This window comes from Rhopalosiphum maidis, chromosome 1 (assembly GCF_003676215.2).
Source record: "Rhopalosiphum maidis isolate BTI-1 chromosome 1, ASM367621v3, whole genome shotgun sequence".
Taxonomy (NCBI): domain Eukaryota; kingdom Metazoa; phylum Arthropoda; class Insecta; order Hemiptera; family Aphididae; genus Rhopalosiphum; species Rhopalosiphum maidis.
The window spans coordinates 39986143-40232277 of record NC_040877.1 but is presented as its reverse complement, the minus strand read 5'-3'; the positions used below and the strand labels follow the sequence as shown (position 1 = coordinate 40232277).

Below are 246135 nucleotides of genomic sequence, written 5' to 3'. Positions count from 1 at the left end.
AGTAAACAATCGTAGGCCGTTGACTGTTCAGTGTTCCGGTGTTCACGTGTATACTATTATCCGTTGTATATAGTATTATCATGCCAAAGTTGGATTTTTCGTATGAAATAGTGACTTATAATATTATATAATTTATATACGTCCCATACGCGAAGATCGAAGCACGCGCTCCGAAATACACATCGATTTGCACTCCAGTGCAGCAGCACATTTTCACCAACCAACTGATCAGCTCACGTGAGTGAAAATTTAAATATTACATTATGATCATCTATTATATATTAGAATCAACGATGTACCGCAACATAGAACCACTGACTTTCATTTAAGTCGTACAACACTATGAACGGCCGTGGTCAATTTTAAGTTCAACCCGGCGGGAGCGGTGACTACATTTCTTTAAACATATTTAATACAATAATATTACTCTTGAAACGGAGCACACCCTCTCCCTTCCTCTCTCTTTCTCAGCCTAGACGTCCAGCTATCAACTTTTTAACTTTTTTCTTGTAATATTATTAATTTTATATTTTATACTATTTAACGATAATTTGAAAATTTCATTATAATTAATAATAATAAAAAAAAATTCAATTACCAATGTAGAGTAGGTAAGTTATGTTCATATTGATAACCTTAAATATGCTACTGGTGTAAGCACAATAAATAAATGGCTCATGTTAATAACATGGTGTTACTATGTTTATGGTGTGCAAACTCGTATATATTGATACAAAAACATAATGTCTTCCTGTCTTATGATTATTATATAACATATTTCGCTAGAATAGTATTGCCTAATTTTCTGTAACAACGTTTGATACTTGATACATATTGGTAGCAATGACCAATGAGAACAAGTAACAACTATATACTAACTGCTAAATATTTAACATTATTCTGGGTTTTTATGGAGATATACGAGTATACGGCTATTATAAGATGTTTAAGAATCTAAATTATTATGTAACCAATATTTAATGAAATGATATATCATAATATAAACTATTTTGTTTTTAAATTACAGAATATAAACGGTAAACAATACATTATATAATATTATATAAGTTGTTATTATCTAGTGTGTCTTAAATAATATTAACCAAAAATATACATTATTATTAACAAATGTATGAAAAAATAGAAAAACATTTAAGTAATAATAATGATAAAAAAAAACACGCTATAATGATAACTCAATGGCACTTGAGAGATTTGGAACTTAGGTCAATATATATATATATTACAATAAAATTTGTATAAAATCAGTAATAACACGTGGCAACGAAAACAGAAATGGTGAATATAGTATTAATGTAAAGAGAATTAAAACTAAATAAGTTAACTCATTTTATCGACTAAAATATGTTATTCATCGTTTGTACGTACCTAACCTAACTTCACGAATCTGCAAAACTTACAGTAATTTAAACGACTTAAATAGTTAAATCTCTACAATGTTTTGTACCTTTTATTATTTATAAATTATAATAACTAGGAGTATTTTAAAATATAATGACAATTCATTACGTTTTAGTTTAATTTATACGATGGTTCGAGGTTAGGTTAGGTTACATTCGTGCCTACGTATAAACTAATAATTTAAGTTTTTAAAATCATTATGTAATATTATTTCAAGCATGATTTGAAAACAAACAGAATTAAGAAAAAAACAACTATTGACAATTTATTAAGTAAAATCTACAACTTTATCGTGTGTATAGAAAAATCATAATATTTTAATGGCAGGTATCTACTTTTAAAATAAAATATTATTTAGTTTTTAAATCTATAATGAATAATGTAACTTAGTTGGCACCTGATAATGTTGTAGTAATAATGCTAATATTCAAAATTATCATTGAATTAAAATTTAACTCATCAATTATTGATCATTACAATGACCTACTCGCAATCACCAGGTACGTTGGAATCCTAATATACTAATGCAGTAGAGTGACTTACCGGTTTTATTGATACTGGAAACTCGCGTAACGTTATGGTTAGTATTGTCACTGTTTTACTATAACAATATATCAACATACTTTTTTCTTTTTCTCGGTTATATTGCAAAGTACTGAGAACTTTTTATTTTGATCCCACAAAATTTGATCCAATTTACTATCGGGATTAGTATTATTTATCTTTAGAAAATATATAAAATATAAAATAATAATAATATGTTCTAAAATTATAACATTAAATATAAATTATAAATTGAATTGTCTCAGTATTAAAAAAAAAAAAAATAAATAACAATAAGCCGAGGTTAAAAGTTAATACGAAAATTGTTATTTTGTCATTATGTTACATATACATATTATACTTAAATTAAACTTTTGAATTTGTTAAAAGCCCACCTTGAAATCTTTGAATTTGTTGAAATTTGTCAAATATGTATATAATAATATAATAAAGACTAAATTTTTATACTTAGGGGGTTAGATGATCAACAACCTTCTTAAGAGGTTTTTTACTGAATTTGTTATTGCCTTGAAACATATAATATGTATTAAAACACAACTAACAATTATTATTATAATATATAGTAATTTAGTTATAATAGAATAAATAATTATAGTAGGTACTAATTTAAAAATCATAAAATATAATGACTTACAAGTTACAATAGATATTTGATTATTTTTAATCAATTTAATGTATCGAAACTGGTTACAATAATATCGGTCCTAAAAATGTTAGTTTAGGTTGAAAATTTGTATTAAAACACTCGTTCTGTTTCGCGTTATATTTTGACAAAAGTATTAGCTTGTTAACTTTATAATTGATTTGGTTTGTCATACAGTTCATCATGAGGTATTCAAGGTCATCATCATAACTTTCTTTAATTTGTATACTTATTTCTGACTAATAAATTGTATATTAATATATATTAAAGTTGAAATCCGGAAGAATTCTTACAATTTTAGTGCTCACAGACAGTCAGCTATTAAAAGTTGGAGGAATGTTTCATACGATATTAGTTCATAACTATTATTTTATGAATAATTAATCATGAAACTTCCTTATAGTTTAAGATATTATAGTTAAAAGCAAGAACTAATATATAATGCAAAATTATAAATATTTAATCAATAATAGGTACACAATTATTCATACGGATTACAGAACATAAATATTTGCTTTAATTCTCTATTTCGCAAAATAATATTATTAATAATATCATATTATTATGTACGACTAAATAAATTAAATAAATTTAGAGCCTAAAATTATAACAATACCTACTTACCTACCTATTAATATTATTATATATTTGACTCTGTCTAGTTATCGGATTTATACAGAATATCTTATTATCATACCTTTTTTTTTTTATGATTTTTAGAATGTAATTTATATTTTTTAAATAACCTACATCGTAACATATCTGTACCAATTTTGTACTAACATATTACATAATTTATAAAAAATATTTGGTAATTAACATTTAAAGTTTGTGAATTTAGTGCATTAAGTAACCTTAAAAAATAAAAAATTGAAAATTTAATTCATTAGCTCCTAATCTTAACTTTATGTTAAGGAAGCTATATTTTATAGTAAGTTAAAAATAATGCATTTTATAATTTTTCTTAAAATTTAAAGCCCTAGTAATAATAATAATATTATATTTATTATTCATAATATCTATGTAAATGTTAAAAAAGTAAAATAAAATGATTATTATTTATTTTATTAGAAAATTAAATATATATTTACCCAAACAAATTTCTATACATTTTTATGGTTATACTCGTATGTTTTGATTTTTTTACCAATTCAAAATAATATTTATCTTTTCATTTGAATTTTTGATGTATTATTATATTAATATCATGATAATTAAGCGTAATATTTTCATTGAAAAAACAACCTTTAACACTAGTAAGTACCAGTTAGATAAATATTATACTCAACTTAAACTCATTTGTGATTATTTTTATAAAACATGTAGCCCATCCCCTTGTCGGAAACATATAATATACCCACGCACATACTTTCAAGGTGTTGTTTGAGCAAGTTTTTTCAAGATACATGCCTCCGAATGCCAATATTTAAAAACCAGAAATAAAAACTTCAGATAAATAGTTAATAATTATTATTACACATAGACTTTATTTACTCGGTAGAAAAAAATGTAATATTAAATAAGTACTTTTATTTAATTTTAGTATAGATTACTTGGAATTTAATATTTATCATCTGTGTTATACTATAGATTACTAATTCTTTTTCTTTGGCAATATATTGACAAATTACGATAAAAAAATATTTATATTTAATAATAACACCATATTAGTTTAAACTATAATTATATTAGAAATTAGACTACAATTTTTAAAATGCTGCTCTAATAGTTAAATTTATTATTTTAACCGTTCATTGATATCACTTCCTTTTAAACACTTAATCTGTGATGTTATGATTATAATTTTTTATCTAAATTTAAATCTAAATAATAAAATACTGAAATAATATGAAAAGATACGAATAAAATGATTTAATTTAATATTTACAGTATATAAGTATATCATATTTTCTTTGAATATATGTATTTTATAATTAAAAATACAAGCCCTACACAAACAGCTTATGTTTATTGTACACATAAACGTGAAGTTTTATTTAATAAATGAATAATAATTAATGTGTAAGTAATGAAAAATTAAGTAAGTGTATGTTTTTAATATCAAACATTCGTCTAACAGCCACTTGATATTACAATGACATTATAAATAATCATACATTTTAAAATGCATTTTGAAACCATAAGGAAATATGTATGGTATTAAAAAACAAAAGAGAAAATTCAATTTAAATTACAGCACTTGACATAAAAAACATAATATAATTTCTGAATTACCTTATAACAATGTAAACATTTTACTTATAGTTGTCTTTAATAAAAAAGTATTTTAGTTAGGTACCTAACAAATTAATATATTTATAAAACTTAATAAGATTTCGTTTTTTATATAGCTTATTCTTAAACTGTACGAAATATTTTTAGACTATTTTAAACTGTATGTAAAAGATATTATTTTTTTAAAGGCATAATTTTAAAATTTTAAACTAAGTTTAAAATATTTTTTTATTCATCTATATTTTGAGCAGAGCGATAATTCTGAATAAAAATAAGTAATCTATTTTATGTTTAAAATAATTATTTTATAAGAATTTTAAAGCTTATGCCAATGTAATATTAATTTAAAATTGAATATGCATTTAATTTTAACAAATCTTTTAACTTTCAAGTTTATATTAATTTGTTTTAATTTTTATTAAAATCAAATCGTATATTCATAATACAGAACATGTGTTAATATACCTAAATTTGAAATGTACCAAGTATATGGTGTTTTCATACTGGAAAAATATAATGAACCATTTCAATAGTCAATTATAATATACTTTTATATTATGTTATGTCTGTTATGATAATAAAGTGGTTACGCTACAGACACCTACATAATATAATAATATATGAAATCAAGGTATGACCACGTCCTTCTCAATAAAAATTTAATATTTCTCGACTATGTGCCAACTGTTGTGAATTTATAGACTATACATAATACACATATTTTATAACTTATAATTTTTAATGTATATTATGCTATAAAAGCTCCAATTATAAAATTGTATTCTACATCGATAATAATATATGTCTTTTATTGAATCAAAAGAATTATTACAATTTTTATATTTTCTCACACGTTTGATTTTGCACATGAAAAACTGAAAAATATTTAGTATTGATTTACTTAGGTGCCAAAATTGAAAATATCTAATTGTAGTATAATCATACTTTTTAATGCTATAATGATTAACACAATAGTGGGAAAGCTAAAAAATATTTAAAACTAGGTTGGTGTGTAATTAATTATAGTTAACAACTTATAGAGATTACCTATATGATATATTAGCATTATTAATAAATATTAAATATATGTATATCACTTAAACAAATAAGAATATCAAACAAGAACAATGTATTTTTTTTTTACAGTCAAATTTAACTGAATACAAAATCTATAAAACAATATTATCGGGTTAGATGTACGATAAGAATTCAAGTTTTATTGACTTTGTCTCTTAATATAAAACTATATATATCTATATGGACATCAAACAAATATTATAATATAATTATACATTCGAATAATTCATACCAAAAATATAGGTGGTGAATAATATTAAGTATATACAAAAACTTTAAATATATAAATAAGAAACACTCAATAAAAAAAAATAAAAACAGTATAAATTGTCTGAATTAACCATTTAATATATTTTATAGTACATTTTAAAATCTGATACGATTATAAAAAAAAAAACTTTCGATAAATATTTTTGAAAATAAAAAAACATTAATAAAATAGTTTGTAAAGAAAAAAATACTGGAAAAACAAGAGAACAATCAAAATGAAAAATTTATTTATAAATAGGTAAGTACATAGATTATATTATATTTATCATGGAATATAAAACAATCAAATTTCAAAGTCTCAGTAATTATTAATTATTGAAACACTACAGAAAAATTATAAATAAAAATTATTTTGTTAAAATGGTGGTTACAAATTTATATCATTGACTTTTTAATCAAGTCTTCGTTCTATATTTCTAACGCTATAGATTTCCAATATTCAAAATACAACATAAAATACAAGAACTAATGTTGTATTCCACATTGAATGAGCTAATATTATACTTAATAACCATTAAACATTTAAACATAACGTCTTAAATTATGGTAGATGTACCTATATTAAACTATACACAGGTAGTAGTAGGTTACGTATAGGTACAGAAGATACGAACCATATTTAGTCCAGTTATTTCACATAATATCCTTTATAGACTTGTATTGTTTAGTTCTCTTATGATAGTTTTCTTTTAAAAATATTTAAGTAGTAAACGAAAAATGACCCAAACACAATTAAACCTTACGTGCAACATTTTAGACATTCTTCTGCACAATATAAGACGTGCCAAAATTGTAAACCAAGTAAAAAAAATCCGTAGAGAATAACGAATGACATTTGATACAAGAGACATTTAAAAACAATGCTGCTTATTCTTATTATTTTCTAAAACAGACGATTGTTTAAAACTAAAACGGAATACTTAACTGGTCGATCACAATTTTTATGGTCGTAAGTCGCAAGTCGTAGACCCTACTACAGTAGTTGTTTATGTATAATATGTAAATCTTCATTCAATTTTCTGGCAACCGTAACGATTAAAAAATGCGACAAACTAGGTTTATTATACACAAGTAAGCGTAACTATACAAGTATAGATATATTAGGATATAATATAATAAAGTCAATGTGTATATAGGCGTGTAATAATACCTATCGTGATCGTCCTTTAATTCACGCACGACTTGCACAAGTCATTATGAAACGCGTGATATGTGCACTGACATTTAAATTGTTTATAGTTACCTACATCGTACATAGTCCGTACTACATAGTTTTACTACGTTTGGCCAGGATGAAATAAAATTCATACGTTAAATCCCTTTTCGCTAGATAAATATTGTCGTGTTGGGAGTTAGCAAATAAAAAAATAAAAAATCTCCCCTAAAAAAAAAAATGATCTTTGATAAAAAAAATAATTTTATTTTTCATACAAATATAAAATGTTATAATTAATTTAATTATTATGGATGAAAACGGCTAAATCGATGCGATATACCTACCGACTATTTTCCGAAAAATATGATAACATATAGTAGGTATAATATATTATAGTATAATTGTATTTGTCTTATAATTGGATATTTTAAAGCAAATTGACTATGTTTATTTTCTTTTATATTAAAAGTTATTCACTAAATATATACTTTTATACTTGTATACTTAAGTATATTTTTCCTTTAATTTTTAATTTATTAAAATTCACATTTTAAAATAAGTATACTTATCTAAGGATACCTATATTATGATATTACAATATAAGGATCATACCTTTCTATTATTTAAATTTTCATACCATTTAAAGAGTTTTAAATATATCAACTTTTTTTTTTTTAATGAGAATTTCTCTGTTTCATAGAAATTGTTAATCAGGTAATTGTTTTGAAAATGATTATATTACAATATCTAAAAGCTAAATTAAAATTAAAACGAAAAGTTGTTTTGTTATTGAACTTTGTGTACAAAGAATTATTATTCTTAGGTCTATGATAAAAGACTAGGAAGATATAGAAGCTATATGTTTATTTCAAATTTTTAACAATAAGTAATAACAAATAACTAATAAATATCAATCTATATTAGCATATTGAAGAATTTGAAAAAAATACCTGAATCCAATAAATGCTGGATTAAAAATTATATAATATTTCAATTTTTATAAAACCATTTTAAAGAACTATTACCATTATTCTCAATTAACTAGTAAAGATGTACATTTTAATAATACAAACACAATTCGTTCGAATTTTAGTTTGAATACATTAAACCGTTCAAAAAATCGGTCGCTTTACAATTCACAGTAAAAAAGATTCACATTAAAAAAAAATGCTTCTATTGGGACACTCTTTAAATTTTTAAAAAAAATCTAAATAGGCATTTAAAAATATAGTCCTAAATCCATGAATTATAAATTGAATTATATTTATGGAAAGTATGACATTTGCATGCTGGATAAATCGCCTTCTTTATATTTATTGAACACCAATTATATAATATACCTAAATTAAATATTTATTCTATTGATCTAAATTTGGATCGTATGAATAAAAAAATAATTACAAAGCTTTGATCAAATTGAAGAATGTTTAAAAATCAAAACAAGCTGAGCTCAATAATATTATTTATTGAAAAAATAAGATAAAATGTGAAGGATTATGTACGATATTTTATGTTAAGCAATCGTTATAATTAAACCATTAATATTAATAATAATTGGTGTTTTAGTATAGTACTGTGCATGGGTACCGATGTAGCATTTTATGTTTATCAGTTGATTTTTTATTCTATAAACGACATTGTTCGAGGATTATTTACAATAAAATTATAAGGTGTTTATTACAAATATATTTTTAAAAACATTTTAGATTTGAACTGAATATATCGCCCACGTCCTAGTACATTTGTCCTAGATGGAACCTTATTTTGGCTACAATAATTTGATTATTCTTACAAGTGAGTTTTAAATAAACGTAATATAATATTACCGATAACGCTATATACATACAGTCAGTATGGATTTTATTATTTTGAACACAATACAAATATCACTTTATTTGAACAAGTAAAAAAATTAAACATTCGTGTAATAATTTAAATTTAAAGTGCGATTTTTATTATTATTAGACTCTAGAATACCTAATTTATTATGTTTTTTATTTTTATTTCTAGTATATTTTTATTAGCTTTTCTTATAAAACGAGTACAGACTAACATTTTTATGTAATCCAATATATTGAATGTAAATTATAAATTAAAATAATATTTTACACAGGTTATTTTTTTAATTAGGTACTTATCGACTCTGAAACTGCGGTGAATTTTATTGCGCATCAGTTTTGAATTTAAATTATGTTTAGCTGATTTTATTTTTATTCTATAATTTTGCAATATCAACTGAATGTTTATTTTAACATTGTACAGAAATATTATTTTTGAACTCTGTTTATTTAGAGTATTGAAAATGTGTTGTTTTCTCTTGTTGTAATTTAATACAATTTTCAAATTTAATAATTATTAAAATAACTGAACTTATAATACAACATTAATGGTATATATTTATATCATAATCTAACTACATTCTCTTTCCATAATACAAGGTTAAACCTTAGTAGCGGGAGAGGCAATTTTATAATCTCTTATTGTTTTAATGTATTGTTTCAATTTATATTCTCATTACATTAATTTTAACATTCATATAAATATTAATATGAAAAATATGTAATATCTAAATAAATAATCTTGAAAAACTAACAAGGAATTTTGAGTAAAATAATCTACTTTAAGTACTGCTGCTAACAGAATTCTGAAGTCAAAATACCAATATGTTAAAAAACTATCTCTCACCGAAATGACATAAGCGTTAACCATGACTAGTATCTGACGTACACTTAATAATTACAGCTGTTGTATCATACATAGGCCATCTCAATATAAAATTGATTATTCACATTTTGTTTAAATAAGAAATATATTGAATATTGGTAGAAATAAAAATAGAAGTGGGTAAAATATAGTTAAAAAAAAAATTAATTTAAATTTATAAACTTAGTGAATATAATAAAGAATAACTTTCATTAACTCATCTAATAAATAAATATACCTATAACTTTTTCTTTACTTCATTTTTAATTCTATATATTATACAAATTAAAATGAGTTCTAATAATAGTTATATAAAAAAAAAAATAATAATTAAAATATATTGGATAGATACTTGGTTGAATTCATTAGTATGATATATATCAAATTTTATATGTTATTATTATATCAGTAGGTATTAGGTACTTATATGTATATTACTATAATAATAGTTTTATTTATTTTTTTAAATATTTAAAATATGTTGAATATGTGTTTTCAATTTAAATTAAATAATTGGATTCACTAATATATTCTTTGACTCCCAATATTAAAAGAAATCAAAAAAAATATAACAATATCATTATTCAGTTTACACGAATTTAATAGCTTATATATTCAGTCAATATCAATAAACTTGTCTATTGAGTAAATTAAAAACTATCTATAAACTATCTATGTCGACTGGAAAGCTAATGTGTTTTAAAATAATATGTTAAATAATTAATTTATATAGCTCTCAGAAGTTATAGTATCCTTGGTTAATATTAGCACATACTATGCAATTCCCGACCGGTAATCTCATTTTTATTGCCAAAATATGTTGATGCCAAGTTATGTCGAAAGTTCTATTAAAAATGCAGATAGGCAACAAAGACCTAGTGATGGGCACTCGTTTTACTTTGTTTACCTCGGCTGCAGGATAGCTGTGGTAAGTATTAAAATGATTTTAACGCAATCATTTTATTTTTATTAAAAAAAAAAATAAATATGTTATCTATACAAATGTTTGTATAATAAGTTATTTCGATGATGAATAATTTAAGTTAGTAGCATTTAAGATGGGTAAAAGGTATACATCAGTATGCATTCCATAATGCCACTCCATAGAATAAATGCAATAATCGTTATATAGTATTAATTGGTAATTGATTACTTATACCTAAACATGTACTTATTTTAACGAGAAATTGATCAGTTTCATATATATTATATATGTACCTATTTAATATTATTTATCTATATTTTACCCCTACAAAACAAATTAAATTGTTTATAAAACTAAAAACTTATAAACTATAAATTTTCTACAATCAACATCAAAATATACTAATATTAATGTATCTACCTAATTAATTTATCTAAAATACGTAAAATAAATGGTTTAAACAATAATATATTTTTACGGTAAGTTATTAAATCAAATATATTTTTTAGATATTTTAATTTAATCTGTTAAACTTCCGTATTAGACTCCTTCAGGTTACGTCTACCTACGTGTTTATATGTACCTATGGCAGTGACTTTAAACCAGACAACTGCAAAGTTGTTAAGTAAAATATGTATCGATAAAAATATTATATCCAATTATTTTATTCACTCAACAGTAATAATTCCCTTCTAATTTCATTGATATAATATTTGATTATACTAGTGGTTCTCAAATTATAATTCACGTATCAATAATGAATGATGAATGGAAGATCAGTAGTATAGAAAATTAATTAAAAATTATCACAATATTTTAACCAATTGATTTTTTTTAAATATTTTGTTTAAAACCATAGTATACGATTAATCCACCTTATTATACATATTATGGGTAACATAAAAAAAAACTAAGAAAATCAGAATAATACACAGATCATTCTCAAAAAAAAAAAAAATTAAAATTGAGTAAAACTGAGTAAAACTGAGTAAAACTGTAGACTAATTAGACTACAAAATATAATAAATTTGAATCTTGATAAAATTAAAAACCATATAATATTATATATTGTTTTTGTTAATAGGTAATTATCTTAATAACAAAAATTACGAATGATTAGGAATAGTACTTAAATCAGTTATTTTACAAAAATTATATTATTATATAATATATGAATAATGATACATATGGCCTTTATTTTATAACTATAATATAAAGTCAATCGAATTCTGTAAATAAATATAATTGCAAACCCATGATAAAATATAAAAATAAAAATCAATTAAAAACAATTAGTTTTAAGAATAAATTCAATTATTTTAATGTAAGGACTTATATAAAAATAAACGTATATTTTTAACTAAGGAAGTAATAAAGTATTAAGTATTTATAAAACAATATATTAAAATAGTGACAATTATCATTTTTCATTTTTAACGCAATATTTAATTAATTTTATTAACCGATTATATATTAATGGATGTAATAATTAATTAATAAACTAGCTGCGTATACTGAAATAACATAATTAACTCATAATTAATCAAATTCAAAATTGTGTCAACTTATAAAATAAAGTTTTGATCAAAATCCTTTCAGCTATTTCATTAAAATACATTTATATATTTTTCTAGTGAACAAGTTTTGTTTTCGCCATCGACACAAATCGTAGATATTAAATCAAAAGTCATATTAAAAGACTATACGTACAATTAATACGTATCATAGGTAGTTATTATTAATACAGAAACTGGCAATATAAAAGAAAGGAAATAAAATAATCTGTTTTCGAGTGTACTTACTACTTCGTCATTGAGTATATCACTGTAATGGATGTGTTAAATTTTAATTCAATGATAAATCACTGGGTAGGTACACGAAAAACGATTCTGATATGATGTGTCAGCCTCTAATTCTATGGATATTTTATAATTTATTTATATTACTATTATGGTTGTGACAAACTATTTTTGCCGAAATCGTCGCATATATTGTATAATTATTGTTATTATATTAATATATAAACGTATATTATTATTAACTCAGAAGTCAATATCAACGTACTACTGCTATAGTGTATAAACTGTAAATAAATCGATACTAAAGTAGTTTAAAATATTAGTCTAAATATTTTGAAAAATATTTTTTTGTGAATAATAAATATTTATTATTCATGTTAAAGATTAAACTAAAATAAAAACTTTTTTCTATTATTTTCTTATAACTTACAAAATAAATTTTTACTAAGGAAATAATTTATTTTATATACAATGACAAAAAGTTGCAAGTTCCTACGATTAATATATTTTTTTAACACATTAACTAAAATTGTTATTTTTTATTTGAATAACATTAATAATTACATTACAGACTGGTAAGGTTTTAGGGTGAGGCATCATCTTATGTTAGATTAACATTTAAATAAATTGTTTTTCAAATATTGATTGATAATAAAATTAATATATAAATATATATATGAATATAAATTATAATTTAAATTGCAAAATAATATTTTTTTAAATTGTTCTCATTTAATTTTTCAATTTTGTATTTTAGTGTGGCTTAATAATAAATAAAACAAAATAATAATAATATTATGATAATATTTTAATTTTATAGATAGATACTGCACCAAAAATGTATTTTATTTAGATCAAAAATAATTAATTGTGTATTTGTATCTATCATCTTTGAATTATAACCAATCATCAATATTTTTATCATCATTAAATTAATGTATAATATTATCATTATTAACAAAACATCAAAGGAAGAGGAACAATAAAAATCGGGGGCAATGTTCAAGGTAATTTTTTACCAGGAAGAAATGCTCAAAGTTTCAAATACATATATAATTGGAAACAATGGTATTGTTAAAATGCAACTTCACCTTTCAAAATATAATATTATATGTTACTGTATTCTAATTTAATGTCTATATTTCACTAACAAACCATTGTAGTTTTATTCATACTATATAATTTCAATAACAAAATTATTTTTAAAAATAAAAATGTAAAAACATTTTAGTGGGCAATGTTGTATAATTGTTTCAATGAATCACAATATTTGAAAATGCCATAATATATGTATACATTTATTTATCCATTAAGTAAGTATATTATAAACTATATATATATTATCCATTGACTAAACATGGACTTTAATACCTATAATAGTATGATAGCTATTGTAGATAAAATACTTTAAAGATTTAATCCAACCCACTATTGTAATAACTAATAGGTATTTGTGTAATAGTTACATAATTTTATAGGTACCTAAATAAGATCTAAAAATTTATAAATATATTTTTGAGTAAAAGTTTAAGGTAGGATTATAATAAACTTCTCTTACTTAATTTGTACATATAATTTTATCAATGTGATGTAAATCAATTTTCAATTATTATAGAAACTATAATTTACTGCACTCTCAAAAATTAATAAAATATCCACAAAATATAATGTACTTATACATATTCATAGAATATTATACAATTTAATATTGTATATAATATTATTATTATATTTCTTTTTTGTTCCTAAATTCTAATGGTATTAATCATAAAGAATTTGAATATTTATAACTTATTTTTCAATGTAATGTAGATAGTATTGTAGTACTAGGTATAGACGCCTACTACATACGTGGATGATTCGTTGCTAACGAACTAATAACTACGAAATATTATACCAACACATATCACTGGGAAACACACCAATTATAATATAATTTAATATTTTCAACTTATATGTAATGTGCTCAATGTTTCATTCGAAAATCGTGTGATAAAATTTCAAACATAAATTTTTTGTATATAACGAAATGAACGAGTTAAAAATAATTACCTTAAAATTATGTATCACGCTGTTTTTTACATTTAAAGCACAGTTAAGCATATTTAAAGTCAACAAAAACAAAATTCATGTCACGCATGATTTTAGATTAGAAATTTGATGAATTATGACAGTATTATTAATTGTTCGTCATTATCATTTAAATTGATTAGAAAAATCATGATTAATAAGCTTTGAGTGTTTTGACATTTTAAATTAGTTTAAAGTACATTGTATAATATCTAATTTTTTTATTTCAGATTGTTTTCCTTAAAGTGTTTTCAATAATTTATTCCATATGCATATGTATACTATAAAATCACATGTATATTATAAATTATTATATTTACCAGCTCTTCATCCTTCATCCCATCAGTAATAAAACTCTGGTTACGCTCCTAAAATGAATTATTGAATAAATATTTTCAATTTTTAATTTATTGGTAACAGATATGTAATTGTAAAATACTGAATTGTATAAAAATAATTACTCAGTTGATGAATTATATTAATATATTTACCACAAATAAGTTGAAAGCTCGTTTATTATTATATTAAGTAATCATCATTATTAGTACATGTACCGATTTTTTTTTTTTACTATTATTATTCATATAGAACTAAGAATAAAGTGATATGATGAATAACTTTAATAAAATTACATTGATAATTTATAAATAAACATATGCATAATTGTTTACATATTATTATTAATTATAATTATACCTAATATTTATTAATGTGCATGGTATGAACCTAATAAATGCAATTATTTTTAAACGTTACATTAAGTTATAATTTATATCATATTTTTATATATTGATAGCTAATAAATTTTATCATCAAATTTAATTCCTGGATAAAATAATATTATTGAATCATTTGAATCAATTCATAAATCATATATTATTTTACTAGACATTGTTTATGTAAATGTATATAAGTAGGAGTGGATAATTCCTAAAAATCACGTGGGTAATACATTATAACTAGTAATTACATAAACCTACATAACTAAGTTCGTAAATTAAATTATAGCTTTCATACAATTTTATTATTTACGTTATTTTATAACTTAAAAGTTATAATAATGTCCATAAGATTGAAAACATAAATAAAAATATCATTCAATTATTTTACTATAAAGTAACCAGTAAATAAAAGAATAATCAAAAATAGTTTTAAATTCGTAACTTATTAATTTTGGTGTTGAAAATAACGACTAGAATAAATAAAACCTTAATATTATTCTTCTTTTTATAAAAAGTCTAACTCAATATTTTAGTAAAAATTAATTTTATCTTCATAATCAATAATACAATGACTGGTTGAAATTGTAAATTGTATAATTAAAAGAAACATAATATCAATTATCTTTTATCACCTCAACAAGCAAAAACTGAAAAATATATACAACTTACAAAGTATATCTTTGCATTTTTTTATTTTCGCATAATCGCATTAAAATATTAAATTAAATAACTTATATTTTATGATAGCTTCTAAAAATGTATTCCTAAAAATAATTTAAAACTGATCATGATTAGCCACTAATCCAAACAAATAATAATTATTGATAAATATTAGTATGTACTTTTTTGAAAAAAAAAAAAAATTATTTAGTTGTAGTCGTTTTGAATAATAGGTACTTTATGGTGAGTATTTATACCTATAAATATTAGTATGTACTTTTTTGAAAAAAAAAAAAATTATTTAGTTGTAGTCGTTTTGAATAATAGGTACTTTATGGTGAGTATTTATACCTATAAAATTACATTATAAAACATCTACTCTAGTAATCTATCCCTTATTTATGCTCATACATTTTTTTTTTCGAAATTACACAAATTATACTATAATAAACAATGATTATAAGTATAGGTACACTAATGATGTCATAAATCAATATTTAATAATCATAAAAACAATAAGGATATTAAAATAATGTATAATTAAACATAATATAATAGCGACATTAGTATATTATCATGGTTATTACATAATTAGACACGGATTATTTTGGTAGTTGTAATATTGATACAATGGCTTAACTAAACCGCGTACATGGAATACATGTTATACACACACGCGGCGGCATACGTCATCCATCTTAAAGTTCGGTATCTAAGTCTCTGTCTAATTTATTAACTCTTTTTCTGGCTTGTGTAAAATCAAACTAAATATTTCACTCTGTTTATCCCTCTTTTACATCGCTGTGGCAATTCTAAATATTGTACACTGATCACCGGTCGACCTTGTCCTTGAACCATTCACCATTCTCTACAATATTATAAAAACTTCATAATACCCGGTAAAAAATTCTCATTTCTTATGTGCTTGTGCCAATGCGTCTATTATTTTTCGAATGTGCTTATACCCCCATGAGGAGGATTGCAACTGTAAGGTCGATGCGGAAATGACACTGTAACTTACTGTTGTGTGCGAGGAAAGTACTATAATATGTACTTACTTGGCTAGGTACCCGCTGTGAATCTAACCGCAACGTCCACGACCATAATCTACAATCTTATTAATTGAAATGGGCGTGGTCGGTATTTTTAATAATAATAAAAAAAAAGCATAATTTTATTTCCTGTTTATATTACTATCGGAACTAATGGAAATGTATTGGACTAAAATAGAATATTATTATGATATAATTTATTGAATATTAAAATACTCCTAGTCACTACTGATAATAGAGCTGTTCTATGAAACATAATATATATAAGGCAGTTGTTTTTTAAGTGAAGCTAAAATAAAAAATCAATACACTGTGCACAAAACAATTGAATAATAGCTTGTCTTAACTATATTAAATTCTATATGACGTGAGGAATACTTTACTATGATTATTTTTTTTTTTAGATATAATTTTCGAGCATTAAAAAATAAATGTACCTCTTCAGATTATGTATAGATATTTCATCTTCTAGTTCGTGTCTACCTCTTCTTAGTTTATATCATAGAAATTCACTAGATAAAAACCTATTTAAGGCTTGTTTATCACTAGCTTATTACGACGACTTGACATTAAGCACTAAAATGATGATTTTGGATTCATGGGACCACAATTTTTATCCGAAATTGTCTATTAGGTAAAGTGCATTTATGTTTCATTGTACCAAATCTAAATACTTTCTTATACTAATATTTCTTTCCTGAGTCGAACTTTTTACAATAATTAAACTGTACAGTCGAACACAAGTCAAACATGGTAATTTAATAAAACTTTTGAAATGTAAAATTGTTTTAATCCGTGTTATCCTATACAACATACATACGTAATCTATGACTGAAGTCAACACGAGTTCATAAAATCATCACGTCTAAATATATATAATATGTAGATATTAAGTATAATAATCTGTACTTAGTATATGTCTTCATTATGCTCCGCGTGACACTAACGTTAGTATACTTTGCAGTCGTATTAGGTATGGATTTAACTTTTATCCATTTTCGATTATATTATTTACTATTATTTGAGATAGTTATATTATCAAATTTCAAATGCAGTAATTTACTGATATTGATACCTACTGATTATTGACGATTGAAAAATTATATTCCGCATAATATGTGTCACATAATATTATGGTTATGGCTATGTTCTAATTTTAGGGGTTAAAACATAATACACTTTATGTATATCAATTCTATTAGGTACATATAAATTTTTTTTTTACAGTACGCACGCAAAAGTGATATGTTGAATATTTTGTTGTTTAGTTGTGTGTGAGAAATCAACCTATTGATGAAACTTTGTGGTTAAATTGCATTTAATAGAGTATTACCAAATACTGTATACAATATACATATATTTTAGAAGAGAATTTAGAACTTTTTTTGTATACATGTGATTAACCCTTTTTATATGATATTTTAATATTCATTTATTCGCCCTGTCAATTAATCCCAAATCTTAATGTATAACCCTTCATTATATAACTATATAATTAATATATTATTATTTAACCTGTACCTCGGGTCGGTATAAATTCTATCATTCTTTATCGGTCTATGAACTGTCAGCGTTCGCCGACACCTCTTCCCTGCTATTGTCACATGTTACGTTTTCGTCGCATAAATACAGTATAGTATAATGATAATCATTGACCTCAGTTACTCGATATTAAGAATAGGATGGAGACCTTGGAAGCTGCCCAGCTAGAAATGTTGTATCATTAGCGTGTTGATGGTACCTACGTTTATCAAGTATACTAGGTAGTACCTATCTTTACATTTTGTAAGTACTTCGTAGTTTATTCTATTCAATTCTTGCAATAGATACACGAAACGTCAAACGTACACTATCCAAAACATCCGTAGAATACTCATAGATGGTTGAATAATTTGTGTTCCGGTTTATAACGATTATCATGAATAATAAATCACTAATCATATAGTCGTGATCGCTCAGTACTTATATCGTTATCCCGAAAAGTCAGGCTGGATATAGAGAATGGATATTGACTATTAATCTCGCTTCGAGTACTTCATCTGTACATCCGGTACAATTATGCCATATTTAAACTTCGAAATAAATTTTAAAATTTTCAATCCCTCTTTCCGCCTACAGATAAAAAAATAAACATAATTAAACTACAAAAACTACAGAAAATATACATTCATCGGTCGGCCTGGAATTTAAACTCCACAATACTATATAGGTATAATACTATAACAATGTATTATAGATTCATTAAAAGTTTGAGAAGGGAAATCGTAAAAATATATGTTTCCTTTTTATTATTAAATTTAATGAACACGTTTTTCTAACTTAAATTGTTTACTTGTACGCTATACAATTACATCGTCATATTTACATAGTAAAAAATATAACATGTACATCATACGTAAACACGTAGTATACCTACATTAAACGCATTTTCACTTGATATACGTAAAATACTGTTTTTTTATTTTTTTAATAACCATTTTTAATAATGATTAATTACAAGTATATTTTAAGTACACACATAATTTAAAAAAAAATAATTATAATAGAAATAATTATCTTGAAGTCCATGACATTGGTCAAGAAAAAGTGAGTGTTATAGAAACTATGTATTATTTATTGTAGGTTATGTAGGTGGTGATAAATGATAAAAATACCTAAAATTAATTTAAGGTCAGTAAATTTAAATTACTGGTTTACAACTTTTCATAATATTACTAATTTTTGATGAAGTCTAAGAGCTTAATTTATATTTATGACTATAATCGTATTATTTAATCAACATTTCAATTGATTATTATAAATATTTATTTCACCCTTATATATACTAAAATATACAAAATAGATATTAATATATATTTTTTCAATATAGCTACCAAATTTTTATTTTTAAAAATTACTTAATATTATTAATATTATATCATGTTTATATAAATTAACCTGTAAGGTATGTTTTTTAACTAAGCAATTTCTTAATATTCAATTGTTCAATATGAAACAATTAAGATTTAAGTATATATTTAATATTTATAACTTATATCGTGATAATTTATTTTAAATGTTTCATGACGTGAGGATAAGATTCAATTAATTGTAGGTATCTAAAATAGATTACATTTCTATTTAAACAAATTACAATTTTTTTACTCAAGTTTTTATTAAATGTTCATTTCAATATTAGACTCCTCAAGCATTATTTAAGTATAATGTGTTCGACGGTATTAATATTTGAAGTTACTCTCAAACGTACAGAACTTAACATCTTAATTCATATTCATGTATATCTATTATATTGAACTAGTTATACGAGATAAATAGGATACAGAAATAAAGATACATTAACACCAAAATTCTCGTTCCACTTACTTATTCAGCAGGTATTGAACCAAGCGAAAATAATATTTTAAATTTTGATAATAATAATAATAAGCCATAATATAAATTAATAAAACATATTATTGTTTAAAGCCAGTTTTCTGTAAATAGAAAAAAAAATTCGCATGTCTTAAAATTAAATATATATTTTTAAAACTAAGTTACTGTAAAGTTCAAAAAATTATCAGTCCTAATAATAATTGAATTTCAAATGAAATTAACTTAATTTTTAATCGACTGATATAATTAGACAGGTACGAAAACAACATATAAGCAGTGGCTCAACTAGGGGGGTGCTAAAGATCTTCAGCACCCCTTATTTTTTATACCTAACTATTTTAGTGAAATACCATAAATTGGTAAACTATTAACAGTTTTAGTAACCCACGTTTTAGAGGTCTAGTTGCGCCTATGCATATAAGTTGGCAATTCAATTTACTTATTATTTTAAATGGTTTTTTCTCCTTAAAAATGGATTTTTTCTGCACTATAAAACCACCATAATTCACTTATAAATGACTTTCATAGTTTATCATTTTAGTCCACAGAAATACTTACTACAGACTTAAATTAATGTAATATGATATCTTGATTTCATTTTTCTAAAGTTTCAATCAGACTCTACATCTAGCATAGTAAACCATAATTATAATTACAACCACTAAGTATGTATTTTAAAAAAAGTAAGTAAGTAATATATTCACACCTTATAAAGTCTTATAATATTATAATATACACAAGGCCAATTCACTATCATGGGTTCAAATAAGCATGAGTACTAACGTATACTTGCAACATCAACCATGATTGTATACATTTAAATATTTTCTTAAAAACTGAAAACTAGTAGTTCAATATTAAGATCTTATTTTAGAATCATCATTATTTTATCTTTAATATTTAACAATTTATTAAATTTCTAATGAACGTTTTAGAAACCCGACATTGCTCTGTTATTATAAATTAGAAAAACATTATTTTTACTCTATAGCTTAGCTATCTTGTTATACTTTGATGGTTCAACACAGATATCACGTTTTTCTATATATATATATACCTAACTATATTGATATTTTTAAAAGTTAAATTTAACATATTTTAAAATTTAAGAGCCATCAATTAATATATATTTATAATACAAATAAATACACAAATATATGTATACTTAATGTATATAAGTATATTATTTAAACAGTTTGTTAGATAAAATAATTTTTAAAATAAATATAATGAGTTTTGATTTTTAAATTTATTTGAAAAAATACTTTATAACTACTATAATGTATACTATATAAGCTATAGGTTTGTTAGTAGTAGGTAAGTAATCGCTACAATAACTTTTTAAATTGCATACTTACTTACTTTCCTGTTTTAACTTACTATAATTATATGTTATTATAGGAGTTACTAATACAAAACTTGAAAGTGTCTGACTACTTATAATTATAGTTACGCGTGTTTCCCAATGATTATTAAACATTCAATTATTATTATAAATAATGGAATTTCTTTAATTTATTAAATAACCAATTTCATTTGTTCATTTATATTCAAAAATCGCCAGGAAAGAATTATTTAACGCAGTTTATACGTTTAGATAATATACATCATGTTCTAATACCTTATCTTTACATGTGTATACTCAAATATCGTGAATATAAATAATCAATCTCATTCATATAAACTCATAACTAAATAATATAATAAATATGCATAGATAGGTTTGGTCTAATTTGTTTAAAGTTTGACATTTAACTTTTGTGATGTACTTGCATACACATTTTCGAATAAAGTTTTTACATGCCAATTTTTAAATTCCGAATTAATAAAATCAGAGTATTATTATATTTGGTCATAAAGATTATGAAATGTGTAAATTAGTATTTCCGATTTTTTGTCTTGTTCAATTAAAGTGAAATATTATGATTACATTAAGAGAGGACGCTACACCCGCATGTGTAGTCTCCGTCTTAAAAATGTAAAACATAGCAAAATCTGTATAGCGCGGGAGAGAACCGAGAAGGCTACAGTAATAACTAAGAAACGAAATTTTCACCACATAAAAAGGATAACTTTAGCTATCAAATTTGGTTTTTATGTTATAGATATCGTAACTAAAAAAAATTTAAATTAAAAAATAATGGATTTTGAAACAATAAGAAATTGTTTCGTATAAGTGAAAATTATTATTATTAAAAAAATAAAAACGATATTTCACAGATAATTTTCTTAACTATATTATATATCAATTTGGAGTCTTAACTATCACTACAACTAAAGTGGTTCTATCTTGCGCAAAACAGCGTTTGCTATGTTTTATATGTGTAAGACGAAGATAACACATGAGGCTGTAGCATTCTCCTAAAAATTAATTAATTTCAATATACCTACGTTCAATTTACAAATGAAACGTATAAATAAATGTAAATATATTATGATTCGTAATCAATAAAATATGTGTATACGTAGATATAAAATATATTTTATAATAATAATATAATAATATATAATATATAATATATAATACAAAATTAAAAAATGATAAAAATAAACATGTTAAAACATAATATATCTTACTCTTTTAAGTCCTATCAAATGCTACAATAATTTATGTCAGCATAACTACAACCTCTAAACCAGTTTTGATATAAAAATAATAAATAATCCCATTAGTCTTGATTATATTTTTATTTGATCTTTAATGATACGTGTTATGCTGGACATAATTAACAATGTATACAAAATAATAAATATTTAACTAAAAAAAAAAAATTTAAAAAAAATTTAAATAGGTACTAGCTAAGTTGGTAATAAAAAATAATAGAAATGAATTCAATTATTCGTACATGGTTTGAAAAAACATACAAACATAAACTGGTTATTTGAATCAAAAATTAAAAATACAATGCATGTACTGTGTGTGCAGGTTATGTTTACATCATGTTGTGACACCCTATAGTCCTTATAAATTATAAAGTAAAGCATATTTACGTTTATAAACTTCAAATCTTTAGATTAGTCTTAGTCGATTCTATATTATATTATCTTATTGAAAAAAAACCATTACTATTACAATTATATTTAATAATTCAATTTGCGGCTATATATAAAAATATTTAACATTTTTAAGCGACTTTATAGACAATAAAAATATATTATAGGATTGTTGTGGATGTTGTGATTTTTTTTTTTATTTCCAGGAAGTGACATAGATAAACAGTATCATATGTACCTATGGTACAGCTATGCGTAATTTTATAGTTTTTTTGTTCTCACTGAATGTAACAATTTGACATTGGATTACAAGATGTGTTGGCGTGACTAGGAAATCTATTATTACAAATTCCAAACAAAAATGTGAATATTTTTTCAACGCCTCCTTGAGATAAATATAAATGTCTATATTGCGGATGTATTTCGTTTCAATTTTTAACCAAAAATTGCAATAAACAACCACGTTTGTTCCAACCGATCTGCAATTGCGTGGACGGAAAATTAGGAAGGTAACTCACAATAAAATAATACATGTTAGTAATAACTTTAATATTTGACATTTTTGAAGGACACGTTTGCAAAAAAAAAAAATATCAAATTTAAAAAAAAAAATGTATTACTTAATATGAACCACATTAAATGTCAAATTAAATGATCAAATATATTTAATAACATATACCTACCTAGTGAAATTATAACATATAAATCTACTAGATAATAATATAATCTATATAAATTATCTGCGCACAATGACTAACTTTAATTAAGGCTACAATAATAAGTTATACATTTAATCAATTTCGAATAAAAAAAATATTATTTTACACAAAATACATCATTAGGCGTTTTATTTATTAACCAAATTTTAAACCTTTAAATTTATAAGTGAATAATTATAGCTAATATACATTTTAGTACAATTTGTGAAGCCCAACCAGCAACCATTTTTGTTCACAGGCCTTAAAAATATAATTTCACCAGTTTCCTACCAAATAATTTGGCCAACTAGTACTACACATTTTATCTTTCCATTGGTAAATTTGCTATATCTATATATTTGTTTTAGGTTAGGTTAGTTTCAAAAAGGAAATTTTAATATGTTTAGATGAAATTTTTTTAAATTTAATTTTGCGTCTCGTTGCATTATGTACAATAATATAACTACAGTTTAAGAAATTAAATAAGCCTAAATTTACAAATAGATACAATATGGTGATTTTCTCAATTATTGGTTATTTTTCTATAAATATATGTTATACACTAAGTTGTATAACTTGAGACATCTACAACCATAAACATTTTCTATGCTCCAACTCTAAGACTTAATGATTATATTAGTGCGAGCAATACTTAGGTTCAAGGATATATCGTAAGACTATTTCTTAGTTAAGAATTTCTCGCACCAAAGAGCTCTTAGCTCTAAACGATTTTTAAGAGCACATATAGACGTATTATAGTAAATTAAAAACTCTTACGTGATTAAAGCCTTATATCCTACATGAGGACCTTACTGTACATTTATCTAGTATGCTTTCCAAGTATCCAAGGATGAAATAGACCTGCTATCTCTATCGGAAACAATGTATTATGTATACCTGCATTTTTTTAGAATCGGACTGTTATAAGAGGTATGTCGTATACTTCAAGAAATTAATTGTCTGAAAAATAAAGACTAATTAATTTTTAAGTAAAGCCCATAACAATTACAATCGTAATACAAAATTAATAAATAATCAAAAATACTGATGCATAAATATATAATTTCAGTGACAAGTTTAGTTTTTGGCAGAAACCAGAGAGAACCTACCTCTTTTGTTGAAGAGAAATTATGCTAATGGAGATAATTAAGTTATTGTCATATATATTATTATTTTTATGATTATTGTCTTATTATTTGACTTAAGACTTTAAATTAAACTTTTTATTGAAATATAAAGTAAACAAATCTAATGATGAGACTGTTATTATTATTTATTAAGTATAGGTGTAAAGTGTAATTATTATATTAAATACCTCTATACACACAGTTTTAAATAACATAATAGTATATATAATAATATATTATTATATTTGGGATGATAACATTTTTTTAGCATCTAAATATAAATTTAAATACTTAACAAACCATACTCGTATAGAATAATGAATACATGTTAACGTTAAAAATATCAATCAGTAGGTAACTTAATGATTTAAAAACCATTGTAGTATTGAACAAATTAAATTACGGAAATCGTGTTTGGTTTGATTAAGATTTGATTAGTGTAATAACAGTGTGCTGTGATGTACAATCTGTACGCATATTATAATACATATATTATTATATCTATTTTACAACAATACCTACATATAATTACGTGTAACAAATTTCATACTCTTCCTGATCACGAAACTGTCCACGGAAACACATCTTAATAATTTGTGCAATCTAGCGTCAAGTGTGAACAGACTTTAATAACCACACGGGGTGCACTGGCTGTGAATACTCAGACAGATCAGTTGATTTCATGGTCAGATATGAATTCTTATTTCAAAAAAAAAATTATCAAAAAAAAAATGATAATTACATAACATTTTAGTCAACGAACGAAAAATTGTCACACTTATATTATTTATAAAATAGTAGGTGGTTAAAGTTTCAGCATAATATTTTCTATATATTAATGTTTGTTGTATAATTCTTTGTTGTTTTTACTCGCGGTGTGATAATTATTATTTATTACAATTATTATTATTGTTATTAATCACACAAAAATATGAACGCGAGTTAAACTCATCAGCCGGATCATACCATTAAAACGGATATGCCCTTGAAAGGAGAATATTATAATATTTATTTTTATTGCTTATGTATCGCTATGCACAATAAACAACATTTTTTTACAAGCAAATGCCTAATAATGACAAGCTTACACCGACAATGCTCTATTTGAGTCGAATAACAGGATGATGCGGCACATTAGAGGTGTACTGCAGTGTACCTACTCCCCATATTATTACATATTATTAAATTATGTTCGTTATGTTTTTTTTTTTTTTTTTAAGAAGAAACAATCATATTATATAATTAAATCCTAATTGCCGTATACATTTCTAACATTATAGCACTTATTGTGCTCGGTCACGGTTGGACAAACTCGCATATCCTAAGGAATTTTATATATTCCGATTGTGCTGATTATTTATATACATAAACACGCACTCACACACACACACACACACACATATATAGGTATATACATAATATTAAATAAATATATATATATATATTATATAGGTGTACCTTGACGTTTCATAATATATATGCGCGCGCGCACACACACACACAGATACACACAAGTACGCGTAGATGTTTTTACTTTGTTTGTTTTTTTTTTTATTATTATTTTTTATTTAGGGTCATCGAGTCTATGCATTCTACCTATATGTTCGGTGAGACCTGCAATGGACACAATACAAGACGTTTGAGCGCGCGCACACTATATAGCACACTTAATATACATTAACTCCGTTTTATTTTCATCATTAACAACGTTTATTATTAATCTACCGATAATAATGGACCTTGACTTGATTTTGTGTCTACATTATGCTAACTCAAACGATGTACACATCTACATTATTGTTGTTATTATTATTATTATTGTTATTAATATATACGATATGGATATTATTATATTAAATATTAACTTGCCACTTATAGTTGTAGGCACACTATTATGTTTTATTAACGTAATTAGTCAGATTCATCTAACTAAGAGACAAGTGTTTTTTGACGGATTGTATATTTCCTAAGGTGGTAATAATTAATTAAGTGAGTTATTGTTCTTAAAAGTATATAATTTCGCATAACTATATGTACACTGTACACCATGTATATTTAGCTTACGATTTAAGTTAACGCAATACACCTACACGTCTATACAGTTATATGGACTACTGGTATTACAGATAAGTAATAAGTAACATTAATTTCTTCTTCTAAATTAACTCTTATATGATTTGTATTTTGTGCTGACTGCTGATGATTGCTTTTATTAATTAAATATTTAATGATTATTCAAAAATAACTGCAATACCTAGTGTAAAGTAAAACAAACAATATTTCCATAACAAATTGTAAAATGATTGATATTATTTTACCTAATATTAATAACAAAATTTGTAGTAAAATTGAAAAAATGATTATTATTATAATATGTCGTTACTTCATAGAGTTTTTGTTATATAATGAAAAAAGTTCAATTCAATTAATTTGTTTAATCGTGTATAGTGTGTCTAATTTAATTTTAATCTATTATTCAGTACAAGAAAGCTAACAAAAGTAATTAAATTTCACAACATTTTATTGCATATTAAATATCCAATAAAAAAATAATAATTTATTTTTATTTTTATTTTTAATGAGTTGTATAACGCAGTTACCTATATATACCTTAATATACAAAACTTTTTTGTTAAAATCTCTTTAATATTTACATTATTTATCTATTTAAAAAATCCTCCTGTGTTTATAAAATTTATTTTTAAGATGTTTAGCGAAAATATAGTACGCAAAAAACTAATCTTTAACAATTTTATATTATCATAAAATACAATATAAAAGCAAGTAATTTGGGCAACAAAAAACCTTGTAAATTTAAAAATATCTTTGTATTTGTTATACCTATTACATTAATTTCTATAACAATACAAAATAATAGATGCTCTTCATAACCTAACTAACCGATATGACATTATTCTTGAGTGGTAAAAACTTAATAGAATGTATTAATTTCACACTATTTGAGATATAAATTACTTAAACAGTAATATTTTCTTAAAATAAAAAAAAAAACGAATATTTGTAGTCTTATCATAACTATTTTTTCTATACACTAAATAGACGGGTTTGTCAAAAGAGAATTTTACTATGAAAATAACATTCATATTAATTTTATTTAATAATAATCTGAAATTAAATAATACATCACTGATTACTGAGCATATCTGTTTTAAATTGTATTGACTTTTTATTTTTAATTCTGAACGAAACAATTAATGTATTGATAATTGATAACTATTACAATGATTAATGGTATGTATGGTTTTATTTTTTATGTATTTTCATTTTCAACTTTGGGGGTGGTTTCTAGTAGCAACTTAGATTGAGTTTGTAATTTAGGAAAGAAAGGTCAAAAGTAAAAACGTCTAGTTCTTTTCTAAGGATAAAATAAAAATAACATGAATAATTATGCAACATCAGTTTTTGATAGAATTAGTTTTATTATTTTTTTGTAAAATAACTACAATTAATTTAAAAAAAAAATTGATTCATTTTTTTTTATGTTAAAAAGCATGAAAATTCCTGAAATTTTTTCTTACTAAAAATAAAAAATATTGGAAATCCATAGCATGCACAATTACAATCGAAATTTTAAGTTAAAATTTTGATAGAAATAGATATTTAAATACAAATTAATGGTTTTTAATAATCAATATTTTAGTTATTGTGCTGTAATTAAAAATATGGTTATATTGTAGGGATCTTGAAACTTTTCGGTATTGCATTTATTATATTATCTATACACAATGGTTGATGACATTTTTATTGTGATTTTAAAACTAATTTTTAACTATATATAGTTATGTATATTATTGTATCGCCTTATCTTGTTTATGTCCATTAATTGTCGAGCCGTAATAGTTTTATACTAATGACTAAAAAAAAAAAAAACTATACATAGTAAAAAATATATTATAATATAGCGTATACATTATACCACAAATCAGTTCACATCTTTATACAGTACGTTTCCATAGTACTGACTTATATGCTATAACTAATAAATTAAAAAACAATAATAGTTTTATATTACGCATATTACATAATATGATAAAAATATTGTAACTTTAAATATTTTTATATTATATAATATGTGATGTTTTGCTAAAAATTAGTTCAACATACACGAATACAGTGCCATTTACGTATAGAAAAATAATTTACTAATTGTAATATAAATAAATTATAATATATCCATACAATTAATGGCTGACACGTCGTATATGCTCAAAATCGTTTTTAATGCGAACTAAATGATTTATCATTTAAATCAAATTTTATACATAACTACTCAATTACGAGGTACATTCAAAACCTACTATACAGGATACAATAGATAGATTTTCAAAGTTTTTTTTTAACAAAGTTATGCATAGGTACTTGTTATTTATTTTTTTAGAGAAATCATTATACACATTAAATGTTTATTTAATCAACGAAGAAACGTATAATTAAATGATTAAGTTAGGTTCTTTTAATTCATGATAATATTTTTTACTTATACAAAAATAGTTTTAGATAATATGAATATTTGATACACTGATGTAAACGATTAAAAACTATTTAAATCGTGTCGTACCTATAAATGCATATTTTACTGGTACACTCTCTATAATTGTATTCAGTCAAGCATATAATATAATGTAAAGAGAATATAGTTTAGCGTATATGTATTTGTGTGTATTTTATACACATTATGCGAATGAAATACACAAGAAATTTTCGTTTTCTAATTCAATTTTTATGACAATCATCCAAGGGAATATACCTATTGACAGTCTTAAAATATTGATTTTATTTTCTACTTATTTTTTTTATTAATATCAGTATATTATTACTTATATTTTGTTTTTAAAAATATTATTGGAATGTTGTTACTGAATAAATAAATATATTATTGAGAAATAATATAATATCGTATACTATAAATTATAATATCGTACACAATTTTTTAGTAGGTATAAAAATAACATTGTTCAATTTTTAATAATGAAAAAACTAAAAATTCTATTATCAGATAAAAAAAAATTAATAAATTATGAACTGTTTATTATTATTATAGCAATATAATAAAGTAAAAACACAAAATCACGTTTCATTTTACTGATGCCCAATCGCCCAGGGTTAATATTTTCGTGCGATGGTGTAACCTATTATAAATTATAATACGATACGATTTATAAACAACAACATCAACATTTTTAAATAAACTGATTAAATCTGATTTAGACGTTTTATCATGGACAAAGTTGTTCAATATATAGGGCTGAAGGGGTGAAAGTACACAATTCGTTTTTCATTGCAATACAATTTAATAGGTATTAACATTATGTATACTTCAAATAAAATTTGAAACATTTTCAGTTCATTAATAATATAATACATAACTTAATGTCTTACGATAATCTTAAACCGATATGTTTGTAAGCGTATAATGTTCTATTTATATAAATATCAAATTTTCAACGTTCAACGTCCAAGGTTGACTTTTAATTTAACATGATTTAAATATTCCTTTCATGAAAAATATGTTAACAGTGATATTTGTTATTTGTATCATACTCTTTTAAATAACAGTTTATAAAAAAAAAAATGAATAAATTATTTAAAAAACCATTTATAAATATAATCACATTAGTGCTTCAGATTTTTAATATCTTAGAGCTTTGTTAAGTCGATTCGCATTTGTTGATAGTTAAAATTATAAAATTATTATAAAATACTAATGATGTATACACACTGAAAACATAATTTTTCAAATTCCACTGTTATTTAATGAAAATTATCAAATTTAATTTTAACAAAAATCTTAACCCAACCTTTTAGATATTAATGTTTCAAGTGTGCCTGGAGTAATACACGTGATAAATTTTAATTCAACAATGTAATGTAGTTTACGAATTTATAGCATTAAAAATGTATACATATATATATATACAAATATGCTTTTATTTGGTCAACTTATCAAGTTTTTATAGCATTTGTTACATCAAAACAAATTTTGTAATTTTTTCGTTTTCTAGCTGTTTTTTTTAAAAAACTATCTAAAAAAACTACTGACAATTTTTACTTTTCACCTTCCAAACTACCTTGGTCATATTTGATAGCAGTAACCACCCTCGATTTTCTGAAAATTATTGCGATCACTATTTATTTATTTATTTATTTTTTTTTTTTTTGTAAATTTATTTAACAATGCAATTTTAAAAACAAATTTTAAAAATGTATCCATTATTTAAGAGTTAAAACCATACAGTCTTAATAGTCTTACATAATATTATTACGATTTTCATGATGTTATGTAATCTATGTATATTATACGGTAATTTATAGTTGATTAGGTTTTGCTAACTATTTTATTTAGCATATTTATGTTCACTTTAAAATAACATGTTTGTTTGTTCATTGATAATCACATGTACGATAAATTCAATGCAGACAAATATTTATATAAATCTTGATTAATTTAGGCGCAATAATCATTATTTTGTACCTACTATTATAATAAAATAAGCAGGATGCAGAAATCCTTCAAATATTGTCTAGACTACTGTTCCTGATATAAACTTCTATTTAAAAAATTAACCTAGTCATGTAAGCAGCTTACATATATATGTATCATAATATAGTTTACTGTGTACGTTTAAATTAATAGGTACAAAATAAAATTAAAATTAAAATCAAATAAATAGAAATATGTTAATAGTACCTAATTTATTTTATAGTTTTATCTGTAATAAGTTAATACTTGGTAATTAATATTAAAGAAGCTTTATTTATTACGTATTAATTTTGGTATATTTGATGTAGCAGTTAGCAGATACATGTTATTATATCAATTCATAAACACTTGTTTAATACTAAATAGTTTGAAATGTTTAAATATTTTAACTTATTTATTTAGAATTATTATTTATAATCCATAACTCTCAGTGTACACATAATGAAATGATCTAATTTATGAAAAACAGTTAAATATATTTTTTATAAAATAAATATACCTAATTGATTTACTTAGCTATGTGAAAACACTGAAAACTCACTAAAATAAATATATGATATTTATACATATCACATATTTTTATTAATTCTAAGAACATTATTTTAAAGTTATAATTCGTCGTTTTATAATTATTTTCTCAAGCCTCAACTATAGCAAGTACATTTAACATTTATCTATTTGTCGGCCTCCGTTTTTGGCCTCCATTCCTAACTAACTGCGCATCATAATAATTATTAAATCATAACATACTAAAATGTTCAAAGATATAAAAGAAATATTTTTAAAATTTAAAATTACTGTCAAAATTATATGGTTGTTCTTTTAGACTTTAGTATTTTATCATAATTTATAATATTATTATCATCATTGTTATTATTGTAGATTCAAAATGTAAAATATGACGATTTAAAATCCATTATACCTTTAATTAATATAATATCATTAAAATACATAAAATTCAATAACAATAGTTTATGTGATATTTTGAAGCGCTCAAAGTGAATATTATTATTTAATTAATAATAATGTCTAATCTGGTTTTCTATTATTATGTTATGAAATATAAATTATTCATCACACTATTATGAGTTACAATATTTTAACATAATATTTGCCGATGTAATATAAATATAGTTACATTTTATTCTTAGTAATTGTGTGTCGATTAAATTATTTCTAAGTGTTAAACATGTTTCACGTAGTACCTATATTATTCCAAATGTGTAATGACTACGAAGTACCTACTAATAATATACATTGTACAGTCTATATATTATTACTATCTATACCTTTGAGTTGTATTTAACCGTATGTTGATTTATAATTGTAAACAAAAATTACTTGTATATTGTACTTATACATTAAAATTTATTTGTTTAAATATTTTTTTTATTACTTGTTTAACAAAAAATTATTGGTACAGTTTTATTTCAAAATTATTTATATTATTATTTTTATAAACGTACCTATGTGAAAAAAAACCTTATTCGATTACTTATAAATAATATAATATTTATAATCAAACACATATAAATTCTATATTGTTTAAAATAATTATTGATTTAATCAATCTAATGACTAACTAATTAAATTGTCCAATGACACCGAACTAGGTCGTGCGAATAAAATGTCCACAAATATTTTATATGATAATCAGTTCGATAAATACAGGCAACTATTAAACGTATCAACGAGATAACTTGCCGAAGTTATTTTGAAAAAGACGTCACCCACTAGCGAAAAATTTTTAAAACGCGTACAAAACAAACTGTTATGGCTTAAAACCAAGATGTAATTATATTATATAGTATTACACATACTGAAAATATATATTATTATTTTTCCGTAAACAAGAACCGATACGAATGTACGATGAACGTACCGTTTTGCACACTCATCCGTCGTCCGTCGTCGAAAATCGTCATAAACATTTATAAATATTAATATATTATTTATATGGGATGCTAATACGACGTTATTACAACTACTAGTAGTATCAGGTATGTCCACGTTCGTCTAACTCGACGCCCGAAGCTGCAATGTGTGGTCCGCGGGAAAAAACCACACACGTGAAACGTAATATACACTGACGATGTTTTGCGTTCATCAGAATTCCCAATCCGCATTAAAAAAACCACATTGATTCCCGGAGGCGTACTGTCCCCACCCCTGTACGAATGTAAATACATACAATGATTGCGCAGACCCTCCGGCGGCCGCTGTACGAGTGTTTCCTGATGGAGAGCTGCAAGTTAATAATAATACTATATACAGGTATTAGATATAGCGTACAAAATGGAGAAGAAGACGAAAAAAGTGGAAAAACGCAATCGGGCTCACCGAAAGGCATGTGTTGACCTTGAAATCGGTCGACAGTGGCGGCAGTGGCGGCGGTGGAGAAGGTGACCGTCAATCGCCGCACGCGGCGGCGGTTTGCTTACGCTGGTGAGGGTACAAGGTCTGTGCCTGTACCTACCTCTAGACCGATGTTTTAAATTGGACCCGAACATCCCAACGGACACCAGTATCCGACGGACCGTTGCCGCCGTTTGGCGATTTTCTGCGAAATCAAGTTTTGTTTTTACGCTGTGTGTTTATTTCGTTTTTTACAACCCTATATCCGGGCCGATAGTATTCGATAATAATAATTTTTTTGTATTTCGATTTCTTCGAATTTCTAAACCAACGTTTTTTTTATAAACCGCCACTGTAGTTCGAAGAACGAATATTTTGTCGAATATTATTTATCGTACACCATACATATAGGAGTTCGCGGGTTATTCAGCATCACGCCGATTGACCGTAAACAACGAACATTACGTTGCTATAAACACAGTTGCAGAACGTCCAATCGCGGGCAACAGCACCACAAGTCGACGAGACTACGAAGTATCATTAAAGTTTAAAAGGGTACGTGTACAACATGTGAAAGCTTACATGGCTAAATCGCACGTGTGTTTGCGATTATTACATTAAATATTATATATTATTTCGTTTGAACGTGCAGTGTACGTGTGTACGTGTGTGTGTGTGTGTGTATGTGTAAATGCTGAAATTAAAACGCGTCCATAGAGTGATGAGTATAGTATACCTGACATACAGAGATGTTGTATATCGAGTTTAGATTGAAAAACCTTAGTTGGATTTGAATCGAGAGTAATATTAAAAAAAAACTCCTGAGTGAATCGACAATATTTTCATCTCTGCTGTTCGTCTTTATAAACGCACACGAAAAATTCACAAAAAAAAAAAATTAATATGAATAAGACAATAATAATGGGCCTTGACTCGTAATGCTATTAAAGAAAATAATAATAAATTATATGTACATGTGTGTGTATATTTGTGTGTGCATGTGTGTATGTGTAATGTGTGTGTGTGTGTGTGTGTGTGTGTGCGTGAGCTCGGTTACATACATTATACACGTATATATATTATATTTGTCCCCAATTGGATACAAGGAGGACGACACTTTTCGTCGCCAAACGATCAATATGGCAGAAAAAAAATACACACAATCAGTGAAACTTAACTTGCATGATATGTACAAGTCAATCGGAGCGTGTTTGTTTGTGCGTATTTTAAGTCTCGTTTCCTGTAAGCCTGATTTAAAATTATTAGGTTTTTCACGCGATTCATTCACTATCGAATATAGGTATTACATATTCACACGTCTACACGTGGTATTTACTACACTGTGTTGGTTACAATTTATTCATGTTATAAAAAAAAGGATACAAATAAAATAAGTAAGTGCCATATCTCTTGAAATTTTATCTTTTTAAGTATTTCACAAATCTTGATAGGTACAGGAGAAAATAAATTATCCATTAGATTAAATCAATCTTATCTATGTATTAAATAAACTAATTATTTTATTGCGCATGCTGCGCACTAAAAATAATATTTTATTAATGTGAATAAATTTCAATACGTTTTAACAGAATAATCGACAGGAGCTTAAATTAGTATTATTATTTATTAAGAGTATTCCGTTTATTAGTAAACTACACTAATATTTTTTTATATTAATTATATTTCAATAGTAAAGAATTATTTATTTCTTCTTATCTACGTAATATTTGTTCTAATTTCGACTTATAACCAAACCATTAGTTTTTATATTTGAATGGACCGAAATGAATAATATGTCCTTCGATTTTGAGTAAAAAAATGAAATAATACATTAATGATCAAAAAATAATTCCAATACCTAGTTGAAAACCGGCTATAATGTACAAACTACCAACTAATAATTATTTAACTACAGATACTTTCAAAAAGATAAATATTAATTTGCTCATAATATCATATATACATAAATATTTTACACTAAATACTAAATAACGAAAAATGTTCAAATATTTTTTAAGTTGGTCTACATTATATCATACATTTATTATTTGTGCAACTGATCAATTTCGAAACGTAACCACGTCACAAACTTACAACGCAACCTGCATCAAATTTTTCTGTTTCCGTAATACGTGATATCAATAAATTAATGTTTGTAACGCAATATCGAAATTTCGATACAATTTTTATTGGCTCAGTATCAATGTTTTACAATAACCGTTCTTCGAACGCGGAACTCACGAATGCGTCCTAGCCCAAGGTCAGCGGAGAAGACCGAACTGAATGATCTAAGCTTAGATCTTAACAAACTATGAGTATTTTAATTAAAATTATACGAATACATTACTTCCTTTAATTTTGGTTATCCCCACTCCACCCCCTGGAGATTTTTTACACAGTATTCGGGAAAACAATAGATGCCTGACGTTGATTTGCTCGCAAAAAAAAAGTAAAAGTGAAAACTGAATAACCTCAAAACGACATGTACACACGAGCAGAAGACACACACGACTGATTTCGGTGAACTTGGGCTTTGAGTTTATAATAGCAGTCGCCAGCAAACAAACGGTTCTTTATTGCAATCTAACTGTGTCATCTTGGAATTGTTTTTCCATCTTATTTATTCTTTGTATCTCGGATTGAAAAATAATAATCATCATAAATATAAAAACCATGAAAATGATCGAATGTGTATCGGGCGACCGCATATATCGTTCAACCGCCACCGCAACGTCCAAGGAGGTCATCCGATGCAAACATTTCTTATACACCCTACAAAGATGAAACGCATTGGACCGGCACCAAGAGTCAAAGACAGATAATAATTATATAAAGACGTAATTTAGGATGGTGTCTTAAAAGAAAAAATCTATGAAAAAAATTTTAAAAAAATTGGAAAACACATAAACCGCCGAGTCATTAGTTTATTCATTTAACAATAAAGTGTCAACAATATCTATGTGCATGGATGATGGATTAAATAATATTAAAATTAGGCCACGCGATGGAACGACAATCATTGGAGAACTTAAGTTGATTTTTTTTTCAAGCCGATGGGCGTCTTTTGTTATTACTTATAACATATTGTCCAAACCACAATGACCATCGGCCGAGAGAAGAAAATCGCCAACATGCGTTTCCCATCAGTTCCGTTGTATAAATTCGTCCATAAAGTGTAAATTGGCTTTCAAAAAAACGTGCAGAGATAAAACACACTATATCATATAATATATCAGTAATAATATAATATATATAGTGACCATGAATTTTGCGTATTCGCGCAATACACCCTTGACTTATTAGAACTTGTTTGTTGCGCCGCGTTGTTATAAATCTCAAACCTTGTTTGTAACAACGACAGCTCGACATAAAAATATGTGTGCATTCCACCCCGTGGTCCTCCAAACTGCAAACGCAAGCACGCAAACACTATAGATCGGCGTTGACTCATTCACGGATTACACATTTTTTCTTAAATTTTTTCATATTATATTTTTTTTTTCTCGCTGTCAATATTATATTATTATTTTTTTTTTTTTTTACCATGCCATTCCAGGAATATCATATCAATCTATCGACATGCATTCCTACATCAAAAAATTGGGTTTCCTGTACAAGACGTACGTGCTCACGATCCTCACATTGGGTTACTTGACATCTGAAATGGGACATTTCTTGATCGGAGTAACCAGCAAGGCGACGGCTCGAGACGTGCATTACGGCGACATCAAGTGTCAGCTTCTGGAACACCTGGCCGAATCGTCCGTGTTCAACTACACGTTACACGAACGCTGCGATACGTCACCCGACCAGAGATCGTAAGTATAAAATACTACTATGACGACGATATCAGTAGAGGGCGACGGCATACGCGACGGCAAACGTAAAATATAATAACGATTAACGAGGCGCGTGCTGGTACAATACGTAATATTATTTTATATTCGGCGACATTATTCGGAATTCAATTATTACGCACGCGATCCGCGAGATTTATGATCGCCGTCAAACGCGCATTAATACGGTATATATAGTGATATATTATCATACACATTTTAATTATTTTATTTTATACGACCGACCTCTGAAAACTGGCTTTTGTGTTATTGGTCGTGGCCACTCAGCGACGCGATGGGAAATAAAATAAGACGGCGCGGACGTCTCAATAACGAACGCATTCGACCATTTATTTTCGCCGTCTCCGCCGACGGTGTTTTATTGTCTGATCGTTTTTTTTTTATATATATATATATTCAATTACCTACACTATCATCGCAATATTATTGTAATAATATCGTATTCGATTGCGCGTAAAACGCACGAGCTCCTACGCCATTCCGCGCACACCTCGATCCGAGTTTGACGACAAACGATAATAGTAATAATATTACGCTTTCGGTAAACGATAGAATAACATTATATCCACAAATCGATTACGCTGTATAATATCATATCGACCGACGTAATTAGTCCGGGTCAAGTTTATTCGATTATAATGACACAAACAATAATTTCGAGCCATTATCTCGGCGAATTCGTATTGTAGCAACCTTGTGTGTAATGTGTAAACTACGATATTCAAACGGTTATGACGGCCGTTTTTTTCTCGTCTGATGGTTTCAAAACGGTTTGTTGCGCATCTATAAATTTCCAGATAGTGCGACACACACCGGTCGTTTTCGCGTACGCAGCAGACCGTCCAAAACGTGGATACATCGCATAATTATAATATACATGAAGTACGTCCGTCGCGCCGCTGGACCGCAGTCGTTTTGTGTTTTAATCGTTGACATTTTATACTGATAAAAAATGCTCCTGACAGGTGCGAGTTGTTAGTCCTAGAAGACGGCTCACCGTTCTGCGAATGGAACTACAACGGACTCGGTTTCCAATATCAACTGTTGGCGGGACCTGCGTTTATCGCTGTCTACTCCATCGTAGGCGTATTTTTCGGCATGGCTGCAGACAAATTCAACAGGTAGATAAAATCGTGATCAACATTGAGATAAAAAAAAAAACAATTTGAAAACGGACAAAGATTATGATCGAATTCGAGTAAACAGCCGTATAGTAGTTAATACGACGTGTTTTGACTCATGAATCTTGATCATGTGTACGCAACGAATAAGGCAGTAACTCAGAAAAAAACCAAACAAAGTAAAATGGACAACGTAAACTCACGTTTAAGTTCTATATAAATAAGGAGTTGTCCTAATTTAATAGAATAAAGAAAATTTAAGAATAAAAACAATTTAAACATTATTATTTTCAGTTTCTAATGAAAAGTTGTAAACATTTATTTGCCTCTACTGCATTATTCCCTGCGTATATCGAATGTCTATTACATATCGTTCACGTTAAACCCGTATAAATTTGTGATTATTTCAACTACTATCTTATTATGTATTTGAATTGTTTAGAGTACGACTACTATCTCTGTGCACACTGATCAGTGCAGCGGCTATCGGTCTCATTGGTATGGCTACCAGCTACTGGCATCTGATACTTCTCAGAATCATGCTTGCTATTGGGTGGGTAACAACAATATTCTTAAAACAATAAAATGACGGCAACAACAAAAAAACGCGACCTCGGTGATTAATTATTATACTTTCGTTATTTGTTACAGCGAGGCCGGTACCAATCCCTTGTCCACGGGAATACTGTCCGATTTGTTTTCAGAGGTAAGCACGCACAGAATCACGACTTTGTTCGTGTATAACACAATGATATATAAATCTCCAATCGATTGTTACTATTTCGATTTGCTATTAGTGTAATTTTGTATAAAAAATCTATACTACAGATAGTAAACGAATTGTACATATCATTATTTTCGTGATAGTTCGAGAAAATTATTTTTAACTTAACAAGATAGTTGAAATATTAAAAAACAAATTATAATAAGTATTTCGCTTATTATTTATAGCTATATAATGTTTTGAGTGAATATGTAATAACTCATAAATAATAACTATTCATTAATTATTTAGGAAAAACGAGGTTTAGTCATGGCGATCTTTAATTGGGGAATTTACGCTGGTATTGGTTTGGCTTTTCCGGTCGGCCGATACGTTACTGAAATGAACGTTGGTGGTTTGGTGAGTAAAATATTAATTATTTAATTTTATTATAATATTTAAATTTAATACATTTGAATGAATTTTCATAAATTATATTACAATACGTCCCTTATTTTAAACATTTTAAGTATCTAATCCAAGTTTGAATTTCACTTAAATTTTTATTTAATTTTCGGTTGTTTTATTTATTTATTTGCTCGTTTACACAGAGAATGTTAGCTAAAATATTTATCATTCCTTCTCTAATTTTCAGTTTTGATTATATCATTCACTTCATACCTTAAACTGTTTTAAATTTTAACCTCGTCTAGATTTTCTATACTAATAACTTTACCATACAATTAATTAGGGATGGAGAGTGCCATACTATGTCAGTGGAATGATTGGATTGATCGTAGCAGCTTTAGCTATCACCACAATGACTGAACCTAAGAGAACAGCAATTAGCGAAGAAGCCGATAATGATAACAATGAAATGTCGAAACCTCGTTCCGCGGTACAGAACACTACTACACCAACCGAAAGTTCCGAAAAGAACTCCATCTGGAAAGTCCTTTTCCAACCAAAAATTTTAATTTTGTGCATCGCAGCTTCTATCAGACACACTGGTACGGACTGGTAGAATTAAATATCTAAAACATAAACTAATGTCAATTATGAGAATATTTTTTAATATTTTGCGTTTGTATTGTTATTTATAGGTGGATTTTGTTTCGCCTACAACGCCGATCTGTTTTACCGCGACATCTTCCCGGGTTACGATTTGGGATGGTCTTTGTTCGTCGTTACATTCTTGGTTGGTAGCGTTGGAGTGGTAATCGGCGGAGTTACTTCTGACAGTATCGTGAAGAAATATGGAATAAGATCTAGAGTAGCTGTGCTTGCTATAAGTCAGGTATACAAATATAGAAATATCCGAAAGTATAATACTATTATGTAGTCATTATTATTGATATATGATATGTCATAATACAATACAATATGCTGACATTATTTACGTCATAAAAATATGATATACGAAACAATTTGGTAAAATTGGTTAACTATATTCCTACAATAATATAGTTGGTGATTTGCATTAGTCATAAAAATGTTTCAAATTCTGAAAATTTAGAAGTTTTATGATGGTAATGTTATACCATGTAATGTAAACTCAATTATAAATTTCAAATAAGCGTTATGTTATTTAAGAATAATCATTTTAGTCCATATAATGTCTATAATACGTTAAAATATTTATATTTTATAAAAATCTTTACTAAAATGGAACGTATTATATTTATCGTTTTAGCCATCAATTATAAATACCGACTGAATACAATATTATTATCTCACAATCATTTTAAATATATTAATCTGACTAGAGTATTAACATTTTTAATTAGATCAAATCAATTTAATACTTGGCAGTCACAATAATGGCTAAAACCGTCTTGAAATTCTAGAATGAAATAAATCAAAACGTTTTTAAAACATAAATAAGTATTTATTTGATAGATATCTTCACAATATTGTTAAAAACAGTTGACTTTCATGTTATGTAATACAAAGAACACCATTTTTAATTATAATATTTAAATTAAAAAAATTTTTTTTAAATATTTGTACCCAAATTATTATAAATTATTTATTAAATTAATTTATTTTAAAATTCTTTTTATTAATATCATGTAGATTTTAGAATGAATAATAATAAATTGCATTACATGAATAATTATAATATTCTATTGAAAATTTAACATTTAACATTTAACCCATAAGGTACTTTTTCAATAAATGTAAATAAATATCAGAGCCTCTTCGTTGAATTCGATTCATTAAAAGGATAGTAATAATTTATTTTATAATATCTGTATATTTGAAAAAACTAATTTTAAAATACTTTTGCATTTTTTTATGTATATTTATTTAAAAATATCTTAAGCCTGATATATTAAAAATATTTAATTTTAAACGAACATAAAAAAATCATAAATGTAAAAGGTATGTCATTTAGTATAATAATAGTAGGTTAAACATTTATATAAAGCCTACTGCCTAGTATTAATTTCATATAAGAACCTTTATAAAAACCTGAAAGAAAGGTAGAAAACAAGACATTTAACAGTATATAATACGTTATGCAGTAAAGAGTTGTGTTTACTTGCTCTCCATTTACAGTCATCTAATTGGAAAGTTTAATCTAATAATATTTTATTCAGAGCAAATAGCAATACATTTATCATAATACTAATATGGAAAAATATTAAACTAAAAATGTTGTTCAATAAGTGGAATTGAAAATAAATATCAAATTAAAATCAAAATGGCATATTATTTTGTAAGAAAAAATTACAAACTATTAAATAGTAAAGGAATAAAGAAGTTATAATTAATATAATGTACTACAACTTGATAGGGTACTTCACAAAACATTAAATTAGTTAGTGAATAAGAATTGATGGTTTTAAATATTAATTAATAAACAATAAATTAAATTCGTTTTCTAAAATATTATACACAATTAATATTTTTATTCAATAAAATAATTTAATGATTTCAAACATAATAATATATAAATTATTATTCCAATGGAGATGTAGCATTATAAAATCACAACATATTCGTCACAGTTAGTTGATTAAACATTACTTATATTGTATATAAATCATTATTTAAATTGTTGGAAAGTAATTTAAAAATTTTGTTATAAAATGTTAAAAAAAATGTTTGTTTTTAAGCTTATGTATCGTGATTTTTGTGTTATAGTTGATCGCAACACCTTTTGCGTACGGAAGCATTTACTTAGGACCAACTGGTGCCATGGTAACACTTGCCATATCTTACTTATTCGGTAAGTCGTCAAAGTCTAACACCTTAATACTTGGTTAATATTTTAATTTATCACCTGATGTTTATAATGTAATTCAATAATATTTATAATTATTTATTTATTATTTACTATAGCCGAAATGTGGTTCGGTATCTTGTTTGCCATACTCGTTGAGTCTGTACCGATGTCTGTCAGGTCAACAACTGTTGGTGCATTCCTGTTTTGGATGAACAACTTCGGTGGTAATGTTCCAATGTTTGTGGAACCCGTCAGAAAAGCATACGACTACAAAACAGCATTGGCTATTTTCTACGCCGGTTTCTACTTATTGAGTAAGTTCCGGGTTAACTGCAAACATACATGCACACGTGTTTGGGAGACTGCCCCTTAAAAAATAAAACATTTTTCGAACAATTGAAATTAAACAATAGTTTATACCTATTATACTTAATTGGTGAATTAATTTAATTTTGTCTTCAATAATTTTGTCTATTACCAATGGTAATATGCTTGAGAAATTTTTGTTTCGATATTTAATATTATTTATAAATTTAATTGCATTAATTGGTTGATAATTCCAATTATTGGTACTTAGTGATAGTACAGAAACTGTAACAAAGTAAAAAACAGAAAATACTAGATTTATTGTGATTAAGGTTGTGCACTTTTGAAATAATTGCAGTAGATGCACATTTACATATATTATATTACAATTACACACATATTTTAATAGTTTAACTATTAGCCGTACATATAATTGTCATACATATTTATACCTTATTAGATACAAATTATGTATTGCTAAATTGACGGTTAAAGATAATATTAATCTATGGATTTTAAGTTTATGTGTTATTTATTTAAATGCTTTCTTTCAAAGTAGTATGTAAATTTAATCGCTCTAATATTTTAGGTTCATTGATGTTTGGTACAACTGTGTTGTTCATGGGAAAGAAAAAATCAAAGAACACTAATGTTCACACATTAGCTGGTATTGAAAATGGAGGCTTCAAGAACACAGAATTGGAAAATGGACTTAAAGGTTTTCCAAGCCTAGAAAACCATCTATAAAAAGGTATATTAGTTTGTTTTCATAATAATTATTAAGTTTCGATTAATTAAAAATATTTTTTAAAAAAAAAGCAAAAGTCAACAATGGCAACAATTTATTGTTTTACCTTGATGCGCTTAATTAGGATAGCATTTTAAAATATTCACCGCTAAAATCAAAACACTTAATAAAAAAAAATCTAGATTCTAACTACAATATATATATTCAATATTGGTTAAGACTTTATTTTTAAAAATATTCGGGTTGCCATCACAAATCTTGACGTTACACAAAAAAGTACTAGAAAAAATAATATATATGTAGGTATACAAAATATACATGTAATAAAATATGTTAAATATATATGTAAGTATATTTAAAATTTAAACATTTTTAAGTAATAATTTTTAAATAAGATGCTTTGTTATTCAACTTAGTTTGAAATACAAATAACATTATGTTAAAAATAAAATACAACTTCAATCCAATTATTTTTATAAAATTACTCATATGGAATAAATACGATAAATGTGATATACATATCATAGTTTTCCGTAATGATTTAAGAAGACAACCAATCATTTTTTATTTTTATTTATAAAATAGCATAATTATGTAGTACAATGCACTATGTTATTAAAAAAAAAGCTTTTATTGATTCGGGAAAATAGTAAATAATCGATTTCTAGCGGTATTTTAATTAGTATTTTTTAAAAAAAAATTCTAAGTAGTTACTGTATAAATATTAATATATTATTAATAAAACTTGTATAATATAATCCTAAATTATCATTGTCTGCACAAAAATCGAAAAAAATTACAATTATAAATATTTTCTGTCATTGATATTTCACGTCATAATATATTATTCTAGTTTGTTCAAATAGTACGAAACACCAGTGATTAATATTCTGTAAAATGTATAACCATCACTGCAATTAAGTCTTTAATTACTATTTAGTAAAATTTAAGTACCAGAATACAAATATTTATTAAATTCGAGTTTAGTTTTTATAATATTTTAATAAATAAACAATATTGCATAACTAAAGCATATACCTACCTAACAAAAACATGACAAGATTTTAAATTGTAATTAAATAATGTTTTTTTATTAAACAACTTAACTTACCCATAACTAAACTACATTTAGTTAACTTCGTTAATCAACTAAATAAAATAATCGCAATAAAACTCGTATGTTTAATTAAGCATAATTTGTACTTCGTGAATAAAAATTCGTTTTAATTAGTATTGGTACTTGACCTGTTTTCACTATATATCTGGACAAGTTTAATATTATAAATTCAACAAAACGTCATTGACCAATTACCAACCACTACAACATAATATATATAATATATGTGTAAAAAATGTAACATAAAGACATGATAAATAAAAATGAATGATTATTATAAGTTATACATAAAAAAAAATTATGAAAATTATATGATTATTAAATAATTTAAGATTTACTAATTTCGATAGCACTTGTAAATATATATAAAAAGTTAATTAAAAGTTAATCAGAACAAGTTATTCTTTTTGTCAGGTCTTTCTGTTACAAACAAAAATTACACACTTTTATTCATATAAGCTTAATACAAACAAAAGTATATAATACACAAATATAGACCAATCTATGAATAGCCCACGTGTATTTCGTTTTGACATATTTCCCGTGCGTGTAACACCGACTTGACGTCATAAAAAAAAAAAAAAAAAATTAAATAACGAATAAAAGCATAACAGTGCGGTAACGACTCGAAGGACATGGGCATTAAGAACGACAACTTGTGGCACTCGGTTTCCGGAGAAGGTGGGAGAGAATGAAAAAACAGACTACTGATGAGTGACTTGCGGAGCAAGCTACAGTTTAACACATCTCGTCATGGTTCAGCAGGGATCCGGACGCGTATTTTTAGCACTGAGAAAACAATAGTCCGTCGTGGACAGGACATACATCATCGTCATCGACGCACAAGGTAGCCGTAGAGTGCACCGAAAATAAACGACCCTGTGATCGAGAGTCACCTAATCGATTTCCTCCGGATATCCACCCAAGGCCGACGTACCTATACGTCCGCGACATTGGCCATCGACCCTATTTTCGTTTATTTTGTGTGTATTTATTTGACGACGCGAGACCGGAAACTTACCGTTTCCACCCCTACCACATGCACCCCACGCTTAAGCCAATGACCGCATATACAAGAACTTGTTCTGATGGATGACATATAGGGATACTAATATAGCTATATTATAGTCTAGAGACCGTCAAGTTATAAATTATTATTTATTATACAACATATACTGCAAAGCATATGTTGAATGTATAATTCAACCTATAGTCGCGATAATAACTCGAAGTCTTTTCTTGTCCCCTGGAGTGTTAATAAGTTATATTTGACGTATTTAACTCGTGCAACAAATAAGTCGAATTTATTTTTATCCCCTTTCATAATGGGGGATATCGATTTTATAATAATAATAATTTGTAGCGTCCGAACGACAGACTGGTCTGAATGTCTGATGAAAAAAATATTTCGATAGCGCATTAACCGATATCAATTATATTTAAATGCATATTATATAATACATGGTATGATATTAATAATATATGTGCACAGGTACTCTTCTCGTCTGCTCTACAGCCGAAAACGTGCACACATTATTGCAGACACGTGTCGTTCGGGAAATAATATTATAACGTATTTAAACGTCATGCAAATTAATAAAACGGACGGGGCGTCGCTCCTGTGTGTCGGGCCGAACGGACAGACGATCGGTCGGCCTGTTTCTGACGGTCGCCGTTGTACGGGTCTATGCCCTCTCGGAAAACCGATAAAATATCTGAGCGGCGCGTGCTTAAAAGTTGCCGACCGGTGAGCCGCGACGAAATTCCAGAATGGAATGCCGACAGTACCCCCGCAACCGCCGCACATATGAACCGTCCAAAATAATATTATCATTACTATTTTAAACGTTTGGCGTTACGAAATCGTACATTTTTAAATTGTGCTTATACGTTGTTTACTATGCTGTCCATTAAAATTTATTATTAATGTGTTGCAGAAGAACGCAATCGGTAGAGTTGCAGCTGCGGAGGCCACCTTGAAAATACCCGACGACGGACACCCACTCGGGGTCATCGTCTCAAAAGTGGCGACACACACGCGATGCTGCAGCAGCGGACGAGAAAGACGGAAACGAATATTGTCCGTCGATGATAGATATGTTATAATTTATAATATATATATATATATAACTATATACGAGAATTCTGAGTATATAGGAGATGTGATAATTAACGTTTAAGATGATTTTATTATTATTATTATTCTGTTGTAAATATTTTGTTGTACATTTTTCTTTTTGATTGACCGCTGTCGACGTCGTCGTCTACTCGAACGTGGCTTCGAAGATAATTCGTGTGTGCACAATACGCGCTTTATGATCGTTGCCACCCCTCGTTCGTTTTGTACATTAAACCCACTATTTGTTGTTCGGTGGTAAACATAGAGAGTCGGTATCGTCATCAATATAATATATATAAAATATAATATAATATATGGCGCAACCGTTCTGCATGGTTACCTCTATATTATTTATTTAAATTATACCATTTTTATTTATATGCATACGTATACACCGTGTAAACGATCAAAATACGTGTATTAAAATTATATCGTATTATTTTATTATAATTATTATTATTATATATATATATACTTTTTTTTTGTAACGCGTAATGTATTGATTTTTTTCATTATAATATGCACACACACGATTATATATATACACGCATATTGTAAGTAGGTAATAAGACTTTGTGCAGGCCACGGAGTAGCATTATTTTATTTTATTTTATTTTATTTATATTATTGTTATATTTATAAATGTAAATGCTGTTCACTCCGCCGGCATATTCAATCAAACTCGGGCCAATTTTTTTACTGCATTTTTGTCAACAAAAAATAAAAATCCTTTTATTTTTTTATACAACAATGTTCCTATATGTTATGTTTTTGGACGAGTTTATGTGTATCTGCGCGCATTTACGCGTACGTGTATATGTGTGTGTGTGTGTATGTCTGTGTGTATGTCATGTTTGTATTTTCATAAATGTATATTCTATATTATATGAATACAAAATATATAATATGACTGCAAAAAAAAAGTTTTTATTTTTTATCTTACTAATAGATATTATTACTCTAGTTAGTACTTATGTAATATATATACCTATGCTTATTTCACATAAAGATCACAAGTACAGAATTCAGAATTCCTTTTGTTAGAATAATAGTCTAAAGAAAAAAGTTGTCCGATTAAAAACTTTATGTTTGATGTGGCTTTTTTCATGTTAATAGTATATAATAGCTACATATGGGTGTACAATATATTATAATATATATTGTCATATTATCTTCGAATGCTGTTGGGTTTTTACGGTAAGTACTCATAGACCATAGTAGTTAAAACAATATAATATATGATGTAATGTTTTTTTTATTTGTCTTGTCTTGTCATTAGCATATATTATATACATACATGTATATATATATATATTACTACATAACATTGCTTTGATTGCATTGCGAAATCGCAAATCGGCCATGGAAATTTAATCGAATGCATATAAAGAAACAAAGGTAAAACTACAGTTTTATATTAAAAAGTGTCATAATTAAAAGGATAGATTAATTAATTATTCAACAAACATAATATCTATACTGCAGTATATAGATATATACCTACTAATAATTACAACTTATACATAATTAAAATTTAAAACCTATGAAATAGATATCGTATTCGAACAATAAGAACAAAATGATTTATTGTATTGAACATAATATTATAATAGTATGATAGTATAATATATGTATGTAATACAAACAAGTACATTGTTTTAACAACAGCTTATTTATTTATAGCAAAGTAGTAGAATCGAAAAATCGATCTTTATGTGGGAATTTACTGCAGGAAAATATTTTACAATTAATTAATAAAACGGTCTAGACTATAATTTGTGTAATCTATTTTAACTGGAATTTATTACATAAAGAAGCTAACGAGTATCGAGTGCTGAAGTAACTTTAATCTACACCGTTTTAGTACAGTCGTGATTTCAAAAAATAAATTTATTATATTAAAAAGGAATTTTATAATCATTGTTAGTTATATAATATGAAGTAAGTATATCCTGTTGAATAATATCTACACATTAATTAATATTGAAATAAAATAATGTATATTTCAACATTAATTGTATTAATCAAATACTTAAATATACTTATATTTACTCATTGTACCTATTATAATTATCCAGAATGTAAAGATAAACAACATTTAAAATAATATCAATATATAAAATATATAAAATATATATATATATACTTTTTTTTAAATAATTATTTTCAGAATAAAAATATAATACTATTGAAAATACATTAAAATTACAAAATGTGTTGTCTACGTGACTACGTCTTACGACGCAACTTAGAAAATTTGCGTTCACAAAAACTAGTATTGTGTTTTAGCTTTAATATATTATAATCAATATAAATTATAGTATTAATTGATCTATTTTTAAGTGTAATCAAGACTATTTAAAATATCAACATTTTAAAATTTCAAAATGACATAGCTTGTTTAAAAAATTAAATATCTACCAATATAAATTCCTATTAAATGCTCCAGAATCTAAATGATATTCTAACATATAAATTTAATAATTATTATTTTTTATTTATTCTAGTATTAAAGTTAAAAATATATAAATTGTTCTACTGAACGTAAATTTGCTAAGTTATAGGTGCATACGTTTCTTAGACAGACAGCATATGGGTTTGGTCTCCTCTTAATATCTTATTAATATATGTTTATCTCTTGTACCAAAAAATAACGATTAAAACTTAGTTTTCGAATTTATAAACGTCAATTTCCATTAACACTATATAAAAACAAAACAAAATTAGAACTAGTACCTATCATCTAACAATATGTATGCAATAATTATATTAAAAAACTTAAGACACTTAATTGTTCAACAATATTCTATTCAGTTATTCACATTTCACTATACACAATACACATTTTAACAATAAACATTTACTGAAATACATAAATCTGATGGTATGCTTTTTAACTCCTTAAATTAAAATTATTCTAAGTAATTCAAATAATAAACATTCTTATCAAACATAATTTTGATGTAAATCACAATTCGAAATTAAAATATTCATGAGAATTGTAACTAAAATTCCATAGGTTCCTTAATGGTATTCGTTTTAGAGTAGCCGGTGTTTCATTGTAGTTTCTATATTCTCATAAATACAGTAATATTTAATAAATCGCATGCAATTTAAATTTAAAATGTCTAGAATTCGTGTAGAGAATTATTTCAGACTTTCATTATTTTTTAAATAGTCAAAACTTTCATTAATAATATATCTGTAATTTTATTAAAAAAAAAATTTGCAAGAACTAATATAATTAATTATTATATTTAAATAAACATTTTATAGACAACATATTTTACTATTTTTACTTATATATATAGAATTATTCTCTTCAGTACTGAACGAAAAAGATCAACAAACATTTTAATTACTTAAATATAAATTTTGACTAGTCTAAGTTTTTAGTTTCTAAAAATATTACGATTGATGAAAAAGGAAAACAATTCTTCGACTTAATTTATTTTCAAACCATAACTAGCATTGCCGTTTTGTGTTTTGTTGACCGATAGATTAAAATGAATCATACACATAGAACAAACTAGGTATTAGCATCATTGGTAAGACATAGGAAATAACGTAAAACGACTATGTGAAAAATTATTGGTGACACAACCGTGTAAATATTAATCTTTACAAAACGAATATATTTTTATTTTATAAATAATGATAAATTAATAAATACGAAACTACTAATTGATGATTTAGATTTTAAAGTATTGTTTTTAAAATAACCAAGTTATTTCATAGTTTACTTTAAGAGTTTGGTTGAAAATCTATACAAACAGATGATTATATTATTTCTTGGTAAAATCAAATATATTATTGCATTGATTAACCATTTTAATTATTCTGAGTTATAATATTTACTACAATTTATTCTTCATGAATAATACATAATATGTATTTTATTAAAATGTTTTGAAAAAATTGTTATTAAAAAACGTTATTTTTTATTACATAATCTATAATTTATATATATAAAGAACAATAAGAAAGAGTGCTGTTGATGTGTAATGTGTTTCCTAGATTGAAGAATCTACCCACTGAGAAAACTTCGACACAAGTTAAACAATAATTGTTTCCTAATTAGAAACTACTGAGATAAGAAAATAAGATCAATTTTATTATAAGAATATCTATTTATAGTATCATACTATCATATAGTATAATATTATAACAATGGTTATTATTATTAAGGCACGAATGTTGCTGCATTTGCAACTTTTTTTCTACTTATAAAATTTATTACTAAGTTTTAAATTTGTTTCACGAAAGTACGAACTAGAATTTAAAGGTAATTGCAAGTTTTGGATTTTTTGCAATTTTATTAAATTTACTCATTTATAAAACAATTTCAACAATTTATAAATTTTGTTCACATAATTTTTATTTTCTAATACATTCTAAACGAATTTATAAAAATCCGATGTAATTAAATGATCAAATTTTAAATAAATCTGAAGTCTATAATGTATGTTAGTTAAATGTAATTAATATTATTGTATGTACCGCCGTATCGATAAGAATATAAGATACAATAATATCGCCAGGTTATGTCTACTCACGTTAACCAACGTGGAATGAAGTTTTTCGAGATAAAAAACTTATTGGATTTAAATCAAAAGACGTTTGATTTTGAAAATTTTAAATAAAAATTTATAAACCAACAATGTTTAAGTTAGTAGCTTTGATTTTTTTAAATGTATATTTTGTTTTTGTTTGTAGGATTTAAATTTAAATATTATTTAAGAAAAAAAATGAAAATATGTGTGAAATCCAGATAAAAGACCTTACCACGTTGGGCAGTGATAAACTCTTCCGAAGGTTAATTCTGCCAAGTAAATATTATATAACTGTAGGAAATATGTTAACTCTCCAGAGTTGAAAAATATAGCAAATGTTATTGCTATATTATGAATTAGTGAACCAGATTTTCAAACTGAAGAATACAAAAAAATTCAAAGTTGCAGTAAATAAAATACAATTAGTAAAAACAGTTTTATCAAAAGTAAAGAAAAAACCATATCAAAAAATAATAGACTATAAAGACAAAAAAAAAAACAGATAACTTAAGTTTTTTGTAATCTGTATGTTTATATTATCATTAAAATTAAATTAAAATGTTTTTATTTTAAAATATATTTTGTAAATATATTATAAATATATGATGTTAAATGTTTATTTTATTTTTATTTTGACTATAACTTTAACCCACGACGACATTTTAAAAATTAAATTAGTATTACTAAAGTAGACCCGGGAGAGTTTACATGTTTCCGTCAGGTAGTATTAGAGTAGACGCGAAAGAGTTTACATGTTTCCGTTAGTTAGTACAGGAGTAGACCCGGGAGAGTTTACCATCAGGAGAGTTACAATCGCCCGCCACGTTACATTGGTATCCTCAGCTTTTTCCTATTAGTGTGGTAGCCGGAGTAGGGGAAAGGAAAAACTATTTTTTTTCTTTTTGATAGCAATAAACAAAGTTAACATAATCTAACATCATTAAGATACATATTAATATGTTGTAAGAATTAATATTTATGCAGGGCTTATTGAAAATACCGATATTTAATATTTTAATCCAGAACTTTTTGAAAAACCGGAATCTTTCTGAAACCCTTTTTCAAATTTTTTTTTTTTTTAGGATCTTAAAACAAAACTGGTACAAATAATTGTTGGAAGAAAATTTTTTGGTCCTAATTTTATTCATCCATTTCATATGTTATTTAGGTAATAATAATTGATTCATTAAATTTGGTCGATATAATAAATGTATACAAGTATTTAAAATTTTCTATTTCTATAATCTATAACAGTTCCGACGTAAAAATGACAAATAAAATTATTTAACAATAATTAAGTTATTATGATATGCATTCGTATACATTTTTATCAAATTGTAATATGAACTATAACAATTAATACACTTTCTATATACACTTATAAGGCTATTTATAAACAATATAAACCTATTTATATATAAAAATATATATTCGTAAATATTAAATACTCACACACATATGATATATATATATATATAATATTATACTATTTGAAAAATTCAAATTTTTGTATTTAAAATAAGATTAAATTTATGTTTAAAATCGAAATAACTTTTAATAGGAATGTAATTTTCTTATTTTAATTTATATTAAAAAAAAATCATTTGGCAAGTATTAAATTAAGTACCAATGTTAAATCAAAATAAGATTTTTATTGAAACAATTTTAATACATTGTAAAATATTTGGCATAACTTACTAAGACGTTAGGTATATTATGGCATTTAACATAGTCATAGTAACAAGTGTCTACCAAATATATGTAGGTGTAAATACACTATTGAAATTCAAAAAGTTAATAAAACCTTAGTTCTTATATCATTATCCAATACGACTCTTTTAGTTAAAATATTTAAATTATAATATATAAATAATAATAAATATATTGTATTATTAATTAACATTTCATCTTTGTTATTTTAAAAATGCATTACAATTTTTATTTATCAGTTAATAACCATGAAAAATTTAAGATTGGGTAATGTTAGTATGGAGCAAAGCCTATTCGTTAATGATTTATTTTTTTTAACTCTATTTATAAATAAACTTGTCATTTTATATTATCTAGTTATATATAACACAATAACTATTTTTAGTGCAAAAATGCATACAAACCTATTTTATATTAATTTTTACTACACAAACGTTTTATATCATAACTCTAGTTATATGTAACTTGAACAGTTTTACCTGTATATTATATAATATAGTTTAATTCTGTATGACTATATTATTGTCTATATCTTAAGTTATAGGTTTTGTTTAAATCAATTTTCTTAAGATAACTTTTTAATGTGTTCTAAATTTTACATTTATATGAGTTGATAAGGTAAATTGTATACACTATACCTACGTCATTAATCATTACATCAACAAAAATACATTGACCATGAAAAATAATAAATCAACAAATATGAAATTATAATGATAACTTTAGGTATATTTAATATTTATATATTCCTATATTCATATCTAAATACTCGTATTATCAATTAATATTCGTCTAAAACAATGATACAATTTTTACTCAAATACCCTACATTTTGAAATTGTATCAAAATATTTTATTTTACTCAATATTTGCATAATTGTATATGATTTTATAATACCATTAAAAGATACCCTAGTTAATTTTCTTCCACCAAGAATTTCGAAAGATTTATATGTACCTAATCAAAATAATAACTATTAGTACTAATTATTGTAGTATAGCTTAGTAATAGTTTGATCAATTACTATAAATTTATTAAATCCCAATGCTAAAATTATATTAATTATTCTATTTTGTTATATCTTATCATCATCGTGATGTGATTTAATAACTACTAATTAATAATTTCAATCGTTTTTCATTATTATCTTCAATATTTAAAAAACATTAAAACTCATATGAACTTTATATACTTTTATCAACATTAAAATTTAAATTTTTAGAATATAATTTTTATTTGAATTATCCATTAATATTTATTGCATAATTTACTTATGTATAGTTACGTATATAATTTGTCCGCGGCATCGTTTCATTGCACTATGTTTTGCCAAGTTTATAATAAGTACTAAATTCCATTAAAAAATTATTAATTTAGTTTCATAACAAAATAATAATATTCATGCTGTCAGTCCTGAGCCTACCATATCTACTTTTTGTTAAGAAACTTAAGATCTACTATGTGTTACAAATGTTTTCATATTGTTTTATTTTATTACTCATAATCATGTTTCCAGGAAACTACTGATTAAAATTAAATATTTTCTATAAGATTAATTCTAGATATTTTGTATATATTTATAAATAATTATAATCTGTTATGCGCAAGAGTATATTTACATTTGAATAATATGCTCAAAATGATATTTATTTAATAGTTGATGTCATCACACGCTGTGTAATTTCGTAGAATCGTTCAGCCGCACCGAACCCTCGTTTCCGGAGGAGTTAACCACCAGTTTTTCTTTGCAGCCTCTACGTGGTGTAACTATATAGTATATTTAAATTAGTCAGTTCTAATTATAATCAACAGATATACAAATTATATTAGTAAAGAAATAAAAAAAAATAGTTGTTTCGTTTCGTTTTATATACTGCTGCTGTAATCTGGTGCTTTGTGGAATAAAAGCTATTTAGCCGTCTGTCAGTTGTCTGGATGGACACACACACACGCACACACATACACACATGGTTTACATAATATTTAATGTAGTTGAGACACTGATATGTAGGAAGGCATTTAGATTTTTGCTTTGTGTTCATCGACAATTTATTTTTTCACCATACGGTCAGTTCCATTTGCGAAAAGCACTTCTATAGCGCATACACCTACGCGTTACCTACACGTGTATTATAGGATATACCTATTACACGTACATTTATTTATTGGCCACTAAAGCAACTATGTCTAGTTAAAATAGTAACGCTGATTACATAATAACGCGTAGTTTAGGTACACCTATAGGCTATAATGAATATTTTTCACGGTCCATCATTAAGGTGTATATAAATAATATGGCGTCAAGAACGATTATACGATATGTTTCTTTATGTCATATATTATTTAAACGGTAAACATATTGTTTTGCATGCCAAATTTGATGCAAATGCTATGTCATGTTCGATAAAATTCAAAATAAGAGGAAACAATTATTAATGCAATCGTTTTTCTCGAATAATAACAATAATATAGTATACTATAAAATAGACATAAATATATAAAGAAGTGATCAGCTATCACGCGTATGTACACGTGAGTGCAGAATCTTAATAGGTAAAAAACGCTAATAACTAGTTATTATTACCTATTACGATTCCAAAAGGCAATAACTATATAATACATGAATCATGAGATAGCGGTAGCCTACCTGCAATTCTACCCTCAATCGTCAATTATTATCCGTGGCCTTTAAATATTGTTATTTTTAGAACATAATTATAATAATATATTATATATTATATACCTACTAAAGTATACCTAGTATAATAGTATTTTATTTCATTTATAATTTAACTAGTTTTTTTATTATGTATATTTACAAAATATACGTAGGAATAATATAATAATATGTATAAAAAAAATACTGGTTTTTTGATAACATTATATTTAATTGTATATATACCTACGATAATAATATAATATAATAATTCTTTAAAGAAAAAAAACCTGCAGATATTAATTTAAAAAAAAAAAATGTTCAACAATAAATTTAATACGTCTATTAGGTATGCAATGTATAATTGGTATATATTGTATAATATATATACTTTTGAAATGAGTTATAACTTAAATTAAAATTACGAATTTAGTTAATTTAATAAACAGAGTATTTCTTAAATAATTTATTGAAACAATATTACTAATATTCCACCGTTCAATATAGGTAATTTTTAACAGGTAACTAATTTTGTAAAGTACTTGCGTTATTTGCCTGTTCTTACCTAAATTATCGTGCTATCGTTAAGTGTTATTTATTTCATGTAATCATTATTTGTTGTTGAATGCTCGCCATATAAAAACTATACTAAAATTTTTAGTAACTATAATTTTCTTTTAAAATTATAATATTTATGATTTATGAAACATTCGTTTATTCAAATGATATACTTAGTATATACTATTAAAATACATCAATACTAATAAGTATTATTATTTAAAATTAATAATTAATAATTATTACCAATAAGTAGATATTTAGAACATTTTGATTTTAATGATCTTAGTATGTGGGTATAGCTTATGTACGTTCAAACAAAAAGCAAACACGCGATATACAATCATATGTATAACATCCAGTCAACATCTACGAAGAATCAAAAATTAAATTATTACAAAACTATCTTCAGCCGAAATAATAAATTAATTAAAAATTATTTAATAACATAATATAGTCAAGGAAATTACTAAATTAATAACATTACATTATGCAACATTTGTTTAGTACATTGTTAATATTTAGGCATAATACATCGAATGTTCCTTGTTAAAAATGATTCTTGATAGGCTAGGGACTTATTGCTGGGACAAACTTTAACTTTTGTAATCATTTCCTGCTTCAACCTAACCTTTAATTTATGATATTATCACTATTAAATACGAACAAATAGTATTTGATAACAATTACCAAATTAACATTTTTTAATAACCATTGTCCACTTTTCCTATTAAGTCTAATCTATGAAATACTGACTACATTTTTCAACAGCTATTTTTATTCCTACAATTAATGTAAACATTTAACGGAAATTCAATCATAATATCACGAATATCTTTTATGAGAAAATATTCATATTAACTGTGTAGTACGTGGAAAATAAATTGTCAGGTACTTAACTATTACGTATAAAAAAATACAAATTTACATTAGATAATTTACTTCTTAAAATTTCTTTTGAATTAAACTTGAACAATAATAATAATTCGATGCTATTCTATTAAAAAAAAAACTTATGATAACACGGTATGACCTCTAAATGTTTCAATTACATTTTATACACTTATTATAACTATGCGTATTTATCATGCAAATGTATATAATAATATGTAAATGCATAACCATAAATTATTATTTACAGTAGCTGATTTCTAACCACGACAAGGGGTAGAAGAATTTAAAATATCTGAATCCATGTAGTAGCAGTACAGTCATTTATCGTTATATTGAATTTTTATGTTATATATATTGTAATATAATGATAATTTTAAACAGTGCAATAAAATTCTCCGTGTATAGTTAAACAACTCTCTAGATGATTCTAGGTTTTTTAACCGTTGTTTGACATTTTTATGGATATTTAATTTAATTAAAATGATTGAAACGTGTTGAAATTAAAGTTTACAATTATTGTAGGCATTATAGTTATTGTTTAAATCTTAGTAATTGATTTAAAGTTATAATTGTATTATGTAATATGTTACACGTTCAGCTAATATAATAGTCATTGTGATTAATTGTCATGGCTTGTATTATTTAAAGTGAACCAATTTTCTGAGAATATTACATCTATAAAGACAATGTTATACTATTATTATTGACTACCTAATGACTTGTATCAGTATTAAAGAATATAATTATTATCCTTGCAATATAAATCATAATACTTATCTTTTGTTGGCGTAATTCCCAGTTGTTAGTTGACATTAAGTATTTTAAAAATTTCAAGATTCTGGAATTATCTCTCTACCTTTATGTAAAGCTTCTCGATTTGTATTGTTATTTTCAAAATATCTAAGTAATAATTTGGTATCATATTCAAAGATCATCTAAGTTGTTCACAATGAAATAATCATTAATAACTTAATATTATTCCGTATATATGTTTACATATTATTATTTTGAGTATAAACATTATAAACACCATTAAAATACATAAAAAAAGATACGCAATAGCAATTTATATATACTTAAAAAATATATAAATTAATAATTTATAAAACTAAAAAGACAATAGGTACATACCGTTTTTGTTACAATTATTTTTAGACTTATAAAACAATAGAAAAGTAGGGAAAAATTGGTGGATAAGCGGATACAGCTCTGATGTAAGTACACGAGGTGTCAAATTTCAATTTAACAACGTATCTTGTATATGAAAAATAAAACCACCAAAGTAGTTGAAAATCAAAGCAACAACATAGCATTACAACTACTTATCGTTGATTCATACACAAATAAACAAATCATTGTAAAATCAATATATTCATCGTTACGCTCAGAATCTAAAAAATACAATATTAATCATGTGTGTAGTTAATGATTCAGCCTATTCAAAGATAGACGTATATCATGTATTATTAATGTTTTAATTCATTATTAGAAAATTATTATTAGACTCGCGTTAAATATATAAATAATACACGACTATTAATTGTAAGCTACTAATATTATATTACTTAATAAATATTTTTAATATAAAAATCATTTACATAACTAACTTATATTAAATAATAAAAACATATTTTAAAGCATAATAAATAATACATAACGCTTAATTATTTATTTATTTTTATCCTAATAATTAAGATATACACTTATTATTGGTTTTTAATATTCGTTAATATTTAATAAGTGAATAATTAATTATTTCATTTTAAAACTGCAGAACATAATAATAAATTATCTCAAAAACAAGTAGGTATCAATTTTATTTGTATCACATCAATCCATCATTCTTGTTATTTATTTGTTGGATTTTTTTTTCATAGAATTTATACAGATTATAATATTTTCTTTCTCTCTTGGACCGTGCCTCGTGCAAGATATTTCCAAGAATTGAAATTAAATACAAAAAAAATTTACAGTTATAACGCTATAAAAATATCGTAGTATTATTTCCGATGAACGAATTTTGTCACAACCAAAAATAAAATATTTTTAGAACAATATTAATGAATACAGATATAATTAAATACATATTGTATATAATAAACGTGTTCATTCAAAGTCCACGTGGAGCGACTATATGTTTTTTTTACTTTTATATATGATTATTTTACTCGGCACGTGACGATTCTATAAACGATAATTCTAGGGTAAAGTTAATAAATAGGCATGATTGACCTTCAAGTTATTGCTCTCTGATGAAAAAATGTAAATTCATACTGAAATTTATTTATTTAAAGTTGTTTTTACTCGTTTTTATTTAAAACACATACCTTATGTTCTCAAATCAGTTTGGTTAAAATATCATATTTGTCTTTGTCTTAAACAATTATTGTGTCATTTCAAAATAATTATGTTGTGAAATAATTATTTATTTTTTATGTGTGGAGTAACCCCCGGTATAATGGCGCACTTTTTATTTTATAGCTGTTATGTCGTTATGTGGTAGTATACACGTTTCTGGCATATTGTTATGTTGTTATCCTATTATAAAATAAATTATGTAAATAGCAATATTCGAGTTAAAAGTTGATATTTCCTAAACCTATATCAAAAGTTCTAAGGAATTAAAAATTTTAATAAATGCGTCTCTTTACCCCATGTCTGGAGTAAAAAGGCGCATGATTTTATATATCTAAAAATTATTAAAATAATTTAAAAATTGGTTATAATTTTATTCATTATTAATTTAAATACTTATAACTAAATGTTTAAATATTCATTTTGAAGCTATAACAATAAAATGTTCATAAAAATAGGTACCTGACCTGGTAAGAAATACTGCGCACTTTTACCTCATATTCACTAAATCATTTTACCCCAATATGATTTGCTGCATAAATAGTAGTAATAATAGTTTTGTAGTATATTTAGTTGCTATCATGTAAATATTTAACTAATATTATACGAAAATAAATTAAAGCAACACCTACTAAATATTACATCAAATGAATGAAATTAATATTTTATCTCATGTAGACGTCAAAATTGAAAATTTCATTAACTGCCGAAGAAAATATTTTATCACGTTTGGCTATGATAGCAAAATCATAATAGCTAAATAACTTGACCAGATTGCAAATATTAAATTATTTGTACTGTACGTAATAGTTCATTTTGCCCCATGCGCCAATTTACCCCATTGGTTACTTTTATTTTTTATAAAAAATATAAAATATTCTTAAATTTTACCAGAATTTAAATCATAAGTAAACTGTGTTTGGAGGTTATGTATGCCGAACCTCTTGGTTGAATGATTATAGATCGCATACGGAATCATACCTGTAAATTTTAGCACATTGTTGGATACCCGAGAAATTAAATTATTTATTAAAATAATCATGTTATTCTAAGTTTTTTCTTCCTTAATTTTATTTAGAAGTCTCAGTGTTGACATGAAATAGTAACGAAAATAAATAAAGAATAATAAATGGTAGGTAATACGATCCGTCATATTTCCATTTTGGCAAAATATAATGCTGATATAATTAAATACAATTTTTATAGACATTAGATAGCTGAGTCATTGAACTTATGACTAATATTTAAAATAACCTTCATCAATCATTACACATTTTGGATTCCATTTTCGTAAAGCTTCTTTATATTAAAGCGTGTGTGGGTACCCAATTTGAACACCACGTTGTCTGCAGTCAGTATTGAGATATATCACCCACTGCATGTTAGAAAATCCAACACGTAACGGATCGGTGTATAGAATAAAAGAAAGATCAAAGCAACTCTATAATGGTCTAAATGACTAAATGGTGAAATACACGAATGTTCTACAATATATTATATATAATAATTATTTTATATTTATGATTACAGTCTTGTCGTATAAGGACTTATGAGCAAGATTGTGGGTTTCTACAACGATGTAAAAAAAAAAAAATAACAACACTGAAACAAAACAGTGTAAACTGGCATCGAACACGGGCTCGAATGTAGAATAGACTGAATCGTTTATTTATTTTTCCAATCTTTCTTCCTACGGACCAAGACTACATCGGGAACAAAGGTATTTCACAATGTTTTCAGCTGTTTATTTGTTTTCTGTCGTAACAAAGATGTGAATTCTGTGGAACACTATAATAATAATTATGTAAAATATAATTTTATCAACTTTTAATGTTATAATATACATTATGTATATATATATATATACGTGACTGGGCAATAATATATAATATTGGCTAAATTAATTTCAATCACCGAGAAAATAATAGATTATGAAATGTTTAAAAAACAATTAATAATAAAAGAAGTACTTAATATTAACATTATAAAACGTGATACAATTATTATTCCTTACGTTATGTAACTAAACCTACTACATTAAAGAAATAACTTTATTACAATCTAATACTACAATATAACATGTTATATTAATGTGGTTGGTACATTAATATTAACTAGGTAATTCCTTTGAATCTTACTAGAAATAATAAACACATTAAAATATAGTCAAACTTTCAATTTTATTTTTCCAACAATGATTGAATCAAATAGCTATAATTTATAAACATCTGCAATGCACCTGTTAGCTGTCTTTAATTGAAAAATTATTATAATCCAACATTGTATTGGAATCTTAACTTTTAAATGGACTGTATAATTATTTAAATTATGAAATGAAAACAAAGTATATATTTTAATATTTTAAGTATACATTTTTATATAGATCTATTAGTTTTGAAATAAATATTTGGTAACATTATATAGATCATTACTATTTGTGTAAAAATATTTTTCATAGTCCATAATATATTTCTGAACCCTAAACAGTCTAATACTTGTCAATAAATATATATTCATAATTTATTACAATTACCATTATAATACTATTAATAATTAATTAATAAATAATTATTTTTTTGTAAGTGAATAGTGATGGTGCTATTTTAAATTATGAGCAGACCATAACTAGAAAATGAATAACTGTAGAAACTAGAAACTTTCACTGACATTTTCATATTAGTATTAATTAGATGTGAAAACATTTTGAAATATTTTGGATCTTTTTATGCTGTTTATAATATGTATTTTTTAAATTTTCAACTATTAAACTTGTAAAAATGTATGTATGTTAACATTTTTGTTTTAGGTTAAAATCTTGAAGATGTAATGCAACGTTTCTCATAAGTTATTTTTATATAAATTAAAAATTATAAAAATTATCGTAAACACATAGTCACATTTGAAAATTTGAATCCTAAAAAATTTATTATGGTCACTAAAATTTGTATAATGCTTGTTACATAAAAATCATAAAATATCTAATATTCATGCTTCAAATTTAAAAATGTAATAAAATGTTGAAGGTTCCTTATAAGTTTTTATTATAAATATTTAAAAATATTTTTGATAAAATATGTCAAAAACACTAAAATCTGGAAATAATTTTATAATTAAAAATTGATAAAATATTTATATTTTTAATCAATTCAAATTTAGAATGTAGTTAAAAAAAGTATTTATATCATATTTACATAAGTACTTATAATTACATTGCACTAAATAGGTACACAAAAATAATATTCAAATTATTAAATACACCATGTGTTCATTAATCTGCATACTTCGTTTACAAATACAAACTATTTATTTTATTTAAATAAAAAACGAGGAACAAAATAATATACTTGACAGTATAAAGTAGAAAAATGATTTAATAATTTTAGTATGTAATACATATATACATTTGCAAGTATGTTTTATATAATATAAACAACTATAATAGATTTCGTTACATAAAATAATTTTTTAAAAAAATATATAAACATTTATAAATATTTTAATATGTATATGCAATATGCCTATATAGCATAGTTGCATAAACTATTAACTGCCTATACATAATACTAGTACATTCATAATTGAACATACCTAAAGTTAAATTTAATTATTATTTTTTTCGTTTACAAATTACATATATTTATTGCAATATACTACTATTGTATATTAAATGTTAAGTCCTAACATCGATGTCATGCTATAGGTAACAATGGTGAAAAGAATACATATCTACAGTTTTTTTTCTTTTTATAAAAAAAATTATCATCATGACACATTGATAAAATACTATAGACATAAAAATATCAATCATGAATATAATCAAATATACAGCTGAGTTAAGGACAGTCACATACATTGTATAAATATCATTTTGTTTTTAAATATATTAAAATAGTAGGGACCTATATAAATAAGAACACCTACTGAGTTCAAATTGGATAATTTTTTATTATTTCATTTTAAATCAAGATACACGGAGTTTTATTCAAAATATAATTTAATAACAGATTAGTCTATTAAATTGTCAATAGTTTGAAAAATATATTTAAAAAAATAATAATTATTGTAAAATACTAGCACAGTTAAAGTTTTCTTTTTAAAATACACCATGCAACGAATGAAGCAGACAAAAAATAAAAAATTTTAATATGTCGACTTATCATATTTAATAATTAATGAATTATACATTTTTTTATTTTTTTCTGCTGTACCTATGTGTGTAAACTGTAAAATATCACTAATTTGATATAATAATATGATACTTATTAGGTATACTGGGCAGTGGGCATTATAACTATCCTCTATCATATATTATATGATTAAAAACATTTCAAACTTTGATCAGTTTGTTATTTAATACCCAATGTAAAAATGTTTAATACTAAAAAAAAAAAAGAAGAGTACCTTATTATAATTTATATTTAAATAATAAAACACGTATTCTTTGGTTATTATTTATAACTAAATTAGTAGAAGTAAGTCAGACATTCGCCTGCCCATGATGATGAGTAACTTATTGTTGATATGAACACTATTAACCAATACGTTAAAATTAAAGTATATTAATTAATCTCGAAATACTCGAACTGTGATTGAACAAAACAAAATACATTATAATATTTGTACTAATACGTGTTAAGTGTGACGTCAAATGAGTAGTTTTGATTAAATATAAAATAACTGGTCTAAAATTTATCTAATTATAACAAATATTTATTTTCTGTAACCAATACAATTCTATACAAACATTATAATAATTGTTTTTCATGAGCCCCTCTTTAAAACTGAAGCGAAAGTACTATCAAAATTCCAAGTCTTAACCTATTATATAGTTTATACTCTATGTTGAGTTTCTATTAGTCAGAATAAAGTTTTGTATTTACAAATTTTACAATATTGTAAGATTATATTATAAATATTATGCCATTTTATAATATTATAATCTATTTACATAAAAATGAATGTACGTTTCAACGTTTGCTTATAGACTTAGAAACTAATGAACCCAGAATCAATAGGTACCAATTTTTTCCCACGTATTACTCAAAACTCAGTAAGTGTTTTTTGCTTCGATTTTTTACCCTTAAATATTGCCCATAGAGTAGTTCACACATGAATTTCGTTTAAACTTACAAAAATCGAATGATTTTTGTTGTTGTTATATATATGGATGCCATATGTCACAGAAATATAATACAGAAAAAAATATATATACCAATCTATCCATCATACATCGCAACAGGATTTTTTTTTAATAAAAGAAAAAATTATTTTATTAATAATATTGTTTGTTATTCAACAGTACAATAAATTGAAATGTCAGTGTATTTAAAATTTATATACTCAAAAACTACTCGACCAATTTTAACGAATGTTTCAAAATTTTTTTTAGAAATATCAGAAAAGCTTGATGAATATTTTGAATTATATAAAATTCCATATCCAATCTGCTTCATAGGTGGGTTATCGATTATCGAAAGTCAAATTATTCAGCTATACAGCTAGTGTAGATAGTATAGTATCTATGTATTATATAGGATGATTATTTTATCAAAGAACTCTTATTACAAAATATTATAACTTTTTTTTAAAATACCTTGTTTACATAAGTTACAAAACCGCATGAAAAAATTTCTTTTGTTATCATTATCATTTTTAATTGAATATTCCTAAGCTAAATATATATTCCTGTTTTATTTTGACTCATAAAAAAATAGGTATGCAAGTGGGTACTGGTATATATTTTTACAGGTATAAAAAAACACAAATCATTGGAAAATCAAAATATTCATCGCTCCGCTCTAAATCTAAAATCGAGAATACTTTTACTTTGTGACATATATAATCATCCCACTTAAAACTACTTATTTAAACTTCAAATACTAATAGCTAACAAGTATTAAATAATTAACAACGCATTAGAAATTAAATTATTATAAAAGAATTCAAATATTTAGAACCATATTTTGCTTCGGGCTAAATGAATAATACAATTTTATGTTATCATTTAAAAAAGAAAAAATGTTTAGGGTTTAAGAATTACCAGTATGCATTATATATTTTTATTACAACATATGTCTTACCGATAAACATACTCGCACGCTAATATAACCTACCTTTACAACTTTACTGCCCCTATACATATTAGTCATCACGTTTATAATATGTGTGGTTATCACTAGACAAAATAAAATATAAATATTGCACAACAATAAAATATAATTTGTACATGGTATAATGAATCATCTACAACCCGTACATTTTACGATCCATTTTTACAATCATTATCTTACACCTTATCAAAATGTATTCATTTAAAATTTAAATAACAGTAAAGTTCAATGCACAGTTACATAAAAAAAATTACATTGTTATACACGATTACGTACGAAACCTCAAGATAAGAGCATATTGCAAAATATTTGATTTAACTTATACAACCTTTTAAATAATAAATGCTTATTCATAGCAAATAAATCCAATATTATATATTATATAACATATAGCCATTTATGTTTCTAGTTTTATCGTTATTGTCAAAAAATAATAATAAGTTGAACTTTCATACTGAAAAATACTCTTACTTATCAACCTACATAACATTATAGAATATTAATGTTAAACATGTTGTACTATGTAGTAAATGTTGTTTTTATAATATTATATAAATTTATTTTTTTACAGCTGAGTTATTATATATTATTTGTCAAAACTTTAAATTTAAACTGAATACAACTATTTTATATAAATAAAAAATAATATATTTTAATGCTATAAGCATCTAATTACTCGCAATCTTTTTTTTTTATTCATATACTGAGACGATACTTAGAAATTAGAATATTGAACTTTTCATAACTTACTATAAATTCTACACGGTACCTATGCTGTCATCGTGTGAACTCACGTTATTGCTCTCATTATTATCAGTCACTTATCGGTTTATATTTTGAACCCGTCCATCTGTAAAATTTATCACCGCTAGTTTTAAATTTATAATAAATTCCTTTATAATCTTGTTATGGACAAAAATGTTTTAAAGATATGAATAATTTACCTGTATACAAAGATTAATTTTGAAATTCACAGAAAGATTCTCACACATTAACCTAACCTTACTATCCTTGATAAATATAATAATCATTGATATCCAAGATATCAAACTACAAAAAAAAATAAAAACGTGTACATGAATAATACAAATCTATAAGTACATAATATATATGATATAATATGATAATAAACTTATCAAGATGACATAATATATAGAATATACGCAACAATATTTTGCACATTTTTCGGTGAATCTTAGTAATCTTTCCATACCAAGTACATTTTGAATCACGTTTTACCTGAAATCAATTATCTGTAGAATATTATAATACAACTTAACGATAGCAAATTGATAAACCAGTATAATTACATAATTAATTTTAATTGGTTACTTTAGCTAAATAAATACTTATTCTACGCCTTTGAAGTTGTCTTTGAACAAATTAGAGAGAGAAATAACTTTTATTTAAGATGAGCTGCCAACCATGCGAATTGCCAAAAGACACAGCAAAATAATCAATATTTAAGTACATAAAATAATTATAAATTTATAATACAAATAAACTTTTCTAAATTTAAGTGAACTTAAGTGGATAAACGCTATAGATTCTTAAAATATATAAATTCGATGGATTCATTAGATCATATTATGATAATCTTAAAATTCAATAATAAACTATTTAAATAAAAGTTAGTTTCTTGAATGTGCTATATTTTGACTTCAAAACGGGTCTTTACCAATTTTTTTCTAATAGGTTTTAAAAGTTGTATTCAATTTGGTTGCTTAATCTAAAAATTACAATAAATTAAAAAGAACTTTTTGTTTTTGTATTTTTTCTTGTGCCAAAAAATAAAACCGTACATTTTGCTATCAAAGATTAATTGAAATCTTTTTTTAAATTGTTATTGAATTATTACAATAATATCAATAATCTAACAATGCTATTAATCAAAATCAACGTAAAACATTTAAATGTTTATTTGATGTATAGTATATACTATTAATTACTTTAGACAACCTCGCAAAAGTTGATAATTATTACTTTATTTACACAGTAATTTTCAATAATATGCGGTTTTTGTATGCTTTATACGCATACTCAATGAAGTGATAAGTATAATCCAATAATATTCATTTTCCAATATGATATTTCAACTCTATTATTATAGAGCAGTAATTAAATAATGCCCCTGAATTAAATTATATTGTTTATAGTATTTATTATACAAATTAAATAATAAAAATATATTTTATATTAGATAATTATTATGCAATTTTAAAATTACACAATACAATACATTAATGTATATATCATTTTTATACTCAATAATATATATTAGATACATACAATTAAATTTAAATTTAATACATATAAATATTTTTTAAACATGAGTTGAGTGTTCGTCAATAAAGTAGGTACTTTGAAAACTACAGTCTAGCACTAAAACACTCAACAAAAACTAGAAATTATATTAGAATTAGATGTAAAAATTCTGAGATTCGGTAAAAATTCTTGTAAATATTAATATAATACACTTAAAATATATTTGAATCATATATTTACACATATCTACAAGTGAGCAAGTTTTAACCAGTCGATCATATGAATGTACATGGATAGGTGAATATTTTTAACTATAGAATATTCAAAGTGAGTTATCACTATAGAGGTACACTTGTACACATAATGTTACGATATGCATATTAATTTTTCTTACGTTATCAGTTTATATAACAAATACGTGTTACTATCTCAAATACTGCGTTTACAAAAATTTGTTTTAGATACCTACTTATAATAATAAGTTATTTATTGTATTACCTATAAATATAGTGTAAATAGTAAATATATATTATATGAATACCGCCCTTTATTGTAGTATATAACATATTATCACACAAACCTTTTTAAGAAATAAAATTATTTAATTTTGTTCTAGGTTCTGGCAGTTTTTGATTAAAAAATATATGTATGTATTTAATATTATGATATAATAAACGATTATAGAAATAATTTCAGAGATTGTCTAACTTGTTCCAATGAAAATATATTCTTAATATAATGACTAATATAGTTATAATAATAGTTAATAATTCATTCAAACGAATAAGTGGTGAATGAAAAATTAATTTAAGTTGTATCATATATTATATTCTTTTAAAATTTGAATGTATTTTATTTATTAATATAAAAATCAAAAATCTACATTTTATCTTATTTGAAGAAATGTTGTTTATTATCAACGTACGAGAACATATTCCAAACAAAATTTAAAGATTCATGCTACTGTGCACTTTTCGATCCACTTAAAATCATAACAATATTATGCTATAAAACCTATTAATGAAAAAAAAATAGTTCTGATTTTATGATAGTTATATTATACATAATATTTACCTATATGAGTAATATTTATAATAATATAATTATATGAAAAAAATAAATTTATAAATTCTATTTGAGTATTTGATTAAACTAAATTGAATTAAAATATTTGATAAGTTATATCTATTAATATGAGACAGTATAAAAATATAAACACGTAATCTTTAAAATATTTGTAAGTATTTCCGGTTAAGTAGACACCTATAGGCTATATAATTCTTCTCAAGGTTTTCATTGGCATGATAATGTAATTTAGGAATTATTACTGGTATATTTTTAATATTGATAAAAATATATAGACTGTAGAGCCACTAAAAAATAAAAGTGTAATATATATTATACTTATAATATATATATATATATATATATAGTCGTGTATGTATATAGGTATTATATTTATTTAATAAAATTAATAATTATATTATACGCTAATTATGTTTTATTATAATATCGATTATTTGTTTCTCGACACATGATACATCGAAAAAATTCGTTTTAAACTGTCATAATAGTTGGTTTTTTTTCGTTGTCTCAAATCTCTCGATAGGTAGTTTGAATTTTTTCATTTTCCTTGAACCGAAAGTCGATATAGCTACAATAATACTATACATCATGGTATTATGTATAGATATTAGATATTTCAATATTTGTTTCTGTTTGATCTGATATGTACGTTGTACTATAGAATGTACCTACACTATGAGTTATTTATAATAACTAAAATAGTTATATCGCGTGTATGTGCGATTTGGACATTTTTTTTTTAGTTCAAACATTAGGTACCTACATGAATTAAAAATTATGTTCTTTTTACGTTTCATATAAAGCGATCATAATTACCAACAATAAAAGGTAATAACTGCGTAAAAAACGTTAAAGAAAATCTATAAAGACTTTTTAAGAATAAAATAGATTCACGACACCAGCAGTAACAATGCCCTATTGTAAACTATTATTAGATGCAAACTGCATGTACCGGTGTGGGTAGAACTAATATACCGTTTCAGCATATTATTATTATTTGGCTACTATTATGCTTTACTAATAATATGTTTGATGTTATATTTTCTAACTAGTATTTTCATTTTCTTGACTACTATAAGTTACAAAATACTAATGTTTTGTTTTATAACTTTGGCGGGGTTGAAATGGAAGGTGCATAGATACTATGTTTATGTTTAATATTCTATATTGAAAGCGGAGAATAGCATAAGCACTACCACTCTCACTTATATATATGTGACTATATTTAGGTTAGTTTTTACTTATAAAGGTGACATTTAAAAAATATATACGTTACACTATAACCACTTACACTAAAAGGATCATTTTGATGGAATTTGAATGCAATAAGTAAACTCTTCCCTTACTTCAGTAGGGTTGATGTTTTATATAAAAAGATTTATAATTGACCTTTATATATAAAAATATTATATCTTATATTAACAACTTTTGTATTCAACAATTTTAAATTTTTACTTGACATACTATATATTTTATTTTATTGATAATTTTTAACTGTTTAGTACTGGAGCCTGATAGACATATTAGGCTTGTATGATTATTTAAAAGAAAGAAAATAAAGATATTTTGTTCGTACATTATTTTTCTTAAAGAGCGTCAATATTATTTATTATAATTGCGTATAGTTTTTAAATAATTATACTGAAGTAAAAGATACATAATAGTGTCACATATTTATTTACGCAAATCTTGGTCGTTTTGGGAGCTTAAGTTCCTGATTTCTATTGTAATTATATGACATTGATTAAATATATATATTTAATATTATATATTTCATCAATGTGTGTAGTAATGTATAGTAGTACCTATTATGTAGTATTTGCACTGCCTTAACCATTTTAAGACAAACTGAACACTGCTCGATTGACAGTAGAACTCCTCTCGTCCGCCCTTGAATGGTCCGCCACTCCGGTTGATCCGACAATAGTATTATCGATATGAATAATTTAAAAATACATTTGGATTTTCCAATTCATAGTAGATATATAAAATTAATTACTAGTTTAATTTTGCCCTTATCAGGGTTCTGTATATTCTGATTATCCGACTTTTTTCGCGTTCCGGCCACACCCCCAATCCCAAAGGTGACCGATTGCAGAGGTTCAACTGTATATGTGAAAGATAAAAATGATCATATCAGAGTATAAATACATCCGGGTATTGTAAATTTTTTTAACGACATATAGCCGGGCGATAATGATGGCTAAAGGCAAAATATTTTAAATTTATATGATATAGTTAATTAATTGTTTATATATTATTTTATACGAATATAGGAATGGACGTACTGTCACGTTTATTTGCCATGAAATTATGTCATGGAAAATTCATTATAATTCTGACCTAATTTATATTGGTCATGAATACCTATTATGCATATATTATAATATAAATATATATCACTCATTATCATCTCGGTCGATTTTTAGATTTTGAAAAAAACTTAAATACTCAAATAGTGGTACAAAGTACAATACGATGCACTATACATTATAGTATAATACTATTATACCAACTGTTAATTAACTATTTATAAGAATTTAAAGTTTTGAGGAGCGATAATAGCAGGTGAATCCTGTTAAATTATGGTGCACTACACTAACTAGTTACTAAATATAATAATATAGAGATACTACTCAGAATACTCCGCCCATGCATAAACTTTGAATTCAATTATTACAAAGAATAAATAACAGCTGTATCATGTTAAGAATTATTTAATGGTTTTCATATGAATATTTAAAAATTTTAAATAAGAAAAACGACCATTCAAAAAAAAAAATTTAAGTATACTATAATGTTATAATATTTAAAAAAAAGAATGTATAGTTTTCTAAAATTTAGTTATGAAGAATGTAGTATCATAATTGTATAATAATATTTGATCATAATCGATTTCATACAAAAAGCGACTATAGTTATAAGTGCGTAGTTTTATTAGAAAAACATAATATTATTTTCAGATTATAAGAATGCAGATGGAAATCAAAATAAATAAGAGAGAAAGAGAAAGATTTGCGGAGAGAAATTAACGAGTATACTCGTATAATTTAAAATTTTTTAAATAATATAAAGAGTTTCAATCCAGAGGATTTTTCGAAATATTCCAAGGTGTTTCAAAGAGCATTATTATCTAGCTAACGCATGCGTTTTATTACTTCGTGCATTATTTTGTCGGTACTTTTTTGTAACGCGATGCCGTACACCTCTGCCTTCTATTTATCGTATACAAAGTCGTTGTTTAGTGACAAAGGGTAAGTAAAAAACCCACCAAACAGACGTACAAATTAAAAAAGCTTATACTTTATTCATCAGTGTTAATATAAAGTACACTAGTATTATAATAACACGAGTAATAAATTATTTTGTTTTTACCAATTTATTATACGTAGATATTATATTATGTTTTTCTATTGTACGTTAATATTTTATTTTATTCAAAACATATAGCTATTACTAACTATTATTATAGATTATAGTAAATTAATATTAGCAATGTATCGTATTGCCTTAATAATATATTTATTCTAATATGTTACAATACTAATAAAATATTAATATGCATATATAATTTTATAAAACGAACCTGTCCTTTTTACATTATACCTACGATAGATAAAAAAATGTAATTAAATTAATTTTGCCATTCATATATTTTGCAATTGATTCCAAATACTTATACATTGAACAATAATTCTTAAAATATTGTATAGTCTAAGCAAAAGTATCTACAAATAAACGTGTTAAATTATATTTTAATTAATTAAATAAAGTATTATGTATAACTTATAAACAATGATAGGTAATTATAGTTATACGCATGACACTACGTTACTAGAGTTTTATACGAATTTGATAATAAACCTATTATGTATACGTAGAAGATACAATACTTTTATAAGTTCTCTCAGTGTGTCCCAATATTCATATGTATGTATGCAATTAAATTAAATATAAATTAAAAGAAGTTATTACAAAACCTAAAGTTAAACAGATTAAACATAAGAACTAATTATTCAAATAAATCATTGATTACCATAATTTAAATTTTATAAAATAATCGGGTTTGATGTATGTAAATTTATATTATATATTTATATATAGATAATGTTAAAATGAGTAAACTTCAATTTTAAAAACATCGAACCACGTATAATTAAAATTATTACATTTTTAAATTCATAATAAAATATCATTTTTATTGTTTGAAACTAAATAGCGTTAACCATGGATATAAATCACTGTGAAAATTGTCAACTGTATTCAAGTCCAGATCAAAATAGATGCTCGTAAATATTAAAATAAATATATGAATTAGATAAGTATGTACTATGTAATAATTTTGTTTAGTTCAGTGTACAGATTATACAATACACATAATAATAATAATATACGAATTTAAAGTTTTCTTATGGCATAAGCCACGCATACATAGTATTATTAAAAACAGCACGAAGCCATGTAATTTTATGTTATTAAAAGTTGAGTTGTATTTATTTTTGTAGGATTGCATTACACATTCCAGTACGATAATTGTTATTATTTTGTCAATTAAAAAAAAAATGTAATGCGTCAAAATAGAAATTCTCGATTATATTAAAATAAAATATCACCGCGCTTGTTTAACTAAAATCACATAGGTCGTTTAAAATTTAGCAACTTGTTTGGCGAATAATCCTTGCAGACTGCTGTCCAAAACAACAATAGCTTAAGCGGCAGTTGGCTAAACATCAATTTTAATTTTAAGTTCTACACTTATTTTGTTCTCCTATTTACTTATTGTATTTTTTTTTTATACAGATTGTAAATGTTATTTATATTTTTAATAATAAAAAAAAAGTTCTACACTTTTATCTAAGAAGATAACTTGAAAAATTTAGAAGCGAATCACATTTTAATTACATTGGTACAATAGATATCTACTTATCTCCACACGTGACGGCTCAATTTGAAAAGCTGTACATACAAATATTATTCAAAAACAAATCTTTGTTTCTTCCTCTTGAAAAAATAATATAGGCAATAGATTAGATACACAGAAAAATCTAGACTTTTCAAATTTATATAACCAACATTTTCAAACTCTCGGATAAGATAAGCAACTTAGTAACATCAAATGATGTAAATAAATTCCTGTTATATTGAAAATGGTCTTCACTAAAAAGGATCATTTGAATTACCGTAGTATAACAACGTTATCAAAGTCCTGAAATAATATAATAAAATACCGGACACAATGTACATTATCATAATCCTGTTCTGTAGAGTGGCACTGAAAAGTATGGAGTACGAACTAAATAATACAATTTACTATAATTTATTTTATTATAACGAAATGATATTTATATTTATATTAAATAAATCTATTATGATTTTCCTATAATGAGGTAAGTTATTTTAAAGTAAATAATCGACAAACAATATAGTTGTCTGCTATTAATCTCTATTTTACGATCCTGACTAAGTATTTGACTGCTGTCTGCTGTAGGTATTTATACTGAACGTTCCTATATAATTAGTTAACTCAAGTGATAGCTCCCAACTTTATTTTATTTTTGTTTTTTATATCAGGATATTTCACCTCTTCCAACAATATACAATTGTTGAATATTCTAATGATATAGCTATTTTCTCTATCTGAAAATTTACCGACGGCTTTCTACTACTTTCAATAAAACTTCCAGAATCGTGGTGCCAAAATTAGAAAACGAAATATGCCAAGAAACTTTCTCACTCAAACACGACTTCTGCCTACGAAGAACACTAGATAGAATATATAATATCCGTAATAGATGTCTGTAATAGACATAAAATAAATATCTTGAGATTTTACTTAAATGTATTGCCATTTTGCCGGTACACCAAATTTGTATGAATTGGGAAACATTTTTCTTTTTAAATATTTTAGTCTAAAATTATTTAGACTAATATTAATTTCATACTGGTAGGTGTCTTATTCCAACAAAATGATCCTATGTATTTTATTTCAACTTATTTTCTTATTGTCTATCTAGTATCTATTATCTATTCATATTAAAAATAGCATAAAGTGATAAAAAAAATTATCCATTGAACTACATAAATTATGCAAACGCACTAACGATGAATTTTCACGGAAGTATATTAACAGGTTGAAGATGCAATAGTTTAGTTACTTATTATAGTTATGAGCTCTGTTGTACATACGACATGTAAATATTCAGTAAAATTGTTCGTTGTATTTCTCGTATTGCGATCACAGTACGTGATGATTTAAATATGATACCTTAATACGTTTTAGAGGAGTTTTAAAAACTAAGAAAAAGAAAATAATAATTTAAAATTTATATAAATACAACTTATATACATCCTACATAACGTCTAAGGTTAAACGTACGTACTTACCATATAATGTTATTATATATTTCTACTATCTATACTATATGTGCATATAGGATTATGGTTATTACGGCGTACATAAAAAGCTCAACCTACCAGATTCAGTTTATAATACTTTATCATTTCCATACATATATATATATATATATATATATAGGTAGTATTAGATCAGTGGTTCCGTCACAACAAATAATAACTACTATTACGTTTTTATATTATGTATATAATTTACGCCATCGTTATTTTATATAGGTATATAATGTAGTAAGATATAGTATATTATATTGGAGCGAATTACGTATATGCGTGTATATCAATACACGTACAAAACCGAGAGCTTTAAAATATATGTACAGTACGAAAATTATATTAGGTACATTAAACGTTGCGTCGCGCAAGTTTTAATATTTAAAGCAATCATTTAGTATAATACCTAATAATTAGTAACAAAATTAATAACTAATAAATATAGCATACAAATTTTAACATGTGCGGACATGATAAACGTTGCTAAAATGTGGTCTACATAATACACGACTCAGACAAGGTGGTCTCCCTTTTGGCACAAGGTCGTCCGTCAACAATATTGCACTATCACGCTTATTACTTATTAAGTCACTGCTGTATGGACATACGACACTATTATCATTTTATTATTTACTATTATTATCATTCAACAACGAAGCCTCCGCGATACGCACAAAACCGCAGCCAGACCCAGGCCAATATCAGTTACTTAACCAATAACTAGGTATCGTCTTATTACCGCCGTCTATAGCATTATACAACAGTCAACTGCTTCTACTTAAAATGTCCATAACGTTTTAACATTACAACTACTGTTGCGTACAGTTCGATCGGGTGGTTGGTGGATAGGTATTTACAATATACATATATATATACGTTGAGAATACCCTGAAGACCGTTCGCCGACTACTGCCGTACATCAATTTTCATCATAATATTCACTTTGCACAGTCACGTCACACAGATCAATTCAGTATTACAACAATATGATAATCAACGCTTTCATTAAGTCGACTGAAATTGTAATGTAACTAGGTATACGACGATCGTGTGCAGTTATTCAACGACTACCACACTAAAACTTTAAACCGTGTTAAGCATTATATTATATAAATAATTTTTTTTTTTTTATTGTTGTTTTGTAATACGAGTTTGGTAACGCACTGCAGATACAAAGAAATAATGCGGTGCAGTTGAAATCTTATGAGATACAAATCTGATAGGCGGACTCTAACGACGCGCACGCAGAAATCATTCGGACGAGACGTGTATTCTCTGTGTACTCGAGGGAGAAATAAAAATATAAAATATAATATAATAATAGTTATGTTTGGTTCTACCTGCAGTGTATCACGGCCGACACTCATATAAGTGCGCGGGATTGTTATACATGTAATGTATGTATATACATTATAAAATGTGTGCGCGAGCGATACTATGTAGGATATTGCAACACATCGCGATAGCTACCTGAGGACGCCTGGTCGGTCGCTCCCACAATAATGTATAATAATATATCATCGTACCTCCGGCAGCCATGGACCAAGTCATTACCATATAATATTATTATTTTACTGTTCGTTTTTTGCAATTTGAAATCCAACTGTCATCTCCGAACACATAGCCATTAATATCGAAAAACATGTATGATGTATTGTATAGGAATGTAGGATACGTGTGTACGATCATATGACAGGCATCCGTTTGCCATTGAAATTTATAGAGAAAAGTCGAAAGTTTTCTTATTTTTCGAGTGTATAATATAATCGTATACGCGATAACGTTACCATCTCCCCACTGTACATTTACCATCGCAATATCGTTTTACTGATCCCTTCGCGTATCTTTGATATCCCACGCGCGTGTTTAGAAAATCGGCCGATTATTTTTAATTAACGCGTTCTCGCATGGACATCGGTCATCGATATTCCTGTAGTATATTTACAAGTATTTATTAGCGCGACGCATATTATTGTGTACATTACGTTATAACTGAAACTATAAAACATCGCACAGCGGCGGCAAAGTATGTTTTTATTAATATTATGCACACAACATCATTATAATATGTTCGCACATTCGTGTTCATTTTTAGCTCGCAGTGTTTAATAGTGTATACAGATAGATACCGTTAAAATACACGGCCGTATATGGCCGCCACCGCAAGGTCGTCAACTCGTGTTTTGAAAGTGAAATACGGATAACAAAATTAAAAATATAATAATGATCGGTGTATGAATCGTATTATTATACTATTATTATTAAAACGCAGTTGTGTACGTACGTACATAGGTAACGATGGTGAACGAAAGACGAAAATGTGTTGCGCCAGTGAATTATTTATAAAATAATCGACAATAATATTATAATGTTTTCGTAAAAAATATTTAAATTCTATTAGGTATAATTATTAATAAGTAGATGAATAATATTATTAAAAGTATATCTACTGCTTTGTAGTTATGTACTTACATAATATTATGTACATATTGTACATGGGGAACGGAGCATGCGGACGTGTAAACGATATTATTGTTACTACTTATTATTGTCATCGGTCGACGGGTCGACGACATCGTATCCGCGACTGTTTTATAATAAATATATAGTTTGTGTATTTCTTTGTGGAAAATGTTGTATTTCGCGTGTTTGATAAATATATAGGATTTATGTGGAGTTAATGTAGTTATCAATTTGTTTATGTGGAGATGCGATTCGTACAACGCGTGTCGTTTGACGACGAAAAGTCACGTAATGACCGCATCGTATTTACATAATAATATTATATCATTCGTAAGAAGAAGAAACCAAAACAAACCACATCATTTTTATGCGCGGAATTTATTATTTAACGGAATGCGCGAAAATCGTGTGCACAGCGCATTACACATTTTATATTTTAGTGTCGATGTCCAAATACCTTATTAAGAGGACACCCGTATTTATTGTTGTGTTTATCTAACATATGTATACCATAATATTATAACAAATTTAAGTTCATTTAAGAGCATAGTCCATAGTGCAAAAACTCTCGTCTGGGTAGTAAAAATAATATGCAAATACCCCGGATATGGCCTCACGAGCTATTTTAGGGCCTCTTATTTATTAATCTAAAAATGAATGATTTATAATAATATTTAATAAATAAGATAATCCAAAATGTAACGAATTTTACGGTTGTAATATTACCTATATTTTAAACTTTACCGGTTTGGTATTATATAGGTAGATGATTGATATTTGTAAAGTATGTAGTATGTACAATAGCAGAGGAGAAGTATTTTTAAAATTATAAATTATGTGATAAACTCTAGTGGTTATGAATTAACTTTTAAACATAATTTTGCTTGCGACATGAACATTTTGACAACATTTAGAAAAATAAGAAAATCATCTATTAAAAATCCATCTAAACTAAAAGAAAGGAAAATTAAATTGGTTAAAAAGGTACCATATTTATACCATGATTATAGGGTTAAACGTATTAAAAGTTTTTTAAATTGTAACTGTTATTATTATTCTAACATCATCAAATATTTATTTTGATACCTATGTAATTCACCTCACTATAGTTAAGTTAATAATGATATTTATTATTTTGAAAAGTATTGTAGACATTTTTTTTTAGCCAATATATAAAATGAGTTACAAATAAATGGGAAGTCTTTTGGTAATAATTGATAATTAAATTATTTTATTTTAACAAAATTGGGCATAAAGATGCTAGATGTATGACCCAAGGCAAAAAAAATATATTTCCAATACTGTACGTCTATTCGAGGATGATCAGTATCGAAAATATTTTACAAGATACAATTGTATCTTGTACCTTTTATCACGTTATTCTTCTGAAAAATATTGTGTATCGATTATCACGATCATTTTTAATCTATGAAACGATCGAGTATTTAATATGATACTCGATACAGTAAAAAGATAAGTTGTAAGTCTGGAGTAGACTTCAATTTTAATATATACTTTTATTTTTCATTAAATGTCTATAAATATATCGGGATGTACATAACAATTATAAATCATACAATACTATGTGTTGAATTATTTAACCAAATCAGATGAAACTTACTTTTTAAAGGCATTAACTTTTAAAATACTAATAATATATTGGCAAGTATCCATACCTTTACACTTATCCTATTTTTACATACTTAAGTATAATTAGATGTACCATGGCAATTATATTCATTAAAACATAAGAATTCCAATAATTTGTTGTACCTGTGTGTAACGTGTAACAATAATTTAAAGAAAAATGAATGGCCTATATATTTGTATTATATTATTGTCGATACTTTTTTGTATTAATTTTGATTAAAAAACTGTTAATATCTTTTATTAAATCATTATTGTTTAGAAGATAATAATATTGTTTCTACGTATATATTTAAGAGTAGTTGCTGACTTCTACTGTAAATCATCAACATCAAGTATCGATACTGAAAATATGTAGGAACTTAATTGTAATAATTATATAATGATATAACTATGAACTGATTTTCATTGTATTTTGAATGTTTTGATAGAACGCCTTAAAAGGCCACTTGTATACTAAAAAAATACATTTTAATAATAATCAACGATTATTATATACACTAAAACTTTGAGCTTTTTGTCACAAACGTTATGAAATGTATTGTGTACTCACTCTGCATACGATAAAGTTTACCAGAAAGAATATGCGAATGCATGAAAGTCCTTGCTCTAATAATCATCATGGAAATTACAAAATATTTTAATATGTCTAGTATTTAGTTAATGCGATTTTAAGTAAAGGCCAACGGGTATCTAATATTGCAATACTCAATAAATAAGTTAGTATCTATAGTATCTTATATTACGATACGCCACATTATAATAAATTTTATTCGCAATAAACATAAACAATATTATTCTACAGGTATAATATTGTTATATAATACAGAGATGAATCTGCGGACTGCATGTCACGGCTTCAAATGACGTCGCGATTAATTGTCACTTTGTTAGGGGAGCAGCGACACAAAAGAAGACAAAATTTAATATTTATACGTAATAACGATGATGGCGATTAATATATTATTTTGTTCAAAATGGAAAACATTTGATTTCGGTTTTCTACGCATAATTTATTAATATTAGGCACGTACATCTGTTGTCTGGTATAATTGATATATTTATAATAACTTATATTATTATAAAATGTAAATAATTAAACATTAAAATATTATGTATTTATATGTTTTTAATCATTTGGGAGTCACAAATATTTTAAAAGAAGCTGCAGTATAAAAATATTAGAACACCTACTTCTGTTATAGCCTACAAATTACAGCTGTAGCAACAGTACATATACCTACATATACCGCATTAGAGTAAGGTTAAAGGTTAGGTTACGATGGTTACATACGCTGGACAAAACACTGCTACGTATCGGTTGCCCAAAGTATCCTTACTAAATAATGTATTATAATGTAATAGATATTTACGAATTACCTCTACAATACTTAAGCGTCCTAATCCCACTATTGAAAGTTTTTTATTTTCCAAATCCACCGTTGACTGTTTGTTTTGTCGTGACAACACTGCTGCGTCCATGCCCGTGAATTGTGGTGTACCAATACCATTGGTTATATTTTATAAATTAAATTATTGATAAAGGATATGTTCTGTATGGAAATATGAATTAATGCTTATTTTTTATCTTTCTTTTTTCTTTATAAACTTAAAAACTACTATACCGCTTTTAATAAATGTTACTTATCAAAATACATTTTTTTAAGACTCTGGAAGTGTTTATAGGTTCGTTTTTCATTCCATATACCAATACCTTAAGTAGCTATACGGTGGTTTATAATTGAAGTCCCTGTACGCTGACGAAAATCTAATATTTTTTTGTTTATATATTATAGGGTTGTCATTGATTACAGATAAAAAGTTGTTATTATGATTAGACATTTTTTTTTGTATCCACTGTATTATATTTTACCGTTTAGTCTTAGAAAGCTATTTCATATAAATATATAACTGATGAGTAATAGCTATTATATTATATATAAAGGGTAAAATGTAAGGTAGATGTTTTTATGTTTAAAAATAATGAAATACTCAACCGATTTTGACAGTTCAATGAATGTTTAAATAATAGATTGAACTATATTTTGTTTTGTTTTTCTTTATGGGGAGGAGTGATTGATTACGTGCTATTAATAATATTAAAATAATAATCACGTATTCATTTTTCTGCTTGAAATTAGTTACACGTTTTAGAAAAAATTTCGATTGTAATAATCCCCAGTTAAAACAACTAGTAAATAATACAGGTAATATATATTATTATACTTGCCATCGTTACTATAGCGAAGACGTTATTACTGACGACCTACATAATTCATTGTATATAGGACGTATTACTATAGGAGCTGCGAGTGTACGATTACTGTATACCTAAAATATAGAAGCAACCATATATTTTGTAAGGCGAATAGTAGTAATATGCTATACTACAAGTAGGAGCACACCGTATGTCCGTATTATTATGATATTATTATTACGTATGTTGTACGATAATAATTATATATGCGCGTGTATGTTAGAAATCAATTCACTAGTAAGATTTCCTGCAAGGAGAAAAAAACCAAAACACTTTATGTAATCAAAAAAATAGGAAATTAAATATATTAGCGATGCATTATGGACTAAACATAAGTTTCAAAAGCAAATCATTATTGCAGACTTTATAATATAATATACAGTATAAATTTTTTTTAAACAATTATTATGAGTCGTATAGATTTTCGGTAGAAAGAAACATTTAACATTAGAAAAATTGAATACAAAATACAAGTTAAAATATTATTCGAGAACGTCGTATTTTAAGTTAACAATAAAAATACATGCATCCCGCGTGAAAAGCAGTCGAATGTGGAATTATCTGGTGGGAAAATTGATATATCAGTAAAATAATAAATATAAAAGCAATCCACAAATGATTAGCCGAATACTACATACGTTCCGTAATATATATATAATATAATTACAAATTAATAACATAAAAAAATAATAATATATAATATTATAATATATACGCGTGCGGATATTTTTCATTTTTTTTTTTTTTATAAACGAAATACACATAAGTATATATCTATATCTATATATATATATATATATAATATAATAAAATACGTAAATAAAAACCGATTTCGTTTTAAGTACACAATAATAGGAAAACAAGTTTTGAGAACCGTTTATAATAAAATCACGTGCGTATATTATTGTAATATACGACGCGCGTGACAACTATAGCTGCACGTACAAACAAATATACGCTCGTCCGGCAACCGCGGTTGTTGATGGACCGCTGGTTGGGTTGATATGGTGGATGTCAGGACGAAAACATGTTCATACTCATGGGACGACGGCGGCGGCGGAGGTGGGTGGCGGGCTCGTGTACAAATATATACAAAATGCGCCATAGACGAGCACCGCGGAGGGGGTGGGTTTTTTTTTTGGGGGGGGGAGGGGGGTCGATGGGGGTGACTAGAAAAGAAGTTCCGGAGCAGGCGAGTCAGCGCCGCCTCGAAGTGTAGGCGGCGAACCGTCGCGGTCAGTCCACCGTGATCACGGACGACGTCTGCGTGGTGGCGCTACCGTTGCTGGAGAACGAGCTGCGCGTCATCTCGGTGTCGGTGGGCAGGTGCGCGACGGTGGGCACGACTACGGACGACGGCGCGACGGACGGTTGAGCGGCCGACTTGCCGAACCCGATGCCGCCGGTTCCGCTGCCAAACCACCGGCCGAATACGTGTTGCGGGCCCGCGGCTTTTGCGCCGCCGACGGTGGCCGCCGACTTGACGGGCCCCGAGGCCACGGACGACGCGACGGTCGCGTTCCGCACGTTGTCGTAGAAGCTGCTGCACCGCTTCCGCCGGCAGAATATGCGGCAGAGTTCGCGGTGCACGCGCCGGTTGCGGTGCGCGAACAGTATGGGCGTGATGACGGCGTGCGCGGACAGCGACAGGAGCGCGGCCAGCGGGCCCGGCGACGGGACTCCGCCACCGCACAGCGGCGGCCACTCGGACAGCTTGAGCACCGCGTACGGCGTCCAGCACGCGGCCGCCGTGACAATGACTAGCGCGGAGATCTTGGCCGCCCGCGTCTCCTCCCGGTAACGGAACATGCTCGCGTTCGATATCCTGTATCTGTACATGATAAACAAACAAAAAGTTCCAGATTAATAAGGGCGTACGATTAATATATTATCTGTTTAGGTACTAATTTCAGACTTATAAAAAATTGTATAGGCAATTACTTCAAATCTTGGTTTGATAAATATTTTTGGGTGTACAGCGCCTATATGTGCTTAAACGTATAATAATAATTTTTGCAAAAACTGGGTCTCGCTATTGCATCTTTTGTTTAAATAATGAACGTACGATAAATGCACGAGTCTTTTAAAATAAATATGATTTATGATGATATTCATACGATATTCACTTTACTCGTCCAACGCATCAGCCTTGACAAATGTATTTAGGACATGAGTCTTTTATTTTTCAGTGTAAGCGTAGAGTTTAAAATAGATGGACGCGAAATATAAATGAAACGATACACATCAGTATAGTCACATCTTACAAACGCGACGTACAATATTCGTAACGCGTCACGCGGGTTTAAAGTCACTTTGTCCGTTCCTTGGAGTATATTGACGGCCCATAATAATATTATTATAAAATGTAATAGTTCACAATTATGAAATACGCAATAGTTTTAAAGTATTGACTGTTGATACGATGCAGTTGTTTAAAATATGTTTTGGTCTTCTGCTCACTCACGGTTTTACTTATAAATTATAATATGACACGGTTAAAATTTCAACAAGACAACAAAGTATTCAGGTTTTTTTTCTTATGACTAATGTGCTCACTTAAAATGCAGTTTGTCGATTTTAAAACACGCTAACGATCTGAACATTGACTCTGTTGCGTACCTAGTAGTGTGTGACTTCCTATAAATATATTTTATTATCAATTATATTGCTGCGACGATCTACGTAGTCGTGATCGACGCGGTATCGATTTACGTAGCCATCGTCAGTCGTTTGAACAACACGGAAAGCACACTACGAAGTGCGCAACGCGTCCTCCGTGTCGTTTATAAATATTATTCTTTTTACGTAATTAAGACCGTGGAACAGAGATTATAGTCTAAAATGCGATTTGCTCAAATCTCCGGCGAGAAAGTTCAACTGACAATTTCGATGAGCACTATAATATATCATTATAATATATTTATATACGATGATAAGATGATTGATCGACGTAAACTGCAACAGTTGTGTGTGTACAAGTTCACTGTTGACCAATCATATACAGTTATAATTATAAACCTAATAATATATATTACGTTAATATGTAGGTATATTGTACCTATCCCTAATCGATAAGTCATCGAATTCGAAATGAAAGAGAAGTGTCAACTAAACGTATATTTTACATTTTACAATATAATATATTGAATAAATACGGTTTATTGGATTTGCAATCGAAATAAAAACGATAACGGCAAATAAACTTTCACGAATTATTATTAATGAATAAAAAAAATGGTTTAAAAATTGTTATTATGGTAGATTGCACGAAAGAAATAAACTCTATGATTAAAATTGTACATGAGGTATTATAATTAATTTTTACGACGCGTAGTTAGTAGTGAAAACGTATACCATGGTGAGATTTTGCGATTTGAAACTACAAATACCAATGTCCTTCATTCTCCATGTACAGTATCACACCCGTGATAAGAAGTGTTGCCAAAACAATATGTGCACATAAAAGCATTAAAATAGTCAATTTTCTTTTTCTTTTAACACCCACGGCCACCAGTTGACAATTTAAAAAAAAACTAATTTCACGAATTTTTAAGAGTGGAGAGTACTTGCGAAACAGTTACAAATAAACTAGAACGTTGAACGGAGCGTCACCCTACCTAATAAAACAATTATAATTGCGATCTCAGAATTTACTACTTAATTCTTCTAAAAACTGTGTTTTTAAACTATTTTTTATTCATTATCTAAGTAAAGGAGTAAATTTTTAACTTCGAAACTGCAAACTTCCCAATAATTATACATATTTTTGTGTTAAATATAAAATGCACAGTATCATAAAATTGCGATTGCTATTCTACGAACAATTAATAACTAAAAACTAATTACACGCGAATTTTGCTTATTATTATGCATTGTCGTAAAAAGCTATTATAAATTACGACGGTGGCTCGCGCGGTTCGCAGCTCAGCTATCGAGCTACCAATGCGATAACGATGATTACCTAATTCTGAGATATAGTTATTTATTAATAATTATGTAAAATACTAATTTTTCCTCTTCGTGGGTTGCAAGGATAATCGATTTTTTTAAGATATTCAAATTCAGATTAAGTATTTTTATCTTGTTCTGCTGGTATAACATAGGTATGTGCAGTAAAAAAACTAGAGAATAAATGAGATTGCGGAGCGTTACTATCAAAGTGCTTCGAATTCGAGGTGACTACTTCATCAAGCTCACATGTTAGTATTATAATTTTATAAATAATTTAATGATTCACTTTTCAGATTATTGTACCATATTTATTATAATTGTTATAATATTTAATCTTTGCAGTATGATAAATATTTATTATCATTAAAACTTTCAAATGAAAAATGTTTTTAAAAAAAATTCAAGCATCACATAGGTTTTATTTTTCTTCGAATATACTAAATTAAAACACATTCACAGATGAAATAAATAAAGGGTATAGTTTAAATTGTAAAACAATTTTCGTATAATCCTTTATACTGTAAACTTTTATCATCAATGTAAAAGGACAGTAGCGTATCTTCGTTCAAGCCATTCTCAGTCATTTTTACTTTGATCAAATTTACTAATGTGATATCTCATCATCGTATAGATTATAAATACCTACTGAATAATAAACGCTATTTTATAAATATATAAAATTATATAATAAATGTCCGAAGAGTCGACGGCACTCACGTTTTATAATAGGTGATCGTTATCGTTTAAACTATAATATTATTATGATACGAAAACTACTGTAGAGTCTAATTTATGTCTTATATTAAGCGTATAATAATGTGTTCGAATATCGTCGACAGATACTTTCATCGAGATTTCCGATCGTAATAATCGTCTGACGGGTTTTTACCAGTAGTAAATAATATTAATTATTGTATTTTGTTTTATTTATTAATTATTTTTCGAATACCTGCAGTTAATATAATACACATGCTATCACATACGCATGAACTGTGCGACTACAGATGCGTAGATTGTTTGAAATAAAGACAGCCACTAATGTTGTAATGCTTAATGACGACTTTCCCTGCAACATGACGATCACTGTTGTACATATTATAGCGAATAATACATTTTCTAGCCGTCGTTGTTCTGTTGTTGCTTATTATATACAAGTAGATACAATGTCATATCGTACGATGTGAGTAAATAAATAATTTTGTCCGTGTAATAATATTGTATCTACCGCGTCCGACGATCTCTCTGTACGGGATAATAAATTGTCCGCACCCGTTTATTATGGGATGATAGTACTATAAATATCCATTCTCTTTGCGGGAACTCAAGGAAATAGGTGAAAAAAAATTTGATTTTTATTAGAATTTCGTATCTACGGGGAAAACTGGTATACTTTTAATGGTTTTTAAATATTTTTTCAAACTATTAGTTACCTACTGTATATCACTTATCAATGTATCATATGTATTGTGGAATATCGTTCGATGATCCACGGTGCAATGGTACCGTAGTACCTATATAATACGATATGATGTTGATAATATTTTAATTCGTCGTCGTCGTGATTGCTACAATAAATTTACGACGTCGCATGTATAATTATCATTCGTATTGCACTCGAACTTGTACAATATTATAATATAGGTGTCATGCATCGAGCATTTTACAGAGCATTCGTTTTAATAATATTATGTATTAGTCACGGTAGTACTCGTAAAACGCGTAAAATAATAATATTTCACTCGACAAAATGTCCCCGATCATCGTGTGTCTAATATTATAATATTATTAATTATTGTTACACGTATTCAACAGTAGCCCGAGAAATTCACTCAAAAAATAATTAATTGTACACCCGGAAGAATTATTATACACGCGAACACGCGTTCATTTCTGCGGCTGGATTTAATGTATTATATCACACCTACACGTTGGCACACGTTCATTTGTGTATGTGTATATACGGGGTGGTCTATGTAACGTAAGACATTAGATTGTTTCAGAAGACATTTGTGTTTTTAAAAATATTTCTTTTGGCGTAATTTTAAGTCATTACAAAACTATATTTTTAAATTTTTTTACTCTTTAGAACAATGTGATACATATATAATTTCATTATAATTTTTTATCAGGAGTATTTTTATGTACAAAAATCAAATTTTGAACAAATAGCTTATTAGTAGGTACATAAGTATTTGAGGTATTGATGAGCGGAGTAGCTAGTGGACCAACATTTACCCCTATACCACTCAACTCCATTCATCAAAACCTTAAATACTTATAATTTAGAATTCAAAAATATTTAAAATTTTTGAAATAATTATTGTCTTACATTAAATGAATCACTCCGTATATATACATAATTATACATGCTATATTCTTCACACAGTAGACACGGATCGCCGCCGGCAACACTGATGAAAATGTAATTTAATAAAGTAGATCGCGGTCGATTGTATAATTATAATTATTATTATAAAATTGAATTGTGTGTATATTATCCCTCATAATAGTGATATAATTATTATTGCAATAACATCACAAGACGTATGACAACAACATAGTTAAATGTATTGTGCGATTTGTGTAGATATAACTGCACATCATATTATTATTTGGATTGTATTATATGGTCTGCGTCTGCGTTTAATATTATATAGCCATAAAGGTACCATAGAATACAATAATAATTTATGTTTGAGAATACGGTACGATGGGACGTGAGTGCGTGAGGTGTTCGGTTCGGTTCGACATGTCGCCTTATTATTTTCTTTATTTGACGCGATTGAATTCTCTACATCCCCAATTCCTTTATTATTGAACATCATTTAAATATATAGCAATTTATTTGCATGATGTACTATAATACGATATAGTGAGCATGAAGAAATTTATTACGACTGCATGAAATTAGTATATTATGATAATGTTATACGAATATATAAATAATATACCTATAGCTTGTATAGGTACTCACATGCGAATTTAATTCGTTGAGTTATTATACTATCCAAATACTCGTAGTTGTCGATTTGATTTCATTGGATAGAACATTCGAAAAACATTATAAACTTGAAAAAATATTTTATCGAAAATTGTGCAACGGAATAATATTTACTTATGGAAAAATATTTTGTTAGAAAACATTTTTTGTGAAAATATAGTATCATTAGAATAATATTTTATTTGGACCATAATTATTTGAAATCGTTGTGTAAAATGTACAATGCGTTTTCGGAAAAAATACGTTTTCAACGATGTATGGCTCCTAGAAATACAAAAGTTTGAGGAAAATACACTTCCGACTAAATATGTACCCGATAGAATATTTTTCCAGATTTTCAAAGCTTATAATTTCCAACTTTATATACGTTCCTCCGTTTTTATAGATTATTATATATATTATTTTCAAATTTACATAAGTACACGTGGCGGAAAACAATTTAATCTTTTATGAAACTAAGTCAATTTAAAATGCGATCACGATCGTTTCAAAACTCATACTCAAGACTTTTAACAAGATTTTTACCGGCGCACGTGATAAATACATTCCGTCATAATCTATAGTATCTATACACAGCGCAGTTCATTGCTCTCGGCAGTAACGTGAGGAGGATAAATCGCGATAAAAGCTATAAAGTCACCCTATTAAAATTTCAAAAAAAAAAAATTGCTACGCGGGATGAGGTGGACTGTGAATAAAATATGATTTTACTTTAAAACAGTGGACTACGCGCCTGGTCCCAAGCGCAAAACGTATATACAATTCTTATGGTAATTAGTCATTAGAATGGGTGCTTAATGTATTACTAACGACGTAAACGTTTATATTAAATCGTAAGTGCTCACCTCAAATGGTTTACAATGGAACTGGACGTGCTCTTCAGACTAGCTCGAGTGGACTGAGACGGTTTGGACGATGCCTCCGGTTCGTAGGACACGACCGCCTGCAACGAAGCGGACTCCAACGTCTCGTCGTCCTCTTCTTGAATGGTAGGAACTATGTTATACTCGTTGTTATTGATGTTATTGTTGTTGTTGTTGTTGTTATTGTTGTTATTATTGTACTGCAGCTGTTGTTGTTGTTGAAACGGTTGTTGTTGCTGTTGCTGCTGTTGCTGCTGCTGAAGCGGTTGTTGCTGCTGCTGCAAGTGGTCCGGGACGGACCCGTTGCGTCGAGCCCGTTCGCTGTTCCGGTGCGCGGCGGTGCATATTTTCACGTACACTACGCACACGGTAACGAACGGCACGACGTAGAGGAGTACGGCGTATGCCACGGGGAACGCGTACCGGTACACTTCGGGCGCGACGGACAGCTCGCGTAGGGCCGACAGGGCACCGGCCACGGCCGACAGGCACCACGTAACCGCCACGGCCACCGCGCAGCTGGCCGCGTTCACCGTCACGTGATACCTGAGCGGATCGGTGACCGCATAGTACTGATCCACGGCCACCGTCATCACAGACAATACGGACTGAGCGTACACGGCTCCGGTAAGCCCGTGCCACACGGCCGGCGGTAATGGCGACGTCCAACTACTGAACGGGCCGCTTTCCCATAACGTCAACGGCACCAGTATCCAACTGCTCGCCAAATTCGTCACCAACAAATTCATCACGAATCTGCAAAAAATACACACCCACGTTAATACAATGATTAATGTGCACATACCACATATACGTACATAACATATTATATTAATACTGTAGACTATATTATCGAATGTGTGAAAAAAAAATAAATTACTAAAATTCGCGTTATATTTCTACGCACCATCGGAGAAAAAATTGAACCATTGCCTTGACCTCCAGGCTATATATACCCAACACTCTTTGCAATAATTTCACCGGTGCGCGACTTAGAATTTAACTTTTGAATGGGTTTTAATACGATTTTGAACTATAACGATAAGGAACCGATATGAACTATATAATCATTAATTACTCTATAGAATGAAGTTCTAATTTAGTCTCGGGGAATGATAAATATATATACTGGAAATTCTCTATGAAAGCTCTATAGTATTTAACCACAACTAAGCCGTTCAACTGTATAATCTTCAGTTTGAGAGACCACAAAATATACCCACATATGTATGTATTTATATCTGTATTGAAGACGGCTAATGCCACCTCCTCAATAATTCTATCTATATACACCGCGCTCGCATTAGACATCCGGTGGATATAAATAGCCCTGTATAATTGGGCTGTAAAGTGTTAAAATAGTAACATTACATTTGCCCCATTTAGACAAGAGTAGGCTACCAGTTATTAAACTTATTATTACACCTATCCATGAATTGCATCCACTACATATTGCTAAAATAACGAGTATTATTGCAATTGGCATTTTCAGTCGTATCAATATTCAATATAATATACATAGGTAATGTACTCAAAAATAAATAGCGACACAACAATATTAATATCAAATAATGTGATATACGAAAGGTTAGAAATATCATATACACATATTATAATACATTAATACATCGCTACTTATGGAAAGGTATGTATTACTTTTTATTATGCGTATACGTATTTCATCGTAAAAATAAATAATTTTATTGGAATACCTGAATATTATATTGTATAATGTAGGTACTGAATGTACACACACCGTTCAAAACTGCGCAATGCGAAATATTTCAACCAGGTTAAACAAACGACTTTCCGCTGAGCGTGTAACTTCAAACAATTGGATGTCTTACGAGTAACAAATATCAATTAATTAAACACCGCGGTAGAATTACAGAAAAGAAAAGAAAACGTGAAATCGGAGCACACGTTTTTTGAGCTGCATAATAAATTATTACGGAAGACGTAAAATAACGTATTGTAGTACAAATTATATCACACCGTTTGCAGATATCCAAAAACGAAAGTATAAATACATAGTTATACCATAACAAACGCTGTCCAACGCCATTTTCGAGAGAAAATCTAACGAATTATAGAATCGTTAATAAATAATTTTATTAATACGAGTCTTTAAATCGTAACAAACAAAACATTGCGGAAAACGAACAGCTATATATTTTGTAAATAAACATAATACGTTCAAATTAACGTCGGCTATGAATGTCACTTGAGACTTAATTAAGTTCTCGTGTCTTAACTATTCGACTAAATCAAATTTGTTTTTAGATAACCGATCAGAGTCATTACCCACTGCAGTACAGACCTATAATTTATCACACTATACCAATACGCCTAAGCGATCACATAAATTATTTTATTTACCACTATTGTGTAAACTATAGTGCAAAATAAGAATCAGAGCGGATTCAGCCGAACACGATAAAACACTGATGAGTATTTTATCTAAAAATATCGTGAACTGTAATAAAAAAAAAAAATCGCATTGGAATCATTATATAGATGCCAAATGGATTAGATCCAACTTATGTAATAATGTAAAATCATCTGAAATGATTCCATAAAATAAGTATTACACGTGACGTTTTCACGATTTTGACAATACTTCTTAATACTTAAAGAAATTTGATATCTGATGAAAAAATACAGATCCCTAAAGAAAAATAAAGCAACAAACGAATTGTGTATTTTGAGTAAATAAAGCGTATAATATGATTCTACCTACAGAATACTGATCATTTTTTTTTTAATACATTTAAACCCTTGATATTTTACCAGAATAAATGTAAACTTTGGTTGCCGTAGTAGAAACTGTTTATTGGCTATCAAATTGCACGACACTAATATAAGGTGCAATCTTATCGATTGGTAACAATGTTAACTATACACCATGCAAAAACCATGTATGACTAGTGACTACAAAACTATTATAAGATAAGTAGATATGTACAAAGTTATGTCATACAATATATTATATATATTATAGAAATTAATTTTCATTGAAAGTAAAACATATGATAAATGAAACGATTAATGGTTTTCCAGACTTATAAAATACGTTATAATATAAGTGGGTATATGCGAATTATTTTTCATACTCTTTAATATATGCAGAACTGAAATTAAAATTGCTCAACGTATTTATTTATCATGTATATCATAATAGTATAGGTATTAAATAGGCACCTAATACGGTATTTCCCATAGTAAAACGTGTTCATAACAAAAATAAAAAAAAAACTAGTCGATAGATAAAAACGCTTTATATATACAACATGTCGATTATTATATAGTATCACAAAGCCTAATATAATAAATTTTAATTATCGAACATAAGGAATAAGGTAAGTAGGTACTCATCAAACGTTCGTTGCCACTTGTTACTACGTCCTCGCGGTTGTTCGGTTTTGACCCTGTCCGCGACATATTTGTTCTGCGCAATATTTTTTTATATTTTTTATAGTGCAAAATGAATATATACCTAATACGATATATATATCAAGTTATTTATCGCCCTTGTGGAGCTGTAAACCTCTCTAGAAATTCGATAACCAAATAACTTATGTTACCTTGGAACGTTAACATTGAAATTCTAATATTTGTATCATAACAAAAAGCTTAGGGATTCGAGTAGGTAAACATGCACCGGAATAAACATATTTTGTATCATGTGATTTCGCTCTAAACCCTATACTTACCCTATTTTACAAACAAGTAATAACGAAGCAAATTTAAGTGCGTATATGCTCAACACGAAAACATAGCATGCAGTGAGAAGTACATTTTTCAATAACCTAAATATTTATTTATCGATTAATATACTGTGTCTAGAGCAGTAGGTATCTGGTACGTATATCGCACTTATTATATTATATACTCGGACAAAAATTATTTTGGCATAATACTCGATTTTTTTCAACATTTTAATAGACCAACTAGGTATTAACTGGGTCTTTGGCACGATTACAGTTTTAATGATTTTATTTATTATACAGTATTTATATACAATTATATGCATGCGTTTATATTACATAATTTATAAATTATAAAGACTAATTTATTGAAACCGCACAAAAAAGTAAAGTTTTATAATATAATATATAATAAAATATATCAATTACAAATTTAATGAATACTCATTAATTAAATTTTAAAATTAATTAAAAATTAATGTAGTTCTAAAATCGATGAGTACCTATACGATCAATTCATACAGGAAAACAAAAATAAACAATATACATATTCATCGTGAAATAATTCCAATCCTCATATCATATTTAAATATCAAATATATATATATATGCTTATAAGAAGGTACTCTAACCTCATTAAAATCGAAGAGGTATAAAGTATTCATTAGATGCAGACATAAGCTTTTTTTTTTATCAGAGAATATTTGAATTAATTTCCAAGAAAATATGTTTAAGACAATGAGAATTTTTCTGATAATATAACAATAATAAATTTTAATTTTAATATCATTATATCTATTGGGGAACACAGTACATTTTTGTCTTGAATAAAATATTGTTCTTAAACGTAAGGTAGATACAAAATATATATTACGTAGGTAATCTAATCGAAAATAAAAATATTATATTTTGATTTATTCGCCGGATACTATTCCGAAAATATTATAAAGTAAACAGAATAAACGGTTTACAATTTATCGAAAAAGACGTACCTACTATAGTATTCTATACTTAAACTAGTTTTTAGAATGATTTATTATTATAATAAATATTAAAAATCTCACCTGTTTGATAGAGTGCGCAGACCAGGTCGGCGGTAGAACACTAGCAGTAGCAACGAATTGCTCGATGTGGACACGATCAAAACGAGTGCCGAGAAGACTTTCAACAAGCCGACTAGCATTAGGGCCATTCGGCTGCTGAGATCCTTCTGTAAAATAATAACAAGAATGGTCTAATGAACGTTTTGGCACATGTTGCGGGGATACATTTGTGTGGGAAGGGGGTCCTAAAATGGCGTCTCAACGGTTACCAATTACAATTATTACAATAATATAATATAATTATATAATATAATATTATTATCGTAATACACAATATTAGTTTACATCACACAATACCAATAAACAACAATAATTATCATACATATTTGATATTATAATAGCACAAGACAAGTATAATAGTATATTAATATAATAAGATGCATATTATAAATAGTCTACAGAATCGGTGACGATTGGTCGAAACCAATCAATATACACCGAAACTGTATACATATGACACATATGTGCATATAATATTATGAAAATGTTTAAAAAAAACATACAAATCATTAAGTATAATATGATATAAAACTGTGTATATAATATGCTCTTTTTATCAGACATTGAGCTTATGAAAGTATGCATTATGTTAGCTAATGGATTTGCAATTTCTGATTAGAAATTAAACGAATTTACGTCCAATTGCATTTTGTTGCATAAAATATTTCACACTAAAAATACAAAAATTTTATGACTAAGTTCAACAACTGCCAATCATTTCCCCGATGTGAAGTTCGAACCATTGAATGCTATACATGTTTAATATAATCAATAATCATCTATTATATATTTAAGATAACCCATTAAATATACATTCGTAAATATTGAGTTATAATTTATTAATACGTTTAATAATACCTTCCGTTTTGAACAACACCTCTGTATTATTTTTACCTATTGATTCTTTACGAAAAAATTATAATTAGTTTATATCTTGTACAGGTATGTGATAAAGTAAGTTTGATTTTGTATGCGTAGTCTCTACTGTAAAAGATCTATGTTTATTTTTCTATTAGATTTTATTTCGTTTATTTTCCAAAACTGATATAGACAACGAACCTATTCACAATTAAATTTAAAGTAATTTCGAAAAATAACAAGAACAATTGCTTATCTGATACATGATTGTATTATAATTTTTTAATACTTGAACCTTGACCCATCGACCGTATTAATAATGCATTATTAATATTGAATTATAGTTTCTATATATCTACACTCGCGCTTCATAATATTAGTTAAATAATACATGTCCTATGTACATAATATTATAGAAGTTGAAATTATTGAGTACAACAGTTATAGCCACTACAATTTAATATTAAACTGCATAAACGAAAAATAATATTATGTTATTTATTGAAAACTAATAGGTGCAATATATTAAACCAATAAAACCGAATTGGTTTAAATTGATTTATTTGCTTTTAATTTATATAGGTATAGATTATGTAAATATATAATGCACCAACTTCTAATTTTTTTTTGTGAAATATACATTCTTTAAATTATTCAATAAACGCATTATACTATAGTCAATGAAATCTAATCTATTAAGGACTTCCTATAATAAATAACAATATTCTACCACGCCAAATAAGAGTGGAATATAATAATTGTTAACCGGAAAAGTGTAATGTTCGGTATGTTTACTTATTATGTCAAACATATTAAAATCGATGACTGTGTTAACATAAATTTACATTCATATGTATCCAACACTTCTATTCTACATGAATATTTTATGGTTATTTTAATTTTAACTGTCGCTCATCATCACGTCAGTTTTCGAAAAAAATTCGTCTTCACGAACAACGTTTAATATCGTACTTTTATACATATTAATATTTTATGAATGTAAAAAACAATTTTCGTTAAATAAAATGTAACTATCATACATTAAAAAAGTTCAAATATATAAAAATAAAATGAATTCTTATAACAACTGCCATGATATCGTAACAATCAATTTTATTAAATTGATCTAAATTTGTCCACTTTTGATCACATTTAATTAATAAAGCAGTGTGTTTTCAATTCACACTATCGTACTCAATTTATTTGTACAAACAATATCGTAATTTATTCAATTTAATTAAAAAATGAACGTCATAGTAACCTAAGATAATGTTGAAAACTTTTATTTACAAACATTTCTTAGTTACGCCTAATAATACTATTAATAATATACGCAAGAGCAGAGTATCTAAAAAAAAAAATAGAAAAATATAGTAGTAAAACATATTTTTAACGGTGAGTTTGGTTTGACGTTGTGCAGAAATTTAGTTTATTTATAGAAGCATTCGTTAGAAATTAAAAATCAATGGTTGCAGCAACCGTAGGTCAGTATGTAAAAATATATATTTTTTTAAAACAATAGATGCATAAGAACTACGAAGCCATACAACAAGATTTTCAGGAAGTGGTACAAATGTCGAAAATTAATAATAAATGTCAACTCCTGCCATTCAAAAAAACTTGATTAAATACATGAAGCAAGTCGAAGACGCGTACTTGGTTTATTTTGATGTTAAATAAACTGTAACTTTTTACGTATATTAGAACAAAAAGTGTTCTGTATGACTATAATATTACTCTATACTGTGTATAACTACGAGTTATAACTTTTATTACTTAATGCGACTCCCGATCTCTAAAATATTATCTAAAACATTGAAATACTTATACTTAAAAACAAATTAAATAAATAAACAGAGTAATAAATTATCTAGTATTTGGTTAATTCACTATTTAAACAGTAATAATAATATTATTAGTAAAGTTATTATTTTGCTACCCAGCCGTATAAACATCACGTGCATATCGTATGATTATAAATTATAATATATAGTTTATTGCAAGGCGTCGCGTGTATGCAAACCGAACGCCTTATACGGTCGGCGGGTTAGGTTTGGATACTATATCTCAAATTAACAGAAAGTTGGTAACTTAACGTCATAATAATATAATACTCATATTATAGTCGTATACTATTATACGTCTTAAGAACGTTATTTAACATGTCATCCATCACTACAGGGATACTGTGTATCAATGAAAGCCGGGCAGGTTATTATCTTGTAATACGAGTACCCTCATAAACACATAAATACAATATAATTATATTGTTCGTCGTGTAGATGTGCGTTAATCGTCAAACAATAATTATTTATTAGTAATGCAAAACAAAACAAAAAAAAAGTATAAGGAATGTATTGTACCTTAATTTTAACCGGCTTTTCTGTTTATCACAATTTTTTACTTTACGAACCGAGAGAATGCGCGCGTTGTGAACCGGTTTAGTGTTACAGAGGAAAGACGTTGCATAATATAAACGTGACTTTAATGGTTTGGCACACATTTGGTATAATAACGCAAATTAATGAATTATACCTGTGTAAAAACCTACATGCGTGTATTATTCAGACGTATGGGCCATATCATCGATTTACGAGTAATATTTACTATAATGTTCTGTTCTGTATTTCTATATGCGTGAGCGTGTATGTAAACTAACTATAATCACTCTAATTGAGATCGGGAAATGGTCGTGGCACGATGGGTGAACGACATTGGCATGTGTTTAAGGCAATAGGACACGTGCGACGACTCTGAATGTCGAAATATCAATATTCTTTATAGATTAAGTAAATAATAATAATAAAAAAAAAAAAACCGTCCAAGAAACGGAATAATGGACTTATAACGAACGCTATTTGTTTTGTATGGTCACGCGCAGTTTCCTGAAGAAATGATTAATAAATTTGCATGCGAATTAAATACTATACCTATTCAATTACATTTCACACGTGTTATACGCATATGGTTCATTTTATTATGCGATTCCATAGTATTCTACTTTCTATTGAACCTATTTAGAAATAAATATATATATGTATAATATGCATCTCATCGTAAGACGTGATAGCCTTATTGTGTAGAAAATAAATGGTTACAAGTTATAACATTTAATTAGAACTGGGGTCTTGACTCAAATTGATAGCATTCGTCGCGTAAATAAAAACAAATGTTAAACTCTTGATTTGAAATTCATTTGAAAGTTATCTATACATTATTTGTACCTTTACCCAAAATAAATGTATAAACATCCGTTTAGAATAACATAGAACTGTGATACCGATTTTGTTAATCTATCATAATATAAAAACGTGATAAAATTTAATGAAAACTGCCGAGATAAAAATACGATTCAAACTTCGATTCGGCATAAAACAAAACCATCCTTATAATATTCAGCATATATTTATTATTCGTGTTTGATTAGTAGACGAAAATAAATTACTTAATCAAAAAAAAAAAAAAAACGTTTATTAAAATATTATTACCTAATTATGTTTTAACATTTTGAATATAGGTATTAAATCAAATGTTATGAGCAATAGATAAAAGTATTTTGAAATTAAATCACAATTCTAAATAATTTGTAAGACCAATAGTATTTTATTTCAAAGGCTAATTGGTAATTTTCTTATACCTATACCGGCTAACCTGTTAATAATTTGATACATTGAATTATGTTTCAAACATTTATTCACTATGTACATATAGTGAATATTATTATACTTAGTACTTATCATACTTATATTACTTAGTATACATTTATAATATTTTTTATGAACAGTCATCTTCAAAAGTAAATAAAAATACATCCAATCAAAAACAAACTATTAATATGATGTTATATGACATAATAACATGACAAATAATGTTGGAATCTTGTAGCGTTAACAGCAATCGCGTTACATAAAATATATAACTATTACGGTTACACACAAGACAGCTTTATAAACAAAATAAGTGTGACAAAAGCCATCATAAATAAATGTATAAAATAATAAATTGAAGTTTTAAACTTACTGGAAAGTTGTGTAACGAAAGTACAACAATATTGTGACTAGGTTAATCCAATGGTATACAGACAAGTATACCTACAATATAGGCTAATTATGTATATTATATTATATTATGTCCGTTGTTTGAGGAGGTCAAACGAAAAATCGTAATAACAAAAAAAAGCGCGCGCACACACCACTAGTATATTGTGATATTGAATTAAAAAGCGGACTTTTACACAAAAATTATTTTTCACGAAACCTTACGCACTTTATGATGTCTCTTTGTCCAAAACAATCGAACGGTCGGGTAACGTAAAAAACCTGTACGAATGCTCGCCATGACGGCAGAATTCTACCTAAATCGTTTTCGATCGTATTCGCGACGGCGTTATTCTCCGATACGATTCACGCCAATCAAAAATAAAATAATACTTCTCGAGTACGCGTGCGACAGCAACTCATTGCACCCACCACCGACACTAAAATATTATCATTATTTTATTACTATATCAACAATCACAAGCAACAGGCGTGAACAAGGTTCGGCGGCGGCGATGACGATCCCTAAAACACATACGACGACACGATATAATATTGTGACTTATGAGAAATGACAAACGACGTATTTTCTTTCTAAATTTTTTCCCTCCACCCGGCCAATCATCTTTCTCCCTCCAAAACCTTATCGGACAACAAACACAACGTGTGTATGGTGTAAAGATAACAATTTATATCATAAACTTGGCTTGTGCAAACACGGGTACTTAATACACGCATAATACATAGAGGTACCTAATAATGTTATTAAATTATATCATATTCGAGTTCAATTGTTTTACGTGCGTGCGCGCGTCGCATACGCCCGTGTGAGTGAAAACGAGTGGTTTTATTTCTTTCTCCGACTCTTTTTGTTTTATATAATATTATGTCATATAATTTTTTTTGACTTCGGCAGAGGTAAGACCACACGAACGTTTTTAACTAATTTTAAAACTTTTAATAACGAGTATTAAACAAACATGCGCAGCACATGCGTATCGATAATTATTATATTTGTATGTCATACCCATACGTAGGTATCAGTGGTATCATAGGCGTGCGCACAGGGGATTCCGGGTGTGCCCTGTACACCCCCTGACAATATTGGGTCCCTAAAATTTAAGTCCTATAGCATATATATGGGTCCGTATTTTAACTAATGTTACTAGAATAAAAATGTTATTTTTTCTAAAATATGTTGTAAAAAATTATTTTTTGGGATAAAAAAAAATAATACAACTTGAAGTATTTTTAATTTGCGTGGTAAAACTTATTATGATTATAACAGCTAGATGTTATTGACTACAAAAGTAAAAATAATGAATAAAATATATTGCAATTATCTTGAAAATAGATTTTAGATCCAACTATCTAATGAAATATTATATAACTTGGTACTAATAATACTACTGATTAATATGTGATATAATTTAAGTAATGTTTATTCAAGCATTTTAATTTATTAAAATGCGTACATGTCTTGTTAAGAGAGGGCCCGAAAAAATTGTAGACACCCCCCGAAATTCAGGTCTGCGCACGCCTATGGTAGGTATTATTATTATAGTGTATCGTTGTTTGCCAGCGGTCATCGTCGTATAAAGTCTGAGAAAAAAGGTGCAATTATATTAACCTTTGAGCTAATAATATCGACAAATGCTATACGCATAAGAGTATTACAGACTACAGTACACGATGAAAAAAGAAAAAAGTTTAATTGCAGTATGTTCGACATCATTATGTGTACACTTTATATAATAATTTATCATGAGTTAAATAAAAAAAAAAATGTTTGTAAAGTTTTCAAAAATTATATTACTCGCATAATATACTTTTTATACGCTTTATCTATAACCCGTTTATACTGATATGTATAATTTCCTTGTTCAACTTTGACGTATGTAAAGGATTACCGCACCACCACATCAATAATAATTTACAATCATAATTATTATATATTATTGTATTTATATTATGTATAATAATGTATATCGATATATCATTATGATATACGGACAGATATAATAATAATTATAGTTACAATTAATAACAATAATATTAACAACTCGATGTCGGTTAATATAAACATTTTATCCGAAGACACGATATGTACAATGAACTATAAGATTCTGCAATATTTGTTTGCAAATTAAGACGTTTAATACACCACACGTAATGATGAATGACAGTCCGTTGTTAATAATATTATATGTGTTGGTACAATCATTCGTAGGTATTATCATTGTTAACCTGCAGATAACTGGTTTGAGGGCTCGGATATCAAAATTATGTATACATTGCGATAAAATATCGTATATACAATCTACATATTACATAATATTAACGTTTAATTGTAATTTTCTCATTAATTTGAAGATCTGTAAAACGGTAGTCACGTTGTATAAAAAAAAAAAACCCTCTATGTGATTGCATTTTACAATATGTAAGCTTTCAGGCTTATAGGTAAGTATGTTCGCTATTGGAAAAAGACGCAAAACTTTAGTCCATAATGTTTTTTTTAACTAAGGAATCCGGGGAAATTTTAGCTACTATAAATATACAGAACATACACAACAAATATAAATATCGTATATATACATGCGTGGCTCATACTGGTTTTTATCGGACATCAATTATTTAAAAACAGATAAAAAAAAAAAAATTCTACTTCGATTTTAATAGTAATAAAGAATAGTTTGATTGTAATTTTTTTTCGCGGGGGCATTGCACTCTGAAGGTTTTTGGAGCAATTGACGACCGTTGAAAATCATTTATACCCACTAGCCACTACTATATATAGCACCGATGGACGATAATTATACGTTTGATGAATGTTAAAAAAATATGATTTCAATCCACCCTGCATCCCAAACTATAGCAAATTATTAATTAACTGTTAAAAAGCAATGTAATTATTATCAAACGTAAAATTTTCAGGCAAACGCATCAGCATATTTTATCGGGTCACGAAATGATGGAAATCTCCAATAGATACCGTGACATTTTCAAACGAGATTTGTATTCAAATCAAAGTACGGTTATATATTGTATTTCATTATTATTATCATTATTTTCATTAAAAGCCCTTGATAAACGTAACATAAATTAAAATCAAGGATGGTTAAAAAATGTAATTTTTTTCACCATGAATCTTGTAAAATTCTTTCTGTACCTATAGTCATGGTCATATAAACTGACATATTAAAATAATGATCATTTGGCATATGATATGAAAAGCTGGTTAGAGTTAAAGATTAATAATAATAATAAAAATAAATGTGAAAAGTGTCAAGATTTTTCATCCAAATTTAAATTATTACTTCACGACTGTTGTACACGAAATATTAAATTAATTAAATTTTTTATAATATTATCCATTTAAGACAAATATTGCTAACTTAATCACAATAGTAATACCTATATATAAGTAATATTTTGCTTAATTATAAAAATACATTTTATTCGAAATATTATATGATAAAATGTTATGAAATTTTAAAAGAAATACGTTTGTAATAATTATCGTAATAAATATCAAATTTATAATGCATATCTGACAATACCTACTATTATATCCAGAACATATAGCGAATTGCGAGTATTTCGACACAATTGTGGATTTAGCATTTTGTTCTCGTATACCTACACTATTATTCATTTTTAGAATTTCTTAATCCTTATGTGAATATAGTTAGACAATTTTTGAGTTTTCGATGATCGGGTCAAGTACTCTATATTCTATTTAGTTTTATTTTCTTTATCAAACTGTCAGAATACCCTGTACGTATTTTTATTCTATTTCTAACGACTGTTTACTTTCTATTGCTTCTATAGACTCTAGTACATATAGCTTTGACCAATTTCGTCGTATGTCATTCTTATATGGAATTTTGTTAGTAAGTACTTGTAAAATCTGGAACAACATTGTTCAAAAATATATATCAATATATGCTATATTCTTAAATAAAATCGTAAACACTTTAACAACCATTATTTCAATATATCGTCACGAACTAAAAAATATCTTGACTACTATTACAAAGCTGTTTACTCCAAAAATAATTAAAAAAAACAATAGCTAGTACATTTTTATTATATGAGCTCATACGTAAAAAATGTTTTCTCTTGTATCATAATATGTCATTAGATAAACATTAGATTGCAACTTAAAAATCGCGTGATTATGACTACAATCTTAACTCTTAGGTGAGAGTAAAGATTAAACATTTTTTTCTTATAATAAAATATGCAAATTCATCTAAGTTTAGGTACAATACACCAAAGTTAATAATAATATCTCTGTTACGTTTAATGTATATAATATAATAATATACAATATAAATATATTACATTACAATTAAAACCTATTACAAATTATTGATTTTTTAAAAGTTTTGTTTTTTTGTAAAGAATTTCTATATTTACACAGTTATTATATTAGTAAGTATTTATAACAGTTAAATCGAAATCGTTCGTTAACTTAAGTCAATAAGTAGCGGAACGCATGTGAATACCCTACATCATCGTTTCCGGTACTAGGAACAAATAAAATTGTCGGCAGCTACAGGTAACAGATTAGCCTTTCTAACTCGTCCAAAGATCATTATTAAAACGGGGCACGAACATTTGGCGTGATTTACACACGTTTGTAATTAACGGCATTGATAGTATGCGTGTATACTTAATTAATGTATGTTTATTAATAATTAAATATAAAATAATACAATTTTAAAAAATGTTTACAATTTCAATCAAAACAAAATACACAAACTGATGATACTAACAGTGATTGCTAATCGTCATTGCCGTGCATAGATCACCTTGATTGCGTGCTGTGTGCACGCGTATAATACGCGAGTGTCGATAGTAGGTATGTATATAAATAATTAATTGATATATATGTATTATAACATGTATATTAAAATATATTATAATAGTAGTAATGCTGTCTGTGCGTGTGTGTTAATACAAGTGAAGTTCAAGGATGACTTGCAGCAAAGGTGCCCATTTGCATCCCACTATTGAATCCCACACATGGATTTAGCGATACGAATGATATTTAAAAAAAAAAAAACTTTAATGTTCATATTTTCGCTGCGGTAAACGATGTCTTCCCTTGCATAATAAGTATTTGTACCAGTTTTAGCCTACAACATGTATTAGGTATAACCAGATGTATATAGCCTATATGGTTATACCTAATACCTGTATACTAAACGACTAGCAGTTAGCATACAAATTGTTCACTACATTAGCTTTATATTACAGTCACTTATTTTTATGTGCCTATAATAGTATTCAACAGACCATTTTGAGGATTAACATAAATTTTCTATGGAATTGAACAACCCCAATTACGTTCGCGTAAAGCGATATAATACGTTTCGATAATGGTATGCACCGAGAAACGCAATCGGAAGATTTCCTCTTATATTCTTTCTCCCGATCTTAATCCCTTTTGTGCATCTGTACTCTCAAACGCTCGTTACATAGGGTTTGATGGATCGAATAGATTTCACGCGGACAGGCGGACATATTACTTATCCTTGAGATGAATATTAGACATCCAGTCGAGCGTTAAGAGTAGATCAAGGACAGTTTGTAATCCAGGAACTTTTGAGATAAATGACGGAGAAATAAAAAACTATCTTTATTGTTTTTGTAGATCGTTTACGATTTTTTTTTTTTTGTGTTATTTCGGTACTATTTAAATATTTCATTGTTTACTCGAAATTATTTATTTTTTATTTTTTTTACGTTAACCACAACCTTGACTTATTTAAAAATTTCACGTTGACTATATTTTCATAATTCCGTATTCAGCTAAAATATAAATTACATAAACATACGTTATTAAAAAACAGAAAAACAGAAGACTTCTATAGTTGATCAATCATACTAATCATACTGATCATAGAGCTCGGAACTTTCACGATACATGTCGACCGATAATAGTAGACATCTCGCTCTTTCTCCTGGCTAACGATGCGATAACCGATAGCAAGTCTTATGATGAAACCGGTTGGGTGCCCGTGTTCATTGGAAACTCAAATCAGGCGAAAAAATTTGTATATATAATAAAATAACCCATGGTCGTAAATCCAAGACTTATAAATGAATATATCGTATACGATTCCAACCATCATCTTTACCACCAAATATATCGATGCAATTAACCTATAATAATATGTAATATATACCAGGGATTATTAATTGATTAAAGACATAGTACCTACTACCTACATATATAACATCAGATTTTAGGAATATTGCCAATTTTTCGCATATACGCCATCCGTGTAGGTATATTATAATGCACCAGATTTTTTTTTTCAGTAATTGGGTACGAGGTTAATACGGAACGTTTATATAACACGGTGATTTTTTTAACAATATCGTATGTTTCTTTAGAAAAAAAACCGTGCAAAAACCACGAATTATAATTACTTTGGGACAATAATAATCGATAACAAAACCGCATAGTGCATACATTTATTTATATACCGGCTAAATTATATTCATACAACAGAGTATCTAACATGGTATATAGGTACGCACATAGCTTACACAATATTTCAGTCCCACACTCTCATAACATAGAAATTGACCGTTTCGCAAAATCGATTATTGAAATGATGTATTTATGTGTAAATGTATTTAATTTGTCATTCCTGGCGTACCTAACTGACCGGATTTCACTTTATATGGCACTCACTGTTGTGCGAACCAGACTACCAGAGGATACAGCCATCAAAGAACTATAAAAATCTAATTAAAATATTTGGCATTTTCACTCGTGCATCAAATACGTATAGTACACACATAGCGCATTGATGGGTTAGTGCACGATAAAGTGTTTAAAAAAATGTTTGTTACCTCCGAGTTTTCAGGGATTTAGTCAGTCGAAACTTCTATCTCGGAAAGTAAAAATTGAAATCTATGATGGTTAAATAACAATAATAATTTCCCGTCGGCGAGGTGATTTTTCGTCGTCGATCGTTGCTGCAAAAACGATTATAATCCGATGCTAACGTACGGTGGCTGTACTCACTGTATTCTATTATTGTGTCGGCGGCGGTACTTGGCTGTTGGTCATTGTTCCCGTTTTGCGCGGAAAAAGAGGAATAAAAAACGTGCTCGGTTAACATAAACAATACAAAACTACGACTGGCAGCGATAGACAGGTTTAAAAAAATAATAATAATAATATACACAATGTTCACCTTCCAGTAAAATACAATAATAATATTAATAGAAATACGCATATACATTCGAATGTGAACTGCCGCCGCCGCTGCTGTCATACATTAACACGCGATTACGCGATTATTATTATTAAACACATACACGCCCGTATATTATACTACATACCTATGGAGGAGTTTGCACACTGGCGGTTAAATTGTCAAGAACGTTGATTCGGTTTCGGTGCCAAGGAGACTGGTGGCCACTATATAATATTAAACTATCGTCGGCGGTTACGAGATACCAAATCGTGGCGGATGCCCATGATGAATGAAAAAAATTAATAAAAATCCTACAACGTTCGCACATATAGTTACATTTTTAAAACTGTCGGTAGGTAGCTGCGAGTACGCTAATTGTTACCATTACGCGAATGACTGCAAATTTTTTCTTTCACACCATCGAGTTGTGTGAAGCAATAAAATCGCATGACGTCAAAATGAAAAAAATGAACAAATCAACACCAATTATATTACACCAATAAATGAAAACGCCATCGCGATCATTGCCGCCGTTTTAATCGTACTCGACGGTTTTCGCACTCCTCTACGTCATCGACGAGCCGTGAGTTTGTCGATAAAATTTTATTACGATCGGTATCAATATAATATTATTAATTGTTATAATGTAAAAGTACTCGTCTCATCAGATAAAATTGTTTATTAAATCATTAATAATATTATGGTACTCTGGGACGCAGTACAAATGATTCAGCTTTATCCAAAATAATGAAAATCCTAAAAGACTCATTCATGGATACCTGCATCATATATTATTATATTACGTTTAGGTACATAATCACATAATATAAATCATAAAATTACACAATTGTATAAGTACCACGAAAGTACCAGAGATAATACTTTAAGTTTTAATTTTAGTGTATTGACATGGTTACTGCCGATATCGTCTGAATTAGTCGTCATTTTAATATTATGTAAAACATGCCGTAAATGAGATGCATTATAAATCACTTAGGAAAAAAATTTACATTTCAGTTAAGCGGGTTTTTCCGGTATACACGATTCCACAATTTCTTACAGGTACCTATATATAATATTTTTGTCGACGTCCGTTCATTGTTCTTCGTATATATAATATTAAACAGGTACGAAGTATAGAACGTGCATCACAACACCGTTCAAAATTATTGTTCGAATAAACGATCATCGCGAGAACTCATTCAACAGTGACCGGTTAAATTGTTGTAAACGATCGAGTCGCCGTCGGAAAACCCGAGTCCATCACCGTCCGGTTAGCGGTTTCATTTGTAATCCGTAAAGAAAATTCAAAAACCGTTGGTCGATATAATAAATTACGAATTGGGTGGACGCGGGTAGGCGTAATGGACAGTTGTTAAGCGTTCGCGGAGATAATTGCGTAGGTCAGCATAATAATAAACCTATGTCTATGTATTCTATAATCACTGTAATAATAGTCACGCCGCCACTGCGTCTGGCGGGAAATTGGCTTGCCTAAGTGTTTTCGCGTTTAAAATTCGAACACTTTTTTCCGGGCAACGACTTCGGGTGTCGAACCCGCGGTTACGTCACCGTACAATAATTGGTCGCAGCATTGGATAATGCCTATTTTCTATTATACCTGATACACGCAAACCGTATATTGAATTTGTTTTTTTTTTCCTGCTTTATTTTAAATGATAAAATGATAAATAATATTATCGATTATGATAACGCGTTACATAGTAAAACGACGTCGGTTTATGGACAATATTAGCACGTGTATATGTTATGTCACAATACAATCATATATACCTATTACCTACACAGCTGCTGGACATGCACGTGGTCTTTTCGAAACTGCAGGATTTAATGAGATGGCTTATCCTACACAGTAGAATTTAAAAAATATTATTTTTCAAACATTATGAAATCGCAAACACATACATACACACACATACACATCGGCGGGAGAATACGTCGTGACCCAATAATACTTTCACTGGATGCGATATTTGATATTATGGCGGTTGAAGAATAAAAATATTTAGGTACATCATTAAACGAGTGCAATATCATAACGAACGGAAATGCATAATAATATAATATCACCGGGTCGAACTGGCGTGATGCGACATGACAGTGTCTGATGCACAATGCACGTGCGGTATTGTCGTTATTGACGATAATAGGTAATATAATATTAACATGTTTTGTCTGCTCACCAGTCACCAGCGTGAAGTTCCGTTGCCGCCTTGGCTCCGATCCGGTCGTCGTGTGTCGCTTTGGCTCGACGATAGCTCATCGCGGACGTACAGCCGCGGTCGGCTGCGTCAACGACGGCGACGGTCGCCGTAACGGCCACCGCCGGACGAGAGCATTTTCTTCGGGAACGGAAATAATATAAAAAAATATACTTTATAGAATATCAAAAAAAAAAAAAAACGTTCCGGGACACGCACAGCTGTGTCTATGATTCGCACGTGGACTGTTCCTTCGGGAAGGAGCAAACGAAACGCGTCGAAAAAATACAGCGTGATGAAGTGCTTCGGGGAGGAGGGAAATGAGTTATAAAACCACCGCCGCGATGACGCCTCGCGCGTTGTATTTTTATCAGTCGTCCCTCCGGTGCAGGAGGAAAAACGAAAATCAAATTATTGTTATAATACGAAAACGAAAAACCCGGTCCGCGGTATAACGCCGTGTGCTACTTGCGCTAAAATGCGAGCGGCGCCGGCTCGGTCCAACGCACTGGCATTACTGACGGAGTCTCCGTAATTCGTAAAATATCGTTGTATGGCGACTGTGAACGCCGCCGCTGTAACGGCCGGGTCAGCTGCTGCTCTACCGCCGCCCGTGGCGGTCAAACGTGTAATATTGTGTACACGATTGTGCCGGTGCACTGCGCGCGCGCCCCACCACGAGTCGGCGGCGGTGCAGCGCGGCGGAGACGGCAGCATCCGGCGGACCGCGAGCGGGGCGGGGCGGGGCGGACCGCGGTGATCGTTCGGTTGCAGTGCTCACGTCTTCCCGTACGGTCCGCCGTGTGCGGGTTTTTTTTGCTAACATTTTTCCGAGGGGGATTCCAAGCCCGCCAAACGGGCCGGATGACTCATCGGCCCCGTCCAACGCGCTTCCTCTCAGTTCTTCGGCACTCGGTACACCCAACGCCCGTCCGCTCATCACATCATTTGGCGACGCATTGCACACAACAATTACAATACTTTGTTTACTTTAGCCATTGTGCCGTATATTATAACATTCTACTCTATAACATTATTAATTAGTCCAACTACCGGGAAAACCCCGGACTGTTCTCACGGTCGTAAACTGTATACGACGAAGACGATGATAATGTTATTTACCTACTGCTATGTTTGTATACATCAGTGGCCACCCATTCGTGTCCACACGTTGGCGCGTGAACGCGTTCTGACGAGCGACGGCGCCAGACCGCGACTGAGAACACCGTCCGTTCGCTACATCGGCGCACAGTCATTACTGTACGAATAATAATATTATTATTGTTGTTGTTGTTGTTGTTGTGTATGACAATGGGAATTCCTCCGCTGTCTCCGTCCGAGTGACGAAACCCGCGACACGGAGTTGTTGCCGCAATCGAAATATAATAACGCCGCGTGTTTCCCCGGGCCTATCATAACAGCGCGAGTGTCCGGCGTGCGCTTTGGAGAATGTCACCGCGCCGTTGGTTTTTTCCCGGCCCACGCACAGCACGGATTCAGCACACGGCCGATTTTTGTGCAGTTGGCTTAAACACTCGAACGAGATGACCAACATTATATACTTTTAAACTCGAAGGGGACAATATTATCTGGCAGGGGTATGCCTTATGGATTTGTATTGATATTTTAATTTTAAAACGAGTTATGAGCGTTTAAAAATCGAACGTTTTACTTATAGGCATAGTCATATAACTCACCGGTTCTGCTACACTCAAATTTGCTGCGTCGCGCGTGGCGGGTCAAAGAAAGAAAGCGTGTTTTAGCGCGCTGACATGCCGACGTGACGTCTTCATTTGAATACGCACCCGATTGGTCGTGACGTTCCCGTACTCGGATATATTATTCACATTTTGACAACGAATTTTCGAGAACATGACCATGTCTAGTGGCTGTCCGACCCCTCCCCCTCTGTCAACCGTGGTATAATGTTGCAAGACATATAGCTATATAGGTGTAGGTGTTCTTTACGTATACCTATTATGTACTCATTTATAGTCTGAGCACATGATTGCGAAAAATTTGCCATCGAAATCTTATCGCCAAAGAAATTTGGATGTTTGGGATAAGAAAAATCGCTCCTCTTCGGGCTCTTCGTATATTTTTCATTTTACGGGGAAGAAGTGTCGTATGAATTTCAAAACTAAACTTGCACGTTCATGGAAATGGCGTGCATTATATTCGTGAAAACAGAATTTTGAAAAACTTTTACTGTCAATGGAGGCTAGCAACGAGATATGTTACTTGTCCTCTTCGTGTATTTTTATTTTCCGGGCGAGTAGTGTCATGTTAGAGAAACATCGGTATTGGTTGAATTGAATACTTACCTTTATTGGTGACGTCACTGCGCGCTCAAGTCTCGTACTTAAACAGCTAAATGTATTATTATAAAAACTTAACATTTGAAAGCAAAGACCTGTTTAGTTCGTGTACAACAAATATCGATGCTTTATTTTAAGATTAGCCCTATTTATTCGGACTCAAAGAAGTTATAGAACAACATAATAAAAACAAAAAATGATTGGCACCTATCATGTACATATTATATATTATATACCTACCATGCATGTAATACAGTATGCTATGTCAGTCTAGACTAAAATCTGAATATACAGTGCTAGACTATATTATAGAGGATGGTCTACACTGAGTTTTCCTATTTTCATATCATAAGGAAATAAGAAATCAAAGTAACACGATGGGATTATATATACATAATATATATTATATTATACATAAAAATATACCAGCGTTGGCGTGAGAACCTGGTACATGATCCTCTAAATATTTCAGACAACCCGTCCGAATAATGGGGTTTTGGGAGTTATATTCGTTTTTATAATAAGATATTTATTATTGTCTCTCCCTCTGTGGCTCTATCTCTGTATTTTTTATAGTGAACACGGTCTACACTACAGCTCCTCGTGTGAGGTCTGAAAATATCGTGAGGCGTCTTTAAGAACCCCATATACATATTTATGTACATCACATTTGTGAATGGATAAATGTGATGGTTACCAAAAACCCAATAATAAGACCCCCTCGTGAGTTTGGTTCTTATTTTTTTTCGACCATTGTTACGACCTACGACATAACTATATACTGTTTATACTATATAATATTATATAATGTACGCTTCATACCCAAATAAGGTTCTCAAACAGTATCAACCGAGTAAAATATAAACTATACATCGATTTGTTGCCGGTAACCCTAACAAAAACCACACTAATTATCTAAAATCTTAATAAACACAATATATTTATTCATCGTGACAAATAAAACGAGTTCTTCTTTCCTTGAGAAATTCAAAATATACATACCTATTGTCTTTTTTTCACAGGTATCGGGTAAGGTATTTAATGTAAGTGGTCAAATAATCAATTTTCGAAGAAAGAGGTTTTTTCGTAGCTCACATCTATTTAAGAAACAATACTTTATTATTCCATACGGGAAATTAGTAAATTTTTACGCAGTAAATGATAAGTTTACTTTTATAGAAGTTAACCATTTGGTCAATCTTTGGAAATATTTATCAATACGGAAATCGTAAAAATGACAGTGTACCTATAATATAATATATATTTTCCATTGCCAATCGATTACTGTTTTTTATTTACGCTCGTGGCGGTAAGGTTTCTGTATTTATAGTTATCCGTGAGTATACCAATAACCATACGTTTTTAATTATATTGCCAGATAAGTATGTTTACATATTGTTTCTGGATGATTAAATGTACACATATATTATACAGTTAATGATTTTATTACGAATGATACCATATCTCATCCAATCATTTCTTTTTATCATGTCGTAGCAGTCGGTTATTATATACACCATGGTGAATAAACATAAAATACCACACTTACGTGCTATTGTGTTAAAATAAACTATTGATGTTATGTTCTTTAGTTTATTACCATTCGATAATGGTGCACATGTTATTAGGCCTTCTAGTATGATGATTGACTTCAATATTTACACATAAAAATAATAGCAAGTCCTTGAATATTTTGCGAATAAAAGAACATCAAAATATTACCCAAAACTTTAATATACATTTTATAAATATGAATTTTCATTATTGTTCTCATAATTATAATATGAAATTATGAACTATGAAGTCGTAAATATGAAATTTCCAATGACGCACTGCCGGATCTATATTACTCATACCTATTCTTATAGAAATTACTACAGACAATACAACAAGTAAATAAGTAAACAAAAAATTGAATACATAATTATTATAAACAAAAATATTACTAGTCTAAAATATGAACATTCTCACACTTATGAGTTATCAAAAATCATTAAATTCCATAAAAACATGTTAATGTTAAGACAAAATATCAGAAAAAAATAAAATTATTAATATAATAGCCTATTGCCATATTATATAATTAATTGTTAAAATAGGTAATGTATTATTTGTTTACCATAGATAATTTATATTTAAGTACCTATTGAAAAATTATATAACTGATAATTTTATTCTTCTAGACCATTTTTTTTGTTGGCATAACGCTTTTCATTTGTATTTTACATAAATGATTTAATGTAAAAAGTTATATTTTTTTATAATAAGTATTATAACAATAGTATTAAGGCATTGATTTGAATGCTCAATAAAAACCTTAAAAAATGCATTTAAAATATCAAAAAAATAATGATTACACAAAGCTTACTATTTATTTATAAATGTTCTTATACTACTTTTTTTTATTTATAGCTAGATTATACGTATATAACCGGAATTAATAATATATTGTTGTAGACTACTATATTCGCTAGATTCATTAATTCAATAATAGTTGTGTTTTAAAAGCACAGTGTCCATATTATAATCATTAAAACAAATACACAAGTATAAATATCTACAATTGATTCCTTTAAGTATTGCGCCATAACTGGATGTATTTGAGTAAAAAGACTACAATGACTATGGAAGTGTGGTTATTACCATCCGGACCCATAAAGAGTTCATTCTAATTCACAATGGACACAACCATTTTCAGCCCTAAATTGTATATTTCTTCTACTTTTTTTTTGTACATAAATGAAGTACATAAAATTAATAAAATAAGTATTTAATGAAATTAAAATACATTTGAATAAATGTTTTATACAAAACATATAATAATTATATTTGGTATTTTTCCAGAATCAAGAAATTATAGATAGGTATAATATAAATAGCATAGTCGGCAGCGCGTAGTATAACGTTTGCAAAATACCAGTGGTTACTAGCGAAGAGAGTGCATTTATATTTTTTGGTGTGGAAGCATATTTGCGTTAATGTGTTATTTTCATTGACAGAGAAAATAGGTCCATGAGGTAGATGTGATAAAGCATACACGTTCAACATGTAAAAAATTGTATATACATTATATATTTATTGTAGTAGTTCTTAAAAAATTTAATTTTTAGAGAAAATCATTTTGACTAGTGTGTCAAAATGATCACTAACTAATCGTCCATCCAAATTCTTTGTATTTCGCTTTTATAAATTTTATACTTTTCACTACCTTTTGTTTTTGAAAACAGCAATGTTTCATAGAGAGGGTCACAGAAAAATATTTAACAGTATATTATGTATGTGTATTTTACATAATATTATTATGCATTGATCGTGACTTAATAATACTATTAACATGAATAGTCGGCCAGTCGTTGTTACCATACTCCACTTATAAACATGTGTAATATGTGCATCATATGTCATATTTCCGATCTTATTATTGAGATTTTAATACAGATAAATAAATTCACTCGGTTATTTCGATATCTTTTATAACAATATTGATAATGATTAAATCAATACACTTTACATCATGAATTATAATAAATAATCCAAAACAAGACGCAATTACCATTCATGAGGTGTATTTAATTTTTTTTTTAACTACCTATAACCTTGTAAGTATATTATTTATACTTTAATTGTATAGTTTTTTTAAAGAAATTTAATATATTGAACTTATATAATATTTTAAAATAAAAACTAAAGTATTTTGGATCAAACGGTTTAATTTAAGACTTGTCTATACTTTAGAATAAAAAATAATCCAAGCAATGTTTATATATTCGTCTTTATTTGCATTGTACATAGACTATACATTTATATTTTTTCAATTTATCAGTTGAATTTATTACTTATATAAATTGTAATATAGGTTTTTTGAACAAAAAGCTTCGATGATTTTAGTGAATATAATGTGTATATATATGTGTATGTGTGTGTGTGTGTGTGTGTGTGTATGTGACATATTTAATATTATACAAAAATTTTTTAATAACTTTATAATATATTTAAATATATGATATTGTCTAAATGCTCATACTGGTTGGTATTATTACCTAAAATAATTATACTTATATCTAGCTACTATAAAATCGTAACATACATTTTACGCTTTCAAAGCTATTACACTATTTATAACAATAAAGTCTTTTCAGTCTATTCATCTAACCATCATTATATAAAATTAAGTTATAGTAATATAATTTTCACAAAATATTATCAGAGAACTATTATTTTTTATAAAAAAAAAAACCGATGAAGTTGCGGTTCCGAAGACTGAAATAATGTATGCGTACAAGAACTCACAAATACATGATACACATTTTAATTTATTATCAACCTTATTAAATTTCTATTTAAACCTTTTTTTTTCACTACAAAATTTAATTTACTATGTGTAAACTATAAAGTTTCTCCGGAGTAGACTACCCAGTGACCAATACCTATACGTACACCGCTAGCACAATTACTCGAAAAATAGGTATCTGGATCAAACTGAAGTTTACAACATTTTATCCAACAGTAGCACAATAAATTTTTTGTAAAATTAAATCTAAACACAAACATAATATTATAATCTATCTATTTCTCGATAACGTTTACAAAAATCCTTAGTGATATAATTACATCACATTTTAGTGACAACATAATACGTTTTATAAGAAACATAATATAATATACAAAACATATTGTAATTTTCAAATTTTCTATACTTGCATAGAAAGTATAGAAACAAACAACATTTTGGTTAGAGAATGATTGATGACTCTTTGATAATATTTAGCAATTCTAGTACAATACTATATAAGTCTATAGCCAGATAGCCTAGTGCCAGATATATGCTCCTACTAGTTTTTTGCACGCCTACATAGGCAAGTGTAAATTTAATCATACATACAAAGTATAACTCTTTCAGTAATTAATTAAAATAGGAATAGCTAGTAATGAATTCGCTGAAAAACTAGCAAAATCCACAATATCTCTAAAGGCCTTATTAGTATTAAAATCCCATGGTTTTACTTCAGGATTTGTGTATCGACATTATGCCTAAATTACTGAAAAATGCTCCCACCTTATTTCACCACTGTGTATTATTTATATTTTTCAAATTGTTGTTATAACCTTACTATATTATACTAAAATTCAGTATTGTAAATGTCGAGATTAATACAGAGTTGAAATAATAAAAAAACCTTTCGTGTCAACAAATAATAAATATGATATAGGTAGGTACTATCTATGCAGATAATATAATAATTTTATAATATTAAACTTATGGTCATACACGAATTCTATATTTTTTTAATAAAAATACATAATAATATAATAGGATAATGTTTTCACATAAAATCCAAGAACCCTTTCAAGGCGAGAAGACGTAGACTGTAGAGGAGAAATGAGAATTCAGGTATTTTGCTCCCCAAGTTTAAAAAAAAGTATTCAACAGGTCTTTATTTTACATTATCTTACACTTAAAAAAGTCAGTACTAAATTTATTACCTCTAAAATTTTAAATCCCTATAATATATATATATATATATATATATATATCTTAGATTAACCAGCTATTTTTACGACTAGTAATGATTATTATTATTTAAGTAACTTAGATTAAATGATTGATCGTATTCGCTTAGATTCGTTTTTTCGGATACTCATTGAGCAATAACAGCAAAAAGTGACTTCCTCAGTTTTTTTAAATATTCAATTAAATAAATATATTTTTTACAAATTAAATATTACGTGTATAATTAAAAGTGCTAGATTTTATGGAAATAACTAATATGGCAGTTTTAATATTACATAAATATGATATTATGTAGCAAAACTAAATCTATATAATTGGTATATGATATCATTATAAATTATAAATTTATAATCAATCATTTTAGATATAATCTTATATAATTGTGTAGGTATGTATACATTTATAATAATGTAATAGTATTTCAATAATGTAAGTTTATTACAAAATATATAATATGATATATGAAGTATAAAGGTATATTGAATGTATACACTACATAAATTATACTTTTAAAATAAATTATCCTTCCGAATTTTAATAGCATTAAACACTAATTTCATTTAATTTAAAATTTACTTATCCAATCAGTTTTTTTTTTTTGTATCTATTTAATATATTTATAATTAATATCCATTTCATAATGAAAATATGTATAAACAAATTTTATAAGTTAGTAGGTATTCTCGTACAAGATAGCGTTTTATTGACTAAACTCAATTCAATAGGTTAATTAGGTTATTATTTAATATTCAAAGCTATTTTTTTTTTGTACTGAACAACAACACTTATTAAATTATTATGAAGGTCAGTGACACAAAGTTGAGCAAAATATATTTTATTTATACGTTTTATACATTTTTTCCAAAACACTGGACAAAATGTCATTTAACTTTTTTGTTTTAAATAATAAATTAATATTTTAAAACCTTTAAACAAGAGTATAGATGCTATACCATGATTCATTATAGAAAATTTACCAATAATACTACTTTTATTTTTGGTTACAAATTAAGAATTTTAAATTTTTTTTTTTTAATTCTTTATAACTATTTTATTTAATAAATGTATTACTAACTAAATTAGTTTATTATATTGTTTTCAATCGTTGATGATAAACTATATATACTTAGCAACTTAGATTGTATTTCATGTTAAGAATTTTTAATTTTTGCATTTTGATCACTCTGTAGAACAAAAATCAACATATAATTCAAACACTTACATTTTTCTGAGCCCTACAAAATCAACGATAAAGTTATTATTATTTTTCATTAAATCCATTACTGTTCACTATTTGTGAATTACAAAAGGTATTATTTTTGTTTAATCATGCGATTAATCCGAGTTGAGCTTTATGCTATGCCAATATAATATATAGACCACGTGTGATAGACCCGGTATAGGTGTGGTGATATATCATTTGCGAATAGAGTTATATTGTATTCGAATGTCTAAACTAATTCTTAATTTCATTTGAATTTATATTAACATCACGGAAAAACATGGAATACTATAAATAGATAATTAAGTAAGTAACCTACTTCATGTTGTATTAAACTTTCAAAATATATTATTCTAACTTGCAATTTTATACTCCAAAATTTACTCAACAGAGCTACATATTCACAGTGTATAATATTCTTTCAATGTATTTTTTTTTCATTGGCAACGAAATAAATCAATATAGGTACATATTTATACTACAAAAGAGGACTATTGTTTTCTTTGTCGTGAAATTAATATGATAAAAAACTTAAATTCAATTATTGCTTTTACTAAAATTATAGATTTAATTATATATACAAACGCTAATTAACATAATAAGTTTTAAATAACTAATAAACTGATATGAGAGAATAATTTCTATCACTATTAAACGTATGTAAAAACAATAAACGATTATTATTATTAATTTATTTTTCGTATATACAATATACTCGTATAATAGACATAACGTTACCTATGTTCTATATATTTAATTTATGAACAGTGCGGTATAATATTGTAATTGTGTTTATTAGCTTTTAATCTTTATCCATTCTTCAATAATATTTAGATGAGAACTTTGTTAAATATCAGAAAAAGCTATCAATATTTTATTTAGTTGGCTTTTACATTAAGTTGTCAATTCACTATAATCACTCACAAAAATATTACTTAACGCCAGCTCTATTCACAGTAAGTTCTAAATATAAATGTATCTATGGTGCAGAGATAGTGTAAAAATTATAGCTTGAATATCTTTTAGTGAGATTCTACAGTTCAATTATTATTATTATATTATTATATACTTATGCGTTTGCTTTTAGAAATAAATTCAAATAAACACATTGCTTTTTGGTAAAAACCAGAAAGAAAATGTTTTCCTAAAAAAAAAGTAATATCATATTTTATTCGTATCATATTATTTAAATCTAAATGCTCCTCTATGAATAATAATTGATTAGACTCCTACCGAATTAAAAAGACAAGAAAAATAGTGTTTGGAGACCATGGTACAATATTATTGTCTTTAATGTATATATTTTACTATAAAGTCAAACTTAGATTTATTAAGAACAACCAATGTTGTGGATGGATGCATTTACGTCTACAAGAATATTATAGTCTGTTCATTAATACATTACACATGTATCGTATTATATAAATGATGAATATTGTACAACTTAATACCAATCCATAAAAAATAAACATTTTATTAAAATATAATAATATGTCAATAAACTTACTTTTTTTTTATTATTTTCCATTTCACCAAGCCCTCTCTTCTTTTTATTTAGACTTGTATTTATAACATATATTATACAATATACAACATATATTATAGCAAACGATACTCATATTATCGGAGGTCGTATTATGTCCATGTATTCAAATTTAACGCAATTAGATCATTGGAAGAGTTAGTAAAGGTGATTTAGAGGCCACACAGTACAAGTCACATTATGTATAATACAAGGGCCGTAGAATTCAACCTGTTTATTATTTTTGTTATTACTTTCAGTAATCGTTCAGTTCATGACTTTTAAAAATAACTTGACAACCATTATATATAATAATATATTAATTCATCATGCGTTGGCGTTATTATTATAATTGTATAATTAATTTACGATTTATCAACCTTTACTATTCTTTATGGTCATATCATGTTTTACTTTAACTTGTTATACTTCCAAACCTAGAACGAGACAAACTATAATATTGTTAACTATTACATTTCAGTCCTATTATAAATGTGATATCCAATACATTATAGTTTTAATTTAAGCAAACATTATCATTTAACCTAATTTACAGTTTACTTTAAGTATATTTTTATACTTCACAAAACTATAAATAAAATAAAGATTATGTTTTATTTATTCTGGTTGGAAATCTCGTCTCATTAAACTGTTTGAACTTAGGTAGCTAATAACAATGACTTCTGCTAAAATATATCATTTTCTATCGGGTTATCAGGTTATTTGTCATACAACAGTATTTAAGAAAAAAATATTAATGAGAGCTATTACAGTAGTAACTAGACCTACCTTAGTACCTTATGAAACATAGATGTAGGTCAAGCCGCGCAGCTGATGCGAGCAAAATCTGACGAATGAAAATTAAGACTTTTTTGAGATATCGTTAACAAATCTACTATGTAATGTGCTCGCTTTTTCAGCGTACTTAAGATGTAATGTGATCCAACATCATAAAATATTCATAAATCAACTTTGTGAAAGAACATCGTTTGATATTTATTTGATATTTGAAGGTAAACAAATCCCTTTAATATAATAATATCATAAAAAACAATGTACGATAACAATAGCAATGTCGACATTATATTAATAAATAATGAATAAATTATAAAAAGTAACCAAATACGTGATTTATCACAATGAAAAAACTGTACTTTGTTTAATAGAAGGATAAAAAGACGGCAAGCATAGCTTAGTACATTATGTAAATAATAATTCGAAAAAAATATGATTCGTTTTTAAATCGTTTAACATTAATTTTGAATACATTTTTAAATATTAGATCAATTTAATGAATAGTTATAGTTTTATATATTGACATACTGTTCATACCGTAATGTTTTTTATTACTACCAACGTAACATTCTAAACTTTCCTACCTTTATGTATTTAAAAATCGTAACTACATAATAATATCCAGATGAACCAGACTTCCTTGACGGAACAACACAATTATAATTCATTAAATTAAAAAAAAATAATCATATACTGTATGGTATAATATATTATTTAATAAATAAAAATATAGTTACAAGGTGATTTACCCTTTCTATTTTTATGCTATTTAATTGTTTATTAAAAATATATAAACACCCAAACAATATGGAATGCATTTATGAAGTTACAATTAAAAAAAAAAATTAATAAAATTGAAATTTAAGTTTAGTTCTAAAATGAAATACTTATTGTCGGTCAAGGATTAAATTTTAAATAATTATCTAATAAGAAAATCAGAGATACTATAGAATAATCATTTTATTAATCGAATTTTGCACTTATAGATTTATAACGCTAATTATAACTTTGTTTCAACAGTTTGTTGAATTATTTTAAAAATAATTACTAACAGCTTTATAAAACATAAGTTAATTTGATAATTGTTATTATTGACCAACACTTAAAAATATCATTTATCAGTACCTATATAGAAACTAAATAATTTAAAAAATGTTTGATATATATGATTATAATATTATAACAAAATATATCGAAACATCAATAAATACGTTAGTTGTTAACAACGTTTAAGTATATTCTCGATTTTTAAAGTTATATAACAAATACTTATGATAACTTCAGAATAATAATACATTTAATTATTATACAATCTACTACCATTTTTATGAGTATTTGATTATATACTTAAGTCTATATAAATTACATTTCTTCAAAATTTGGATGTTATGAGTTATGGCATTCATTTATATAATATAATTTACTACTTAAAATTATAATAGGTAGACACTAATAAAATAAAATAGTAAATTTATTTCTATAATAAATTGGTAACATTATAAAGACAAGTTTTATACTTGTAATAATAATACAAGTACAAATATAACTAACAACTATACAGAGTGATGGGTGATTCACCAAGCCTACTCATTCCCATATTTTCTTAAAATAATATATTTATACAAATAATGACAATTGGATATTTTAAATATACTTGAAGACTATATTTTTAAATACTTATATTTAATACAATTAGAAGAGTACCCTGTAGCGATGCAAACTTTTGTTTTCAAATAAAGAACATAATTTTATGCTATGCATTTTTAAGGATATTTTTTTCAAATCAGTTTCTGGATTATTATTAAACTTTAATGATAATATAAGGATGATCGTCTATGATAAAAGGTTTAAAATAGGATATGAGCTATGATTATTTAAGTTATAGTAATTTATTAATATTAATCTATAAAGTTGTTAGTCTGTAAAAATGTCTTATAAAATATATAATAAATACTAAGCTAAGTATTATAAATATTTTACGAAAAGCCATTATTAAGCACGATTATCTTCAATACATTAAGTTTAATAGTTCTAAAACTATATGTCCAAAAATTAATTTAAGTACTCCAACTTTCTCAAAAAATCTTTAATTAAAGATTAACAATATAAAAGTTGGTTCTCGTTTGAAAATATTTCATCACCACAGGATAGGTATAAACATCAAAATATTTGAAAATAAAGTCATAAATGTATACTAAATATTCCAAAAATCAAAATTTGAAAAAAATACATTATTATAAATTATAAATAGTAGGTGAGCAGTGCCACTGAGCGTGCTCGATGAATCTTCCTGTATAACAGTATTTTTTTTTATTGAACAGTTTTATTTAAGCTGCACCAAAACCATAAAGTATGTTACTACAGCACCTAAAACCTGGAAAGCAAATAATTTTAATAAATTAAAGTTAATAAATTATTATATTATTTTAATTCACAAAGTAAAAAAAATATGTCAATATATAAAAACCATAAACTCGTGAAGTAAAAAATAAAGTTGTCTTACTGATGCAAATAAATCCAATGAAACATTGAAAAATTTCGCCCCAGACACAATCAAAGGCTTTTGACACTGTTGGCACACTATTTGTACGAATGTTTTAGCTTCTTCAGATCCATCGTACCACTGGCAACCGTAAGCCGCTTCCATTACAGATGAACTCTAAAAATAATTAGAATGTATACAAAATCTAAATGTTATTAATATGTGTAGATAATATATATACAAAGTATAATAGCCGATATACGTACTAATAGATACATGATTATTACACGATTTTGAAATTCTAAATTCTCCCACTTTTTTCTATGTATTAAAAATGTGTCTGATAACTAAGAAAAATAGCAATCTTATCTTAAGCTCATACTTACTTCTTCAATAAGTTCATTTCCATGTATACAAAACATAAATATTTGTGCGAACGAATACAACAAATATCCGATGGTAGAAAACGCAAACACATTAACTCCGTTGATCTGTTAAAAATTTAACAAATGTGATATTTTTATAAAAACAAATTGGAAAATTATTTTTTATAATCAATTACTAATGTATCACATATAAATACATCTTATATTATCGACATTGAGATTTTGTTGATTTGTATTTAAATTTTCAAGTAATTTCAAAAAAGTATTAAAGGTATTATAATGAAAAGTGATAGCATCATTACAATAGATAAACAAAAATATTTGTAATTGTAATAAATACTTACAGACTACAGAAATTCAAGATAATTCGGTTTAGAAAAATGAATACACTAATATTTGATCAAATAGTTCAAACTATATTATATGAATATCTATCAAGGTAGTTTTATGAGAAATTTGGACAAACCTTAGTTGCTTGATATGCGAGAATAGTGAGGATGACGGTGCTCACTAACATATGAAACAGAAGGGCCGAACCATAGCACTCAGTAATTAAACTCACGTATCTATAAATACAAATTAATTAATATATTTAATTGTTTAACGCCTTCAACAAACATCCCTAAATAAATTTTCATACTTGACAACATGTTTGTGTCGCTCTACCCAGTATTTAATTGCTGATCGAACAAGTACTTCTTGATTGCTAGTTAAGTTATTTGGTCCTTTTCTATTTGGTTCAGTTTCTCCTTTTGTTCCATACTCAGTTATCTCATTCACGTAAGACCCATTGTAATCTATTTTTAATTTTTTAATTTTTCTTTAATTTACTTAGTTCAGTGATTCTCAAACTATTTTATTCGCGGAGCCCTTATGTGTCTAAAAAAAATTACGTAGCCCCAAAAATCAGAAATGTCTATTTGAAACAACAATAACTGAGAAATATAATAATAATTTTAATTTAATAAATACAGATATGCCTAGATAACCATGGCGCCCCTAGACTAATCTCGCGGAGCCCTAGGGCTCCTTGGAGCACAGTTTGAGAACCACTGACTTAGTTTTTAAAAAACTATAGAGAGTGATTCTTTTATCATTAAACACTCGATACTTGGCCTTATTCGCCAAGTATTGACTTTTTTCATTTTTTTTTTTTCAAAATATTATGTGTCATGCTTTTCTCAAACCGTATGAAATTTTATTTTTTTCACCCTTTTATTTAATAGTGAAACCACTATCAACTTTTGATTTTCAAATGGCAACCTAATTTATTAAATTAATAGGGCTATTTTTCTTATGAATTTTAATGTTAAAATTATTATTATTCGTTAATTTTATAGCGAAATATAGCTTTTCAAAGTGAGTGGTTTTCGATTTTTATAATACTTCTCGTTTTATATTATCATATGTAATAAACTCGTTATGCAGTGATAAACTTAGTACCTGTAGTTACCAACGTCTCACAGTGGTAATAACCTGTTGAATGAACACCTAAAAACCTTAAACCACCCAACTTTGAGCAGCTATAACTCACTCGGGATAATCGAATTGCACTTATCACCTACAAAGAAATGGTTGAATTGCACTTGGGTTAGAAAAAAGGTAAAAATCAGGTAGTTGTTGAACTGCACTCGTTCAAAAAAAGAGTTAAAATGGAAAAAACATGGAAACTTGTTACGAGTCGAACGTGTATAGTAAAAACCCGTTGAAAATATTACGAATCTTATGTATACAAACGCTACGGGCTACCTATTTAATAGCATTATAATATATTAGTATATTGATGTCATTTAGATAACGCAGATAATTATATTGTCGCCAAAAATCGACAAAATAATCTAACCTAACTGGATAATAAATAGTTATCAATAAAAATATAAATTTAATACTTATATTTTATACCATGTACTTATTTAGACTTATGTAAACTACAATAATTACACATTTTTACGTCGCTAAGTAAATATGAAAATTTCAAAATTATTAAAAGCAAATGAGGCCCGTGACTTAATTGTGTACCAAAGTTATACATTTTACAAAGAAAAACATGTAAATAATGGTGTAAATGGCGTTGTAGGTACCCATCCGATCATCGTGGTTGTTTTTCAAAACTATATCTAGATGAATGTTCTACAGTTATTTTTCGGTGTGAGTTAATACATAACCATGAAGAACCACTTAGTTTACCTCGGAAAATGATTTACCCCTTCAAATGCATGAGAATTTTATTGAAATACTTTTTTGAGCCCAAATGCAATTCGACCATATCCAATTTACTAACGGGTAAATGAAAAATAATAATTTTAACGTTAACATTTATATAAAAAATAAATGCACTACTATTTTATGATATTTTAAAAATAAGTTGCCATTTAAAAATCAAGAGTAATTTTATTATTAAATATAGAGGTGAAAAAAATAAAAAATATTGTATAGTTTTAGAAAATCATGAAACTAAAAATTTTGAAAAAGTCAATACTTTTTGAAATAATGAGTGTTTAATGATAAAAGAATCACTCAGTATAATTATTAATTTTTTTTCATGTTGATTTAACTTAAAATAAAATAAAATTTAAACACATTGAAATATCTTAAAAAGTAAAGTTTCTCTAAAAATAACTATAATGGAAATGACCATTTTCCCAAAAAATCGTTCCACAAAAAACATACAATCATCAAAGTAATTTAAAAATATCAGATTTTAAATTTAAAAAAAAACATTTCTTTTTTAATGTTTCAAATACAATTTATAAAAAATTGAACAATTTTATAGCACTTGCATATTTCTGCATAATCAACGTAAAAGATTTAACTTTTAAATAAGATACATATTTATTTCACAATATAAATTATAAAGAATATAGTTATAAAAACAAATAGGGACATTATAATTATTTTGTTTTCAAAAAAACTATGCTAAAAGAAAAACTGAAACTTTAAATTCAATAATATTTAAAATTTAAAAACCATTAAATAACTATAATATTATTTTTTATTTTAAGAGCATATCATAAACATTTTTCAAATCTAATATAAAGCGTATTTGTGTATTTTTAAAAATATAAAACACAAGCATTGTAGTCATGCAGGCACAATTTAGGAGTTGGCTGGTAGGAGCGATCGCCCCCCCCCCCTAAAAAAGCCCCTATTTAAGTGCCTGTAGTCATGAACATTTTCTATGGATTTAAATATTGTACTAACAATTATAAGTACTCATAATACTTATTACCTAACAAAAGTATTATTGATTCCATTATTTTAATCTCTATGTTATGATATAAATATTATAAATGATAGATGAAATAAATTTATAACTTGTAGTTTCGGCAGTTTCTACTTTGTGAATTACAACAAAAACCATAAATAATTTTTTCAAAAACTAGGTTTGCGTAAACACTGTTGTTTTTCAGCTGTTTTTTTTAGGTTTTCCTGTTTATTTTGTAAATCATTCAGCAAAGAATCTAAATGTAATTACTAATTATATTTTAGTTCATTATATTTACCGTAGATCAAGTAAACGATACTTTTATTTACACATTTCGCCTTTCCAATATATATAAAATATATATTTTTTTTTGTTTGAATAATAAAACTTTTGACTGTTTTAAGAAAAATTGCATAGTATTTATAGATTTTAAACGCTTAAATACTGCGAATATATTACCTACAATATTGATTATAAACACCATTTGTGTATTTATAACCAATACCTATAATTATTACTAATAAGTATATTAACATTTATCATTTTAATGTATAATGATGTAAGAAGTTAAATTAATTACAATTTATTTATTATATGCATGAGCATATTTCATTTTTATTTATTTTATTCGTACACATATATACATAAGTAAGTATGATTGATCATTATTCACATTATTTAAATGTAAACATTAATCTTTAAAAATAATTTAATTATAATTTTATAAGTATTTTATAAAACTCAAGAACCATTAAAAGGTATGAATAATAATAATTAAGTTATAGTTCTTTATGCTATATGTCAACTACGAATATAAGTACCTACTTTTATAAAAAGTCAATACCATATTAATCTACTAACCGAGACAAATAAATATTTTATTTAGTCATTAAAATTTTCTTTGTACCTAAAATGATATAGTTTTACGAAATGCATAACTATACATAGGTACTCTTGGTTACAATTATTTTTTATTTAGTAAATATTTCTCATTTATTTAAATATTGATTGGATAAATATAATCTTTAGTACTTTGTTATTTTAATAATTATAAAATGTTCTTAAAAAAAATTATATTATATATAAAACTTAAGTCAATTGTTCCATTTTCATCACATATAACTTATATTTTTATGACTGGTTTTGAACAAGTTTGGTGAATATGAAAATTAAATTTATTTTTAACAATTTTGGAGGTAATTAATATTCTTATTTTCAATTACACAACAAATAATTATATTATCTTTATTACAATGTTGATGGCATATTGTATATTTATGCACGTAAAATAGCTATATCTCCTCAAAATGTAGTTATTAAAAAAATATTAACCGCAGAAACTTTTAAAATATTCAGACTATCTACTAATTAGTAATTTCACGCTACTTATAGTCATTTTAAATTTTTAAAAAATTGATAAAAAATCTTTAAATATCTATAGCCAAAATGCTTTAAAATTTAATATAAGTTCTCACAAAAGTTTTTCTTATATTAATATAAAAATATTAACATTACAGCACAATTTTATTAATATATTTAAACACAATTTTCAATTTTTTTAGATAGAGCTTAAAAATTTAATACAAGGTCACTCATAAGTTATTTTTACAAAAAATGCAAATACACTATTTTTTTTTTATAGAAATGTCAAGTTCATATACTAACAAAAAAAATTATTTAAACTTTAACCTACCATATTGTATTACTAATAAAAAAAAAATTAATTACTTATATAAAATATAAATATATAATATATAATAAAATATCGTTTAGACTGGCATCGTTTTTGCTTAAAATCACTTTTCTTATGCAATGATTTATTATTTAATTCAAATTTAACTCATGATATTACAATGACCGATACAACAACGTAGTACACTTGACACCTAATGGGAAATATACAGCGGTTTCGTCGATTTTTTAAGTGAATTCATTATTTTTATAAGGTATTCCAAAATAATCATCAGTATAAACTAATATTATTATTAATATACAACCTATTCGATTTAATAAATAATAACTTACCGACACCATTAATTGGTTGATTTTTAGCCGAATTCGCACGAAAGATTTCGGCAGGATTATGAACTGCTGAATCAAGAGTAGCACTTAATTCGATCAATGGATTCAAAATCTCTTTTAAATGTTGAAGTTGTTCACATGCATGCACCAGAAATGATGAGAATAGAAGTTCCAATAAGTTTGAGTGACTGAGCGTTATGAATATCCAATAAAACTAAATGGAAATTTCACAATTTTTAATTACTTTAAGATATTTAATTTTAAAAATTATTGAAAAATTTAAGATATTTAAAAATAAATTTTCTAATAAAAAACAACAAGGGTTATCAAATTTAACCTCATTGTAAGGTTACTTTATTTAACTAAACTAAAACTTTTAATATTTTATGGTTTAAACGTATTGCATTTCTCTTTTAGCTCATTGACACCTTATTAGTTATTATTTATTACACATCAGTCATAAGTCAGTGAAATACTGGGTATTAAATTAAATTATCTAAATAAAAAATAATAATCAATTCTTTTAATTAACATTCATATCCTCTTTTTTCAACCAATCTCCGTGAATATTTCATGGATGCTTTATAAATAGTATTTTTCTTGCATACCTGCAATACAAAAGCCACAATATAACCTAATCCACGACTCGCATCCCAAGGATACCATGAATGTAACATCAAACGGGGTACTGGAATATACATTGTTTGATTAAATGTTTCAGGATTAGGAACCTTCCATACACTTTCACCAAAGAAAGTAATAGTTGTCCAGCTGATTGTTGTGAAAATTGTAACTATTGACACAATAATCAACAATTGTCGCATTCGAGATAACGACTTTGCATGGAATCTGAAATATAAAATGCCACAAATATCATATAGTAAATAGCACAATCTACATACTGTATTATTTTTATAATGTTTTTATTCATAATATTTACTCTAATAAAAGCATACTGTAATATTGCATAAATCATAAAATTATATATTTTACCATGCGTTTATAAATTATAATACTTTTTATATATAGAATATTAAAAAATATTACTTAAGTAATCATTATTGTATTAAAATATTAATTAGTATTTTTTATTCATTTTGGACTCAAATTTGGTTATCAAGTCCATATTATACTACATTAATTAGAATTTTTTAAATAACCTTTGTTTTTACAGTAAATTTGTTGTTGATTAGATGATTTGTTTGAACATTTTAGCACATTTAAATCAAAATTTAAACGAATTGTTTCTGAGTTATTTAACTATATGTATTAAGTATAATCAATTATTTTAATATTTATTTTCTAATTTTTCATATCTAAAATGACTTGTCTTGCATAATAATTATAATAAATAAATAATAACCCTTAATAATTTAATTTTAATCAGTGTATAATACTCGAATATTTTTTTATCTATTTATAATAAACATCAACATTTTTTTAAATTATCTATTTTAAAATTTACAGTAAAAAAATGTGGCGCTTATTTGAAAAATAAATAACTATCAAAATTTGATAATTCAATACAAATTATAATAAATGTCTCTTGGATGTAATCAGATATCTCACTTCTCAAATCTCAAATTAATCGAGTAATTTTCATATTTTATATATCACATTTTATGAGTTACTAATTTACTCTCAATTAAAAAACTTATAATTTAATTTACCTTGAATGAGATTCTGTAAATAAAGGATGAGGAGAAGTATTGTTCCAACAACTTAGAGTTCTGTAGAACGACTTGGTACCCGTACTGAAATACATGAATTTGATCATCGAATGGGTGAAAAACAATGTAGTTACCACGCCAGCAGCCAGTTGATCTGAATCATTGGATTTAGTGACCATGAAAATTACGATAAATATGAACTGTGAATAAATTATTATTGTGGTGATCCAACTGTAAATCTTTCGGAACAACACAGCCAATCCAGAATAATCATCATAGTACTCGGATATGAATAGACCCGACATTTGTATTAATCGAATATTTGGCCATAGATCTTTTATAAGACCGTCTTTCTTGTAACCCATAGCTGAAAACCCAAAGCAATTGTTACCAATTAAATTCAATTTTAAACAATACGAGGTATATTATTATGTTAATAAATTATTGATTATTATTTTTAATACATAAAGTGACAATATGAAAAAATAAGTTTAGATTTTAATAGAGAGAATTAATATGTCTGGGGAGGGCCTGAACCTCTAGCCCCCCCTGGATCCGTCCCTGATATAATATTATACATATAGATTTATTATATTTAAGATATATAATCGATGAACTATATGTCGAGTAAAGCAAGTACATATATGGTTTGTCATTTCATTTCATAGGTTCAATAAAGTAATCACAAAAATTAACATTAAATAATTTTTTTAAATAGGTTGTTACCTAGAGCTAGTAATAATACTCAAGCACTATATATAATCTTTTAATATTAATATATATTCAAGTAGGTTTTAACAAGCGCTCAAATTACCTATAGACTATAATCGTTTAAAATTATAGAAAGATTAATTATAAAACTAAGCTTAAAGATAAAATAATTTTTCTATTGCCCATCTATGTTTTATGTTTTATTCCCTTGTATTTCGCTACCTAATAAGTCAGTGTGCACATTTTTAATTGCAACTAAATAAATGTATTGCTTTTAACTATACTCTATAGTCTGTAGTCTATACCATATTATATAGGTAGGTATTTTTAAAATACAATTTTATGAATCTGACAATTTGTATTAATTAAATAGCTTATACTACCATAATTAATTTTCATAATTATATAAGCGTAAAAAATATTATTTAATGATTTATAACATACTAATATAGTTTTGCATACAAATTGATAATAATAAGAATAAAAAACTAGATTAATACAATTATACTTTATATCAATTGAATCAATTAATCCACAGTGTTAATAACTATATAATATCTATAAATTCCTTAATATTTAGAATATAATAGGTATTATATCAAAACTAAATATTATGTACAAACTATATGTAATTAATTAATTAGATGGTATTTATTTTCAGATATTATATTGAATTATATAGCTTTAATATGTGCATAATAAATATATTTATTTTTCAAATACTAAAATTATGTATTCATATATACGTATGTAAAACAATTCATTACAAGAATAAGCATGAATCGGTAATGTGTTTTGTAAATCACCCTGTAAGTGTTACATACATTTTATAAATCATCAATGCAATAACCCAACCACTCAATGTACGCTTAAGCTGTGTAGGCGAAAGAAAAATAAAATTATCATTCTGCAAATATATTTTATATGTTTATTTATATAATGTAATATATATCTTATAGCTTATACCTGGCTTATACCTATAATGTATATATTATAAAGGTATAATATGTAATGTTTATATATAATATAGTTTTAAAATTTACAATATTCATATGATATGTATGAATGTATGTATTCGTATGTTATTTAGTATTTTAATAACAAATAAGTAATATAAAATGTATATGTTTAAATTAAAACACATACAAACTCAATTTTGCACTAGTGTATAATTTCATGAACTTAATTTTTGTATTAAATGTTTTTTAATTATAATTATTATAATATGTTTCAAAAGTCAAATGATACAATATTTAAGATTTAAACTTTCTTCGGATGCACAACACTCATGAATCATTTTTAAAACTATATAGTGTACAACACACTTATAAAGTTAAAAATAAAAAACTATTAATGTTATTGGGAATAGAAACCAGTGTATAGAAATTATGCACTCGTACCTTTCCTTTTATTCCAATATAATCAACAACGTATATCCGTGTATTGAAGTTCTTGAGTTTTGACTTAAGACTTTCTCCATGTACCAACGTAATTAGTTAAGTCTTGATTCCAGATTCTAGAAGAGCCACAATAATACTAAAGTAAAAATGGCATAATATGAGTAGCCTGTATGAGGTCATGGAATGGGTGGACTTATTGCCATGACCTACCTAGTAAGGGGATGATACCATTTTAAATATTTAGTAGATTTCTTAGTGACTTTTCCCTTATATGTAACGTTCGTGTATATATTTTAGACTGCTGGCAAACCCATGACTATGGTAATTATAGTTCATAAAACACAGTATTTGGTCACGAAAATCAATAACTTCATAACTTATTTAACATACTACGTTATAATCGTATACAATAATAATATATATAATGTACATAATAAAAATTATAACTTAACATTTTATTAGTCTTGTAGTAATTATTAAGAATACTTTAAATTCTGAGCTATTGATTTTACGATGACGTATCTACTGGTTTATAATTTTATTTTTAAAAACCATATTTGGAGCAATACAAAAAGTACTTCAATACCTTTGCCCATTTCCTCCAACCTTTTTTTCTTCGGAGGGTCACTAAATATATATATTAAAACAGTTGGCAAAAGCGGTTGTTTCTACTGAATAGTATAGAATTCCGAGTATTCCTCGTCATTGAATAGGTCACTGTGATGGATGTGTTAAATTTTAAATCAATAATAAATCATTGCATACAAAATACGATTCTAAGCGAAATACCGACTGTCAGCCTATATTACTAATAACTGATAAGTTTATTTCGGTAAACAAAATAATATTATATATTATTATTTTTTATACTGCTATTACAGTAATTTATTTTACTGTAGTTATGGGTGGTATAAATAGAAAATACCTAGCTTAAAATTAATCTCAATAATTAGAAAATATCATTAGTGTAATAAAATACTATAACATACGTAAACATTTCAACTAGATATTTCAAGTCTTCTTAATATTTATGAATTACTATAACATAGCTAAGATCTTTATTATCTTTATCTAATTATATAATTTCGTACAAATTTGACCTAAGATGTCAATAAAAAAAAATATATATATGTTTGTGATTTTGATAAATTTTACAAATGTTTATATCATAATAAGATCAGTAAGTTTACAGAATCCACAAAATTATACAGCTATATGGCTACAGTAGAATGAGTAATATATGTAATGATCTTTAATTTAATGATATTCGAAAAAATTATTGTGATCAAAGGACTGTCATATCAACATTTATTTCCAATGATAATTTATGTTATATAGTTAAGAACCTTAACTTAAGACTTTTTAATATTCAATAGATTGAAATGATTGAATTAATCTTTGCACCGAATATAATACTTATTCGATATCAACGTAACCTATCGTAAAATTGTTTGAATAGGTTCGTAGTATACATAAATAAAAATTAGTATAAACATTTTTAAAATTCATTGTGTTTACTGTATGCAAATCATAATAATATGTTTATGCATTATTAAATTACATTCTAATGAGTATTAACGTTATGTTAATAATAATGATAAAGAAATAATAATAAACTATATGGTCGTATGGAACATATTTATTATTGTTTGTGTAGTACTGCAGTAAGGAGGGAAATGAAGGGACTCATTAACAGTAAGATTTTAAGAGGACACAACACTCGCATGTATTGTCTCCATCTCACAAGTGCGTAACATTGTAAATTTACGCTCAGCATGTCACGTTTAGCTACGTTAGTTTAAACTTTAAAAATTAGAGTTAATTGGCCTAATATAAAATTATTGAAATTTGATAGTACGAACATTATCTGTGTTGGTTTAATACGGTTATTTTACGATTCTTCAGCTTTTAAGTGAGTTATGAGCATTTTTAATTTACGCTATGTTATATACGCATAACTTGCTAAAAAATTAAATTATTGTAAAAACAAACATACAAACACAGATAATTTTCTTACCATCAAGTTGTATAATAGGTCGATTCACTCTAATTTTTAAACTAACGGAGCTACAGAGCTAAACATGATCTGCTGAGCGTAAATTTGCTATGTTGCACACTTGTAAGACAGAAACAACACAAGCGGGTGTGACGCCCTCTTAAAGAAATTTAGTTGGTTATGTACTATTAAGTAATATGATATTATTATTGAAGTCAGGAGTAATAAAAGAATAAGATGATTTTATTTTATCAGCCGGAGAGTTAAGAATGGACAACAACGTGTGTTTTTTTCGAAATATGGTGGTTTGACTGATTAATTTTATGGCTCTTAAGTTTTTAGAATAGCTTTGTATATTGAATATACTTTATAATTAGAAATTTAATCACTTCTACAAGAGGCTTAAGTAAAATTTCTATAAAAAAGTATAAAAATATTTTAAAATTATACCATACAAAGAGAATATTTATGTAATTATTTTATGAAAACATTAAATGTCTAATGTCTACATTTATTACGTTTTGAATAAAAACAAAATCGATTTTTTTTTTTTAAATGTTTTAGCATCGCGTTTTAACGCTTTATTAATTTTTCATAGTTATTAAAAAAAATACTAAGAATCACCTTCATTTTTACCTCCTAAAATATCAACTACAGAATACAGATCAAACTTATAGATCAAATTTCCTACCATAAGCCACAGTTAAAGTTTATGTTAGAAGCAAATTGTCTGCTGTAATTTGTGTTGAACGATATAAAAAATATTTAAAAACAATTCATCCATCGTTCTAGTAAGAATCTTAAATACATATAATAGACATTTATATTTTAAATATATAATCAAGGTTGTGTTTTTATAATGACTTGTATTAGCAGAAATAGTTTTCATAATTTCTGACTATAGTGTTTTCTAATATTTAAAACCTACTTTATGTATATTGTTTTAATTATGTATCAAAAATAGGAGAGCCACAGTTATATAAATTCAAAGACTGCCAAAGATGCAATTTAAAACAGACTATTTTAGCAAATTCTTTTTAGTTTTTTACATTGAAAAATGATAAACAAAATAAATTTATTAAAGACGTTGGTAAAAATATATGGGCTAAAAACTGAAGTGTCAACTAATCCTCCAATGATAAGACGATACTAAACAGCACACCACATTGTTTATTATTGTAATTATGCTTATGGGTAATAAGTAAGAATTATAGACTTAAGTTGTATCTCACTTAGATAAGATATCAGGAAACAAATTATTCAGAACATTTGTCATTTAATCAGTTGAAATAAAGACATTTTATTAAAAAAAAATTTAACAGCTTTATTAGATTTTAATTTTTCTAATATCAAATAAAATCATGAATTACAGATTTAATTATTTCATTAAGATATAATATAAAAACGAATTAGCAATTTCTGTTTCTTAACTAAAGTATTTTCACAAGCCTAGAGTAGGTTAGGTTAGGCATATATTCTAAATTCTTATCTATAATAATTATGTAATGTACTTATTATTTTTATTATTAATATTATCAAATAATAAGGAGCTAAATACAAAATTATTCTGTGTGATAGTGAGTGCTTAAAAGTGAAATAATTGTTATTGTAATTAAATTTATAACATAAGCCTAATGACAACAATAGCTTTCTATAAACAATTTTATCCCACAAGCTGACTAAGCCTTTAACAAACAAGGTCATTGATTAAATTAAAATAACATTTAATTTTAACCATTTGGTATGACTCCATAAAAATGTTTGTCTTAACTGTACATTTATCTAGTAATTTACAGTATAAAAAAATCATAGTTAATTGGATAAGTATATATAATAATACAATTTGTATAGGATTTTATTTACTATTGAATAAAATAAACAAATTAATTGATTTACAAATAAAAGTTTCTAACAATATTAACGCATATCAAATTGTAAAATTATTTTATTTATAAAAATATGTACAACGTACAAATACATGCATAAGCGGAAATTTTGTGAAATTACTGGGAGGGGGGGGCTAAAAAATATATCCTCATTACACCTATATAATACTAAGACCTGTACTTTAAACTTCTGGGGGGGGAGTTAGTCCCCTCAAGCCCTTCCCCTCGATTACCACCTATGAAGTATGAATACGTACTAAATTGAATTTACATTGATTTTGAAGGTTGCTTTTGAGATTTCTTAATACAAAATCTTCGATTATGTCTTTTCAGAGTCAAATTTTTGAAGGATATCAATAACATAATTTAATACATTTAATATTTAAACCTGCTAATAAAAGGTAATTGAGATAAAGTGCCAATACATTACAATGTAAAGATATAAATTATATTCGATCTGGGGACCTGTTTAGGTTAACGTAGGACCATGTGTCCTTAAAATAAATACAGAGCTGTCTAAGAATAAAAGGTTTTGAAATTATGATTTACAAATTTTCATCCATTATTTGATTTTATGTTTGTCTAATTAAAAATATTTTAAACGTTATTAAATTTTGTTTGGATTTAATTTATAAAATATTTTGATTTTTATCACGTATCATATACATATGAAACTTTTTTAAATTTTTATTTAAGAAATTCATCAATCTGTACATTCGTTCAATAAGCCGAAAAAATAGATAATTTTAATTGACAAGCATGTGACTTGAGTGAAGAGACCATCCAGCGACGGCACTCCGGCAGAGAATACGCACGCATACGAGTAAAGTTGTATAGTATGTAAGAACAATTTATTATTTACTTAATTCGTGATCCATTAACGTTATTCTAATTATTTATTTAAGTACTTTAATATTGCAGTTAAAGCACTCATCGTTGTTCAACAGGTAATACGGTTTTGATTCGTTTTTTTCTATGGCAAATAAAGTATAAATAGATACATCAAACATGGATTAAATATGATATATTTTTAGTTATCACTTGAAACTAGGTAGGCATTTAACTTTTCAGTCTGTATGTATTATAATTTATCTCATTAAACTATTTTTTTAATATTATTATTTTTAATTATTTTTATAAACTGACGATAACCCACCTATATAACATTGTACTCTGTCACTATATATATTTTACTTAAAATATAATTACATTAATCACATAATTTATGTCGATAATGTTTTCTAACCTATTATATTGTAAAATAAATAATTTATGTTCATTATACATTAAAGTTTAATTGAACTAAATATTCATATTGTATTTGTATTTTATTTTTTTTTTAATATACCACAAAATACAAGTATATCTAACCAAATAATAGTTGAATTAATAAATTATTACGTTCTATTAAAATTATAAATTTATAAATTTATACCTATATTTATTACAATAAATTAGAAATCAGTGACATTACGACCGATAAACGAAAATCCACAATATTTTAAAATATCAACAATTAATTATTACACATTTTGTAGGTTTTAAAATTACGTATTCATATATGATTATTATGCATACAGGAATTTTCGACTAATTTCATGTCAGTAAATATAGTTGAATAGCTGGTGTCTCGTGTCTTTCAATTAGGTTATTAAGTAAATAACCTACTAACCGTTTTAATAAGTTACCTAACAATAAAGTATAACTACCTTTATGAAATAGATAAATACGCTTAGACACGTATAATAAAATATTAATCACAAACATGCTATGAACAAATCAACAGAATAAAAATACTAAAAACATATTTACTGGACTGTTTAATGTTAATCCGTACATTTGCACATTCTCAGCACCATTCGACGTCGGAAACACCCATCACAATTATTATGAACCATAATTTAATTATCTATTCGAAAACTGCAATGAAACATTTTGACTGAACTGTCCATTTTTTGAAACACCGACAAAGGCGACAATGAACTATAATATTAAAACTATATATTTGAAAACTCTACCGACATATTATGACTGAACCCCAATATTATTATATACCTACCGCCGTTTAAAAAGCGTATCAAATTCACGATTATAAAATATCGACATTGAACGTCGAAAATGTTAACATTTTATGGTGGCATGGCGGTGTAATAGCCCTTTGGTATTTATTCGAGCGATTAGTCTTTCCCAGTTAAGTTCCGATATCTCGCCGACATAGTCTGCCACTGGTGTAGTGACAAAAAAAAAAAACCTAGTGGTTCATGATGGTTAGTGCTTGTACAGTTGTACTGTCTCAAGTATTCCAACGAAATTTGGTTTTACTGATGCTATTTTTTTATAAACTGAATATAATATTATACTATACGTGACACGTCTGTTATACAAATACCTATATTTTTTTATAATAATGTTTTTTAAAAAGCATTTTTTAACAAAATAAACTGTATAAAACTTATCAGGCTATAACATACTGGGATGGTAGGTACCCAACGGCCGACGTTTCAATCCCCCCAACCCTAATTTAATTATTTATATTTTTGTCCTGTATTTTTTATTTTGAAATCTAGCATCCCTATATTAGTAGTTACTAATTACAGTAATATTTTCTTGGCAAGTCTTTAAATTAATATGGATAGTTATACACCTTAACTGTTGGGTACTTACAAGTTACAAAGACACAAAGTAGGTATATAAGTTATATCAGGTATATATTATATTTAGTTAATACCTACTACCAAATACCAAAGTATTCGAATAAAAGTGACTTTTTTTATAATTTTAATACTATTCCAAATAAATTAAAAAAATTATATTCGAATACCTAATATGAATATATTTTTTTAGTATTATTATTATTTTATATTTAAATACTTAATTAGGGAAAAATGTATTTTTATTAATAATTTATAATCCAGGCTAGTGTTCACTACAAACATAAAATATAGTAAAAGTACGAAAAACCCAATAAATGCTGATAGTGATTTGTTATTGCCAGTGTACATAATATTCTACTTATCAATAGTTGGGGAAAATTTTTAGCAAATAAAAATTATTAAAAATAGTACCCATATTAAATATGAAATATTCCAAAATGTATTCTAAATATATCTTTTGAAAATTATTCGAATATTGTACCTATTCTGAAAACCTTATTAACCGTTTATTCGAATATGTAGATGTTTTGATTACAAAATATAATTATTCTTTACAACATTGGTCTTTAACCGGTGGGTCACGATTCATTTTTGGGTCACAATGAGTCTTCTTTTTAAAATTATATCAGGTAAAAAGTAATTTTTTAATTATTAAACTTAGAAAATTAATAAATAAAAATATCTACTAAAATGTAATTTTTATTTATTCAGTTTTATTAGTACTACTGCAAAGCATTAAGCAATTTCAGCTTATTTACATAGCTTACGTGGGTCGCGAAAAATGTAGACCTAAAAAATTAGGTCATGAGTCCAAAAAGGTTGAAGACAATTGCTTTACAGGACTGTCTATGACCTATAACTTATACCTATTGACTATTATTGTTTTCTGAATAATAACTTAAAAACAATTTTTTTTTATCACAGTTAAAAAATATTTTTAAGTTTTATTTTAATTTTAAATGGATCTAATATAAATAAAATATTATTTAAAATGACCATGCATATTAATTAACTATATGACACAATTTAAAGCCTTTATTTTCAATGTAAATACTAAATAGTAATAAACTCTAATACTTAATATGATAACAAGTATTACCTAGCTACATTTTTTATATGGTCCATCCTGTTTAGTCTCTACAATTTACTTAACAGCAAACAGATTTACAGATCACCTATTGATTAACATGTTTTTTTATTGACAAAAAACTAGCCTATAGAATAAATGACAACTTTTTTGTCTTATTTAATATATAACATTTTAGTACTAAAATAATTTTTTGTTGTATTATTCCTAATCTATCTATTAAAACAAAATTATTTTTCTGATAAATTTAATATTAGAATAAACTATCAAAAAATAAAAATATCTAGGGTTGTAAGTAGGTTATTTTAGGAACGCAAATTTTTGTATTTCCTTAGGTAAACCAAACACATAATTATTTTATTTGTTATCATAATTTTAACTATAAATAAGCCATAATAAATACAACACTAATATATTCAAGACACTGTTAAATTTATAAATATGTAACTAATAATCTTCAAATAATACAATTTTTAGCCAAATTAAAAAGCAACACTTTTAAAACTTATTTTCAAAATAATGACAATATTTTAATTAGTTTAATTATATTTATCAAATATTAGGCTTTTATGAGTTATTATACTGATAGAATTCAACATTTTTATGTTTATTATACTTTAAAATGAATTATTTTAACTTATTAACATGATATAATACATTATTAATTGCATTATTTCACTTAAAAATACCCTTTTTCACATCATTTTTTTTTACGCTATTCTCATATTACCTCAAAATCCAAGCCTTACTTTAAAGATTAAAGATTTGTATTAATCAATTTTAATTGATCTATAATTACGAGTATACAATGTACAACATAGATATTATTTGTGTAGTACAATAAGTGCTGTATAATGATTAAGAAAACAAATTAAATAGTAATGTTTTGTCAAGTCATTTATTTTACATTATTAGCGTAAATTCATACATTATTTTATTATAATGTAAAATGTACAAAATATGTATAAAACATTTTGGAAGGTAACAATAATTATATGGGTTCACACAAGTTTCACAATAATATAATATCAAACAAATAATTGTATATGGCTTATCTTCTACATGTACAAACTATACCATGTATAAAATGAAAAATCTATTCAAGTTGTAAAAATTAATGAATAAATAAAATATTAATATAATATAAAATAAAATAACTATGGATTGATAACATAATATCAATCCCAGAAAATAACAGTACACAATAATATCAAATTATTAACATAATAAGTCATGAACATAATAAATCAACTTATGGAAACTACATTAGTAAAATACGTTTAAAAAAATCATTACACATAGGTAACATGTAAATATAAAAAAAAGTTATACATTTTCATCATGTAAAATAATCATTTTATTTTCACAAGAAGAGGAACTATCGTCATCTTGTTCTAAAATTATGTTATTCATATTATGATGTTTAGGCGCTATATTATCCATTTCATCATCTACTTCGGAATCTTGTTTTAAACCAACTACAACGCTATTACCTTCCTGTAGAAAATAATTAATTAACTACTTAACAATATTATAATAGTATTATATACACAATATTAGTAAAAACAAAATATTGCTTATTCTCATTGAATTGCTATTTATTATTCATACCATCATTTTTTGTTTCAAGTGAGTTCTAACATGTTTTTGTAAGTGGTCACTACGCATAAATCGTTTAGGGCATTCATTACACTGAAACCTCTTCTCTCCTGTATGCGTTCTATTATGTCTCTATAATATACAAACATTTTAATTAAAATTAAATATTTATAAATTTAAAGTATAATTTTGTACCTGAAGTTCGTCGGATCGAGTAAATCGTTTACCACAGTGTTGCCAGTTGCAAATAAAAGGTCGTTCACCTGTATGCCATCTAAGATGAGCCCGTAAATGAGATGTTTTTCCATACATTTTATTACACCCTGGCACATGGCAAATATGTACTCTCTTACCAGCACCATTACTATAAAAAAAATAACTATTATGAGCACTACTAAGGAATAGGAATATATTTTCTTTTGAAAATAATAATAATAATTTAAATACCGTTTTTCACCATCGCAGCAATTAGGGCATGTACAAGCTACTCTTCTTGTTCGCGGCTTTTCCTCACCTGGAGAATCATATTCTGTTACTGCAGTCCCATCCTGAAACATTGTCCCAGCAATTGGAATAATTTGCCATTTTTGATCCATGTTTTCTATTTGTTGCCCAGATGCTATAAAAACAATTCACAGTTAAATAATTTATTTAATTCATAATATTTGAAAATCATACTAGCATTGATGACTTGTATATTTTGTAGACCTGGTGGTATGGTTTGAGTAGCATTAGATGTGCTTTGTCCTCCGAGAGAAGTAATAATTTGTACAGTTCCAATCCCTGGTATATTCACAGTTTGTGGTTGATTTGTGTTTTGAGTAGTTGCTGGTAACTATTGGGATATATTAGATTATATTATTGTATTTAAATTTAAATAGATAAGTTTTTAAAAACACTAATTTAAAATATATGATCAGTAAATGTATTTACAATAAGCATATTATGTAAGTAGGTAATCAGCAGCAACATGGAAAGACAAATTAAAAATAACACAGCAATAAGACTATTGATGAGATTTTGAATATAATATATGTTTTTAAGCTGGATTCAACATTTTTTTTTTTTTTTTTTTTACTGAATATATAGAAGACTATGCCTACTGTTACTATTACTTTTTAATTGGATAATATTTTAGAAATCAACAATTTAAAAACATATATGATTCAATGTTTTTTTAAGCATCAGAAATATAGTATATAGTTTTTTTTTATAGTAATTAAAAATTGTACCTGAACAACATTATTTCCTCTAATAGTAACGCCATTATTGTTTTGTAAAAACTGAGGAAGGTTGTTTGTTGGTATTACTGTTAATTGTTGAGGATTATCTAAATAAAGTATAATCAAAAAAGAAATTAATATTTTACTAGAGAAATAATTTAATTAAATAATTAAATTGTTATCATCCTTACTTCCAAGAGTTAATTGTTGAGGAATTAGTTGTAAAGTTTGACCAGACTGGGTTTGAATTGTCACAGGTTGTGGTTGTGGGCTATTTTCATTGCTACTCGAAGATGAATTTGGAGATGAATTTGTCTAAACGAAATATTTGATGTTAAACAAAATATTTTAATGCTAAATACTAATTGATGGGTAATATTGACTTACATGCATGACACTTGGTGAAGTAGCTGGAGTTGTTGCATTTTGGTACTGATTATTTGCATTGGATGTATTTACTAACTGTATTTGTTGGCCATTACCAATTGGTGATGTTAATTGCACAGTCTGTATCTGACCATTACTGTTCACTATTTGTGCCATTTGAGGTGACTGAGTCATTTGAGCCAACTGTGGGATTTGCATCAATTGACCTTGATTGCCCTGTATGATATTGGGTAAAGATGAAGCAAAAGATTGTATAGGAAGATGCACCGTTTGATATAAAGTCTGGCCATTAGACGATATAGGCACTTGAACAGGTATAGTTTGCTGAACAGATGGCAACTGTACTACTTGTGGCATGTTAGATTGGCGTACAGAAATGTTTTGCCCTATAATATTAATTTTAAATTATATGTTGCATTTATAAACATTAAATTTTTTTATAAACCTGATTGGAGCTGTATCGTTTGCAATGGTCGAACTATCTGTCCTGTTGGTGTGAATATGGTAGGTGCCCCTTGGCCATTATTAGAATTTGTAGGAATAAACAGTGCTTCTTGTCCATCAACTGTTATTGTTTGATTATTTTGCTGTTATGAAACAATAATAAAAATAATAAGACAAGTTAGAAAAAACTTACAACATAGAATTTTTAAAACTGCTATTTACTTGAATAAATTGACCAGGTAATCCCTGAACTGAAAATATTGGTTGAATTGTTGTGCCATTTGATGTTATGGTTTTGATACCTTGATTTTGTTGGTTCTGAGTCAATTGTTGTACTTGCTGCATAGGCAATAAATTCTGCAAATTGGCTAAAGTAATAATTTGAGGCTGGCCATTGTGCATTTGTACTATGGTCGGTTGTTGGTCTTGTTGTTGTTGTTGTTGTTGTTGTTGTTGTTGTTGTTGTTGCTGCTGCTGTTGCTGTTGCTGCTGCTGCTATAACATGAATATATATTTAACTTATATATAATATATTATTACATTAATTTGAACTTAAATATATATATAAAGTATCACTTTAAGACTTGAGAGTTTCACAACATACATAAAATGAAGAGAAAGTAGTCTTGGACATCTATCATATACATGATGGTATATAATATAATATGCATTATTACACACTAATTTAGATATGTTTAAAATTACATGGATAGGTACTAGTTTTTTAATTGGTAGACGATTTTTATGCAGAAGTCAACAAATCATGGTTTAAATTATGAGTATATGGTGGACTAAAGATTCATGCCAATGTAATGTAACATTGCCATGTTTATTGTTTATACTTAATTGCTATTGTTTATTCATATCCCAATTATATTAAATACACTATCTGAACTATGCATTTTATTTAATTTATTTAACTGGTCTATTTGGAATACTTGGATGTATAACAATCAATTTGTCAAGCGATGTTGACAAAAACAAGATAAATTGCATTGATTTTAAAAAATTTCAGAAAATATTTAGGCATGAAGATGATTGACCATCACATGAGATATTCAGAATAAACTGAAGTTAATAAGTGCAAAAAATAATATTATGATAGTATGGTTTAGTCTATGTTTGGGTTTTTGAGTAGCTATTCAATCCTACAGTCTTGTCCCATCAGCTATTCTGATCTAAAATCCCATTTTACATGATGTTCACCACCGGGATAAGTATGGGGAGTGATAGAACTTCGCTTGGCTCTTGGTGGGGGATGCACGCGGTGTGTACGACGTTGAGAACGCTTTTCGTTACATCCTTAAATATCGCCCCCTCCGCCCATTTTCCCGACCCCGCGGCACGTCCGCGTCGTCGAAGAATGACTCCTCCCCCCCATTAATGTCACGCATAAACACGCACACACACACACACGCGCGAACGAATACGATCTGCTATGACTACCAATGACCCAGGGAATTGGCGCGTTTTCACTCGAAAAAAATATTTCCCAGTAAAGCTCGTAGTCAATTCGAAAAAAAAGCGACGGTGGTCGTGACGTCCTACTAACCACCGTCTATCACTTTTCTCCTCTCTCGTCAACATTGAGTCGTATGTGACGACAGGCGCTTACCTTCACGTCTTTATCGTCTTCGGTTTCGCTCATCGACTCTTTAATTTCGTCGTCCTGATGATCGTCCGCCTCCATCGCGACGAGAGAAGCCGCCGCCGTTGGTTTGGTTTAACGCGAACCGTTCGATTTGCCTCGAACGCGAATAACGTGAAGGAAAAATATGAAAATATATATTATATCCCGTTACCTACTGTAAATAATTTCCAACGGCGGCGACGAGTCGACTAAAATGTGTACAGCACATCGCGATAGGTGATCACTTTAAAATATAATGCAAAATATGTCGTAGTCGTCACTCACTAGTACAACGCGAACACGGTGTAAACAAAATATTATACCCGCGACGATGAGACGCGTACGCAATATAAAAATAATTTCCGATACTAATTAAATGCAATAACAAAAAAAAAAAAAAAACTAATAACAACAACAACAACAAGAAAATAATGCGTGAACGTTATGAGGCGGTGTCGAAAAGCGGAGCCAGATATTACGGACCAAGCCCAAATGTACCCGATTGGCAGTAGGCCTCGCTCGCCCTACCCTACCGCCCGGGACTAGCACACACAAAAGGCGGCCGCTACGATAATAGAATGTTACGGTATTTATTGTGCACAAGCCAAAGTGTAAAAAAAGTCGCCAAATGTCCCGCAAAAATTCTCAAATTATTTTTTTATTCGCTATGCATACGTTGTCATGCCACGACCGTGAATGTTGAACGTACCGGCGTAAGTGGATTTTACATCATAAAACCATCGAGACACGAGAAAATCAAAAATTTCGAGCGTCCCATAAGTACGACTGCATTTTGAAAAATGAGTTGGTAAGCCTGTACGACAAACGCACACGACGTCTAGTCACGAGCGACTAGCAAAACTGTGCTCGCTGGCCCAGCCGTCCCATAGACATTGGTTCCCAATTCAGCGCTCAGATTGTTATTATTTTTATAAAGAGCTATATTTTATCATACGATTTATGAAAAAAATAGTTTACAAGTATATGAATTCCACCATCGCGGTGTAGAAATGTAGAATAAAAATGCGCGACACCCGCATATTATAAAACGTTCGGTCTCATCCAATTTACGTCATTACGCTGGCGTTATAGTCACGTTTTTAGTGCGATAACTTGCCATAACGTTTATGTATATTATCATCATTCGTCAACAATTATCGTAAAAAAAAAAATAGGTCCTCGCTGGACTTTAAACCAATGATATAAACACATTCGTGATCCGTGATCTGTCTCGAACGTTTAAATGTCGGTCGAATGTCTGGCAGCGTGTAACATTTAAACGATTCGCAACTCGCAGTGATTGGAAACCACTGGCCATTGACATCGCTGTGTTGCTGGCACCAATATTCCTTTCTAAAAACATTTTTTCACGGTGTCGGTGGCATTGGTTTCGGTGGGCGGGGGCGCAGAGGCGGTCAACGTACGTACACACGCGACTTAAACGCAACCCCGCGTCCGTTCCTTCACCACCGTCATCACTGCCTTCGGGTGACCCACACCCACGGGTGTGTGCTCAACAGCCCTCCGACCACCCATCACCCCTTGAGCCGCGCGGGTGATGGGAGGGAATATAGTTCGCGAGGCGTTTCCCGTGAACCTAGCCGCGCGCGACGTAATATTAATACGGACCCCAGAAAAACACACGGTGTCTCCGACGACCAGGAGGACGAGCAACAACGTTGACAAAAACACGGTTTTGACGTCGTTATTAATATTATCTTTGTCGTCCGCCGGCGCTCGGTCACCGAACACCTTCAGGCGCACTACCCTGTCACCAAGGACACAGCTGCGGGCGATCTGCAACTGAGCGAGTTTCTTATAAAGTGTTTGAACGAGACAATATTAAAAACGTGAACTTGTATTATGTTTGTGAGTTTATGTCAAGTATGGATTAAATAACTTGCAATACAAAACAAAATAAACGATGCATTTCAATTGTAAATTATATTTTTAATAAATCTAACCTTGTTGAAAAATGGGTCTTTTCGTTTTAAGTGTACTGACAAAAAATGTACTGAGAATACTTTAGTAAATTCTACTTAATTCATAATCTTTTTCAAATGATAATATACATGATCACGAACCAATAACTGGTCATAATTTAGCTATTTAGTGTGTTAGAATTATTGTCAAAAGGAAAGCCAAAGAAGACTTACAATAACTTACATGCAATACCAAATAAGATAATAAATAAGGAAATTGAAGACACTAAGTCCCAAGTCTGTAAAAATGAGAGAGAAAATGGATTAATAAAATACAGCATTCAAGGATGTTAAAAAAAAAAATATCGCCTAAACACATTACATTGTATTAAAATCACTCGCCTTAACGCATTATGCTAAATCGCCCAAAACACATTATAATTTTTAAAAATTCGCCAAACACGTGACCCCCCCAGCCGCATATGGCATACCACATCAATATCATCCACTTGTTAATATTCGTTTATCGCAAATACTCAGTCGCTTTGGTGCGGACTGTGGATGTTTCTTGTCTGTCCTTAAGTAGTAACGAGACCCACACATTTTTTTCACGTACCTAAAGGTAATATTATATAAATTGAAGTTATGAATGTGAAAACACATTTCCACAAGATTTCGATTTTAATATTACAATTTGAAAATTGTCCTATGTAGAATACTTGCATATAACTATATTAGTAGGTATATACAGATTATAAGTTTAATATAGCTTCAACGCACATTTGGTCATTTTATTTCGACATGTTTAAGCACTACAAATAATCTTTAACGGATACTTTATAAGACGGAAATATTTTTACAACGAAAAATTATAAGTTTTTTATACTCTATATAGTATATACCCTATATGTTTTAGGTATATTTTACGTATTTTAGTCTCTCTATCACAAAAAGATCATTTTGTCCCTCGCGAATCCGTTATAAGAAGGTTTTGCTTAATTGTATTTTAAGTAGCTCTTTTATGTATATACGTAAAATATAGTTATTTTTATGTAAATTATATATACGCTTCCATCACCAAAGTTATAGGTAAATCATGTATTTTATAAACATTAATTAACTAAAAAGCCAAGTATGTAGAGTCACATAGATAATAATAACGGCTTTATCACAATTTACTATATACTATATAGTGATATCTTTACCTATATATACCATACTTTCGAATGGCGGACAATTTCCCACCACCTATTTTCTGCATAGTAAGACATTTCCCCCCATATTAAAAATCTATTTAAAACATGTATTATAATTATCACAATATTTTACGTTTACCACCTATATTCAAAATGTATTTAAAATAATCGAAGTATATTTCGTAAAAATCCATTGCAATTATTATAGTACTGTATATAGTCTGTATTAGTATATTATGATATATAGGTAATAGGAATCGGATATTGAAGAGTTTTTACAAAATGTTTCATATCTATGTCGCAATTTCTACTTATTTTTTTTTATTATTTTGATTTATATTATTATTAATACTATACTATTATTATGTATTTCAAATTAATTAATAATGTAAAAATGTAAATAATTAAATTTATATTACACACTAAGAAAAAATAAAAATATTAATTGCATATATTTTATTATATTAATATACTAATTATATGGGTATACGTATTAAAATAGAAATATGGGGGGAAATGTCCGCATCAAAAAATGTATGGGGGGAAAATGTCATCCTACTATGCCGAAAATAGCCGGGGGAAATGTCCACTTACTCATATTTTCTTTGAGTCCTAAACATTTTTATAATTATATAAAAATAAAAATAAGACATACTTGAGATCGCTACTCGCTTTTCATTGTTTACTCCAATGAAAAATCAAAATTAAAGAGTTGAAGAGTACTATTTACAAAGAAATGTTTAGTATTTTATACGAGAAATGTGCTGAACGTAGTTTTCTCTATATTATTTTATTAATGAACATTAATTGACATACTAAGAACTGTATACACTACAGATTAAAAATATTTAATTATTATTTATATTAGCTGATCCCACACGCAGCGTTGACTGTGACAAATTAAATAATATCTAGTAAATTTATCGTTTTTATTTTTTTTTTATTTCTCAATTTACTTAATTACACTAAAATTTAATAATATTTTTTACTCACCTGAAATGGTGATGTTATGGTGAAATATGATGTTTTCCATTATATTTTTGGGATGGTATTTCCTAGGCCTTGAACTTAAAAAGGTGGCGAAAATTTCAAATCTATATATCTCCGACCAGTAGCCAAAAAGTGAAGAATAGTAACAAAACGATTACCGGCTAAAATTTACTTGTTTTGAAAATTTTCTTTTTTCTATTTTTTTTTTTTTTTTTTTTTGATGTCTACACTTCATACACACCAAACAACTGTAAAAATAATTATAGCTTTTCGTATTTTTTCTAACATTGATATATGTAATTTCATAAAAATTCGGGGAGTGGGGTTTTAAAAAAATGTTCATAAATATCATACTACTCATTTGTAGGACAGGTAATTTAATATTTTGTTTCTGATACTTCGGAGGTGGCTTAAACCCCTCCCCCTGTGTTTGCAATGAATTTGTGTAATAATAACGTGTAAATTAGAATTAAATCATATATGTAGATATTTTTAGTTTTGATAAACCATTTTATTTTAATTTAAGGAACCAATGTGTGATTGAAGTATCGGACACAATCGGGGTTCGGGATCCTATTATATTTGGGACGCATAGGACTACCTGTAATCGGGCCCCAATTGTATACCACTAACACTCATTTGCCTACTACAGTATATTAGTCGCCATTTATGGTTTGTATACCAACTTCTTAGAAATAGGTGTTACTTTTTTCATTGAAATTAAATTATTTTTATTTTCGAACAATATTTATTTGATATTTATATATATATATGTGATTAGTAATTACTAATAAGTATGCGCATTATATAATGTATCTCTCATTGCACTGCAATTGTATAGAATTCAATGAAAAATAAGAGATAATCTAATATTTATATTTAATATAGATAAAAGTAATTTAATGGATTAAACAATAAACATAATATTATTTGGTTAAACGAAGTTAACGATATTCATATCTACCAAATTTATATTAGTTATATTACATGTACCTATACAATTAACGCCACAAAATATTCACAAAACCACGAACTTTTTGTGAGCCCATATTTTAAGTCTAAAAATGGTAATGAGTCCTTTTCAGTAAAAAGCATTGAAACTTGCTAATATAATCTCCACCGCCTTAGATTTTTTTGGTACACTTCGTGATACTTTTAGATTGAGGTCAAGAATATTAAATTATAAAAAATGATTATGTGAAAAGTCTATTGAAGATAGCATAAATTTACGAGTAATTTATATAAATTTATCATCCAATTTGTCTCATTATTTTTTTTTTTTTGTTGCATATATTATTTATTATTCTTGCGTTATGTTTGAAGTCAGCTAATGTATTCCATATTTTTAACTTTAAAAAGCGGCAGCCCCGTATACTACAATAAATAATAAAATAAATAAATAAATATTTTTAATAAACTCGTTTATTCTGTGCTAATAACTAAATTTTATTATTATTCATCAGTCATATTCATATATTTATATGTAATCAGTAATCACTATAATTACATATAAATATTTAATCTATAATAGGTTTCAACCCCTGGCTCTAGCAGGATGCACTACTACACTAGCCAGTACACTGTATAGTCATTAACTATTTAAGAACAATTTTATTTCATATTAAAATGGATAAAACATTTAAACATTATTCAGAATCAAAATAACACTCTTATTCAAATATTTAACTTTATTAATACATTTCTACTTAAGCAATATTTTTTAGACAGAGTTGTAAGGAAAACAAATCGATTACTCTAGTAATGATGTATTATTGAAGTGTATTGCCGTTTTTTTAGCTATTTTGTTTTGTTAGTTTTTCAACATAATTCAGAAAAGTATACTCAACATTTTTAGATTTTAACCATCCCACTACGGTTATAGAACAAAAAATGTATTAATGGAATTTTCGATCAATATTTAGTTAAGAAATTTGATTTCCAAGGTATTTTGATTGAATCCCGGGAAAAAAAAACCTAGAATTTAGAGCTGTGGCATCTACATGTTTAAAATTAATTAATTAATTTATCGGTTTATACTACAGAAATATTTATTTATTTTGTTTTTTAAACATATATATATATATATATATTCATTTTCATATTTATGTACCTACTACGTACCTTTATTGACTCATATTTTAATAAAATATAAAACAAATTTGAAATTTACCTATTAAGAAATAGGGTAATCTTTTCGAATATATTTTATATAGACCTATATATTGGCCTTATATTTTATACACACAAAGATATTTTAGAACATGCAATGTTTTCTGCAAAAAGTAATTCAGCCTATTCTATAACTCGTTGTAAAATAAATTATTTTTAAATAAATATAAATCTGTATAAATAAGCCTTTATAATAGAATACATTGTTTATTTCAAGGGGTAACCCGGGAGGAGTAATACCCTTCGGAGAAAAATGTATACCACTTAAAAAATACATAACGTTATTACGTAAATTATACATATTGTGATGCAATAATATGTGAAACGATTTATCGGCCGATTGTCAGTTATTTTGTGCATCACGGTTGATATTAAAATAAAATAAAATGAAACAAGAAAATTTGCATACTATATGAAAATTAGCACAGTCGGAAATTCAGAACTCGATGAAGATACTGTGAACGAGGTAATTAAATTGTGCGCACGTCAAAGCAGCGTCGGATTTGTTTAATTTAATTTAATAAACAAAATAAATATTAAAATATATTTTTATTATAATACTTAATCTCATAATAGAGTATTATTAATAATATAGTAATGTATAAGTAATATATGTATAGTAAATGTCTGTTATATTTTTTTTTCATACAATTAACTAAAGTTAGCTTTTTTAGGTATCTATCTGATATTTTGATACCAAAAAATTGATCTTAAAACGATATTTTTACTTCAGGTTAAGTTAAGCTACTATATAATTATAGTTTCTAACTACTAAACAGTATAAATGTATATTATTGAAAAATAGTGCAGTATTAATATTTAAATCACAAAATATACAAATATTACTAATCAAGTATAATAAAAATAAATAAGAATTTTAAAGCCATTTTAATTTTAAATCGATAATAGACAACTAAACAAAATTTTAAAACCATTAAGAGCCTCATCTTTTTTTTAATTTTGCAAAATTTCATGTGGGGTTAATTTTATAAGGGATAATTTTTTGTGTTTCTTTTTTTGGGGATCATCTGGGGTTATTTTTCGTGATAGGTAACTTCTTTGTGATTGGTACACACTACACAATATTGTGACTATTTTATAAAGGCCCGATTACGGACTAAAGTAATTTTTTCATACTCCGATTGACCGATTAGGCTCATACAAAATAAGTAGGAAATAGTAGTTATACAACTACATAAATATCCTAATCGCGTGTCATATGTTTTAATATACTTAAATAATAAATAGAATACAACACAATTACACAGGATACGCTATTTGGCGCGAATGGTTTCCTGTAGACGCTATAGTTTATTATACAGATAAGAAAACCGATAAATTGTAAGGTTGCAAACAAAAAATATCTTATTTTGAGTTAATAAAAATCAACCTATACACCTTTATATTTTTTTACTATGTCATGTTTTATTTATTGACTATGTATAATATGATAACCTATAATATATACCATTTAGATATTTAATTATAGGTATTATTGATTTCCTCCGTAAAAAATATATTTTTAAATATACTGATTATTATACTATAACAAGTTTACTGAAACGTTAATATTTGTGTCAAGTAAAATTATATTATATTATATTTTTATTATACCCATTTTATACTTATACGTAGATTCGTTAAATTGGGAATTTATGGGATACATTAGAGCTACCTGAACTCAATCTTTCGATTCAATCGATTCGCAAATGCACATCAATAACATATTTGCAAGGTATTTTAATTATAAATTATTAATTAACACCACTGATTATCATCATAAATATTTATAGTATCTATTATCTATTCTATACTATTTAGTACCTACGATAATATAGACACTATTAATATGGGCGCATGTAAACCACCAATTATGACCTTATTATTAGACCTTTTTTCATGTAAATTCCCCCCGGTTATTTTATAATAACCGAAAAAAAGGCTTACCAATAAGTTAGAGATCGGCATGTAACTTTTCTTGATTTTCAATTTTTAGAAATGTATTAATTGTATGCAATGTGTATGTATAATGTATTTTATTTTCATTTTCATTTAGTGAGATAGATCTCTGATTTTGTTGTTGGAGTCTTGTTAGATTCACATTGGCTAGGATAAGTGCAGTGAAGATTTTCAGAACTTTATCTTTTTTAGTTAATTCACTAAAGAGCTTCAGAAAAAAATGTTTTTCAACTTAATAGCTTTGTAGTGCAAAAAATAACTATTTTTTAAAAAAATTTTAATCTCACATTTTGTATCTAATTGATAATCCCTTTTTAATAAGCTATCAACCAACTTTTTAGCTATAATTGTTTTGGAGAAAAGTTAAAACTAGAAATTTTGGGACTGTTCATGTCGACGTTTTTGTGGATTCAAATCGATATACCGCTTAATTGGGTGTGATATCGGATCTCTCTCATTAATATTTTATGTTGAAGCTAACTTAATTATCTACCTACTAATTACAACTGAGTTACATTTTTACCATTTTTCTATTTAACAAAAATTCTTAAAGTTTTAAAAATTGAGACTTTTTTCATTTTAATTACCATACTTACTTGATTAAAAATCAAGAAAGTAAAATTGTAAAATCCACCGATACGTTTTTTTTTTATCTGAAAAATTTTAATTCCACCATTTTTACGTATTTTAAAAGATATATATAATAATCAATAATGATCACTATAGTTATTGATTAGTTGAAAAAAAGAAAATTACTAAAATATAAATATAATTATAAATAACAAATAGCTAGTTAATAGTAAAAAACTTAAATAACATTTAAAATTTGGAATTATAATGATCAGATTTAACGAACAAAAATAGTTGTAATCTGTGGATTTCACCATCGATGGAGTTAACGTGTTTTTCAGATCATAATAAAAGTATTATTGGAATTTACATGTTTTAAATCAAACCCAATAATCGACTACTTGTAAATCGGTGGAATTTACAGTCACCTGCTAAAGTATATATAGTTACTTACACAAAAACTCCGTTCAGTGATTTCTAAATTACAACAATAATACCTGACCTCCAGCGTACTGCGTATACATAATACTATAATAATTATATAATTTAACCTTCTCAGCACGCTAGAGGTTAGATATTATCATTGATTAATGATTATAATGTATGAATCTAACATCACTGGCTGGGTTTCTGTGTATTTTAGTTTTTAATAAAACCCACAAAGTGTAGTTCAAATTAAAAATATATATATGTATTATGTAATCAAAATAATAAAATGTGTATATAATAGACCTAAAATAACATACTTGTACAATAGAACATTTTTCAAAATTAAAAAATATATAATACATAATTTGTTATAAAAAATTATTGATATATTTCTAGATTATCAACTGCAATAGCTGCAAGAACGGTAGAATTATCGATACACGGAAATACAGACAAAAGAAATTATCGAAGAGAATGGAAATCGTGAAATTTCAGACTTTCAGTTATAGATTATCTGCAAGGAATTACAAATAATTTTTAGTTTCAAGGATATTAAATAATTAAGTTTTATTGACTAAGTTGTGGCGTGTATTGTTATAAAAACAATTAGAAATCACACAATAAATGTCTGCATAAAACCGTATATATTTATTGACATAGATATTATTGACGTGAGGACATAATAATATACACCATAAATCAGAATACTCTTTATTTTTTATATGCGCTATATTACGTTCCTTTTTATAAAACTAAAGTAAAAATATAGAATTTTACCTGTCAAGCTGTTGGATTGCGGATGACCTGTGGAAATAAGAATTTAAACACCATGCACGTACATGAATCAAATAAAATCGTAATGATATTTGGTCGAAAAAAGAAATTTGGTTACTTATGATATAGTAATATACTAACTATGTACGGGTGTGCACTGTTACTTGTTGATACTATTGTATCGAAGAAAAGACGATCCGATCACATTGACCAGATACCAGAGAACTGCAGAAAGCTTTATCAAAAGGTTTTGTGCCTCCAAACTCTAAAGTATACAAATTATATATTTTGCTCTCTTTGGCAGAAAATAAATTTTTCAACTATCAATTCATTCTTGTTGTTTATAATAGAAAACTTGTAAACCACGCATGTCTTACTGTTAGGTCATAGGTACAATATTATAACTTACAAATTATATGACCCGCTTTTTAATGCATGATCGCCATGATTATACCAGTCTAGTCTACAACATTTGAATTTAATGCGTTGTTAACATATAACATTTATATAATGGAGGACCATTCCTTGGGTGTGATAATTGGGTTATTTATTATACCTTACAAATCATATTTATCTTAAAATTGGTTAAAATAATTGAGTGTACTAATGCTAATATGATAATAAAATCTTACATCCATCATAATTCATATTCGTATCACATACATCTTACTAGGTACTATGTGTGTCCTATGATAGTGTCAATGTTCCAGTGTAAAAAGACAATTTAAATTGTACCCAGTTGCGTCCTCAGAGGAGAGGGATAGGACTGTCAGATTCAATCGAGATTACAACAATATAAAATTATCGGAACATCCAAATTATATGTAAAAAAAATAAACATAAATTGGAATGTCCGAATTGCATATACCCTACATAATTTTACAATTATGATTTATTAGCCACGGTTTAAGATTTACAGTCATAATCTAAACCTATAGAGCTTTATCTTTATTTGATTTTGCATACCACATCCTTACTTATTGTACTAATACTAATCCACCAAAAAACCTATAAGTTAATGTTATAATAGTATTAATACATCTAATTATAACACATTTTTGAAAAAATTACGTTTTTCAATCAATAATAATTTATCTTAGTCCGCGAGTAATCTAGTCTTATTGATAAGTATTTCAAGTTTCAACATTCAACATATTATAATAAAAATAAAACCTACTACTTAGTGCTGTACAATAAAAGGTCATATCCCGGTTCTATACCTACATTAAAAACAATAATATCTTAGCCATTTTCAAAAATATTTGTCAATAATAAAATAAGTATAAAATAAAACATTCACCTATAGTGCTTGAAAATGGTTCCATAAACATATACAGATTTTTTTCCAGTAAACACGTTTTATGTAATTTTCTCCAATTACATCTTTACGAGTAACAATAGCTTGAAGCTTTGTACCTTCAGTAATGAATACTTAACTGTCTCACAGTCTGATATAATAAAGTTTGATATAACAGACTCGAAGCCATAAATTTACTAATATCTATAAATCTAATAATAAGTTTGGTGTTCACACATTCTATAAAGATATATTTTCACTTTTATAGATATTCTTTTTTCTAAGGATTATATTGGGTTTACATAAATTATATATTTTTTACGTAAATCATACGATAATTGTCAGCATTCTTTATTTTCCTAACCTAAACTTAATTTTCATCTAAATACTTGATCTAATTAAAATTATGTAAACCTTTCTTTTAATGCTTTTATAAATAGCAATAAAAAAATGTATGCTTAATCAAAATACTTGAAAATTTAACAACTTGATCATACAAGAAACAAAGAGATTTTTTTAAAGCTATTTGAATTATCATTTATCACGTTTGTACTTACTCGTAAAATAAAATAAGTGTATATATTTATTACATACGAAAAATTTGAACGTCGGAATTGTAAAACTTTAAAATTAACTAATTAACTCAAAGGTTGAAACTATAGTTCTATATTATGTTATTTTAGGACATGCTCTATGTAGAGCATACACGTAGCCACGTAGGTACCAAGATTTATCCGAATCAGTCTAACATTTTAAAGTTATTTACTAACAACTAATAAACATCCAAACATACAATTTTTCATATTTATAATATAAAACATTAATAATATAGTAAAAAAGATAAAACATAGGTCATAATTTATTTGGTCTACTGCATATCCGGCACCGGCAGACAGACTCACAATTTTGATACCAATACGGAGTTCTTATTAATTATTATTAGATATTGTTCATTCATATTTCATATCCATTTACAAATTATTTTAATTTTATTTAATGTAGGTATATAATATATAAACTATACATATTGTATTGATTAAAATGTCGTATTAAAGTTATTATAATAAATACAATTATTAATTAAATTGCACAAAAAATGCGTTGGTGATAATGGACGATCACCAATAATTTAAGTTCCAGCCAAATGTTTAACTTAACCTAGCACTTCAAGTCTTCAACAAAAAATATATCATTATTACTATATTAATAAATAATAATAAATACCTATTAGGTTTACATTGCATAATACATATATTGTATATTTATATTATAAAGGGCACATTATTAAATAGTATCTATATATATTATAACAATATATAAGAATCTGTTATCAATTTTACAATAGAATATTTTATTGTTTCATATTTTTTTATACGAGGTGATCACTGACCAATATAATTGTTATTTTATATGCTTTATACTTTTATAGGTGTAAAACTATATTTTATTGAATAATTTTGAAAATTACATAGCTACGCGTAAACACGAAATACCAAATAATACGCGATGTCTACAGCAATATGATATACATGAGTACACGTTTATTATAATTTTATAAAAATCCATGGTAATAACCATATTATATTTTCGTCAAGCTGTTCGTGTAAATTCTCATATTTACTTACACATAGATAATTGTACCTATATACTATATATTATAAACTATAATATTTAGTAAACATTATAATACTTATTTATATATTGCGTTATTGTATTGTGACAATGGTCGTCGTTGGCGAATACAACTACTGTACGGCTGACAGTTCTTGTTTAATAATAATTATTGTCATACATGTGTATTTTGTTCCGCCGGCCTATTGCTGGATGCCGAAGGCTGTTGATAGTTACTACAATGAAGAAGATACAAATACGTTTAATTTGACGAACGACGATGACGACGAAACATACCTACCACCTGTGCAAGTCGACGACGTCGTTTCAGCTGGGAAAATGGCCGCGTTTTTTGAGAAGTTGAATTCACTGCGCCAGCGACGCCGCGAAGACCGTTCGAAATCAATAAACTCTCCCCTACAGCAGTCGTTCGGGCTCGTTCGAGGTGATTGTTGAATATTCTGAATTTTGAACTATAGTTATTAATTATTATTTTATTCAATGTAATTATCATATTTTTTTAGGATCTACTAGCTATGTTCATTCACGTAATTAATGGTAATCGGTCAAAAAGTCCGTTTTAAAAAAGATGTGGATAAAAAGTCCGGATTTAGTTTTTATAGTTGGACAAAAAGTCCTAAAATACAAAATATTCTATACAATTAATAATTATTTTAAAATAAAAAATTTAAAAATGTTTGTAAACATTATATATTAGGTGTACACATTATATTATTATATTTTTTTTCTATTTTCTTATTTTCATTTATAATTATGTAATTTATTATTATAATTTTAATTAATTTTAATAAGTACGTAGATACATGTATTTAAAATTATCAACAAACAATCACATGATATCTTAGGAACAACAATATCAACATTTATTTGTAACTTAATACATTTCAACAAACAATGAATTTTATTTTATTTATAAGCATGCGTTAACTAAACTAAAATTAAAAATGTATATAGTATGTATAATAAAAAATTATAAATTTGTCATTACTATATAATAGGTACCTAACTATAGTGGATTTCTGTTATATTTTTGTTAGTTATAATAATATAATATGTGTACAAACATTTTTAAATTTTTTAAATAAATATTAATTAAATAAAATATTTTGTATTTTCGGACTTTTTGTCCGACACTAAAAATGTACTCGGACTTAATTTCCGATTATAAAAACTGAATCCGGACATTTTTTCCAGATTTTTTTAAAACGGACTTTTTGTCCCCGGTTCATTTATTATACTGATACAATAATTAAGCCAATATAGGTTTATTATAACTAAACCTATATTCCATTTAATTGAGTCTGTTATATTACTTTGGGGTCTATTGAATATTGGTTGTTGATTTTCATAATAATTAATACGTACGTAAACGAATAAGCGATATTGATTAACATAACATGTTAGTATTACTACTACTTGTTAGGTATACATAGTATTAAAGTATCTTCTGCCCAGAAGATTCACAGGCGCGAACGCAGGGGGGGGGGGGGTTAAACCCCCTTCGAAACATTAGGAACAAAAAATAAATAACCTGACCTAAAAATGAATAGTATGACATTTTTTTACAAAATGTCTACAAATTTGTTTTACAAATTGTTTTTACCAAAATTTTTTCCTGCGTTTATGCCTGAAGATTCATAACAATTCATTAAATTAAATTTTATTCTTACATAATTTACTGAAATAATAAGAAAAGTTATTATATAATAAATTATTAAATAATCTTAAATTATAGAAAAATAATTTTTAATCCTTGCAAGTGATTGTTAGTTTAAAATGTATCCATGATGTCATGATAGTAAGATTGCATTAATATTTGATAGTTTGATACCATAAATCATAATAGTCATTATGTATTATATATATATATATATATATATATGTTAATACAAAAAATATATATATAATAGTACTGTAATATTGTATGCACAATTTCCAAGATTCGACTTCCTAACTAAGAAACATTGAGTAAAGCATTTTATGTCTACAATAAATTATAAAGTATAAGTATAATATGACCTTTTCGTGTTTTTCTAGTATACGTAAATAATATTATAATTACTTTATGCACATGCTTATATTTAGTAAGGTTCTTCTTCTTCTTATAATATTATTAATATTAATAAATATTAAATGCATGTAGTACCTATTGGAATGGAATCACTAAACGAGGCTGTGGTGGCGACGGACTATAGAGCGATAGAGGTCGGGAATCGTGGTGTTTTCGAAATACGGGATAGATCAGCGATTGGCAAGGAGGCGGTGACAATGGTGACGAATAACGATTACTATGAGGCGCAGACCACGAAAACGATCGCGGACGGTTACTTTCTAGATGCAACTAGACCTCGAGTCCTGCAAGGGGACGCAGTCGTCGGATATTTGCACATGGGTTTTCGAAGCGCGAAATGCTTGTGGCGCCAGTATCGAGAAGCGGTCACCGAACAGGAAACGTTAGCAGTCCGCAAGCGATTCAATAGTTTTGTCCGATTCTGGACGTTAGTAGTTGTCGTCTCGGTGGTCGCTCTATGGTCCACGTTCGGATACTTTCACGAGCTGTTCTGTTTTTGTGTCATCGCGCCACCAGCTGACTACGCCAAAGACGTTAATAGGTATTTAATGATGGTACCGCCACATGTAGTAGTGACGAACAAGGGTAAAATGTTCCGATACCAACCGACGGCTGAAGAACGTTTTCTATGGGAAAGCGCGAAAAGAATTGCAAATTTCAAAATATAGATATTAACTTAGAAATGAAGAACAATTGTTAGCTGTTATTATTTGTGTAATCGCTAGACAATTCCATTTATTCAAAATATATACCTATATTAATTTAATAAAAAAATATTTTTTTAAATTTATATATTAAGGTCCGTATTATAATTTATAACAGTGCCTACTGCCTAGGTAGGTTAGGTACCTATACTAATACAATAGAATACGACTATATTATATATTTTTTGACTAGTAAAACCATCAATTATTATTATTACTAACAGGTTTTCATCTAATCATCACATAATAAAGTGATACAACATTTCTATGTAAATAGTTATTATTAGGGCTAGGACTTCTATGCGTTTACATGTTTTATTCATGAAGTCCAAATTGTTTGGTTGTCAGACATGTCCACGATTTGGCATATTCTCGATTAAATAGTATAATTTTTTTTGCATATTTTTGTATATTTAAAACATAATGCATATAATTGCATATAAATAAATCGTTGAGAATTTGTTAGTTGTAAATGGTTTTTATTTAATGAACGCGTCTGTAAATTATAATTATTGGTTTATTTGTCAAATACTACCTATCTAAACTAAAATGGATTTAATACTAAAGAAGAATAACTAATAAGGGATTCAAAACATTTTTAAAAATGTGTAGCATTATATACAGTGAATCGTTAATATAAAATGGAAGAAAAAGATATTAATATTACTTTAAATCCGGGACAAATCACGTCATTTAAATATGCTCCAACAACATCGTCTGATGTGGAAAGAAGTTTCAGCCAATATAAATTTAAATCTTCGATTTAATCGCCGGTCATTTTCACATTTGAAAATTTAAAAAAAACATAATTTAATAAGAGCATGTAATAACAATAATTAATATTTAAAAAAAAATTGTTTTTGAATATTTTGGTAAATAAAATGTATGTTTTACAATTTTTTATTGCATAAAGATCCGAGCCCTATTTATTATAGTATTCAATAAAAAATTGCGGGCGATTTTTTTTTAATTGCATACAATATATAAGTGCTAAACTACTAACTTCTAGGTGAAATACATTAATACAATAATACATATTTTACAAACATTGTGTTTAAGTCAAGTTTCAACTGTTGTTAACTGTCATCTGAGTACCTGACACAGAATGGTTTTTTATTTTATTCATTATATTATACGATATATTTAGGCTTATTAGTTATTGCATTTATTTATTTTATTCATTCGTCTATTGGATAATGGGACTTGTTGTTGCTGAACATGTTTATTGTACAACATATTATTGTGTAAAGTATACGGTAACCAGTAACCTTACAGTAGCAATTAGACACTAGTGAGCATAAATATATATGTTATGTCGACTGTCGTCTGAAAGCCTATAATTATTTAGCAGTTATCATTCATTTTTAAATGTATGTTAGTGATAATTAAATATACCTACCAAGTATCATCATAGTTATGATTTTAGGGAAAGTGGACAAACAATAATCCCGTATCTTTAGCAACTATGTCGATATGTGACATTTTATGATTTAAAACGATATAATTATTCAGATAAATGAAAAATTAACTTGAACCAATATGCAAAATATAGCGAGTTGGGGGGGGAGGTGTACTTAGAAATTCTAGTTTTGAATGTTTTGATATTAAAATGTTCATAATTTATGCCATTTAAGAGTAATTATATTTTTTATTTCACATTACTGTTTTAAAATAATTTTATTCCTATATATAATATATGCCAACAAACTGAATCAAAATGTGATTGGCATCAATCAGCTTGATACTCGTAATTGTCGGCTAGTTTTATAACAGAAATATCACAGCTTATTTTAATTCAAATTCCAAAGCACAGAATATAATATTGATCATTGACAATGATAATGATATACATACTCAATTGATAAGAACTGCTAATAAACTATTATTGACAAATCATCATAAATATTAATATTTATATAGACGATATATTTAGATTATCGTTTTCAAGACATTTCAATTCTGAAATTATTTTTTGAATGATGAAAAAATTTAAAATTAATAAATAATATTCCTAACAATTTATGGTTGGGAATTAAAATACATTTGTACCAAGTTAAATAAATACTATTTAAATTATATTAATCACTTATTATAATACATACAAAAACCTATTATTATAAACAATAATTTTACTATCTATTAATAACTACATACATTTAGAATGATTTTATTTTAGACAATTTTATTAATTAAATATACATTTTAGTTTTATAATTTGACTAAAATTAAATTTAATTGAATGCCAATATCATCATATGTATTGCTTTATGGAACAATAAATTAAAAATCAATACTTATCATTGCAAATTTAGGAATGCAATATAATTATTTATCAAACATTTAATTTTGTTCTTTCGTCATGAATATCATAGTACACTGAAATAAATAGAAATAAAAATGACAAATATACATATAAAAATTAAAATTAAAGAAAGAAAAAAAAGAAGTAATATATATTTTATAAAATGGAGAAAAAAAGAGACCATTAAATGAGTAACCATCAATTTATAACACAACTTTTTAATTTAAGTTAATTATTGGTATGTCAGATAAATCTGTTTAGAATTTTATCTTAGCTATTCAATATCAACACCACAATTGAAGCTGTGTCGGTTATTTTCACTAGGAACATCATCTGAACCAGAATTATGTTCTTGAGGTGCATTTAACATGTTTAATGTAACATCAGCAGAATTACATTTTGTACTAAGTATATTTGTTGATATTGGTGATGTTATGGACATTGGTGTTCTTGTCAATGCAGCTGGATTGATTGCTCGGTTCTCATAAGATTTTCTTTTGAGAGTTGTATGTATTTGTGATCTGGAAAGTTTAATTAATGAATTGGAAGATGGGAGAATAAAGATCAGTAAATATATATTATGTATATATTTCAATATAAAATCAAAACTATTTACAATTAAAATTAATTTAATAATGCATTTAGCTTTTAAATAACTAATAAAATATCACTTAGCATTAAAAGCTTTTGAATTAAAAAACACAAACATTTTGAAAGACTAATGGTTATTATTGATTAATAATATAAAATAATTACACTGTCCGCTGTTTGATTTGGTCGCAGATAATAGCTAAGTCATCTGTGAATTTCTTTACAGCACTTTGTAGCATTTCTATATCATCATCAGTCCATTTGCTAATAGTAATCAAATGAATTAATTAAACCATCCCAAAGATGTAACACATAATATTAATAATTTAATTTAATGTTATACCTGTTGGGTGTAGGAGTATCGTTTGTGGGTTGCAACGTCAATGTCAGCTCACCTAATCTACTGAATGCAGTACCCGCTGCACTGAATATCTCACCAACCTAAACAATTATTAACAGAATATTGAGTATTTAATTATTAAAACATATTATTACAAAAACATAATAGCAATGGTTTACTTTAGCCGCTGAACTTTGATTGCTCATTTTGTTCACTCGTAAAAATTTGGAATATTTTTAAAAATCGTCGCTGTAAATTTCATAAAAACGTTTAAAATTATTAAAATTTAGAATCTATAATTATCTTCTGTAAAAGATATTGTTATTATTATATATTATGATATTATTAAAAAAAATTATTGTTGATTGTTTTGTTTTGATAACATCGAAATTACACAATCGGTGCCGTAAAAGCGATACCACCGAATAGATTCCGCGCCATTTTGCTCAAAATTTTTCAAGTCCATAAGAACGAGTATGAATGTATGATACTTCAATTTTAAATCCTGATACTCAGCAGGACATTAGGACTAATACGTTATTATATTTCAAAAATACTCGAATCTCGAAAATAAGTTTTTTAAATAATAAACTGATTAATTAAATGTAAAACATAAGAATATATCTACATAAATAGTTTGAACGGGCAAGGATTTATTTTCATTTTTTCAGCCACTTCTGTCTTCACCGCGGTAACACTGGTTGCGGTATTCTCTACTTGTACCATAAAACATAATAATACTCTGGAGGGGGTTCTGTCCGGCGGGCGGCGGCTGCTCCCAACACCCGCCCGCCTGACGATCCAATTTCGTCGGTGACGAAGTTCCGAGTTTATTGAACGGAATCCGTTTGTTTTTTTTTCTCTCATCTAGTCATCTCGTATTGTGCTCGTATCTACAGTTATAATAACGCAATTAATCGTGCAGTGTGTCAATAAGTGACCGGACGTTTATTGAGAAATGACAATTCGTGTATGAAGGAGAAATAAACAAAATCGTACTCATAATTGGTGCCGAGTGAACAAGGTAATTAGACATTTTATGTTTCGTGTAATCGATCACGGTGCCACCGAAGCCGTGTCGCTTTTCCTTTTGCCACACCCAGCTTAGTATTTTGCTGCAAAATGTTCTCATTTTTCATTTTATCGGGGGCCACGGGTTTTGTCTGACAACTGCACGATTCCAGGGTTTTCCTCGTAATTTATGTCCCAAGCTGGAAGTTCGAATCGTACTTGACCTATTACTATTCTTTAATAATGTCTTATACATTATTATTGTATACACAATAATACATTATATAATTGACATACCCTTTTTGTAGGTACTTGGTATTTAATGGTGGTTTTTAAGTTCTGCGCAGTGAATATAACTGCTCACTAACTGTATAAAGTTTATCCATTTAATTTCAGTAATAGGGTTTGAATTTTTTTAAATCAACTATATGATATAAGTGTTGATTTTGCAATTCATGACTCAGTAAAGGTTAACTTGCTACTATTTTTAAAATCTTAATTAATATTTTGTGAAATAGTCTAATAGTCGTGTAATTAAGGGGCTATATTGTGTAGAATTAAATATTACAGATAAATAATTTAGTAAGTGGTTTGATTTTCTATTTATTAACATATAAATCATAAATATTAGTAGATACCTATCTAATTTTAATTTGATCAGTTCCTCATCAAATATTATTTTATAAGATATTAACACCATAAGTTCTATATTTAATTGTATATAAAAACTTGTTACTTAGTTTGTCAAGTTTCTTAGTAACTAGTAGTTAATTTAAATATCTGTCTATTAACATTCCTACCTGAATTTAAAGTTGTATAACGCTTGTTATATTATTACTAAAAATATTTAAATACAATCTATTAATATATAATGCAAATAATATAATATTTTAATTATTTATATATATTATTAAGTACTATTTTAGATTTTTAGTAGATAACTTAGCATGTTTTATTGAAGATTGTCATTGTCACTTTTACATGGTGTACTTACACCAAACAAATTAACTTAAAAGTATTAAAATATCTATCATTAATATTATAAATTGAAAACTATAGTAAAGTTAAAACAACAAATAAAAGATAGTTTATATTTTGGTGTTTTGTTATAAGTTCTTTATTTTAATATGTTATATTGCACTTAATCAATTTGACCTTGTGATAATTTTAATATTTATTTTAATTTTGTTTGACTTGTTTAAAGTTAAGGGTATGCAAATAAAATAAAACTATAATCTTTGTTTAGTTAGATAGTATATTAATTCAGATGATTTTGTAGTTAAGATAAGTTAGAAATAAATAATTTGTTTTATTGAATGGTTAAATTACTGTATTATTTTAATTCATTTTCAAATAATAAATGTCTAAAAAAAAAACTATTATTTTATTACAAATAAATCTTTGATAGTACCAATTTGTAAATAAGTTGTATCTTAATTGGGTTATTAAGTAATTAGGTAGTTAAAGGTTCAAATTATTTTTTAATTGTATATATTTATATACAGATGAGATGACTAGACTGAAATCATTATACATTTTCATTAAAGAATTAATATTTCTTGTTTACTATTTATACTACAATGTACCTGATATCACAAGATATAATAATACCTTAGTATAATAATCTAACATTAGCTAACTAGTTAGTTGTTTTCATTCATAATTATTTTGATTATAAGTCATTGATAATCAATATTTATAATATTTAGTCAATCTTGAAATAATTATCAATTATTTTACATACTGATTTGTAACAAAACATTTAAAAAGATTAATTGCTATTTGATGTTTTTACTGATTTGAAATTGTATTTAGATAATTTTTATAACAAAAACCAATATTTTATTTAAGACATTTTCAAAATGGATCCTCTGGTTCCAAAAGAGGTAAAAATCCTCGAATCTGCTGAGGATATCCAAAATCGTCGTTTTCAAGTACTTGATCGCTATAGTGAATTCAAAGCAGAAGCCCGTTTAAAAAGAGAAAAACTTGAAGATTCTAGAAGATTTCAAGTAATTTAAAATTGAATTACTTCACATTTAAAATTATTTAGAGAAATTTATATTTTAATTTGTGTTTCATTACAGTATTTTAAAAGAGATGCAGATGAACTTGAATCCTGGATACTTGAAAAAACACAGGCTGCATCAGATGAAAGTTACAAAGATCCTACAAACTTGCAGGTTATTATTACTCATTTTATTTTTATATTGATAATTATAATAAATGTAATTTTAGGCTAAAATTCAAAAACACCAAGCATTTGAAGCCGAAGTTGCTGCACATAGTAATGCAATTGTTGTTTTGGATAACACTGGAATGGGAATGATTAATCAAAATCATTTTGCATCATCTGAAATACGTCAAAGACTTGGTAATTAAAATGTGTATAAATAAAATTTTTTATAAAACATTATTTGATTGGAATAATTTGATGATACCTATACAAAACAATTGTATCCAATTTCTTTCTAAGTCTTCAGTATTCAATTAGTTTTAAATATTATTATAGATAGATATTAATGTTAAATTACAAACAATTTTAGAGCAATTACACAAAGATTGGGATTTACTTTTATCAAAATTGGCTGAAAAAGGTGTTAAATTACAGCAAGCTTTGGTTTTAGTTCAATTTTTAAGACAATGTGATGAGGTTATGTTTTGGATCAATGATAAGGTAAATAATAAATTTTAGTTGAATGAACATTTTTTTTTTATTCTGTGTATTAATTATTCCTGACATTGTGTCTAGGAAACTTTTGTCACTACTGATGAGTTTGGTGCTGATCTAGAACATGTAGAAGTATTGCAACGTAAATTTGATGAATTTCAAAAGGATATGACATCACAAGAATATCGTGTTACTGAAGTAAATGATTTAGCCTCCAAATTAGTTCTGGAAGGACATCCTGAAAGAGAAACAATTTTGAAGAAAAAAGAGGTAAATAAACAATTAAACTGTTTAACATTTATTTATATACATATATATTTGAATTTGTATATTTAGGATTTAAATGAAGCCTGGACTCGACTTAAACAATTGACTTTAATGAGACAAGAACGGTTATTTGGAGCTCATGAGATACAACGTTTTAATCGTGATGCTGATGAAACTGTAGCTTGGATATCTGAAAAGGATGGTATATTGTCTTCTGAAGACTATGGAAGAGATTTAGCTAGTGTGCAAACACTTCAGGTTTGTTATAAAAATATAAATTAATACTAAAAATAGTTATTATTTATTATATATTTAGTAGTATAGTTGATGTGGTATCATATGCAGGATTGATATTATGAACATGCTTTATTATTATAATGCTGACTTCATACTAAACTATGTTGTGTAAAGTTTAACATATTCAACTTGTAGGTAATATGTAACCAACATTTTATTACCTACATATAAAATGAATGAGGCACAACATGTTATAGAATGAGCCCAGCCTATTTATATAGTTCAATGATAAACAAATTTTTCATGCTATTTTCTTATTTTAGAGGAAACATGAAGGAGTTGAAAGAGATTTAGCAGCTTTAGAAGATAAAGTTTCAATTTTGGGCCAAGAAGCAGATCGTTTATGTGGAATTCATGCAGATCATAGTTCACAAATTCAAAATAAGCGTGGAGAAATAGTTGCTTATTGGGAACGTCTAACTGCTAAAGCACAGGAACGCCGACAAAAATTAGATGAATCTTATTTACTTCAACGTTTCTTAGCTGATTTCCGTGATTTGACTTCTTGGATTAATGATATGAAGGCGATAATATATTCTGATGAATTGGCCAAGGATGTAGCTGGTGCTGAAGCTTTACTTGAAAGACATCAAGAACATAAGGTATATAAATAATTATATTTTAAATTTAATTTTAAATTAATACTAATTGTTTGAATAGGGAGAAATTGATGCTCGAGAAGATAGTTTCCGCATTGCATTAGAATCTGGAGAACATATATTGAAAAGTGAAAATGCACCTACATTAGTTAGTGAAAATTTAGGCAATTTAATCAGTGAAAAGAGCTCATTGTTAGCTTTATGGGAAGAGAGACGTATATTGTATGAACAATGTATGGATTTGCAATTGTTTTATCGTGATACTGAACAAGCTGATACATGGATGGCCAAACAAGAAGTATATATACTTAAATATGAATAATTAATATAGCGCATATAAATGATATGCCATAAATCATAGTAATAAATAATTAAATCATTTTAAAAATACAATATAATTTTTGTAGGCATTCTTATCCAATGAGGATTTGGGTGATTCTCTGGATAGTGTTGAAGCATTGATTAAAAAACATGAAGATTTTGAAAAATCTTTAGCTGCTCAGGAAGAAAAAATTAAAGCTCTTGATGAATTTGCTACGAAATTAATTGAAGGACAACATTATGCTACTGAAGATGTTGCACAACGCCGTGAAATGGTAAATATGGAATATAAAAATTGTTTATAACGTTACTTTTTTATTCTAAACATTTTTTAATCATTCATATATATAATTTTTAGTTATTGGAAAGACGCACAGCATTACTTGCAAAATCATCACAAAGACGCAGTGTTCTTGAAGATTCGTATAGACTTCAACAATTTGAAAGGGATTGTGATGAAACAAAAGGATGGATTAATGAAAAATTAAAATTTGCTAATGATGACAGTTATCTTGTAAGTTATATTTGTTTTTTATTTATTTAGAATATATATCATGTAATTAATATTATTGGTTATCAGGATCCAACCAATTTAAATGGAAAAGTACAGAAACATCAGAACTTTGAACAGGAACTCAATGCTAACAAATCTCGCATGGAAGAAATTACTTCTACTGGTCATGCACTTATTGAATCTAAACATTATGCTTTGAGTATGATAATTTTATAATTGCAATATTTTTTTTTTTTTTTTAAATATATTTTTTAATTCTTAGGTCGTATTCAACTAAGAATGGATGAAATTGTTCATTTATGGGAGAATTTAGTTACTGCATCAGGACAAAAAGGTTCAAAACTACGTGAAGCTGCACAGCAACAGCAATTTAATCGTACTGTTGAAGATATAGAACTATGGTTATCAGAAGTCGAAGGACAATTACTAAGTGAAGATTATGGAAAAGTAACTTTATTTTTATTATATCTATTTTATAAAATTATTTTCTTAAATAATAATAATTACTATTATTTTTTATACTTCAATTAATATTCATTTTTTTAAAGGATTTAACTAGTGTACAAAATCTTCAAAAAAAACATACTTTGTTGGAAGCTGATGTTGCTTCACATCAAGATAGAATTGAAGGTGTTAAAATAACAGCTGATCAGTTTGTTGATGGAGGTCATTTTGATGCAGACAACATTCGTGCAAAACAAGTAATTACTATTTTTTGGCAAAAAATTAACCTTATTTAATATTTTATTTACATATTAGGTTGTGTTATGTGATCGTTATTCATCATTAAAAAAACCCATGGAAACGCGTAGACAACGCTTAGCAGACTCTCTTTTAGCACAGCAATTATTTAGAGATGTTGAAGACGAAGAAGCTTGGATTCGTGAAAAAGAACCTGTTGCAGCATCAACAAATCGAGGTGAAAATATATGTTATTAAATACATTTTTATAATTTAATGTTTTTTATAGCAAATAAAATAATAATATAAATTGTATTTATAGGTCGTGACTTAATTGGTGTTCAAAATTTAATGAAGAAACATCAAGCTGTTGTGGCTGAAATTAACAATCATGAATCTCGTATAGCTGCTGTGACTCAAGCTGGACAACAAATGGTTGATGCTAAACATTTTGCTTCCGAAGATATAAAACAACGTTTAGCCAATCTTAATAAACATTGGAATCATCTTAAAGAAAAAGCATATCAGGTATGCATTTAATATTATAGTAATTACTAGTTTGATGTAGTCTTTTTATTAATACTTTAAATTGTTTAGTATCAATATCTATTACAGTAAAGCGTTGATTATCCGCACTAATTGTGACTAAAGGGGTGCGGATAATCAAATAACTGTTAAAAATAAAGTTAAAAACTAATTTACTGAGTGTATAACGTACCTATAATTAGAGTGAGTCATAGTAGATAATAAAATAATCTTTCATTATTTCATATTATGTAAAACGAACGTACCAAATAGTATAACTAAAAATAAATTTGTAGTGTGGATAATTGACGTTTTACTGTATTATTCTTCATTGAAAATCCTTAGCTCGTATTATTTATTTATTTTTATAAAATAGAATTATACTTTTTTCAGCGTAAACAAGATTTAGAAGATTCTCTTCAAGCGCATCAGTACTTTGCTGACGCTAATGAAGCTGAATCTTGGGTTAAAGAAAAAGAACCAATGGTGTTAAGTCAAGATTATGGAAGAGATGAAGATTCTTCTGAAGCCTTGTTAAAAAAGCACGAAGCATTGTTGTCAGATTTAGAGGCATTTAAAACTACAGTTGGATCACTTTCAGAACAAGCTGCTGCATGCAAGGTAAAGCGAAATGTTTTTGTTTAATCTAAAACATTTTATTGTATTATTTCTAATTTTTTCTTATTCTTAATATTTTATAACTCATGGTAAATAAATTTTATTTCATAATTTTAGCAACAAGAAACTCCAGTGGTTGATGTTAGTGGAAAGGAATGTGTAATGGCATTATTTGATTATACTGAAAAGTCACCGAGAGAAGTTTCTATGAAGAAAGGAGATGTTTTAATCTTATTAAATTCTAATAATAAAGTAGGCATTTTTAATATTTACAGACTATACTTATATTATCAGTAGTTTTTATATTTTGTAATATTTTATAATGTATCCACAATCAACTAATTATTATTTAATATTATACATTATCTTAATATTTTAGGAATGGTGGAAAGTAGAAGTAAATGATCGTCAAGGATTTGTCCCTGCTCCTTATGTAAAACGACTTGAAGTTTCTGGTTTGAGTGCATCTCAACAACATTTGGCTACTGGTGGATCAATTGCAGCTAGACAAGCACAAATTGAAGCTCAATATTCAAGACTCTTAAATCTAGCAAAAGAACGACAAACTAAACTTGCTGAAACTGTTAAAGCGTATGTACTAGTCAGAGAAGCTGCAGAATTGGCCACATGGATTAAAGATAAGGTTTGTTCGGGTTTTACACTACTAATAAGTGTTTTCGTGGTTATTAATTCATGTTAAATATTTTAGGAAAACCATGCCCAAGTACAAGATGTTGGAGAAGATTTAGAACAAGTGGAAGTTATGCAAAAGAAGTTTGATGATTTCCAATCTGATTTGAAAGCCAATGAAGTACGATTAGCTGAAATGAACGAAATAGCAATGCAGTTAATGAGTTTAGGACAAACAGAAGCAGCATTGAAAATAAACACTCAAATTCAGGTTTGTGAAATAATTACTACCATTATTGATAAATATGTATGTATAGTACTTACTGAGAACCTATAGGCATATATGATTTTAACCTTTATATGCAGTATGTTTATAATAAGACAGCGTTGAATATTTTAACAAAATAATCTTTAATTTGGATTTTTTTTAACTATTAAAAAGGTTCAATATTGCATTCCAATTCTTTATTTTTAATTTTCTTAATTAAGATTGTTAAAAAAAAAACAACTTAATTAAAAATATGAACTCAAATTGGATGGGTGGAAAAATTAAAAAAAACGTATTAAGTCTTAAAACCTATTAAAGGTGATTATTTTAAGTAAAGTTATTCATAACCAATTATTATATATATTGAATATTTTAATTGATATATTTAAGCTAAATTTATTTGCTTATTTTTTATTATCAAAAACGTTAAATAGGATTTGAATGAGAAATGGACATCTCTTCAACAACTTACTCAAGCCCGAGCTACACAATTAGGATCGGCTCATGAAGTACAAAGATTCCATAGAGATGTTGATGAAACACGTGATTGGATTCGTGAAAAAGATGATGCTCTTAATAATGATGATCTTGGTAAAGATTTAAGAAGTGTTCAGGCTTTACAACGTAAACATGAAGGATTAGAACGTGATTTGGCTGCATTACAAGATAAGGTTAGAAATATATTTTGTCATATTATAAAATAAAAGTTCAAATAAAAAACTGACATTTTGCATTAGATTCGCCAATTAGATGAAACTGCTAATCGCTTGATGAACACACATCCTGAATCTCGTGATAATACTTACATGAAACAAAGAGAAATAAATGAAGAATGGACTCAGTTAACAGCCAAAGCTAATACAAGAAAGGAGAAACTTTTAGATTCTTATGATTTGCAGAGATTCTTGTCAGACTATCGTGATTTGATGTCTTGGATTAATTCAATGATGGGTCTAGTTTCTAGTGATGAATTAGCATCTGACGTCACTGGAGCTGAAGCATTATTGGAACGCCATCAGGTAAATTAAACAAAAATAGAAACACCTAAAAAATTTAGATTCAAATATTGAGTTTATGTTTAAAAATATCCACAGTATCAATTAAAGCATAATTATTTTTTTTTATTTATGTCAAACATATGTATTTATGTTCTATCATTTTTGTAGAGTTTGAGAGCTGAAATAGACTATCGTTATGGTATAGCTCAGGTACAAAATGAAGTATTGGTTTTTGTGTATATGTCATTTAAAGTTTGCACTTCACTGACACTATTAAATATATTTTATAAGTTTGGTTTTTCACTTTCTAAAAATAGTATTTACTCAATACTATTAAGTATTAAACTATAGTGCCTAGATTATTATAAATAGATAATACTTGCTCAAATTTTTATTTTTAGTCTACTTTGAATATTCAGTAATCATTGAACTGAATGTATATTTTTTCTTTTTTATTTGAAACAAATTGCATTATTCATAAACTAATAAAAATAAAATTTTGATCACAATATTTTACAACTGTAAATGTTATCAAGTGCACTTAAATGTTGTATATACTACTATACTATAATATTTATCATTCAGTCAGTTGGTAATAATAAAAACAAAACATCAAATTTATAATTATTTAATAACATCTACTAAGTAAAACATAATCTTACTTAATACTAATTTCTATATTTTAGTACTAAGTGACAAAAACATAGTACTAATGGGCATTATGCCATTATTTAAAATTGTTTCAAGAAAAATTTAAATATTCAGTATAAATTTGCAAGCATTTACTTATATTTTATTTTAGAAATTACTATAGAATAGTACAATTTTATTTTTATAGACAATTGTAAGTGAATACCTGAGCCATGATAGTAATTAAAATTAAATTAACTCATTGTTTTAAGTTTGTTTTTAATGTTTAATAATGTAACTTATTATTTTTATTATGAGAGTGTTGTTACTTATAACTTAATGATGTTACAATCATTCAATAATAAGACATTGTATACTAATAAAATACACCAATGAATTTTTCACTTAAAATATGTTTTAGATATTTTTAAACTAATATTAATATTATCTAATAAGTAATGATTATCATAACATTTTACTGATGATATTTCTTCTGTCTTTAGTATTACTAAAAAATTAATATTTCATTCTGCTACACTTTTTCACTATTTAGATTAAAAATTTTATTTTACTTTTATTATACTAATTTTTTATTTTAGGAGCATCGCACAGAAATTGATGCTCGTACTGGCACCTTCCAAACATTTGAAATGTTTGGACAACAACTTTTACAGTCTGGACATTATGCTAGTGTTGAAATACAAGAAAAAATTGAAAGCATGACTGAAGCTAGACAAGAGTTGGAAGAGTGAGTTTTCAGTTAGTAAGAATAATTTTTCTTGGAGTCTAATAAAATTAAATTTTAAATATAGAGCATGGATAAACCGTCGAATGCAACTAGATCAATGCCTGGAACTGCAATTATTCTACAGGGATTGTGAACAGGCTGAAAACTGGATGTCAGCTAGAGAGGCATTCCTTGCGTCTGAAGAAGTTGATTCTAAGGGAGATAATGTTGAAGCTTTAATTAAAAAACATGAAGATTTTGACAAAGCTATTAATGCACATGTATGATTGTTTTTAAAACAAATATTTTCATAGTTGTAATTTAAAATTTACTTAATACAGGAAGAGAAAATTGCAGCTTTACAAACATTAGCTGATCAATTAATGGCCGCACAACATTATGCTGCCACTCCAATTGATGAAAAAAGACAACAAGTTCTAAATAGATGGCGTCATTTAAAAGAGGCTTTAATTGAAAAAAGATCAAAATTAGGTGAATCACAGACATTACAGCAGTTTAGTAGAGATGCTGATGAGATTGAGAATTGGATTGCTGAAAAACTTCAATTGGCTACAGAGGAAAGTTACAAGGATCCAGCAAATATTCAATCTAAACATCAAAAGCATCAAGCATTTGAAGCAGAATTAGCTGCCAATGCTGACCGAATTCAAAGTGTTTTAGGCATGGGACAGAATTTGATTGATAAACATCAGTGTGCTGGATCAGATGAAGCTGTTCAGGTACTAATTAAACCGTTAATATTTTTTCAATTTATGTTAATATATATTTTTAATTTAGTCAAGATTAGGATCAATTGCTGATCAATGGGAATATTTGACTCAAAAAACAACTGAGAAATCGTTGAAACTCAAGGAAGCAAACAAACAGCGTACCTATATTGCTGCTGTTAAAGATTTAGATTTCTGGTTGGGCGAAGTAGAATCATTGTTAACATCTGAAGACTCTGGAAAGGATTTGGCATCTGTTCAAAATTTAATTAAAAAACATCAACTTGTTGAAGCTGATATTCAGGCACATGAAGATCGTATTAGAGGTTAATATTGTTAAATAATTTATAATGTTTACTCAAATCTTTAAAGTTAAAAGTTTTTATATTAAATATTCATAATACTTCATTTTTTAAAAATAATTATAACCTTAAAACTTTTTTTTAGATATGAATGGTCAAGCTGATTCATTAATTGAGAGTGGTCAATTTGAAGCAGGAAGTATCCAAGAACGTCGTAGTTCTATCAATGAAAGATATGAACGTATTAGAAATTTGGCAGCACATCGCCAAGCTCGTTTAAATGAAGCTAACACTTTACATCAATTCTTCAGAGATATTGCAGATGAAGAATCATGGATAAAGTAAGTTGTGTATATTAAAAGTATTATGTTTTTTTTTAATTTGTATTTATTTATTATTAATTTTAGAGAGAAAAAACTTTTAGTCGGATCTGATGATTATGGCCGTGATTTAACTGGTGTACAAAATCTTAAAAAAAAACACAAAAGACTCGAAGCAGAATTAGCATCACATGAACCTGCTATACAATCAGTGCAAGAAGCTGGAGAAAAATTAATGGATGTTTCTAACCTTGGCGTTCCAGAAATTGAACAGGTAAGTTTTTAATTTTTTTTTTTTTGAAGATTTTGTTGACTTTTTTTGTTTTAAGCGATTAAAATTATTAAATCAAGCATGGGATGAATTGAAACAAATGGCTTCAAACCGAGGAAAAAAATTAGACGAGTCGTTAACCTATCAACAATTTTTAGCCAAAGTAGAAGAAGAAGAAGCTTGGATCAGGTAAATTAATATAACATTTATAAATTGCCCATGTGACAAATCTATAAAACATTTATGTATTTGTCTGTCATTTATTGTATTCAGTGAAAAACATCAATTATTATCCGTGGAAGATTTTGGAGATACTATGGCAGCTGTACAGGGTCTTTTGAAAAAGCATGATGCATTTGAAACTGATTTTGCTGTTCATCGTGATCGTTGTGAACAAATAAGCCACGGAGGTATTGACCTTGCAGATTCAAAGAACCATCATGCAGATAGTATATTACAGCGTTGCCAACAACTTCAGGTATCTATACAAGTTAATTAAAATCTAAAATTTGAAATGGTTATAAAACTTTGTTACATAAATAGATTAAGTTGGACAATTTATCTGCATTGGCTGCCAAACGCAAATCCAAGTTGATGGATAATTCTGCTTACTTACAATTTATGTGGAAAGCAGATGTTGTTGAATCATGGATTGCTGATAAAGAAACTCATGTTAGATCAGAAGAATATGGTAGAGATTTATCCACTGTTCAAACTTTACTTACGAAACAAGAAACTTTTGATGCTGGTAAGGAATTACAATTGATTTTTTTCATATTATTCATATAAAAACGCAACCAACATAGATAATTATAGTTAAAAAAAAAAAAATTGTAATTAGGTCTTCATGCGTTTGAACATGAAGGAATACAAAATATCACTGCTCTAAAGGATCAATTGATTACTGCTAATCATAATCAATCAGAAGCAATTTTAAAACGACATGCTGATGTAATTGACAGGTATTAATTGTTTAGTATTGTATTGTATTTTGTTTGTTTGATTCAACATTAACTCTAGTAAATATTTTTTAGATGGCAAAAATTATTGGGCGATTCTGATGGCCGCAAACAGCAATTATTGCGTATGCAAAACCAATTCCGACAAATTGAAGAACTGTATTTGACTTTTGCTAAAAAAGCTTCTGCTTTTAACTCCTGGTTTGAAAATGCTGAGGAAGATTTAACAGACCCTGTACGTTGTAATTCCATAGAGGAAATCAGAGCACTTCGTGAAGCACATGCACAGTTCCAAGTAAGTAAATAGTTATACTTTGTTCAGAGTACACTGGTGGTTTAAGTATATGCTACTGAATGCTGTACGTTGTCAGACCCCTTGATTTATCGTTTGGTAATATATCGTACAGTAGCATAGTGGATGAACAGGAGGTAATAGCAATGGTGGGGATAAACAATTGGCTAACACCAGGACCGATAACCGGTATTAAGGAGACATGCATGTATACAGTGAGTTTTCGTCCACTGCCCTGTGTACTCTTAAACTGAATGGAGTATAGTAAAAAATAATTGAACTAATTATTTTTTGTATAAATTTATTTTATTATGTAGGCATCATTGACATCTGCTCAATCAGATTTTGAAGCATTGGCTGCCCTTGATCATCAGATAAAAAGTTTTAATGTTGGTCCTAACCCATACACATGGTTCACCATGGAAGCTTTAGAGGATACTTGGCGTAACCTTCAAAAAATCATTAAGGAGCGAGATATTGAATTAACTAAAGAAGCCCAAAGACAAGATGAGAATGATACACTTAGAAAAGAATTTGCTAAACATGCCAATACTTTCCACCAATGGTTAACCGAAACTAGGTATACATAATTAGTTAATACCATTAATTTTAGAAGTTATTAATGTATTTTTTATTACTTCAATTATAGAACATCAATGATGGAAGGATCTGGTTCATTAGAACAACAACTGGAAGCCATTAAAGTATTTTTTTACATTAAATATTTCATTGAATTATGTGTTTTATTTATTCAATTAAATTATTTTACAGCGTAAAGCAACAGAAGTGCGTTCTCGTCGTTCAGATTTAAAGAAAATTGAAGACCTTGGGGCTATTCTCGAAGAACATCTAATATTAGACAACAGGTACTATTTTTTTTCAATATTATTATATACTACAAAATAAACTAATATTAATCAATCATTTATAAGGTATACGGAACATAGTACAGTTGGTTTAGCTCAGCAATGGGATCAACTAGATCAATTAGGTATGCGAATGCAACACAATCTAGAACAACAAATTCAAGCAAGAAATCAATCAGGTGTCAGTGAAGACGCGCTGAAAGAATTCTCAATGATGTTTAAACACTTTGACAAGGATCGCTCTGGGCGTCTTGATAAAACCGAATTCAAATCCTGCCTCAGGGCTTTAGGTTATGATTTACCTATGGTAGAAGAAGGACAGCCTGATCCTGAATTTGAAGCAATATTAGGTATTGTATTTGTTTTAAATGTTGTTTCTGCAGATATTTAATTTATTTATTGTTATTAGATGTGGTAGATCCAAATCGTGATGGTTATGTATCTCTTCAAGAGTACATGGCATTCATGATCAGCAAAGAGACCGAAAATGTACAAAGTTCAGAGGAGATTGAGAATGCATTCAGAGCAATCACTGCTGGTGATAGACCATATGTTACAAAAGAAGAACTGTATGCTGTAAGTATCACATAGCATCATTATACAATATTTTATGATTGTATATATTTTTTTTTGTATTTATTCATAGAACCTTACCAAGGATATGGCTGATTATTGTGTTGCTCGTATGAAACCATTTGTGGATACAAAAACTGAACGGCCAATCACTGGGGCTCTTGATTACATAGAGTTTACTAAGACACTTTTTCAAAATTAAAGCATAATATTATATTGCACGCTAAATCAGATATTTTATAATAGATTTATTTACGTATACTTAACTATTTAGCTTAAGACTAAATCATGTGAGCAATTTATTAATAATTTGCATTTCAAATGTTATATCAGTAAAATATTCTATTTTTTATTTTAATTGAGAGTGAATTTTTGTTTTATGTATTTTTGTTTGGCATTAAAATGTTAACCATTAATGAATCTACCTACTACTAACATGTTTTTTTTTTAATTTTATTATTATTTATTTATTTTATTACTTAAGAATAGAAAGAGATGATTATATTTATATTTATTATTAAATTGCTTATGCTTGTGAGTTTTATTCATGCAATTATGTTTTACCTAATTTATTTTTCACATTAAAGTCTCGCCAAATAATAAATTGTATTTTATTTCTTTCCTTAGATTTAAAATGTCAAAAATTGATTATTTTTGAAGAAGTAAATATAATGGTAAATAAATAATGTAACATATCTTCTTCAGATAAATTACAATATAGTTTAACAAAAGCTAGTCATCTCATATCAATAACATAAACCTAGTTACATTATAGTTTCTTGAACCATGCTTATATATTTTAATCTTAAATATCATTAATGTGGTATAAAATATTTAAGATGATGATATCTTTTGTTATACCTAGTCACCATTTCTGGTACTGCACAAATAAATATAATATAATACATCATCATTTATTCTATGAACAATTCAAATAGTCATCAAGATAACTGTGGTCAAAACTTTTTTCCAAGAATATATTTGTAGTATTGTTCATTTTTCAATTAAAAACACTTTTACATAATATACAACATGACAAAATGTTATATTTTGATGTAACTATTTAAATGTATATAATTATTTTAAAAGAACAACAATGTAATATGAGGCGGGAAACCGACCAGAGTAGAATCCAGTGTGTTCATAGTGTTTATATTACCTTTAACGCTACTCGCCAGTATCAGTTAAATACTAGATCAAAATTTACTATTAACTTTGATTTGTTTTAAAACATGATTATCAATATATGTTGGGATTTGACTTGTAAATGCACAGAAATATCCTGAGAATATTATAATAATCTAGACTGAAGGTATTTTATAAAAATAAAGAAAAAAGAGTAAAATAAGTTATATACATACTTTAATTATTTAAACATAATACATAAAACTAGATTTTAGTTTAGTATACATTTATATATTTATATACTTAAACAATAATACAATCATAAAGTATTAGAATCTATGTTCAACAGATGTATGGTCACAAATGTCTCACTTACTAGTGACTTTGTTTAACGAATTTATCAAATATTCTGCTAAACTCTTGTAAGTTTTAACCTAAAAATTAATATACAGGATAAGATATGTATTTCTATTAAAAAAAGTTTTTATAACTTCAATTACTTGTGAGGATTCCGGATGAGTGATGACAATAGGCTGACCAGAATCACAACCATTAGTTATAATAGGATCCAAAGGTATAGAAAATAATGTATCTATTTCTGAAAACAATATTAAATATTACCATTCAATGAGTTACCAATAAAATAACTAAATACTTTCTTGTGTGGCTAATTCTTGAACACTATCTCCGAAAATAAAATTTTCATTTGAACATTTTGAACATTTCATAGTACTCATATTTTGTATTATTCCCAAAATAGGAATATTTAACTTTTTATACATTGTTATACCTCTCCTGGTCACATCAAGAGCAGCTTTTTGACCAGTAGTAACAATTAAAACACCTAAAATTCATATATTTTTTATAAATATTTGTAATAATTCATAAATATTTAACATTATTTTATTACCACTGATTGGAATATTTTGAGCTAGAGATAAGTGTGTATCTCCTGTTCCTGGTGGTGTATCTACTATAAGGTAATCTGTATGGTCCCAGGAGACACCTCTAATTAATTTATCGATGGCTCCCATTACCATAAGTCCTCTCCAAATAGCTGCTGATTGATTGGTTATCAAATTACCCATTGACATGCTATAATAGTAAAATTAAATTAGATTTCAAAAAAAAAACAAATTGTCTTGAAATAAATAATTTACCACTTAACACCATAGTTAATGAGAGGCACCATAAGGTTATCTATATGTTATAAATAACAAATAATTAATTAAAATGTAATATTTTGTTTTATTAAAATACAAAGAATAACAACCTTAACCCTTACTATTATTAATTAAAGGGGTTTCATGTAAATTCATCATTAATGGTATAGATGGACCAAATACATCAGCATCCAATAATCCAACATCTTTGTTAGGTGCAACACATTTTATAGCTGTAGCTAGATTTACTGAGTAATAAACATTTATCTTTATTATACTTTAAGTATTGTATGTTTTACACACTTAAGTTTATAGCATAAATTGTAATACATTAGCTTACCAGCTGTTGTTGATTTACCAACACCTCCTTTACCAGATGCCACCAATATTATGTGGTTCACACCATTAATTGGATGTTTTTGAGGCAACTTTTTCCTCATGAGTTCTGCTTGTTTTTTAGTTAATTGTGATAAATTTTTTACACATGTACATCTTAATTGATCCTGGAATGATATAGCCGTTAATCATAATAAATATACAAAAATTTAGAAAAAAAAATCATGTTCTCACATTCATCAAAGGATAAATCCGGTTAATAGTAGATATTGAACTTGTTATAAACATAATAAAATATAATATTCTAGATTGATTAAATTAATAATACAATTTCTGCTAAATTCATAAATCAACAAATTTTCGAATTCTGCAAATATTTTAAATTTTGAATATCAAATTGATAACCATAAGTCCACAGTATCTATTATCTATGGTCCATAGACACCACAACTTTAGATAGTACCATAAATTTAGATACTATCTAAAACAGTGATAAACACTAGAATAGTCTAATAGAGATATAAAAATATAAAAATGTCCCACCGACAGACATAAATAATACAATGTTAATCGAACAAACCTGTACCGGCGTACACAATCCTAACGTAATGAGTTGTATGTGTAGTGTAATGCAATTTAAACAAATTATCTTTATGTTTGCAATTTGCTTCTATAGCTAACCCAAGGGCATTTATTACATTAATTACTAATAATTATGTTAAATATTTATCCACTAACCGAATTTTTAAACAGTTTATACTGTTTATAGTGCACCAGATCTAACAATATCTCATCACAGCTCTAACAATGGTCTCTGTGCTATGTCTAACTAAAGCTTTGGATGCCGGATGATTCCTAGTAAGAGTAAAAATTAATAATATACTTTTTAATCACAGATACATATTATCAGACATCTGTCAATCTGTGTTGTGTTTTTAATACAAATTCCTTATCGGATAATTTTGGTAATGAACAAAATATATTATGATATTTATATATAAATATATATATATACATCGTATCAGTAAACTGTCTGCAAAACGTTTGCTTTCGTTACTTCGACGAAAACGGTGTTATCACAATTATAATTTTTTTTTTATCTTTTTGATCTTTATGTACTTGAATAGTTGAATCAATAATTACTATTACTTAACATCCAATTATTTTAGCCAAAACCAGCATTCAGTTTTTATGATTCAAGTCTAACCAAATTAGTTAACATATTATTTACTTATAATGTCATGTTTAATTAATAAATTTGGGTCAAACTGGAAACCGAATTATCTATTATTCAAAGTAAGTTTTTAAAATTATTAAATAACATCAATAAAACATAAAAAATATTTTAAAACAAATTTTAGACTAGTAGATCTAAGTCAACAACAGTTAGAGATAAGTTCCGTGAGGTAATTCAAAGTGGACCGGACTTATCTGATTTTATAAATGAAACACCTATAACATCAAAGAACTATAGTGGCAAATTACGACGAGCAAAAGGCGAAGAAGATAGACTGCGTTTACCTCCTTGGCTTAAAACTAAAATACCAACTGGAGAAAATTTTTCAAAAATTAAAGAGCAACTGCGTGATTTGAACTTACATACTGTTTGTGAGGAAGCTCGATGCCCAAACATTGGTGAATGTTGGGGTGGAGGTAAACATGGCACAGCTACTGCAACAATTATGGTATTATTTAAAAAAACATATTTTGTGTTATATTGTATTTTTATTGATTAATTATTTTTCAGTTATTGGGTGACACCTGTACTAGGGGCTGTCGATTTTGTTCTGTTAAAACATCTAGAGCCCCACCACCTCCTGATCCCAACGAACCAGTTAATACAGCAAAAGCCATTGCATCATGGGGACTTGATTATATTGTGTTGACATCAGTTGATCGAGATGGTATATTAAAATAAAGAAAAAAATTATATTTATTGAATAATGAATTGTATATGGTGAAATGTTTTCAGATTTGGAAGATGGTGGTTCTGCTCATTTTGCTGAAACTGTAGTTGAAATTAAACATCGGTTAGTCAAATAACCTAAGTAGTTCAATTTTCAATATTGTTTATTATTCCTGCTCTGTTTATATTCTTTTAATTTATTATTATTTTTTTTAGTAATCCTAATATAATGATTGAGTGTTTGGTACCAGATTTTCGCGGATCAGCTGAAAATGTAAAAACTATTGTAGATTCAGGATTAGATGTTTTTGCTCATAATATTGAAACTGTTGAAAAGCTAACACCTTTTGTTAGAGATCGAAGAGCAAATTATAGGTAAATAAAATATGTATAGTCATAGTTCATTATTTTTATTAATACTTCAAGAAATATTAAATCAATCACTTAGGTATCAAGTTGAATAGTGATAAAAAGTTAAAATAAATATAAAATGATCATATTTTCTTAACAACTGTATGGCGCTAACATTGATCCACAAAAGAGCACATTAAAGTTAAATTGATAAAATATTTAAGAATGTTATGGCTTTACTCAGTGATTGTATATTTGTATGATAGTTGCTTACTTGCAATACTTCCAATTATTCTAAGCGAGTTGTTAGTATATAAAATATTATAATTCAAAAATACTAACACAAATATATAATACAGTGTGTAAATACTAATTTAGAACACTCAATATCTTTGCATAGAACACTGCAATTTGAATTCTGTTTTTTAGTTGGTTGCTATCTTATTTATTTTAGTTAAAATATACATTTTTATGGCCTATGCATTTTTTAAATTTAATTAGATATGTGCATGCTCAGTACAACTATTTTTTCTTTAATAGCAACCACCTGTTTTAACCACTTATTATTTTTTGCCTAATTTTTTAATGAATTTTGATAGTATTATCAACAATTCAACAAAAAAACTACAAAATGCACTCAATTTTTAATTTTTGATTCTATGTGTGAAATAATTATTCTAGGATTGTTTTGAATTGACATTTTCACCCCTATTTATTTGAGGTAATAATTACAGTAATTCAAATTATTATAATTTTGACTTATGTATTAATTTAAAAACTTATAGCAGAAAAAATATGTTGTTTACTTCATTAATAATTAATAACAAATTTAATAACTTAAAAACAGAATTCAAATTGCAAGGCTCTACACAAAAATATTGAGTGTTCTGAATATAATTAGCGTTTATATACTGTTTATAATATTTAAAATTAACATTTTGTAAAAAAAACCAGCATAAAAATACATCAATTTATTAACTTTGGGTTTGATAGTAGATCAATTAAATTTAAATTTTAAAAATATCAGCATAATATTGCTTTTTTATTATTGTAAATTTTATTTAGCAAACTTTTTTTATGTTGTTAGCTTAAATTGACTTATCATCAAACTTAAAAGAAATAAAATAATCAACGGAATCTCACTGGCTTTGATTGATATTTTAAATAGGCACTTTAAAATAAAAAAAAAAATCATTAAAACCTTAAGAGGTGCTACGGATAATAATCATCAATCTTACCTTTAAATTTTGAAATATTTTAATTCATTATAATATGAAACATATTATTTAAAAACAAAAAATTGGTTCTGTTAAACAGAATTTTTTTTATGTTGTTTATTTGCAAGACAATAACAACACAGGAGAGTGTAAAATTCTTTTAATTCTTGATTATTTAAAGAGTTATAAGCAAGACCACCGAACTGGATCAACAATTTCTACCAGGAAAATAAAAAATATCAGCTCACTTAGGTATACCTATAGAAACACCCCTAAAAAAACAAAAAACATGTCCCTATACCCCGGTATCCCGCCTGCCCAGTCCAGTCTTGATCATAAGTCATTAATATACCACATTTTTTTTTTTTTAATTTAAAGTTTCCAGTATGAAACTTATTATACAAGATTATAATCTTTAATCCTGTAATTTGTAGACAAACAATGTCAGTGTTGCGTAAAGCTAAAGAATTTAATCCACAACTTATAACAAAATCATCCATAATGCTGGGTCTTGGCGAAACTGATGAGCAAATTGAACAAACATTTAAAGGTAATTATTACATATTGCAAATGTGGTATAAATGTTTTTCTTTTCTTTGCTACTTAAAAACATATATTTTGTAGATCTAAAAGAATCATTAGTGGATTGTGTTACACTTGGACAATACATGCAACCTACAAAACGACATTTAAAAGTAATTGAATATGTCACTCCTGAGAAGTTTAAACATTGGCAAGAGGTTGGTGATAAGATGGGATTTTTGTACACAGCAAGTGGTCCGCTTGTAAGAAGTTCATACAAAGCTGGTGAATTTTTTATCGGCAATGTATTAAAAAAACGTAAAGAAGCACAGGAGTCTAAAAATTCTAAGACTACTTAAATGCATTGTTGTTGTTGTTTATTATATTGTTATTATGTTATTATTGAAATATAATATATAATTTTATATATGTATTATTATAAAAACCACATAGAAAGTAGAAAGAAGTATAAAAAATTAATCAGTTTTGAAAATACTGTTCATTGGAAATTTAAAGTGAATAGAGCTCTAAAAGTAAGGTTTAAGTATGGGTATTCATGAAGGAGTCTTGTTTTATAAATATACACAAAAAAATAAATTATCTTTAATTTTAATAATAATAAAAGTATTATAATATAATTATATTGGTAATACATTGAAGTTAATACAAGTTATTATTTATTTGATTAGATGACATTTATCAAAAATATTTATCAGATGTTTGATTAGTTGATTAATTGTTGTTAGTGAATTAGAAATAATTAACTTATTATAAGTGAATAAATAATTTTACTGTAATCAGCATCTTTATAGGTTTTAATTATATCCACTATCACTAAGGTGTAAAATGAAGCTTATATCAATTTGTAATACTTAAAAATGTACCCGCCCTTGATATTTTCTTATTTTAAATATTAACTATGTTCTACAAAACTAAACAGTGGCAACAAAGTCCAAAATTTTACTTATGACATTATATACCTCTACATAAAATGTTGACACCCATCTAGAATAGGATAATATAAATTTGCACATTTAACGACAAAGGTGTTCCTGTACTTATTAAATTCATCTATGACAATTGTTATAGGTAAATATATATTTTTTTGCCACTGAAACTAGATTATATTGAAATTGATTCATTTAAAAACTTTAATATTCTATTTTATTTTCACAATTCAGATATAAAAAGCAAGATGCATTTGAACATAATAAGATCAAATTACCTAATATTTATATTTTGAAAATATACTTTATTATAATATGAAAAGTGTAGACTGCGGTATAATTATATGCACAATTTAAGGTATACTTATGACATGATTATATTTATCGTTTGAATTTACATAATATCTATCATTTAAAATAAATAAATCATTTAATATTAAACATAAATAATTATTGGTACATGAATACTTTTTTGACAAATTCGTTTTTAGCTGCTCAAGTTACTGGCTAAGGATTACCGACAAGCGCTTATATCAAAACCTCAACTTAACAATACATCTTCAGTCCTCCAGGTACAATCTATTAGTAACTTTTTTTAAAATTGTTTACTGGTGACCATTTAAAATTATAGCTTTCTACTTAATAAAGTATTTTAAAGTATTCAAATAAATTATAAAAAAAAGTTTATATTTCAAATTTTTTCCAGAAAAAATACCAAGAAAATAAAGATCAAACATAATTTAAATGTACATAATATATTTTCTATAATAATATTATAGAGTATTTAATATAATTTTAAAAAATATTGTAATTAGCAACATTTTCTAATGTTTTAATTTACTTCAATAAAATATAACTTTTAGTGTAGAGTAAAAAAAGGTTTTATTGCTAGAAATTCCATTTGTAGAGCTTTTCATAATTTATCTTACTGTGTTATGTGTACTTAAGACAAGTAGACAAAATTGGTTTGTAGTCACTGTATTGTAACGTCAATTACAAACTATTTTTCTATCCTTGGATTAATTTTTAAATCTAATAAAGGCGGTGAAAAAATAAGTTTTAAAGGATAGGTACACTTATGTTGCTAAGTTTAAGTGTAAAAATCATTTTACTTGGAAATGTTACACAAAAATAAAACTAATTTTCTTAGTTATTAATATCTATATAATTATAATAAAGAATTTTTTTAATTTAATATTTTAATTTTTTATAAAGTGTTATTATTTTTAATCAATTACCAATTACTCAAGTCAGTGTGCTTGTGTGCGTTTAGTTTTATAGTCAGGGCCGTCCCTAGTAGTGGGTGTGTGTGTATGGATGGAGGGTAACACCTCCCCCCACACACGTTTCGGTCAGTCGGCACATTTGATACTAGTTCACCGAGTCGAAAATTTAACAAAACATAATAATATACTAAAATATTATTTATGAGACAAAAAAAAAAATCATTATTTTTCAATTAATAATTTTTTTTTCATTTATTATATTTTAAATGTATCAATATAATACTTTTTATTACAAGTTTTTAATAATTTTATTACCTACTATAGGCTTTTATAAAATATTTTGTATGAATATGTTATAATACCTGTATTATGTATAATACTAATACTTTATTTCGCGATTACGTGATAAAAATAGATTGGATATGTGTTAATGTGCGAGTTTCAGACGTCGGCAGTCAATGTATACCATAGGCATATATATATATATATGTATATGATGTATCTATCGACTATTGTGGTATTACTGTATACTGTATAGTCGTATAAGCAGTATGTATATACAGATCATATTATTTATAAAAACATATTTCATTCTATTTACAGAGTTTTTTTTATATTACCCTGATCATAATCATAATAAAATATGCACTCTGTCTCTGTGCATAACTGCATAAGCATCTCCTTCGCAGCAAACCATGGTATAGATTCAGAATCTGACTTCAAACTCCATCACCGTACAAGAAAACAGCCCACTTGGTTAGACCAAAATTCAAGCACTCAAGCTAATATAACCTTTTACACATATTACAAAAAAGATTTCAAATGTATATTAGGTTGGACTCCCTAATTCTGTTAAGTATTGAAAAATATATTTTAGATACGTTGATATAAGTAAGCAACACCAGTCAGTGGCGCAGAACTCAGTCTTTTTTTATGAAGCAAAATCAATTGTTGTTTATTTTATTTATAATTTCTATGTTTCATGTTATCAGGCTTCAATTATACTATATTTAACACTTTATTCAACTTTATTAACCCCTAGAACTCACCTATAGTCTATACACACCCATCCATTTAAGAAGTGAAGCGATTACTTCACATTACCATGAGTAATGAGTTCGACGCCACTGACACCAGTGGTCCAATATAAAACAAAGAATAATTGAATTTTGAAAATGGTGTATTATTAGATAAGCATATTTATTATTTAATATTGAATACTCATATAATTTTAAGTTTTAAATTTTTATTTTACCTACTGTTGTAAGTGCTGACCAATATCAAAAAATGTTCTCTGATGTTTTGTATTGGTGAAGAGTTATCAATATTTACTGAATATGTCTCCCTATATTATGTTTAGAAGATGTATATAATAAATAATAATGATTATAAAATAATTTGAGCGTAGCGAGAAAAATTTTTTTTTAGAATTGGCAAATTATTGAATCATGGGCCTCCATGATTTGTCTTTCGGGACGGCTCTGTTTATAGTATTATAGTTTTCTATTTCTGTACTATCCTTTTTGTTTACCTATAGTATACCGTATATAGCTACCTGTCTATACGCATTCAGGTATTATATTATATAAACAGTTTTTTCTTTATTAGTTTATTGAAAAATATTTATATTATAATAATGGAGTTCTTGAAGAGTTGGAGAAGAATGATTTTTTTCAAAAATAATTATATAAACGTTTTGATTTATTTACTTACGGGAAAAAGCTATAATAAGTAATAATTAAAATAAGTAGATAATAACATTGAAATACGATTTATTATTTATTAATACTATGTAGTATATATACTTAACCTAAATCAAGTTTACCTGTATTTTGGTCATTTCGGATTTCCCTAATAGGTTAAAATACGTATACTATTAGCTATTACTATATATTTTACGACATAAACATAATAGGTACTCAAGGTGTATCAATACGCTTCGTAGGTACTTTATTCGTTATTGATAATGATATGTATTATATAATAATAATATAATGTATAGATTTATAAATAATTTTCTTTATTCGAATCACCAACGTTCATTGTACCCCCTTTTAGGTGGTATATAATGCAGCATGTAATACATTATTGAAAATAGTAAATGGTTTTAGGAGTCATTATTCGTTGACTCGTGCTTTTTTATCAACTACTGCTGAGCATTTGTGGTTTGTCGTCAACAATCTGCAAATTTAATTTATATAGTAGATATTATAGGGATTATGAGTCTGCAAATTATGCCTGCTTTAAATTGCTGTTGTAGATAATACTGTAATAGTGTAAAGGTATATTGCCATATTGATCTGTGGGTCTGCTTTTAGTACGTCCCACCTAAATTTTCCTTAAAAGCATCAGCTAACAAATTACTTACTGGTAAGTATAACTGTATTGTATGGTATACATGGTAATATGTTATTGCGGTACTTAGTTGGTGTACGCTCCGCTGTTACTCATAAATCGATAGTCAACATGACCGCGTAATTCTCTAGGTTTTCGTTTCGTTGTCGAATGTCGATATAGGTACATGATAAATTCTAAATGTGTTCGATTCTGTTAATCTGCAAAAATGTGTCCCTTGGCCTTAGTAGATTTCACGATGACTAAAATGCTTTACCACATTAATCGGTGTCGAGTAAAACACAACCATGAACGCGAACCAACGACAAATTATTTTTTCAGCTGACATAGTGACGTTACAAACAATAATAAATAATAATTAATAATTAGCAATTATTAATAGAAATTTATTGATAAATAAAATGAGCAAATCTAATCGTACGTGTACGTTGTATAATGTACGTACAGTCCTTACAGCCAATACAGCCTAAGTGTTTAGTCTACTTGTTGGTTGTTACAAGTTACAATGTTACTCGATTTCGTTGAAAAAAGTACCTAATCGTACATCTTGTCTAAGATACAGAACTTACTATTAGTAATAACCAGTAATATTAGTAGTTACTAGTTACTACTTACAAGTTTGAACTTTGACGTCGGTACTGAAATACTAAACAAAGTAATTATAGTACTATATAAACATTTACGCAATATATATATATATATATATATATATACAACTTATTAGTTAATCATTATCAACTCGTTTAATAGCAACAACGCGATATAAATTGCACGCATGCGCAATTGAGGCAAGTCCGCTTGTAAGTTATGTTGGCTTCAAATATTTGTACGGTACTTTGGTCTATCCGCAATCGCATAATATTGTAATCTAAGCAACACTATAGATATGTCGTATGTTTGAATGTGTGTATATTACGTCTATAGTATATATAAATACATATATACGCGTGCCTTGAATATACATTGTATTATATTTGAGTGGTGTATATTTCGGAGCAGACAGGACGGTAGTCGAAGCATCACTGTTAACAGTGCGTGCAACAAAACAGTGTTATTGTTTCGAATACGGCCGTAGAGCACTGTCAATGTTTATACTTCTCAATATTCTCGATACCTTTGTAGATTTTTGATTAGACATGTATGTTGTCGGTCGTCGGAGTCCGACTGATATTTAATTCTGATTCTAGTTTCTCTCGAGTAGTCGGGAAGTCGAATCTCGATTCTCGATTCTCGACAGTAGTTAGTATAGTATAGTCGATATACTATATAGGTAATACAATACACGTCTATTACCATTTACCCGCGAGTCGATAATTTTTCGTTTTCATCATTTTGATTCAACGTGTATTCTCTAACGTAGTCGGTTCACTCGGTTCTTAAATTACATTTTATTGACTGTTACGACATTATACTCGAACTAGAGTTTAATCATTTGTTTTATAAATATTTTTATCGGATATTCAGTACATTTATACTTGTTTATTACATGTTTAAGATTATACTCAATTATAGTCACAATTCAAGATATTGTATCTGCTATTCCGAATCAATAGTATACGAAAATTTGATTATCATGATAACAATGTGTGTTTTTTCTGTTAACTATATAACAATTTTATAAAATAGCTCATTATAAATTTTTCATTATTTAGATCGACAAAATGAAATGGAATCGTACCGTAAATATAGTTCAAGACATCATGACTCCCGTCACCACAACAAGCACCACAAACATCGACACCGTCATCATCATTATAGGTATGATGAGGAGGAGTATGAATCGCATCGAGTTCACCAGCGACATCACAACCACAGAAGCAGCGATGATGATAGCGAATATGAGAATTATAGAGTTCCACCTACAAGAGTTGAGAAACCTCCTTCACCAATGTATCATCAACCTACTAGAAGACCAACTACTCCACCACCACCACCTCCGCCACCACCACCACCGCCAACTGTACCAATTATTGAAAAGCCAAAAGAACGCAATTGGAAACTTTTAGCTGATCCATTTCTTACCAAAGCGGTCACTAAAATATATCGCTACGATGGGGTTGTAGATCCCTCGTATCCTGAATTACCCGTTGAAGATCCACGAAAGACATTTAAAACTATTACTTTACCCATTGAATTAGCAGTACCTAAATTTAAGGTATGTATTTTAAATTATCAATTTAATCTACTTATTAGATTTTATAAAACTCATTAGTATTTTGTGTTTTTGTATTTATTTTTCTAAAAAGTCATAATTGAGTAATAAATACTAAAAAAATATGTTATAAGCAAAATTTAAAATAGATTTAAAAATATTTATTTTTCTAAATGGTCCATCTATATATTATATACCTGTGTACAGTCTTCTAATACATTTTGAATGAAAAAATATGGTCAAAAATATATAATAAATATTAGAACAGTTTTCTAAGACAACAAATGTTTTGAAAAAATATGTGAGGTCATCAATTAAGAGACTGAATTAAAACATTTTACTACCTATGTATTTAATTATTTTTAATGTAAAACAGTTGAGAAAACTAGATAAAACAATTTGTAATGTTTAAATTCTCATTCTAAAATTTCTTTTATCAGATAAACACATGTTTTATTTTTAATTAATGAAACGGAGTGGAAAGTATAATATGATAAAGAAAGGTTAGAATAGTTTGATAACCATTTACCATAGTATAGTTATATTATAATGTATACCTAAATAATATGTATAGTAATAATTGTATTAATTATGCATATAATTAATAATATATTAATGCTATTTGTGTTTGTTTATAATGAAAATTTATCATAAATTTGATAATTTTACATAAATATGATTCAGTTTTAAAATTTAAAACTATTTATTTAACATACTGTTTTTAGTTTAATTAAAAAAAATTTATATTATAAATACTGAAACATAATAATATATATTATTGTAAATATAAATATTTTTAATGGTTTAGTAAATGTAGTTTAAGTAAAATATGTGTATCATAAGCAGAAAATTTTCTTATTCCCTCTTTATATCAAATTTTATATTTTTGTGGTTAAGCTAGAGTAATTTTATTTATTACATTAATAAATCAGGATCACAAATACTTGGTCAAGTAAATTTATGAATAATATAGAATTTTTACTTTTTTAGTTAACTATTAGGTTTATTTTTGGATAACTGATAATAATAAAACAAATTTTAACTATTATTTAAATAGGTATCTAACATATTTGTTGTTGATAGTAAACAAATAATTTCAACATATTCAATTTTTTACATGAATTTTAGATTAAAATATACAAAGTTTATGGTGTTTAAACTTTTATCTAACAAAAACTATAATAATTTTAACTATTGAAATACATCTGGCTATCTGTATTTTATATAAATATTAACAATAGCAAATTTGGATAGGCTATGTTGACATTGCATAGACTGTATAAAATGCTTATATTTAGTAGTCATAGTGTATAATATTTTATGTATTTATTAAAATATAACTTAAATTGACAAAACCATGTATTGTTACCATAAAAATTTATTATTTTATTTATTTTCACAAGATGTCACTTAGAATTTGATAATTTTTTTGTTGTTTGATAAATATTTTGACATTTCATTTTACGATGGTACGTTTGATATCCCTGATATCCCTGACGTCTCATATCCAGCAGTACTATTATGACTGGCAGTCTCTCAGAGGGTAATTTCCTTTTCTTTTGCAGAATTTCTTCTACCAAATTGAAAAAATGTTGTCACATGAAACTGTTTTTATTTGTGTTTTAATCTTTTAAGGAATCATTGTCTCATTTTTAAATTTAATCACATGCATAATTTGTATAACTTATCATAAACTTTGGTGACAACAGCTAATACATTTTTAGGTGATCTCTAGACCAGTGGTTCCAAAACTTTCTTAGCCTCAAACCTTTTTTTAAGTAGAAGTTTTTCATTGAGCCTCTGAGAAATATTTAACGTTAATTTTTATCTGTGTGTGTTCTGTATAAATTTATTGTGGTATTACGAATAGAGCCCTTGATATAAGCTATTGTGGGACACCAAAGGCTTCGTGGAGCAAAGTTTGAGAACTGCTGCTCTAGAATAATTAACATTGAGAAATTATATTTGAACAGTAGTTTCCATATTTATAACTTAGTTTCATATTTGTAATTTTTATTATTTTTTAGCCTGTTTTTCTAAACATTTCATCAAATCCTTAAGTAGTAGAAAAAAGATTTTGTTATAAATCGATAGAATCAGCTTAGGAAATACTAATAAATAACATAGACTAAATTTATCAGCCAATTACAGACATAAGCTACATCGATTGCTCACAATGACTGGTGTGCACAGGTATAACTGACATTGCTTAGTCATTACCGTTATTACCTGAATTACCAATAACGATTAAAATATTTGAAATCCATGTTAAATTATACTAAAAAACAAGATAATTACATACATGAGACATAAATAATACTACATTTTTTATACTATTTTTTTTTCAGCTTGATAGAAACTACATTGGCCAACGTCCTGAAGTTGAAGTAACCTTCTCTAATTTAAATGATAATATTGATAAAGTGTTTTTAACTGACTTGGTAAGTGAATTCACTCAAATTAAGAAAGTTAAATAGTAAATTGTGTTATATAAAAAGTAATTATAATATAAATCTGTATTATGATAACTTTGTTATTATTAATAATATAACAGTATAAGTATAATTTTGTGTAAAAATATTTACCTGTTAAAAAATAATTGGTAAAATTTACTGAGCTTACATCATTATTAAAAATAATTAAAATAAGTTTTTTTATTGGACCAGTGTCCAGTATACTCTTAAAATATATTTTGTACAATGTTGTTGCTTAAACTTTTATTGTTGTATTATATATTGTTTTTACTATTTGTAGGTAGTAAAATTTGGAAAAATAGAGTTGTTACAAATATTCTACCATCCAGTCACTAAAAAACATTTGGGTTTAGCCAAAATTATTTTTGAAGAAGCATCATCAGCTAGATATTGTGTTCAACGATTAAATGATACATCTGTGATGGGAAAAGTTGTCAATGTTTTTTTGGACCCTTTCGGTAAAAATATATTTTAGTATTTTAAATTTGTGGACATTTTAATGACTAAATTATTTATACACTGTGCAGCTTCAGAATGTAAAATAATGTTTGATAAGATGATTGAAGAAAAACCAAAACCTCTGTTGGAAATACCTAAAGTTAAACCACATATTGTTTCCAATCGAGATCGACGGTCAGTTAAAATGTGTAAATCCAAAGAAGAATCTTCTGTGAAACCTCCTCTAATTGAAGAGAAATCATCATTGCCACCTAAAACAGATAATTACAAAAATTATAGTTATGATTATACTACTCCTTCTCCAGCCACTAGTGATCTTCCATCAGAGCAAAGTTATAGTAGTGGATATAACAGTATGGGTGGTACTCCTGCATACAACGGGACTTATCCCTATTCTTTTAATAGGTATAAAATAAAAACTTAAATTTATTTATTATTTTTAAATTATGTTTATTGTTGTTACTTTTATTTTAAGATATCCTTGCAATGTTCCTCCAGTACCAAATAATCATTGGTGGGGAGAATCTAGTCCTATAGCGCCACCTTTACCCTCAACACCAGTACCAGCACCAATACCGGTACCTGCACCAGCACCAGCCTCTAAATTAGATTCTGAAGCACAGTCAAAATTGGATTTAGATACAAGAATTGAAATGATGCTTAGTGGCATATCATCGCAAGGTGCTAGTGTAGAACCTGCATTTTTATCTATTGTGAAAAAAGATCCTGAAGATGTTGCTGACATTGTAGAAGATACTATTGATAACGATATTATTCTAAATCTTCCTCCACCCCCTGGAGATAATGACAATCAATCTGATTTAGATGAAGAAAAAGTTAGCAATGATGAAGAGATATTTCCTCCACTTTCTAATCCTCCGTCACCTTTCCTATCAAAAGATATTTATCTTCAATGTTTTGAAAATGCAGCTGAGCAATTAAAAATTACTAAAGAAAAGGAGAAATTAGAAGCAAAAAGCTTTTTAAATAATTCAATAAGGAATGGTAATATCAAAAACAATTGATTTTAATCTGTTACAAATATTAATAAATATTTCTATTTGGTTTTAGTTATCAGTAAGAATATGCATGATTCTCTGCATAGTGATATCAGCTCCAGTGATGATGAGTTCATGTTAGGATCAAGTCCTAAAGGAAATACTCCTGATGATGCAATGAGTTTATCTAGTTTGTCATCCCGTGATGAGAAGATTGTTGAAAATGATCCTAATATACTACCACAGTATCCACCATTACCAAATTACCCCCCTCAAGGATATTATTATCCACCACAATTTAACAATCATTATGGCTATCAATATTTTCCATACCCTCCTAATTATCCATATGGTCCTCCATTACCGAGAGCCGAGTTTTATGAACCAGAACTACCACGTGATAGACATGAAAATAAAAATTTCCCTGCAGAACTTAGAAAGTATAAATCACTTATTTATTTCATATTCTGCTTTATTTATAATATCATATATTTTTATTTTAGGAGTCTAATGAATGCTGTGTTATACGAGTTAAGAGTTATTATTAAACGTGACCTTATGAAGAAAATGGGGACAGCTGTCGCTTTTAATGCTATGGATCAATGGTGGGAAGAAGCAGAAAGGCAGTCTAAAGTAAATTTTATTTACTTTATTTACTTTTGATGTTATTGACATTTTTTTAAAATATTTATAGTCTACTAGTGTGACTAACGAAGAGCCTAAATCTGCACAACCAGCTCCTAACCTTAATAGTATCTTGGAAGCTGGGACAGAAGGCTTAGAAACGTTGGCTCTAAGTGGATTAGGTTTAGGATTTCGAGCAGCTATTCCTAAAATGCCGTCTTTCCGTGTAAGTTATTTTTTTTTATTGTTATTATGTATAAATAAGATAATTTAAAATCTATAAAAATAAAAACATTGGGGATATTTATTGGTAAGTCAAAATAAAACTGAATTTTGTGAAAAAGACCATTATGTAACATCACTTCAACTTGATTGTAGTGTTGGATTATATTTCCACTGTATATAATATACAGTGGTGGCTCGCAAGTAAATTCATTGAGTTGACTGAAAATTTAATACAAAAATGATAAAAAAAAAACATTTTTATTATTATTATATTTGTAATAGCTTTTTAGTTATAAAAATAGAAATTTATATTATTTTATATTCTGTATTTCCACAGTAGAAAATATAATAAATATATATAAATAATTCAGTTGTTTTTAGAGAAGAATTGTGTTGTTGAGAGAATAGGGGTTTGACAAAAAAGATGTTTTAATTTTTGGAACTTTATAATCAGAGTCATAATTTATAGTATGATCGACTTGATAAATATGAATTTATAGGTTTTTAAATATTTTGTGTTTAAAAAGTCAATAAAATACTCTTATCTTAATTCTACATAGAGATTACTGGTAGTGACAACAAATTTTAAAAAATGGGAATATTAATGCAAAACTAGTTTATAACAAAAATCCCATTTTCTATCCACAATTCAGTTTTTAAAATATTTAGATTATTATATAACTTATTTTAAGCCATGAATAGTTGGTTTTTTTATATAAACGTTGATAAAAATTATTATGCTAGGACAAAAATCTTGAAAAATCAATACAGTTTTTTCATGAGTTTCACCTACTCCAATTTAAAAATATTAAAAATACTTAACGATATAATATATAGCTATATAGCTAATATTTAGTCTTAAAATATTTACATATTCATTAAAATCACAAAAATTTGCTATCTACAATTATAGTCAAAAAAGCATTTAATTTAAAATTTAAAAATTATATTCAAGGTTTCTTGTAAAGTTTAAATTATAAGCATTATTATAAATTCAATTTTTTTATGATGCTCTAAATTTCATATTTTGACAAAAATATTACCAAATTTCGAATTAATCTGTAAAAATGTAGTCCCAAAATATAAAATTTTTATTACTTTTAACTAAGATACAGTGTTCATATATTTTTATTAATAAAACATTCAATTGGAATTTTCAGAGAAAAAAGAAGGAACCATCCCCCAAGAAAACTGATGAACAACAAGATAATGGAAGTGATCAAGAAGAAATGGTTATAACTTCAGATAATGAAGCCAAAGATGTAAGTTTAATTAATTTATTAAATATTTGTATGTTGATTTATTTATTTGTTTCAAGATTGATGATGATGAAGTTACTAGACCTACATTTGCTGAACGAAAACGTTTAGGAAGAGACTTGTTTGACAGTGATAGTAATACATCTACTTCTGAACCGTCAGTCCATAGTTCTTCCGAGGAAGAATCTAGTAATGATAACTCTAGTAATGAGGGTTCATCTGACGGATTTGTCTGGCAAAATAAATTGAAAAAGTTATGTAAAACTATGACAATGGAAGATTTTGATAGAGTCAGGTAGGAAAATTTCAATGGATATTTAAAAAGTCAAATTTATTATATGAATTATGCTTATAAGTATTTAATATATATTTTTTTTAGGGAGCTCACACCTACTGGTTATGAAACTCCTATGGAAATAGATAGTTTACCGAGTTCTGATGAAGAAGGATCATTTGTGAAGTATAAACGTGAGGATAAAGCTGTTAAGCGAAAGATAGAAGATGAGCATTTAGATAAACTAGTTGAACCTAAAAAACGTTTACTAAATGGAGAAATAACCCCCACTGAAGAAACCCCTAGTGGAGTATTTTCTGATCACTCATATTGTATGCCTCAGCAAGTATACAGTCCTCCTCCTATATCTGATTGGGAAACTGAAGTTGACATAAATGATAAATCTAAGAGTTCAATTACCCAACCAGTAATGAATGAACCGAAAATACCAGAAGTCTTTCCAAAAAAAACAAAACAGCCATTAACTATCAGAGATAATAATAAACAAGAAAACACTGATCACTTAATTGTACAGAAACATCGTGATAATCAAATTAAGACCAAATATTTCAATAAACGAGATATGGTACAAGAAGCAACTGTATTATTTGAGTTCCTTACTAAGGGTATAGATGTGGAAGATATTAATTATTTAAAACAAAGCTATGATTCATTGTTATCCAATGATACTGTACACTACTGGATGAATGAAACACATTGGGTTAGCCATCCAGATATCCTTTTAATAACATTATAATTATATTTTTTAATTTTTAGCATTAAGTTCTATTGTTTCTAGTAATTTTTTGTGTACTACAATGCAGTGATAAATAGTTATTTATTTAATGTAGGATGTATTTTTATGTGTTTCTGACATTGATGTGATAATCATATTTCTAATTTATAAATATTAATGTAAATTTCATAAAATTATGTTTGAGCCCATAATATGCTATGGTGACAGTGGAATGAAATTTATATTAGTTATAGTAATTCAGTATAAATTCAATTTTAAATCACACTATTGTCTTAAACTAATAATATACATAAGATAAAAAATAACCAAAAATACTATTTCTAGTTGTTGAAAACATTATATAAATCAAACAACTTTTACACTTATAATAGGAGACTGTAGATTCATTGGTGTTCAATGAATTCGCGTTGCTATTTATTAATTTTTTGTTGTCTTTTTAACTTAAGATTTTTACTTACACTTTTTACATTATTTTTATTACAATATTAAATCACAAAACCTTATATTCAATTAAAAATTAAATATAGTGATATCCTTAAGATAAATAAATGGGAAATTAATGTTTTTTCATCGGTTTTTTACAATGTTTTAATTTTTAAGTTAATTATAATCATTTTTAAATATAAATATTTTATATATTTACAACTCGATCAAAAATTAAAATACCGAAAAAGCCGATAAAAGAACACAGATAATGTTCTCACCTTTAAAGTTTGATAATAGGTTATTTCGTTCTAATAATTAAGCTAAGCACACAAAATTGATTCTATTGAACAAAATTTGCCATGTCATACATTCATAAGATGGGAACAATACATGGGGGTGTGGTGTCTTCTTAAAATTAGAATTGTATGCAATTATTAAGTTCAATTTTTTTTTGGTTTTTTTTATAAATTTAAGATATACAAATTTGTCTAAACAGAAATCAATTGGTAGTTATTTTCTCAAAAAAGTTAAAATTTTCTTTAATTTATAAACACTGACGGCAGTACCAAATCAGCTTCCACGAAAAAAGAAAAAAGATGAATGGAAAGTTCATGATACAGGGTGCGGTAGAACAGAAGGTTATTATAAAGTAGACAGTAAACAAAAAGCCAACCATAAGGTATATATTACTTTTACCTACATTTATTATATAATTTATACAAGTGTGTATGGGTATTTTTAACATACTTACACATATTCAATTTATTAACATTTTTAGCTTTACCATGACATATATTTATAAAATATTATTCATATGATATGAATTTATTATTTTAGTATCATTTTGGACACACAATTGCTCAATTGAACCGTATCACAGAACTTAAGCGTGTTAAAGAATCTACTGGAAAAATGTTGGCTCTTTCTCGTGAAGCACGTAGTAACCAAAGAAGATTATTAACTGCTTTTGGAGCTACATCAGACAGTGATTTGCTCAAATTCAATGTGTTAAAATTCCGTAAAAAACAATTGAAATTTGGAAAGTCTGCTATTCATGATTGGGGTTTATTTGCTATGGAGTCTATTGCAGCTGATGAAATGGTTATTGAGTATGTTGGGCAAATGGTTCGCCCCGTGGTTGCTGATTTACGTGAACGACAATATGAAGCTACTGGCATAGGTAGCTCATATCTGTTCAGAATAGATTTGGATACCATCATTGATGCTACTAAATGTGGTAATCTGGCAAGATTTATTAATCACAGTTGTAATGTGAGTATTTTTAGTATTATATAAATAATATTTTAGTTAATTAGTCATAAACTGAGTTTTTCCTTTTTAGGAAAATAGTTAAAGTAATGTATTATTTAAGTACAACATTTTAAACCAAAATTAATATTTAATGATATATATGTTACGGTTTAAGTATATAATCGGATTTGTCCGTTAGTACAATACCCGGACAATGTATACATGCCCAATTTCATTGGACACTGTGGACAATTATGCACTTTGCCCGGGCATTGTTCAAAATGGCCAGAGCACAGTGGGCAATTACAATTAATTAATTAACCAAGTTTTGAAAATTTTCTAGCCGCTTCTCTTAATATCGAAGATGTTATAGGTATACACTATACATGCAGACGCGGAATCGCGATAAACTTACATTACCCACAAACAATTAAGCACTGTACACAATGCCCGGCTATTGTATAACAATGACTAGGCAATGCCTGAATTATACACTTTGACCATAACATATATTATTATATATATACTATTAAATCCATTTTTAATAATTATTTCAAGTATTTAACTATTGATTGAGTTTTATAGACTAAAAAAGAAAATTTTAGATTCTGAGTGATGTAATTAATTAATGTAATGAAATTACATTGATGTTTTGTTTTTTTTTTTTGACATCACCCTATTGGAGCAATTTTTATTTAAAGTTCTTAAATTTTCAATTTCATTATCTTTTCTAGTAAGAAAGAAAGTGAATCTAGCACTACAGGGCAAGGATCACCAATATTCTCAAAACTTTTCTTAATAATTGAGAAACAAAAAACTAGGAAAATTAAATTTTTATACAAACCTTGTTTTTAACAACAAAAGCAAATTTCTTTGATTTTAATTGAAAAATGAATAACTGTAAATTCTTGACATTTTTACTAAATTATTTATTAATATGTCTTTACATAGCCAAGTTAAGTATTTTAAGTATTTTAACTCTTTGAGTTAATTTTAGATATTTGACCTTTTCTCTTTTTTTATATATTCATACAAGTTTTTTGAATTGTTTTATTATTACTATATAATAATTTAAATAAATAAGAACAATTATGTTTTAAGTTATGGCTAAAATTCAGAAATGCTTATGCAAAATGCGGACTGCCCATAATTCTTGGGCAAAATGTCATATTTCGGTATTTACCTTGGTAAACCTAATTGTGACCAACCTCATTTAGTCAAAACTAGCGTTTTAAACATCAACACTAATATTACATATAAATAATTATAAATTAAATATTATTGTTAAAATATAATTAATCACGCTTAAACAATCATAAAAGTATAATGATATTAGGTATTAATATAAAGTTAATTCAAAGAATTTAAAAATGTAATAAGAAAAATATATTTTTACACGTCATATTAGAAGCATGGCATTTGGAACCGCACAAAATATTTTGTTTTTTACATTTGCATACAGAATTGCTAGTAATTAATTGTTTCTTGCATTGAAATATCTGATTTCTGGCATATAGTGATGACAAAATTATATTTTTTGTTCCTATTTTATATAATCCATTGTCAGTAATACTTAATATAATACCTAACACGTTATTTACATAGACTTTTCCTCTATCAGCACAAGACACTGGAATTTTCACTGTTGTTTTGACTGTTATTATTATTATTATTTAAGTGTATTCAATTAATTTTAACAATAATATTAGTATTTAAGACACTACAGTTTTGCCCAAAGGTTAAGTTCGGCCCAGTTCGTGTTTTGCCTGATTTCTACTTAATCATTTGAAGTTTAAATCTTGATAAAAAAAAAATTGTGAGAATTTTGTTGTTAAAAATTTAAGAAATTTTCAATTTTTTAAATAATGTTTATAAATTTATTACAAGATTTCTCATAAGAAGTTTATACCAAACCAAAAAAATATTTATTTAGAGGTTAAAATTTGAACAAAATATTAATAGATTACAAAAAACAATGGTTTTAGTTATTTTATTTAACTCAAAAATATTATTTCTAGGACTTGAAACTTATACATTCTTATATTTTATACATACAATGACAATTTTTAAAATTTTAGATTCATTTTATGTTATTGCCTATATAATATATATACTATAAAGTTATTCATTCCATTTTACGGTAAACTGGTATCACAACTAAAATGTATTAAATGCAGTGTTTTTGACAACAATTAATTTAATTCACTATATTTTTGATATTTAAATAAATTACTATATGAGTAATATAAATAAATTATAAAATATTATACCAAATAATATTATATACCATACATTAATTGTCACATAATCCAGAGTTGGCTTTGTCAAAGTTTATATTTAAAAAAAAGCTATACTAATTATATATAAAAAAAACTTATTTTAATTTAAAGAAATTATATATTATTTTTTATAAATATTATTAACCCATAGGTTTTAGTGACCTTTTTAAACTTTTGTATCTATTCCTTAGTTCTTGTATTTCCTTAAATTATAACTACAAGAAAAAATTTTGATTATCTTCATGTATATGTAAAACACACCTGCATTTCATTTATTATGATGTTAGTCGTCAGAGCATTATTTTTTATTTAGAGATTGGTTCTATTGAATGCAAATTTGCTATGTAATGTGTATATGTTAGGGAGAAAACAAATAATAAATTACAACTCTTATTTAAAACTGAACAAATTATTTTATTAACATATTTTTTTGCAGCCTAATTGTTATGCCAAGATAATTCAAATTGATGGACAGAAGAAAATTGTCATATATAGTAAACAGCCAATTGGTGTAAATGAGGAAATAACTTATGATTATAAATTCCCACTTGAAGAAAACAAAATACCATGTTTGTGTGGTACCCATTGTTGCCGCGGAACACTCAACTAGTTGGAGAATATTTATTAAATAAATTGATTTTGTATTATAATTGTTTTACACTTTTCCCATATAATTCTCGCTTGTTTGTTTTGATAAAACAAATATGACTGATGTACAAGTTTTTGTTTTGCGTGGCTTCATCAACTTGAAGTGCTTGCATTTTTTTTTTTTTTTTATTATTACTATATGTACATATTGTAAAATTATTAAATATGTATTATTAATATAATAACAGTTCCATGTTTTATTTATTGAAAATATTATTTTATTTCCAAAAATATTTTAAACGAAATTAATGATGATAGACAACTTGAAATAGCTTTTAAATACAAATGATTCGGTTTCAAACCCGATTAATGAAAAAAAATGTATATATATATAAATTAATAAATATGTTGTTCAATTGATTAAGGTTTTGTTTTTGTTTAATATATAATAAATGTTGGTATGAACTGAATATCCTAATGCATTTTGTATACAAATGATAATTCCATTTTTTCTAAAATGTTGATCAATCTATTTTATTATATCAGTCAAACATTAAAAATTTACTCATACTAGTATAAAAAAAAATATACATAAAAACTTAAAGTTAATTATTAAGTCATAAAATATTTGATGGACAGATAAATAAAATAAAAAAAGAAAAGTAGGTACAATTAAAATCAAATATAAAATAATACATTTATACTTCAATTACCAGTTCATTTCTCTCAATGGAGAAGACTGAGCAACTGGTTTAACAGTGTTAAAAGTGTTACTTTTAAGTACATAAGTTTTATTTTTCGGTGCGATATTCTCAGCATCGACACGCCTGCGAGGTGTGGCCAAGGCATCTAAACGGTTCTTTGATAAACCAGTTGTCTTTAGTTTATTATTTTGTAATTTAGCTGCCATAGCATTCTTTTCCTATAAACATATAAAAAATAATATTGTTCATTATTTTAATTATTAGCTTAAAAATTACAATTTCTCTTATTTTATTAAGTTTAATTTTAAATTTCCATACTATAAATGTTCTTATATTTTTTATTACCAAAACGACTCAAAAAGCAGATTTTTTTAAAAACATCTAAAATTAATTTATTCAAACTTACATTTGTCAAATCAATTATTTTTTTTTCTAAATCGTCATATTTCTTAGCAATTTCTTCAAGATGAATGTTCCTTTTTATTGTTCTAAGACAGGAAAATAATAATTTATTTCATATTTAATTAATATTAATATAATAAAAAAAAATGTATACTTTTCATATTTCTCTAAAAGCTGTTTGTAATTAGGACCTTCTGGATCTATATTTTCAATGTCCAGCTTTAATTTATGAATAATTTCTTTTACTTCACCATCAACCATAGATTCTAATTCATCCAGAGCAACCAGAATATACCTCATTTTAGCTAAATAATTATCTTTAACTGTCTCTGAAATTTTCATATAATCATTAACTTTTTCAGTAAGTTTACGTTCAACAATAGCAATTTGATCAGCAGCCAATTCTTCAAAAGATTTTTTTTCACCAATTTCTTCTCTCAAACGTTCAGTTTCTTTCTGTAAAATTTCATTGTGTTTGCATGTTTCACGTAAACGATGGCAGACTGCATACAAAGCAGCTTGAGAATTTTCAATGACCATTCTACACACACGGTTTTCTAATGCCTCTGAGCAAGCACTGCGACATGTATTAATATAGTCTTTACATGTATCAGTTGTACTTTTAGAATTATCTAGTTTTTCAATGTCAACTAGAGCTTTAGTAAGGTTAGAATCTAGTTTTTTCAATTCTAAAAGACGTTTAGCTCTTATTTTTGTTGAACCAATTTTTGTTGAATTAGAATCTATGGTTTTGTTAGATTTTTTAGAACATTCAGTATAAACTGAACTTTGAGAACTGTAATTAAAATAAAAACAAACTTAAAAAATAATAATAAAATAAGTTAAGTTTATATATTTCTACTAAGATTTAGAATAATTTATAGAAGATACCTAAATTGTTTTACAGTATAAATAAGTAATAATAGAACTAACTAGATAAGTACATACAAAATAATTATAATAAATTATATTATTATATTAGTATACCTGAAATTTGATGTGGTTTTAAGCGTTGATTGAACTTTCACTATTTTTTTGGCAGTCTAAAATATAAATGCATCAAATAGATATTATTTCAATGATATTAATGTTATGCAATAAAGTATAAACTGTATATTTTACAAAGAAAATAATCGTACATTTACCTAATTAAACTTGTGTACTCAAGAATATTTTAAAATTAAAGAACTTTAATCAACAAATGTTTATAATTATTTTAGTATACTATAAACGATAAGTGAGTATGTTTATTATACATTTATAAAGTACTACAATAAAAGTAAACACTAAATATTTAGTGAATTTGAATATTTCACTTTTATAAATATTTAAGTAAGAATACCATTTTCATTTTATAATTTTATAATTAATAAACTATTTATAATATTTATTATTATTTATTAGATTCAAATAAAATGGAAATTTTGTTTAATTTATAAATATTTACAGGATAAAACACTATTGTACATTTTAAATATTAGAAAAAATGTTAAAATGTTATGTTAAATTGGTATTTAATGATAAGATCAGTGTCCTTACTTACTACAATATCATTAAGTATTAATACCTATTAATTATACAATTAACAGTATTACCTATAGTCAAACTCTAACTTACATTGCTCAGTGATGAGCATACAGTACTTTAAAAGTCCATAAATCTATTCACCAAGCTATGAATCATACAAACAATTTGTGGATTTAAATATAGGAGATTGTAAGCAAATAATTATCACAAAATTATTGTGAAGTTATTCAAGACCAAATACAACATAAAAGTGAACGGTGGTGCCTCTTCACTATAAGACAGCCAACTAAAGGAATGGTGGCAATTGTGTTACCCAATAAAAAAAATCAAATATTTGATAATTTGTAATCAGATTTAAAGAACACTTTTAAATTATTAATTAAACAGGCAAAATTTTAGTAAATATAGTACTATTTTAAGTAACACATTGTATAAATAGTAATTGGTTAGACCATCATTTCTCAACCTTTTTAATCCCGCGACCCCCCAAAAAAGTATAAAATAAGGTCAATCACTTTATGACCCTCCTCTCTTTATATATAATAAGTATAAATTTGAACAATAAAAGTATTGTTAAGAAAGCCATTAGCGGTGGAGTGCCTGTATTTATTGATGAGATATATACAATTTACATTTAATCAACTGATTATTTATGTGTTATGAAAATTATGAATGAAAAGGTTCATTTTGTAAATAAGCGTTTAATTCTTTATGACCTATGCGACCTCCAGTCAAAAAGATCATGATCCTCTGGTTGAGAAATACTCTGTTGGACTACAAATTTGTCAGTAGATCATAGATTGGATAGATTCCCAATATTAATTATATAATACTTAACAAATAATAATATAAAATTGTACTTACTTGAGGGGCAGAAGGTTCTTTAAATCTTTCTGCTTTGTCAAATTTAGAACCTTTAATAAGTTTTGGACAAGGACTTTTTGGATCATATGTTCCAGGTGGTGGTGCACAACCTAAAAATAGCAAACATATTTAATAAATATATATTTGAAAATGAGGTATTAACAATTAGTAAACCTATTTACAAGAGGATTTATTTATTGTTTGCTGAGTATTCTCTTATTTATTAATTTTTTTTTTTTATTACCATAATGTAAGAAATTTTAAGACAAAATTCTACCTAACATACAATGTTGAGTTAATATAACTTATATAAGATACAATATTGAAGAATGTAATCAGTACAATGATTACTAATATAAAAATATCACAATTTACAATTAACCTTAAAAACAAATTTTTAAATAAAACAGACTACATTTGATAAACATTTTACAATATTATGGAGAAAATTCTGTATGAGCAAAACTATTACTTCGGTTTTTATTTTCCTTTAAAAGAAATAACAAAATATTTAAATTTGAACAATGTGAAAAAAAAATAAAGTTTAACAAGGTATATTTTAATGACCTACGAGTATAACAAAATGTAAAATTGGTTACTAACAAAATACATGATACTACTAAAACATGTAATGAATATAACAGTTGATTAGTGTGCAGGAATCTCTTTATATTAAATGATCAATTATACTATAGATTTTTGGTTGTAATACCTAATTTATACAGACAAATTATCATAAAACATAAATGTACCTATAGGCGTGCGCAGACTTTTTTGCACGGGATACCAATTGTCAATATATTTAAAAATAACTCAATTTTTATCTCCCTTCAAAAAAACATAAATCAGAATTCTTTTAAAAAAAATGTATTATATAACTACAAAGTTCTCAAAATAATAGTCAATAAAAAAAAAATATAATTTAAATATAATTTTATTACTAATATTTATATGAATTTAATTTATGTAATACTTTTCAGTTATAATCTTCTGTCAAATATTTTTTTTTATATAAACGTTTATAAACTTCTAACTAAATAGTAAAAAACAAGCTGGCTCCGCAGATACCAGGCATCCTCCCTGCGCACATCTATAAATGTATCAACATAATTTCACATATTAAAATAATATAATTAACCTATAATCTATATGAAATACACAAATTAATTTGCTTGTTTTAAATGTTTAATAAATACTCAATACAATTAATAATTAAAAACTATTCCCAAAAAAAGGTTAGCTAAGTACCAAATTAACATCTGTGCAACATCGTAAATTTGCATCAACTTTTTAGTGAGTGTTCATTATTATTTATTATTGTTATAAGTGCTGAGAACAGACTATTAGGGTATTGTAGTGAAATTTGTTACTTACTTGAGACTTCGTTAAACCGCTTGATTTTGCTCTTCACAAACGACATGATAAAGTTGTACCGATAGTAGGTAGATCAGATATAAATAAAATATATGTAGAAGGATAAAATGAGGATTAAAATAAAATGTTGAAATAAAAATATACAATTGCTTATGTGAAATGAAACAAAAAAATATTACAATAAAATTAACCGTCAAAATTTGCAGTTGTACGTATCAGAAGCACATTCACTATATGTGAACAACGTATTACCTACGGGACCATAACCAAAGACGGACAAACGGAAATTGAGAAATAGAGCGCCAAAAACCAAAAGGGGTTTCATTCGGTATGCCAAGGGGAGAATCAAGGGAAGTTTGGTGATTGGGGGTTTAGGGACAATTATTTAACAATGTAAATAAAAGAAAACCGTTGAAGAATAATATAACGGTTTTTCCTAAATTGAGATAATGGTTATCACTTATCAGTTTCCAAAGATGTTGTATGGCCAATTCCCGCGCATAAATAAACAAATAATACATATTTAAGATACATTATTAAGATATCTTAATTCGTGACATAAACCTATCATAGAGTAATGTCACAGAATAAATGATGATATTACTCTATACTTCTATAGTCCATGGTGATACCAAATACTATAATATTCAATTAATTTTGATATTTTTTTATATTATACATTTATACGTCGTATAAAATATTTGCATAGACGTAACTAGGGGAAGGCTTAAGTGGGCTTAGCCCACTCAGTTGTGTCTGTAGCCCATCCAGTTTTATATGTTAGTGTTATTAGTAGATTATACGACAGAATAATAATAATCGGGGTATCAATTCCTTTAATGTTACGTCAATGTGAGACGTTTATTTGAAAGATACCAACTACCAAGTATCCTGATGATGTATAGAAAATATATTTAATCGCTAAACATTGCAATATTCCATCCTTACTTATTATGCCGGGTCTATAGTCTATGTGCAAATAGTAGATCACGATATTCTTAAAACTGTAATGCCGAAGAAGTAATATATCATATATCTATAATCTATATTCTTATATATAAATCTAGATCAAAATATATCTGTTTTTTTTTCAAAAATAAGTACATTACACTTTACTTACTAATAAACTACAAATATATTATATAATATTTAAATTACGTTAATAGTAATAATATCACAAAATATACTGCACACAGTGCACACACATTAGTCAAATAATATAAAATAAAATAAAATGTAAAATATTTTGTCTTAATAAATACAGTATACACACAAATACACAATAATATAAAATATTAAATAATTTGCTAAAAATATAATTCACTATTTTAGTTTGAAAACCAGACACTAAATATAGGTAGTAAATAGTAATGTAGTATAGGTACAGCCACAACTTATTATAGTCCGTATTGGCTATATAGCCCATATAGGTACAATATAACAAAATCTAATAAATAATAATCCTATAATTTTATAGTCACTCACACTTTATCGTCTTGTTGATAATGTAAACGATAAGACACGCATAATATTATGACATGGCGTCTCGTGAAATTTCCAGGTTGAAATACAATTATTAATATATTATTTTATAACATTTTATATTTATCGTAGGTACGTCGGTACGTATACGTATACAGCACGTCGATCCATGAGTTGAACTTGGTGAGCAATGTTAATGTTATATATTATATTGTAATTAATATATATGATATATCAACAACAATTAAAAGCTCAACCTCCTTTTTGACAGGTATTTTGCTCGCTTTAAATTTCGAGTTGTTATACTACTATACAATTCATAAATTTGCCGACGTATGCAACCCCTGTTTCATAAATTATTGGAAATTTCAAATTTGTCGGTAGGTAATTAGTATCTTATATTTGTGTCTGCATTGTGTACGTCATCTGTTCGAAATTAGGAAAGACTGTATGCCATTGAGTAATAACAAGTAAAATGATGTATTGTGTATATTTATGTTATGTTATATTATGATTATATCACTTTCATGCAATTCCGATCGTCTGAAACGTTCAATTTATGTAATATTTTTTCGTCGTTAACATGTCGTTAAAGTTGTCTATATCAAACTCCTCAAAAAAATTGTTTTATTTTATAAAACAAAATGTTATTATACTGTTTTTATTTTGTGGTGCAATCGCAATGTAATTAACAATTTTGTTTAGCAAATGTTTTTTTGGTTATCAAGAAACAGAATATCTACCATGGCCCACGGATATTGTAAACACCATCATAGGTACGACGTAAATTAATCTAGAACCTATAGTTTAAAACATGTTGAAGTGATGTTTGATTATTTTATTCTAAATACTCTATTATACTTTAACGTATTCTAAAAAAACTATAAAAAAGACAGACAGTTATTTTGATTTCTGGTGTAGGCTAGATATTAAGTATTTTTAACCATAGTTATGATCACGGTGGTTATGATTAGTTTAGTCTTATAATCTTATACTGTCAGCTTCTCAACAATGTGATGATTGTATTTGTTTGAATATAATTTCAATGAATACATTTATAAATCTCTGGTTTTTATTAACGGTAAATTTTATTGTAGCTACCTAATATATTGATATATAAGGGTAATTAGCAGGGTTTGGGACTTTAAGCATTTGCTTATTTTTATGAATTGGCTTAAGATGTAGTACAGTGCCATGGAAGTGTATGTCATGTTAAAACACGTTCAATTATGAAATTTGAATGCGCTTTTATCAATGATTTTTTAAAAATATGTTTATTTTCAGAAAACCCCTAGGAAAATCTATAAGCAATAAGGCAAAATATCTCGGGAGGTAAGTTTGATTTTTTTATAATACAATACATAAAGATTTATTTTTATTTTTTAGTTAGAAACTTTTCCTAATCATTTTGTTTCAATATTTTTTGTAGTTTTTAATTATATTATTTTTAGCACAGTTACACATTATATCTAGTACCTACTTTATCATGTAAAAAGAAATTTTTTTTTTGATTAAATATTTTTGCTCAAATTTAAGTTTTTTAAATTTTGATTTGAGTGCTTATAATGATGTTTTGAAGTGCTTTTTTAAGTGCTTATTTTAAAGATTTTAAATCCTACCGAGCCGTGGTAATTAGTAATCGATCGTGACCCGTGAGGTATTTTTTTGTCATAATAATAGAAATAATTTTTTTTGAAAAAAATAAATACCTATATTTTTTTAATATAATAAATAAATATGAATATATGTGATTGCAATACAATAACACATGAATACGCGATGAAGGAAAACTTAGCCTTTAGTGATGAAAACCCTCAAATATGTTATACATATATTTTTTATTGAAGCAATAATAATTTTATTTACAGTTTTATAAGTTATATAACTATTACTTTGAATTGATTTCTTGTAACAATTAACTTAAATATATGAACTTACTTCTATAATACTGTATAAATAGCTAATTGGTTTTATAATTAAAATATTTCCAGATTTTTGCCTTTACTTACACACTTTATAATAAATATTTGTGCCAAATTTCTCGTTTCTAGCTATACAGCTAGGAAGCAGTACCTACTTATTAGATGATGAGTTAGTGAGTTAGTAATAAAAATATTATCTATGTAAACCTCTCCTAAAGAAACAACTTTATTATGGACCCAATTGGTTATATTGTATTATTGTCCTAAGCAATCTAATGTATTTGGGCTTAATCGATATTTCAAATTTTAAAAATTAATAAAACTAAAAAAAAATAGAGATAATATGAAGGCAAGAAAAATCCAGATGAATCGTTTCATGTTAAGATACACAGCATGCTACTTTAAATTGGATGGCATACAATAATATCGTGCTTAGATCGCAACGTTCGCATGTGTTGTCTCCGTCTTACAAGTACGCAAACATAGTAAATGTACGCTAATCAAATCACGTTAAGCTCCCTCAGTTTAAAAATTAGAGTAAATTGACCTATTAATTATCATGAAATTTGATGGTAAGAACATCATCTGTGTTTGTATGTTGGTTTTATACGATTATTCAGTTTTTAAATGAGTTATGAGCATTTTTAATTTACGCTATATTATATACTCATAACTTGCTAAAAAATTAAACTATCGTAAAATACAAAAATACAAATAGATAACGTTGTTATCATCATATTTCATAATAGGTCGATTCACTGTAAATTTTACTAATGAAGCTAAATGTGATTTGCTGAGCCTAAATTTATATTGTTGCACAATTGTAAGACGGAGACAACACATGCGGGTGTGACGCCTTCTAAGTTTAAAATAATATATATAAGGTAAAAATAAAGAGAAAAGAGGGAAGTATAAAGAAACGGGAAAGAGTAAAAAATTTAATTCCAGAATTGGCAAATTTTGAAAACAACGATTTTTTGAGCATCCTTTTTTGTTTACTTCTGAACATTTTTTTTGTAGAATGTAATGTAATATTACATCCTAATAAAGTAATAAATTAAACCATAATAATGTTTTTAATGTTATATTAATCTTTGATATTATAAGATGAAACTGTAAATACGGGATGATACATTTAACATAACACGTAACATTTATTCCTTTTTTTTTTTACATAAATATAGTTTTAATAATTCTGACATCTGTCGAGTGCCAACCATACTGAGATAACATAATATATTAAATATGACGACCGTCATGTATCATGGAACAGTGGATTTGTGGATGTGGAACGCAATAAGGCTTAACAACCAGACGTGTCGAGGACGAGCTAATCTCTATTCTAATTTCCACCAACCCATGTGACGAAAGAGACGTATGACGAGTGCGGATGCGGAACATCAGGATGGGGCTAGTGGATGACCAACTTGTAAGGAATAACGACCGACGACGGACACAGCCGAAGTTCCGACTGAGCGTAGAACAACAGCCGACCAACACGGGACACCGCCCACCAGCACCTCATCATGACCTATTCGTGGACGGTTTCGGGGGAATTTGAAGTCGTTCATCGACGGCACACTGTTCAGTCTGTTTATGTGGCACTCCCTCCCTTCTACTTTACTTAAACAGTAGAACCCTTTCAACACATTATTTTTTTTTCCGCTCGCCTGCGCGATTCCCGATATGAACCGTGGTCCGAGCTTGCGACAATACGAATATTGTCCCATTCTTATAATTTATCAAAATACAATACACGGTGTATCAAAGTCCACCGCTGCCGCCGACAGTACTAAGTAGTGAATAGTGATCGCATTCTATACACCATTTAATTGTTATTGTCTTACGTTTCGCCACCACCGAATCCGATCATTAACGTATTTTTAGTACCGCAGTCACGTTAATGTCGGCTAATCGTGCCGTCGCTGCTGCCCGCTAAAAGTTTTTTTCACTCGAGTTATATTAACGCACGCGGACGCGACTTGTGAACAGTGTAAAATAAAAACCCACGGACCCAGTGAGTTTTTATCGTGCGCTTCCAACACACGCACACACAAACATACACACACACAAGTACACGCCAAAATACATATACATAGTCATTATCAGCAAGTGCACCTCCTCCCACATTCGTGCACTTTAGGAAAGTGGCGGAGTGTCGTTTGTGTTTTTCGACGACTCAATCGACCGTGACACCTTCGCGATAAGTCAATAAGAAGTTCGCGGACTAGACGTGATCGAAATGGCGCAGATACTACCTATCAAGTTCCAGGAACACTTACAGGTAAATAAAAATTTGTGTGTTCATTGTGCCATCGGTTGTAGGGGCTAATGTCGCCTGTACAGGCAGCTGGCTCCCTAGTCTACGGTTAGCTCGGAGAGATGAGGCCAGACACCGGATTGTTGCGTGTGTTTTTAATATAACCCAAACGATCGTGCCGGTAAAAACCCAAACATTTCTGCGCTGCCGACGCTATCGCGTGTGATCCGCCCGTCACCTATAAATAGGTTACATGATTTATCGCACCATTTGCGCGTTACAATGCAGTAATAAGTATTTTATCAGTAATCCGTGATCGTCTCTTATATTTAAGTTAATAATAATAATAATAATAATAAGTATGCAATGAGGTAATTATATCGTGGGTTCAATCAGTTGACGGTCTTCCCTACACCCCTCTCCCACCAACTTTTAGCTTTTTTTGTCTGTTTTTTATCTTGGAAAAATTAAGTACTTAATGACAGCTCATGTATGCTTATCACCTGCCAGATGTTGAATTTTTGTTTAGATTTCTGATGACAGGCGTTTTTTGTATTTTAGAAGTATTCCATCTATTGTTGCTGCTGCTGCGCTGTATCTCTGTCAATATTATTATGTTGTACATTTTAATTCAATTAAATGTGGGTCAAGGGGAATTTTATGATAGGTACATTATCTCTAGATTATTGTGTTTTTGTAGGTATGATATCAGATGGAATTATAATAAGTGATTCATACTACTGAGCAGTTATTAGTACTTATAATTATTTTGTTTGAACTTTAAACTCCAATATTAACTTAATCTAATTGGCTTGTTTTTATAAATTTGTGTTTTATTTTTTTCTGTAGCTCACAAATGTGGGTATCAATCAATCAAATATTAGTTTCAATACACTCACTATGGAATCAGATAAATATATCTGTGTGCGTGAAAAGACTGGTGATGTTGCACAAGTTGTTATTGTTGACATGGCTGATCCTCAAAATCCAATTCGGCGTCCAATATCCGCAGATTCAGCCATAATGAATCCAGCTAGCAAAGTTATTGCACTCAAAGGAAAAGCTGGTACTGAAGGAACTGCTGCATGTAAGAGTTATTTATAGTTTTGATCTGATTTAATAACATTATTTTAAAAAATGATTAATTTTTTTTTAGCACAAAAGACCTTACAGATTTTTAATATTGAGATGAAGAGTAAAATGAAAGCTCACATTATGCAAGATGATGTGGTTTTTTGGAAATGGATTTCTCCAAATACATTAGCTCTTGTCACAGAAACATCCGTATTCCATTGGAGTATGGAAGGTAATTCTTTTTTCTTAGCATCTAAATGTATTATATTTTTAAACTATTTTTATTTTTAGGAGACTCTACACCAGTTAAAATGTTTGATCGTCATTCCACATTAAATGGGTGTCAAATAATTAATTATAGAACAGATCATAAACAACAATGGCTTTTACTCATAGGAATTTCAGCTCAAGTACTATTTTTTCTTTCTACCCTTTTGAATATAAATATAATTGGTTTTTTTTTGTTTTTAGCAAAATCGTGTTGTTGGAGCTATGCAATTATATTCTGTAGAAAAAAGTTGTTCACAACCTATTGAAGGCCATGCTGCATCTTTTGCAAGATTCCAAATGGAAGGAAATAGAGAAATGTCTACATTATTTTGTTTTGCTGCACGTACAGCTGCTGGAGGAAAAGTAATTGCAATAATTCTGAAAAACATTTTTCAAGTTAAAATATATTTCTGATTTAATAATTTAAATTACAGTTACACATTGTTGAAGTAGTACAAACACCAAGAGGCAATCAACCGTTTCCCAAAAAACAGGTAGAAGTTTTTTTTCCCCCAGAAGCACAAAACGATTTTCCAGTTGCAATGCAAGTTAGCTCCAAATTTGATGTAATATATCTTATAACTAAGTATGGCTACATTCATCTATATGACATTGAAACAGCTACTTGTATCTATATGAACCGCATTAGTGGAGATACAATTTTTGTAACTGCTCCACATGATGCCACTGGTGGTATAATTGGTGTTAATCGTAAAGGACAAGTATTATCTGTCAGTGTTGAAGAAGATAATATAATACCTTACATTAATACAGTACTCCAACATCCAGAACTTGCTTTACGTATGGCTGTACGAAATAATTTATCTGGTGCTGAAGAACTTTTTGTACGCAAGTTTAATATGCTTTTCCAAAGTGCCCAATATGCTGATGCTGCTAAAGTAGCAGCTAATGCACCTAAAGGCATTCTCAGGACGCCTTCAACCATTCAAAAATTCCAACAGGTTCCAACAGCTACAAATCAATCGTCTCCTCTACTTCAATATTTTGGAATATTACTTGATCAGGTATACCGTTGTAGTTGTACTTTAAATTTAATTTTATAAACATACATCAATTTTTTTAAATATTTATTTGAATATTTTTAGGGCAAGTTGAATAAATATGAGTCTCTGGAACTGTGTCGTCCAGTTCTTGCTCAAGATAAAAGGCAATTATTAGAAAAGTGGCTAAAAGAAGATAAATTGGAGTGTTCTGAAGAATTAGGAGACTTGGTCAAAACTGCTGATATTTCTCTAGCATTGTCTGTTTATTTGCGAGCAAACATTCCACCAAAAGTACTTATCATTAAATTTATTATTTAATTAAGTATACTCATTAAATTATTTTCTATAGGTTGTTCAATGTTTTGCTGAGACTGGCCAGTATCAGAAAATTATATTGTACTCTCAAAAAATAAGTTATGTACCCGATTACATACATTTATTCAGGAATGTAGTATTACGTACTACTCCTGATCATGCTGTTGAATTTGCCCAAATGTTACTATCTGATGATGCTGAACCTCTCGCTAATATTAATCAAGTATGAAATTAATAGTTTGGATAACTCCTCAAATAATTTTATTATGTACATTAAACAAAAATGTATTGATTTAATAATTTTAATGTAGATTGTGGATATATTTATTGAGCAAAGCATGGTTCAACAATGCACTAAATTCCTTCTAGAAGCATTAAAACATAACCGTGAAGCTGAAGGACCATTGCAAACACGTTTGCTTGAAATGAATTTAATATCTGCCCCACAAGTTGCTGATGCTATTCTTGGTAACCAAATGTTTACTCATTATGATCGTGCTCATGTTGCCCAACTGTGTGAAAAAGCTGGACTTTTACAAAGAGCTCTGGAACATTATACAGACTTATATGATATAAAAAGAGCAGTTGTACATACACAGTTGTTAAATCCCGAATGGTTAATTGGTTACTTTGGATCTTTAAGTGTTGAAGATTCTTTGGAATGTTTAAAAGCCATGTTAACGAATAACATTAGGCAAAACCTACAAATTTGTGTTAAGGTAATTATCTGAAATTTTTTGAATAAAAATAAAAATACATATATGTGTTATATTTAATATTTTTTTTTTTTAACTAGATTGCAACTAAATACCATGAACAATTGACAACTAAGGCATTAATTGATTTATTCGAGTCATTTAAAAGTTATGAAGGATTGTTTTACTTTTTGGGATCCATTGTTAACTTCAGTCAAGATCCCGAAGTTCATTTTAAATACATTTCAGTAAGTTAAATCTAAATCTAGTTTATAGTGTGTATGTTTTAGTTGAGCGAAATTTCTATGTTTAAGAAATTTGTTCAGTTAGTTATTTTATTATATTTTTTATTGTATTTACTTAAAATCAGATAATAAATACAATCATTTTTTAAATTTATATTTTATTATTAACATAGAATATAAATAATTATGAATAACAAGATGAACAACAAGAATGCATTACATTTTTGCTAAATATTTAATATATTTTTATAGGCTGCTTGTAAGACTGGACAAATTAAGGAAGTGGAGCGTATATGTCGGGAATCTACATGTTACAATGCAGAAAGAGTTAAGAATTTCTTAAAAGAAGCTAAGCTTACTGATCAATTACCATTAATCATCGTGTGTGATCGATTTAATTTTGTACATGATCTCGTACTATATTTATATAGAAATAACTTACAAAAATATATTGAGATTTATGTTCAAAAAGTGAACCCATCACGTCTCCCAGTTGTAGTGGGTGGACTCCTTGATGTAGATTGTTCAGAAGATATAATTAAAAATCTTATACAAGTCGTGAAAGGAGAATTCTCTACAGATGAATTAGTAGAAGAAGTGGAGAAACGTAACCGTCTTAAACTTTTGTCATCTTGGTTAGAATTACGTGTTCATGATGGTAGTGAAGAACCTGCAACTCATAATGCTCTTGCTAAGATTTATATTGACAGCAACAACAATCCAGAAAGATATTTAAAGTATGCAGTTTACAGTATTATAAATAACAATAAGCTAATTTTGTTTTTTTTTTTTTTTTTCAGAGAGAACAAGTTCTATGATAGCCGCGTGGTCGGCAAGTACTGTGAAAAACGTGATCCACATTTAGCATGTGTTGCTTATGAACGGGGAAAATGTGATTTAGAATTGATAAACGTTTGTAATGAAAATAGTCTTTTCAAATCTGAAGCTAGATATTTGGTGAGACGTCGTAATCCAGAGTTATGGTTGGAAGTATTAAATGAAAATAATGTCTATCGTCGTCCACTTATTGATCAAGTTGTACAAACAGCTTTATCTGAAACTCAAGATCCTGAAGACATATCAGTGACTGTAAAAGCTTTTATGACAGCTGATTTGCCCAATGAATTGATTGAGTTACTCGAAAAGATTGTATTTGATAACTCATTATTTAGCTCTCATAGGTGAATATTAAATAAGAATTATTAGTTTTTTTTTAAGTATAAATAATGTAATAATTTTTTCTTTACGTATGAATTTAGAAATTTGCAAAATCTATTAATCTTAACAGCTGTTAAAGCTGACCGAACTCGTGTTATGGATTATATTAATCGTTTAGATAACTATGATGCACCTGATATTGCATCCATCGCTATTAACAATGAACTATTTGAAGAAGCTTTTGCAATATTTAAGAAGTTTAATGTTAATCAATCTGCTATTCAAGTAAGATTTTGTTAATATAACTTAGGTTTAGAAAAATGCTTAAAAATTAAATATTTTGTGTTTACTTAGGTACTTATTGATAATGTAAAAAATCTTGATCGCGCTTATGAATTCGCTGAACGTTGTAATGAACCAGGAGTTTGGAGTTTATTGGCAAAATCTCAACTGCAAAGTATGTTTGTAAAAGAAGCTATTGACTCATTTATTAAAGCTGATGATCCAAGCGCATACATGGATGTTGTTCAAACTGCACACAAAACAGGTATTTAGTTTAAAATAATATTATTTATAAATATTTACAATTTATTTGAATGATTTATTCATATATTTTTTACTTTGATTGTAGAAAGTTGGGAAGATCTTGTACGTTATTTACAAATGTCACGTAAGAAGGCTCGTGAATCTTACATTGAAAGCGAATTAATCTACGCCTATGCAAAAACAAATCGCCTTGCAGATCTTGAGGAATTTATTTCTGGACCAAATCATGCTGATATTCAAAAGGTTATTTTTATATTTATTTTATTATGTATAGCAATATTGTATTTAATTATGTAATAATTTTGTTTTACAGATCGGTGATAGGTGTTTTGAAGATAAAATGTATGAACCAGCTAAGCTGTTGTATAACAATGTCTCAAACTTTGCACGTTTAGCTATTACACTTGTACATCTTAAAGAATATCAAGGTGCTGTTGACAGTGCCCGCAAAGCAAATAGCACAAGAACATGGAAAGAAGTGTGTTTTGCATGTGTTGATAATAACGAATTTAGATTAGCACAAATGTGTGGTCTGCACATTGTTGTTCATGCTGATGAATTAGAAGACTTAATTAACTACTACCAAGTAATATAATATAAATAATTATTTTTAAGTATTTTATAATAACTTTTTTTTTATCCATCTAGGATCGTGGTTATTTTGAAGAACTCATTAATCTTCTAGAAGCAGCTTTGGGATTGGAACGTGCACATATGGGGATGTTTACGGAATTGGCTATTTTATATTCCAAGTATAAGCCTGCTAAGATGAAGGAGCATTTAGAACTCTTCTGGTCTCGTGTTAATATCCCTAAAGTGTTACGAGCGGCTGAACAAGCACATTTGTGGTCAGAGTTAGTGTTTTTATATGATAAATATGAAGAATATGATAATGCAGTATTAGCCATGATGAATCATCCAACTGAAGCGTGGAGAGAGAGTCATTTTAAAGACATTATTACAAAGGTATGCAATTTAATTGAGTTTAATTATTCATATTTGTGTCTTTTTAATTAATGACTGTTGATATTTTTTTTCAGGTTGCTAATTTAGAACTATATTACAAAGCAATACAATTTTATCTCGATTATAAACCGCTTCTGCTCAACGACTTATTGCTTGTATTGACACCACGAATGGACCACACTAGAGGTGTTGCCTATTTCACTAAGGTACTATTAATAATTGAGGTTGTTGATTGTAGTTGAAAACATTTTTTTTCTATTTTTATTTCAGACAAATCATTTGCAATTAGTTAAAACCTACTTGCGTTCTGTGCAATCTTTAAATAATAAAGCTATAAATGAAGCACTAAATAACTTACTGATTGATGAGGAAGACTACCAAGTAATTGTTTTAAATATTATTTGTACTTAACACGATTAATTATGTTTATTCTTTATAGGGTCTACGAACGTCTATTGATGCCTTTGATAATTTTGACACTATCGCACTTGCCCAAAAACTCGAAAAACATGAACTTACAGAATTTAGACGTATAGCTGCTTACTTGTACAAAGGAAATAACAGGTGGAAGCAGAGTGTGGAATTGTGCAAGAAAGACAGATTGTATAAGGTATGTGGTTAATATTAATATTTGACATTAGTATTAGGATGTATATATTAAGTGTTTATTTTATTATGACATATTAGGATGCAATGGAATATGCGGCAGAATCAAAAAATTCAGAAGTAGCTGAAGAATTGGTTACATGGTTCTTAGAACGTGGAAATTATGATTGTTTTGCAGCTGCTTTATTTCAATGTTATGATCTTGTGCACCCAGACATCGTATTAGAACTAGCGTGGAGGCATAAAATCATGGACTTCGCTATGCCTTATCTTATTCAAGTCACTAGAGAATATGTTGCCAAGGTAGATAAATTAGAAGAAGCCGAATCCAAGCGATTGGAAGAACACAAAGAAGAAGATATCAAACCAATGATGATACGTACGTTTTATTGAAATATTTATTTTTTGTCCAGTTTTGATAATTGATTTAATTTTTATTTATATAGCTGAACCACAACTAATGTTGACAGCTGGTCCATCAGTTATGGGTAATATGTACTCGCCGTCCTATCAAGGAACTCCTCCTTCACAGCAACCTTATGTACCCCCAAGCGGAGCCCCATATGCAACTTCTAATACTCTACCCTATCAGGGCTATGGCATGTAATGTGCCTATTAAATACCCTTTCCTTTATAGCAGTATTTTATAAGAAAACAATGATGGGCTTTGCTATATTCTGATAGAAAATTTACTACCCAGGTATAAAATATTTATATTTTATAAATAATCAATTTAAAAATCATTCCAAAAAAAAAAAAATAATAATTAAATAGGCTTTTGAAAAAACATGTTCTCATCATTGTTAGATAATATTAAATAGTTAATGTTAATACTTGTTAAAAATATTACTTGTTTAAATTATTCAACCTCACTTCATAACTTATGATTTATTTGCGTATACATTTTTAATATTGATTTCACGTTAATTTTTATAATTTATTTTATTTATAATCGTATTATTATTATTATTATTATTATTATTATTATTATTATAAAACATTATTATTATTATTATTATACATTTTTTTGTAAATTATTATCTACAATTTATATAGAAATATAAAAACAAATTATAATGATAAATGTCTACGTTTATATATATATAAATATACAAATTGAACAAAACACATTATTTGTAATGCTAAATTATTTAAAAAAACTAAATTACTGTAAGGTTCTAAAATGTACATAATCTATAAAACTACAAAATATAAGCTTTTAAGCTTTCTGAGCCTGTATTCAGTAAAATTGATTTATATGTCGTATAGATGGTAAGTGAAAACATTTTACAGAAATATTTTACAGTTTTGTTAAATTTGACTAATATGATTAATTCTGTGATTTTATTCATTATATACTCCTACAAGATAAAAACTTTACCCAGAATAATAAACTTGTTAAAATACATTTTTAAGCAATTTATACAAAATATAATTTTTTTTCAATATAGATAATTTTATTTATCATTATTACTAATTACTACTTATTATTATTAGACAGTATATAATGTAAAAAATATTTGGAAAAAATAAATATTTTAAAAGTTTATAATATTATGTCAGTAAATTATGTTAATTTTAAGTTAATAAGTTCACTATATTTCTTCAATTATTCCATATTGCATAAAAGTTATTAATACATATAGCAAATAGCTAACAACATTAATTTATGCAGCATATACTTATGTACAAACTATAATGCACAATTGGAGATAACGAACACTATAATAAATCTAATATAATGACTGGATTCAATTTATAAATTGATTTGTAGTTTGTACTCTGTATGTTTTGTTAAAACCTCAGTATAAGAGTGTAAGGTTCATATTAAGTTAAACTAGGGTAAATTTTTTCCTTAGTAAGATTGGGTCACAGTTCAATTTAATATTTTTTTTATTTGTATAAGGTTGTTGATGAATAAATGTTGGTATATGGTAACTGGTAAGTAAAAAGGAAAAGCAAATAGAGGGAATTATTATAATAAAGTAATTTAATATATAGATCATTTCTTCTCAGTAAAATAGTTTAATTATAAAGTTTAAAATTTAATAAAAAATGTATGAATCAACCAGTAGCGGATCTGAAGCTTATGAAAGATGGTTAAGGTCCAAATATGTTTTAAATGTTGTAATATACTATACAATAATAAATTATTTTTTTACGTTCAAAACGTTTTTTAATAATTTCAGGGAGTTTGGTCGTTCTGGACAACCGGACACGTCCTCAGTTCAATAGTCCTTAAAAATAAGTTTCCAGTAATCCGACCCTCAACATTTTTCTGTGTATAACTAATTTATTTGACTAAATAATTCTTAAACGACTTTAACTGTTTAAAAAAAATCTAAAAATAAATATTTTAAAATCTAAACTTTCATTGATGTCTGTAGACATCTGTTCTAAAAAAAAAATAATAATAAACTACAAAAATCTAACACTTATTCGATATAAAATAAATAAATTGTGGTTATAACTTGTTTTGAAGAATATATTATATTGTTAATTAAATTCGATAATTTGTATTGATATCAAAATTTATCAAATAATAAAAATTGATAAGATATTCAAAAGAATACCATTTTTCGTATCATTTATTAAGTTTGAAGTTATAGTTATGAGTTTATGACTTATGAATTTTATGTAGTCATTATGTCATATTAGACGCGTTTTTACGAGTAACAAAAAAAACTCCATAGGTGGCGGGGCAATGAGGCGAATCCACGTCCAAATCCGCCACTGGGATCAACATTTAATACAAAACTTACAATTAGTATAATTGAGTTTTCTTAAAATATACTTCCTTTTCAGCTTCATATTTATTTAAATTAGGATCTAAAAAACGTATTTCATCTCCGGACAATTGAGGAAGAACCAGATCAAGTTTTTTTCGTAATTTGCTAAACTCATCTTTTTCTTTAGATATTTTAGTTTCTTCCTACAAATTTAATTAGGCATCTTAAATTATACAACTAGGTATTACTTTGAGTATAATAATTACCATGACAATATTTTCTTCCCGTTTTATTACATCCAATAGTCGATTATGAATGTCTTTACCTTTTTTATCAAACTTATTTTGAATATCTTTTGCATTCTCTAAAGCCTTTAGACCTTCTTCTTGTTTTGAAAGTGCCATCTATTTTTAAAAAGATTTATGATATATTTAAAATAAGTTGTTTTATGTCAGTAACCTGATATATTTATATTGAATATATATTTATTATTTCTAACATTGATAAAAACATATTTAATTTATTTTGTTTTTTTTTTTAAATTGGGAAATATTAATTACAATAAATGTACATAATATATACATTTTAACAAACTTACCAAATTCCATTTATAATTAGGAGATTGGGATTATGGTCTGTGAGCTTAAATTAAGAACTAATTAAAATATGTTAGATATTCACCTTAAACATTTTTTCGGCACGAATTGATTTCATTTTAATCTCATCGTCTAGCTCTTGTAACTTGTTTTTTTCTTCGGCTAAACGTTTTTCTAGTTCTTTAATGTGTTCTAATCGTTTATCTAATTCTTTTTCTTTTCTTTTTAGCTCCTTAAAACTTTCTTTAACTTCCACTTTGGCCTGTATTAAATCAGTTCCAGTACCAGTATCTAATTTTAGCATGGTTTCGAGTTTGTATCGCTCCGAAGCCACTTCAAAACGTTCTTCTGCTAATTTTCGCTGTTCTTCGATGACTGACGATCGAACATCCTGGACAAATTGACATAATATAGTCTTGGTATAGTAGTGTACAGCTATTACCCAAGGGTGGTCGGAGGTGCCATGCCCCCGCTATTTTATTTAATATTTAATATTAATTGTTTTATTACCTACTTGCATGGCTTAAGTAAGTATTTATACTTTTGTCTTTGCCCCCCCTTGGTTTATATTTCTGCGGGCGCCCTTGCCACTACCACTGATGACCGGTCAAAATATCTCCAGCACAAAATATTTCCTGTTAAAAATAACTTTAATGGTAATATCTCCCATGAAAATATATTAATAATATAAAATATTATGGTAATTTAAAATTTAATTTATTTAAGTACATCACTGATTGGTATATTAATTATCGAGGTATCTACAAACAAAGTTATAATAATAATTAGACGTCATAATAATAGTAATACAAAAATACATAGTAAAATAAAGTATAATATTGGAAAAATAAATAAATAAGAATTAATGTGATTTTTGAGTTTGAATAGCATCAACAAGTTTGTTGATAGCAGATTTAATTTTTGTTGTAGAAATTCTCAATACAGCGTTTAAGTGATCGTCGGTTAATGTCGACTCTTGGCCTATGGGATTATTTTCTAATCATTATAACAAGAAAATGTACTTCGGTAATCACTTTAGACATCAGTATTTTAAATTAAGTATAATAATATATTTTTTACCAGCTTTTAATAATAACTAAATAATAGATAAAAAAATTAATTAATTTAAAATATTTTCATGGGGGATATTTTCATTTAAGTTATTTTTAACAGGAGATTTTATACCAGAGATATTTTGACCTGGAATCACTACCACTAGCTACATCATGTGTCTTACCTCTAACTCTTGTTTTCTACTTTCGATGTATTGTGTTTCTGATTTTTTCTCTCGTTCCCATGTCTTACGACCATCCTCAAATGCTTTCATTGATCGTTTTAGCTCTTTATTTAAGAGTTCCAGTTCGTTTCGTTCTCGTTGATTTCTTGATTCGAATTCTTTGATTTTCATTTGAAGAGCAGACTTTTCTCCTTCCAACGTAGCCATCTGCTTATCTACTTCTTCCTGTAAATCTATAACCATTAAGTGTACAGGAGGGTTTATTAATAAAAATGAGTTAATAATATCTAGCCCAAGTGTTGACCTACTTTGTAAATTAATAGTTACTTATAAAGAAATACATTAAATAATTATATTTAACCTTTATAATTTAAAGTAAATATATGGAAATTACTACGCACTAAATTCAATAACTTAAAACAACGCAATTTAAATTTGTAATAATTCACTGTATTCAACTTTCATGATTATTTGTACACTATATTCTACTTATATTTAAATTTAAAATAGTATCGTTTATATTTTATGGAATATATTCTATGATTTCTAGATTTCCGATGAAATTTATTGTTTTGTCAAGACAGATATTATTTATTTGTTAATTTTAAGGTTACCAGCTACTTACTTAAATGTATTCTATAGACTATACTCTAATTGAATTCGCATCATATGCTTTTTTAGCTATTGTAATGAGATAGGTGTTTAATTAATAAATGTAATAATCTAACAACTAACAAGTAATAACTATTAATTAATAATTATAATAAGTACCTACTATAAATAAATAAAAACAACAAATTCTCACTTATTTTAATTTTATTAAAAACCCATTGGTTCGTACACTAAAATTATATAGCTCTTATAATTTATATTATAATAATTGAACTGTAATTACTATTATACTATTATTGCACCTACCTTTAAGTTGTTTGTTTTGAGCGCTAATTGAAATCTCTCTAGCGGTCATTTCTTCGTTGGTCAGGCGCCTTGGCTTTGAATCACGTAAACTAGATTCTATTTCTTCCAAATGGTTCATTTTAATTCTTTGTACTTCAGTAGCTTGCTTAAGATCTATTAAATGACTCTCATGAATCAAGCGTAACCTTTCCTCATACATATCTTTTAAACACTTTTCATTTTCTTTCCGTTCCGTCATATCGGCTTTTCGTTCTTCTTCCAGCTCATTTACGCGCTCCTCATAACGGTCTAGTTTCTCATGCAACACATTTTGCTGTAATCTATATATTATAGTAAAAACATTTATAAATAAAAATTAAATTGTACTCGTATAGTCGTATATCAGGGATATACACAGGGGGGTGTTTTGGGTGTTCAAACACACCCCGAAATATTTAGTTTTTGTATGATTTTTTACTTATTCTATTTTAATGTTAATTGTCATATTATACTTTGATAGACAGGTATGATATTACATTATGTTTGTGAAAAACCGGTTAACCTATTGTGTATTGACGTTGGCACAAAAGAATCCTATAATGTACATAGACACGAAAATACTTAGTTATACATGACGGAATACCTAATTACTGCAGTTATCCTATTACTCTTATGAGTATTATAAATAACAACATCTCTCTTAATTCTTATATTTTGTTATCGACATTATTGTAAACGAAGAAATAAATGAGATGAGAGAAAATTCAGAAAGTCCTTTTAAAAACGTGTGTACATGCCCTTCGAAGATTGAAAACGTATTTACGTAACAAAACTGGCGACGAAAGATTAAATGGATTAATATTGTTAAATGTACATAGAGATAAAGGTGTTAACTGTGAAGATATTCTTGACGCAATGGCTTAAACTTCGCGAAAATTAGATTTAGTATTGTAATTTTTTTATTAAATCAATGTTTATACTTAAAAATAAGTATTGTAAGTAGGTATAGCTAATTTTCGTAAAAAAATTTCGTATGTTTATTAAAAAAAGTACTACTTTTCAATTACTGATTTTCAATAACAACCCCCAAAACTTTTTTCTACGTACATCATTACGATGTAAAGTATATAATTAAAATGGAATACCTAACTAATAATTACGTAAATACTGTATAGGTACGTACAAATAGCATATCATTATAGAATTATAAATTATAATTATTAAAAATGTATGCACAATTAGATTACACTGGCGTAAATACGGGGGCGCATGACAATGCATATGCACCCTCTGGCTATATATAGCAGGTGCAAAGACATGCGTTTTTGCACCTGCTGAAATAAACTGAACTCAAAATTCCATGAAAATATAATTCTATTTTATTGTCTTATTGAATTGTTTGATAAAATATAACAGAACTGAACAAATGATAAAAATAAAAAACATATCATGTTATGCAATTATTATTTTATCATTAATAAATTACAGTTGTAGCTAATATTATAAATAATTGTAAGTAAATAATTTATAATAGATATAAATAAATTTTCGTGTTGACAAAAATATTTTCAACAATTCTTATTTCCTATGAATTATGCACTTATTGCAGTGAATACTGCATCGTGTGAAAAAAGCTTTTCATGTTATATGTTAACGGTGTTTAAAAACATATCTGCGGGCCAAGAACGTCTTAGTAGTTTATCTTTGTTCCAAATTGAAAAAAATCCACTCATTGATGTAGAACAAGTTATAGACGAGATCAATAACAGTGTGTCAGTTTCTAGATGCAACTTAGCTATAGTATAATTAATAATTTTTTAAAATATTAGAATAACTAAGTAAAAGCTAAGATTATAATAAATGGAGATTTTATTACTCATCTAATAAATGAGTTAATTATATTATTATTGTTACTTGTTATATTATGTTTATGCTTTGCACCCAGGGGGCTCCAAGACTTGGTTGGTAGGGAATAAGTCATAATTTTCACAAAACTTTATAACAAAAGATATAATATATTCTTAAGGGGAGGGGACTGGAGCCGCGCCTGATTGCACCTGCTGGAATTTAATGGAATTAGGTCAATAGTATTACTGTTATTTAAAATAATTTAATAATAACAATTATTGGTATTAGGAAATAGGAATCTATGTATGAATTTTGGTAAAAAGGTTAAATATTTCAAAACCCTTACTCATATTTAGTCTTTAAGGCATCTAATTCTAATTCATGTTTTTTTGAAAGATGATCGTTTGTCAGTTGGAATTTGTGATTCTCAGATCTTAGACGTTCTAATTCTTGTCCATCAGGGTTCATTGTAGAATAACTATTATCCATTAACAACGCCTGTACACGATATAATGTTAGATATTTGTCAATTTGTGACTTATGTACAATATAAACTATGTGTAAAGGTAGGAAGCAGTGGCGGTCAAATGATTTTGTCATGGGGGAGGCATGTGGCGTAAAAATAAAACAAGAATGTAATACATTAACATTATAGTACAATAAACATAAATTTAACTGTTATAAACACTAAAGAAAAAAATCATGGAAGGTTTTATCCCCCTGCCCTCCGTTTGACCACCACTGGTAATAAGTATTAATTGTAAATTAATTATAATCTTATTACTTTAATAAGGAGATCGCTATTTTGTTGATCTTGAATCAATGTTATTGCAGCCTGTTGTATGTCTTGTTTTTTTTTAGCTAATTCTTGAATCAATTTCAACATGGAAGTTTGGATACTGTCTTTTCCTCTAAGCAAGGATAAAATCGAAGTCGATTTTTCTTCGGCAAATTGTTCAACTTTTTCAGTTTTTTGTGGAACATCCGTTTCAACCATTGTATCAGTGGATAAAATATGTTGAGTAGATTGCGGAGCGGTAGTTAGAGTGGTCGTTTCATCTGTATTATGTATTAACCCGTTCAACCAAGAAGGAATATTTTCTGTAAAAATAAATTATAGTTTTCAAATAAAGGATCGATGATTAAGAAAGGACTAAAAGAAAATTGAGTGATCGACTTTTGTTATAAACAGTTAGTGTTTTTTTAAAAAATAATTTATGATTTTGTGTTGTCCAACTTTGTGCAAACCACTAGTAATACCGCATAATAACGTGTAGTAAATAAGCTAGCAATTTTTTTGTAACATAATTACGCTGCTGTTTGTTTTTATTTAGTTGCTTAATACATATTTTTTATTACCTCTGTCTTGTTATCAAATTTTTAGTTTTATGCCGTTTTTTTTATTATTGTTTATTTTTTAAGAACAAATTTTTGAATATTAAATCTCATCCATGCCCATTGCTTATTTAGGTCATAATATGGTTTCTGATATACATCCCGAAGATCCTAAAAATTATATTCCTATAAACTTTGATGTTTCAATTATTATAATTATTATATTAAATTTGTAGTTAAAATAAAAATAAATAAAATTGAAATACTTCCATCAATAATATTGATTAAACTAATGAATAAACAAAATAATATTCAATTAAATATCATATAAGATAAAAATATATATTGTACATTCTGCGCTTCCCCTGCCAGCAAGGTTTGCGCACGCCTATAATATGTACAACTGTAACATGGTTCTCATTTGATTTTTATAGTTGTTCTATCTATAGTGTGTACTATATATACATCGGTAATGCATATGTATTACAGACTTGAGACTACCGCTAATATAATAATCACAAACGTTTTAGATGGTTTTGTAACTAATAGCCATTAGTCCATCTACACTTTGTAGAATCGCAATAAAGATACATAGTTTTGTTTATAAAATAATGTAATCATTGAAAGCCAAGTTTAAAGTGATAAACATAATGCATTGCTGTATGCTTATATATGTTATAATTTATAATAATACAATAATTTACAAAGAATGTCTCAAAAAAAAAAAAATTATAAAAGGGGTGGGCAAGTGGGTATCGTTCTACTGTATAGTAGTGTCGGAGAGTTGATCACTAATTCACTATATAGTCTATGATAATGGATGTGTTAAATTTAAACGCAATGACAGGTACCATTGTATACGAAAAACGATTTTGAACGGAGATGATTGGGATATATGTATTGTATTATTATGATGGTAAATGGGTATTCATCGTCACCTTTAAAAACGCTACTGTTAAATTTACCTGTGGCTGCCGCGGTTTTTTTTGCGACCGTGATAGACGGTGATGTCTCCCGGCGTTTCGACAACGTCTGTGACTCGGAAATCGCGGTCCTCGTCCGGTCGACGGCGTTTCCGTTGACCGTGGCCGTTGCCGTGGTTAGCAATGGTACAGCACTTACACCCGTACCGCGGTACGTGGTATCGGTTGACGAGTCAAAAACGTTTCTAGTGGTGGTTTTATTCTTCTTAACGTCATCTTCGTCGTCGCTGAACAACAAGCCCGCCGAACGGGATGTTCGCTGTTGCGTGCTCTGTCGCCTAAAGTCATGACGCCTCGACACATTCGGTCCACCGTTGTCGTATGATGACGGTTCGTACGATGTTATCTCCACGTTGCTTTTCGGACGCAGGCCCAGCCAATCGTCTGTTGTCGTTTTTCTTGAAGCGGTCAACGATGCCGGTCTTCGCACCTCGTTACTGTCGTGAACGGACGTATACATAAATAACAAAAATCGTTTCTGATGGATCAATAGAATATAAAATTTTGTTTAATTGTATTCGTTCCAGGATTTTAGGTAGGAGGTACTTAGCAGTAAAGAAGCATCTAAGTTAGTGGTCTGGTTCTTGGTCACTTTATGCGGTCGAGCATTAAAAGTGCAAAATGCGGACATTTTGTACTATTGTACTATTATATACATAAAGATTATTCAAAATATAAGTAAACAAGTCGTTATAGCATCTATTCAAAATGAAACTCTCCTAAAGAATTCATAAGAGACAAAAATCCAATGGGTGACAGCATTAAACTACAGTGTACTCTCGATTATCCGCGGAATAGGATGGCAGGGCATCCACGGATAAGCGAATTCCGCGGATAATCCGAAAAAAATTAAAATTACGAATTAAACGTATCAACAATTACCAAAAATTATTAATATGTATTAAACAAGCGTATTGTATTTTATGTCGTTATCGATTAATTGAGTATTACCACCCAATAAAACCAATAATTATGTATAATATAAAGGTACATATTTTTTTTGTATACTTATAGTATGTAGATGATTCTGCGGAAGACAGCGGATAATCCGCAACGCGGATAGTCCGCTCGCGGATAATCGAGAGTACACTGTATATTAAATTTATGTAACCAACATCAAAAAAAGAAAATAACAAATTTCAAATTTTTAAATTCCCTACCTATATTGACTATATTATATATGATATGTAGTTTTTAACGATTTTATATTTATATTATACACATTTTTAATTTACTTTTTAACATAACTTTTGATAATATTATAGAAGTAAAAAATGTAATAAACTGATTATTTTGTCTTGTTAATAAACTATTTTTTTTAACGTTTGTAATATTGACTTTTACTTAATTTTTAGAATTTAATAATTGACATTATATACACTTACTTCTTAGGTATATAATTTATATTTACAATATATACCTACTTTTGGTATATAATAGTATTAAGAGTCCGCATTCTGAAATTAACATTTTTACCCGACCGTACAAAGTGACCATTTTCCCAGTGGTTTTCAACCATTTTGGATCCGCGACCCATCCACATAGAATTCATACTATTTGTAACCATTTATAAAAAATTTTAAAATATTCTAATTTCAAGGAAATAATATTCCTTTTTTTAATAGTATTTATATATATATATATATATATAAATGGTATTTTTAATATTAAGTTAGTACCTATGTCACAATTATTTTTAAACGTCGGGAAAAAATACTATTAATTAATTCCCTTTAGCATTTTGAATATTTTTTATCATAGTTTATTGAAAAAAAAAAATAATAATTTAATAGGTTTGTATTTTATTAATCTTATAAGTGTTATATTTAGGTATATAAATATTGTATAATACAGATTTTAAATCAATGCATTAACACATTAAATTAATAAAAATATATTTTTACAGCAAACTTTAAAGTCAAAATTGTAAGACAAAAAAAAATATTATAATTCGTACATTGTGCATATTAATTACAATTAAACCGTGATAATTATAAATTATTATAAAATAATTATAGAAAACAGAAAAAAATAAAACTTTTAAAGGATGTATAATATATGAATTTAGATTGTAAAAACATATCAATCATCTGTATTGTGTTCTTTGCTACAATATTAATGTTCCTTAAAAATTACATTGATTTACGAATTTACGATTATGGTCTCTGGACCACTGCTCATTTATATGGTGGCATAGTACTCTCCTTCCATTTCAGCTGAATTTAAAGATACGAAAAAATTGACCAACCCATTAGAATCTAGCGTGGGGAAAATTCTCTCGATTACCCCTCCTTCTCGAAATAAATGCCGTTTCTAAAGATCACTAACCAAGTACTTGTATTAGTTTGTACCTACTGTATAAAATGACAAATGTTAAGATCTGTTTACGATTTTACTATCTAAATCAACTAATTTTGAATTTTTTAAGGGCCGGCAGTCGGCACATCAACATTATTGTTTTCTCTGTCCATTTCGCCCATAATATCAGGCACGGATAGAGAATATATTTACGGAGGGGAGGGGCAATACCATGTGTGCATCGTATTTTATCGGCTGCCAAAAACAGACATCCTAAAATTTACCGGTGTGGTAGAGTCTACGGGGGGGGGGGGCATGGTCGCTTGCCCCCCTTGGATCCGTGCCTGCATAATATAGGAACAAGAATATTTTGTATTTTCACAATTACAACTCTCTGGTTTAGACGGTTCAGTTTAGGGTAAACACAGAAGCACCTATTATATATATTACAAAAAAAAAATATTTCCTGTGTATTGACAGGATAGATTTTTAATATTTTCATTTTTGAATAATAGTTAAAAATAGTCGGAATTAATTTAAATAAAAACATGCTTATATTTATAAAACATTAAAAACATTAAAAATCTATCAGGTCATTGTACAAAAAATATTCTTCTTTATAAAATATATAATAGTGCCTTTGACATAAACTGAACCAGAATCGTAATCGTGAAAATACGAAATATCTTTGTTCTTATATTATACGCGAAATGGGTAGAGAAATGAATGTAGATGCGACTGCCCCTTAAAGACTACAGTGGTTAGGAATATAGACAATAGTACAGGAATTACCAATTAATATTTTTGGAGGGTCACTTTAAAAATTCAGAAAATATTCTGGGGTCATCAAAATGTAATATAGGTAAACGTTTATCTAAAGAAAGATAAGTTAAAACCAAAAAAAATAATGAAAACCTTATTTAATTTGCAATGAAAACAAAATGTAATTTAATAAATAAATGTCTTGTTAGCGGGCCAAAAGGTTTGTACACGGATCGTCATTTGGTGACCCTCGCCTTGTAACAGTTTCCCGTCAGCCAAAAGTCACTAGTCATAACTAACATATTATATTAATTATGTCAGAGTGTGAGACCCTCCTCAACCCTTTCCATTACTTTGTATTGGCATACATTTTTTCTTGATCTTTTCTTTCACTTTCATCTCTAGTGATCAAATCGTCTAATACGTCCCAATTGTCGACTGATGACCCTGCAAGAAATAAATCATAACATAGTATAGATACATTAAGAAACGATAATTTATTCAATGTGGTTGTACTGTAGAATGTAGAAAAGTCTAAATGCCCTGTAACCACAAGTTAAAATAGCTATTATAATGAAGTTTGGCAAATATAGATCGGTTAACGGTTGTAATGCACATAATTAGGTAACCAGGTATACATTTGGAAAAAATGTAGGTGCGTCCTATATAAATAATACTTTACAGTGAATTTCAACTGACCTGTCATTTTTAGTTATTAAATTACTCGCTTTAAATTTACAACAAAATGATACTGATTTAGATTATAGCACATTCTAATTTGTTGGTTTTGTAACTTTGGGTTAACTGAATAATCATGCTCCTGCAGGAGTTGCATGATATTAAAATTTCTGGTGTTTGCGTCAATTGTTACTAGGACAACGTTCTGTGTGAGGGGTGAAATATTTAGATACAGTGGCGTGCAGGATAGTCAGTAAAGTGTATAGTATATACTTTTTTGATATCAAAGCACCCTCTAGTTTTTTTTTCAATTATTATCATTATTTGAAAATCCATAATAACTAATAATATTGTTAAATAAAAATGTTAAAGGTGGTACGATTCTATAATAATTAAAAGATAAATTGATTTTATTGAGGTTTGTGTTAGTGTATACTATATACATGTCAGAAATGTATGTACCATGTATTTATGCATCAAATATTTTAAATACATTATTAAATCACATTTTTTTAAATAGTGTAAATAACAACAATATTGTTGTATAATATGATGTTGAAAAACAGAAAACATAATATAATTTTACATTTATAACATCATACAAATAAGTAATTTCCAATTAAAATACTTCAAATAATAAGTTTATATTTAGTAATAAATATATATTTATTTTAAATTAAATTTTTTTTAAGGATAACCAATAGGAAACTTTGAAAAAATATTGTAATTTTATATCACACCTTATGTCTTATTATTCAAAATTATAATATAATTATTCAATATTGTTCAATGCATAATTTCTAAGATAAATTAAGGATAACAGAAAATTTTTGTTTGTTAAGAAAGACATTTTATTTTCAATTAAAAATCAATAAATAATAATTTTATCTAATAATTTCAACATTGTTTATTGTATAAATATTGAGTGAGTATACAAAATGAATAAGTACTAAGTTTTTTAACAATAATTAAAATTAACAAAATAAAAAAATATAAAATTTTAAATTTAATGCGTTTTTTAATGTACGAAATATCTTGTACTGTAATAGTAATAACTAATAAGCACATAAGAATATAACATATATGCCAACAAAATAATTAACATTTACAATTCTATATCTATAAAAATTAACTAGAATATGCACCACAGTATTATATTCTGATACTTGAGAATAACTACCTCAATTCATCCATTTAGGATGGTACTTAACAATTAATATAATTTATAATCATTAATTTTACAACATAACTTAAAAATAATAATATTACACATTATTTTAAAATAAATATAGAAGCATACTTGGCCGTTATATTAATGCACAACAATCATTAACCCTACAAATTTTTGATTTTTTACAATATGGTACTAACAATTAATATAAAAAATCATAATCATCAATTTTACAACATAACTTAGAAATAATAATATTACACATTATTTTTAAACAGATATAGAAGCAAATTGAGACATTCTTTTAATGCACAATAATAATTAATCCTATTGAAATTTTGTTTTTATAATTTAAAAATAAATTGTATTTTTTCAAATACATAATTAATTTTTTAAATTTTAAGAGTGCAAAGTTGTGCATTAAAATTTTGCGAAATTTACTTCTATACGTATCTGAACAATAGCATATATATATATAAAAACGTCTGCTTAAAAATATGAAATTATTATAAAAATTAAATATGGCAAAACAATTATAAAAACTTAAAATTTAACTAAAAAAATGAGATTGTATACAAAATTGTGGTGAATTAGTTACTAATCTGTATATTTTTTAAATTTAAAATATTGAAAATTGATTAAAAATTGAGTTTTATGCATTAAAAAGACATTCTAAACTTATTAAGTTTTTGATTATTATTAATAATTTAGTGTACACAGTAATGGATATAATGGAATTGTTCAATATTATGAATTATACAATTAACTAAAAATAAATTTATTAGTCTACACTAAAATCAAAATAATATAATTGATCAATCATTTGACAGTCAGATCCACAAAAATATAACACTACCAATAAAAGCATTCATTAGTGAAAGAAAAATTTTTCTCATCTAAGGAGTTAAGTTATAATATTTATAAAAGTACAGAGTAGGAATTTATTGATATGATAGTTCTGTCAACAAAAAAAAAATGAAATAAAATAATCAACAAAATTATGATATATACAAATTTAAATGTAATACTTTAGTAATGAAAATTCATTACTTATTGTATCATTTCTTCGTCGTCATCTTCATCATCACCATAATCAGCTTCACTGATTGTTGGTACAACAGCTCCTTTTAGTGGACAGTGTTTACACCTAACAAAAAAAAAAATTATAAAAATTGATATTTTGATAAAAAATCCATGATGAAGTACCGGCTTTGGTTTAATCCATAATTCAAACAGAGTTCACCAACACATTCGCAACATCCATCATGGAACCATCGGTAGCTTTTGGCACCCATTGATATACATGATGCCTTACATTTGTTCCAAGACAAACATTGACTCATGAATACCACAGAACAATTCAGAGTAATCTTCATAGAAGATACATCTTGAGCAGAGTTTTCTAAATTTAAATTTTTATTAGGAATTATTTTTAATTTATAGATAGTTAATTAGCATTTACTTTGTAACATCTTGAATTCTTTTTGAAAATCCGGTTTGAACATTTCAATATCCAAATCGATAGGATATGTTAGTGATTCCCATCGTTGTTGTAGATCTGGTTCAGAAACAAGAGCAGTAAATAAAGTCACAACTGAGTCTGACAGATCTTCAACGTGGCTTTTTCTGCTTAATTCATTAGTAGTAACATTTGGTTTCGGACACATGTCTAAAATCATAAAATATTAATAATAAGTATTGTATAATACAATTTGTATTAAGTAAATACATTCATAATATTATCTATCTATCAGACATAGTTATTATTTTATATTAACCAGTAACCAGTAACTAGTTAATTTTTTTGACCTATAAAGAATACAAAAAATTTCTTCCTACATAAATGACTTGATTGATCTTATTGGTATGTAGTAATTATAATTTCCAAATAATATGATTAATAAAGCCAATAATTTTCAGAGCATTGCGACTTGTATTCTCAACTTTTAAGATATGTTTGTAATTTAAATTTAATGGTATTAGTAATAGTTAATAAGTTTTAATGGAAATTTAATACAAGGAAAGTAATACTATTGATGGTGTAGTAATATTTAGATCAGAATTTAATAGAAGAATAAAATAATGCCCAAGAGTAAGTTTTCTATGCAAAATTAATATGCTACCTGATCATAAAACTAGTTTGGTAAAATCATCCTGCTATTTTATGATTAAAGTTTATGTGTTGTTTATTACTAAAATATTAAACAGTAACTTGCTACAATAAAAATGTTGAACAAATTTAAAAACAAAAACTAATTGGATGTGTCGTTATCAACAATAAACAGACTGAATAGAGTCTTATAATGATTATGATTAATCGTAAACAAAACAGACATGATTCTTTGGTTTCTTGTTGACATAATAATAGACTAGCAAGTTATCGACATCGAAGCATTGATAGTGTTTTTATTCTGAATGGATGCAAAACCATGACAAATGATCAACCAGACCGACATACCTAACTTTAAATTATGCACACGACTCACCCACGCAGGAGCAGCATTCACTGTACAGATTATTGAGGCAACTGAAACATTCTTTGCAGCATGAACAATTTACCAAGTCGCACTTGCACGACTGTGTAATCATGCACTTGGAGACGATCGACGCGCACACAGCTTCGTTACACGCGTAACTTACGTATGCAAACGCCAACAGTGATCCGACGACGGTGATAAAAAATACGTTCTTCATCTCGCGATGGACGACTCCTAGAAAATCATGTTTATCAGTGTCACATGTGACATTCGTATCGAAAATAATACATAATTATTAATATTCATGCATCGTCACTACACGTTACCTGCAGACGCAGAACACCGATGAACCGTTTGGACACTAGTATACCACTGGTCAGTGGCCTATGATCTTCGTCGTAGTCGTTGTTATTGTTGTTATTGTTGTTTATTGTTATGCTATCGTAATACTTGTTGTTATTAATGTTTATGTTATCACTTAATCAGTCGGTATCGCTCTCTCTACTGCTTGCTACCAACACACGAACAGTACTGCTAACGGCGTAGGTAACCACCGTAATTAGTAACTATATTATTGTTTAATAGAATTGGTATTAGCACAGAACAATATTAGTATTAGGTACTAAATATATAAAAACATTTTGAGCAAATATGCGGGTTATTAGTGATAGATATTTGAAAATCGAAATACGACTACTAGCGTTATTCTGTGATATAATATTTAATGTAGAATAATCGTCAAGATCCCGTTTGTCACGTTCGTAGTATAATGCCGTTATGGTATGGTATATTCGTATACTAGGCCCGAAAAAAACCATTCTGGTCATTGGTCATTTATTAGAATTTAGGCATAAAAAAAGACCCCATAATGAAGAATTGATCTTTGTTCTCTAATGTCCGTACGTGTGCGGGTACGACATGTCGAGACTTATAATATCAAAGAAATTTCCTCGGATGCCGGAAATATCAGGTAGGCTTTATGGATATGGATAACTATTTTTTTAATAAGATTGTTCATATAGTTAGGTTTTCTTGGAACCTCGATACCATTGTACCAATTTGCTCAATTGAAAACAGAAATCCATGTGTGTTTGAAAATGAGAAGTTTTGTTCATTACAGAACATTCAATAAATGGCATGAAAAAAAAAAATCGAATTTTTTGGTACTTAAAACTGATAGTTACACTTGAATTTAACTTACTGTATTGGTTCAAATCAAGATACTTGTGTATGTAAGAATATTATGATTTAAAAATTCAAAGTCGCCAACTTAAAATGTAAAGTTGCACAGATATTATTTTTAACTATCCAAAAAAATTAAAATAATCATTCTGAAAAAATCTATCCTATTAATTATTATTATACAAAATAATATTACCTTTTGCCATAATTAGGTAATTGGTTTCAATTATAAACACTCTACCATACATCAAATACCAAATTAGTTGATGTTATCGCATCATCCATGGAAAAAAAACACTACTGCTCAGGAGTTTTTTTAAATGCGGCTCTGCAGGTATTTGATCGAGCGTGACACACTGGCTTACTATTTTATTGACTCCGATTTTCCCAACCCCTTATTATACCTAATCATTCAATCTTTCCTTTACAATCGTTTTTTAAGTATCTTGTGGACTGTGGTGATGCGTGTTCTAATACCACCCTATTAATTATTATATCCTTGCGCCCACGACAGTGGTACTTAAATATTACGAAGTCATGGACACTAAAACTTAAATTGATCTAGGAACCTTATTTTTTGTATATCCTCCTGTTTTCGTGTTATAAACGAATGCCTGTGGTTTAGTTGTGCAGCCAAACACACACACAACCGCGGACTCCTTAACACTGATCTGTAGACCCTTAGGGATGCGAGGACCACCGATTGAGAACCACTTCTCTAATTCTTATTGCAATATTTAATATGGATTATAAATAAAAATAATTTTTTTAATACATGATAATTGAACGATAGCGCATTGTATAAATTTTCAGGGATGTTGAATTGATTTTTAGCTTGACTGAAATTTGGGCAGTGGACGAAAGTATGTTGGGTAGAGTAGTTTGATCGCATGTCAGCCATGAATCTAGGTCAAAATATTCGACTTTAAAAATTTAGAAAAACGTTCTTATAAATAAACACAAACACATTAAAACGTCAATATAATCAAATAATAGAAAATAAAATTTTAGTTAAAAATTAAAATGTTAAATAATTCAATTATGTAGATTAGTAGATAACACTATATTTTTAAATAAAAATTAGCTTAAATATTTAATCATAAAATTACAAGCATATATCTACCCATTTTTTTTAAATAAAACGATGTACAAAGATTTTGTGAGTTGATTTTGCTTATGTTCGATACTTTTCCGGGCTCAGGGGCTCTCCCAATCCGCCCCAGAGTTGAGCTTTTGATTTTTATTGAAAGCTTTAATGATAATAATAATAAATGAAAAAATAAGAATACTTATATATAATATAAAAATTCATCAAATTTAGGTCATGATTCTATGTGCTGAATAGACACGCACAGGGGAGGATCCAGACCAAGATAACAGGGGGGGGGGCGATTTTTAAAGGGCACACATTAATTTTGATAAAGTATTTATTTGGTTACATACATATATTACTTTCCACAGTCTCGTAAAGAACAAAAAAAATATTTTTGCTGTAGATAATAGTAATAACAAAATATATATCACTATAATTTTGTTGCCCTTGAAATTAATAATTATTGTTATCAAAATAATTTATTTTACTATTAGTAATATCTAGGTTGAATTAATTTTACGAGCTAATTTTATAATTTAATATTTGAACTAATTTTATTAAAAAATAAATTATTTTAAATTTGGATATTTTATCCGTCGTATAACTTTTCTTTGAATATTTTGATTTAAATATTTTGTTTGTAGATATTTTATGTTTGGATATTTTGACTGATTATCCATTAATGTGAGAATTAATGAAGCTAATTTTTAGCCGATTGAATACTATCTCTTCTTTTAAATTTAAATTTATATATCCAACATAAAAGAGGAAAAATAACTAAGTAAAAAGCACGTTGTACGATTATAGTTAAACAATTGAACCTTGTTTTAACATTAATTACTGAGTATAAAATCATATTAATTGTTCGTATTATAGAAATAGAATATTATATTATGATTATTGATGACGAACAAAATTAAAAATCTACAATTTTCGATACCTTTTGGAATTAAATTGTAGACGTAGAATACTGAATTATTAATAATAGTTATAACAACATAGAACAAATTTTAATAAAATACAGTACAATGGTCTAATTACTCTATTAAGGGTTAAGACTTAAAGCATATACTAGATATATACGCATTAGTCAAACCTTAAATTATATGTTTGTTTATTTACATTAATTTATATTATAGTATTTAAAAACATATTAGTTTTCTATACTTACCTACTTAAGTATTGAAATATGAAAACAATTTACTATAGGTATTATTAGTATTATTGTAAAAATTAGGGATACAATTTTAATAAAATAAAAAAAAATATTATTGTATTAACCAATTATTAATCATTCCTTACCTAATAGTGTCACTAATAAACTTACTCAACTTCTATAAAATATATCATTTTTAGATTCTAAGTGGAGCGTTAAATGTATTGATTGCAATGATGTATCTTTTTTTTTTGTTTGTCATTATCTTTGGAAGCAGTAAAAATACTAAAAATGTTCCAATTTTCTGCTTAAGAGGTGGTTGCTGATGACAAATTAGAACCGATTGGTACTCTAGTGTGGAGAAGTGTATTTATTTTTTAGCAAAAATCCTAGTATTTTTTTTAATAATCTGGAAAAACAAAAAAAAAAAAGTTTAGTTTTTTACCTATAAATGTGTGGCGTGGACTGTGGATTAATTGGGTTAAAATATATATTACCTATTATGCTATCTTGCTAATGCATTAATATAGTAATATGTTTATAGGAAATTCTATTAATAAAATAAATCTGTTTCATATAACCTTAGATAAGTTATCTAACTGTTTACTTAATTAATGATATTATAATACTATATTCAATATATATTATTTATTATCTAACATTTTTCAGTTTTTGTGTTGTACAATTGATTAATTTAACATATGTAATAATGTTATGTCATATGTGTTTATAATTGGAATATCATTCCGTTAACAAAGAATATAATAATGATAATAATAATAATATAATATGTATATAGGATATTACATTTAGAAAATAAATTGTTAAGTATATATAGAAACATAATTTTTAATTTCGACATACAAAATTGTGAATTTATTTCACTAATCGTTGAAATAACGTTAAAGATGATAATATCTGACATCTGCAGTTATATTCTTATCTATATAAGATATATGAATCGAATGTTTCAGTTTTTAGGATTTAAAGTAATATCGATATTAATATATATTATTATTTATTATATATTTATATATAATTTATAAAAGCAAAGAAAAATTAAATTGATATCATCTTACTTGGTTAAATAATTCTCTATTTATAACATTATTTATACCGCACCTATTTAAGATGCATAAAAAAAGTGATTATAATATATATGGTATGTACCTATATTTTATAATATATTTTATTATATACACAGAGCGCAACTGTAACATAAAAATGAACTGACAGATATTATGATAAAATTAACTAAGTGACTTTTATTCTTATATATATTTGTTTTTAAATTTAGATATTGTCAATATTATTATAATAATGTATAATACATAAAAAAAAAATTAAATATTGATAAAACAAAAAGTTATTACATAGTTAATTATATTTTTTTAGGTATCTATTTCTTTTACTCCCCATATATATAATATATAATACGAGTACTTATATAGTATAAAACTATACTATTCATTTCTAATTAGTACAACGCGTTTTTTATGTAGGTACACAAACATAATGTATGCATATATGTATTTAAATCAGAGGTTAAATAAAAATATAATCATTAATGCATGCATTATAATATCATTATAATATTTATAACGATATTCGATACATATAATATTACACCACACACCACGTTTTCGCGCTTGGAAGTCAGTGACCGCATCGTTCAAGGGCATCGGCCAATTCTATAACTATTCGCGTTTTTACGTTCTAACAGTATTGCAATTAGGGGATACATAGGCTATGCCACTCAAATATTTAAATGGTTATTTTCTTTATTGTGTTTATTCATATCCTACTAATTACAGATAAAATATAAGATTTTTTTTTTTAATTTAGATAGATACGACTCCAATATCACAATTGTATATTATAATTTATATTTTTATTTATCATCTCAGTTCTCAAATGTATTTGGATTTACAACCTATAAATAAGGGATGTGAATAACAAATGTAAGATCAGCAAAATTTAAGTCCTTCAAAGCATCTCTTTCCGTAAAATCATAAATCTTCTTTTAATTTTAAATTATACTAACCATACTTTGGATTAGCTGTCTTAGTAAGAGTAACCCTAATATTAAAAGCAACTATTTTATATAAACCTCGAAGTAACTCTAAGTTTACTACTCAAATTCATTTTTAATAAGCCTTATATGTATCAAACTTCTAAATTGTATAAAGAGTTAAATATTTAAAATTTAAAATGTTGTATATATATGTGTACATATAATGTCAAGTATATTGATGTAAAAATGAACCCTACTGAAATTTTAATAGATTTAAATTTATGCTAAATATCTATACATTATATTACTTATATTTTTGTTAATGTTGATATTGTTATTTTAAAGTAAAAATTAAAAAGGTACTTATTGTGAGAATCTCTAGAAAATTGATGTTATACATATTGGCGATTGGTGTGAAAATGATTCAGCAAAATCATTTTAACTTTAAATGTAAGAGTTTAAATTTAATATTAATTTTTATTATTTCACACACGCAGATACAAAATTTTTGTTTCATGCAAATAAACAAAACAATTAGTTAAACAAAAATTTGTTTCACATGTTTTTACGTCTTTTTTGTCACATTGTAATATTTAACAAATCGATTAAAAAAAAATGTATCTATTTAGGTTTGGTGTGGTCCTGAAAAAAGTAATATTATGATGGATGGATTGAGAAATCAGGTCACAAAGCGGATATTTTTTTAAAATTAGTTAAAAATATAATTTTTAAACATAGAATAACAAAAAAATTATTTTAATTGGACACCCGCTTCCATAATTTTATTTATATAGTGTAGGTACTTAAAATAATTTTATACAAAATATGAATATATAGATATGCAAAACGTTTGATTTGTGTATAGCTCTGTAAGAAAATTATTTTTTTTTCATTATAAAAATTATTTGGACGTATTTTAATGTATTGTTTATAAGATCCATAACTAGCAGAAATTCTGGAAATGATTAAAAGAAATGTATTGAATGTGTGTAACACAAAACATGGGGAATGGTACATTTTGGCGCAGAGTTTTAAATGTTTAAACTAACTTTTTTTTATAATATGTATAGGTTCACGTATATCTTAATTAGGATACCTCCAAAAACTTTGTGTACGATTAAATAATATAATAAAGTTTTCAGATATGTACAATTGCAAAATGTACATAAAACCAATTTACACAGAAATTTCACAACCACAATTTATTTGTAAATTGGATATTTTATTTGGAGGTACACAATTACACAACACTTAAAATACCAGTTACAAACGTATAAAATAAAAACTTGTATCTCGTGACAATATGTCGAATTATTCATCGACCAATTGTTTTATCTCTTACTGATTTATCTCAATTGCTTTACCTAGAACATAGGTTCTTATTTTCCCTTTTTTTGATTATAGACTCATTTGAATTTTGAAGTACAAAATTGTAGATAATCAACAAATTTATTTTTGGGCTATTTAAAAAAATATGATATTGTGTTCGATATTTCTTTGATAATGGTAATGGATAAGAAAATATAATATCCGATAAATAAATACTATATCTATAAGACTATACAAGGATATCCAAACTTTCATAAATACCAAGCCGTATGACCATCCACTACGCTGCCACGCGGACTTGTCATGAAAAGGCGGTAAGTTTTAATATTTAAAACTCCGCACTGATTTATCCAAGACCCCGAAATATCAATCTATATTCTATG

General features: G+C 27.1%; 14 protein-coding genes across 25 annotated transcripts; 6 read left to right on the top strand and 8 right to left on the bottom strand.

Annotated features, from left to right (window-relative positions):
- The first annotated feature begins 34494 nt into the window (after positions 1–34494).
- Positions 34495–48292, top strand: LOC113553595 (protein spinster homolog 1). Its single transcript, XM_026956999.1, has 12 exons — positions 34495–34901; positions 37903–38164; positions 39169–39324; positions 39767–39877; positions 39976–40030; positions 40340–40447; positions 40779–41037; positions 41131–41324; positions 43178–43262; positions 43376–43573; positions 44155–44316; positions 47368–48292. The coding sequence occupies exons 2-11, from the start codon at positions 37926–37928 to the stop codon at positions 44310–44312; spliced, it is 1563 nt and encodes a 520-aa protein (XP_026812800.1). The 5' UTR covers positions 34495–34901; positions 37903–37925; the 3' UTR covers positions 44313–44316; positions 47368–48292.
- Positions 48293–83650: 35358 nt separating this feature from the next.
- On the bottom strand, positions 83651–110065 carry LOC113548431 (tyramine receptor tyra-2). 4 transcript variants are annotated; one of them, XM_026949306.1, is made up of 4 exons: positions 109457–110065; positions 95096–95241; positions 90307–91080; positions 83651–84340 (listed from the first exon to the last, which is right to left on the bottom strand). In XM_026949306.1, the coding sequence occupies exons 2-4, from the start codon at positions 95221–95223 to the stop codon at positions 83746–83748; spliced, it is 1497 nt and encodes a 498-aa protein (XP_026805107.1). In that variant the 5' UTR covers positions 95224–95241; positions 109457–110065; the 3' UTR covers positions 83651–83745. The 4 variants fall into 4 exon arrangements, with proteins under 4 accessions (XP_026805107.1, XP_026805109.1, XP_026805110.1 ...); XM_026949308.1 differs by lacking the exon at positions 109457–110065 and adding an exon at positions 107398–107641; XM_026949309.1 differs by lacking the exon at positions 109457–110065 and adding an exon at positions 107078–107217.
- A 12769-nt stretch (positions 110066–122834) lies between these two features.
- LOC113560498 (odorant receptor coreceptor) lies at positions 122835–132844 on the bottom strand. Its single transcript, XM_026966401.1, has 9 exons — positions 132720–132844; positions 130609–130975; positions 129547–129787; positions 128942–129152; positions 124352–124508; positions 124178–124277; positions 123712–123816; positions 123347–123502; positions 122835–123217 (listed from the first exon to the last, which is right to left on the bottom strand). Exons 2-9 carry the CDS (start codon positions 130971–130973, stop codon positions 123167–123169), a joined length of 1386 nt encoding a protein of 461 aa, XP_026822202.1. The 5' UTR covers positions 130974–130975; positions 132720–132844; the 3' UTR covers positions 122835–123166.
- Positions 132845–141508: 8664 nt separating this feature from the next.
- On the bottom strand, positions 141509–146030 carry LOC113560800 (transcription factor Sp4-like). 2 transcript variants are annotated; one of them, XM_026966882.1, is made up of 11 exons: positions 145611–146030; positions 144218–144490; positions 143997–144138; positions 143552–143937; positions 143356–143479; positions 143174–143271; positions 142620–142776; positions 142389–142560; positions 142137–142305; positions 141954–142073; positions 141509–141839 (listed from the first exon to the last, which is right to left on the bottom strand). In XM_026966882.1, exons 1-11 carry the CDS (start codon positions 145683–145685, stop codon positions 141669–141671), a joined length of 1887 nt encoding a protein of 628 aa, XP_026822683.1. In that variant the 5' UTR covers positions 145686–146030; the 3' UTR covers positions 141509–141668. The 2 variants fall into 2 exon arrangements, with proteins under 2 accessions (XP_026822683.1, XP_026822684.1); XM_026966883.1 differs by having other exon boundaries at positions 141669–141839; positions 144218–144487.
- Positions 146031–158653: 12623 nt separating this feature from the next.
- Positions 158654–161302, top strand: LOC113549894. The gene is made up of 2 exons (XM_026951406.1): positions 158654–158993; positions 160707–161302. The coding sequence occupies exons 1-2, from the start codon at positions 158654–158656 to the stop codon at positions 161300–161302; spliced, it is 936 nt and encodes a 311-aa protein (XP_026807207.1).
- A 2283-nt stretch (positions 161303–163585) lies between these two features.
- On the bottom strand, positions 163586–165218 carry LOC113554870 (chromatin complexes subunit BAP18). 2 transcript variants are annotated; one of them, XM_026958961.1, is made up of 5 exons: positions 165200–165218; positions 164751–164820; positions 164575–164672; positions 164397–164495; positions 163586–164161 (listed from the first exon to the last, which is right to left on the bottom strand). In XM_026958961.1, the coding sequence occupies exons 2-5, from the start codon at positions 164775–164777 to the stop codon at positions 163915–163917; spliced, it is 471 nt and encodes a 156-aa protein (XP_026814762.1). In that variant the 5' UTR covers positions 164778–164820; positions 165200–165218; the 3' UTR covers positions 163586–163914. The 2 variants fall into 2 exon arrangements, with proteins under 2 accessions (XP_026814762.1, XP_026814752.1); XM_026958951.1 differs by lacking the exon at positions 165200–165218 and adding an exon at positions 164966–165190.
- Positions 165219–165367: 149 nt separating this feature from the next.
- Positions 165368–180183, top strand: LOC113554825 (spectrin alpha chain). Of its 2 annotated transcripts, XM_026958882.1 has the most exons (40): positions 165368–165595; positions 167434–167594; positions 167670–167765; positions 167821–167956; positions 168129–168259; positions 168335–168523; positions 168590–168778; positions 169081–169419; positions 169478–169714; positions 169824–170012; positions 170096–170251; positions 170318–170450; positions 170514–170698; positions 170800–170952; positions 171011–171170; positions 171255–171460; positions 171851–172078; positions 172193–172327; positions 172455–172718; positions 172785–172976; positions 173408–173644; positions 173711–173992; positions 174140–174181; positions 175201–175349; positions 175414–175609; positions 175670–176068; positions 176127–176382; positions 176504–176699; positions 176766–176952; positions 177008–177138; positions 177223–177427; positions 177493–177697; positions 177791–177911; positions 177984–178203; positions 178518–178780; positions 178850–178904; positions 178972–179066; positions 179133–179416; positions 179476–179642; positions 179713–180183. In XM_026958882.1, exons 2-40 carry the CDS (start codon positions 167445–167447, stop codon positions 179839–179841), a joined length of 7287 nt encoding a protein of 2428 aa, XP_026814683.1. In that variant the 5' UTR covers positions 165368–165595; positions 167434–167444; the 3' UTR covers positions 179842–180183. The 2 variants fall into 2 exon arrangements, with proteins under 2 accessions (XP_026814683.1, XP_026814692.1); XM_026958891.1 differs by lacking the exons at positions 165368–165595; positions 174140–174181 and having other exon boundaries at positions 167445–167594.
- Positions 180184–180984: 801 nt separating this feature from the next.
- LOC113554848 (iron-sulfur protein NUBPL) lies at positions 180985–183144 on the bottom strand. Of its 4 annotated transcripts, none has more exons than XM_026958923.1 (9): positions 183002–183144; positions 182498–182630; positions 182268–182430; positions 182050–182175; positions 181925–181964; positions 181675–181859; positions 181420–181608; positions 181265–181362; positions 181133–181198 (listed from the first exon to the last, which is right to left on the bottom strand). In XM_026958923.1, the coding sequence occupies exons 2-9, from the start codon at positions 182549–182551 to the stop codon at positions 181133–181135; spliced, it is 921 nt and encodes a 306-aa protein (XP_026814724.1). In that variant the 5' UTR covers positions 182552–182630; positions 183002–183144. The 4 variants fall into 4 exon arrangements, with proteins under 4 accessions (XP_026814740.1, XP_026814731.1, XP_026814724.1 ...); XM_026958914.1 differs by having other exon boundaries at positions 182844–183087; XM_026958939.2 differs by lacking the exon at positions 182498–182630 and having other exon boundaries at positions 180985–181198.
- LOC113554840 (lipoyl synthase, mitochondrial) lies at positions 182968–186684 on the top strand. The gene is made up of 8 exons (XM_026958903.1): positions 182968–183121; positions 183433–183559; positions 183625–183948; positions 184011–184167; positions 184236–184293; positions 184386–184544; positions 186172–186287; positions 186362–186684. Exons 2-8 carry the CDS (start codon positions 183500–183502, stop codon positions 186616–186618), a joined length of 1131 nt encoding a protein of 376 aa, XP_026814704.1. The 5' UTR covers positions 182968–183121; positions 183433–183499; the 3' UTR covers positions 186619–186684.
- Positions 186685–191914: 5230 nt separating this feature from the next.
- LOC113560377 (histone-lysine N-methyltransferase SETD1B-A) lies at positions 191915–204897 on the top strand. The gene is made up of 15 exons (XM_026966251.1): positions 191915–192371; positions 192440–192942; positions 195288–195380; positions 195694–195871; positions 195941–196277; positions 196348–196877; positions 196944–197310; positions 197374–197503; positions 197565–197720; positions 198880–198981; positions 199038–199273; positions 199358–199986; positions 200990–201114; positions 201273–201707; positions 204402–204897. Exons 2-15 carry the CDS (start codon positions 192454–192456, stop codon positions 204573–204575), a joined length of 3981 nt encoding a protein of 1326 aa, XP_026822052.1. The 5' UTR covers positions 191915–192371; positions 192440–192453; the 3' UTR covers positions 204576–204897.
- Positions 204898–205149: 252 nt separating this feature from the next.
- LOC113560454 (hyaluronan mediated motility receptor-like) lies at positions 205150–209829 on the bottom strand. The gene is made up of 6 exons (XM_026966370.1): positions 209425–209829; positions 208051–208160; positions 206647–206702; positions 205814–206455; positions 205664–205745; positions 205150–205475 (listed from the first exon to the last, which is right to left on the bottom strand). The coding sequence occupies exons 1-6, from the start codon at positions 209468–209470 to the stop codon at positions 205263–205265; spliced, it is 1149 nt and encodes a 382-aa protein (XP_026822171.1). The 5' UTR covers positions 209471–209829; the 3' UTR covers positions 205150–205262.
- A 4663-nt stretch (positions 209830–214492) lies between these two features.
- On the top strand, positions 214493–223019 carry LOC113550408 (clathrin heavy chain). Its single transcript, XM_026952211.1, has 22 exons — positions 214493–215112; positions 215938–216175; positions 216245–216394; positions 216454–216572; positions 216634–216795; positions 216867–217457; positions 217539–217727; positions 217786–217974; positions 218063–218470; positions 218548–218694; positions 218944–219428; positions 219492–219872; positions 219951–220134; positions 220204–220396; positions 220481–220638; positions 220709–220981; positions 221044–221361; positions 221436–221567; positions 221632–221742; positions 221801–221971; positions 222049–222346; positions 222414–223019. The coding sequence occupies exons 1-22, from the start codon at positions 215071–215073 to the stop codon at positions 222572–222574; spliced, it is 5100 nt and encodes a 1699-aa protein (XP_026808012.1). The 5' UTR covers positions 214493–215070; the 3' UTR covers positions 222575–223019.
- A 1424-nt stretch (positions 223020–224443) lies between these two features.
- LOC113547853 (interaptin-like) lies at positions 224444–235473 on the bottom strand. 2 transcript variants are annotated; one of them, XM_026948389.1, is made up of 10 exons: positions 235352–235473; positions 235006–235099; positions 231575–232029; positions 230059–230375; positions 229621–229772; positions 227448–227767; positions 226530–226762; positions 225378–225683; positions 224963–225100; positions 224444–224899 (listed from the first exon to the last, which is right to left on the bottom strand). In XM_026948389.1, the coding sequence occupies exons 1-10, from the start codon at positions 235356–235358 to the stop codon at positions 224732–224734; spliced, it is 2190 nt and encodes a 729-aa protein (XP_026804190.1). In that variant the 5' UTR covers positions 235359–235473; the 3' UTR covers positions 224444–224731. The 2 variants fall into 2 exon arrangements, with proteins under 2 accessions (XP_026804190.1, XP_026804191.1); XM_026948390.1 differs by having other exon boundaries at positions 235021–235099.
- A 1706-nt stretch (positions 235474–237179) lies between these two features.
- On the bottom strand, positions 237180–239572 carry LOC113550726 (protein twisted gastrulation-like). Of its 2 annotated transcripts, XM_026952772.1 has the most exons (6): positions 239305–239572; positions 238988–239212; positions 237964–238170; positions 237708–237903; positions 237552–237648; positions 237182–237459 (listed from the first exon to the last, which is right to left on the bottom strand). In XM_026952772.1, the coding sequence occupies exons 2-5, from the start codon at positions 239193–239195 to the stop codon at positions 237552–237554; spliced, it is 708 nt and encodes a 235-aa protein (XP_026808573.1). In that variant the 5' UTR covers positions 239196–239212; positions 239305–239572; the 3' UTR covers positions 237182–237459. The 2 variants fall into 2 exon arrangements, with proteins under 2 accessions (XP_026808572.1, XP_026808573.1); XM_026952771.1 differs by having other exon boundaries at positions 237180–237648.
- Positions 239573–246135: the final 6563 nt, after the last annotated feature.

What these genes read in the sequence shown, in the direction of transcription:
- LOC113550726 (XM_026952771.1), bottom strand. Translation starts at nt 239,195, where the DNA reads ATGAAGAACGTATTTTTTATCACCGTCGTCGGATCACTGTTGGCGTTT. An exon ending in TGAATGCTGCTCCTGCGTGG is followed by an intron (nt 238,171 to 238,987) that starts GTGAGTCGTGTG and finishes TTATGATTTTAG; the next exon opens with ACATGTGTCCGAAACCAAAT. An exon ending in TATGGATTAAACCAAAGCCG is followed by an intron (nt 237,649 to 237,707) that starts GTACTTCATCAT and finishes TTTTTTTGTTAG; the next exon opens with GTGTAAACACTGTCCACTAA.
- LOC113560498 (XM_026966401.1), bottom strand. Translation starts at nt 130,973, where the DNA reads ATGGGTTACAAGAAAGACGGTCTTATAAAAGATCTATGGCCAAATATT. An exon ending in TTTACAGAATCTCATTCAAG is followed by an intron (nt 129,788 to 130,608) that starts GTAAATTAAATT and finishes TTTATATTTCAG; the next exon opens with ATTCCATGCAAAGTCGTTAT. An exon ending in TTGTGGCTTTTGTATTGCAG is followed by an intron (nt 129,153 to 129,546) that starts GTATGCAAGAAA and finishes ATTTCCATTTAG; the next exon opens with TTTTATTGGATATTCATAAC.
- LOC113560377 (XM_026966251.1), top strand. Translation starts at nt 192,454, where the DNA reads ATGGAATCGTACCGTAAATATAGTTCAAGACATCATGACTCCCGTCAC. An exon ending in CAGATAATGAAGCCAAAGAT is followed by an intron (nt 198,982 to 199,037) that starts GTAAGTTTAATT and finishes ATTTGTTTCAAG; the next exon opens with ATTGATGATGATGAAGTTAC. An exon ending in GAAGATTTTGATAGAGTCAG is followed by an intron (nt 199,274 to 199,357) that starts GTAGGAAAATTT and finishes TATTTTTTTTAG; the next exon opens with GGAGCTCACACCTACTGGTT.
- LOC113548431 (XM_026949306.1), bottom strand. Translation starts at nt 95,223, where the DNA reads ATGGCCCTAATGCTAGTCGGCTTGTTGAAAGTCTTCTCGGCACTCGTT. An exon ending in CTGCGCACTCTATCAAACAG is followed by an intron (nt 91,081 to 95,095) that starts GTGAGATTTTTA and finishes TATTTTTTGCAG; the next exon opens with ATTCGTGATGAATTTGTTGG. An exon ending in TCCATTGTAAACCATTTGAG is followed by an intron (nt 84,341 to 90,306) that starts GTGAGCACTTAC and finishes TATCATGTACAG; the next exon opens with ATACAGGATATCGAACGCGA.
- LOC113553595 (XM_026956999.1), top strand. Translation starts at nt 37,926, where the DNA reads ATGCATTCCTACATCAAAAAATTGGGTTTCCTGTACAAGACGTACGTG. An exon ending in TGTCCGATTTGTTTTCAGAG is followed by an intron (nt 40,031 to 40,339) that starts GTAAGCACGCAC and finishes TTAATTATTTAG; the next exon opens with GAAAAACGAGGTTTAGTCAT. An exon ending in TGCCATATCTTACTTATTCG is followed by an intron (nt 43,263 to 43,375) that starts GTAAGTCGTCAA and finishes TATTTACTATAG; the next exon opens with CCGAAATGTGGTTCGGTATC.
- LOC113554870 (XM_026958961.1), bottom strand. Translation starts at nt 164,777, where the DNA reads ATGAGCAATCAAAGTTCAGCGGCTAAA. An exon ending in ATCAAAGTTCAGCGGCTAAA is followed by an intron (nt 164,673 to 164,750) that starts GTAAACCATTGC and finishes ATAATTGTTTAG; the next exon opens with GTTGGTGAGATATTCAGTGC. An exon ending in CAAATCAAACAGCGGACAGT is followed by an intron (nt 164,162 to 164,396) that starts GTAATTATTTTA and finishes TAAACTTTCCAG; the next exon opens with ATCACAAATACATACAACTC.
- LOC113547853 (XM_026948389.1), bottom strand. An exon ending in AAAATGTATGCCAATACAAA is followed by an intron (nt 232,030 to 235,005) that starts GTAATGGAAAGG and finishes CGTTCACGACAG; the next exon opens with TAACGAGGTGCGAAGACCGG. An exon ending in ATAGCGATCTCCTTATTAAA is followed by an intron (nt 229,773 to 230,058) that starts GTAATAAGATTA and finishes TATCGTGTACAG; the next exon opens with GCGTTGTTAATGGATAATAG.
- LOC113550408 (XM_026952211.1), top strand. Translation starts at nt 215,071, where the DNA reads ATGGCGCAGATACTACCTATCAAGTTCCAGGAACACTTACAG. An exon ending in TCATAGGAATTTCAGCTCAA is followed by an intron (nt 216,573 to 216,633) that starts GTACTATTTTTT and finishes TTTTGTTTTTAG; the next exon opens with CAAAATCGTGTTGTTGGAGC. An exon ending in TTCATTTTAAATACATTTCA is followed by an intron (nt 218,695 to 218,943) that starts GTAAGTTAAATC and finishes ATATTTTTATAG; the next exon opens with GCTGCTTGTAAGACTGGACA.
- LOC113549894 (XM_026951406.1), top strand. Translation starts at nt 158,654, where the DNA reads ATGGTCGTCGTTGGCGAATACAACTACTGTACGGCTGACAGTTCTTGT. An exon ending in CGGGCTCGTTCGAGGTGATT is followed by an intron (nt 158,994 to 160,706) that starts GTTGAATATTCT and finishes AAATGCATGTAG; the next exon opens with TACCTATTGGAATGGAATCA.
- LOC113554848 (XM_026958923.1), bottom strand. Translation starts at nt 182,551, where the DNA reads ATGTTTATAACAAGTTCAATATCTACTATTAACCGGATTTATCCTTTG. An exon ending in GGATTTATCCTTTGATGAAT is followed by an intron (nt 182,431 to 182,497) that starts GTGAGAACATGA and finishes ATATCATTCCAG; the next exon opens with GATCAATTAAGATGTACATG. An exon ending in AACCCCTTTAATTAATAATA is followed by an intron (nt 181,965 to 182,049) that starts GTAAGGGTTAAG and finishes TATAACATATAG; the next exon opens with ATAACCTTATGGTGCCTCTC.
- LOC113554825 (XM_026958882.1), top strand. Translation starts at nt 167,445, where the DNA reads ATGGATCCTCTGGTTCCAAAAGAGGTAAAAATCCTCGAATCTGCTGAG. An exon ending in ACAACATTCGTGCAAAACAA is followed by an intron (nt 170,953 to 171,010) that starts GTAATTACTATT and finishes TTTACATATTAG; the next exon opens with GTTGTGTTATGTGATCGTTA. An exon ending in GAAGAAGAAGCTTGGATCAG is followed by an intron (nt 177,139 to 177,222) that starts GTAAATTAATAT and finishes TATTGTATTCAG; the next exon opens with TGAAAAACATCAATTATTAT.
- LOC113554840 (XM_026958903.1), top strand. Translation starts at nt 183,500, where the DNA reads ATGTCATGTTTAATTAATAAATTTGGGTCAAACTGGAAACCGAATTAT. An exon ending in CAGCTACTGCAACAATTATG is followed by an intron (nt 183,949 to 184,010) that starts GTATTATTTAAA and finishes ATTATTTTTCAG; the next exon opens with TTATTGGGTGACACCTGTAC. An exon ending in GTAGTTGAAATTAAACATCG is followed by an intron (nt 184,294 to 184,385) that starts GTTAGTCAAATA and finishes TATTTTTTTTAG; the next exon opens with TAATCCTAATATAATGATTG.
- LOC113560800 (XM_026966882.1), bottom strand. Translation starts at nt 145,685, where the DNA reads ATGGAGGCGGACGATCATCAGGACGACGAAATTAAAGAGTCGATGAGC. An exon ending in GAGGAAATAATGTTGTTCAG is followed by an intron (nt 142,777 to 143,173) that starts GTACAATTTTTA and finishes ATATCCCAATAG; the next exon opens with TTACCAGCAACTACTCAAAA. An exon ending in ACTTGAAACAAAAAATGATG is followed by an intron (nt 141,840 to 141,953) that starts GTATGAATAATA and finishes TATTTTCTACAG; the next exon opens with GAAGGTAATAGCGTTGTAGT.
- LOC113560454 (XM_026966370.1), bottom strand. Translation starts at nt 209,470, where the DNA reads ATGTCGTTTGTGAAGAGCAAAATCAAGCGGTTTAACGAAGTCTCAA. An exon ending in AAGAACCTTCTGCCCCTCAA is followed by an intron (nt 206,703 to 208,050) that starts GTAAGTACAATT and finishes TTTATATTTTAG; the next exon opens with ACTGCCAAAAAAATAGTGAA. An exon ending in CTTTTAGAGAAATATGAAAA is followed by an intron (nt 205,746 to 205,813) that starts GTATACATTTTT and finishes TTCCTGTCTTAG; the next exon opens with AACAATAAAAAGGAACATTC.